General features: G+C 44.0%; 7 protein-coding genes and 1 long non-coding RNA gene across 14 annotated transcripts in view; 3 read left to right on the plus strand and 5 right to left on the minus strand.

Annotated features, from left to right (window-relative positions):
* The first annotated feature begins 54,642 nt into the window (after positions 1-54,642).
* Positions 54,643-67,478, plus strand: ccdc175 (coiled-coil domain containing 175). Its single transcript, XM_055865258.1, has 19 exons — positions 54,643-54,878; positions 55,178-55,263; positions 55,717-55,828; positions 56,772-56,907; positions 57,031-57,259; positions 57,525-57,647; positions 58,403-58,512; positions 58,650-58,731; positions 60,872-61,008; positions 61,724-61,834; positions 62,107-62,178; positions 62,281-62,416; positions 62,516-62,644; positions 62,769-62,907; positions 66,102-66,181; positions 66,295-66,447; positions 66,544-66,646; positions 66,762-66,805; positions 67,048-67,478. Exons 1-19 carry the CDS (start codon positions 54,812-54,814, stop codon positions 67,225-67,227), a joined length of 2,229 nt encoding a protein of 742 aa, XP_055721233.1. The 5' UTR covers positions 54,643-54,811; the 3' UTR covers positions 67,228-67,478.
* LOC129813377 (JNK1/MAPK8-associated membrane protein-like) lies at positions 67,365-84,126 on the minus strand. Its single transcript, XM_055865724.1, has 6 exons — positions 84,123-84,126; positions 82,795-82,874; positions 82,505-82,671; positions 71,703-71,751; positions 69,421-69,519; positions 67,365-69,294 (listed from the first exon to the last, which is right to left on the minus strand). The coding sequence occupies exons 1-6, from the start codon at positions 84,124-84,126 to the stop codon at positions 69,079-69,081; spliced, it is 615 nt and encodes a 204-aa protein (XP_055721699.1). The 3' UTR covers positions 67,365-69,078.
* Positions 84,127-93,259: 9,133 nt separating this feature from the next.
* On the plus strand, positions 93,260-95,881 carry LOC129813090 (G-protein coupled receptor 135). Its single transcript, XM_055865262.1, has one exon. It carries the CDS (start codon positions 93,547-93,549, stop codon positions 94,921-94,923), a length of 1,377 nt encoding a protein of 458 aa, XP_055721237.1. The 5' UTR covers positions 93,260-93,546; the 3' UTR covers positions 94,924-95,881.
* A 79-nt stretch (positions 95,882-95,960) lies between these two features.
* Positions 95,961-208,143, minus strand: daam1a (dishevelled associated activator of morphogenesis 1a). Of its 3 annotated transcripts, XM_055865260.1 has the most exons (27): positions 207,918-208,143; positions 194,312-194,703; positions 171,868-172,113; positions 169,397-169,486; positions 165,701-165,772; positions 164,661-164,755; positions 163,100-163,433; positions 162,701-162,811; positions 162,501-162,604; positions 162,329-162,395; positions 162,118-162,235; positions 161,362-161,500; positions 160,408-160,466; positions 160,010-160,197; positions 154,689-154,988; positions 154,138-154,245; positions 153,157-153,180; positions 151,632-151,729; positions 146,841-146,925; positions 109,159-109,265; positions 105,343-105,431; positions 104,430-104,598; positions 103,783-103,890; positions 102,844-102,904; positions 102,430-102,561; positions 101,381-101,551; positions 95,961-101,124 (listed from the first exon to the last, which is right to left on the minus strand). In XM_055865260.1, the coding sequence occupies exons 3-27, from the start codon at positions 172,048-172,050 to the stop codon at positions 100,918-100,920; spliced, it is 3,219 nt and encodes a 1,072-aa protein (XP_055721235.1). In that variant the 5' UTR covers positions 172,051-172,113; positions 194,312-194,703; positions 207,918-208,143; the 3' UTR covers positions 95,961-100,917. The 3 variants fall into 3 exon arrangements, with proteins under 3 accessions (XP_055721235.1, XP_055721234.1, XP_055721236.1); XM_055865259.1 differs by lacking the exon at positions 194,312-194,703; XM_055865261.1 differs by lacking the exons at positions 153,157-153,180; positions 207,918-208,143 and having other exon boundaries at positions 194,312-194,949.
* Positions 208,144-217,114: 8,971 nt separating this feature from the next.
* Positions 217,115-218,071, minus strand: LOC129813435 (uncharacterized). Its single transcript, XR_008753163.1, has 2 exons — positions 217,825-218,071; positions 217,115-217,654 (listed from the first exon to the last, which is right to left on the minus strand). It is a non-coding gene; the product is annotated as an uncharacterized LOC129813435 (long non-coding RNA).
* Positions 218,072-218,974: 903 nt separating this feature from the next.
* The window catches only part of ppp1r13ba (protein phosphatase 1, regulatory subunit 13Ba), a 73,556-nt gene continuing 4,172 nt past the window's right edge, over positions 218,975-288,358 (minus strand). Inside the window, exons 1-17 of one of the 5 annotated variants that reach the window (XM_055865266.1) lie at positions 266,789-267,435; positions 260,598-260,745; positions 255,772-255,891; positions 254,061-254,131; positions 239,477-239,578; positions 234,663-234,837; positions 233,885-234,081; positions 233,288-233,428; positions 230,139-230,331; positions 224,534-224,616; positions 223,767-224,199; positions 222,711-223,462; positions 222,158-222,298; positions 221,843-221,976; positions 221,512-221,678; positions 220,865-221,079; positions 218,975-220,554 (exon numbers count right to left, since the gene is read on the minus strand). In XM_055865266.1, the coding sequence (XP_055721241.1) occupies positions 220,513-220,554; positions 220,865-221,079; positions 221,512-221,678; positions 221,843-221,976; positions 222,158-222,298; positions 222,711-223,462; positions 223,767-224,199; positions 224,534-224,616; positions 230,139-230,331; positions 233,288-233,428; positions 233,885-234,081; positions 234,663-234,837; positions 239,477-239,578; positions 254,061-254,131; positions 255,772-255,891; positions 260,598-260,745; positions 266,789-266,797 (3,123 nt within the window). In that variant the 5' untranslated portion in view covers positions 266,798-267,435 and the 3' untranslated portion in view covers positions 218,975-220,512. Of the gene's footprint in view, positions 220,555-220,864; positions 221,080-221,511; positions 221,679-221,842; positions 221,977-222,157; positions 222,299-222,710; positions 223,463-223,766; positions 224,200-224,533; positions 224,617-230,138; positions 230,332-233,287; positions 233,429-233,884; positions 234,082-234,662; positions 234,838-237,930; positions 238,499-239,476; positions 239,579-243,963; positions 244,772-254,060; positions 254,132-255,771; positions 255,892-260,597; positions 260,746-266,788; positions 267,436-288,358 lie in introns of those variants that run through there. The other 4 variants (XM_055865267.1, XM_055865268.1, XM_055865269.1 and 1 more) reach the window with 4 other exon arrangements.
* Positions 267,521-271,262, minus strand: ptp4a2a (protein tyrosine phosphatase 4A2a). The gene is made up of 7 exons (XM_055865288.1): positions 271,122-271,262; positions 270,500-270,628; positions 269,734-270,257; positions 269,468-269,560; positions 269,118-269,248; positions 268,873-268,947; positions 267,521-268,323 (listed from the first exon to the last, which is right to left on the minus strand). Exons 3-7 carry the CDS (start codon positions 269,827-269,829, stop codon positions 268,212-268,214), a joined length of 507 nt encoding a protein of 168 aa, XP_055721263.1. The 5' UTR covers positions 269,830-270,257; positions 270,500-270,628; positions 271,122-271,262; the 3' UTR covers positions 267,521-268,211.
* Positions 274,336-278,418, plus strand: gjb9a (gap junction protein beta 9a). Its single transcript, XM_055865284.1, has one exon. The coding sequence runs from the start codon at positions 274,341-274,343 to the stop codon at positions 275,097-275,099; it is 759 nt and encodes a 252-aa protein (XP_055721259.1). The 5' UTR covers positions 274,336-274,340; the 3' UTR covers positions 275,100-278,418.

The following is a 288,358-nucleotide window of genomic DNA, read 5'->3' on the forward strand; positions in this document are numbered from 1 at the left end:
ATTGGAATTTTCTTATGTTGTTTTGAATGAAAACTCCACCAGAAAATCTGTTTGCCAGTAAGGGGGGGGGGCTTTCATTGGTTGAATTACATTCATTTAGCACGCGCAAGGGAACCACTCCTACAAAGCCCATTGCACACCTTCATTAGGTAAGTCTGAATACCAACTACTGGGAAGTGCATAGGAAAGGCGTGCGTAAGAAAGGCGTAATTTACTAAATCAGAATCGGCCCTATAAGAATAATGCTGTTTGACCTGTATCTTATTTGACACCAAAGACCCAAATGGCACCTTCCCTGATACAACACTAATGTTGATGTTTCTCTTCTCCACCTCCTCTATCTTTCTTATTTATCAATCACTTTGTTCTGCTTTATTATCTGGCTTATTACATCTGGGATGGATGATGTGGGCTCTCCACCCACTCTCTCTATTGTTGCTGATAGAAGAGTCTTTTTCTGTGAAGAGTGATCACAGCCCAGTTACTGCAATCATCTGTTCAGAGTCAGACAGAACATTGTCTATAGTATACAGACACAACAGGCCTGGCACAGAGACGGCCTCTCTGTCCTTCTGGCACAGAGACTAGACGGCCTGTCTGTCCTTCTTCACTGTTACAACCTGAAGTTCTGCAATGTGACACTAAGGACAAGTCCATGAGTCATGAAAGACGAAGACAGTCTATTCGATGACTTTGCTATGTTGCCCATCTCACTAAAGAAGGATATGGGTAAGGTCCGCACTTAACGTTTATTATTTTCAGGACAAATGTTTTGTTTTGCAGGTCTCATCAGTGTCCATTTCACAAAAACACAGAGTGCATTTTAGATTAAGCTATTAATCTATTTGAATAACAAATAATGAATTTTAATGCCTCCTTCAATTTAAAATACCCTTGCATATTGAACTGATGATGTATTTACTAGCAGACCAACATAATATATTCTTAGTCAGAAAAAAAGGAAAGGTTTTCAAGTGCATGAATGTGATGTACACTAGGCGATTGTCTCATAGAAGAAGATTTTTATCTAGTCATGGAAGATGCATGAGGCCAGACATTCCTACACATGGCAAACACTCAACCATCATTACAACGCTCATCACGATTTGTTTCCCCTAGAATAGGTTTTCATATAATTATGAATTACATGTCTATCATGTTTCCCCTTTGGGATCGGCCCATATGTATATCCTGCCACCATGAGATATTATTTACAGCAAATAAAGGGGATAGTGGGTGAACTGGCTGACGCTCCCATTCATTTTCAGCTCTGCTGTGAGAGCAGGGTGTCTGCTTGCATAAAGACACATGAGAAACTTAAGACGAATCCGGCCATGCGTCTCGGAGTGAGTGTTCATTTATCAGTGCCTGGCAGATGTTCCCAGGAGCTGCTTTGACTGGCGTGGGCCGGGCGCATGCATGCATGCAGCAACTCACTCACTCGATCCTTTTCACAAATCAGAAAACACATCTTACTCTTCGTCAAAAAGGAGGCGACCTGTCTAGCTGTCTCGCTGTCTGAATACAGGGGGCGTGACAAGTTTCCAGTCTAATCTAGGGATATATCTTTAATACCGTGGGAGAAGCAGCCATTTGGACTAAAAGTGAATATCCAATCATTTGATATTCTCCCGTCTTATAATTATTTGGAATTGTTTTCAGTGTCCCTATGACCCTCCCTTACCTTTTAGGTCTTCATACTCTACATATCACCATGACACAGGAGTAGCAAAAACAGTTCTCCTATCGAAACGCTATCAATTTGATTGAGTTGGTGAAAAGGAGCAGCTGGAAGCTTTAGGGTAGAAAAACATAAGAAAATACATCTGAGGCAGGACACAGACCATTACACAGCTGCAGTCAATACAGCTAGCAGCTAGCTAGAGAAACAATACAGAATGGTCTGACTTCCTTGCCTGCAGTTACTACTCCACTGTGTTAACACAGAGAGATAACAACAACAACAACTAAGCCTGAATCTAGTGGTCTGCTCTGCTGGGGATGACAAATCATCTCCCCTATTTCCTCACTGCATGGTCTACATAAGCACAGAAAACCAACGGAGGGTGCCTCAAAACCCCTTCATTTTTCAGTCATAATGAACTTTTGTTTCCCAGGGGACCCAGGCAGAGAAGGGGAGAGAAGGATAGGATCAGAGAGTGGGGGTAGAGGAGGAAAGATGGAAGAGGAGTAGAGGCCCCACTGAGGAGCTCCTTCGTGGTCATACCAGGTTAATGGTAAAGGTAGGTAAGCAGGGCTAGGTAAAGCCCCGCCTTATCTCAGCTCACTGTTCACCATAGCAGCACCCACCCGTAGCACGCACTCCAGCAGGTATATTTCACTGGTCACCCCCAAAGCCAATTCCTCCTTTGGCCGCCTTTCCTTCAAGTTCTCTGCTGCCAATGACTGGAACGAATTGCAAAAATCACTGAAGCTGGAGACTCATATCTCCCTCACTAGCTTTAAGCACCAGCTGTCAGAGCAGCTCACAGATCACTGCACCTGTACATAGACCATCTGTAAATAGCCCATCCAACTACAAACTACCTCCCCATACTGTTATTTTTGTTTGCTCCTTTGCACCCCAGTATCTTTACTTGCACATTCATCTTCTGCACATCTATCACTCCCGTGTTTAATTGCTAAATTGTAATTATTTCACCACTATGGCCTATTTATTGCCTTACCTCCCTTATCTTACCTCATTTGCACACACTGTATATATACTTTTTTTCTGTTGTGTCATTGACTGTATGTTTGTTTATTGCATGTGAAACTATGTGTTGTTGTTTGTGTCACACTGCTTTGCTTTATCTTGGTCAGGTCGCAGTTGTGAATGAGAACTTGTTCTCAACTAGCCTACCTGGTTAAATCAAGGTGAAATAAAAAACATGGATGCCCCAGGCTGGAGGTACCACTGCTTCATACTCACAAACTGGTGGTAGCCCTTTTCAGCCAGACATTCAGATGTTCTCATCTCTCCACATTATAGTGAAAGTAGTATGTCTCAGACACTCCCATTCAGAATGATGGTGATGAGTATCTATCTTTGTGAGTATTGATTGAATGATTACCAAGTCTTTAGGGCATCCATAACTAGGAAAGCAGAGGGCTCCGATTGGCAATCAATGGAAAGGGGAAGGAGTGACCTTAGTAAACTTTTGGTTCTACAGCGGAAAAACCTTGCAGAGAGCAAAGACAAAGGGGATACCTAGTCAGTTGCACAACTGAATGCATTCAACCAAAATGTGTCTTTTGCATTTAACCAAACCCCTCTGAATCAGAGAGGTGCGAGGGTCATCATCGCCCGGGGAGCAGTTGTTGGGGGTTAACTGCCTTGCTTAAAGAGCAGAACGGCAGATTTTTTCATCTTGCCGGCTCAGGATTTGAACCAGCAATCTTTCGGTTGCTGGCCCAACACACTTAATCGCTAGGCTAGCATTTGTGTGGATGGAAATGGTGTTAATTGTTTCCATGAGACCCCAGATTGAGTCAACAGATCATGGTAAACCAGATAATAGTGTGTAAACACACACATAAACAGTATTTTGAACTGTTGGCTACTTTACATAAACAAACAATTTGTGTAGCAGGGAGGAAAATAATGGATACACATTAGTGTTGGAGGGAATTCTGTCTTTCGCTGAACAACAGAACTGACTGCCCTGTTTTAGTTTTAGTCAGAGAGAATGTAATGTTCTCTCGCTCTCTCCCTCTCTCTCTCTCTGGAAGCCAGACTGATGTTTTCTAAAGAACAAGGTTGCCATCTGTGTATTTTGCCCAAAATTATTTTCCGGGTTATCGCCTCTGCCCTCTATCATTCTGTCTCTCTTAGTCTCCTAAAGGAGCTTCTGAAAATCAACTTCTTCAACTCCTGACCCCAAAAACCAGAAACACGCACAAAACATGCATGTATGTACACGTACTAATTTATACACTCTCCCTTGTGGGGTAGTTATTTAAGCCCCTGTCATTGCCTGAGGTTGAGAATACACTATTTATATATTAAAAGTGAGCGTTGGGTGGAAACTAGAAACCTCTATGCTGTAGAAGTAAATCAATTTGAATTTGAGTACTTGAAACTTGAAAGGTCAGTTGTCTTAAGAGAAAGTTCTAGAGCTTAGTGTGTCTGTGTGAAGTGTGAACCATTGCAACTCATTTGTATAAACTGTTTATCAGATTTTCAGATAAACTGCTTTCTGTGGTCTGAGAATATTTAATTGATGAATGAATCCATGAAACGCATCCCTTACATTCAATGCTGCAATGAGATCTGTCCTAAATCCATAATGGAGAGTCAGCGTTAGAAAATGCAGACCAAGGCTAAATGTGAGCTATTCTTTACTAGCACAAATCCCTGTACACTATTTCAAAGGAACATTGTATAGCTTCCTCTCTCCTTCACTTGTGTAATCTGTTGTTTTATGTATGAAAAACATGCAGTATTATTTTTCTGTGATGGATGTAATAGAGACAAACCCTGCAAAGTCTCCAGAGACAAGATAAGAAAGGAAAATCGAAAGCAGAGCTAAGAGTCTTAACTGGCAAGCTGTTCAGGGCCGGTTAAGTCACTCAACAAACTCTGTCATATATAAGAAGATCACGTTTCATGGAGAAGTGGAGTTTATTTTTTATCCTTCTGTTCTTCTGTTTGTTTTGACAGTAACTTGAACCTGTCTCATAGTAGATAGGAATGACTGTACAGGCAGTACATGTGTTGCTGTGGGGTCTATGTATGCTACATGAGTGAGTAGCAATTCCTGGTGATAAGTGTCACAGGCCTGTGACAAAAATGAGGGGACACGAACAACGGGTATAGGCCAATTAAAAATGTTCTTTATTATACACCAAACGATTAACTTTAAACTAAGAAAAAGGAATGAGGTGTGGAAATATCATAATGTAAGGTGTATGTAAAGTACATGGATGTGTGAATCTGTGTGTGTGAATATGACTATGTACAACTACAAAGGAACAAACAAAACAGGATCATACCTGGAGGAGCAGAGAGAGAGAAGTGATTAGTGAAGCAGTTTTTTATACCCTGAGCCCAGGTGGCTGCAATCACTAACGACCCTCCTCTGCCTGCAGGAGGAACCGCCCCTGCAATGCAGAGGGGCCGTGACAAAAGGAACAAAATAATATCTCAAATGTGTATTTTCTCAGTTGATGATTTGTCCCTCAATCTTCTCTCACAAAGTGTCAGTTGAAGACTCAACCCAAAGACAAACATTAAACTTTCTCTTCCTACATCAAGACCACTCTAAAGACCCCCAATTAAATCCTAAAACCCTCAGAGAAATGACTACAGCCCCTTATGAGGCTATAACTGACTGCAGTCTCTCTATCGCTGTGATTTTCACATCAGAGAATCACTCTAGTTACACAAGTCTGGTGTAAGAGAATCCCCAACAGTAACTATAAAACTGGTTTGAGAGTCAAGGCATTTTAGAAGCATTTGAGACTTGAAGATTACAACCCAAAACGTGCAGTATCAGGGACAACATCCTGTTTCAGCTGACAATGGCATTCAAATTCAATAACAGAACCTTTAGAGTGAAAATGACTTTAGCAATACAGACTGATCCGCAGAAGAGCAATATCACCAAAGATCAGAGGCACCAAATTATAGGGCAAAAAAAGTGTCATTTTGCACCATGGCAAAAGTAATTTACCTCTCAAGGCCCAAGCTCTAAAGGTGTTAGAATGATCACCAACTCATTTGGGGTAACAAAGTATTCTCAAGTCATTTGGGGCAAAAAATAGAAAGGATAGCTTTCTCTCTCTCTGTGTCTTTCTCTCTCTCTGTGTCTTTCTCGCTCTCTGTGTCTTTCTCTCTCTCTGTGTCTTTCTCTCTCTCTGTGTCTTTCTCTCTCTCTGTGTCTTTCTCTCTCTCTGTGTCTTTCTCTCTCTCTGTGTCTTTCTCTCTCTCTGTGTCTTTCTCTCTCTCTCTGTGTCTTTCTCTCTCTCTGTGTCTTTCTCTCTCTCTCTGTGTCTTTCTCTCTCTGTGTCTTTCTCTCTCTCTGTGTCTTTCTCTCTCTCTGTCTTTCTCTCTCTTTCTGAGTGTAGTGCTTTGCTTTTCCCCTATTTTCATCTTGAATCAATGTTTGCTTTCGCATCGGCATGAATAATGCATGGTTAGGAAACTAGCTTAAAGCCGCTCTGTAAATATTTAGTGGTGCGTTCCGTTAGCTGCAGCCTGACCTGAAGCAATCCCTTCACTTCAATTAAATGCAATCGATGTCTCTTGTCTCACGTAAACTACTTCTTCTTCTCATTTCCTCTGAAGGCTTATGTCTTAACATGAATAAAAGCTGACAACAAACGGAGTCCTAGTTTGAGGGAGATCCCTTAAAGATTCCACTGTCTACACCCATGAAATGTTTTGTAGAATAATTAGTGTGCAGCTTTCTTTCTGTTTACAGTTTACTCTCGTTAGTCAGCACCTCTATAAAAAAATCTGGGTGTTCGTCAGCTTATGCCTTTTACTAGACAACACTATCATATAGAATGTTTTTACGTATTATAATGATACATCTGCATTTCCGTATTCATTTGCACATCCTACTGTATTGTGATAGTGATTATTCTTCACACTCACAGACTATAGTCCACTACAACAAAACCATTGCCTTGCTAGGAATCATGGCCTTGCAGATGGACCTTAGGTCCTTATATTACAAAGGCCCTTACATTGCACTTCACAGCAATAATAATCAACAACTCAATCACACACTCTTTTTTTTTTTAATTCTCAGAACAAATCAATGGTCAGTGATCCTTGGCTCTCTCTCTCTCTCTCTCTCTCTCTCTCTCTCTCTCTCTCTCTCTCTCTCTCTCTCTCTCTCTCTCTCTCTCTCTCTCTCTCTCTCTCTCTCTCTCTCTCTCTCTCATATCGTATAAAGGACCAGACTCCTCTGGACACAGCATTTACTCCTCTTGTACTGCTGCAACTTTTATTTGTCCCCCTACAAAGCGAAACACACAAGTCCTATATCACAGGCTCCATGGCTGGGATCAATAGGCTAGCATTGTGTGGAGACACAGACAAATCAATGCAGCCAGCCCCACCCCCCAGACCAGACCTGCGTGTGGATTGAGGAATAAATCTCGCAGGCGTGATGAATGTAGGAGTTGTTTGGGGCCGGTTAAGTCACTCAACAAACTGTCATAAATCAGAAGAACACTTTTCATGGAGAAGTGGAGTTGATTTTTTTAGGCTGTTTTTCTGTTTGTTTTGACAGTAATTTGTACCTGTCTCATAGCAGATGGGAATGACTGTACAGGCAGTGCAAGTATGTTGCTGTGGGGTTGTATGCTACATGAGTGAGTAGCACTTCCTGGTGATAATGAACAAAACACAGAATTAGCACGCTTGCTGTTCTGAAGCTTTATTTTTCAAGATGCTTCCAAGCCTAGCCCTGCAAATTTCCGTTATTTTTTAGGATAAATTCATAACTAGGCTGAGCAAGTACAGAGCAAGTACAGTAGTTATCCTTCTGAGGTCCAGAGTACAGTGCCATATGTGCAGGCAGGCTACTGCCCAGTATGGGGCAGGGTTGAGCGGTTGGAGCTGGTGCTAGGCTGGGTGGTGTTGAGGGTTTGGAGCTGGTACTAGGGCTAGTAGCTGTGCTGGATGGGTAGGTCTGCTCCACAGGCAACATCTTCCACTCCACAACACCCTGGAGTGATAGAGAGAGAGAAATCTATAAGTTCTGCAGTTCTGCATCTCTTTCCTTGACCACAATTACCGGCCAGCATGAATGTGAGGCAAGTTCAAAAAGATATGTGTCATAGGCAAGCTGCTCCAGCCTCAATGCCAGACAGAGAAAGGTATGGCTTCACTTATTCTACCATGCCAGAAAGTCTATATTTTGGGATTTGCAAGAAAAGAGAGAATACAAAAGTACTGTAATACCGATGTACCAAGTCTGGAACCAATAGGACACTGAACAGGTTCTACCCGCAAGCTATAAAACTTTTTAAAAAGTTAGTTAAATATTTTGTCCCTTTAGTCCTAGTTACAGTTGAAGTCGGAAGTTTACAAACACTTAGGTTGGAGTCATTAAAACTAGTTTTTAAACCGCTCCACAAATGTATTGTTAACAAACTATAGTTTTAGCAAGTCGGTTAGGACATCTACTTTGTGCATGACACAAGTCATTTTTCCAACAACTGTTTACAAACAGATTATTTCACTTAAAATTCACTGTATCACAATTCCAGTGGGTTAGAAGTCTTCCACAAGCTTCCCACAATAAGTTGGGGGAATTTTGTCCCATTCCTCCTGACAGAGCTGGTGTAACTGAGTCAGGTTTGGAGGCCTCCTTGCTCGCACATGCCTTTTCAGTTCTGCCCACACATTTTCTATAGGATTAAGGTCAGGGCTTTGTGATGGCCACTCCAATACCTTGACTTTGTTGTCCTTAAGACATTTTGCCACAACTTTGGAAGTATGCTTGGGGTCATTGTCCATTTGGAACACCCATTTGCAACCAAGCTTTAACTTCCTGACTGATGTCTTGAGATATTTCTTCAATATATCCACATAATTTTCCTACCCCATGATGCCATCTAGTTTGTGAAGTGCACCAGCCCCTCCTGCAGCAAAGCACCCCCACAACATGATGCTGCCACCCTGTGCTTCATGGTTGGGATGGTGTTCTTCAGCTTGCAAGCGTCCCCCTTTTTCCTCCAAACATAATGATGGTTATTATGGCCAAACAGTTATATTTTTGTTTCATCAGACCAGAGGGCATTTCTCCAAAAAGTTCAATATTTGTCCCCATGAGCAGTTGCAAACCGTAGTCGGGCTTTTTTATGGCGGTTTTGGAGCAGTGGCTTCTTCCTTGCTGAGCGGCCTTTCAGGTTATGTCGATATAGGACTCATTTTTACTGTGGATATAGCTACTTTGTACCTGTTTCCTCCAGCATCTTCACAAGGTGCTTTGCTGTTGTTTTGGGATTAATAGGCACTTTTTGCACCAAAGTACATTCATCTCTAGGAGACAGAATGCGTCTCCTTCCTGAGCAGTATGACGGTTGCGTGGTCCCATGGTGTTTATACTTGCGTACTATTGCTTGTACAGATGAACGTGGTACCTTCAGGCATTTGGAAATTGCTCCCAAAGAGGAATCCGACTTGTGGAGGTCTACAATTTCTTTTCTGAGGTCTTGGCTGATTTCTTTAGATTTTCCAATGAGGTCATGCAAAGAGGTACTGAGTTTGAAGGTAGGCCTTGAAATACATCCACAGGTACACCTCCAATTGACTCAAATGATGTCAATTAGTCTATCAGAAGCTTCTAAAGCAATGACATCATTTTCTGTAATTTTCCAAGCTGTTTAAAGGCACAGTCAACTTAGTGTAAGTAAACTTCTGACCAACTCTAATTGTGATACAGTGTTTTATAAGTGAAATAATCTGTATGTAAACAATTGTTTGAAAAATTACTTGTGTCATGCACAAGTAAATGTCCTAAGTGACTTGCCAAAACTTTAGTGTGTTAACAAGAAATTTGTGGAGAGGTTGAACAACGAGTTTTAATGACTCCAACCTAAGTGTATGTAAACTTCTGACTTCAACTGTACATATCTACCTCAATTACCGCATACCCTTGCACCTCAACTTGGTACTGGTACTCTGTGTATATTGCCAAGTTATTGTTACTAATTTTGTATTTGTTATTACTTGTATTATTACGTGTTTCACTTTTCTATTATTTCTCTGTTTTCTATTGCTCTTCATTGTTGGGAAGGGCCCATAAATAAGCATTTCACTTTTAGTCTACACCTATTGTTTACGAAGCAAATTTGATTTGATTTGAATTTGATCAGTGTTTCCCAACTCCGATCCTCGAATACCCCCAACAGTACATAATTTTGTTGTGGCCCCGGACAAGGACACCTTATTCTACTTGTCAACTAATCATTGAGCCCTTGACAAGTAGAATCAGCTGTTTTTGTCCAGGAGTTGGGAAACACTGATCATAGTTTAAAAGTAGTGCACTATGTAGGGAATAGGGTGCCATTTGGGACACAGTCTTATTGTATGCACCAGATCATTCTACTTGATTGTGTAACCTTCTGGTAAAGTGGGCGAGATTACCTTAATTCTTTAATGCCGTTTTTAGAAACAAAGGGCCATTTCCCTTTGTGCTTTGTTGTTGTTGTTATTTTTTCTTCCGTGGAATGATGGATGCACTTCTCTTCTAATACAAGAAAGGTATACATTTTTAAAGCCCATGAACCTCCCTTTGAAATAGGGACAATCCACAAAATGGATGAAAGAAAGGGTGCTCTAACCCTGACCGGCAGCTCTCTCTCTTATGGCTCCAGGTGCTGAATTAATAAGCAGTTCAGAGAGTCCTGAAATAGCTGAGCAGCTGAGGAGAGACCAAATGGGCCTAGTCAGAAGTCAGGGGACAACACATTCCTACTGAGTAGTGGAGAAACACCACTATAGCTCCAAACTCATAAGGGTTGGCCTGTCAGAATACAAAACAACAGACAGGAAGAAAAGCAAAAGACCATCATCCCCTACTGCCAGCCACCAACTGCAATCTTAAAGAGACACTATATGATCACAATCAATCAATCAATCAATTTTATTTTATATAGCCCTTCGTACATCAGCTAATATCTCGAAGTGCTGTACAGAAACCCAGCCTAAAACCCCAAACAGCTAGTAATGCAGGTGTAGAAGCACGGTGGCTAGGAAAAACTCCCTAGAAAGGCCAAAACCTAGGAAGAAACCTAGAGAGGAACCAGGCTATGAGGGGTGGCCAGTCCTCTTCTGGCTGTGCCGGGTGGAGATTATAACAGAACTATGCCAAGATGTTCAAAAATGTTCATAAGTGACAAGCATGGTCAAATAATAATCATGAATAATTTTCAGTTGGCTTTTCATAGCTGATCATTAAGAGTTGAAAAACAACAGGTCTGGGACAGGTGGCGGTTCCATAACCGCAGGCAGAACAGCTGAAACTGGAATAGCAGCAAGGCCAGGCGGACTGGGGGCAGCAAGGAGTCACCACGGCCGGTAGTCCCGTCGTATGGTCCTAGGGCTCAGGTCCTCCGAGAGAAAGAGAGAAGGAGAAAATTAGAGAGAGCCAAGATTTTCAAAATGTTCATAAATGACAAGCATGGTCAAATAATAATCAGGAATAAATCTCAGTTGGCTTTTCATAGCCGATCATTAAGGGTTGAAAACAGCAGGTCTGGGACAGGTAGGGGTTTCGTAACCGCAGGCAGAACAGTTGAAACTGGAATAGCAGCAAGGCCGGGCGGACTGGGGACAGCAAGGTGTCAGCATGCCCGGTAGTCCTGACGTATGGTCCTAGGGCTCAAGGTTCTCAGAGAGAAAGAGAGAACGAGAGAATTAGAGAGAGCATACTTAAATTCACACAGGACACTGGATAAGACAGGAGAAGTACTCCAGGTATAACCAACTGACCCTAGCCCCCCGACACATAAACTACTGCAGCATAAATACTGGAGGCTGAGACAGGAGCGGTCAGGAGACACTGTGGCCCCATCCGAAGAAACCCCCGGACAGGGCCAAACAGGAAGGATATAACCCCACCCACTCTGCCAAAGCACAGCCCCCACACCACTAGAGGGATATCCCCAACCACCAACTTACAATCCTGAGACAAGGCCGAGTATAGCCCACAAAGGTCTCCACCACAGCACAACCAAGAGGGGGCGCCAACCCAGACAGGAGGTTCACGTCTGTAACTCAACCCACTCAAGTGACGCACCCCTCCTAGGGACGGCATGAAAGAGCACCAGCAAGCCAGTGACTCAGCCCCAGTAACAGGGTTAGAGGCAGAGAATCCCAGTGGAGAGAGGGGAACCGGCCCGGCAGAGACAGCAAGGGCGGTTCGTTGCTCCAGAGCCTTTCCGTTCACCTTCACACTCCTGGGCCAGACTACACTCAATCATATGACCTACTGAAGAGATAAGTCTTCAGTAGAGACTTAAAGGTTGAGACCGAGTCTGCGTCTCTCACATGGGTAGGCAGACTGTTCCATAAAAATGGAGATCTATAGGAGAAAGCCCTGCCTCCCGCTGTTTGCTTAGACATTTTTGGGACAATTAGGAGGCCTGCGTCTTGTGACCGTAGCGTACGTATTGGTATGTACGGCAGGACCAACTCGGAAAGATAGGTAGGAGCAAGCCCATGTAACGCTTTATAGGTTAACAGTAAAACCTTGAAATCAGCCCTTGCCTTAACAGGAAGCCAGTGTAGGGAAGCTAGCACTGGAGTAATATGATCAAATTTCTTGGTTCTAGTCAGGATTCTAGCAGCCGTATTTAGCACTAACTGAAGTTTATTTAGTGCTTTATCCGGGTAGCCGGAAAGTAGAGCATTGCAGTAGTCTAACCTAGAAGTAACAAATGCATGGATTAATTTTTCTGCATCATTTTTGGACAGAAAATTTCTGATTTTTGCAATGTTACGTAGATGGAAAAAAGCTGTCCTTGAAACAGTCTTGATATGTTCGTAAAAAGAGAGATCAGGGTCGAGAGTAACGCCGAGGTCCTTCACAGTTTTATTTGAGACGACTTTACAACCATCAAGATGAATTGTCAGATTTAACAGAAGATCTCTTTGTTTCTTGGGACCTAGAACAAGCATCTCTGTTTTGTCCGAGTTTAAAAGTAGAAAGTTTTCAGCCATCCACTTCCTTATGTCTGAAACACAGGCTTCTAGAGAGGGCAATTTTGGGGCTTCACCATGTTTCATTGAAATGTACAGCTGTGTGTCATCCGCATAGCAGTGAAAGTTAACATTATGTTTTCGAATAACATCCCCAAGAGGTAAAATATATAGTGAAAACAATAGTGGTCCTAAAACGGAACCTTGAATCAGTTGAACTGTAACCAGCAGTGGTGTAAAGTAAGTGTTTTTTTGGGGTGATCTGTACTTTACTCAAGTATTTACAGTGCCTTCAGAAATGATTCATACTTATTGCACATTTTGTGTTACTGCCTACATTCAAAATAAAATGTATTAAAAAAACATTTCCTCACCCACCACAATACCCCACAATGACAAAGGGAAAACATGCTTTTAGAAAATGTTGCACATTAATTTAAAAAGAAATACAGAAGTATTTAATTTACATAAGTATTCACACCCCTAAGTCAAGGGGTCAACATGTTAGAATCACCTTTGGCAGCGATTACAGCTGAGTCTTTCTGGGTAAGTCTCTAAGGATGCAGTGTTTCTAAAGTATATTAAAGTATCTTTACTTTTAAATAAAGGTTCAATGCAGCCGTAATTATCTGAATCATTTCTGAGTAACAATTTAAGTACCTTACTGTGATTGTTTTCAGTGAAAATGGTCAAAAAGAAACAAAAATTGCTTCTTAGCAAAGAGCAATTTCTCAAGCAATAATTTTGCTAGGATTGTCTGAGTGGGGAAGGGAAAACTGAAAATTATCTGTTATTGGCAGAGAGTTTTGAAACTGTCTTTCTTACTGGTCTATTAACTAATGTCACCAACCAAAACAGGCTGAAATTACAGGCGGTCTTTTCAAACAGCTCATACAGTAAAAGGCCATTATCATAATTTTCACAGTTTCACAGTATCATTCCAACTTCATAGTGTGGAAATGTACTGTATATAAAACACAGAAATCAACATTTTGACTGCAATGGGCCTTTAAGTATGACAATTGAGTACTTTTCCCACCACTGATTAGCCTAACAGTAATATAAGAAAAAACAGCTAGTGAACTGAGAGTGCTGCTATACAAACTTTTTAAGACTGGAATGCTTTCATACAACAGCATACCTGCAGTGAACAAATCTTGTGAATCTGTGGCATTTAGGACTGTCTCCTTCAGTTCTGTCATACCAATACATGTTCTGATGTTATTCTGCTCTCACAAAGGAGGCTCCTCTGCTCAGACATATTCTCAGCTATTAAAGCTTTTCTTGCACTACAAAATGTTGCCAACTCTGCAATGTTTGTACCATTTTACTTTCCAAAGAGGAAAAAGGCAAAAAACAAAAACATGAAACTTTCTCTATCTGTGCTTCAATTTGAGATGTTTTCCTTATTTTTTAATTGCAATGCTCCTATTTGTGTGAGTCGTTGAAATCCCAGGACTTTGTCTTTTAATTCCATGATCAGATTTTTCATGCTGTGTATAATACTTGAATACTGATATAGTGACACATACAACTGGGCAGTTTTACAGTGTAAGTGACGTTTCTGATTTGTATCTGACAAGTTCATAGGGACAAACCATAGATTGTAACTTAACTCAATAAATCTGAGCAAGGAGTACAATAGAATAGGGAAACAAAATATCCATGAGATTTATTGAATGGCAACAAATTAGCATAGATTTTCTAAACCAGAGAACGGGCTGTACTGTGACATTTTACCTTTTTGCAAAAACGTGCCAGGATGGAGTTTTCAGGCTAATAATGGGCTGCCCTATGAATAGAATGAACATCAATAAAGATATGACCAAACAAAATAAATGACCCAAGGCTCAATGGCCTCTGTAGTTCATGTTCTCTCTTAGAAATAAAAGGTAACATTAAATCAGATATAATTCATAAAGGGTGGCTGGTCGATGGCTTGTTTGTGGGAGGGTTAAATGTTTTTACGCAGGTTGTTTCTTCACTCAATAGACGGATTGTTTAATGATTTCTCTCTCTCTCTCTCTCTCTCTCTCTCTCTCTCTCTCTCTCTCTCTCTCTCTCTCTCTCTCTCTCTCTCTCTCTCTCTCTCTCTCTCTCTCTCTCTCTCTCTCTCTCTCTCTCTCTCTCTCTCTCTCTCTCTCTCTCTCTCTCTCTCTCTCTCTCTCTCTCTCACTCACTCACTCACTCACTCACTCACTCTAGTATTGGTGATGATATCACGCAGCTCTTGCAATTTCCTCTCTCTATTGAGTTTACCTTGATCTACTGTATTTGTGAAAGTTCACAAGCCCACGATTAAAACTTAAATTACGCAGAAAACCGGGCCCTTTTCCTACTTCAATGGAACCCCCTAAATCCATCATCGCGACCATCGCCATCAGTCCATCCATTCCATCCCACTCTCGCGTCCCGCTTAGGACAAGAAAGGGTGAAATGTATTTTCTGTTCCTGATCAGATCAAGAAAACCTTTAATCTTGTTAAGCATCAGCTCTGGGGCATGCTATTGCAATGTCCGCTACATTTCTCATCAACAAGCAGTCTGATTCTACTGCAGTTAGTGCCACAGTCAGAGCAATGTTGTTCTGTTAGAATCATAACTCGAAAGTTCTATCATGTCCCCAAGCAGCATTTTACAACCCATCCTTTCCTCCAAGACTTCAGTGCCTTCCAACCAGTAGTTAAAAAAGTATCTTTAACTCACTATCGATACACACACTCGCACATACACACTCTGCCCAAGGTTTAGCCACTAAGCTTCTACTAGCTCTGTCAAACAGCCACCAACTGCTTGATTGGGCTTCCTGATGGTCATTTTCCTAAGGGCAATGTTTAAGATGAATGCCTTTTTGGCCCCAACTAGCCACTGTAGAAACACAATACACCCCTCTTCTCATCTCAACAATGCACAGCTTGACTCCAATTCCTTACACTATTTTTTTCCTAGAAATACAATTTTTAAAGGCGCAGTGCAGTCAAAAATGTGATTTCCTGTGTTTTTTATTTAAGTGTAAGAGATGTTTGAAAAGACCGCCCGATATTTCAGCCTGTTTTGGTTTGATGGAGTTTTGGCCTGCCTGGTGACAACACAAGGTGGTATAAGTTCATAAACCAGTAACAAAGAGCGTTTCAAACCTCTCTGCCAATAACAGCTAGTTTTCAGGTTGCATATTCGTGCTATTAGGCTAGTCCAATTAGGCACATCACTCAGATCACTCCCAGACAGTCCTAGCAAAAACATTTATTGAGAAATTACTCTTTGCTAAGAAGCATTTTTTTGTTTCTGTTTTTATATTTTAATTGAAAGCAATCACAATTGATATTGAGATAAAAACAGTTGCATTGGACCTTAAAAGACAACTGGTCATGTACTGAAAGAGTGTGAGGAGGAATATCTACTGTACAGCCTAAGGCAGTGGTATTCAAAGTCGGCGTCACAACCCCAGGGAACTGCAGTGGGGTCACCAAAATATGTTAAAAATACAAATTTGAAGGGGAGTACAGATTATTGTATGGGACAAATGTTTTTGAGAAAGATCATATAAAAAATACAATTTCATTGAGTAAATGTAATTATTGGTTTCTTTTCATTTTGATAAGAGATCAAATGTATTGAATTTAAGGTGCTTTGTTGATATAAAATCGAAATGAACCAATTTTAAGGTTGTGTCATTATATTTGGAGTGGGGTGGAGTCATGAGAAAATAATGCAAAAAATGGGGTCCCCAGAAATCAAATTAAATCAAATGTATTTATAAAGCTCTTCTTACATCAGCTGATATCTAAATGTGCTGTACATAAACCCATCCTAAAATCCCAAACAGCAAGCAATGCAGGTGTAGAAGCACGGTGGCTATGGAAAAACTCCCTAGAAAGGCCAGAACCTAGGAAAAAACCTAGAGAGGAACTAGGCTATGAGGGGTGGCCAGTCCTCTTCTGGCTGTGCCGGGTGGAGATTATAACAGAACATGGCCAAGATGTTCAAATGTTCATAGATGAACAGCAGGGTCAAATAATAATAAGCACAGTGGTTGTCGAGGAAAGGAAGAAAGAAAGAAAGAAAGAAAGAAAGAAAGAAAGAAAGAAAGAAAGAAAGAAAGAAAGAAAGAAAGAAAGAAAGAAAGAAAGAAAGAAAGAAAGAGAGCATACTTAAATTCACACAGGACACCAGATAAGACAGGAGAAACAACTCCGATATAACAGACTGACCCTAGCCCCCCGACACATAAACTACTGCAGCATAAATACTGGAGGCTGAGACAGGAGGGGTCGGGACACTGTGGCCCCATCCGACAATATCCCCGGACAGGGCCAAACAGGCAGGATATAACCCCACCCACTTTGCCAAAGCACAACCCCCCCACACAACTAGAGGGATAGCTTCAACCACCAACTTACCATCCTGAGACAGGGCCGAGTATAGCCCACAAAGGTCTCCGCCACGGCACAACCCAAGGGGGGGCGCCAACCCAGACAGAAAGATCACGTCAGTGACTCAACCCACTCAAGTGACGCACCCCTCCTAGGGACGGCATGTAAGCCAGTGACTCAGCCCCTGTAATAGGGTTAGAGGCAGAGAATCCCAGTGGAGAGAGGGGAACCGGCCAGGCAGAGACAGCAAGGGCGGTTCGTTGCTCCAGTGCCTTTCCGTTCACCTTCACACTCCTGGGCCACACTACACTCAATCATAGGACCTACTGAAGAGATGAGTCTTCAGTAAAGACTTAAAGGTTGAGACAGAGTCTGCGTCTCTCACATGGGTAGGCAGACCATTCCATAAAAATGGAGCTCTATAGGAGAAAGCCCTGCCTCCAGCTGTTTGCTTAGAAATTCTAGGGACAGTTAGGATGCCTGCGTCTTGTGACCGTAGCGTACGTGTAGGTATGTACAGCAGGACCAAATCGGAAAGTTAGGTAGGAACAAGCCCATGTAATGCTTTGTAGGTTAGCAGTAAAACCTTGAAATCAGCCCTTGCCTTAACAGGAAGCCAGTGTAGAGAGGCTAGCACTGGAGTCATATGATCAAATATTTTGGTTCTAGTCTAGATTCTAGCAGCCGTGTTTAGCACTAACTGAAGTTTATTTCGTGCTTTATCCAGGTGGCCGGAAAGTAGAGCATTGCAGTAGTCTAACCTAGAAGTGACAAAAGCATGGATTAATTTTTCTACATCATTTTTGGACAGAAAGTTTCTGATTTTTGCAATGTTACGTAGATGGAAAAAAGCTGTCCTTGAAACAGTCTTGATATGTTCGTCAAAAGAGAGATCAGGGTCCAGAGTAACGCCGAGGTCCTTCACAGTTTTATTTAAGATGACTGTATCAAGATTTATTGTCAGATTCAACAGAATATCTCTTTGTTTCTTGGGACCTAGAATAAGCTTCTCTGTTTAAAAGTAGAACATTTGCAGCCATCCACTTCCTTATGTCTGAAACACAGGCTTCCAGCGAAGGCAATTTTGGGGCTTCACCATGTTTCATCGAAATGTACAGCTGTGTGTCATCCACATAGCAGTGAAAGTTAACATTATATTTCCGAATGACTTCACCAAGAGGTAAAATATATAGTGAAAACAATAGTGGTCCTAAAACAGAACCTTGAGCAACACCGAAATTTACAGTTGATTTGTCAGAGAACAAACCATCCACATAGACAAACTGATATCTTTCCGACAGATAAGGTCTAAACCAGGCCAGAACTTGTCCGTGTAGACCAATTTGGGTTTCCAATCTCTCCAAAAGAATGTGGTGATCGATGGTATCAAAAGCAGTACTAAGGTCTAGCATCACGGGGACAGATGCAGAGCCTCGGTCGGACGCCATTAAAAGGTCATTTATCACCTTCACAAGTGCAGTCTCAGTGCTATGATGGGGTCTAAAACCAGACTGAAGCGTTTCGTATACAGTACATTGTTTGTCTTCAGGAAGGCAGTGAGTTGCTGCACAACAGCTTTTTCTAAAATTTTGGAAAGGAATGGGAGATTCGATATAGGTCGATAGTTTTTATATTTTCTGGGTCATGGTTTGTCTTTTTCAAGAGAGGCTTTATTACTGTCGCTTTAAGTGAGTTTGGTACACATCCGGTGGATAGAGAGCTGTGTCTTATGTTCAACATAGGAGGGCCAAGCACAGGAAGCAGCTCTTTCAGTAGTTTCATTGGAATAGAGTCCAGTATGCAGCTTGAAGGTTTAGAGTCCATGATTATTTTCATCATTGTGTCACGAGATATAGTACTAAAACACTTAAGTGTCTCCCTTGATCCTAGGTCCTGGCAGAGTTGTGCAGACTCAGGACAACTGAGCTTTGGAGGAATACGCAGATTTAAAGAGGAGTCCGTAATTTGCTTTGTAATGATCATGATCTTTTCCTCAAAGAAGTTTCATGAATTTATCACTGCTGAAGTGAAAGCCATCCTCTCTTGGGGAATGCTGCTTTTTAGTCAGCATTAATAATACATTTTGAATTGTTCTTATTTTCCTCAATTAAGTTGGAAAAATAGGATGATCAAGCGGCAGTGAGGTCTCTTCAATACTGCACGGTACTGTCTTTCCAAGCTAGTCGGAAGACTTCCAGTTTGGTGTGGCGCGATTTCCGTTCCAAGTTTCTGGAAGCTTGTTTCAGAGCTCGGGTATTTTCTGTTTACCAGGGAGCTAGTTTCTTATGACAAACTTTTTTTGCATTTTAGGGGTGTGACTGCATCTAGGGTACTCCGCAAGGCGGAGGGAGTCTGGAAGGGCATCTAGGAATCTTTGGGTTGTCCGAGAATTTTTAGCATGACTTTTGATGATCCTTGGTTTGGGTCTGAGCAGATAATTTTTTGCGATTGCAAACATAATAAAACAGTGGTCCGATAGTCCAGGATTATGAGGAAAAACATTAAGATCCACAACATTTATTCCACGGGACAAAACTAGGTCCAGAGTATGACTGTGGCAGTGAGTAGGTCCGGAGACATGTTGAACAAAACCCACTGAGTCGATGATGGCTCCGAAAGCCTTTTGGAGTGGGGGGGGGGGGAATATATAAACGTAATTAAAAAGTAAAAAACGTAAAGTTGTCAGGTAGCAAAATAAGGTTAGCAACAAAACGCACAGCAGCATGTAAACAAGTCTACAAGTTGTGATCGGAAATGATGTGAAAGAGGTATCACCGGATATCATTGCTATATTACAGTTACTGTGTAAGGGCGGCAGGTAGCCTAGCGGTGTGTTCTGCTGAAAAAGTTTGAATACCACTGGTCTAAGGTGTCTTCAATCCATAGGTGTACAGGACATTCTAATCTAAGCCATCAGTAAACAACAACAATGCTGAGTCTTAAAGTTCTAAGGACACCTTGGTTACACAAGCAAAGCCCCCTTTGATCATGTCATAAGTCTGGCCTGACATTTCTTCAACTCTGCTTGGTCATTTCTCAGCCTCAAGGACCCAGTTTTCATTTGGTCTGTCTGGCTCCGCCTGCTTCTGACAAGACCTGTTTTATGCCCTTCATAACTCCAGATCCTCCTAGTGACCCACCCAGGGTTCTATAACCGTCTGTCTAGTCATAATGTCCACCATGGAGACGGGAGGTTTTTTCAGGACAAGCAGCCAATCATACTTCAATCGAGGACAGGCTTAACTGAATAAAAAAACAAAGACAGAATGCAATATGAAATATTATTAAATAGTTTGTGGAATAGCCTTGTCAGAGGGAAGATCCTCAGAGCCAGATGATGTGATGGCAGGTAGCCCTATGCGGGGCTGCTGGCATCAAAACCTGCTGGGGAAAGAGTTCCAATGACGGGTCTTAAAGGGGCAATCAGCAGTTGCTGCATCCATTTTTTTACTTATAAATTAATGATATGTACCCATTGATTCCGGAAAAATATAACTTATAAATGCCTCATGAACTTAGTTCAACTGTCGCACCCCATCAGAACTTAAAATATAAGCTTATTTTACTCCAATTGCTTGTAAACAAAGCAAATGTAAAGAAACGCTATATAGCCTCAAAACATGGTTAAAATTATCATTTTGATATCATGGATGGTCAATCCTTGCATCCATATCTCTGGCTATGAATTTGAGAGTGGTTATGTATTTCTAAAGCCCTATCCCTCAGCCTTTTACTGATACGTTTGTCTTCATTCCCACTATGCCCGTACAAAAGGAAACAAAAGTGAATTATGTTATGCTTACTGGATTAAGTTAAATGAGCATCAGACCAGCCTTCCTGGTTTAACTTTTATAAACTATATAGTTAATGCACCACCAGTCCAGTGCTCTCACACAACAACTATGACTGCGTCCCAAATAGCACCCTATTACCTATATAGTTCATCACTCTTTACCAGGGCCCATAAAAAGTACTGCACTGTATAGAGAATATAGTGCCATTTGGGAGGTATCCTATGAGATGTGTGGCTTTTGGAGCTGTTGCAGCCAGGTCTTGTAAAACCAATATTTTCTGGCGCCTCCATCCGTCAGCTAAAAAACATATTTTACTTTACAGACAGACTGGAGGAGAATACTTTAACATTGCAGGGTTGTTCTATTCTTTTCCTTCTGTCTTTTCTCCTCCAGTCTGTCTGCAAGCTATCCTCTGTGTTTTAGCCTGGCCAACCTGATGTCGAGTCGTAATGTGGTACTGAAGAGCAGCAGTTTGACGTGGGGAGGTGGAAAGGGGTCAGTCTATCAGTAATAACCTGAAACAGCTACTTCAACTAAATGACCTAAACACATTCTGAGCTGCTCTGAGAACTGCCCTTGTCAGTGTACATTTGCACTGACTTTTTTTCTCCTCCTTGGGATAAATTGGCAGCCACTAAACTAAAGGTCACCCACAAAACCGCCTCCGTTTCTCTCTGCAATACGGTTCTCTCCCTCTCTCAGTCAGTGCACTTATCCCCACAGTGTCTGTGTTTGGATGTAAGTCCTGGTCCTGTTGTGTAGGATCACTGAGAGGGATACGGCAATCTGAGGACCCTCTGCATAATGCTGCTTCTGCTCTCTCTTTTTCTTTCTCTTTCTCTCAATCGCTCTTGCTCTAACTCTCCATCTCAGTTACCATGGCCCGCAGTAAAAAATCAGACCGAGACAGGTTGTTTATGCCGACACAAATCCTAAATGATGGCTTTATGACAGACTTCATAAAGGGAATGAGGGGATAATTTAATAAATTTACGCATTAGCTTATTCATCATCTATATGCATCAGATGCTGCTTTCACCCTCCCCTTCTCCTCTCCTTTCCTCCTCACCTCCCCTCCCCTTTACCTTACCTCCTCTCCTCCCGTCTCCTTCTCCTTTCCTCCTCCCCTCCCCTCCTCCTCTCCTTTCCTCCTCTCCTCCCCTCCCTTACTCCTCTCCTTTCCTCCTCTCCTCCCCTTCTCTTTTCCTCCACCCCTCCCCTTCTCCTCTCCTTTCCTCCTCTCCCCTCCCCTTCTCCTCTCCTTTCCTCCTCTCCTCCCCTCCCCTTCTCCTATCCTCTCCTTCTCCTTTCCTCCTCTCCTTTTCTCCTCTCCCCTCCCCCAACACCCACATCAGTGAAATGGGTTCGGCCTCCAGGTAAAATTTTAAATCATGTTTTGCTATTTCTCCTCTTTCTGTTGACTTGATTTGCAAATGATTGCAGGGGGATCTGGCAGGCAGTAGCTAGGTAATGTAGCAGTAGAATAGTGTGTCATTTGGGACGAAACCCTTGACTCAGTTTCTCTCTCTTATAGCTCCCATAATTATAGCTCCAATAATGGTGATGAGCAGCTTAGTCAATCAATGGATAAAGGGCTATGTACATTTACATTTACATTTAAGTCATTTAGCAGACGCTCTTATCCAGAGCGACTTACAAATTGGTGCATTCCCCTTATGACATCCAGTGGAACAGCCACTTTACAATAGTGCATCTAAATCTTTTAAGGGGGGGGGGGGGGTCAGAAGGATTGCTTTATCCTATTCTAGGTATTCCTTAAAGAGGTGGGGTTTCAGGTGTCTCCGGAAGGTGGTGATTGACTCCGTTGTCCTGGCGTCGTGAGGGAGTTTGTTCCACCATTGGGGTGCCAGAGCAGCGAAGAGTTTTGACTGGGCTGAGCGGGAACTGTACTTCCTCAGTGGTAGGGAGGCGAGCAGGCCAGAGGTGGATGAACGCAGTGCCCTTGTTTGGGTGTAGGGCCTGATCAGAGCCTGAAGGTACTGAGGTGCCGTTCCCCTCACAGCTCCGTAGGCAAGCACCATGGTCTTGTAGCGGATGCGAGCTTCAACTGGAAGCCAGTGGAGAGAGCGGAGGAGCGGGGTGACGTGAGAGAACTTGGAAAGGTTGAACACCAGACGGGCTGCGGCGTTCTGGATGAGTTGTAGGGGTTTAATGGCACAGGCAGGGAGCCCAGCCAACAGCGAGTTGCAGTAATCCAGACGGGAGATGACAAGTGCCTGGATTAGGACCTGCGCCGCTTCCTGTGTGAGGCAGGGTCGTATTCTGCGGATGTTGTAGAGCATGAACCTACAGGAACGGGCCACCGCCTTGTTGTTAGTTGAGAACGACAGGGTGTTGTCCAGGATCATGCCAAGGTTCTTAGCGCTCTGGGAGGAGGACACAATGGAGTTGTCAACCGTGATGGCGAGATCATGGAACGGGCAGTCCTTCCCCGGGAGGAAGAGCAGCTCCGTCTTGCCGAGATTCAGCTTGAGGTGGTGATCCGTCATCCACACTGATATGTCTGCCAGACATGCAGAGATGCGATTCGCCACCTGGTCATCAGAAGGGGGAAAGGAGAAGATTAATTGTGTGTCGTCTGCATAGCAATGATAGGAGAGACCATGTGAGGTTATGACAGAGCCAAGTGACTTGGTGTATAGCGAGAATAGGAGAGGGCCTAGAACAGAGCCCTGGGGGACACCAGTGGTGAGAGGACGTGGTGAGGAGACAGATTCTCGCCACGCCACCTGGTAGGAGCGACCTGTCAGGTAGGACGCAATCCAAGCGTGGGCCGCGCCGGAGATGCCCAACTCGGAGAGGGTGGAGAGGAGGATCTGATGGTTCACAGTATCGAAGGCAGCCGATAGGTCTAGAAGGATGAGAGCAGAGGAGAGAGAGTTAGCTTTAGCAGTGCGGAGCGCCTCCGTGATACAGAGAAGAGCAGTCTCAGTTGAATGACTAGTCTTGAAACCTGACTGATTTGGATCAAGAAGGTCATTCTGAGAGAGATAGCAGGAGAGCTGGCCAAGGACGGCACGTTCAAGAGTTTTGGAGAGAAAAGAAAGAAGGGATACTGGTCTGTAGTTGTTGACATCGGAGGGATCGAGTGTAGGCTTTTTCAGAAGGGGTGCAACTCTCGCTCTCTTGAAGACGGAAGGGACGTAGCCAGTGGTCAAGGATGAGTTGATGAGCGAGGTGAGGTAAGGGAGAAGGTCTCCAGAAATGGTCTGTAGAAGGAAGGAGGGGATAGGGTCAAGCGGGCAGGTTGTTGGGCGGCCGGCCGTCACAAGACGCGAGATTTCATCTGGAGAGAGAGGGGAGAAAGAGGTCAGAGCACAAGGTAGGGCAGTGTGAGCAGAACCAGCGGTGTCGTTTGACTTAGCAAACGAGGATCGGATGTCGTCGACCTTCTTTTCAAAATGGTTGACGAAGTCATCTGCAGAGAGGGAGGAGGGGGGGGGGGGAGGAGGATTCAGGAGGGAGGAGAAGGTGGCAAAGAGCTTCCTAGGGTTAGGGGCAGATGCTTGGAATTTAGAGTGGTAGAAAGTGGCTTTAGCAGCAGAGACAGAAGAGGAACATGTAGAGAGGAGGGAGTGAAAGGATGCCAGGTCCGCAGGGAGGCGAGTTTTCCTCCATTTCCGCTCGGCTGCCCGGAGCCCTGTTCTGTGAGCTCGCAATGAGTCGTCGAGCCACGGAACGGGAGGGGAGGACCGAGCCGGCCTGGAGGATAGGGGACATAGAGAGTCAAAGGATGCAGAAAGGGAGGAGAGGAGGGTTGAGGAGGCAGGATCAGGAGATAGGTTGGAGAAGGTTTGAGCAGAGGGAAGAGATGATAGGATGGAAGAGGAGAGAGTAGCGGGGGAGAGAGAGCGAAGGTTGGGACGGCGCGATACCATCCAAGTAGGGGCAGTGTGGGAAGTGTTGGATGAGAGCAAGAGGGAAAAGGATACAAGGTAGTGGTCGGAGACTTGGAGGGGAGTTGCAATGAGGTTAGTGGAAGAACAGCATCTAGTAAAGATGAGGTCAAGCGTATTGCCTGCCAGGTGAGTAGGGGGGGAAGGTGAGAGGGTGAGGTCAAAAGAGGAGAGGAGTGGAAAGAAGGAGGCAGAGAGGAATGAGTCAGAGGTAGACGTGGGGAGGTTAAAGTCACCCAGAACTGTGAGAGGTGAGCCGTCCTCAGGAAAGGAGCTTATTAAGGCATCAAGCTCATTGATGAACTCTCCGAGGGAACCTGGAGGGCGATAAATGATAAGGATGTTAAGCTTGAAAGGGCTGGTAACTGTGACAGCATGGAATTCAAAGGAGGCGATAGACAGATGGGTAAGGGGAGAAAGAGAGAATGACCACTTTGGAGAAATGAGGATCCCGGTGCCACCACCCCGCTGACCAGAAGCTCTCGGGGTGTGCGAGAACACGTGGGCAGACGAAGAGAGAGCAGTAGGAGTAGCAGTGTGAGCATAGTGATAGAGGTTGCCCTAATAGGTATGTGTGGCTGCATACTAAACAGACAAATCTTTATAACCCTTCTTAGATGTGAAAATGTTAACATATACACTGCCACAATAACATATACATATTGTGAAATGTACTGTATAGATGCCAAGGTAATTTGAGGATTTTATGCATTGTTGAAACACAATTGGCAATAGGGACAAAGCGTGGCTTGCTATTTGTATTGAAGGGTACTGTTGTTGTTCGAAATTGTCTCTCTCAGGAGGAGTGGATAGATGCTGTTCTGCTCTGGCAAGAGAGAGATTTCTGAATGAGCCAACCTTCACATATTTATTCCTACCATAACTTCATTAGGCCAATTAGCACATTAGGTTCAACATGTCCCCATTGTGTTTGTCCCCATCGTCTCCCTCACAGTCTTCTTCACAAGAAGTTGCGGATGTGTTTCTCCAAGCACTAAGTAGAGCCAGTCACAGCCCAGCGTGAATCTCATCTCATCTTTGTTCACTATGGCATGTGGACAATGGCTTTTGTTACACATAGTATGTGCCATAAGATTGTTCTATGTGGTTTCGGCATTGGTACTGTACCGAAACCCACATTGACAACTATCAGTCATTGTATATCATGGCTTAAAAGACATGCTACCCACACACAGCACACAGAGACACCTGGAAGGCTATGGGAGAAACATGTTTTAACTTAACAGCATAGCACTATACATACTGTAGAGTAGACTAAGAATCAGTGGAGGCTGCTGAGGGGAGGAGGGCTCATAATAAATCAAATCAAATCTTATTTGTCACATGCTCCGAATACAACAGGTGTAGACTTTACAGTGAAATGCTTAATTACAAGCCCTTAACCAACAATGAAATTTTGAGAAAATACCTAAAAATAAAGTAAGAGATAGGAATAACAAATTATTAAATAGCAGCAGTAAATAACAATAGCGGGGCTATATACAGGGGGTACCGGTACAGAGTCAATGTGCGGGTGCACCGGTGTCGAGGTAATACATGTAATATGTACATGTAGGTAGAATTATTAAAGTGACAATGCATAGACAATAACAGAGAGTAGCAGCATGCTAGAGTATTTGACAATTTTTAGGGCCTTCCTCTGATACCGCCTGGTAAAGAGGTCCTGGATGGCAGGAAGCTTGGCCCCAGTGATGTACTGGGCCATACGCACTACTCTCAAATCCTTTCAGTCTCCTGAGGGGGAATAGGTTTTGTCGACTGTCTTGGTGGGCTTGGACCATGTTAGTTTGTTGTTGATGTGGATGCCAAGGAACTTGAAGCTCTCAACCTGCTCCACTACAGCCCCGTCGATGAGAATGGGGGAGTGCTCGGTCCTCCTTTTCCTGTAGTCCACAATCATCTCCTTTGTCTTGATCACGTTGAGGGAGAGGTTGTTGTCCTTGCACCACACGGTCAGTTTCTGACCTCCTCCTTATAGGCTGTCTCATCATTGTCGGTGATCAGGCCTCCTACTGTTGTGTCAGTTGGAGTCGTGCCTGGCCATCCAGTCATGAGTGAACAAGGAGTACAGGAAGGGACTGAGCACGCACTCCTGAGGGTCCCCCGTGTTGAGGATCAGCGTGGCGGATGTGTTGTTACATACGCTTACCACCTGGAGGTGGCCCGTCAGGAAGGTTGAAAATGTCAGTGACGACACTTGCCAGTTGGTCAGCGCATGCTCAGAGTACACGTTCTGGTAATCCGTCTGGCCCAGCGGCAGCGGAGAGCATGATCACACAGTCATCCGGAACAGCTGATGCTCTCATGCACGTTTCAGTGTTACTTGCCTCGAAGCGAACATAGAAGTTATTTTGTTCATCTGGTAAGCTCGTATCACTGGGCAGCTCTCGGATGTGCTTCCCTTTGTAGTCTGTAATAGTTTGCAAGCCCTGCCACTTCCTGCCACTTGGAGTACGATTCGATCTTAGTCCTGTATTGATGCTTTGCCTGTTTGATAGTTCGTCAGAGGGCATAGCGGGATTTATTATAAGCTTCCAGGTTAGAGTCCCGCTTCTTGAAAGCGGCAGCTCTACCCTTTAGCTCAGTGTGAATGTTGTCTGTAATCCATGGCTTCTGGTTTGGGTATGTACGTGCAGTCACTGTGGGGACGACGTCCTCGATGCACTTATTGATAAAGCCAGTGACTGATGTGGTGTACTCCTCAATGCCATCGGAAGAATCCCGGAACATATTCCAGTCTGTGCGAACAAAACAGTCCTGTAGTTTAGCATCTGCTTTATCTGACCACTTTTTTATAGACCGAGTCACTGGTGCTTCCTGCTTACATTTTTTCTTGTAAGCAGGAATCAGGAGGATAAAGCTACGATCAGATTTGCCAAATGGAGGGTGAGGGAGAGCTTTGTTCACATCTCTGTGTGTGGAGTAAAGGTGCTCTATAATTTTTTTCCTTTCGTTGCACATTTAACATGCTGATAGAAATTAGGTAAAACTATTTAAGTTTCTCTGCATTAAAGTTCCCGGACACTAGGAGTGGCGCCTCTGGATGAGCGTTTTCCTGTTTGCTTATGGCAGAATACAGCTCATTGAGTGTGGATTTAGTGCCAGTCTCGGTCTGTTGTGGTATGACAGGTATGAAGAAATACAGATGAAACTCTCTATGTAGATAGTGTGGTCTACAGCTTATCTTGAGATACTCTACCTCAGACGAGCAAAACCTTGAGACTTCCTGAGATATCGTGCACCAGCTATGGTTTACAAATATGCAAAGGCCCCCGCCCTGTGTCTTACCAGAAGCTAATGTTCTGTCCTGCCAATTGAGTGTATAACCCGCCAGCTGTATGTTCTTAACGTCGCCGTTCAGCCACGACTCGGTGAAACATAAGATATTAGAGTTTTTGAAGTCCTGTTCGTAGGATATACAGTTGAAGTTGGAAGTTTACATACACATTGTCACGGTTCATGAATCCACTGCCTCTCTCTCTCTCTCTCTCTCTCTCTCTCTCTCTCCTGTGTTTGTGTGGGCGTGGTTCCCAATCTTGGCCTGATTGTCTGCGCCAGCTGGAATTAATTATCTTCCCCTTTATATGTTCTGTAACCTGTGTTTCTTGTTGTCAGATCGTTGTTTCTTCCCTGAGGTTGTGTCGTGTGTCAGTGCTCTTTCTCTCGCAGCCCTTGTGGGGATTATCTGCTGTGCTCCTTCCTACCCAGCCGGACTCACTCCCTTGGATTTCTCAGCACGCTGTCATCAGAGGATGTGCCCTAGGCCCTGGGTTGGATTCTGTCTGAGTATATTCTGTCTGTCCTGTTGATGCTGTAAACTATTTCATTAAACCATCGTTGCTTGCATCTTGCATCCGCCTCTGTATTGTGACAGAACGATCTGACCACATCATGGATGCAGCGAGTTCAACGAGTCTGACCGAATTCATTTCCCGCAGTATCACGAGAATGGACCAACAAGAGGAGAACATCTCTAGCACAGGTCGGGCAGTACAAGCCATTGCGACGCAGGTATCCCAGCTGACCCAACAATTACAACATCTGGGGGGTCTCGCTGCGCCACCTACACCGGCAGTTCAACACGCCCCGCCAGAGCCGGATTCCCAGCTAGAGCCACGGCTACCGACACCAGAGGGTTATTCAGGTGATCCTGACTATTGCAGAGCTTTTCTGACGAGATGTTCCATGCATTTCTCGTTGCAGCCACGGACCTTCAACCGTGAACAGTCTAAGGTAGCATTCGTACTCACACTGCTATCAGGCAAAGCGGCCCTTTGGGGATCGGCGGTGTGGGCGAACCAGGACCCATGCTGCACCTCCTTCCAGACACTCTCCGAGGAGATGAAAAGGGTCTTCGATCGGGCCGTGGCGGGTAGGGAGGCGGCCAGACTACTCGCTGACCTTCGCCAAGGAGACCATTCAGTATCGGAATACTCCATTCAATTCCGCACTCTGGCCGCAGAATGTCAGTGGAACGAGGAGGCGCAGTGGGACATGTTCCTGCATGGGCTGGAGGACCGGATCCAGAAGGAGATTTATGTTCTGGACCTTCCCAGGAGTTTAAATGGACTAGTGGAACTAGCATTGAGGGTCGACGCTCGTCTGAGTTGTATTGGCCGCCGAGCATACCCTAACAGACCGTATAACGACACGGAGGGTTGGCATGCCAGCAGCGGGAACACGGCCAGTTCAGCCTCCGCTCACGAACCCATGCAGGTGGGAAGAGCTCGCCTCTCCCGGGAGGAGAGGGAGAGGCGGAGATCCCAAGGACTTTGTCTCTACTGTGGTAGAGCGGGCCACTTTATCCACTCCTGTCCGGTAAAAGATCAGGCCCGGTAGTAAGTATGAGGCTACTATCGGGTGGTGTCACCACAGAGAAGACCTCATCATCTACTCTCCTCCCGGTAAGACTAAGATGGGCCACCCACACGCACGACACCCAAGCTTTACTGGACTCAGGAGCAGAGGGTAATTTCATGGACTTCAAGCTCGCTCACAAGCTCCAGATTCCTATCACCTCACTCACGCACAAGATATCCGTCAACGCTCTCAATGGTCAAGAACTACCCAACATTTCTCACACCACTGAACCTATCACACTCATCACTTCTGGCAATCACACTGAGACACTATCATTTCTACTCATGGACTCACCCCTTGCACCATTAGTTCTCGGCCACCCTTGGCTCACCCAACACAACCCCAGAGTTGACTGGGGTCATAACTCTATATCTATGTGGAGTAACAAGTGTCTTGAGTCCTGTTTAGTGTCTGCTTGTTCATCTGTGTCTGATTCTGTGTTTCTAGAGGAGGCAGTGGATTTGTCTAACGTGCCCGTTGAATACCTCGACCTGAAGGAGGTGTTCAGCAAGTCCCGTGCTGCTTCTCTTCCTCCGCATCGTCCCTATGACTGTGCAATAGAATTATTGCCAGGTGAGTCTCCGCCTAAAGGCAAGTTATATTCACTCTCTGTTCCTGAGAGAGAGGCTATGGAGAGATACATCTCTGATTCTCTGGCATCTGGATTCATTCGTCCTTCCTCTTTTCCAGCGGGGGCGGGGTTCTTCTTTGTGGGGAAGAAGGACGGATCTCTGCGTCCTTGCATTGATTACCGTGGGTTGAATAACATCACAGTGAAGAATACCTATCCCTTACCGTTGATGTCCTCAGCCTTTGAAAGGTTACAGGGAGCATCCGTGTTCACTAAGTTGGATTTACGTAATGCTTATCATTTGGTTCGCATAAGGAGGGGGGACGAATGGAAGACCGCGTTTAACACCCCCAGAGGGCACTTCGAGTATTTGGTCATGCCTTTTGGGTTATCCAACTCCTCAGCGGTTTTCAAGGCACTCGTCAATGACGTGCTGAGAGATATGATTGATCAGTTCATATATGTTTACCTGGATGACATACTGATTTTTTCTTCTTCTCTCCAGGAACACGTTCAGCACGTCAGACGAGTGCTTCAGAGGTTGTTGGAGAATGGACTTTTTGTCAAGGCGGAAAAATGCATTTTCCATGCACAATCCGTTCCATTCCTAGGTTACATCGTCTCGACTGAAGGTATTCGCATGGATCCTGACAAGGTTAAGGCTGTGGTGGATTGGCCAAGCCCAGATTCCCGTAAGGCCCTACAGAGGTTTCTGGGATTCGCCAATTTCTACAGGCGTTTCGTTCGCAACTTTAGCCAGATAGTCGCTTCTCTTACCGCCTTAACCTCCCCCAGAGTGACGTTCAGGTGGTCCGATGCAGCCGAGGCTGCATTCACCAAACTCAAGAGCCGCTTTGTTTCGGCTCCCATCCTCATAGCTCCCGATTCCTCGCGTCAGTTCGTGGTGGAGGTGGACGCTTCAGAGGTGGGGGTAGGTGCAGTACTTTCCCAACGTTCCTCTTCTGACGACAAGATGCACCCTTGCGCGTTCCTTTCCCATCGGTTATCACCTGCGGAACGCAACTACGACATTGGCAACAGAGAGTTGTTGGCAGTGAAGTTAGCACTGGAGGAGTGGCGCCATTGGTTAGAGGGTTCGGGGGTACCTTTTATAGTTTGGACCGATCACAAGAATTTGGAATATATCAGAACCGCCAAGCGACTCAACTCCAGGCAGGCGCGGTGGGCACTCTTTTTCGGACGTTTTGACTTCTCTCTCTCGTATCGCCCGGGTTCCAAGAATGTCAAACCCGATTCCCTTTCTCGTATTTTTGACCATTCCGAACGACCATCCACTCCCGAGTGCATCCTACCCAGGACCCTAGTGGTCTCCACACTTATATGGGAGGTTGAATCGAGGGTCAGAACGACCTTAGAAGGGGTAACGCCTCCGCCCGGTTGTCCGCCTAATCGGTTGTTTGTGCCGGAGGGGTGTCGGTCCGATGTTATTCGGTGGGGGCATTGCTCCAACGTAGCGTGTCATCCAGGAGTCAGCCGTACTAGCTTTTTAATGAAGCAACGCTTTTGGTGGCCGCTGATGGCTCGTGACATTCACAGTTTTGTCTTGGCTTGCTCGGTTTGTGCCACTGGGAAGAGTTCTAATCGACCCCCAGATGGGTTACTCCAACCGTTGTCGGTCCCTTCGAGACCCTGGTCCCACATCGCGCTAGATTTTGTTACCGGTCTTCCGCCCTCCCAGGGCAAGACGGTTGTTTTGACCGTGGTGGACCGGTTCTCGAAGGCGGCTCATTTTATTCCCTTGCCTAAATTACCATCTGCCAAGGAAACAGCGGTAACGGTCGTGGATCATGTCTTTCGCTTACATGGCCTGCCGATGGACGTAGTTTCTGACCGGGGGCCCCAATTTGTGTCCAAGTTTTGGCAGGAGTTTTGTAGGTTACTGGGAGCAAGTATCAGTCTTTCTTCAGGGTTTCATCCCCAGAGCAACGGTCAAACGGAGAGGGCCAACCAAGATTTGGAGAGAGTGTTGCGATGTTTGGTTTCTAAGAACCCCTCTTCCTGGAGTCAACAACTCTCTATGGTTGAGTACGCTCACAATTCGTTGCCAGTGGCAGCCACGGGTCTCTCTCCGTTTGAGTGTAGTTTAGGTTACCAGCCACCTATCTTTCCCAGTACTGAGTCCGAGGTCACTGTTCCCTCCGCTCACGCTTTCATCCAGAGGTGCCGTCACGTATGGAGCAGAGCCCATGAGACTCTCCTCCGGGTGGGGGCGCGCACCAAGGCTAAGGCCGATCGCCACCGGTCGAAGCCTCCGGTATACGTCGTTGGACAAAGAGTGTGGCTTTCCACGAGGAACATTCCACTCCGATCCGTTTCTAACAAGCTTGCCCCCAAATTTATCGGGCCGTTCAAGGTCACCAGGATCATTAGTCCGGTGGCGGTCCGGCTCAAGCTTCCTCCGGCGTATAGGAGAATTCATCCTACCTTCCATGTGTCCAAGATAAAACCGGTGTTTCAGGCACGCATTAACCCGCCGGTCCCGGTTCCCCCGCCGCCACGACTTGTTGATGGGGAGACCACCTTTTCTGTCAATCGGATTTTGAACTCGAGAAGGAGGGGACGCGGATTCCAGTACCTGGTAGACTGGGAGGGTTACGGTCCGGAGGAGAGAAGTTGGGTACCCGCTAGGGACATTCTGGATCACTCCCTTATCGATGATTTCAATCGACAGGTAAATTTGTCTGGGAACGCCAAGAGGCGTAAGGACATCTACTGAACCTTTCACCATGGAGTTGAAGTAGTTCTAAAGTTACATTGTTATTATTTTATCAAGGAACAGCAACTTTGTGGCCTCATTTGTCAAGTAGGCTAGCTACTTCGTTTCAACTCACGAAAAATGTCACTAATCATAGTTTAACACTTCTTATGGCTGCTGATATGACAACAGCCAGTGAAAGTGCAGGACGCCAAATTCAAACAACAGAAATCTCATAATTAAAACACCCTTTTAAAGATACACTTCTTGTTAATCCCACCACAGTGTCTGATTTCAAATAGGCTTTTCGGCGAAAGCACCACAAACGATTATGTTAGGTCAGAGCCAAGTCACAGAATAACACAGCCATTTTTCCAGTCAAAGAGAGGTGTCACAAAAATCAGAAATAGAGATAGAATTAATCACTAACCTTTGATGATATTCATCAGATGACACTCATAGGACTTCATGTTACACAATACATGTATGTTTTGTTCGATAAAGTTCATATTTATATAAAAAAATGTCAGTATACATTGGCGCGTTATGTTCAGTAGTTCCAAAAACATCTGGTGATTTTTCAGAGAGCCACATCAATTTACAGAAATACTCATTATAAATGTTGATGAAAATATAAGTGTTATACATGGAACTTTAGATACACTTCTCCTTAATGCAACCGCTGTGTCAGATTTCAAAAAAGCTTTACGGAAAAAGTCAACCATGCAATAATATGAGTACGGCGCTCAGATCCCAAAGAAGCCAAAAAGATATCCGCCATATTGTGCAGTCAACAGAAGTCAGAAATAACATTATAAATATTCACTTACCTTTGATGATCTTCATCAGAATACACTCCCAGGAATCCCAGTTCCACAATAAATGTTTGTTTGGTTCGATAATGTCCATCATTTATGTCCAAATATATCCTTTTGTTAGCGCGTTTGGTAATAAATCCAAACTCACGAAGCGCGTTCACTAGGAGCAGACGAAAAGTCAAAAAGTTCCGTTACAGTCCGTAGAAACATATCAAACGAAGTATAGAATCAATCTTTAGGATGTTTTTAACATAAATCTTCAATAATGTTCCAACCGGAGAATTCCTTTGTCTTCAGAAATGCAATGGAACTCATGAATGCGCATGGTCAGCGCATGGTCAGCTCATGGCAGACCTTACTCAATCCCCTCTCATTCGGCCCCCTTCACAGTAGAAGCATCAAACAAGGTTATAAAAACTGTTAACATCTAGTGGAAGCCTTAGGAAGTGCAACATGACCAATATCCCTCTGTATTTTCAATAGGGAATCAGTTGAAAAACGACCAACCTCAGATTTCCCACTTCCTGGTTGGATTTTTTCTCAGGTTTTTGCCTGCCTTATGAGTTCTGTTATACTCACATACATCATTCAAACCGTTTTAGAAACGTCAGAGTGTGTTCTATCCAAATATACTAATAATTATATTAGCAACTGGGACTGAGTACCAGGCAGTTTACTCTGGGCACCTTATTCATCCAAGCTACTCAATACTGCTCCCAGCCATAAGAAGTTAAAACCGTTAATCATAGATTTACTGATCCAGATATCAAATTAAATGGTGCAACACATCTCTGATTAATTATAAACCTAGATTTACAAAACCTAGATTAGCTCTAATCCTAGAATAATTTAAACCATATTGGTGCAACCCACCCTAAATCTACAATTAGTCAGCCGTTAAAAAAACTTCAAGTTTAACACACATGTATAACTAAGGGTGTTAAAGGAACACTCAACACTACTGCTTCAGTCTCTTGACAAAGTGGTTAATGTTAGGAGAAGGAAGACATTTTAGGGCATGAAGTGTGAGTTTCCTGTTCCCTGTGCTGAGATGCCTGGAGGGCTAAAAAGCTTTGATTCTGAGTTGGCTCTGTGCTGTGTTGTCCAGGAGTACTGTACTGTAATGGCACTGAGGGGATTAGACTCTGGGAACAGCAGGGGCAGAACGACATGACACAGCCCCTTACACAATGAGCCATCCTGGATCTATATTGTGCTATATGTCCCCAGGAGGTTTCCCTTGAAAAAGACATCCATCAAAAGGCAATCAGATAAGGTTATCAATTACTGTATGGCTGGGGAGCCCGAGACGTTCTCCCATTGTACCTCCAGATGAAAAACAAAGAACAGTTAGCCTTTCTTCTGACTTGGTCTCCAGAGAACTCGTTATTTAATTAACTAGCAGCCCAGTGCACTTTACTATAAGGACAGTTTTCTCCCTTTAGGGAAGTAGGGCTATCAGGGAAACTAAAGGAAATGTTGGGAGTTCTAAAGTCTAAGGAAGCATTTTTTATTTTGAAAACCAACTGAAGCTGTTGGACAGAGATTATGGTACGAACGTTGGGGATTCGGGAGGAAGAGGGCACTTCAAGAAGAGGAGGATATGATTTCAGCACTAAATCCAAAAGTGTTGGCATTTTTTAAAGGTCACCCCTCTTCTCCCTGTGAGTTGACTAAAGTTTCTTCCTACTCACTGTGAGGTGGGGTTTCATTCTTCTCTGCATCCCTCCCCTCATCCCTCTTATCCCCTTGTCCTAGCTGTTGGCATCCACATAATTCCCTCAACATTGCTTCAAGTATCCTTCTCAACTAACAGCAACACCACAAACGTAATACTTCCAGGTCAACTGTAATATGAATACTATTATAAAGTACAACTTCTCCCCTTTCCAGCAAAATCAACGACAAGTTCTTCATGCTGCCCGTTTCTGCATAATTGAAGACGGCAATGAGCTCCGTCGGGTCTTTTTAAAAATGGCAGGTGGGGAAGCGAAACCTACTGCGTGATAGTGAAAGGGGGAGATAAGCCGTGTGGGGAAACATATTTTTTTCACCCGATCTGTCCAACTTATCACCTCTAAAATGTAAATAAAACACTATAAAGAATTTATATAATGTGTCATTACATACCTATGTATGTAAAGTAAACAGCGGCTGTCACGGCTTTTGAGAGTCATGGTGGCTTGCATTGATGACGCAAAAAATGAATGCATTCAGTTGTACAATTGACTAGGTATCCCCCCTTACCTTGTCTCTGCCCTTTTCTTGTTTTTACTCTGTGAGAGAAGCGCTACACCTGGTGGAGAGAGGCTGCACGACACAGAATGAGTTGCATAATGCGTGCTATACATTACGTGACACATCACTATTTAATTTACAGTGTCAGAGGGGTCAATTTTTTCAACTTTTCTCTAATACTATCCAATACTAACTGTTGATAGACGTAGCTGGTAAATTTGCTCAGAATAACTGACGAATTTACAAACGCTCAACACCCGTTGAATATGGCCGGTGTCAGTAAACGTTGGCAAAAAAGCGCAAATTGTTGCCAGCAGCAGAGATGCAGTCACCAATGCTCTGAATAACATAAAAACAGCCTAACCAGCTCTGCTAGGGCGGGGGAAATTGTCAGTGTGCTGTTCTCTCATTTGTGTCTGGAAGTAGCTAGCAAGCTAGCCAACGTTAGTCAGTTAGCTTGGCTGCTTGCCTGCTGTTGTTAGGGTAGAACGCTCGGATCAACCCTTAAAGAGATGGGTGGGGTTAAAGTATAAGAGGGTGTGAACAATGCTGAATGGGTGTAGACAAAAAAGAGCTCTCCAGTAGGTACAAAACATTCAAAGACCATTTTCTCAAAAGTGAGGTTACAAGTTTATCAACTTTCAAAGCAGAATTACTTTCCCTTTCTTCCTCAAATGCAGTGTATGGTATACCATTTTGAAGCTCTTTGTCTCTGCTTTTATCACATGTAAAAAAAAAAAAAACACAATTTCAAATATTGCTACATATAAGACCGAATCAAGGCGGTCGGTCACATATACGCATCAGCAACCACAGCTAATGAAGTCACTGAAACCCTTAACAAATAGTTGCAGTCTGTTTCGGAATGGGTGGCCAGTAATAAACTGGTCTTGAACATGTCTAAAAGTAGGAGCATTGTGTTTGATACAAATCATTCCTTAAGTTCTAGACCTCATCTGAATCTGGTAATGAATGGTGTGGCTGTTAAAGAAGTTGAGGTGACTAAATGACTTGGTGTTACCTTAGAATGTAAACTGTCACGGTCAAAACATACAGATTCAATGATTGTAAAGATGGGGAGAGATCTGTCCGTAATAAAGATATGCTCTGCTTTTTTGACGCCACACCAAAAAGCAAGTCCTGCAGGCTCGAGTTTTGTCTTATCTTGATTATTGTCCAGTCGTGTGGTCAAGTGCTGCAAGGAAAAACACCTAAGCTGCAGCTGGCCCAGAACAGAGCGATACGTCTTGCTCTTCATTGTAATCAGAGGGCTAATAATAATAATATCCATGCCAGTCTCTCTTGGCTAAGAGTTGAGGATAGACTGACTGCATCACTAATTTTTATGAAAATTCCAAATTGTTTTTATAGTCAACGTACACACACACTTACCCCACCAGACATGCCCACCAGGGGTCTTTTCACAGTCCCCTAATCCAGAACAAATTCAAGACAGCATACAGTATTGTATAGAGCAATGTATAGAACTCCTATCCATCTCATATTGCTCAAATGAACAGAAAACCTGGTTTAAAAAAACAGATAAAGCAACACCTCACGGCACAACGCCCCTCCCCTATTTGACCTAGATAAGTTGTGTGTATGTATTGACATGTAGGCTACGTGTGCCTTTTTTAAATTGATGTAGTTCTGTCCTTGAGTTGTTCTTGTCTATTAATGTCCTGTATTATGTCATGTTTTGTGTGGACCCCAGGAAGAGGGAATCCTAATAAAATCCCCAAAATATCAAAAATTACTACACTGCTCTCTTCCACAGACTCAGGCTTTAAGTGGTTATAAAATCTCCTTAAGTAGAGAGGCGCTACAATCGTACGGGAACACATAAACCCCATTCATTGTGGGCGTTTACTTTCAGATGAAAATATGTGTTACATTTTATTAGAGTAAATATCCAGCGGGGAGTGTGAATCTATGCTTCTCGTCATCACCTAAATGCACTGATCATAAACAGTAAGAAAAAAACAGTCTGATAACTTCTAACAGGCCCATTTGGATTGTAATCAATTCATAGGTATTATTATAAGCTCCTGTTTGTTCCCAGTGGTTACAATCATGTCATAATGATTGTACAATTGGTTGTGATGACATCTGGGATGCTATAAGCCTTAGTCTGTTTGTGTTTCTCGAGAAAAGGAGACCATTGTGAGGCAACAGACTGAATACTCAAATATGTGATATTATTCAGAGAGGACATAAGCAAGCCCTTAAATGGATACTTCATGATTTTGACAATAAAGGGTCAGCTCTTAATCTACTTCGCCAGAGTCAGATGAACTCGTGGATACCAGTTTTATGTCTCTGCGTGCAGTTTGAAGCAAGTTGCTAACTATCGTTAACGCAATTGCTAACTAGTGCTAGCACAATAACTGGAAGTCTACCATAGACTTCGAGTCATTGCGCTAACGCTAGTTAGCATTGGCTGGCGAAACTACCTCTAACTTCCTTCATATTGGACACAGAGAAAAAAATCCTGTATCCCTTTAATAATTTCTGAACATCTTAATTCATCATGGGGAGCAGCGCAGGAATTAGTGACATTTTGTCAGCAGGCTGCATTGTTAAAAACTCAAACCGCTGCAGGAGAGGAACCCCTCCACTTGAAAAGAGTGGTAATTTGAGACATGGCTGGTCAGGAGAAATCCATTAAGTGTTATCAAGCTAACTGGCTCACCATGTTGTCTAGAGACACCATAGTCCTCGCACACTGCTTCTCTGTGGCTATCTCACTTTGTTGTTTGTTTCTCTGGGCGTGGATGTAGGAATGCAACAATTAAAACACCAACAAAAAGACTGCACAATAGCCTACTATTTATCCATTGTGCAAGTGCAGAACAGTGCATCAAATACAAATGATTTCTATGTGAATTCAAATGTATTACAATTAGAATGCAAACTACAGTGTTGGCAGGACTAAAAAGCTGTCAAAGCTGAGTAAAGGTTACTGTTATCACTTCATTCTACTGAGTAGTGACAGACTTGCTGCACACACACACACACCAACACACACGTATGCATGCAATGCAGGCACACACACATCCCGCCCCCCAGCCAGACCCATCGGATGCCTCTTTTACCCCCTCCTGACCACAGTAAGAGCTGATCAGAGAGGGAGCCAGTATCTATCTCTCTCAGAGTGACAGTGCCATCACAGAACACAGACAGCACACAGGTGTTCAGTGACAGGGAGCACAGCTGATCTACCATTCATTATTCATCTTAGCCGGCTGATGCTTTCATCCAAGGTGACGTGGCCAACAACACACAACACAGCTGGAGAACCCTGCCAGGTGAGGAGGAGGAGGAGGAAGAAGAACGTGGTCACTGAATGGTTTCTGAAAGATTGTATAATCTAACAACCAACCTCTCCCAAATGGTGTCGGCACAAACCACAAACCCTCCAGCTATACACGTCAAAATGCAGAGAATAAGATAAGATAGGATAAGATAGTACTCCATTAATTCGCAAAGGGGAAATACATACACAACAACGAACATACAGACACATACTAACACAATAATTATAACACGGACCACTGATAAAAGCAATGAATGAATAAGGCAATATGATGATACAGATCTGCACTTTCATTGGGCAGCAATGAAACAACAGCTAGAATATTGCTCTATGATAAATAAATATAACGTGTAAAAACTGCCGACTTGATGGGCAGAGAAAGCCACTTTCTTTACAGTAGTTGTAAAAGAAATGATGCCGTGGCAAAGCAGTGCAGACATTACGACGACAGCTCTGCTGCTGGCTCCTATGTCTTAACAATTATATTCATACTTTGTTCACATCGGGACATTATCCATTATGGTACATTGTTGAACATAATCAAACTATTATGGTTAGGATAATGCCTGGCTGTGCTATGTCTCTAGCGTTATGTAATACGTTTGTTTACCTCTTTCCCATTCAGCGGGAAAGTGAAGTTTTAGTATTTGGAAAATGTTTGTCTCTCTGTGGAGAGGTCTTGTCTGAGTTATAGACACCTTGCAAGGTAGAAACTTCTATTTCCGAGTTTGCAGGCAGCTTCTCCTGAAGCCTATTTTTCAGACAAGTGGTGTTTGCTAAATGGAGCATGGAGAGAAGATGTGGCAGCAGGTACAAAAGAGCAAGTTCCTCTTTGTCTCACATACAGTATATTACAACAGAAATCAGACTATTCATTCAGGTTATTTAGGGTTCATTTGAGCTTGTAATGACTTAATGTATGCCTGCAAACAGCATTGTGTACAAAATTGATGCATTATGCATTAGGGTGAAGTACTATGGGAGAATGTTTTTTTATTAGTATTTTTGTCAAATAATACATATTTACAAAACATTAATCTGAATTAAGCAAGGACTTGTTTGGTGTGGTGATCCGATGCTGTATGTACATTACACAGAATGCAACATGCTAATACCACTGGGTTGTAATTTCATGGGTCAAGGAATCTTTGCATGTGTCAAAGTCTGAATCCACTAGCTAGCATGAGGATCCATTCCAATAGCAATTATAGTTTGAACTCCATTTTGTGATAGTCAGACTCATATCACAACTGATCATTGGTGAACACTGTGGTGGCAGGTAGCCTAGCATTTATAATGCATTTACATGGTACGAGGTAGACGGTAGACGGCGAACCGGATGTCATTGTTTTCAATGAGAGCATGAAGGTTATGCTATTGAGGCTGTCGGTGAGTGCCGTCAGACGCCAAGGTAGATGGGTCTTGCCTCCGAAGTTCAAATATTTTTTACTTTTGCCATCTGCCGTAGTGTTGCTTCTACCAGATGGTGATTTGCACTGCTTGTTTACTGAAATCTCCATAGCAACGCATAACATCGTGCTGGCTTACTTTTGCCATCATCTTCTGTCTTGCCTTCTTATCCCGCTATGCCGACAGGTATGACGGTTTTTGCGTCCCTCGTCTAAACCCAGCACTAGAGTGTTTGGCCAGTAGGTAATCAAAAGGTTTTTGGTTTGAATACCCAAGCCTACACGGTTGATGTGCCCTTGAGCAAGGCACTTAACCCCAATTTGCCATACTACTAAGGCTGACCCTGTAAAAATAACATATTTCCCTCTACCTATCCAGAGTATGTGAAAATTAAACATAAATATATCAAACTCTACACAGGCTTAAGTTGGAAAGAACACAATGTTTCTCCACAAAAGTATATTTAAAAAATATGTTCTGCTCCTGACTGGCGTAAATAAAAAAAATGTGAGATGCAGTGCAGCGTCAATCAACCAACTACACATCCCACATAGGAACCCCAGAGAAAGAGGAACCCCAAAAGAAACAGACACAGACTTTTTTCCATGCTCCCCTTCCGGCAGGCGGTACCGGTGCATCAAGGCTCAGACCAACAGACTCCTATCCCCTGGCCATAAGACTGTTAAATGGTTAACAACTACTGCTCTCCCTCTCCCACAGACTATCCACAGACTATGACCATCCACAGGTCTCTACCCTCTCAGGCACAACCTACGCCTTTGCAAAACGTATTATTGATTAGATGTTTTACTCCATTACGCTGCTGTCCATTGATTATTGATTGCCATTACAATTAGTATTTATCCTGCTACTGCTATTGCTCCTGTTTACATGTCTATATTACCATTAGAATATTACCATAAATATTTATACATTTCAGCCCTGTTTACATGTACATCCTACTATCACTTTTGATTTATAAACCCACCTCAACCACTCCAGTACCCCTGCACATTGAAAAAGGTACTGGCAGAACCATGCCAGGTACTGTATATAGGCCCTACTTGTGTTCTTGTGTTTCTTTAATTCACATCGTAGTTCTTGTGTGGTATTTTTTAAATTCAATGTTCTATTATTATCTACATTGTTGGGAAAGAGCTCTCAAGGTAAGATAAATCAACTTTGAAACTTGAATCATGCACATTCCAAGGAGAATACCATGACAGAGAGATGGTTTTCGTATAATATAAGCCAACACCACCTGCTCTTCCAGTACCAAGCTAGTCCTGAACGGTCTCCATCACCTCTATCTCTACTTGCATGGTCTCTTCTGCTCCATGTATTGACCAGACTATTCTTCCAATCTTTTTCTGCCACCTGGTGGTATAAATCAGAATGTTTTCTCCCTCAACATTCTGTTTAGAAAGTTATTTTCAGAATATTCTATTCATTCTAATGGTCCTGAAATGGGAAGGTTGTTTGTGTATGGCTTCTTTGACATCATTGCTATTCTTACACTATAGCTATAACTGCCATGTGTATTGATGCTGATGATTGTTCTTTTGCTTTATTACAGGTGGGGGAGAGGGCCGGCACGTGGATTTGTGACTCCTGCTAAATCTGGACACATTAGACAGCAATCACAACAATACTGTTTGTATGTGCCTTTCTGCCAAGCAAAATGCAAATGCTTCCGTCTTACTGCAACAATACATAAGGAATAAAGTCAAAGGAGACGATTTACCAAGACAGACTTTTATTTATTTATCGTAAATTAGACCATTTTCATTCCCTGCTTGGTTTCTGAGTGGCGTTTATCAGTTCACAGTGAAATTTAAGGCATTTTCAAAACAGCAGGAGTATTCTCTCGTTTTTCGGCACTGAGATGAAAAAACAATTTTCATTTAAGTGTTTTAAATCCAATTGAGAAAGTGGAGCGTTAGCTTGCCAGCTAGTACCCAGGGCACCATTGTAAATAAGATTGTTATCTCTGGGTAAACAGAGGAGCGCATATTTTTCTGGGAGAAATGGATCTCTGCAGTGCGTCTGACTTTTTTGTTAGCGCAAGATAGTGCCACCGACCAGGGTAGCGTGAAAAAAATTAAGGCCCTGTGGCATAGAGAATAGAAGCACTTTGGTTCTCAACTACCTTAGATTTGGTTGAAAGATTTGAAAGCAGCTAGAAGCTGCAGCCAGGCCTCTGATCAGTAGTCCTCAATGTCTATCAGAGACAATGTCAGGACGTCTCACAAATGTAAATGGAAACAAATGGACTCAGACTTCAGATTATTTCAGGAGATAGGCAGTAAGTAGAAAGGATGTTTTGTTTCATTTAAAGAGAGCATGTCCCGACCCTCAGTACTTATTACTGTCACACAAGCATGTGCGTGTGCACACACACACGCTGCCCACAGCACCGACAACAAAAATACCATGGCACTAATGGGGAAGTCACATCATGTGAGAAATGGTAACTCATAGAGATCTGTGTTCTATTTAACTCAGTTGAAACTTAATAGGTATGTTTCCGGGTCTAGATTCCTGGTAGCATTCTGTCTGCTATGTTGTCATCTCTGTCAAGGACCACATCAAGTGCAGGTTGGGATTTATTGGGTTGACTCATGTACTAGAGGCAGCTCTTCAGGGTAGTCACTAGCTGGCACAGCCACAAAGTCATACAATCTGTCTGACCTAACAAGATCTACAGCCTGACAGACATCTGTCAGTGAATGGTTTACATAAAAGGCACAGTAATACAAACAGTAACAACAAAATGATGACACAACTGCAAACACTACGTGTTCTGTCAGAAAGAATGCATGAAGAGATTATATTTATCACAGGTATACAACATGTACGAAAAGATTAATCATTTAGATGAATCCAGTGAACACAGAATACATTGGATGTTTCTCATCCAATGTATAGTGCACCATTATAGTGCACCATAGGGCTCTGGTCAAAAGTAGTGGACTATAGAGAATACAGTGCCATTTGGGACGCATCCATTGCTTACCAGAGACTCATCTTTCTTGAAATGCGCTGCAGAGGCTTTATGAGTGGAAGTCTTATTATATAATCAGCATATTTAAGAAAGAAGGCCCGAGGGGGTGTGGTATATGGCCAATATACCACCGCTAAGGGATGTTCCTAGGCACGATGCATAGCGGAGCGCCTGGACACAGTCCTTAGCCGTGTTATATTGGCCATATAGCACAAACCCCCGAGGTGCCTTATTGCTATTATAAACTGGTTACCAATTTAATTAGAGCAGTAGAAATCGATATTTTGTGCAGAACTTATTCTGCGCAATGGAACAAAAGATTCAAGAATTCCATATGTCGAAACATATTTATTCTCAAGCTCAAAGAATTCCATTAATCTAAGATGTTTAACTAGAGATGTGCTCCAACCTATGCTAAGGGATGTGTTCTGGACAATAGTATCTATGCTTGTAACGGCTGTCGTCTTCCTCGTCTGAGGAGGATAAGTTAGAAGGATCGGAGGATTAATGTGCAGCGTGGTAATTGTTCATCTTACTTTAATAAAGGTGAACACTCAAAATACAAAACAACAAAAATGACAACCGAAACAGTTCTATCTGGTGCAGACACACAAAGACTGAAAACAACCACCCACAAAACCCAACACAAAACAGGCTACCTAAATATGGTTCCCAATCAGGGACAACGATTGACAGCTGCCTCTGATTGAGAACCATATCAGGCAAAACACAGAAATAGCAAAACATAGAAATACAAACATAGACTGCCCACCCCAACTCACGCCCTGACCATACTAAATAAAGACAAAACAAAGGAAATAAAGGTCAGAACGTGACAATGCTCAATGTGATCTGTCTGTTAGGAATCAGACTAAGAGGTTGTTCTCTAAACAGTAATATTCCCATTTACTTTTTGTTACCAAATAATATTTCAGGTATCGTTGCTATCAAAGGTGGTGTTGTGATGAGTGATGGGAAATTATGTATTCATTTTTATGGTCAAACCCAAAATGTTATATACATACATTCTCCATATCCTTCTATATAAACATGTCCATTTAATATATATGGTGTTTCTTGATTGGGATTCCTAACCAATCAATCTCTGAATATAAATAGTTTAAGATAAAAGTGACCCAACTGTTTTTAAAACAAAACCAGGCCAACTCCAAAGTATTATGCTGAGAATGTACAATACCTACAAGGAAGTGTAGTATTTCAGAAACATACAATGCCAAGTATTTCAAAAACACAGCCCAGTGGAAACATTTCATCTCCTGTTGTTCTCTTTTTGTATTCAGACCGTTTTTTAGAGAGCAGGGAATGATAAATAACATGGTGTGGAGACTGTAGACTGTTTTCAATGATAATTGAATAGCGAGTGGAGGCTCGCATCAGAACCGAGACATCTGGCAACATGCTACAGGAAGGATACTTCACACACACTCTGCTGTTCTACCAATTCCTGTTCTGTTGTCTCTCTCACGTCCTCTCTCAGCCAACTGTGACGTACAGAGGCTATTAGTTAGCTAGTACAACCAGTAAGCAGTGTCCAGGTTTGCATTAAAGCCACAATCCTTTATAATTGTTTTAACCAAACAGTATCCAATATCAATGTACACTGAGCATACCAAACATTAAGAACAGCCTCAATTCATCGGGGCATGGACTCTACAATGTTTCAAAAGCATTCCACAGGGATGCTAGCCCATGTAGACTCCAATGCTTCCTACAGTTGTGTCAAGATGGCTGGATGTCTTTTGGGTGGTGGACCATTCTTGATAAACACGGGAAACTGTTGAGCGTGAATTACCCAGCAACGTTGCAGTTCTTGACACAAACCGGTGCGCCTGGCACCTACTACCATACCCTGTTCAAAGGCACCTAAATATTTTGTCTTTCCCATTCACCCTCTGAATGGCACAAATACACAATCCATGTCTCAATTGAAATCAGTATTCCCACACATAATAGAGAGAAGTGATCGTATTCAAATAATAATAATAATGAATAATAATCTATTGGATTTATAAAGCACTTTTCTAGCAACTGAGGTACTCAAAGCACTTTACATAGTAGGGGGAAATGTGTGAAGAACGGCACCCATTTATGTGCCAGAACGCTCACCACACATCAGCTATCAGGTGGAAAGGTGAGGAGTGATATATGCCAATTAGGAATGAGGGGGATGATTAGGTGACCATGATGTAATGTGGCCAGGTTGGGAATTTAGCCATGACACCGGGGTGAACACTCCTACAATAAGTGCCATGGAAGTTTGAATGACCACAGAGAGTCAGGACACCGTTTTAACGTCCCATCCGAAAGACTGCCCCCTACGCAGGACAATGTTCCCAAATGTAATCAAGGTTTGAAATGATTATGTTTTAGTAAAATATTCTTTCTGTTTAGGCTTCTTGCGGTCAATTTGCAGTCTAAAAATATTTCTTTCATTATGTTCCAGCCCCCTGACCACCCGCTCAAGAAAAAATTGGCCCGTGGCTGAATCTAGTTGATGATCCTCAACATAGTCTGTACCCAGGCTATAAGCTAGTATATTGCAATCAGGAAGCAGAGTCTAGGTTTACATGAAAGCCACAGTCTGTCATTTGTTTTTTAATTTGCAAGTTATATTATTAAAGTATCAATTGGTATGTTATGTATCATTAATTGAATTGACTATGAACAGCCGTAAATATTACAGATTGTACCATTAATGTATGCAGGTAAACCCAAACAGGATTAAAGATGGATGACAGAGCTGCTGAGGGCCTCCTACCCTCCTGAGGGCAGGGCATTCTGACAGTTCACTTCTGACAGGCCAGCCTCTCGGTTGGAGAGTGCTTTTGTTTGCTTTTAACAGGCTTTCAGTCCTGCTGGTAAGACATCCATTATGGCCTGTGAGCCCTCTCTCTCCACTCATTCACCCATTGTCAGTTCACAGCTGACAAGCTGCCTTATTCTCTCTGTCTACTATCTCTCAGAAAAATCGATGCGATCTGATTTTGTGCCATCCTTGTCAGAGTTTTTTATGAGTAATTAGAGTGGGTCTTTTCTGAAAGGTCATCGGTCAACAGACATGAACTGTTCCATTTCGGATGTGTTTAAGTGCTGCTCAACATCCACCAACACCCAAGGCCATAACAAGGGGATTTAATGAAAGAAATAAACCAATGTGCAGGTTATCTAAAGGCCATCAGAGGGTTTGTAGAGGTTTGTAGATCACTGAGCCTGCCAGCCATGCAGACAAGCCTCCTAAGGATGCCAGAGCCTGAGAGATGGATCTGAATGGACATGAGTAATGGAGATGGCAGACAGGGTGCAAAGTCGATCCTCGTTGTGATGAATCTCTCACTAGACAACTGTACCCTCTGAGTCAGCGAATCAGTTTGGGAACTGTGAGCGGTCAAGGTATGACAGACAGGCAGACAGACAGGCAGCCAGGCAGGCAGGAGAGATGGCATGATCAGAGGCACTTGCACACAAAGTTCAAAAGGGAGAAGGATAACGAGGAGGAGGGGGCGAGAGCGCCCAAGAACTTAGAGCCAGTCAATTATAGTGCCAAAAATTATGACAGGATGTCGTGATAGAAAAAAAGCTCTTAAACACTGAGAAATGTAGGCCCCTGCTGCCTGCCACAGTACAGGGGGGACCCCCAAACCTCTGTCAGCACTCCTACCTACCGAAAGCTGCTCCATAAATCTCAGCCCTGTTCTCTCTCAGCCCTGAAAAGTGCCTTCAAACAAACTCGTTAAGCAGGGAATTGAGTTATGATTTTTTGGTATATATCACAACCCCTGTGGGTAGCTCTCCGGAGGGGGTGGCGGGGGGGGGGGGGGGGGGGGTGGAGAGAGTGAGACAGTACTTAAATGTGTATTATAGCCGAGTCAACTGGGGGGAAGCGGCCGGGATCATTGTGTTACTGGTCAGAGGAGCTGTCGGATGAGAGCCCTTACCCACATAAGCTCTGCCGCTCTGGCCAAGCAGGAGACATTCTGATACAGTACCACGGCTTCTCGCCTGGAGTTCATTGGCTGAAGCCATCTAAAGCCTCTCTCCACACACACTCACACACCACCTCCACCACCTATTACAGTACAGCTTAGATATGGTTCTCAGATGGCTCCAGCGGGGGGGCTGCCATTTACTACCTCAATATTACAGGTAATTGAAATGCCTCTAAGTTTGCAAACAGGCACATACGTACATATAGTACACACACAAACACAGTGATTCCCTAGCAAGGAAATTGTCATTTATCTGTTCTGCAGTATTTATCACCCCCTGTCATGTATTATTCAAGGTCCACTCCTGGTAAGAGGCTCAATAATGTATCAGAGGTACAGGATATCTGATGTTAAGCACAGGGCCCATATCCAGTGACCAGGCTTAAGTTGGATGACTTTATGAGCAGAGCACTGTAGGGGCTAGGAGCAGGGGAATGAAAGCCACACAGTTATCTGGGCCGGCACTCACACAAAACAGAAGAAAGGTCTCCATATACAGTACACGTATTAATCTAAAGAGAGGGGAGGAAAGGAGAGGAGAATGTTGTGATGTGTAAGCATTTATTCATTCTCTCTATACTGTACAGAAGTGGAACTCAATCCAATAGGAAGAGAGGGGGACAGCTATTGAAGGGACCAACTCCAACTCCAATTGGTTGTAACATCTTCTAACATTATAAGGTGGTTTTGAGCCACCTCTGGATGTATCAACCCACTAAACTACACACAACCATGAGAACCATAATATCAATCACCAGAGATATAACTATTACACACAGAATCAGATGTCATAACAGGATATAAAATGAACATCACTGTAGTTTGGTTGCTGCCTCTTCCTCGTCTGATCTTGCTTGATTTAAAGCATGCATCACTCTGACATTCTATTACCTAGCTTGGATCAACATAGCCAATAAGATCAAATAGAAAAGTTTTAATATCCTTAAAATAGAGCATCCTGTCACTATTGTTCATCAAGAATGTGGCGGCATCAGACTACCTGTTGTGTTTATTACTAGATGATAAGCAATCAAGCACCTCCACACCCTTCAATTAAATATGTTAAAGGTGAGATACCAATAAACACATTTTGTGGCAACAAACAACAGACTCATACATCCTTAACTTTTTAGAAATTATTGTGGCCATTTAAAAGCCAGAAGTAATGGTTTCTTTCTGAGAAAGGTATATGATAATAACATTCATTGTTCTATCGGTATTTATAATTGCTGGAGAAAAAAAACTGAATTGTAAAGGATCAGGCAAAAGGCAAATAATACAATAAGAGATGATATTACCGGTTTAATATTTTTTACTGACCTGACCTTTTCCTTCATGGCGTTATGATATTCTAAATACTCGCGGCCATGCTCATTAGCTCATTCTTAATGTTTTCATAATCAATGTTTCCAGCTCAGCCTTGCTTCAATTGATCTCATTAACTGGGAGCTCTGTGACGAGGAGAAAGACTTAAAGGTTTCAGTCGCTCAAGTGATCAGTATAGCTACAGAGAGAGAGAGAGAGATCTATATACAGAGAGAGAGGCTTGAATTTCCTAATATGATTGTAGACTGTGGTGGTGGTGTGGTATAGTCGCTAGTCTAGAGCTTCTTTTATTTCGTACGAAAGCAGATGGGGAACAGTACATCTTGGGCTCCAGACACGTCACACTGACTGTGGCTCCGCTGTACTGTCTAACTGGTTGCCACTGCCTGTCTCACAGATGCTCCTTTTTAAAAATGATTTTCTTCAGACATAGCAACCTGGGTTCAAATACTATTTGGAATCATTTCAAATATTTTAGATGTCATTGATTATTAACCTTGCCTGCTGCAAGGAACTAACAGAAAAGACCCGCAAGCCCAAACCTCGCTCACCTGGCACTCCAGACAGGCTAAAGCCAAATGCTTAAAATGTCTGAAAGATTTCAAATAGTACACTGATCCCAGGTCGATCACACAGAAACCCATAGAATGTCAGCTGCAATGCACACTGGAAATGAATGACTAGAGGGGTCGATGGTGCGACACTGTGCACATTCACAACACAGTAGAGTACATCAAACTGGCCTGTTAGACATACAGACAGGAAGTACAGGTGCCAAATGTTGGAATACAGAATCTATTATCTTCTGTGAGTTTATTTCAAAAGGTTACTCTCCAGTAGACCATATATTCATGACTTGGGCCTTGATAGCAGCATAGTAACGGCTTATGTTCCCTCAGATAAGCTGTTGAAGTCAATCACAAGGCTGCAGGAACCTATCACAAAGTTATAAAATGTACAATAACAACTTTCGTCCTTTATTCAAAGTCAGTTGCGTAAAAGTAACAGCATGGCCGTTTAAAGCTAGAATGTTGTCAACACCAACCAGTGAGGCTTTCAACCTTACAATTCTGACGCATACTCTACAAAACAAAGTTGTATATAACACATCAGTCTCCTAAGTGATATTTAAAGGTTAAAAAAAAGTTGTAATTTATCTTGTTTTTCAAGAAATTATGAAATACTTTGACAACCCTGTTTCAAATCAAATCCCCAAAAATGTGTCACATGCGCCAAATACAACAGGTGTAGGTAGACCTTACCGTGAAATGCTTACTTACAAGCCCTTAACCAACAATGCAGTTAAGAAAATATTTACTAAATAAAAAATACAAGAGCAATAATAGACTTGGCACTCCGGTATCGCTTGCCGTGCGATAGCATAGAGAACAGTCTATGACTAGGGTGGCTGCAGTCTTTGGCAATTTTTAGGGCCTTCCTCTGATACCGCCTGGTATAGAGATCCTGAATGGCAGAAAGCTTGGCTCTAGTGATGTACTGTGCCGTACGCACTACCCTCTGTAGCGCCTTGGAATGACCCATGTGCATTATGCATTTTTAACAGAGATCATCCCTGTACGGCCAACCCAGAATTCCATCTCACATTCACGTCATAGTTAATATACTTCAGACTCCTGGGCTAATCCCTGGCCTACCAAAACTCATGGCTATGAGAGGGGGACACTACTTCAGATCTCAGGGCAGGTGACACTGTACGATGACTACTTGCGTTCACTATCTAGTGAAGCTAGTTCACATCAGGTAAGCTCACCCCCTTTGATCTCTTCTTGCAACCCCCAACAGCCTACAGTACCAGACACACATATTGAGAAGCACATTTACATCTTATTGCTGTTGTGAGTTCAGCTTTCTTACAGAGCACATGTTATATTTGGTTTACACTCCTTTGCTGTCTACAGAGTTAGGTAAATCAGCCTTTAACTTCCTTGCACCGTATGTTTGGAATAATCTCCAAAAGACGATTCAATTGGATGCTTTGGTGTCAATAGCGCAATTACAACAGCTGACAGAGGATTTTTCTAATGAAGAATGTGTTTGTTTTAATTGCCTGTGTTCTGAATCTTAATGTGTATTTAATGTGTATATTTTGTATATTTTTGTGTATCTATACTTGCCTATTGATGGGTTCATTTTTGTATTGTGCAGGGCTCATTTGCAAGAAAGTTTAGTCTCAATATCACTTCCCTGTTGAAATCCCATTTATTGTACAACGTAACGGCATAAAAGTTCTGTTGGATATTACTCTGAATCCATACCACTGGTGTTGACCTTCAGAAGACTATTTATTTGTCTACAGAGGGTAGTTAGCCTTTTAAAGCAGTGATAAAATAGGCCAGTAGCCACTCCCCACTAGAGATCTGGGCTAAGCACCAGGCACCAGCACAGTGGAGAGAAAGAGAGCAGTGGTTGTATTCTAGTTGAGGTTGTGAAGAAGCTATTATTTCCTGGCCCCTTATACTCACAGTTCTCTCTGAGGGCAAAGACTTTCTCACAGACATATTTTCTCTGGGATCACTGAAGGCTAAGCACAACTCACAAAAACAGGCCAAGACCCCAAATCATAGCTCTTATCTAGAGATGGAGAGATGGAGACCTGAGCGATACACCTGAGAAATAGATGTCAGGATGATGTCTCAAAACCATGATTTCACACAGAACAACTATACAATCATGGTCTCTGTGTGTGTGTGTGTGTGTGTGTGTGTGTGTGTGTGTGTGTGTGTGTGTGTGTGTGTGTGTGTGTGTGTGTGTGTGTGTGTGTGTGTGTGTGTGTGTGTGTGTGTGTGTGTGTGTGTGTGTGTGTGTGTGTGTGGATGTGTGTGTCTGTGTGTGTGTGGATGTGTGTGTCTGTGTGTGTGTTCTTCAACTGGCCCTGCAGCTCTCACTGACTCCCTGACCGTCTGAAATTACAGTAGGTGTTTAGCACTAGTAGAGCAGATGCCTGTCCGTCACCGGCCCTGTGTTCCTCTGACCCCTCACTGTCATGAAAAGAAAGGCAGTATTGTCCTCCTTTGTTTACATGAACCTGGATACAACCCACCACTTAGGTCTGGAGGCCCGGGGGTGTTCGGTGTCAAGTATGGCATGGCTTTAGCAGGTATCCTGTGTCGTTTGCGGTGTGTGTGTATGTGCGTGCGTGCGTGCGTGCGCGCGCGCGTGTTGTTTGCAGCACAGGTCAGACAGGTCCATTATGGGGCTTGATCATTGTGCATAATGAAACAGCCAGGTGGAAGAAGGTTTAAGCACACGGCAAGCAGGTCGTAGGATCACTCTTGTGTTCTGTTACGGCTCATGTGCATAATTTATCCCTAATTCAAGGTCAAGTACAACAGGGCCGGGGGTTAAGTATGAGATTCCAATTCAGCGAAGCCTCAATGTCAAACAGCTCCAGTGTTGCCTGTACTCTAGCTTTCTACAGTACATTCAGGATATAAGTATAAGGGTAGGAATACTTTCTGAAGGCACTGTATGTCGTTTCGACAAGAAGTTGTTCTATGTATCCTTAACATAATTTAACTAAAAACCTGTAAACCTGCGTAAAAGCTTACACCCTATTTTACATAATCTGAGGTGTTTATGTTGTACCCACCATCGGTTGAGAGAACCAGCATACTCTAGAATGCAAGGTGGGTGTCATATTTACTAAAATATACTAAAATTAGAATATAATTGAAATTTCAACTTTTAAATAGTACCACAAAGATGGTTTGAGGTCCACGCGAGACACTTTTAACTTGAGTGGGAATATGCACTGAGAGACTGACACTGAGAAGATGCTGCTCTCCACTCTCATTGGCTATAAGCCATCGTGCAGTTGTAGGATTTAGGAGGGGCGGGGCTAACTATAAAAAATATTTCATCCTAGGCTCTGTGGTAAGAAAATCAATACCAACAATGTAATGCGGCTCAAATCCATCTAATTTCCTCTCCAGCATTTTGGATCTGAGTCATTGGTCATAGTGGTGCAGAGAGATCAACAGTGCCCCCTGCTTGTAAATATATGTATGGAAATTGAATAGGGGTGTTGCTGCTGCTAGACATCCAGTTCTATAATCAATTCACTTTTTTTTCTCACATGCACTGAATACAACCTTACCGTGAAATGCTTACTTACAAGCGCTTAACCAACAATGCAGTTCAATAAATAAAGTTAAGAAAATAGCAGCAGTATAAATAGTCTGGTGGCCATTTGATTAATTGTGCAGCTGTCTTATTGCTTGGGGGTAGAAGCTGTTAAGGAGCCATTTGGACCTAGACTTGGCAGTCCGGTACCGCTTGCCATGCAGTAGCAGAGAGAACAGTCTCTGCCTTGGGTGACTGGAGTCCTGACAATGTTTTGGGCCTTCCTCTGACACCGCCTAGTATAGAGGTCCTGGATGGCAGGAAGCTTGGCCCCAGTGATGTACTGGGCCATACGCACTACCCTCTGTAGCGCCTTACAGTCGGAGACTGAGCAGTTGCCATACCAGGCAGTGATGCAACCGGTCAGGATGCTCACAATGGTGCAGCTGTAGAACTTTTTGAGGATCTGGGGACCCATGCCAAATCTTTTCAGTCTCCTGAGGAGGAAAAGGTGTTGTCGTGCCCTCTTCACAACTGTCTTGGTGTGTTTGGACCATGATACTTTGTTGGTGATGTGGACCCCAAAGAACTTGAAACTCTCGACCCGTTCCACGACAGCTCCGTCTAAGTGAATGTGGGTGTGTTCGGCCTTCCTTTTCCTTTAGTCCACGATCTTCGCCTTTGTCTTGCTCACGTTGAGGGGGAGGTTGTTGTCTCTGACCTCCTCCCTATAGGGTATCTCATCGTTGTTGGTGACCAGGCCTACTACTTTTGTGTCATCAGCTGGACTGTGTTGTTCATGTATACTACATTAAAAAAACATCTAGGTGAAAGCCCATGCATGGACTAGGGTTTCAATGACATGGACTAGGGTTTCAATGACATGGACTAGGGTTTCAATGACATGGACTAGGGTTTCAATGACATGGACTAGGGTTTCAATGACATGGACTAGGGTTTGTCTAGGGTTATTCCACACATGTCAGACACTTTGAGATCAGTAAGCACAATGGAAAGAAGGAACAGCCACACTTGAGGACTACTGACACATATATAATCTGTCTTGGTCCATGCATGTCACATGCATGTAGGCCTATACAATTACCATGTCATGTCCTTAGCCATAGAAGACAGATAATAATTTCTCCAAGAAGAAATACCTCTGCATTGCAGACTGCAACGAGTATCACTTTGGATGGACACTGGAAAGTATTATTCTGGGAATTGGTCTATCTCTGGTCCTACACTGCCATCTAGTGTATATTCTCACAAGTTCTCCAACGAAATTTCATGTAAATGAGGACGATTTGATTGACGTCTTTCCCTGACATTGTCTTTAACGACGTTGATTAATACTGGCAAAAATACATATAATGAAAGGTAGGCTATATATTACCTCCAAATAAAGGTAGGAAAATGTTATTTGTATTTAGAAAACATTTTAGTAATAACATACCAAATATAATATCTTCAAGATGCTAGAGTGATACTCATTAATATTGTTATTCCAATCCCACTCCACATGCACTTCATCTTTTTGAGTGCAAGATCTAGGCCTACTCTCACTTTCGTGTCTTGCATGTTGGTTACCATGCCAACCCATATTCGGTTCGAGCTGCTCAAACTTGGAAGCAAACGCTAAACACTGATACAAGTCGACGAAGCTAGCTATTTGCATATATTTTACATTCGACATGGCATCTTGCTTAGTGCCTGACTTTCCAGCTGTTCTGGTTGCTTTGGAGCATTTGGGCGAATTAGGTAAGAAAACAACAGGCGCCTCTCTTTCTACTGTTACACATGTCATGAGTGACTATAGCTAGCTAGCCCTACCTACCGTCAACGAAACGTGTAGAGAAGCATCTGATAAACTGCTACTTTTCAGTGTTGACAACTCCTAAAGTTGTGAATGAGCGCAGACTCGATGCAACCCAGCCGATTACTTTGATTTGTAGTTGCCAAGTTGAATCATTTTAATGTTTCAAATAAGTACTGTATCAGATCTAAATTTACATCGCTAATAGCACAACTTGCCTGTTTGAACGTTTGCCTTGACATAGACAAGCAGCTGAGGAATGAGGGAGTTCCATTCAGTCCTGAGGCCAGTCATCACCTGAAAGAAATAGCTGCTGCCATCACTGAACTGGTAGGCATATGCCAATAGGGAAAGAGAAAATCGAACATCAGGTAGTCTAAATATTGTTACGACCAATATGATTGATTTAATAAATAGACTAGTAAACTAATCGATTATCTAAAATGGAATGTAAATCTATCCACTGGGCACACACTGGTTGAACCAACGCCGAATAGACGTTGAATTTACGTCTGTGCCCAGTGGGTAGGTAAATATAAAGTATATTATACTGAGCCATTTACTTTATGTTCGTATTCTTATCTATTCTTATTTCTTATTGCTGTTGCATTGTCGAGAAGGAACCTGCAAGTAAGCATTTCGTTGGACTGTGTATACCATGTGTATCCTGTACATACAACTAATAAAACATTGAAATTAAATAAGTCCATAGAGACAATGGCCATAGAGGCCAGAAAACTTGCTTTACACACTCTTTTGAAAACCCTATTTTCTATAAATCAGGAGACTTCCAGAAGAGTAGCCCATGAACAACTGGAGGTAGAAACGATTGAAACAAGCAAACTCCGACATCAATGCCAGACTATCCATGATGATGTTCAGAATGAGATATCAGGTAATTACTTATATAGCCCAATGATATGATTTCATAGAACACAACCCACTGGGCAAAACCTGGTTGGATCAATGTTGTTTCCACATCATTTCAACCCAAAATTGAAGTGTGATGATGTTGAATCAACGTGGAAAACTGACTGGAATTGGAAAGAAGTCATCAACGTAAGGGAATTTCATATTTTTTTCACACGTTTAAACTATATCCAATGACATGGTGGAAATGTTTTGTGGATTTCACAATTAATTCACTTTAGTTAACAACTAAATGTAAATCAAAACTAAACATTGAACTGATGTCTGTGCCCAGTGGAAAGAAATTAATATTGCCCGGCTCTAGCCCTTTGGCTAAGCGAGATAAGTTTTTTAGTGGCCCCAATCTTGAAAAATGTTACAGTTCTAAAGTACATTTCCTGCAATTCTACACATTTTGCCATAGTGCTGAGAGAAAATGTTGAAATTTTATAAAAATATATCATGCAATTCTTCTCATTTTGCCATGAGTCAGCGAGAAAAGATTTGCAGTTTTACAGCTAATTTCCTGCCATTCTAACATTTTGCCATGACTTATGCCATGTTAATGATATCTGAGTGAGAGTGACTTACAAAATCAGTGGGGGCCCCCTGGACCTGTTGTTATTTGGACATGATTACTACAAGTTTAGATAGCTGACAAGACTAACTTACCAATATAAAAATTGTTAGCTGACATGGCTAACTGAGTGACTGTCAGTGACTGACATAACAAGAGAATAATGTCAAACTTGCACCTTGAGTATTCTACTATTCTAACTTTCAACAGTAAGTTAAGACCCCGACTGAGTTCCTAAGCTTATGTCGCTTATGCCTAGAGCGGCCTAGCTGCCTGGTCTTGTCTTAAAGCGAGAATGAAAAAGCTATCCAGTCATGTTTTCCTCACAGATATGTGTCATTGTCCCTTTCAGCTGGTGTTGCGGCTGCAAGAAATATAAATGCGGGTCAAATTACTCAACTCCAAGATGAACTGAACAGTATAGTGCTTGAAATAGAATTAATGGAGAAAAAACAGGAAGTCCTTGAAAAGCAAAATGCTATTCTTTAGTAAGTAATATAAGTCATGTTGAGCAATTTATAGGTGTAACAGATCATAACAAAATTGGCAACATTTCACATAACATCCATGATGTTATAACTTGTTATTGCTTGTTTTGGAATCTTTTTCAGTCCTGAGAGAGAGTTGGTAAAAGGTGACCATGAAAATGTCATCAACCAATTAAACTACCAGCTGTCAGAGAAGGCCAATAAACAGATTCTGCTCAATGAAACAATGAACGAGATCAAAGAAGGGAAAGCCAAGATCACAGATGTGGAGACCGCTAAAGTGGAGCTAGAGGAGGACATGATTCAAGAGAGGAAGACGTTTGATGAAACAAATGAGAATCTTCAGAGAGAGGTACGTCACAGTCACCTCTTATTATAGCTACATTTTAAATGTTTAAATGTTTGTTATTTAGCAGACACACAGGAGCAATTAGGTTTAAAAGTCCCTTGCTCAAGGGCACTTCAGCAGATTTTTCACCTAATCAGCTCTTGGATTCAAACCAGCAACTTTTTGGTTACTGGCCCAATGCTCTTAACCGCTACCTGCTTACAGTATCTAAGATACTATAACCTGCTGTGAGGCACCGTCTTAATCTTATCCTCCCCTGCTGGTATAGTGTGAGGAAGTCATCAATAACATACAGAACCAGAAGAAGAACAATGAAAAGAAACGCAGAGAGCTGGACATTTTTTTACCAGAACTGTTGGATAAGGAGGACAAAGTCACAGAGCAAAAAAAAGTAAGTGAACTGAAGTATTTCAGTCAAGTAGTAAATTAATTACATTTTCCACTAATGCTCTTCACTTGCTATAACTGCCTTTTTTAATAATTTATAGTATGATATAAACAGCGGTGTAAAGTAACTATGTAAAAATAGAACTACTTAAGTAGTTTTTGGTGAATCTGTTCTTTACTTAAAAATATATATTTTTGACAACTTTTACTCCACTACATAACTAAAGAAAATATGTACTTTTCACTCCCACAAATTTTCCCTGGCACCCAAAAGTACTTGTGACATTTTGAATGCTTAGCAGGACAGTAAAATGGTCCAATTCATGCCATTATCAAGAGGACACGTGGTCATCCCTACTGCCTCTGATCTGGCACTCACTAAACACAAATGCTTAGTTTTTAAATTATATCTAAGTGTTGGAGTTTGTCCCTGGCTCTCCGTTAATTCAAAAAACAAGAAAATCATACTGTCTGGTTTGCTTAATATTAGGAATTTTAAATGATTTATAGCATTTACTTTTACTTTTGATTCTTAAGTATATTTGAGTAATTATTTACATTTACTTTTGATACTTAAGTATATTTAAAACCAAATAGTTTAAGAATTTTACTCAAGTAGTACTTTACTGGGTTACTTTCACTTTTACTTCAGTCATTTTATATTAAGGTATCTTGACAATTGGTACTATCTCCACCACTGGATTTAAAAACATATTTATAAATTGTGTTATTTCACACAACACTCTTCCTTCATTGCAGCAAATTCTCCAGTTAGAGCAAAGTATAGCCAAACTGACAGCGTCTGAAATCCAATACAAAGAGCAGCTGGCAGACGAGATCAACACATTTGAGGAACTTGTTCTTCAGAAGTAAGATTTGCATTCATCCAGGTACTGTATGTAGCGTAAGCATGGAGCATACATGGAATGCAAGGGATACTGTATGTTACATCATGTCTGCTTCCATCATTCCATCTTTTTCGACTCATTAACCATTGTTTCCACAGGGAATTTCATGTAAAGGAGTTGGCTGAAGTGAGAATTGTATTTGAACTGAAAGTTCAGGCACTACAGGAAAAGATTGTAGAGGTGAGAGATAGTTAGATTTTTTCCAAAGTGATGCTACTACTACAGTACAGCTCCAGGGCAACATGTTGCTTCATTCTCCTCTTCTCTCTGTTGGTGTTGCTATGGTGGGAGGGATTATAAACGCCTGCATGATGTCAGATGTGAGACATCGATTTCCTGCCATTGCCAGAGGCCTCAGCCCTGCTGTTCTGTAGTCAAATGGATATTTTTAGAAGGTATTCCTTCAAAGGCACTTTGTGCTAAGTCTGACCTTTAAGAGAGCCAGTTCACTGGAGTGTCCTCTGATGTGCTAGAGTTCACACAGTCCATCAAAGGGCATAGCAGCTGTGTCTGGCCATATGATCCGATGACAGGCTGACTGAACGTGAAGAAAATGCCCTTTGAATAGAATTACTCTCCTGGTTTCCGCTTGTAGAGGAGTTGGGGTGTTTGTATGTGTCTGGCAAAAGTCAGAATCATACACTATATATACAAAAGTATGTGGACATCCCTTCAAATTAGTGGATTTGGCTATTTCAGCCACACCCGTTGCTAACAGGTGAACAGAATCGAGCACACAGTCATGCAATCTCCATAAACAAACATTGGCAATAGAATGGCCTTACTGAAGAGCTCAGTGACTTTCAATATGGTACCGTCATTAAATGCCACCTTGCCAACAAGTCAGTTTGTCAAATTTATGCCCTGCTAGAGATGCCTTGATCAGCTGTAAGTGCTGTTATTGTGAAGTGGAAACATCTAAGAGCAACAACGGCTCAGCCACGAAGTGTTAGGCCATACAAGCTCACAGAATGGGACCACAAGTGCTGAAGTGCGTAGCACGTACAAATCATCTTTCCTCGTTTGTAACACTCACTACCTAGTTTCAAACTGCTTCTGGAAGCAACGTCAGTACAAGAACTGTTCGTACGCTGCCCATGAAATGGGTTTCCATGGCCGAGCAGCTGCACACAAGCCTAAGATCACCATGCGCAATGCCAAGCGTCGGCTGGAGTGGTAAAGCTCGCCACCATTGGACTGTAGTGGAAATGTGGAAATGCATTCTCTGGAGTGATGAATCACACGTCACTATCTGGCAGTCCGACGGGCGAATCTGGGTTTGGCGGATGCCAGGAGAACGCTACCTTCCCCTATTCATAGTGCCAACTGTAAAGTTTGGTGGAAGAGGAATAATGGTCTGGGGCTGTTTTTCATGGTTTGGGCTAGGCCCCTTAGTTCCAGTGAAGGGAAATCTTAACGCTACAGTATACAATGACATTCTAGACGATTCTGTGCTTCCAATTTTGTGGCAACAGTTTGGGGAAGGCCCTTTCCTGTTTCAGCATGACAATGCCCCCGTGCGCAAAGGAGGTCCATACACAAATGGTTTGTTGAGATCGGTGTGGAAGAACATGACTGGCCTGCACAGAGCCCTGACCTCAACCCCATTGAACACCTTTGGGATGAATTGAAACGCCGACCTCACTAATGCTCGTGGCTATATGGAAGCAAGTCCCCGCAGCAATGTTCCATTATCGAGTGGAAAGCCTTCCCAGAGGAGTGGAGGCTGTTATAGTAGCAAAGGGGGGACCAACTCCATATTAATGCCCATGATTTAGGAATGATATGTTGGACGATCAGGTGTCCACATACTTTTGGCCATGTTGTTTATGTAAAACTAATTTATGATGCTTTGACTTCAGGTAGTACCCCGTTTCAAAATGTTTACTCGCTACTGAACACCCCCCTGAGATGATATGCAGGGCTGGGGTGGTCTGGGGTAGCCAGTATTGGTTGATTGTAGAGCAGGGTTCCCCAAGTGTTCTGAGCGACAACAATTTTTTTGCATTTTTATTGTTTGACATAAAAGACTGTAAAATCACCAGCAAATCAGCTCCAAGGGATTTTTATTTTGGAAATCTGTTTGAAACTATTCCTACGCATAATAGAGAGATGTATGTGATCGTATACAAATGTAAGCAAGGTTGAAAGTTGTGTTTTAGTCAAATATATCTGTTTGGGCTACTTGCGGTCAATTTGCAGTCTACAAATTATTTGTAATTATGTTCCGGCCCCCTAGTTGATGATCTCTGTTGTAGAGGATTCTCATGCATTATAGATAGGAGCTGTGTAGATGGGCTCTGTTCTGTTATGTGTGCAGGTGGATGGTGAGATGGAGGAGGGCCAGATAGTTAATGCCATCCGCCTGGAGTCTATTGCTAAGATGTCTGACAGATTTAAAGCTCAAAGGAAAGAGGAGGACGACGTCATGGCTGAACACCTCAATGTCTCAAGACGGTATTCCATCTATACCTCTTTGCATCCTACATCTATGAAGGATCAAGTCAACCTGCAACACTGCTTTCCCTTTACTTTGGCTGACAGTCATTTTTACTTACATTTTATCAGTGGTGTAAAAAGTACCCAACTGTCATACTTGAGTAAAAGTAAAGATAATTGAATAGAAAATGACTCAAGTTAAAAGTAAAAGTCACCCAGTAAACTTCTACTTGAGTAAAAGTCAAAAAGTATTATTTGGTTTAAAATATAGTTAAGTATCAAAAGTAAAAGTATAAATAATTTCAAATTCCTTATATTAAGCAAACCATTTTCTTGTTTTTTTTATTCATGGAAGGCCAGGGGCACACTCCAACACTCAGACATCATTTACAAACAAAGCATGTCGGTTTAGTGAGTCCACCAGATCAGAGGCAGTAGGGATGATCAGGGATGTTCGGTTGATAAGTGGGTGAAGTTGACTTTTTTCCTGTCCTGCTAAGCTTTCAAAATGTAACGAGTACTTTTGGGTGTTAAGGAAAATGTATGGAGTAAAAAGTACAATATTTTCTTACGGAATGTAGTGAAGTAAAAGTAAAAGTAGTCAAAAATATAAATACTGAAGTACAGATACCCCAAAGAACTACTTAAGTAGTACTTTAGAGTATATTTACTTAAGTACTTTACACCACTGCATTTTATCATCTGTTTGTATGTTTGTTTGATTGATTTTCAGCTTAGAAAAGTCCAGACTTAGACTTGAGGAGCGCGTTGCATCGATCGCTAAACATAAAATAGAGATCAGAGAAATGGATGAAGAGATCAAACAACTCCATGAAACCAATATGTAAGTAATATGGTCCATTTTATCATATTAGTCTATAATCACTACGAGTTTTGACACTTTTGTGTAGTATCAAAGTAACTTATTTCACTAAGGACAGCATTAACCATCTGACCAAGTTTGAAATATAATGAATAAAAAGTCTAAATAATTATCTTGCAAACTACAGAGCTTTTATCTCATTGTTTAGTTATGTACTAAAAATAAAGTAAATGTCATGCAGAATTGTCAGAATAGTTGCTTACCTAGCTTACCTACCATTTTGTTTCTCATAGAGTTAATGCAGACCTGTTTGAAAGAAATGTGGATGAACTGCATGGACAGCTCAATAAAGAAAAGAAGAACATGTAAGCAACAAATAGTATCTCTTCATTTCATTACAGACTTGGACTTTCTCTTCATAAATTGGGTTACTTGATACAGTCTACGGTTTTTACTTTTTCTTTCAGAGCAATCTTTGAAGTTGAAAAAGAAGAACTGTGCCAGTCTCTGGAGAATCTAAAAAAAGATCAAGTACAGCATGTGAAACAGGTCAACTCTAATATTGGTTTAACCAGGAGGAGATATGAGGAACTGCTTGAAGAGGTTCGCTTATTTTTCCTTAATTCTTCAGGAATCTATTGAGATAGCACATGCACTTTATATTTGTTTTATTAATTTATATTTCATAAACATTTAAATCAGGAGAAGAAACTCAGAGACCATGTATTCATGGGCGCGTCGATTGAACTTCTCAGTAACAAGATTGTTAAGGCAGAGGAGGGGAATGAACAGATTACCATTTCCTACAATGCCGAGATCCAACAGTTCATCGTAAGTATATTTATATATATTTACATTTTACATCTAACTCAGCTAGCGGACATTAGTAAGCCTCATCACACATACAAGCTGTTGAGAAAAATGTATTTAATGTCTTCTTCTTCTGTGAAATTAGACTGAAGCGGAGTCAGTGACACAGAGACGACTGGAGAAGGAGGAGGACCTGAAGGGTAAAGAGTCTATCTTGGAGGAAGCGGAGGCCCAGTTTGATATTGACCAGTCCAGGCACCAAAAACTAAAAAACCATACCTCAGGTACTGACCCAATAATCTGCTAATATATCTATAATAACAACTATAATAATACAGAGACGCACGCATACAAAGCTCTCCCCCACCTTCCATTTGGCAAATCTGACCATAATTCTATCCTCCTGATTCCTTCTTACAAGCAAAAACTAAAGCAGGAAGTAACAGTGACTCGCTCAATACGGAAGTGGTCAGATGACGCAGATGCTAAGCTACAGAACTGTTTTGCTAGCACAGATCAAATCAAATTGTATTGGTCAGATACACATGCGGATGTTATTGCGAGTGTACTGTAGTGAAATGCTTGTGCTTCTAGTTCCGACAGTGCAGCTACCTAATACACACAAATCTAAGTAAAGGGATGGAATAAGAATATACATATAAATATATGGATGAACAATGACCGAGCAGCATAGGCAAGATGCAATAGATGGTATAAAATACAGTATATACATATGAGATGAGTAATGCAAGATATGTAAACATTATTAAAGTGCCATTATTAAAGTGACTAGTGATCCATTTATTAAAGTGGTCAATGATTTCAAGTCTGTATGTAGGCAGCAGCCTCTCTGTGTTAGTGATGGTTGTTTACCAGTCTGATGGCCTTGAGATAGAAGCTATTTTTCAGTCTCTCGGTCCCAGCTTTGATCCCCCTGTACTGACTTCACCTTCTGGATGATAGGGGTTGAACAGGCAGTGACTCGGGTGGTTGTTGTGAATGTTGACCTGTTTAGACTTCAATATGTTCCGGGACTCATCCGATGGAATTGAGGAGTATACCACATCAGTCACCGGCTTCATCAATAAGTGCATCGATGACGTTGTCCCCACAGTGACCGTATGTACACCAACCAAAAGCCATGGATTACAGGTAACATCCGCACTGAGCTAAAGGGTAGAGCTGCTGCTTTCAAGGAGCAGGTCTATAACCCGGACGCTTGTACGAAATCCCGCTATGCCCTCAGACGAACCATCAAACAGGCAAAGAGTGAATACAGGACAAATATTGAATCCTACTATACCTGCTCCAACGCTCGTCGGATGTGGCAGGGCTTGCAAACTATTACGGACTACAAAGGGAAGGCCAGCCTTGAGCTGCCCAGTGACACAAGCCTATCAGACGAGTTAAATGACTTCTATCCACGCTTCGAGGCAAGCAACACTGATGCATGCATGAGCGCACCAGCTGTTCTGGACGACTGTGTGATCACGCTCACCGTAGCTGATGTGAGTAAGACCTTTAAACAGGCCGCAGGGCCAAGCGGATTACCAGGACGTGTACTGCGAACATGCGCTGACCAAGTGGCAAGTGTCTTCATTAATATTTTCAACCTGCCCTTGGCTGAGTCTGTAATACCTACATGTTTCAAGCAGACCACCATAGTCCCTGTGCCCAAGAACACCAAGGTAACCTGCCTAAATGACTACTGACCCGTAGCACTCACGTCTGTGGCCATGAAATGCTTTGAAAGGCTGGTCATGGCTTACATCAACACCATCATCCCGGAAACCCTAGACCCACTCTAATTTGCATACCGACCCAACAGATCTACAGATGACGCAATCTGTATTGCACTCAACAACACCCTTTTCCACCTGGACAAAAGGAACACCTACGTGAGAATGCTGTTCAACACCATAGTGCCCTCAAAGCTCATCATTAAGCTAAGGACCCTGGGACTAAACACACTGATCCTCAACACAGCGGCCCCCCGGGGGTGCGTGCTTAGTCCCCTCCTGTACTCCCTGTTCAACCATGACTGCGTGGCCAAGCACGACTCCAACACCATCATTAAGTTTGCAGATGACACAACAGTTATAGGCCTGATCACCGACAACGATGAGACAACCTATAGGGAGGAGGTCAGAGACCTGGCAGTGTGGTGCCAGGCCAACAACCTCTCCCTCAACGTGATCAAGACAAAGGAGATGATCGTGGTTCCTTGGTGTCCACATCACCAACAAACTATCATGGTCCAAACACACCAAGACAGTTGTGAAGAGGGCACGACAATGGCTATTCCCCCTCAGGAGACTGAAAAGATTTGGCATGGGTCCTCAGATCCTCAAAAAGTTCTACAGCTGCACCATCAAAAGCATCCTGACCGGTTACATCACCGCCTGGTATTGCAACTGCTCGACATCCGACCACAAAGCGCAACAGAGGGTAGTGCGTACGGCCCAGTACATCACTGGGGCCAAGCTTCCTGCCATCCAGGACCTCTATACCAGGCGGTGTCAGAGGAAGGGCCTTGCCAATGACTCCGGCCACCCTAGTCATAGACTGTTCTCAATGCTACTGCCCGGCAAGCGGCACTGGAGCGCCAAGTCTAATTCCAAAAGGCTTCTTAAAGCTTCTACTCCAAGCCATAAGGCTGCTGAACAGTAATGATGGACTGTTGTTTCTCTTTTCTTATTTGAGCTATTCTTGCCATAATATGGACTTGGTCTTTTACTAAATGGGGCTATCTTCTGTATACCACCCCTACCTTGGCACAACACAACTGATTGGCTCAAACTCATTAAGAAGGAAAGAAATTCCAGAAATTAACTTTTAACAAGACACACCTGTTAATTGAAATGCATTCCAGGTGACTACCTCATGAAGCTGGTTGGGAGAATGCCAAGAGTGTGCAAAGCTGTCATCAAGGCAGAGGGTGGCTACTTTGAAGAATCTCAAATATAAAATATATTTTGGTTACTACATATGATTCCAAATATGTTATTTAATAGTTTTGATGTCTTCACTATTATTCTACAATATAGAAAATAGAAAAAAAATAAGAAAAACCCTTGAATGAGTAGGTGTGTCCAAACGTTTGACTGGTACTGTACATATTGCCTCGATTTCCTCGACTAAGCTGTACCCCCGCACATTGACTCGGTACCGGTACCCCCTGTATATAGCCTCGTTATTGTTATTTGATTGTTGCGCTTTTATTTTTTACTTTGGTTTATTTCAAAAAATATTATTTTTCTTAAAACTGCATTGGTGGTAAAGTGCTTGTAAGTAAACATTTCACGGTAAGGCCTACACCTGTTGTATTCGGTGCATGTGACAAATACAATTTGATTTAGTCAACAATATCAAGTAGACATACACAAATATGCAGATATCTCAAAGAATGTGCTCACTATAACCTTAGAAATCATGTAGTGCAGCATTTTATAATTACTTAAATGATTTTCCCCACCAGAGTTAAAGAGTAAGAACAATCATCTGGAGCTCTTCATCCAGGATATGAAAGAGAGCACTAGTACTCTTCTCAAACCAAAGGTGAGTTTCATAACAAAAACATTCAGTATGTACATCTTGGTTACCACACACTCTAAAAGGCAAGCTGTGAAGTGTAATAGCATTGAAACAGTCTGCTTGTAACTGACTGACAGGAGGACATGAAGAGGAGTCTAGAGGGTTTGCGTGAGAAACACATGGAGCTGCTGACGTCTCACGCTGCAGACATCATCGCCACGGAGAAGAGCATCTATGACAAAGGGATGATGCTGGAGCAGGTCAATATGGAGAACAGCAGACTGCATGTGGTAAGAGACATGAGTTACTCACAATGGCCCTCCATACTGAACTACACCACTCACTCACCTACCAAGCAAAAACTCAATGTAAACATTGTTTTTCAGTGTATTGAACAAATGAAGGAGGACATATGGAACACCAGGAAAGACCAGGAAAGACACACAAAGGAGATTGGGTGGCTGAAAGAGGAGGTTCATTCTCTATTTGGTGAGCATCAGCCGCGCTCAATGACTCCAACTATTGTAAAACGTTGTGCATAATATTTAGTTCAGTCTATCAGGTTTCAATATCATCATAACTTATAAAACGCATCTTCCCCTAGAGAGCCTGCTTGATGCTTGGGCAGAGGACACTGTGGTGACTGAGGTAAGGATTCTTAAATCATGGCTGGTCAGTCCAGCAGCTTACTGTTCATACGCCATTTAATTTTTTACAACTGATGTTAACTTATAGCCTGACCACATGCTGACAGACAACCGTGTACATGACCAGATTTCTGACCAGATTTTGACAAATCCACAGTGCAGGACTTGAGTGATTTGTAAGTCAATAGTAAACTGTCATGAAGAGACCACACTAAATCATCCATGACTCATTCAACAATTCAGGAATCTTCAGAGAGAGACCACAAGATTCTGGAGGCTATCTACAGACTCATGACCAAGATCCACGACAGGAAGTTCCAACTGGGGGACATCAACAGTAGACTAGAGGAGGAACTGAAGGGCATGAGTTCCCTGTTGGCCAGTACTAAATCAAACATTGCACTTAAAGAACAGGGCAACTAGCGACATCAAGAAGGATTACATCAACACAATTGTGTTCTAAAAAAAACTCAGCACAAATGAAAGTCATATGAGATGAAAGTAGATGAGTACTCACACTTGTGATTCTTATTTCAGAAAAATCATAACACTTAACACACAGCATTTCACAAGTTTAATTGAACAATACATTTTACAATAGTTAAAATTGTAGCTAGTCAAGTCCTCGTTCTGTATGTTTTAAAATTACACTGCAATAAAATTATATATTTCTAATAAACACATCCATTGTCATCTATTTACAAGCATTCTATAAGCATGCATAAAATACATTTACAATTTAATGTCCTTACTATCCAACAAGCGTATTTCTCCAACATCATTTACAGGGAAACAGCAGGATCATTTTCATTCCATTTTTGATCAAGCAAAATAATGGAACTATATTCCACTTGGCTTGTAACATAATATTAGGTTATAATAAACTATTTTATCTGCCACTGGACATATGCATGTGTCACGGCGAACAACGGGTATAGGCCAATTAAAAAGGTTCTTTATTCTAAACCAAAACTATTAACTTTAAACAAAGAAAAAGGAATGAGGTGTGGAAGTATTATAATGTAAGGTTTTTGTAAAGTGCATGGATGCGTGAATCTGTGTGTAAATATGACTATGTACAACTACAAAGGAACAAACATAACAGGATCATACCTGGAGGAGCAGAGAGAGAGAAGTGATTAGTGAAGCAGTTTTTTATACCCTGAGCCCAGGTGGCTCCAATCACTAACGACCCTCCTCTGCCTGCAGGAGGAACCGCCCCTGCAATGCAGAGGAGGAGCCGTGACACATGTGTTCAGAGTTTTTGGCACATTAGATTTAGTTTAAGAACATCTAACTCAACTTAAACTATTGGACAATCCAGAGACCATCTTTGATTGCACTGCAACAATCAAGGATATCTGAGCTTAAAACAATCAAGGATGTTGAGCATATATTATTTTTTTATTTAACTAGGCAAGTCAGTTAAGAAGAAATTCTTATTTTACAATGACGGCCTAACCCCGGTCAAACCCTAACGACGCTGGGCCAATTGGGAGTCCCATAGGGCGGCGCACAATCATGGCCGGTTGTGATGCAGCCCAGGATCGAACCAGAGTCTGTAGTGATGCCTCTAGTACTGAGATGCAGTGCCTTAGATCGCTGAGCCACTCAGGAGCCCAAAATAATATGACAGAGTGAATATCTATATACAAAACACTTCTCAAAACAGCCTCAATGAGGAACAGTACATCTTAGGCCTTAGGTTGTAAGGACAACATTCATGTGGACACAAACAATACCATTCAATAATTAACACTTTAAATATATGGAGCTTTGTAATTTATAGATATACAGTATGTACACATGTTGTTTGTATTCCCACCTTAGTTCTAGGAATATCATAAAATGTTCCTTTTCACTGTGAGAGGAATATCAACTATCAACACTGCATTCAGCAGTCATCCTTCTACCATACTCAGAGAAGGCAGTAAAGGCTAGCATCCATATATCTCCATGGACAACACCTCCTGAATTGATAGACTGGTGGACATTAAAGGTAGACTCAGCAATATCACATAGACGCAGAAAGTAAACAGCAAAGTGGGTAAATTTCCGCAACAACTAAGAGCGGGAATGCACAAAGCTCAACTTCTCCACTGTTTTGGTCCAGCGTCTCCCATGCTGTAAGAGGGTGAAGTGTACCCCTGAACATGCACAGAAGGCGTGTGACCGAAATCTTGCGTCACGCTCATCTCAATATCTGCGGTGCTGCTCGTGGCAACATCAATTCCCTGAGTCTAACTTTAATACCCACATCCATTTATAATAGTTCTAGTGGCCGTTGCCACCTTCTGACAGAATCCGGCAAGGTTCAGTGAACCTGGCAGTGAGCAGGTAGAAAAGGGCGGGTCCAGGTACCAGGGCCAATAGAGGTAGGTCCTGCTCCAGTTTATCCAATCGGGAGATGGAGATGATGCCATACGCGTGAAGGAGCCAATGGCTGAAGAGCACCACCAACCTCTTCTTGGCAGCGAGATTCTTGAAAGACTGGATAGGAGTAAAGGGAGGAAACACTTAGGAAATGGGATATGTGCTCAAACAATTATATTGACTGAGCTGATATCAAACTTAAAAAATGTTGGTTAGGGAAATATAAAATACGCAGTTTCTTGCCTGTATTTCTGAGGCTGACATGTACACTGCCAGGGTAACCAGGGACAACACCAAAATAATGTATGGAAAAGCATAATCTGAAAAACAGAAAGCATCAAGCTTATACCACAGTCACATGGCAAGACCTTTTGTCTCGCCTGCCCAAATCTTGTCTCATTGCCTCGACTATTGGAAGTCTGGAGAACTTCAGTATTGGATTTAGTTTTTAGGATGGCTGAACCTGTTAGGCGGGCTCTCCCGACGTCGGTACAAATATGACAACATCCAGCTCATGTGCAGGGCGCGAAATTCAAAAGCTATTTTTTAAAAATATTTAACTTTCACACATTAACAAGTCCAATACAGCATTTGAAAGATAAACATCTTGTCAATCCAGCCAACATGTCCGATTTTTTAAATGTTTTACAGAGAAAACACCACATATATTTGTTAGCTCACCACCAAATACAAAAGTGGACAGACACGTATGATTATGATTATGATGTATGAATTATGATTCAAGTAGCATGCACAAGCCAACCTAAATAACCTAAAACCAACCTAAAGAACCTAGAAAAAACTACCTCAGATGACAGTCCTATAACATGTTACACAATAAATCTATGTTTTGTTCATTAAATGTGCATATTTTAGCTATAAATCAGTTTTACATTACTGCTCCCATCATTGCTACAGCATAGCTACAGTCTGAAATCAGACGGGAGTAGCCAGAGAAAATACAGACACCAACGTCAACTACTAATTACACCTCATAAAACATTTCAGAAAAACATATGGTGGATAGCTAATGAAAGACAAATATCGTGTGAATAGAGCCAATATTTCCGATTTTTGAAGTGTATTACAGCGAAAACACAATATATCGTTATATTAGCTTACAACATTAGCTAGCATACGGCAGCATTGATTCTAGTCAAGCGCTAGCATAGCACAGTTCGACAGATATATGAAAAAGCATCCCAAATTGGGTCCTTATCTTTGTTGATCTTCCATCAGAATGTTGTAACGGGGTCCATTGTCCAGTAAAGTCTTTAGTTGGGTTCCAGAACGAAATATTTCCCTCTTTGGTTAGCAAGCACAACGGCCGTGCGGCGCTAATCTGTCTTTCTTCAAAAAATTCTTCCGTCGCATGACATCTAAAGTCCAGAATAAATTGCAATAATATAATTAAAGTATATTGAAAAAACATACTTTAGGATGATTTTGTGACATGTATCAAATAATATCGTAGGCAGAGGTCATATTCACCTTTAACGAGCGGATTCCAGGAGCCGAGTCCAGATTCTGCCTCGCGCCCGGAAAAAAAATTAAACTGCGCAGGTCTCACAAGAAGATGTGGTATTCAGTCCATGGAAGAGATATTCGACTCCTTTCAACTCTCACTTCCGCATTACACCCAGATGAAGGCGTATGACGTGTTTCTACGGTCCTAAGTGTCATGACCTTGTATAGACAAGGTCTTAAAGAGACACATCGCATTTTGGAAATCTCAATTCGTCTGGGAAAATGGCTGTAAAAATAGTTCTGTTCCACTTAGAGAAATAATTCAAACGTTTTTAGAAACTATAGACTGTTATCTATCCAATAGTAGTAAATATATGCATATTGTAAAATCAAAAATTTCTTAAGAGGCCGTTTGAAAATGTGCACATATTTTCCAGTTTTTTCAATATTCACCCTGCAGCCTGAAGAAGTTAATTAATTAACTAGTGATGGGGGGTGAAACAATAGTCAGATAACGTGCTATTATTTAGTACAATATTATATAGCTACCTTGACACCAAGTATGTATATATATATATATATATATATATATATATATATATATATATATATATATATATATATATATATATATATATATATATAGTACCAGTCAAATTTGGGACACACCTACTCATTCAAGGGTTTTTCTTCATTTTTTTCCTATATTGTAGAATAATAGTGAAGACTTCAAAACTATGAAATAACACATATGGAATCATATAGTAACCAAAAATGTGTTAAACAAATCAAAATATATTTTATATTTGGAGATTCTTCAAAGTAGCCACCCTTTGCCTTGATGACAGCTTTTCACACTCTAGGCATTCTCTCAACCAGCTTCATGAGGTAGTCATCTGAAATGCATTTCAAATAACAGGTGTGCCTTGTTAAAAGTTAATTTTTGGGGCCTCCCGAGTGGCGCAGTGGTCTAAGTCACTGTGCCACTAGAAATTCTGGTTTCGAGTCCAGGCTCTGTCGCAGCCGGCCACGACTGGGAGAACCATGGGGCGGCACACAGTTGGCCCAGCGTCGGTATGTCCTTGTCCCGTCGCACTCCAGCGACTCCTGTGGCGGGCCGGGCGCATGCACACTGACACGGTGGCCAGGTGTACGGTGTTTCCTCCAACACATTGGTGCGGCTGGCTTCCGGGTTAAGCGGGCATTGTGTCAAGAAGCACTGCGGCTTGGCTGGGTCGTGTTTCGGAGGATGCATGGCTCTCGACCTTCGCCTCTCCTGAGTCCGTACGGTAGTTGCAGCGATGGGACAAGACTAACTACCAATTGGATACCACGAAATTAGGGAGAAAAAGGGGTGTAAATATATATACAGTTGAAGTCGGAAGTTTACATACACTTAGGTTGTAGACATTAAAACTCGTTTTTCAACCACTCCACAAATGTCTTGTTAACAAACTATAGTTTGGCAAGTCGGTTAGGACATCTACTTTGTGCATGACACAAGTCATTTTTCCAACAATTGTTTACAGACATATTATTTCACTTATAATTCACTGTATCACAATTCCAGTGGGCCATAAGTTTACATACACTAAGTTGACTGTGCCTTTAAACAGCTTGGAAAATTCCAGAAAATGATGTCATGCTTTAGAAGCTTCTGATTGACTCAAATGATGTCAATTAGCCTATTGGAGGTGTACCTGTGGATGGATTTCAAAGCCTACCTTCAAACTCAGTGCCTCTTTGCTTGACATCATGGGACAATCATAGGAAATCAGCAAAGACCTCAGAAAAATAAATTGTAGACCTCCACAAGTCTGGTTCATCCTTGGGAGCAATTTCCAAAAGCCTGAAGGTACCACGTTCATCTGTACAAACAATAGTACGCAAGTATAAACACCATGGGACCACGCAGAAGTCATACCGCTCAGGAAGGAGACGCGTTCTGTCTCCTAGAGATTAACGTACTTTGGTGCTTAAAGTGCAAATCAATCCCAGAACAACAGCAAAGGTCCTTGTGAAGATGCTGGAGGAAACAGGGACAAAAGTGTCTATATCCACAGTAAAATAAGTCCTATATCGACATAACCTGAAAGGCCACTCAGCAAGGAAGAAGCCACTGCTCTAAAACCGCCATAAAAAGCTAGACTACGGTTTGCAACTGCACATGGGGACAAAGACCGTACTTTTTGGAGAATTGTCCTCTGGTCTGATGAAACAAAAATAGAACTGTTTGGCCATAATGACCATTGTTTTGTTTGGAGGAAAAAGGGGGAGGCATGCAAGCCGAAGAACACCATCCCAACTGTGAAGCACAGGGGTGGCAGCATCATGTTGTGGGTGTGCTTTGCTGCAGGAGGGACTGGTGCACTTCACAAAATAGATGGCATCATGAGGGATGACAATTATGTGGATATATTGATGTGTTGGAAGTGTAAGGGCTGTTGTCCTCCTCTTCCTCGGACGAGGAGAGGAGAGAAGGATCAGTGGACCAATACGCAGCAGTAGGAAAATAAGCCATCTTTTATTGAATAGGACGGCAAAACGAAAACAAAACACTTACAAAACTAACAAAATAAGAAAACGACGTAGACGAAATCTGAACATGAACTTTACATAACTACACGTAGAACTCACGGACAGGAACAGACTACATCAAACGAACGAACAGCCAAACAGTCCCGTATGGTACAGACATCGACGACACAGGAGACAATCACCCACAAACAAACAGTGAGAACACCCTACCTAAATATGACTCTCAATTAGAGGAAAACGCAAAACACCTGCCTCTAATTAAGAGCCATACCAGGCAACCCAAAACCAACATAGAAACAGAAAACATAGACTGCCCACCCAAAACTCACGCCCTGACCATCATACACATACAAAAACAACAGAAAACAAGTCAGGAACGTGACAGGAAGAGGGCACTGGAGCTTCAGAAAGATATACATAATATCAGTAACATTAACGTGAGTTACCAAGTAGACTACTACAGGACCATGTTAAACTCCTTTCATAAAATACCTCTACAGCAGTGTCATGACGTTGGGTTGGGGGTAGGTTTACGACAGTCATAAATACCTCTTTCCCCCTTTTTCTCTCTCCCCACTATAACTGATGTGACATAAGGAAACCCATGGGTTAACATAGAGATTCTGGGTAACATCAGAAGTTGGGGGAAATGAACTATATTCTGGTAATCCAACCAACTGTACATATGCGGTGGTACTTAAGGTATATTATGTCAGTTCGGTTGCCCTCTGACACATTCTCATCAATGATAGAATGACATAAACGCTACTGTGAAAAGTCTAAACGTCAGAGGTATCGGATTCACATGGAATTGTTGTTCAATTCAAATGTTTGAATTTGACATTGTTTGTGAAGAGGTGAAATGTAATTTTACCTTCCAAATGAGAGATCTGTGTTTTCATAAATTTTGCTTCTGCTCAACCAGGGGCCCGCCCCTGTGAAGAGACCTGGGTAATAGACTTTTCAGACACACCCCTCTCCCTCCACTATATAAAGCCAGAGACAAGAAAATAACTTCCTGTTCCGGGTACTCTAGGATGACGATCCAGGGTCAGAATGGTTCAGATAATCACTATAGATGAAGCCAACATCAGCATGGACTTTGATTGTGAATGGTATGAACTTTGAACTCGTGTTCACTACAGAAGTGATATCTCCTAGCCGTTGAGTTGGCAACAGCTGCTACAAACGCAGGTTAGGAAGGACAGTCCGAGTATCCCGTCTTCCACACACAACGTTACTACAAAGTATCCCGTGACAACCAGAGACATTCTCCAAAGTACAGAGGACTCGGGTCGGCGATACGTTCTTCCATCTACCACCAACCTACTGAAGCGCAGCTCAGAGTAAATATGTATTGCATTTTCTTTCTCAAATGGGCGGTAATTTAGAATGCATCAGATACTGATTTATGAGAGCACAGCTTTTGCCCTGTTCCGAATCTCCCACTCTTTCACTAAGACTCAGCCCATTCCCTTTGTGTAACAAGCTGTCATATCTATTCCGCCCGCTAGGGACGTTTTCTGCATGACGTAATTTGTGATCAAGTTATGATCTAATTGTATATGTGTGATTCTGTGTGATTGGTTAGGTATTTAGTAAATAAATAATTAAACCCAATTTTGTATTGCTGATTCAACTTGTTAGCCAGGATTCTTGCAGATAATCAAGGACTTACAACTTTCAGATGAGACTGAATATAATGACGATTAATGTGACTGCTATTTAGTAAAATATTACTAAATCTTTAAGAGTTTATTCGAAAGATAACAGCTCTATAAATATTCTTTCGTGGTGTCCCTCTCTAGTTAATTAATATTTACATGATTAGTTCAATCAGGTAATATTAATTACGGAGAAATTATTTTATAGAATAGCATGTCATAGCAATTAATCTGGCATAGTCAAAGACACGACAGCAGTGTTGGGGAGTAATGAACTGCATGTAGTTCAACCAGTAATTCAACTACATTTTGCAGTAGCTTGATGGTAGACGAACCAAATTCAAAATCTTGCTAGTGTTTTAAGTAGTTAATTACTTTTTGCCATGTAGCAAAAATAAAATATGGGTGAAGTAGTCAATAATTTCCATTCTTTTTCAGCATCAGACATGCCTAATTCACACTTGAAACATAGTTGTTGTGTTTAATAGGCTAAATTACACATTCTGTTAACAGCTGACTCCAGAGTAATCTGTTCTTGCAATTTGTAGTCTAAGACATTTCAGATTTCCATATGATAATTTATAACGGTAACTATAATTGGTAACTTGGTCAACTATATTTTCAGAGTAGCTTCCCCAACACTGCTCTACAGTAAATGTCACAATATGTAGTCTATTGGCCATGGGTATGACCAGTGGAGCTAAAAAGCATCCAGCGTTCATGGATGCAATGGGATGCCAGGCTTCCCCCAAAAAGTTTACTAAGAAAAAAAAATAACATACAAAATAATTTCTTTCATCTCTCTGAGTTTCATAAACTTCCTTACATTCTTAAGAAGCTGAATTTATCTCACCAGAGAAAGAATCCGAGCGAACAAAACCCTCCAAAAAAGTGTCAAGGGAAGCAAGTTTGGATTTGGCTTCAGACCAATCACATCACAAACCAAATGTCATTATTGACAGAAAAAAATAGAATTGTTGCATATCCTTGTGTTGTTGTCCTCCGGTGTCTAGTTAGCTATTTTTGGTATCTTTTAGTTGTCACTAGGGTTGCAAAGGGTCAGAAACTTTCCTGTAAATATCCTGAATTTTTCCAGGAAATTTTCCATGGGAATTTCAGCCCGGGAATGTTGGGAATTTTGCTTTTAATTCATCGAAAAAAGTTAGCTTATAACAGTGAACCTTTTTTGTGGGATACACATAAGAAAATTATAGGTCTTGTGGCATATTTTGGTTAAACTATCCCCAATTCAATGGAATTGCAAGCCTCTGCATACACAGTACATTCTTCCATCACATGTACAGTTACATTCTCAAGATCTTGCACACTAATGAGATGTTATTGAGCCCACACTACTACACTCTCTGAGCCAAGGACCACATCCTTTCTGGTAAGTTTTGATTACAATACTGGGTGGGGTAAATATTTTATATGACATACATGATTTTTTGTTAACTAGTAAATAGTAGCCTACAGCAAAGTGTGTTTAAATCATTTCTAACTTGTTAACAACTTCTGCTAGTTAGTTTTTGCTACCATGTGGGTTTTAGCTTGCTTGAGCCTGCTAACTGAGTGTTAATTCACCTACAGGTTTTATTTTAAAACATTAATCTTACAAAGGAGTTGTTTAATCTAACTGCTAAACTATTTATCTGTACATGGAATTGTATTTTGTTTTATTTTTACAAAAAAAAAATCTAATCTTTAGAGGAAAATGCCACAGGCACTATCTGATGTGTGGAGACATTTCACTGCAGCTAATGTAGAAGGAAAAGCTGTGTACATTTGCAAATACTGTGCCAAATCATATGTGAAGAATGCAACAAAGATGCAGAATCATCTGGCCAAGTGCATACAATTCCCTCAGCGCTCACAACAAGCAACCTCTTGTCAGAGGTCCCTCTACTTCTATTCGAGATGGAAATGATGAATCTGACACCTTATCAATAGCAACAGCTCTTGGTCCTCTTGGAATCAGAAGTTTTTGTTGACTCAATGGAGGAACGTAGTCAGAGAAATGCTGATGAATGTCTTGCTCGAGCTGTGTATGCAACTGGTTCACCTCTGATGCTCACAGGCAATGTGTATTGGAAGAGATTTCTGAATGTTCTTCGATTTAAATCATTCACAATGTCTACTAATGATAAGGTAAAATGTTTATGTTTCCATATGATATGGTAAATATATCCAATGCAAAAAACAGAACGACAGATTTTTACCTTGTCAGCTCGGGGGATTCAATCTTGCAACCTTACAGTTAACTAGTCCAACGCTCTAACCACCTGATTACATTGCACTCCACGAGGAGCCTGCCTGTTATGCGAATGCAGTAAGTCAAGGTAAGTTGCTAGCTAGCATTAAACTTATCTTATAAAAAACAATCAATCAATAAATCATAATCACTAGATAAACTAGTAATATCATCAACCATGTCAAATCAATACACAGAAGTATATATTTTTAAACCTGCATATTTAGTTAAAAGAAATCCAGGTTAGCAGGCGATATTAACCAGGTGAAATTGTGTCACTTCTCTTGCGTTCATTGCATGCAGAGTCAGTGTATATGCAACAGTTTGGGCCGCCTAATTTGCCAGAAGTTTACATAATTATGACATAACATTGAAGGTTGTGCAATGGAACAGGAATATTTAGACTTATGGATGCCACCCGTTAGATAAAATACGGAACGGTTCCATATTTCACTGAAAGAATAAATGTCTTGTTTTCGAGATGATAGTTTCCGGATTCGACCATATTAATGACCTAAGGCTCGTATTTCTGTGTGTTATTATGTTATAACTAAGTCTATGATTTGATAGAGCAGTCTGACTGAGCGGTGGTAGGCAGCAGCAGGCTCGTAAGCATTCATTCAAACAGCACTTTCGTGCGTTTTGCCAGCAGCTCTTCGTTGTGATTCAAGCATTGCGCTGTTTATGACTTCAAGCCTATCAACTCCCAAGATTAGGCTGGTGTAACCGATGTGAAATGGCTAGCTAGTTAGCGGGGTGCGCGCTAATAGGGTTTCAAACGTCACTCGCTCTGAGACTTGGAGTGGTTGTTCCCCTTGCTCTGCATGGGTAACGCTGCTTCGAGGGTGGCTGTTGTCGATGTTCCTGGTTCGAGCCCAGGTAGGAGCAAGGAGAGGGACGGAAGCTATACTGTTACACTGGCAATACTAAAGTGCCTATAAGAACATCCAATAGTCAAAGGTTAATGAAATACAAATGGTAGAGAGAAATAGTCCTATAATTCCTATAATAACTACAACCTAAAACTTCTTACCTGGGAATATTGAAGACTCATGTTAAAAGGAACCACCAGCTTTCATATGTTCTCATGTTCTGAGCAAGGAACTTGAAAGTTAGCTTTCTTACATTGCACTTTTACTTTCTTCTCCAACACTTTGTTTTTGCATTATTTAAACCAAATTGAACATGTTTCATTATTTATATGAGGCTAAAATTGATTTTATTGATGTATTAAATTAAGTTAAACAAAGTGTTCATTCAGTATTGTTGTAATTGTCATTATTACAAATAAATAAATAAAAATCGGCCGATTAATCGGTATCGGCTTTTTTTGGTCCTCCAATAATCGGTATCGGCGGTGAAAAATCATAATCGGTCGACCTCTAACATCAACTACAACACTTCTCTTGCCAATTGGCCTGGACCCTTTATCGACACGGTGCCCCGCCGATCTATCATGACTGGTCTGCTGAAGTAACTCGGCCGATGTGCTCTCAACCGGCCTCTGCGTCGTTGGTGATGATCCATTTGCTAGCCCTGGCCTGCTAGCTCCCTGAACACCGTGTCCCCCGCTCGCTCAACGTAGTAATCGACTACCGAACGGTTCCCTGTTTCATCTATTGCTCTTCATTGGACCCTATGATCACTCGGCTACACAGTCGATGCCTGCTGGACTGTCCATTAACACGGTACTTCATTTTGTTTATCTATCTGTCTGCCCCAGCCTCAAACTCAGGCCCTGTGTGTAGCTAACTGACTCGCTCTGCCCATTCGTTGTTGTTGTCCTAGCTGTTTACCCGTTGTTGTCTCACCCGTTGTTGTCTTAGCTCTCCCAATCAACACCTGTGATTGCTTTATGCCTTTCTCTAAATGTCATTATGCCTTGAATACTGTTGTTTAGGGCAGCTCTCATTGTTGTATTTTGCTGCGGAGCCCCTAGTCCTGCTCAACATGCCTCGGATAGCTCCTTTGTCCCACCCCCCACACATGCAGAGACCGCACCCAGCTTAACTGGCGCCTCCAGAGATCCAACCTCTCTCATCGTCACTCAATGCTTAGGTTAACCCCCACTGTATTCGCACCCTACCATACCCTTGTGCTCCTTCTTTTCTCTGTTCCCAATGCACTAGACGACCAGTTCTTATAGCCTTTAGCCGTAGCCTCATCCTACTCCTCCTCTGTTCCTCTGGTGATGTAGAGGTTAACCCAGGCCCTGTGTGTCCCCAGGCGCTCTCATTTGTTGACTTCTGCAACTGTAAAAGCCTTGGGTTCATGCATGTTAACATCAGAAGCCTCCTCCCTAAGTTTGCTTTATTCACTGCTTTATTCAGTAGAGGATGCCTGGTTGTTCTTTAAAAGTGCTTTCCTCACCATCTTAAGTAAGCATGCCCCTTTCAAAAATGTTTTTATCTAAGAACAGATACAGACCTTGGTTCACTCCAGACCTGACTGCCCTTGACCAGCACAAAAACACCCTGTGGCGTACTGCACTAGCTTCAAATAGTCCCCGCGATATGCAACTTTTCAGGGAAGTAAGGAACCAATACACACAGTCAGTTAGGAAAGCAAAGGCTAGCTTTTTCAAACAGAAATGTGCATCCTGCAGCACTAATTCCAAGTTTTGGGACACAGTAAAGTGTGTCCTTCACTCATGCTGCCAAACATACCCTTGTAAAACTGACTATCCTACAGATCCTTGACTTCGGCGATGTCATTTACAAAATAGCCTCCAACACTCAGCAAAATAGATGCAGTCTATCACAGTGCCATCCGTTTTGTCACCAAAACCCCATATACTACCCACCACTGCGACCTGTATGCTCTTGTTGGCTGGTCCTCGCTACATATTTGTCGCCAAACCCACAGGCTCCAGGTCATCTATAAGTCTTTGCTAGGTAAAGCTCCGCCTGGGTAAGGTTTATGACACCCCCATAAATACCTTTCTCCCTTCCCTCTCTCTCTGACTCTACTGAAGGACTCTTGAATAGCCTTTGTTAAACATAGAGTCTGGGAACATCAAACAAGTGGGGGGAAAGGAACCATATATCGGTAATAGAAGCAGTTGAAAATATGCGTTGGTACTTAATGAATATGATGTCAGTTCGGTTGTCATCTGAGACATTATGACTGATGACAGGACGACATAAACTGTATCTGGGAAAGTCTACACATTATAGTTATCAGATTCACATGGAATTGTTGTGCAATTTAAATGTTTAAATGTGACACTATTTGTGAAAATAATACATTTAATTTTAGCTTCAAAATAAGAGATTTGGGTTTTCATAAAGTTAGAGCTCTGCTCAATCAGTGGCCCGGCCCTGTGAAGAGACATGGGTTATAAACTATGAAACACACCCTTCTCTCCCTCCACTATATAAGCCCTTGACGAAAATGTAACCATCGGTTCCGAGGACGATAGGACGACGGTCCATACGTTGAAAAGGACTAACATTTCAACTACAGAACTAAGTCAACCTCAGTGTGAGCTTTGGTTGTGAATGGTATAAACTTTGAACTCTTACTCACTAAAGAAGTGAGACATCGTAGCCGTTGAGTTAGCAACAGCAGCTGTAAACGTGGGCTAGGAAAGGACGGATAGAGTATCCCATCTACCACACAACGACGTATTCCGTTCACCACCAGAGACACTCTTCAAAGGACAAAGGACTCTGTTGGGCAACATGGCCTTCCATCTACCACCAACCTATTGAAGTGCAGCTCAGAGTAAATATTTATTGCATTTTCCTTTTCCAAATGGGCGGTAATTTAGAATGCATAAGATTCTGTATTTACGCTAGAGTAGCTAACTGCCTACGGCCCGATAGAGACATAGCTTCTCCCTTTGTTCGTCAAGTTTTCCCGCTCTTTCACTCAAACCCAACCCTTGTTCTTGGTGTAACCAGCTGTCATATCTGTTCCGTCCACTAGGGACGTTTTCCTTTATGACATAATTTGTAATCAATGTATGATTCATTCGGTGTATATGTAATTCTGTGTGATTAGTTAGATAAATAAATATTAAACCCAATTTTGTATTGCTGATTCAACTTGTTAGCCAGGGTTCGTGAAGATAAACAAGAATTCTACGATGTTCAGATGAGACTGAAATAAGGTGACGATTAATATTGACTGCTATTGATGTAAAATATTACTAGGTCTTTAAGAGTTTATTCGGAAGATAACAGCTCTATAAAACACTTTCGTGGTGCCCCGACTTTCTAGTTAATAACATTTACATGATTAGCTTAGTCAGGTAATATTAATTACAGAGAAAGGATTTTATAGACAGCATGTCATATCACTTAATCCGGCATAGCCAAAGACACGACAATAGCAACACCCACCCGTAGCACGCGCTCCAGCAGGTATATTTCACTGGTCATCCCCAAAGCCAACACCTCCTTTGGCCACCTTTCCTTCCAGTTCTCTGCTGCCAATGACTGGAACAAATTGCAAAAATCACTGAAGTTGGAGACTTATATCACCCTCACTATATCTCCCTCACTAACTTTAAGCGTCAGCTGTCAGAGCAGCTTACCGATCGCTGCATCTGTACACAGCCCATCTGTAAATAGCCCATCCAATCAACCACCTATCTCATCCCCATATTTGTTTTTCTGATCTTTTGCACACCAGTATTTCTACTTGCACATCCTCATCTGCACACATATCACTCCAGTGTAAATTGCTAAATTGTAATTACTTCGCCACTATTGGCCTATTTATTGCCTTACCTCCTTACTCAATTTGCATACACTGTATACAGATTTTTATATTGTGTTATTGACTGTATGTTTGTTTATCCCATGTTTAACTCTGTGATGTTTTTGTTGCACTGCTTTGCTTTATCTTGGCCAGGTCACAGTTGTAAATTACAACTTGTTCTCAACTGGCCTACCTGGTTAAATAAAGGTGAAACAAAGAAATATAATGAAAGATGTTGAAATGTTGGTGTTGAAATGTTGCTGGAATAGTGGAATCAGCTCTTGTTTTCTTTGAGACTTGCAGAAACTCTGTGGTTCTAAAATCAATAATTGTTTAGTAGTCCGAAATGTTGGAAACATGACCTTGCTTGACCATGCTGTAGGTCAGGTAACTGTTTGTTTCATGCAATATGTTTTGTGGACTTCACCGGACAGATGTTGCTCTCCAGTTTTGTAATGAAACAATGGTGTGGTTGAAATTATTCTGCCACTGTCTTTTTATTGGCACCGTGATATAGGGCCTTTAGCCCTATATCATGGTGCCAAGGCTTACGAACTAACCAGTTATTGAGCAAACAACGTAATTATCACAACAGATAGGTTGTAATGTTTTTTTTTATGGATTAGCTTCTCCAGTGATTTAACCTACATGCCACAATTGGTTATGACTGCAGAAATTTGGGCTGAAAATGAGACATTACCTTTTCTTCCCAGAGTACCACTCGATGAAGAACCAGTGTAGAACCAGTGGCAGCATTGCCATGAAGCCCAGGTACAGCCAGTCATAAAGTTCAGGGGATTCTGTACACTTCTCACAGATCTTCTGCATGTTTGTCTTCTCTCCTCTGGGACATACCTGATAATTCAACTGCATTTTAGAGTATGGGTTTAGCCTAATACTAGGTTACAGAACTTAGTGCTACAGTAGTAGCTAGAATGCCCTTCCAACAGCTCAGTTGATTTGTTAAAATTCAGCTGGAACTATCCTCACCCCACATTCTCCATCAAATGAGCCATTTATCAACATCTTGCCACAATAATGTCCCGGACAGGTTGAACTCATGGCTACGGCTGTAATGAAACAGTAATACAACAAGTCAGTTATTGACAATACTGCGGACATCTAACAATGTAGCTACATTACATGAACAAAAGTATGCTCGTCGAACATCTCAATGCAAAATCATCGGCATTAATATGGAGTTGGTCTTCCCTTTGCTGCTATAATAGCCTCCACTCTTCTGGGAAGGCTTTCCACTAAATGTTTGAACATTGCTGCGTGGACTTGCTTCCATTCAGCCACAAGCGCATTACTGAGGTTGGTAAATTATGTTGGGTGATTAGGCCTGGCTCATAGTTGGCGTTCCATTTCATCCCAAAGGTGTTCGATGGGGTTGAGGTCAGGGCTCTGTGCAGGCCAGTCAAGTTCTTCCACACCGATCTCAACAAACCCTTTCTGTATGGACCTTGCTTTGTGCACAGGGGCATTGTCATTCTGAAACAGGACAAGGCCTTCCCCAAACTGTTGCCACAAAGTTGGAAGCACAGAATCATCTAGAATGTCATTGTATGGTGAAGCGTTAAGATTTCCCTTCACTGGAACTAAGGGGCCTAGCCCTAACCATGAAAAACAACCCCAGACCATTATTCCTCCACCAAACTTTACAGTTGGCACTAAGCATTGGGACAGGTAGCGTTCTCCTGGCATCCACCAAACCCAGATTCGTTCGTCGGACTCCCAGATGGTGAAGTGTGATTCATCACTCCAGAGATAGCATTTCCACTGCTGAAGAGTCCAATGGCAGCAAGCTTTACACCACTCGAGTCAACACTTGGCATTGCGTATGGTGATCTTAGGCTTGTATGCAGCTGCTCAGTCATGGAAACCCATTTCATGAAGCTGACTTTGCTTCCAGAGGCGGTTCGGAACTCGGTAGTGAGTGTTGCAACCGAGGACAGACGATTTTTATACGCTATACATTTCAGCACTCCGTGGTTCAGGTCTGTTAGCTTGTGTGGCCTACCACTTCGCAGCTGAGCTGTTGTTGCTCCTAGACATTAACACTTCACAATATCAGCACTTACAGTTGACCGGGCCAGGGCAAAAATTGGACAAACTGACTTGTTGGAAAGGTGGCATCCTATGACGGTGCCACGTTGAAAGTCACTGCGCTCTTCAGTAAGGCCATTCTACTGACAATGTTTGTCTATGGAGATTGCATGGCGGTGTGCTCGATTTTATACATCTGTCAGCAACAGGTGTGAGTCATCACATCATTAATTAAGCAGACACTTTCCAAGTATAATTTAACTACATACCCATCTTATTATTCAATCTCCATACGATTTAGATGAATACTTAGTACATGATGTTTCCAAACAACGATTTCATTTTTGCTCCATCAACCGATAAACCGGAAGCTCCTGCTACAGTGGTTCGGTCGTCACTAGTTACCACAAGCACAAAGTCATAAACCCCGCCTATTTCTGCAATTGATCTTCTTAAAATTGTATTTCAAAGCAAACCTTAACCACACTGCTAACCTAATTCCTAACCATAAAGTTAATTTTTATTTCATGAATTGATACGATATACCCAATTTTGACTTTGTTGCTGTGGTACCTAGTGGAAACCCAATAGGTCTTCAATTTACTTCGCCCTTTTTGGTTTGTATGCGTCAAGCTGACTAAAGATACGCGCAACAGCTCTACCTTGGGTTCCGGAAGAATGCCAATCCCGATTTGAGCACTGTGGACAAATACAGATCAAATGATATTACTAGGGCTGTCAAATATTTTAATGGTTTGGTGTGTTTAATCTCGATTAATTGCAAATTCAGAATTTGCTCAAATTCAGCTGTAATTTATTTTTTTATATACAAAAAGCATCACAAGAATATTCACGTCTTGATTTTGTAAGATAAACTGAATAAGCAAAATTGATAATGTACACACTTAAGTCTCATTTACGCCTTGCGCTAACATGTGAGTTTTGTGATCATCTGATCAATATGATCAAATTACTATCTGATCAAAGTGTGTCGCGTCTACACATGATGTTAAAATGTCTCTCTTATCCGTCCACTGTGTCCACATTGTGACCAGATTTCCTGGTGCCTCCCTGTATGCAAAATATTTGAAGATTTTTTCAATACAATGTGAATGTATTTATTTTAAGACAATTATTGATGCCATAAGTCAATGGTACTAGCTGTCAATAAAAAAAGTATTGATTTTTTTACAAGCATTTCGCTTCATCTGCTAAACACATGTATGTGACCAATAAAATCTGCACTTGATTGATTTCCAGATGGCTACCTGACTACCTCCGGAGGTGGTCAGGAAGATCTGATCAAGATTAAGATGTCTTAATCGTCTACACCTGTCTAAAAATTTTGGCCCAATCAGAATGTGGACAAGATCAGAACAAAGGATACACGTTAGCACCAGATGTAAGTAGGGCTTTTCTTTAACCTCAACGTCAACTTGGTTTGATCTTCACATTGTTGTATTTTTAGCTGTATATATAGTATTTTTGATGTTTTCAGTATATTTTGAACACTTTCAGACAATGCACATAATCCCACAAAAAAAAATGTAAGACTTTATTTTAAAGGTACCTGATAAACTATTTATAAATTGTGTGTTCACCATTTTTTTATCATTAGTCCCGCATTTATAAACCATTTACAGATCATTAGTTAAGTCTTTGTGCAGTCCTTAATCTAAAGTGAGTGCTATTTATACTTTATAAACATTTTATAAATGTTTTGAGTGACCAGTGTAATTTTTCACAAAAAGATGGACATGCCATTGGTAGACATTCCAGCAGTACGTGGTAAAATAATAAGCACAGAACACATGTTCAACTAGCTTACTAGCATTTACAAATGTGAGAATAATGATTCATAAATGGCGAACTCACAATTTATAAATGCCTTATAAATGGTATATTAGGTACCCATAAAATAAAGTGTTAGCAAAGTTAACTCAAGTTAACTGATTAACTCTAACAGCACCCCTAGAGAGATAAAGGCTCAGACAGACAGACAGACAGACAGACAGACAGACAGACAGACAGACAGACAGCGAGAAAGAAAGACAAAGCCCTGTGCTACAGAGCGATGGACCTATAGAAGAGTCCACTCAGTCAGCTGGTTCTGGCGCTCTGTTCACAAACACAAACAGACCCCAGCACAGCAACACAATTAGACCCAATCAAATAATGAGAAAGCAAAAAGATAACTATTTGACACACTGGAAATAATCAAACAAAAAACAGAGCAAATTCCAATGCTATCTGGCCCTAAACAGAGTACACAGTGGCAGAACACCTGACCACTGTGACTGACCAAAAAATTAAGAAAATCCTTGCTATCCCTGCCATAGGCAGACCTGGCTCTCAAGAGAAAGCAGGATATGTGCCCACAGTCCAAACAATGAGGTGGAAACTGAGCTGCACTTCCTAACCTGCCAAATGTATGACCAAATTAGAGACACATATTTCCCACAGATCACACAGACCCACAAAGAATTCGAAAACAAATCAATCATTGATAAACTCCCATATCTGTTAGGCAAAATACCGCAATGAGCAGCAAGATTTGTGGCCCGTTGCCATGAGAAAAGGGCAACCAGTGGAGCACAAACAACATTGTAAATACCACCAATATACTGTATCTGTTAATTTATATCCCTACACTATTCATACTACAACTATTTGCACATTGCTAAAATATAACACTTGAAAATATAACACTTGAAATGTCTAGCTTTTTTAAACCATTTTGGGTGCAATGTTTTTTTTTAATGTATTTATTTATTTTATTTATTTATTTATTTTTGTTTTTTGTTGATGTGGATACATTTGTTTCTTCTCACTTTTGTGTATTGTTTATTTCATTTGCTTTGGCAATGTAAACACACAGTATGTTTCCCATGTCAATAAAGCCCCTTTGAATTGATGTGGGGGGGGCACAGAGAGAAAGTTCACAATTACACCCCCTCCACTGAGTAATACACTGTATGTATAAATGTAATGTGAAAATATATATTTAATACATAAGGGGAAATCTGCACTCGCTATATCATATTTTTTTCATCAAAAACTACCGAGTTCTATATTTATTAATGTATCATGGCGCCGGAGAAGATGGCTGACGTTTTACGTGCTCCTAACCAACTGTGTTTTTTTGTTCGTTTCTTTATGTTGTTTGTAACTTATTTTGTAACTTATTTTGCACATAATGTTGCTGCTACCATCTCTTATGACTGAAAAGAACTTCTGGACATCAGAACAGCGATTACTCACCACGAACTGCCAGAAGCTTTTTTTCCTTTAACAAGTCCGATGAGCCCGACGTGAAGGACATGCTGCTTTCCCAAGAACAGGCCCAAATCCCCGTCATTTGCGTGAAGAGGAGACGGAGAAAAAGAGGGCAGAGGTCGGGCTGCCTTCTGAGAATTCGTAGGCGATCGAATAAACTCCCACTGCCTCCCGTTCAACTATCTAACGTGCAATCATTGGAAAATATTGACGACCTACGTGGAAGATTAACCTACCAACGGGACATTAAAAACTGTAATATTTTATGCTTCACGGAGTCATGGCTGAACGACGACATACGTTGTATCGGCAGGATAGAACAGCGGCATCTGGTAAGACAGGGGGTGGTAGACAATATATATTTGTAAACAACAGCTGGTGCACGATATCTAAGGAAGTCTCGAGGTTTTGCTCGCCTGAGGTAGAGTATCTCATGATAAGCTGTAGACCACACTATCTACCTAGAGAGTTTTCATCTGTATTTTTTGTACCTGTCTACATACCACCACAGACCGATGCTGACACTAAAACCGCACTCAATGAGCTGTACACCGCCATAAGAAAACAGGATAACGCTCATCCAGAGGCGGCTCTCCTAGCGACCGGGGACTTTAATGCAGGGAAACTTAAATCAGTTTTACCTCATTTCTATCAGCATGTCAAATGTGCAACCAGAGGGAAAAAAACTCTAAACCACCTTTACTCCACACACAGAGATGAGTACAAAGCTCTCCCTCGCCCTCCATTTGGAAAATCTGACCATAATTCTATCCTCTTGATTCCTGCTCACAGGTAAAAATTAAAGCAGGAAGCACAAGTGACTCGGGCAATGAAAAAGCAGTCAGATGAAGCAGATGCTAAGCTACAGGACTGTTTTGCTAGCACAGACTTTAATATGTTCCGGGATCCTTCCGATGGCATTGAGGGGTACACTATATCAGTCATTGGCTTCATCAATAAGTGCATCAATGACATCGTCCCCACAGTGACCGTACATACACCAACCAGAAGCCCTGGATTACAGGCAACATCCGCACTGAGCTAAAGGCTAGAGCTGCTGCGTTCAAGGAGCAGGACTCTAACCTGGAAGCTTATAACAAATCCAACTATCACCTCCAACGAACCATCAAACAGGCAAAGCATCAATACACGACGAAGATCGAATCGTACTACACTGGCTCCAACTCTCATCGGATGTGGCAGGGTTTGCAAACCACTACAGACTGCAAAGGGAAGCACAGCCGAGAGCTGCCCAGTGACACGAGCCTACCAGACAAGCTAAACTACGTCTATGTTCGATTAAAGGTTAATAACACTGAAACATGCATGAGAGCACCAGCTGTTCCGGACGACTGTGTGATCACGCTCTCCGCAGCTGATGTGAGGAAGACCTTTAAACAGGTCAACATTCACAAGGCCACAGGGCCAGATGGATTATCAGGACGTGTACTGCGAGCATGCGCTGACCAACTAGTAAGTGTCTTCACTGACATTTTAAAACTCTCCCTGTCCGAGTCTGTAATACCAACATGTTTTAAGCAGACCACCATTGTCCCTGTGCCCAAGAACACTAAGGTAACCTACGTAAATAACTACCGACCTGAAGCACTCATGTCCGTAGCCATGAAGTGCTTATAAAGGCTGGTCATGGCTCACATCAACACCATTATCCCAAAAACCCTAGACCCACTCCAATTTAATTCATTGACTACAGCTCAGCGTTCAACACCATAGTGCCCTCAAACTCATCAATAAGCTAAGGACCCTGGGACTAAACACCTCCCTCTGCAACTGGACCTGCCCCCAGGTGGTAAGGGTAGGTAACACCACATCCGCCATGCTGATCCTCAACACAGGGGCCCTCAGGGGTGCGTGCTCAGTCCACTCCTGTACACCCTGTTCACTCATGACTGCACGGCCAGGCACGACTCCAACACCATCATTAAGTTTGCCGATGACACAACAGTGGTAGGCCTGATCACCGACAACAATGAGACAGCCTATAGGGAGGAGGTCAGAGACCTGGCCATGTGGTGCCAGGACAACAACCTCTCCCTCAACGTTATCAAGACAAAGGAGATGATTGTGGACTACAGGAAAAGGAGGACCGAGCATGCCCCAATTCTCATTGACGGGGCTGTAGTGGAGCAGGTTGAGAGCTTCAAGTTCCTTGGTGTCCACATCAACAAACTAACATGGTCCAAGCACACCGAGACAGTCGTGAAAAGGCATCTCAACAGTTTTTACCCCCAAGCCATAGGACTCCCGAATAGGTAATCAAATGGCTACCCGGACTATTTGCATTTTGTGCCCCCCCCCAACCCCTCTTTTACGCTGCTGCTGCTCTCTGTTTATCATATATGCATAGTCACTTTATCTATATATTCATATACATACTACCTCAATTGGACCGACCAACCAGTGCTCCGGCACATTGGCTAACTTGACTATCTGCATTGTGTCCCGCCACCCACCACCCGCCAACCCCTCTTTTACGCTACTGCTACTCTCTGTTCATCATATATGCATAGTCACTTTAACGATATCTACATGTACATACTACCTCAATCAGCCTGACTAACCGGTGTCTGTATGTAGCCTCACTACTTTTATAGCCTTGCTACTGTATATAGCCTCGCTACTGTTATTTTTCCCTTTCTTTTTACTGTTGTTTTTATTTCTTTACTTACCTATTGTTCACCTAATACCTTTTTTGCACTATTGGTTAGAGCCTGTAAGTAAGCATTTCACTGTAAGGTCTACACCTGTTGTATTCGGCGAAGGTGACCAATAAACTTTGATTTGATTTGATTTGAAGAGGGTATAACAAAACCTATTTCCCCTAAGGAGACTGAAAATATTTGGCATGGGTCCTCAGATCCTCAAAAGGTGCTACAGCTGCACCATTGAGAGCATCCTGACTGGTTGCATCACTGCCTGGCATGGCAACTGCTCGGCCTCCGACCACAGTTCATCACTGGGGCCAAGCTTCCTGAGTTTTGGTAGGTCAGGGATTAGCCCAGGAGTCTGAAGTATATTAACTATGACGTGAATGTGAGATGGAATTCTGTGTTGGGCGTACAGGGATGATCTCTGTTAAAAATGCATAATGCACTTGAGACATTCCAAGGCGCTACAGAGGGTAGTGCGTACGGCACAGTACATCACTAGAGCCAAGCGTTCTGCCATCCAGGACCTCTATACCAGGCGGTGTCAGAGGAAGGCCCTAGAAATTGTCATAGACTCCAACCACCCAAGTCATAGACTGTTCTCTTTGCTGCCGCACGGCAAGCGGTACCGGTGCGCCAAGTCTGGTCCAAGAGGCTTCTAAACAGCTTCTACCCCCAAGCCATAAGACTCCTGAACATCTAATCAAATGGCTACCAAGGCTACGTGCATTGCCCTCCCCTTTTACACCACTGCTACTCTCTGTTAATTTCTATGCATATCCACTTTAACTCCACCTATATGCACATATTACCTCGAATAACCGGTGCCCCCACACATTGACTCTGTACCGGTACTGTCACGGCCGTCGACAGAACTACCCACCACCAAGGGACCAAGAATCGTGTGCCAACCTGGAGGACGAGCTGGACCGGGGAGGAGAGAATGGCAGGGGACAAGACCCGGTCACGGAAGCCCGAGAGGCAGCTCCAAAAAAATTGTGGAGGGAGGGGGCAACACGGAGAGATTGGCGGGCGGAGTCGGAGTTTAGACAAGAGCCAACTCCCCGTGCTTACCGTGGGGAGCATGTGATTGGTCAGGCACCGTGTTATGGGGTGATGCGCACGGTGTCTCGAGTGAGCATTCACAGGCCGGTGTGCTCTGTGCCAGCGTCCCGCATTTTCCGGGTGGAAGTGGTTATCCAGCCAGAACAGGTTGTGCCAGCTCTGCGCTCGAGACCTCCAGTGCGCCTCCACGGCCCAGTGAATCCGGTGCCAGCGCCAAGAACCAAGCCTCCAGTATGTCTCCCCAGCCTGGTGAGTCCTGTGCCTGCTGCCAGAACCAGGCCTCCTGTATGTCTCCCCAGCCTGGTGAGCCCTGTGGCAGCTCCACGTACCAGACTGCCCATACGTCTCCTCACTCCAGGGATGATCCATGGCAAGAAGCCTCCAGTGATGATCCAAGGCACGAAGCCTCCAGTGATGATCCATGGCAAGAAGCCTCCAGTGATGATCAATGGCACGAAGCCTCCAGTGATGATCCATGGCAAGAAGTGATGATCCATGGCACGAAGCCTCCAGTGATGATCCATGGCAAGTAGCCTCCAGTGATGATCCATGGCAAGAAGCCTCCAGTGATGATCCATGGCACGAAGCCTCCAGTGAGGAGTCATGGCACGAAGCCTCCAGCGACGGCCTCCAGTCCAGAGCCTCCAGCGACGGCCTCCAGTCCGGAGCCCCCAGCGACTGTCCCCAGTCCGGTGCCCCCAGCGACGGTCCCCAGTCCGGGGCCCGCAACGAGGGTGCCCAGTCCGGGGTCCGCAACGAGGGTGCCCAGTCCGGGGCCCGCAGCGAGGGTGCCCAGTCCGGGGCCCGAAGCGAGGGTGCCCAGTCCGGGGCCCGGCTTCGAGGGTCCCCAGTCCGGGTCGGCGACGAGGTTCCCCAGTCCGGGGCCCGCAACGAGGGTCCCCAGTCCGGGGTCAGCGACGAGGGTCCCTGCACCAGAGGTGCCACCAAAGTGGGGTGAGCCAGTGGTGGAGCGGGGTCTGCGTCCCGCACCTGAGCCGCCACCACGGATAGATGCCCACCCAGACCCTCCCCGATAGGTTCAGGTTTTGCGGCTGGAGTCCACACCGTTGGGGGGGGGGGGGGGGTACTGTCACGCCCTGACCTTAGAGAGCCTTTTTATGTCTCTATTTGGTTTGGTCAGGGTGTGATTTGGGGTGGGCATTCTATGTTTTGTTTTCTATGATTTTGTGTTTCTTTGTTTTGGCCGGGTATGGTTCTCAATCAGGGACAGCTGTCTATCGTTGTCTCTGATTGGGAACCATACTTAGGTATCCCTTTTTCCCTCCTTTCGTTGTGGGTAGTTAACTTTGTTTGTGGCACTAATGCCCTGTAAGCTTCACGGTTGTTTCATTCGTTTGTTGTTTTGTTGGCGACATTTTAAATAAAAAGGAAAATTTACGCTCACCACGCTGCGCTTTGGTCCACATCTTTTGACGGCCTTTTTTAAACTGTATTATTGGTTAGGGACTTATAAGTAAGCATTTCACTGTAATGTCTACACCTCTTGTATTCAGCGCATGTGACTAATAAAATTTCATTTGATTTTTAAATGTTTTACTTATAAATTGCAGGTTAGTGTTTTTGCATCATGAATCTTGTTCTGGAGGCACCTCTTCAGTGTGGTTACTAGCTGGCACAGCCACAATGTCATTTGTGGTGGTTAGGCTGTTTTTAAGCCTAACCCTAACCTTGAACCCTAACCACACATCGTACCCTCATGCCTAACCCTATTAAATTAAGATCAAAAGGATCATTTTTCTATTCATGAATTTTTACCATATAGCCAATTTTTACTTTGCAGCTGGGCTATCTAAGGGGAAATAGCTCAGTTCTGCCTCCAGTACAAGACTGCTTATCAATTAATGATATGTACCCATTGATTCTTGAGTAATATAACTTATAAATGCCTCATGAGCTTAGTCAAATTGTCGTACACCATCATAAGCTTGTTTTACTCCAATGTTTGTAAACAAGCACTGTATAACCTCACAAATTGTTAAAACTATAATTTTGATATCATGGATGGTCAGTCCTTGCATCCGTAGCTCTGTCTATGAATTTGAGAGTGGTTTCATTTCTCTAGTCCCATCCCTCAGCTTTTTGGCGAAACAGTGGCGGGGAAGGCATTGTTATTGTTTCAATCACTGATTGCTGCTTTAATAGTTTGATAGCTATTCAAATGCCTATCCTACAATTAATTGTAATTATATGTAATTATAATGCCTATAACCAATATGAGAATTAAACCTACTTGTAAAATGTAGGTGTCAGTCTTTCTGTTTAAAGCCTGCGTGGGGAGGCCTATAGGTACCTGACCAAATAACTAATCATCCAGAAAGTGCGTAATTGCACTGAAGAAAACCATCACCGATACCATGGCAACGGCTCTAAACGTCACGAAGGGGTGCAAAGACACAAATTGTACGCAAGGAAGGCGTGGACTCGGCAATATGAGATTCAGGAATACGGGGATTGAGGCGAGCAGGCGAGAACTGCAAACAGTGGCATGGATCCCAGTTTGAATAATGAGGAACATTTTCAGGAACCCATAGAAAGGGGGTTGCAAATGGGATCTACATGTCTTTAATGCGACATATCTAAGCTGCTGCATCAACACAGAGACAACATATTCGTAGAGGGATGAATCTCCTTCCATTCTGTGGAGGCCCCCCATTTGTGTCCGATGGATTTCCCCGTGAACATTGCATTGCTTGGCACCAGCAACTCCACCGCTCCAGACAACACCTCTGGCACGGGTTTAACGCTGGAAATAGTCACCATAGCACCGGTGTTACACAGCTTTTTTACGAAGGCCAGTCATGGAAACCTTACGGGCGGAGGCGACGAAAACCAACAACACATACCCGTGCAGAGCGCGGAGGGAAACTCGGTCCTCCAGGGCATCACGGTGGCAGCTCAAGCCTTGTTGCTCCTGGCCATCTTCCTCCTCTCTAGTTTAGGGAATTCTGCGGTGGTGATTGTCATAATAAAACATCGACAGCTGAGAACCGTTACCAATGCTTTCATCATGTCCCTTTCACTGTCTGATTTCTTGACGGCCGTTCTTTGTTTACCGTTCTCGTTCATGATGCTCTTCAGCAAAGATGGTGTGTGGATGTTTGGAGACCGTTTCTGCGTCGCCAACGGGTTCTTCAACGCATGCTTTGGTATTATTTCCACACTGACAATGACTCTAATTTCTTTTGACCGGTATTATGCCATCGTGAGGCAACCTCAGGAGAAGATAGGCAGGAGGAAGGCCATAACGCTGTTGGTGGCAGTGTGGTTAACAGCAGTGTTTTTCTCCATTCCATGGTACCTGGTAATGCGAACATCCAAGGATCTAGTCGTCCATAAAAGGGGCTTCTACCACTGTATGTATGTCTTTCACACTGGTACTTCTAGGATGGGTACCTCTTACAGTATAGCTTTAATAGTGGTGTGTTATCTCCTTCCGTTTGCGCTCATGTGTTTCTGTCATTATAACATATGTAAGACCGTTAGGTTATCAGAAATAAGGGTGCGGCCGGTGACCACTTACGCGTATTTACTCCGGTTTTATAGTGAGATGAGGACGGCCACGACAGTGCTGATTATGATAGTGTTTATCATCTTCTGCTGGGGCCCCTACTGTCTGATGGGTATCATCACCGCCGTGGGAGATTACTCATTCAACCCTGTCATGGACACCGTGGCAATATGGATGGCATGGGCAAACGGTGCCATAAACCCGCTCATTTACGCAATTAGAAACCCAAACATATCGATGCTTTTAGGCCGAAGCCGAGAAGAGGGATATAGGACTAGAAACATTTCTGTCTACCTATCTACACAAACCCAAAGCAGGGATGTAAGAACCAGGGCCGACCAAATCAGAGACCGGTATGTGAGCAGGCATGGTGCAAACAGCCGGTTGTCTTCCTCCAGCCCAGCGAATGGAGGAGAGGTTGCGATGTGGGCTTGTAAAAACCCCGCGGTGTTCTTCTGTAGGGATGCTCAGCCAGATACTCTGTCCGAACCCACGGTGCCAAAAGTTGAAACTGCAGATACAAGTCTGTGATCGTACTTTTATTTTCGAGAAACATGATGAATGTCAAAATGTTGAAGTAATTTAATGTGCCAAAGTTTTGAACAAATTGAGAAAGAGGAAAAGTAGGCCTAACTGTTAATTAGTGATAAGGGATATAAAAGTCAGTCCTATGAATTGACAACCCGCGTTTGGACACTTTATGCAGTGCCAAGCGCTCTACACACTGATGGAACAGAGTGCACATTTAAAAGCCCAATGCATTTTCAGGCCATTTAAGCAGTGTGATTTATAAAATATTCAAAATGATTAACATCTCATTTGAATATATGTATTACTTTATGCCTTATCAGATACATGTTCATTGCGCAACCTTTACCACTGGGCGCAGACGTCAGTTCAACGTCTAGTTTTGATTTACATTTGGTTGAGTTGTCAAATAATGTGAATTCAACAAGAGCCAGTCTTTCGATTCCACTTTGATTTGAGGCAGAGTTCATTGCTATAGTATTAAACTGTCAAAAGTGGCACCCCAAACCACTAAATCCCATTGAACTAACCCAAAGGAAAAACTGGATAATGGCGATAGCTGTTTAATTTAGGCTGATTTCTTTTTTGATTTGGGATAGTGCATTTGTCCTCATTTATACTGTATTCAGGGTAGAGGTTTAATATGGAATACTGTGAAGAATTCAGGATTTTAAATAAAGTGTGCGTGCGCTTTGATTTGATGTTCAAGATGTCATGTATGGCTGGCCATAGCGATTTGCTAGAACATGAAACAATGCTATGAAAACACAATTTAATGTGCCTGTATTAAAAAAGGTGTATTTTGAATACCATACTCATTAGTTTGTCCATTTAAAATGTAATAATTGTATTGCTTGCCATAAGAAATTGCGAGTTGTCAGAATTTGATTTTATTGGTGAGTTGTTTGTTAAATCATATTTTAACTTAAAATGTATAAAATAAATGTTTTGAAGCATCATATATTTATGTATTGTTCCTTATATGTGACACTGCCAATACAGATCCTGACCTAGGACAGATGGAGTGGTCAAACAGCAGCTAGATGAATTGTTACCAGAGGTTTTATTAGTGACAAAGTCATTATTCACAATGCTTTCTGAATAGTATCCAGAGTATTGCAATTCATAGAAGCAGATGTTTCCTCAGAATGTCTTTAAAACATTTCAGAAATCCTTCACTTTCAGACACGACCAACAGTAAATGAAACCTGTAGAATAGATACATGGGCGCATTGGCCACTCCTTACTATAACTCAGATGAATACCTGTCTTTGTTGCACAGTTTGGAAAACAGGGTGAAATTACATTTTAGTCATTCAGCAGATACTCTTATCCAGAGCGACATACAGTTAGTGCATTGATCTTAAGATAGCTAGGTGAGACAATCATATCAAGTACATTTTCCCTGCAAAGTATTTATCAGCAAAGTCAGTGCTAGTGGGAAAAAAGAAAGGGGGAGGGTTGTGAGCATGTTAAGATACTTTTCAAAGAGGTAGGGTTTTCGAAAGATGGGCAGAGACTCCGCTGTCCTGACTTTAGGGGGAAGCTTGTTCCACCATTGGGGTGCCAGGACAAAGAGCTTTAACTGCCCTCCCGTAAGGGGGGGGGGGGGGGCCAAGAGACCAGAGGTGGCGGAACAGAGGGCTTGGGTTGGAATGTTGGGTTTGAGCTTAGCCTGAATTGGGGCATTTCCCCTTGCTGCTCCGTAGGGAAGAACCAGGGTCTTGAAGGTTATGCAAGCTTCAAATGGAAGCCAGTGGCGTGTGCAGAGGAACGGGGTGACATGAGAAAACTAGGCAAGTTTGAACACCATGCGGGTTGCAGCCTTCTGGATGAGTTTCAGGGGTTTGATGGCACAAATGGGGAACCCAGCCAACAGAGTTGCAGTGGTCTAGATTAGAGATGACAAGTGCCTGGATTATGACCTGCGCCGCTTCCTGTGTGAGTGAAGGTCGTACTCTAGGGATGTTGTAGAGCATGAACCTGCATCACTGCTTTGATGTTTGCAGAGAACGACAGGTTGTTTTCCAGGGTCACACCAATGTTCTTTGCACTCTGGGAAAGGGACATCGTGGAGTTGTCAACCGTGATGGAAAAGTCTTGGAGTGGGCAGGCCTTCCCTGGGAAGAAGAGCAGCTCCGTTATGTCAAGGTTGAGCTTGAGGTGGTGAGTAGACATACAAGCTGAGATGTCTGCTAGGCATGCAGAAATGCATGTCGCCACCTGGGTGACAGAAGGGGGAAGAGTAGTTGAGTGCCACCCGCAAAGAAACGATAGGAGAGACCATGTGACAGAGCCGAGTGGCTTGGTGTAAAGAGAAAAGTGGGCCTAGATCCGAGCCCTGTGGGACACCATTTGTGAGAGCATGTGGTGCAGATGCAGATCCTCTCCACGCCACCTGGTCGGTGCGACCTGCCAGGTAGGATGCAATTCAAGAGTGTGCAGAGCCTGAGACGCTCAACCCTGAGAGGGTGGAAAGGAAGATATGATGGTTAGATCTAGGAGGATGAGAAAAGAGTCAGCTTTGGCAGAGCAGAGAGTGGTCTCAGTTGAGTGAGCTGCCTTGAAGCCTGACTGGTTAGGGTCAAGAAGCTTGTTATGTGAGATAACGAGAGAGTTGGTCAGAGACAGCATGCACAAGTGTTTTGGAAAGAAAAAGGATACCGGTCTCTAGTTTGGCGTCAGAGGCTGTCGACTGTTGGTTTCTTTAGGGGAGCGTCTCTTGCCATCTTGAAGTCAGAGAGGACGCAGCTAGTGGTCAGGGATTAATTAATGAGGGAAGTGAGAAGGTCTCCAGAGATGGTCTGGAGAAGTGAATGGGGTCAAGTGGGCAGGTTGTTGGGTGGCCGGACATCACTTGTCGCAGGATTTCATCTGGAAAGAGGGGAGAAAGAGGTCAAGGCGTAGGGTAGTTCTGTGTGAGTGGAACTAGTGGACTCAGTAGGCTGAGTGAATGAGGAGCGTATGTAGTCAATATTTTTTTCAAAGTGGTTGACAAATGTCTACAGAGAGGGAGGAGGATTAAGGAGAGAGGAGAAAGTGGAAAAGAGTTTCCCAGGGTTGGAGGCAGAAGATACAAATTTAGAGTGATAGAAGGCAGTTTTAGCAGCAGATAAAGAGGGAGATGGTATATAGAAGGGAGTGGAAGGAGGAGGATAGGTCCTCCGGAAGTTTAATTTTCCTCCATTTCCACTCAACTGCCCACAACCCTGTTCTGTTAGTGCGCATTGAGTGACTTATCCACGGAGCAAGAGATGAAGGTCGGGCTGGCCAGGAGGAAAGGGGACAGTGGGAGTCAAAAGGAGGTGGAAAGGGAAGAGAGTAGGGTCGAAGAGGCAGAGTCAGGAGAATTTAGCAGAAGGAAGAGCGGATAGAAGAGTAACGGGAGCAAAGATTGTGGTGGCGCATGACCATCTGCGTAGGTCTGAGGGTTGGAGGAGAAAAGGAAACAAAGTAGTGATAAGAGATCAGTAGGCGTACAGCGTGAAGGTGTGGTCAAGCTGATTTACTGCCTTGTGCGTGTGAGGTGACTGGGAAAGGGTGAGGTGAAAAGGAGTGGAAACAAAGAGGAAAGAAATGTATTTAAGTCAGGCATCAGGAGGTTAAAGTCACCCAATAGACAGGTGAGAGGGGGAAAGAAAAACTCCACTTAGGAGAAGTGATTAGCCCTGTGCCACCACCACCACGACCAGTAGCAGTGTTATAGGGTATTCCATGTCTCCGTCAGGTGAGATGAACTCAGCTTTATTGGCCGTAGATCGGAAGTACCAAACCCTGCCGGAGACTAAGAATTCCACATGGGTTGTGCTCACAGGGTACACTAACTTAGAAGTGTTACAGCCACTGAATGGGCAGCGAATATAAAACCTACCGGAAGAGGAGTGAACTGAAATGGGACACACATACTTGCCAAAGATACAAAAGATCAAAATAAGATCTGAAAATAACTAGGTAAGATACTCAAGTGAGAGAGTGATGTGGAGCCTGCCTCAAACAACTCAGCAATAGTCTGGTTTGGTGACAATAATGCCTCTTACAGCTGCTGCTGAAGGAACAGGGGAGACTGAAGTACTAGCACTAATTGCCTAGCAGAGGTGAAAGACACCTCCCAGCAGTGATTGCCTGGCAGAGGTGGAGGGGGGGGGGGGGAAACACCCCCTGCAATAAAACACACCCACATATTAGCAAAACTGTTAGACAAATAGGCCTGAAACTAATCCAAGTCCACAACAACAGTCACAAGTACTGAGCAAATCAGACAGTTCAAACAGCAATGATTAAGTAGGCTACTGATAAAAGACAGCACTTCAATTTCAATTGCTCTAGCAAGATAATACCAAAAGCTACTTATTGAATAAAAAAATATACTTGCTGCTCTTGTAGGAGCTGATGTCCTTCTAAACTATAGATGGCGCACTAAGACTTGGGCCAAGTAATGCTCCTTAAATAGTCAGGGAAGACGAGTAAGGCCACTCCCTCTTAACACCCAACTGTTACAAGGGCTTTTACACAAATTGGCCTGAAACTATTCCAAGTCCACAATGAGTACTGAGCAATCAGACAGACAATGAATAAGGTAAAAGGTAAACTTGGTAAAAGACAGCACTTAAATTCAATTGCCCTAGCAAGACATTACCAACAGCTACTTATTGAATACAGTCCGAGAGGAATTACTAGTTTACTGGCTTGCAAACATAACAAAGATTCAACAGATAATTGACATCCAGGTTTATTACTTTAGTCCGTTTCGAAATAGAAAGTTGTTTAAATAATAAAAAAGCTGTATTGAAAGAACCCACATACCTCCATCAGAAATGCTATCACACAGTTAAGGAGGGTGTTGGTAGAAATGTGACCAAAGGTTTTAGAAGGGTTTTACTAATTGGATCTGACTAAATAACTGAAAAGTTTCTGCTGTACATAACATAGTGAGAAGGTGACACGGGAATTGGCACAATACATAATATATACACATACATGACAGTATTGAACACAAATAAAAAATGTATAGGATGCATAGTTTCCAGAATGATATCCACACTGTTGTCAGGATGGCCAGATGTAGAGCAATCATTTTTGGTAACACTTTAAATCAAATCGGAGACAATATCCTTTCAAAACTTCAAACTAGGTCCTATACTCTTTTACAATACTGTATATACAGTAAAATATACATTATTTTTCTACCCTTCTTTTGTTGCTGTTTTAATAGATTATTTTCTAAAGGTGAAAGTTAGGGCTCTAATAAAATGGCAATATTGCATCTGTGATTTGGTTTTTAATATATCTAAATTAGGTCTTTGTAAAATTGTGATAGAAAAAACAGTATCAAAATGTGTATCTTGTTGTTATGCTTTTGTGCTTAGCTAAAAAACATGATCATTCATACATACTGGATTGTGCTTCAACAGACTTCAACAGACTGTTTCTTTGCATGGGGCTGACATCTTTTACTATACCCTTAAGGGAGTCTGACTCAATCACACAATAGCAGGAAAGATTTTACATTCTCCCGATTAAAACAGGAAACGTGTCTCCGCCAGGGTCACTGCGTGTGTGTGTTATCCCAGGCTTTCCATTCCACTTCCTGGTTATCTTTGCAGACAGGGAGGGTCAAGGAGAGGGTCCTACTCTAGGGCACCAGCCCTATGCTATTAAAGTGTCCCATTCACGACATGAGCAAAACTGTCATTCAGACCACAGCATTTAAAAAATGTAGGTTAACACAAATAGCTTAGAGTCACTCCTGATCCATAGTTCATGGTTTTCATTAGGAGGTAATGTCTGTTTCCAGACAGACACAAGCTCTGGGTTATTGTTGTTTGAGTAGCAGAAGAGTAAGTAGAGGTCTGTCCACCACCTTTCATGCTCATTTCAGTTCTGTTTTAGTAGTGAGTTCTGTCCACTCCAAAATGAGGGGGCGCTAGGCCCATTCCAAGCCACCAGAGGGCAGCATAGCCTAGCTCTAGTAGGACAAAGGTTCCGTCATCAGTTGTTTTAGAGGTTCAGTTTGGTGACTGGCCGCTCCCTGCTGGTCTCAGCTGATGAGTTGACGCGCTTGCGGTTGCGTTTCATCTTGGACAGGTCCTTATCGAACACCTCCCCAGAGCGCAGGGCTGAAACCAGGTCGTCGAACTCACCGTCCTCCTCACAGTTCTCCTTAGCCTTCCTGGATTTGCGCTCCTTCTCCCTCTGCTCCTTCAGCTGAGGGGACAAAACAGGAGTGACTATATGACACACACCTACAGTAGCATATAGTGTGTGACGGATGTATTTTGGTGTATTGAGTAAATGAGCAGTACAGCACATGCATTTGAGTGTGTGTTGGTCAAGAGTAAAAAAAAAACTCTGGTTTGATACCCATTTGTAATATTTGTTGCATAATGACTGGGTGGTTAAAAGGTGACCATAGGTGACTCTCTCTAGTGTTTTGGTCGGTAATAGACAATCTTAATGTAACCTGTGCTTCCATGCGGGCCCGTCGCTCCTCTTCCTCCTTGCGTCTGCACATGTTCTCATTCTCCTGCTTGGCCTCTGCGAACGCCTGCAGGAATTGGTCGAAGATTCCGAAGAACTCGTCAGGCTGCATACGGGTTGCATCCTCCCCAAAATGCTGCACTGCCTTCAGAAACTGGAGGGAAAACAACGTTAGACACCAAATACTTTAAGATGGACAAACAGCTTTTTTAGATGTAATAAAATGCAATCAATGAGTCACAGGTGATTTCTTTCAGTGTTACACTGGGGATGAATGTGTGAGACGTGGGTACGCCATCATATTTGGGTTCAAATACTATTTGAAATCATAACTAATACTTTATCTGGGCTTGATTGTGCTTGTCTGGTACATTGGAACCAACAGAATAGTCGCAAAAGTGCAAACTCTGCCCACCTGGCACTCCAAGCAGGGTAGGGCAAACATTCTGTAATTAAAATATTTCAAATATGATTTGAACCCAGGCCTGCTCCCAACAGGTGGTTTCCTCCTCCCTGCCATTGTAAAGTTGAACTTGACACATAAATAACCCTCATCCACTGCGCATGTATCAAATACATTCCACATGGCACTTCATGGAGGGGAGACCCAGGGGGAAAACCATGGCTTTGAAACTGAGATCCTTGACCCATCTCAGTTAATAATTAACTGCTTATATTCAGAGGTTCCAATGTCTATGCAGGTAGACTGTAACCCTTGAACAGATGTGAGTTACTACATCCTCCACATTGAAATACAGTGAAACACAAGGCATACTATTTCCAAGTATATTGGTTGTTTGAAAAGGTGACTTCAAAGCTGCAGTAAGAACACTTAATGTGTGCTACCTACTTGGTTGTGGCCAAGTATAAAGTTACAGGATTTGCCATTTGCGCTGTCCTTATAAAATCTTGAAAGCGACCATATTTTAGTTTTATAGCTCCATCAGAGCTCCTAGTTGTGGAGAGAAGCATGAGGAGGAGGGGGCAGACGGACAATGCGGTCCCCAGACCCTGGCCCCCGCCGGTTCTCACCAGCTCCTTGGCCTCGGTCAGAGAATCCTCCACGTCTGAGAAGCTGAAGCTGGCCACGGTGATGAACTGGCTCACCACAGACACAAACTTATCCCCCGAAACCTGAGGAAGACCTTTCTGAAACTCCAGCTCCTATACAGTAGGGAACAGCATTACAGGATAATTATATGACTGTCATCAGACACAAGAGTACAGTACCATGCCCATTTCCGATTGATCATTGCTAGGGCCAGGAGTTTTGTATGGCCATGTGATATGACCAGGCAAAATTCCAGGCCCTAATCTTTGGAGTTCTGTCAGTGGAAACGTATTGAGACTCATGAACAGGAGGTAGAGGAGTGTAAGCCCAACTATACTGCCTCTGATATCATGTGTGGCTCCATTAGGGGGAAACCAATAGAAATGGCCACTCACCGTTTCCACACTCTTCAGTCCAGAACGCAAGTTGTTGATGTCTTTCTCCAACTCTGTCATACTGTGGACAAGGGTAGAGGAAAGAGAAGGAAAGGGAGTGAAGAAAGATGAGAGGAGAGGAGAGGAGGAAAGGGGAAGGGAAAGGGAGGGAGTGGAGAGAGGAGTTTATTGACGTGAAACAATTACAAACCATCTGTGCTCCAACCAAGCCACAACTTAGAGACAGGAAATGTGTGAGGATAAAACCCAACTTCCTTCCTTCTCAGTCAGGAAAGGCATGGATACAGGGTTCGCTAGGTTTAACAGAAACTCTAACTTAGATTATCTTTATTTGCGACCTGAATTATTATAATTGTTTTACTGCTGACTGTTACACTATTGCTTTGTTGTGGTACGATAGGAAACACCTTGACATTTTGAGGATTGTAGGGTTCACAGTTCACACTTTCCACATTTCAAGAGGATCACTGAAATATGGGCTATTAGGACAACCTGTGCCTCTGACACATCCAGACAATATAAACATGACCTTTAACCCTCTCTGTAAACACGGCATGTAAGGTAATACACACAGCAATACGGTCTTAACCTTTTACCCTTTCTACTTAAAGCCAGGCACCATTAATTTGGCTTAGAGAGGAAAATTCAACAATTACAATGTTGTTGCAAGGATAATTACACACAGTTACACATAAATGAGAGCAACTTAGGTTTATGAAACAGCATCTGTGTGTGTGTGTGTGTGTGTGTGTGTGTGTGTGTGTGTGTGTGTGTGTGTGTGTGTGTGTGTGTGTGTGTGTGTGTGTGTGTGTGTGTGTGTGTGTGTGTGTGTGTGTGTGTGTGTGTGTGTGTGTGTGTGTGTGTGTGTGTGTGTGTGTGTGTGTGTGCACGCGTGTGTTTGTTGGATCTGATTCAGTCAGCCTTAGCAGCAGCTCGTACTTGACTTTGGCTGCCTCTGGAACACTCTGAAGCTCTTCCTGGAACACGGCCACTTTGGGATACTTATGCTCCAGGATGGTGATCAGGTAATGCAGCAGAGTGATGTTCCTACAAACACATACCACACATTAGTATTCATATCATGCATTAGTATTCACATCACACATTAGAATTCACATCACACATTAGTATTCACATCACACATTAGAATTCACGTCGCACATTAGAATTCACATGGCACATTAGAATTCACATCTCACATTAGAATTCATATCACACTTTAGAATTCATATCACAGTTTAGAATTCATATTGCACATTAGAATTCATAATGCACATTAGAATTCATATCACAATTTAGAATTTATATCGCACTTTAGAATTCATATTGCACATTAGAATTCATATTGCACATTAGAATTCATATCACACTTTAGAATTCATATCACACTTTAGAATTCATATCACACTTTAGAATTCATATCACACTTTAGAATTCATATCACACACATCATCACTTTCTTTTCAATGCTCTTAGTGCGGTGTCATTTGGACAGGTCTATGAACAAAAATGTTTTTATGTCAATGGTATTTTTCCTGTATACATAAAGGATAAATGAAATATACTCAAGCCAGAACATTTCTTACTTGTCAATGCTGGACTTGGTGTCAGCAATCTTGTTGAGTGAGGACACTTTGAAGCCATAGGCGTTCCCCCTCTGACCCTTGTTCATGTAGTTACCGAAGGCCAGGACCACCTCCAGAAGCTGCTTGAGGTTGCGACTCTGCAGCACCTCTTTAGATGCCCTGATCAGTGCTGGGGAGATGAAGAGGACGTTACCGTTATGAGGATAAGACATTGGTTAAATGGCATCCTAGTCCATATATAATGCATTACCTTTTACCAGGGTCCACCAAATGGCACCCAAGTCCATACGTAATGCATTACCTTTGACTGGGGACCACCAAATGGCACCTTGGTTCCTATGTAATGCATTACCTTTGACCGGGGACCACCAAATGGCACCCTAGTTCTTACGTAATGCATTACCTTTGACTGGGGACCACCACATGGCACCCTAGTCCATACGTAATGCATTACCTTTGACTGGGGACCCCCACATGGCACCCTAGTCCATACGTAATGCATTACCTTTGACTGGGGACCACCACATGGCACCCTAGTTCCTATGTAATGCATTACCTTTGACTGGGGACCACCACATGGCACCCTAGTTCCTATGTAATGGGTTACCTTTGACTGGGGACCACCAAATGGCACCCTAGTTCCTATGTAATGCATTACCTTTGACCAGGGACCACCAAATGGCACCCTAGTTCCTATGTAATGCATTACCTTTGACTGGGGACCACCACATGGCACCCTAGTTCCTATGTAATGCATTACCTTTGACTGGGGACCACCAAATGGCACCCTAGTTCCTATGTAATGCATTACCTTTGACCAGGGACCACCAAATGGCACACTATTCTCTATATAGTGCACTACTTCTTTTAAAGGTAGATAATTTGAGCATGGAACATTGTAGGAAAATCCTACCTTCAACTTTAGGTTTGACTTCGACGATTCTTTCAGCAAATTTCTTTTTGAAGTAGAGAGACTGCAGCCTTGGCTGGTAGTGGTTGATTCTGTATTGTAGAAAGAGGTCCAAATGTTATGTTTCAACCAGAATTTACATAGACATTACACTTCACTGAAACTGTTGTGTAATAGACGGGTTGCCTGACAACGTCACGAAAATGATGCGCACACATCCATGAGGCATAAGGCCGTGTGTTATGATTCTGAACAGTCAGATAGCTAGCAACAATGACAAGAATGCTGCCATGTGGAATATCGTAGGGGTCTTGTTTCAGGTAGTTGTATATTGTTCTTGATTCTACGTCTTGTTTTAAGGTGTTTTGATTGATGTCACGTCTATGCTAATACGACTCAAATTCGCTAGCTAGCTAGCTAACCAACAAGTGTAACAATGTGTTTGATAGACAACAAGTGCTTACTATGCTAATGTATTTATGTTTTCAATAAACAGTTGGACTAAATATAGTTGACATGTTTTCAATAATAATTTTTTCCCTCCAAAGTCCCACCTGTCTATTTGATATGACCTTTCCTAAATGAAGGCTATGAACTTTGAATAGAAAGATACTTGTTTTGTGGTTTTGTTCAGACATTTGATCAACACAGAGGTTTTGTGACCAGACAAAAAAAAAATCAGAAAAAAAAGAAACATCCCTTTTTCAGGACCCTGTCTTTCAAAGATAATTTGTAAAAATCCAAATAACTTCACAGATCTTCATTGTAAAGGGTTTAAACACTGTTTCCCATGCTTGTTCAACGAACCATAAACAATTAATGAACATGCACCTGTGGGACGGTCGTTAAGACACTGACTACTGACTCTGAAAAACACCAAAAGAAAGATGCCCAGGGTCCCTGCTCATCTGCGTGAACGTACCTTAGGCATGCTGCAAGGAGGCATGAGGACTGCAGATGTGGCCAGGGCAATAAATTGCAAGTCAATACTGTGAGACGCCTAAGACAGCGCTACAGGGAGACAGGAAGGACAGCTGATCATCCTCGCAGTGGCAGACCACGTGTAACAATACCTGCACAGGATCGCTACATCCGAACATCACACCTGTGGGACAGGTACAGGATGGCAACAACAACTGCCCGAGTTACACCAGGAAGGCACAATCCCTCCATCAGTGCTCAGACTGTCCGCAATAGGCTGAGAGAGGCTGGACTGAGGGCTTGTAGGCCTGTTGTAAGGTAAGGCAGGTCCTCACCAGACATCACCGGCATCGGTGAACGAACCCACCGTCGTTGGACCAGAAAGGACTGGCAAAAAGTGCTCTTCACTGACGAGTCACGATATTGTCTCACCAGGGGTGATGGTTGGATTCGCGTTTATCGTCAAAGGAATGATCATTACACCGAGGCCTGTACTCTGGAGCGGGATCGATTAGGAGGTGGAGGGTCCGTCATGGTCTGGGGCGGTGTGTCACAGCATCATCAGACTGAGCTTGTTGTCATAGCAGGCAATCTCAACGCTGTGCGTTACAGGGAAGACATCCTCCTCCCTCATGTGGTACCCTTCCTGCAGGCTCATCCTGACATGACCCTCCAGCATGACAATGCCACCAGCCACACTGATCATTCTGCAATCTCAACGCTGTGCGTTACAGGGAAGACATCCTCCTCCCTCATGTGGTACCCTTCCTGCAGTCTCATCCTGACATGACCCTCCAGCATGACAATGCCACCAGCCACACTGATCATTCTGCGAGTGATTTCCTGCAAGACAGGAATGTCAGTGTTCTGCCATGGTCACAGAAGAGCCCGGATCACAATCCATTGAGCACGTCTGGGACCTGTTGGATCGGAGAGTGAGGGCTAGGGCCATTCCCCCCAGAAATGTCCGGGAACTTGCAGGTGCCTTGGTGGAAGAGTGGGGTAACATCTCACAGCAAGAACTGGCAAATCTGGTGCAGTCCATGAGGAGGAGATGCACTGCAGTACTTAATGCAGCTGGTGGCCACACCAGATACTGACTGTTACTTTTGATTTTGACCCCCCCCCCCCTTTGTTCAGGGACATATTATTCCATTTCTGTTCGTCACATGTCTGTGGAACTTGTTCAGTTTATGTCTTAGTTGTTGAATCTTGTTTTGTTCATACAAATATTTACACATGTTAAGTTTGCTGAAAATAAACGCAGTTGACAGTGACAGGACGTTTATTTTTTTGCGGAGTTTACATACATCTTTCACAAATGATCTTACTGGATTAAATATCCAACGTGAAAAACTCAGAGCACATTGAATAAAGAAGCTCCATTCCTGCTCCCTGCCCAAACTCTGTTACCTCAGCTTCAATGTTTTCAGGAAGGCAAAACACAAAAGGAGAAACGACTTCAGATCCTGGAAGGAAGTCTCTATTCTCATAGTAAATGGCTTGATACATCATGGGAAAAATTGTGCTGGTACTACACTCACAATGGCACCTGGTCATACGTTTCCTTTCCTGTAATCTAGTAATCCAACCTTCATTTGTAACACAGTAGAGGAATGCCCATTAAAGGGACTGCAGTGAGCCCTAGTCCTGGGGTTTCTTTTTTTTTGCCCTAGCCGAGAATGTCTCCCCAGGGAGGTTTCATATTCACTCATTAACAACAGAGTTACATGGAGAGTTCAGCTGCTTTCCGCCACCTTTGCACCACCCTCCCCCTCAACCACAGTCTCAACCACAGCCTCCACCTCAACTATAGCCTCAGCCACAGCCTCCCACTCATCCACAGCCTCTCACTCAGCCACAGCCTCCCCCTCAGCCACAGCCTCCCCCTCAGCCACAGCCTCCCCCTCAGCCACAGCCTCCCCCGCAGCCACAGCCTCCCCCTCAGCCACAGCCTCCCCCACAGCCTCCCCCTCAGCCACAGCCTCCCCCTCAACTACAGTCTCAACCACAGCCTCCACTACCCCTCAGCCACAGGCTCCCCTACCCCTCAACCACAGGCTCCCCTACCCCTCAGCCACAGGCTCCCCCTCAGCCACAGGCTCCCCCTCAGCCACAGGCTCCCCCTCAGCCACAGGCTCCCCCTCAGCTCAGATAGCATGACTCATGGTAAAGAATAACCTAAAGAAATAATAATCTATTTGCTCACTCACATATTATACTTCTAAAACTAGTTGGGGGATGAATTCTCATAATTATAGTCCATAGTGAATTACATGGACAGCACTCCAAAAGGTAATACATTTGTTTGACCTACACAGGGCAAAATGCAGTGCTTTATATTTTATTCACTAAAGAACAATACCAATCGTTCTACTCTCCCCAAGTACTCACAGTCAGGACCAATGGCCTTCACTGGCAGATCTGGGTCACAGCTTCATGTCTGGCAGTGATGTCCCTCAGCAGTTACAGTAGATATACCAAAGTGATTTGTGTTAAAAGACGTTGACATCCAGCTAGCACGTCACTGACTGTCATGCTGTTAACATATGCTGCTGGTGGTACTACAATGATCTGTGTCAATTCCTGTTAACAGCAACGTTGATTCAAGACTATTAACACAGAACGTGTTGTTATAGTAAAAGCACTGATGAAGACTACATGTTAACAATGAAGAAGCAGTTTTAAAGTCAACATCCATTGTCATCCGAGAGCAGCTGAATATTTTCCACAGTATACCAACAAACAACATGCTGAGGATAGTGTCTAGCACTGCGGGTTTTTAGCAATTTTGGGTTTTGAAAAGCGCATTACAAATAAAATGTTATTATTATTGGGAATGTGGTGTTACACAATGTAGCAGTACCAAAAGTCATTATACCGAACCAAAGTCCGTACCTGCTCATCTCGTAGAGGAAGCGGTCAGCCTTGGCCATGCGGTCCAGCTCATGCTTGTGCTCCTCCAGGAGATCCACGTCACTCTTCTCTGGGACAAACTTCAGCAGCTGGACAGGAACAGGACAAATATCAAGAGAGAACTTGTACAGCCACACACTAATACCCTTCTCTCCACTGTGATAGCTGATGTGTGGTGAGCTTCCTGGAGCAAAATGTCAGGTATGGGGAGTTTCACCCCTTACTAACTAAAGAGCTTTGACAATCTGGAAAAGCGCTATAGAAATCAAATCAATTATGAATTATTATCATTGAAAAGACATGCAGAGTTATCACTGAGATGTGGTAATCTCCTGCTGGAAATAAATGGCCGCTCTGAATGTAAATTATGTTTAAATGACTCAGACCTAGAACTCGTAGAACTTTGATCATGTTCCATTGAACAGATGGATTAGGTTGGCAGCTGGACACATTTTTCTTCAGAACTCAGAACAGACATGGCAGTCAGGCAGTATTCCCACTAACAGCATTCAGATGCTTTAAAACCTTGCTAAATAACCTCCGCCGTCCAGGCCAGCCGGGCCGGGCCCCACCACCACAAATGCTCCATTCCGTCACTAGCGCACTCCCTATGAACACTGCAGACTTTCTTTAATTAGGACCCTAGATTAAAGCAATAGCAACGAAAAGTCTTATAAAACTCGATTAGCCTTCAATTACTCACATCTACTTGAAAATACTCTACTTTTTCACCTAGTCATCGTCATAGTTCTGGGGCGATAAAGAACATGAAGGCTCAGCGGTTTTGAGGGAAGGTTAAAAGGGGACGAGGAGTTTTACGATTACATGTCATCAGTTAGTCATCATCAAAGCAATCATTGGCTTACAGAATTCTATGGAATATGGTGATACATTTGGCCTATGTGTTGTACTACAATCAGAGTAGAAAGAGAAAAGGGCTCCCTAAAAAATATATTTTTTACCTACTTGCTGTATCAGAGAGAGAGAGAGGAGGGCTACATGCTGTATCAGAGAGAGAGAGGAGGGCTACATGATGTATCAGAGAGAGAAAGGGGGGCTACATGATGTATCAGAGAGAGAAAGGGGGGCTACATGATGTATCAGAGAGAGAAAGGGGGGCTACATGATGTATCAGAGAGAGAGAGAGAGGAGGGCTACATGATGTATCAGAGAGAGAAAGGGGGGCTACATGATGTATCAGAGAGAGAGAGGGGGGCTACATGATGTATCAGAGAGAGAGAGGAGGGCTACATGATGTATCAGAGAGAGAGAGGGGGGCTACATGATGTATCAGAGAGAGAGAGGGGGGCTACATGATGTATCAGAGAGAGAAAGGGGGGCTACATGATGTATCAGAGAGAGAGAGGAGGGCTACATGATGTATCAGAGAGAGAGAGGGGGGCTACATGATGTATCAGAGAGAGAGAGGAGGGCTACATGCTGTATCAGAGAGAGAGAGGAGGGCTACATGATGTATCAGAGAGTGAGAGGAGGGCTACATGATGTATCAGAGAGTGAGAGGAGGGCGACATGATGTATCAGAGAGAGAAAGGGGGGCTACATGATGTATCAGAGAGAGAGAGGAGGGCTACATGCTGTATCAGAGAGAGAGGGGAGGGCTACATGCTGTATCAGAGAGAGAGAGGGGGGCTACATGATGTATCAGAGAGAGAGAGGCTATGTGCTCACTGCCACAAAATGAGGTGGAAACTGAGCTGCACTTCCTAACCTCCTGCCCAATGTATGACCATATTAGAGAGACATATTTCCCTCAGATTACACAGATCCACAAAGAATTCGAAAACAAATCCAATTTTGATAAACTCCCATATCTACTGGGTGAAATTCCACAGTGTGCCATCACAGCAGCAAGATTTGTGACTTGTTGCCACCAGAAAAGGGCAACCAGTGAAGAACAAACACCATTGTAAATACAACCCATATTTATGTTTATTTACTTTAACTTGTGTGCTTTAACCATTTGTACATTGTTACAACACTGCATATATATATATGACATTTGTAATGTCTTTATTGTTTTGAAACTTCTGTATGTGTAATGTTTACTGTTAATTTTTTATTGTTTATTTGACTTTTGTATATTATCTACCTCACTTGCTTTGGCAATGTTAACACATGTTTCCCATGCCAATAAAGCCCCTTGAATTGAATTGAATTGAATTGAGAGGAGGGCTACATGCTGTATCAGAGAGAGAGAGGAGGGCTACATGATGTATCAGAGAGAGAGGAGGGCTACATGCTGTATCAGAGAGAGAGAGGGGGGCTACATGATGTATCAGAGAGAGAGGGGGGTTACATGCTGTATCAGAGAGAGAGAGAGGAGGGCTACATGATGTATCAGAGAGAGAGAGGGGGGCTACATGATGTATCAGAGAGAGAGAGGGGGGCTACATGATGTATCAGAGAGAGAGAGGGGGGCTACATGCTGTATCAGAGAGAGAGAGGGGGGCTACATGATGTATCAGAGAGAGGGGAGGGCTACATGATGTATCAGAGAGAGAGAGGAGGGCTACATGATGTATCAGAGAGAGAGAAGGGCTACATGCTGTATCAGAGAGAGAGAGGAGGGCTACATGCTGTATCAGAGAGAGAGGGGGGCTACATGCTGTATCAGAGAGAGAGAGGAGGGCTACATGGTATATCAGAGAGAGAGAGGGGGGCTACATGATGTATCAGAGAGAGAGAGGAGGGCTACACGCTGTATCAGCGAGAGAGAGGAAGGCTACATGGTGTATCAGAGAGAGAGAGGAGGGCTACATGCTGTATCAGAGAGAGAGAGGAGGGCTACATGATGTATCAGAGAGAGAGGGGAGGGCTACATGATGTATCAGAGAGAGAGAGGAGGGCTACATGCTGTATCAGAGAGAGAGAGGAGGGCTACATGCTGTATCAGAGAGAGAGGGGGGCTACATGCTGTATCAGAGAGAGAGAGGAGGGCTACATGATGTATCAGAGAGAGAGAGGAGGGCTACATGCTGTATCAGAGAGAGAGAGGAGGGCTACATGATGTATCAGAGAGAGAGAGGAGGGCTACATGATGTATCAGAGAGAGAGAGGAGGGCTACATGCTGTATCAGAGAGAGAGGAGGGCTACATGCTGTATCAGAGAGAGAGAGGGGGGCTACATGATGTATCAGAGAGAGAGAGAGGAGGGCTACATGATGTATCAGAGAGAGAGAGGGGGGCTACATGATGTATCAGAGAGAGAGAGGGGGGCTACATGATGTATCAGAGAGAGAGGGGAGGGCTACATGATGTATCAGAGAGAGAGAGGAGGGCTACATGATGTATCAGAGAGAGAAAGGGGGGCTACATGCTGTATCAGAGAGAGAGAGGAGGGCTACATGCTGTATCAGAGAGTGAGAGGAGGGCTACATGCTGTATCAGAGAGAGAGGGGGGCTACATGCTGTATCAGAGAGAGAGAGGAGGGCTACATGATGTATCAGAGAGAGAGAGGAGGGCTACATGCTGTATCAGAGAGAGAGAGGAGGGCTACATGATGTATCAGAGAGAGAAAGGGGGGCTACATGATGTATCAGAGAGAGAGAGAGGAGGGCTACATGATGTATCAGAGAGAGAGAGGAGGGCTACATGCTGTATCAGAGAGAGAGAGGGGGGCTACGTGATGTATCAGAGAGAGAGAGGAGGGCTACATGATGTATCAGAGAGAGAGAGGGGGGCTACATGCTGTATCAGAGAGAGAGAGGAGGGCTACATGATGTATCAGAGAGAGAAGTGAAGGCTACATGCTGTATCAGAGAGGGAGAGGAGGGCTACATGCTGTATCAGAGAGAGAGGGGAGGGCTACATGATGTATCAGAGAGAGAGGGGAGGGCTACATGCTGTATCAGAGAGAGAGGGGAGGGCTACATGCTGTATCAGAGAGAGAGGGGAGGGCTACATTATGTATCAGAGAGAGAGGGAGGGCTACATGATGTATCAGAGAGAGAGGGGAGGGCTACATGCTGTATCAGAGAGAGAGAGGGGAGGGCTACATGCTGTATCATAGAGAGAGAGGAGGGCTACATGCTGTATCAGAGAGAGAGGGGGGGGCTACATGCTGTATCAGAGAGAGAGAGGAGGGCTACATGATGTATCAGAGAGAGAAAGGGGGGCTACATGATGTATCAGAGAGAGAGAGAGAGGAGGGCTACATGATGTATCAGAGAGAGAAAGGGGGGCTACATGATGTATCAGAGAGAGAGAGGAGGGCTACATGATGTATCAGAGAGAGAAAGGGGGGCTACATGATGTATCAGAGAGAGAGAGAGAGGAGGGCTACATGATGTATCAGAGAGAGAGAGGGGGGCTACATGATGTATCAGAGAGAGAGAGGAGGGCTACATGATGTATCAGAGAGAGAGAGGGGGGCTACATGATGTATCAGAGAGAGAGAGGAGGGCTACCTGATGTATCAGAGAGAGAGAGGGGGGCTACATGCTGTATCAGAGAGAGAGAGAGGAGGGCTACATGATGTATCAGAGAGTGAGAGGAGGGCTACATGATGTATCAGAGAGTGAGAGGAGGGTGACATGATGTATCAGAGAGAGAAAGGGGGGCTACATGATGTATCAGAGAGTGAGAGGAGGGCGACATGATGTATCAGAGAGAGAAGGGAGGGCTACATGCTGTATCAGAGAGAGAGAGGAGGGCTACATGATGTATCAGAGAGAGAGAGGAGGGCTACATGATGTATCAGAGAGAGAAAGGGGGGCTACATGATGTATCAGAGAGAGAGAGGAGGGCTACATGCTGTATCAGAGAGAGAGGGGAGGGCTACATGCTGTATCAGAGAGAGAGAGGGGGGCTTGATGATGTATCAGAGAGAGAGAGGGGGGCTTGATGATGTATCAGAGAGAGAGAGGGGGCTACATGCTGTATCAGAGAGTGAGAGGAGGGCTACATGATGTATCAGAGAGTGAGAGGAGGGCGACATGATGTATCAGAGAGAGAAAGGGGGGCTACATGATGTATCAGAGAGTGAGAGGAGGGCGACATGATGTATCAGAGAGAGAGGGGAGGGCTACATGCTGTATCAGAGAGAGAGAGGAGGGCTACATGATGTATCAGAGAGAGAGAGGAGGGCTACATGATGTATCAGAGAGAGAAAGGGGGGCTACATGATGTATCAGAGAGAGAGAGGAGGGCTACATGCTGTATCAGAGAGAGAGGGGAGGGCTACATGCTGTATCAGAGAGAGAGAGGGGGGCTTGATGATGTATCAGAGAGAGAGAGGGGGGCTTGATGATGTATCAGAGAGAGAGAGGGGGCTACATGCTGTATCAGAGAGAGAGAGGAGGGCTACATGATGTATCAGAGAGAGAGAGGCTATGTGCTCACTGCCCACAAAATGAGGTGGAAACTGAGCTGCACTTCCTAACCTCCTGCCCAATGTATGACCATATTAGAGAGACATATTTCCCTCAGATTACACAGATCCACAAAGAATTCGAAAACAAATCCAATTTTGATAAACTCCCATATCTACTGGGTGAAATTCCACAGTGTGCCATCACAGCAGCAAGATTTGTGACTTGTTGCCACCAGAAAAGGGCAACCAGTGAAGAACAAACACCATTGTAAATACAACCCATATTTATGTTTATTTACTTTAACTTGTGTGCTTTAACCATTTGTACATTGTTACAACACTGCATATATATATGTGACATTTGTAATGTCTTTATTGTTTTGAAACTTCTGTATGTGTAATGTTTACTGTTCATTTTTTATTGTTTATTTGACTTTTGTATATTATCTACCTCACTTGCTTTGGCAATGTTAACACATGTTTCCCATGCCAATAAAGCCCCTTGAATTGAATTGAATTGAATTGAAAGGAGGGCTACATGCTGTATCAGAGAGAGAGAGGAGGGCTACATGATGTATCAGAGAGAGAGGAGGGCTACATGCTGTATCAGAGAGAGAGAGGGGGGCTACATGATGTATCAGAGAGAGAGGGGGGTTACATGCTGTATCAGAGAGAGAGAGAGGAGGGCTACATGATGTATCAGAGAGAGAGAGGGGGGCTACATGATGTATCAGAGAGAGAGAGGGGGGCTACATGATGTATCAGAGAGAGAGAGGGGGGCTACATGATGTATCAGAGAGAGGGGAGGGCTACATGATGTATCAGAGAGAGAGAGGAGGGCTACATGATGTATCAGAGAGAGAGAAGGGCTACATGCTGTATCAGAGAGAGAGAGGAGGGCTACATGCTGTATCAGAGAGAGAGGGGGGCTACATGCTGTATCAGAGAGAGAGAGGAGGGCTACATGCTGTATCAGAGAGATAGAGGGGGGCTACATGCTGTATCAGAGAGAGAGAGGAGGGCTACATGCTGTATCAGAGAGAGAGGAGGGCTACATGCTGTATCAGAGAGAGAGAGGAGGGCTACATGATGTATCAGAGAGAGAGAGGAGGGCTACATGCTGTATCAGAGAGAGAGAGGAGGGCTACATGATGTATCAGAGAGAGAGAGGAGGGCTACATGCTGTATCAGAGAGAGAGAGGAGGGCTAAATGATGTATCAGAGAGAGAGGGGAGGGCTACATGATGTATCAGAGAGCGAGAGGAGGGCTACATGCTGTATCAGAGAGAGAGAGGAGGGCTACATGCTGTATCAGAGAGAGAGAGGAGGGCTACATGATGTATCAGAGAGAGAGAGGAGGGCTACATGCTGTATCAGAGAGAGAGAGGAGGGCTACATGATGTATCTGAGAGAGAGAGGAGGGCTACATGCTGTATCAGAGAGAGAGAGGAGGGCTAAATGATGTATCAGAGAGAGAGGGGAGGGCTACATGATGTATCAGAGAGCGAGAGGAGGGCTACATGCTGTATCAGAGAGAGAGGGGAGGGTTACATGATGTATCAGAGAGAGAGAGGAGGGCTACATGATGTATCAGAGAGAGAGAGAAGGGCTACATGCTGTATCAGAGAGAGAGAGGAGGGCTACATGACGTATCAGAGAGAGAAGTGAGGGCTACATGCTGTATCAGAGAGTGAGAGAAGGGCTACATGCTGTATCAGAGAGAGAGAGGAGGGCTACATGCTGTATCAGAGAGATAGAGGGGGGCTACATGCTGTATCAGAGAGTGAGAGGAGGGCGACATGATGTATCAGAGAGAGAGGGGAGGGCTACATGCTGTATCAGAGAGAGAGAGGAGGGCTACATGATGTATCAGAGAGAGAGAGGAGGGCTACATGATGTATCAGAGAGAGAAAGGGGGGCTACATGATGTATCAGAGAGAGAGAGGAGGGCTACATGCTGTATCAGAGAGAGAGGGGAGGGCTACATGCTGTATCAGAGAGAGAGAGGGGGGCTTGATGATGTATCAGAGAGAGAGAGGGGGGCTTGATGATGTATCAGAGAGAGAGAGGGGGCTACATGCTGTATCAGAGAGAGAGAGGAGGGCTACATGATGTATCAGAGAGAGAGAGGCTATGTGCTCACTGCCCACAAAATGAGGTGGAAACTGAGCTGCACTTCCTAACCTCCTGCCCAATGTATGACCATATTAGAGAGACATATTTCCCTCAGATTACACAGATCCACAAAGAATTCGAAAACAAATCCAATTTTGATAAACTCCCATATCTACTGGGTGAAATTCCACAGTGTGCCATCACAGCAGCAAGATTTGTGACTTGTTGCCACCAGAAAAGGGCAACCAGTGAAGAACAAACACCATTGTAAATACAACCCATATTTATGTTTATTTACTTTAACTTGTGTGCTTTAACCATTTGTACATTGTTACAACACTGCATATATATATGTGACATTTGTAATGTCTTTATTGTTTTGAAACTTCTGTATGTGTAATGTTTACTGTTCATTTTTTATTGTTTATTTGACTTTTGTATATTATCTACCTCACTTGCTTTGGCAATGTTAACACATGTTTCCCATGCCAATAAAGCCCCTTGAATTGAATTGAATTGAATTGAAAGGAGGGCTACATGCTGTATCAGAGAGAGAGAGGAGGGCTACATGATGTATCAGAGAGAGAGGAGGGCTACATGCTGTATCAGAGAGAGAGAGGGGGGCTACATGATGTATCAGAGAGAGAGGGGGGTTACATGCTGTATCAGAGAGAGAGAGAGGAGGGCTACATGATGTATCAGAGAGAGAGAGGGGGGCTACATGATGTATCAGAGAGAGAGAGGGGGGCTACATGATGTATCAGAGAGAGAGAGGGGGGCTACATGATGTATCAGAGAGAGGGGAGGGCTACATGATGTATCAGAGAGAGAGAGGAGGGCTACATGATGTATCAGAGAGAGAGAAGGGCTACATGCTGTATCAGAGAGAGAGAGGAGGGCTACATGCTGTATCAGAGAGAGAGGGGGGCTACATGCTGTATCAGAGAGAGAGAGGAGGGCTACATGCTGTATCAGAGAGATAGAGGGGGGCTACATGCTGTATCAGAGAGAGAGAGGAGGGCTACATGCTGTATCAGAGAGAGAGGAGGGCTACATGCTGTATCAGAGAGAGAGAGGATGGCTACATGATGTATCAGAGAGAGAGAGGAGGGCTACATGCTGTATCAGAGAGAGAGAGGAGGGCTACATGATGTATCAGAGAGAGAGAGGAGGGCTACATGCTGTATCAGAGAGAGAGAGGAGGGCTAAATGATGTATCAGAGAGAGAGGGGAGGGCTACATGATGTATCAGAGAGCGAGAGGAGGGCTACATGCTGTATCAGAGAGAGAGAGGAGGGCTACATGCTGTATCAGAGAGAGAGAGGAGGGCTACATGATGTATCAGAGAGAGAGAGGAGGGCTACATGCTGTATCAGAGAGAGAGAGGAGGGCTACATGATGTATCTGAGAGAGAGAGGAGGGCTACATGCTGTATCAGAGAGAGAGAGGAGGGCTAAATGATGTATCAGAGAGAGAGGGGAGGGCTACATGATGTATCAGAGAGCGAGAGGAGGGCTACATGCTGTATCAGAGAGAGAGGGGAGGGTTACATGATGTATCAGAGAGAGAGAGGAGGGCTACATGATGTATCAGAGAGAGAGAGAAGGGCTACATGCTGTATCAGAGAGAGAGAGGAGGGCTACATGACGTATCAGAGAGAGAAGTGAGGGCTACATGATGTATCAGAGAGAGAGGAGGGCTACATGATGTATCAGAGAGAGAGGAGGGCTTCATGATGTATCAGAGAGTGAGAGGAGGGCTACATGATGTATCAGAGAGAGAGAGGAGGGCTACATGCTGTATCAGAGAGCGAGAGGAGGGCTACATGCTGTATCAGAGAGTGAGAGGAGGGCTACATGCTGTATCAGAGAGAGAGAGGAGGGCTACATGCTGTATCAGAGAGAGAGAGGAGGGCTACATGGTATATCAGAGAGAGAGAGGGGGGCTACATGATGTATCAGAGAGAGAGAGGAGGGCTACACGCTGTATCAGCGAGAGAGAGGAGGGCTACATGGTGTATCAGAGAGAGAGAGGAGGGCTACATGCTGTATCAGAGAGAGAGAGGAGGGCTACATGATGTATCAGAGAGAGAGGGGAGGGCTACATGATGGATCAGAGAGAGAGAGGAGGGCTACATGCTGTATCAGAGAGAGAGAGGAGGGCTACATGCTGTATCAGAGAGAGAGGGGGGCTACATGCTGTATCAGAGAGAGAGAGGAGGGCTACATGATGTATCAGAGAGAGAGAGGAGGGCTACATGCTGTATCAGAGAGAGAGAGGAGGGCTACATGATGTATCAGAGAGAGAAAGGGGGGCTACATGATGTATCAGAGAGAGAGAGGAGGGCTACATGATGTGTCAGAGAGAGAGAGGAGGGCTACATGCTGTATCAGAGAGAGAGGAGGAGGGCTACATGCTGTATCAGAGAGAGAGAGGGGGGCTACATGATGTATCAGAGAGAGAGAGAGGAGGGCTACATGATGTATCAGAGAGAGAGAGGGGGGCTACATGATGTATTGGAGAGAGAGAGGAGGGCTACATGCTGTATCAGAGAGCGAGAGGAGGGCTACATGCTGTATCAGAGAGTGAGAGGAGGGCTACATGCTGTATCAGAGAGAGAGAGGAGGGCTACATGCTGTATCAGAGAGAGAGAGGAGGGCTACATGGTATATCAGAGAGAGAGAGGGGGGCTACATGATGTATCAGAGAGAGAGAGGAGGGCTACACGCTGTATCAGCGAGAGAGAGGAGGGCTACATGGTGTATCAGAGAGAGAGAGGAGGGCTACATGCTGTATCAGAGAGAGAGAGGAGGGCTACATGATGTATCAGAGAGAGAGGGGAGGATTACATGATGTATCAGAGAGAGAGAGGAGGGCTACATGCTGTATCAGAGAGAGAGAGGAGGGCTACATGCTGTATCAGAGAGAGAGGGGGGCTACATGCTGTATCAGAGAGAGAGAGGAGGGCTACATGATGTATCAGAGAGAGAGAGGAGGGCTACATGCTGTATCAGAGAGAGAGAGGAGGGCTACATGATGTATCAGAGAGAGAAAGGGGGGCTACATGATGTATCAGAGAGAGAGAGGAGGGCTACATGATGTATCAGAGAGAGAGAGGAGGGCTACATGCTGTATCAGAGAGAGAGGAGGGCTACATGCTGTATCAGAGAGAGAGAGGGGGGCTACATGATGTATCAGAGAGAGAGAGAGGAGGGCTACATGATGTATCAGAGAGAGAGAGGGGGGCTACATGATGTATTGGAGAGAGAGAGGGGGGCTACATGATGTATCAGAGAGAGAGAGGAGGGCTACATGATGTATCAGAGAGAGAGAGGAGGGCTACATGATGTATCAGAGAGAGAGAAGGGCTACATGCTGTATCAGAGAGAGAGAGGAGGACTACATGCTGTATCAGAGAGAGAGGGGGGCTACAAGCTGTATCAGAGAGAGAGAGGAGGGCTACATGCTGTATCAGAGAGAGAGAGGAGGGCTACATGCTGTATCAGAGAGATAGAGGGGGGCTACATGCTGTATCAGAGAGAGAGAGGAGGGCTACATGCTGTATCAGAGAGAGAGAGGAGGGCTACATGCTGTATCAGAGAGAGAGAGGAGGGCTACATGATGTATCAGAGAGAGAGGTGAGGGCTACATGATGTATCAGAGAGAGAGAGGAGGGCTACATGCTGTATCAGAGAGAGAGAGGAGGTCTAAATGATGTATCAGAGAGAGTGGGGAGGGCTACATGATGTATCAGAGAGCGAGAGGAGGGCTACATGCTGTATCAGAGAGAGAGGGGAGGGCTACATGCTGTATCAGAGAGAGAGAGGAGGGCTACATGCTGTATCAGAGAGAGAGGGGGGCTACATGATGTATCAGAGAGAGAGAGGAGGGCTACATGATGTATCAGAGAGAGAAAGGGGGGCTACATGATGTATCAGAGAGAGAGAGGAGGGCTACATGATGTATCAGAGAGAGAAAGGAGGGCTACATGTTGTATCAGAGAGAGAGAGAGAGGAGGGCTACATGATGTATCAGAGAGAGAGAGGGGGGCTACATGATGTATCAGAGAGAGAGAGGAGGGCTACATGATGTATCAGAGAGAGAGAGGAGGGCTACATGATGTATCAGAGAGAGAGAGGGGGGCTACATGATGTATCAGAGAGAGAGAGGAGGGCTACCTGATGTATCAGAGAGAGAGAGGGGGGCTACATGATGTATCAGAGAGAGAGAGGAGGGCTACATGCTGTATCAGAGAGAGAGAGAGGAGGGCTACATGATGTATCAGAGAGTGAGAGGAGGGCTACATGATGTATCAGAGAGTGAGAGGAGGGCGACATGATGTATCAGAGAGTGAGAGGAGGGCGACATGATGTATCAGAGAGAGAGGGGAGGGCTACATGCTGTATCAGAGAGAGAGAGGAGGGCTACATGATGTATCAGAGAGAGAAAGGGGGGCTACATGATGTATCAGAGAGTGAGAGGAGGGCGACATGATGTATCAGAGAGAGAGGGGAGGGCTACATGATGTATCAGAGAGAGAGAGCAGGGCTACATGATGTATCAGAGAGAGAAAGGGGGGCTACATGATGTATCAGAGAGAGAGAGGAGGGCTACATGCTGTATCAGAGAGAGAGGGGAGGGCTACATGCTGTATCAGAGAGAGAGAGGGGGGCTTGATGATGTATCAGAGAGAGAGAGGGGGGCTTGATGATGTATCAGAGAGAGAGAGGGGGCTACATGCTGTATCAGAGAGAGAGAGGAGGGCTACATGATGTATCAGAGAGAGAGAGGCTATGTGCTCACTGCCCACAAAATGAGGTGGAAACTGAGCTGCACTTCCTAACCTCCTGCCCAATGTATGACCATATTAGAGAGACATATTTCCCTCAGATTACACAGATCCACAAAGAATTCGAAAACAAATCCAATTTTGATAAACTCCCATATCTACTGGGTGAAATTCCACAGTGTGCCATCACAGCAGCAAGATTTGTGACTTGTTGCCACCAGAAAAGGGCAACCAGTGAAGAACAAACACCATTGTAAATACAACCCATATTTATGTTTATTTACTTTAACTTGTGTGCTTTAACCATTTGTACATTGTTACAACACTGCATATATATATATGACATTTGTAATGTCTTTATTGTTTTGAAACTTCTGTATGTGTAATGTTTACTGTTCATTTTTTATTGTTTATTTGACTTTTGTATATTATCTACCTCACTTGCTTTGGCAATGTTAACACATGTTTCCCATGCCAATAAAGCCCCTTGAATTGAATTGAATTGAGAGGAGGGCTACATGCTGTATCAGAGAGAGAGAGGAGGGCTACATGATGTATCAGAGAGAGAGGAGGGCTACATGCTGTATCAGAGAGAGAGAGGGGGGCTACATGATGTATCAGAGAGAGAGGGGGGTTACATGCTGTATCAGAGAGAGAGAGAGGAGGGCTACATGATGTATCAGAGAGAGAGAGGGGGGCTACATGATGTATCAGAGAGAGAGAGGGGGGCTACATGATGTATCAGAGAGAGAGAGGGGGGCTACATGATGTATCAGAGAGAGGGGAGGGCTACATGATGTATCAGAGAGAGAGAGGAGGGCTACATGATGTATCAGAGAGAGAGAAGGGCTACATGCTGTATCAGAGAGAGAGAGGAGGGCTACATGCTGTATCAGAGAGAGAGGGGGGCTACATGCTGTATCAGAGAGAGAGAGGAGGGCTACATGCTGTATCAGAGAGATAGAGGGGGGCTACATGCTGTATCAGAGAGAGAGAGGGGGGCTTGATGATGTATCAGAGAGAGAGAGGGGGGCTTGATGATGTATCAGAGAGAGAGAGGGGGCTACATGCTGTATCAGAGAGAGAGAGGAGGGCTACATGATGTATCAGAGAGAGAGAGGCTATGTGCTCACTGCCCACAAAATGAGGTGGAAACTGAGCTGCACTTCCTAACCTCCTGCCCAATGTATGACCATATTAGAGAGACATATTTCCCTCAGATTACACAGATCCACAAAGAATTCGAAAACAAATCCAATTTTGATAAACTCCCATATCTACTGGGTGAAATTCCACAGTGTGCCATCACAGCAGCAAGATTTGTGACTTGTTGCCACCAGAAAAGGGCAACCAGTGAAGAACAAACACCATTGTAAATACAACCCATATTTATGTTTATTTACTTTAACTTGTGTGCTTTAACCATTTGTACATTGTTACAACACTGCATATATATATATGACATTTGTAATGTCTTTATTGTTTTGAAACTTCTGTATGTGTAATGTTTACTGTTCATTTTTTATTGTTTATTTGACTTTTGTATATTATCTACCTCACTTGCTTTGGCAATGTTAACACATGTTTCCCATGCCAATAAAGCCCCTTGAATTGAATTGAATTGAATTGAAAGGAGGGCTACATGCTGTATCAGAGAGTGAGAGGAGGGCTACATGATGTATCAGAGAGAGAGGAGGGCTACATGCTGTATCAGAGAGAGAGAGGGGGGCTACATGATGTATCAGAGAGAGAGGGGGGTTACATGCTGTATCAGAGAGAGAGAGAGGAGGGCTACATGATGTATCAGAGAGAGAGAGGGGGGCTACATGATGTATCAGAGAGAGAGAGGGGGGCTACATGATGTATCAGAGAGAGAGAGGGGGGCTACATGATGTATCAGAGAGAGAGAGGGGGGCTTGATGATGTATCAGAGAGAGAGAGGGGGGCTACATGCTGTATCAGAGAGAGAGAGGGGGGCTACATGCTGTATCAGAGAGAGAGAGGAGGGCTACATGATGTATCAGAGAGAGAAGTGAAGGCTACATGCTGTATCAGAGAGGGAGAGGAGGGCTACATGCTGTATCAGAGAGAGAGGGGAGGGCTACATGATGTATCAGAGAGTGAGAGGAGGGCGACATGATGTATCAGAGAGAGAGGGAGGGCTACATGATGTATCAGAGAGAGAGAGGAGGGCTACATGCTGTATCAGAGAGAGAGAGGGGGGCTTGATGATGTATCAGAGAGAGAGAGGGGGCTACATGCTGTATCAGAGAGAGAGAGGAGGGCTACATGATGTATCAGAGAGAGAGAGGCTATGTGCTCACTGCCCACAAAATGAGGTGGAAACTGAGCTGCACTTCCTAACCTCCTGCCCAATGTATGACCATATTAGAGAGACATATTTCCCTCAGATTACACAGATCCACAAAGAATTCGAAAACAAATCCAATTTTGATAAACTCCCATATCTACTGGGTGAAATTCCACAGTGTGCCATCACAGCAGCAAGATTTGTGACTTGTTGCCACCAGAAAAGGGCAACCAGTGAAGAACAAACACCATTGTAAATACAACCCATATTTATGTTTATTTACTTTAACTTGTGTGCTTTAACCATTTGTACATTGTTACAACACTGCATATATATATATGACATTTGTAATGTCTTTATTGTTTTGAAACTTCTGTATGTGTAATGTTTACTGTTCATTTTTTATTGTTTATTTGACTTTTGTATATTATCTACCTCACTTGCTTTGGCAATGTTAACACATGTTTCCCATGCCAATAAAGCCCCTTGAATTGAATTGAATTGAGAGGAGGGCTACATGCTGTATCAGAGAGAGAGAGGAGGGCTACATGATGTATCAGAGAGAGAGGAGGGCTACATGCTGTATCAGAGAGAGAGAGGGGGGCTACATGATGTATCAGAGAGAGAGGGGGGTTACATGCTGTATCAGAGAGAGAGAGAGGAGGGCTACATGATGTATCAGAGAGAGAGAGGGGGGCTACATGATGTATCAGAGAGAGAGAGGGGGGCTACATGATGTATCAGAGAGAGAGAGGGGGAATACATGATGTATCAGAGAGAGGGGAGGGCTACATGATGTATCAGAGAGAGAGAGGAGGGCTACATGATGTATCAGAGAGAGAGAAGGGCTACATGCTGTATCAGAGAGAGAGAGGAGGGCTACATGCTGTATCAGAGAGAGAGGGGGGCTACATGCTGTATCAGAGAGAGAGAGGAGGGCTACATGCTGTATCAGAGAGATAGAGGGGGGCTACATGCTGTATCAGAGAGAGAGAGGAGGGCTACATGCTGTATCAGAGAGAGAGGAGGGCTACATGCTGTATCAGAGAGAGAGAGGGGGGCTACATGCTGTATCAGAGAGAGAGAGGAGGGCTACATGATGTATCAGAGAGAGAAGTGAAGGCTACATGCTGTATCAGAGAGGGAGAGGAGGGCTACATGCTGTATCAGAGAGAGAGGGGAGGGCTACATGATGTATCAGAGAGAGAGGGGAGGGCTACATGCTGTATCAGAGAGAGAGGGGAGGGCTACATGCTGTATCAGAGAGAGAAGGGAGGGCTACATTATGTATCAGAGAGAGAGGGAGGGCTACATGATGTATCAGAGAGAGAGGGAGGGCTACATGATGTATCAGAGAGAGAGAGGGGAGGGCTACATGCTGTATCATAGAGAGAGAGGAGGGCTACATGCTGTATCAGAGAGAGAGAGGGGGGCTACATGCTGTATCAGAGAGAGAGAGGAGGGCTACATGATGTATCAGAGAGAGAAAGGGGGGCTACATGATGTATCAGAGAGAGAGAGAGAGGAGGGCTACATGATGTATCAGAGAGAGAAAGGGGGGCTACATGATGTATCAGAGAGAGAGAGGAGGGCTACATGATGTATCAGAGAGAGAAAGGAGGGCTACATGTTGTATCAGAGAGAGAGAGAGAGGAGGGCTACATGATGTATCAGAGAGTGAGAGGAGGGCGACATGATGTATCAGAGAGAGAAAGGGGGGCTACATGATGTATCAGAGAGTGAGAGGAGGGCGACATGATGTATCAGAGAGAGAGGGGAGGGCTACATGCTGTATCAGAGAGAGAGAGGAGGGCTACATGATGTATCAGAGAGAGAGAGCAGGGCTACATGATGTATCAGAGAGAGAAAGGGGGGCTACATGATGTATCAGAGAGAGAGAGGATGGCTACATGCTGTATCAGAGAGAGAGGGGAGGGCTACATGCTGTATCAGAGAGAGAGAGGGGGGCTTGATGATGTATCAGAGAGAGAGAGGGGGGCTTGATGATGTATCAGAGAGAGAGAGGGGGCTACATGCTGTATCAGAGAGAGAGAGGAGGGCTACATGATGTATCAGAGAGAGAGAGCAGGGCTACATGATGTATCAGAGAGAGAAAGGGGGGCTACATGATGTATCAGAGAGAGAGAGGAGGGCTACATGCTGTATCAGAGAGAGAGGGGAGGGCTACATGCTGTATCAGAGAGAGAGAGGGGGGCTTGATGATGTATCAGAGAGAGAGAGGGGGGCTTGATGATGTATCAGAGAGAGAGAGGGGGCTACATGCTGTATCAGAGAGAGAGAGGAGGGCTACATGATGTATCAGAGAGAGAGAGGCTATGTGCTCACTGCCCACAAAATGAGGTGGAAACTGAGCTGCACTTCCTAACCTCCTGCCCAATGTATGACCATATTAGAGAGACATATTTCCCTCAGATTACACAGATCCACAAAGAATTCGAAAACAAATCCAATTTTGATAAACTCCCATATCTACTGGGTGAAATTCCACAGTGTGCCATCACAGCAGCAAGATTTGTGACTTGTTGCCACCAGAAAAGGGCAACCAGTGAAGAACAAACACCATTGTAAATACAACCCATATTTATGTTTATTTACTTTAACTTGTGTGCTTTAACCATTTGTACATTGTTACAACACTGCATATATATATATGACATTTGTAATGTCTTTATTGTTTTGAAACTTCTGTATGTGTAATGTTTACTGTTCATTTTTTATTGTTTATTTGACTTTTGTATATTATCTACCTCACTTGCTTTGGCAATGTTAACACATGTTTCCCATGCCAATAAAGCCCCTTGAATTGAATTGAATTGAATTGAAAGGAGGGCTACATGCTGTATCAGAGAGTGAGAGGAGGGCTACATGATGTATCAGAGAGAGAGGAGGGCTACATGCTGTATCAGAGAGAGAGAGGGGGGCTACATGATGTATCAGAGAGAGAGGGGGGTTACATGCTGTATCAGAGAGAGAGAGAGGAGGGCTACATGATGTATCAGAGAGAGAGAGGGGGGCTACATGATGTATCAGAGAGAGAGAGGGGGGCTACATGATGTATCAGAGAGAGAGAGGGGGGCTACATGATGTATCAGAGAGAGAGAGGGGGGCTTGATGATGTATCAGAGAGAGAGAGGGGGGCTACATGCTGTATCAGAGAGAGAGAGGGGGGCTACATGCTGTATCAGAGAGAGAGAGGAGGGCTACATGATGTATCAGAGAGAGAAGTGAAGGCTACATGCTGTATCAGAGAGGGAGAGGAGGGCTACATGCTGTATCAGAGAGAGAGGGGAGGGCTACATGATGTATCAGAGAGAGAGGGGAGGGCTACATGCTGTATCAGAGAGAGAGGGGAGGGCTACATGCTGTATCAGAGAGAGAGGGGAGGGCTACATTATGTATCAGAGAGAGAGGGAGGGCTACATGATGTATCAGAGAGAGAGGGAGGGCTACATGATGTATCAGAGAGAGAGAGGGGAGGGCTACATGCTGTATCATAGAGAGAGAGGAGGGCTACATGCTGTATCAGAGAGAGAGAGGGGGGCTACATGCTGTATCAGAGAGAGAGAGGAGGGCTACATGATGTATCAGAGAGAGAAAGGGGGGCTACATGATGTATCAGAGAGAGAGAGAGAGGAGGGCTACATGATGTATCAGAGAGAGAAAGGGGGGCTACATGATGTATCAGAGAGAGAGAGGAGGGCTACATGATGTATCAGAGAGAGAAAGGGGGGCTACATGATGTATCAGAGAGAGAGAGAGAGGAGGGCTACATGATGTATCAGAGAGAGAGAGGGGGGCTACATGATGTATCAGAGAGAGAGAGGAGGGCTACATGATGTATCAGAGAGAGAGAGGGGGGCTACATGATGTATCAGAGAGAGAGAGGAGGGCTACCTGATGTATCAGAGAGAGAGAGGGGGGCTACATGATGTATCAGAGAGAGAGAGGAGGGCTACATGATGTATCAGAGAGAGAGAGGAGGGCTACATGATGTATCAGAGAGAGAAAGGGGGGCTACATGATGTATCAGAGAGAGAGAGGAGAGCTACATGCTGTATCAGAGAGAGAGGGGGGCTTGATGATGTATCAGAGAGAGAGAGGGGGGCTTGATGATGTATCAGAGAGAGAGAGGGGGCTACATGCTGTATCAGAGAGAGAGAGGAGGGCTACATGATGTATCAGAGAGAGAGAGGCTATGTGCTCACTGCCCACAAAATGAGGTGGAAACTGAGCTGCACTTCCTAACCTCCTGCCCAATGTATGACCATATTAGAGAGACATATTTCCCTCAGATTACACAGATCCACAAAGAATTCGAAAACAAATCCAATTTTGATAAACTCCCATATCTACTGGGTGAAATTCCACAGTGTGCCATCACAGCAGCAAGATTTGTGACTTGTTGCCACCAGAAAAGGGCAACCAGTGAAGAACAAACACCATTGTAAATACAACCCATATTTATGTTTATTTACTTTAACTTGTGTGCTTTAACCATTTGTACATTGTTACAACACTGCATATATATATATGACATTTGTAATGTCTTTATTGTTTTGAAACTTCTGTATGTGTAATGTTTACTGTTCATTTTTTATTGTTTATTTGACTTTTGTATATTATCTACCTCACTTGCTTTGGCAATGTTAACACATGTTTCCCATGCCAATAAAGCCCCTTGAATTGAATTGAATTGAATTGAAAGGAGGGCTACATGCTGTATCAGAGAGAGAGAGGAGGGCTACATGATGTATCAGAGAGAGAGGAGGGCTACATGCTGTATCAGAGAGAGAGAGGGGGGCTACATGATGTATCAGAGAGAGAGAGGGGGGCTACATGATGTATCAGAGAGAGAGAGGGGGGCTACATGATGTATCAGAGAGAGAGAGGGGGGCTACATGATGTATCAGAGAGAGGGGAGGGCTACATGATGTATCAGAGAGAGAGAGGAGGGCTACATGATGTATCAGAGAGAGAGAAGGGCTACATGCTGTATCAGAGAGAGAGAGGAGGGCTACATGCTGTATCAGAGAGAGAGGGGGGCTACATGCTGTATCAGAGAGAGATAGGAGGGCTACATGCTGTATCAGAGAGATAGAGGGGGGCTACATGCTGTATCAGAGAGAGAGAGGAGGGCTACATGCTGTATCAGAGAGAGAGGAGGGCTACATGCTGTATCAGAGAGAGAGAGGAGGGCTACATGATGTATCAGAGAGAGAGAGGAGGGCTACATGATTTATCAGAGAGAGAGAGGAGGGCTACACGATGTATCAGAGAGAGAGAGGAGGGCTACATGCTGTATCAGAGAGAGAGAGGAGGGCTAAATGATGTATCAGAGAGAGAGGGGAGGGCTACATGATGTATCAGAGAGCGAGAGGAGGGCTACATGCTGTATCAGAGAGAGAGAGGAGGGCTACATGCTGTATCAGAGAGAGAGAGGAGGGCTACATGATGTATCAGAGAGAGAGAGGAGGGCTACATGCTGTATCAGAGAGAGAGAGGAGGGCTACATGATGTATCAGAGAGAGAGAGGAGGGCTACATGCTGTATCAGAGAGAGAGAGGAGGGCTAAATGATGTATCAGAGAGAGAGGGGAGGGCTACATGATGTATCAGAGAGCGAGAGGAGGGCTACATGCTGTATCAGAGAGAGAGGGGAGGGTTACATGATGTATCAGAGAGAGAGAGGAGGGCTACATGATGTATCAGAGAGAGAGAGAAGGGCTACATGCTGTATCAGAGAGAGAGAGGAGGGCTACATGACGTATCAGAGAGAGAAGTGAGGGCTACATGATGTATCAGAGAGAGAGGAGGGCTACATGATGTATCAGAGAGAGAGGAGGGCTTCATGATGTATCAGAGAGTGAGAGGAGGGCTACATGATGTATCAGAGAGAGAGAGGAGGGCTACATGCTGTATCAGAGAGCGAGAGGAGGGCTACATGCTGTATCAGAGAGTGAGAGGAGGGCTACATGCTGTATCAGAGAGAGAGAGGAGGGCGACATGGTATATCAGAGAGAGAGAGGGGGGCTACATGATGTATCAGAGAGAGAGAGGAGGGCTACACGCTGTATCAGCGAGAGAGAGGAGGGCTACATGGTGTATCAGAGAGAGAGAGGAGGGCTACATGCTGTATCAGAGAGAGAGAGGAGGGCTACATGATGTATCAGAGAGAGAGGGGAGGGCTACATGATGTATCAGAGAGAGAGAGGAGGGCTACATGCTGTATCAGAGAGAGAGAGGAGGGCTACATGCTGTATCAGAGAGAGAGGGGGGCTACATGCTGTATCAGAGAGAGAGAGGAGGGCTACATGATGTATCAGAGAGAGAGAGGAGGGCTACATGCTGTATCAGAGAGAGAGAGGAGGGCTACATGATGTATCAGAGAGAGAAAGGGGGGCTACATGATGTATCAGAGAGAGAGAGGAGGGCTACATGATGTATCAGAGAGAGAGAGGAGGGCTACATGCTGTATCAGAGAGAGAGGAGGGCTACATGCTGTATCAGAGAGAGAGAGGGGGGCTACATGATGTATCAGAGAGAGAGAGAGGAGGGCTACATGATGTATCAGAGAGAGAGAGGGGGGCTACATGATGTATCGGAGAGAGAGAGGGGGGCTACATGATGTATCAGAGAGAGAGAGGAGGGCTACATGATGTATCAGAGAGAGAGAAGGGCTACATGCTGTATCAGAGAGAGAGAGGAGGGCTACATGCTGTATCAGAGAGAGAGGGGGGCTACATGCTGTATCAGAGAGAGAGAGGAGGGCTACATGCTGTATCAGAGAGAGAGAGGAGGGCTACATGCTGTATCAGAGAGATAGAGGGGGGCTACATGCTGTATCAGAGAGAGAGAGGAGGGCTACATGCTGTATCAGAGAGAGAGAGGAGGGCTACATGCTGTATCAGAGAGAGAGAGGAGGGCTACATGATGTATCAGAGAGAGAGGTGAGGGCTACATGATGTATCAGAGAGAGAGAGGAGGGCTACATGCTGTATCAGAGAGAGAGAGGAGGGCTAAATGATGTATCAGAGAGAGAGGGGAGGGCTACATGATGTATCAGAGAGCGAGAGGAGGGCTACATGCTGTATCAGAGAGAGAGGGGAGGGCTACATGATGTATCAGAGAGAGAGAGGAGGGCTACATGATGTATCAGAGAGAGAGAGGAGGGCTAAAGGCTGTATCAGAGAGAGAGAGGAGGGCTACATGACGTATCAGAGAGAGAAGTGAGGGCTACATGATGTATCAGAGAGAGAGAGGAGGGCTACATGCTGTATCAGAGAGAGAGAGGAGGGCTAAATGATGTATCAGAGAGAGAGAGGAGGGCTACATGATGTATCAGAGAGAGAGAGGAGGGCTACATGCTGTATCAGAGAGAGAGAGGAGGGCTACATGATGTATCAGAGAGAGAGAGGAGGGCTACATGCTGTATCAGAGAGAGAGGGGGGCTACATGCTGTATCAGAGAGAGAGAGGAGGGCTACATGATGTATCAGAGAGAGAGAGGAGGGCTACATGCTGTATCAGAGAGAGAGAGGAGGGCTACATGATGTATCAGAGAGAGAAAGGGGGGCTACATGATGTATCAGAGAGAGAGAGAGGAGGGCTACATGATGTATCAGAGAGAGAGAGGAGGGCTACATGCTGTATCAGAGAGAGAGAGGGGGGCTACATGATGTATCAGAGAGAGAGAGGAGGGCTACATGATGTATCAGAGAGAGAGAGGGGGGCTACATGCTGTATCAGAGAGAGAGAGGAGGGCTACATGATGTATCAGAGAGAGAAGTGAAGGCTACATGCTGTATCAGAGAGGGAGAGGAGGGCTACATGCTGTATCAGAGAGAGAGGGGAGGGCTACATGATGTATCAGAGAGAGAGGGGAGGGCTACATGCTGTATCAGAGAGAGAGGGGAGGGCTACATGCTGTATCAGAGAGAGAGGGGAGGGCTACATTATGTATCAGAGAGAGAGGGAGGGCTACATGATGTATCAGAGAGAGAGAGGGGAGGGCTACATGCTGTATCATAGAGAGAGAGGAGGGCTACATGCTGTATCAGAGAGAGAGAGGGGGGCTACATGCTGTATCAGAGAGAGAGAGGAGGGCTACATGATGTATCAGAGAGAGAGAGGAGGGCTACATGCTGTATCAGAGAGAGAGAGGAGGGCTACATGATGTATCAGAGAGAGACAGGGGGGCTACATGATGTATCAGAGAGAGAGAGGAGGGCTACATGATGTATCAGAGAGAGAGGAGGGCTTCATGATGTATCAGAGAGTGAGAGGAGGGCTACATGATGTATCAGAGAGAGAGAGGAGGGCTACATGCTGTATCAGAGAGTGAGAGGAGGGCTACATGATGTATCAGGGAGAGAGGGGAGGGCTACATGCTGTATCAGAGAGAAAGGGGGGCTACATGCTGTATCAGAGAGAGAGAGGAGGGCTACATGCTGTATCAGAGAGTGAGAGGAGGGCTACATGCTGTATCAGAGAGAAAGGGGGGCTACATGCTGTATCAGAGAGAAAGGGGGGCTACATGCTGTATCAGAGAGAGAGAGGAGGGCTACATGGTGTATCAGAGAGAGAGAGGGGGGCTACATGATGTATCAGAGAGAGAGAGGAGGGCTACACGCTGTATCAGCGAGAGAGAGGAGGGCTACATGGTGTATCAGAGAGAGAGAGGAGGGCTACATGCTGTATCAGAGAGAGAGAGGAGGGCTACATGCTGTATCAGAGAGAGAGAGGAGGGCTACATGCTGTATCAGAGAGAGAGAGGGGGGCTACATGATGTATCAGAGAGAGAGAGGAGGGCTACATGCTGTATCAGAGAGAGAGAGGAGGGCTACATGCTGTATCAGAGAGAGAGAGGGGGGCTACATGATGTATCAGAGAGAGAGAGGAGGGCTACATGATGTAACAGAGAGTGAGAGGAGGGCTACATGCTGTATCAGAGAGAGAAAGGGGGGCTACATGCTGTATCAGAGAGAGAGAGGAGGGCTACATGCTGTATCAGAGAGAGAGAGGAGGGCTACATGATGTAACAGAGAGTGAGAGGAGGGCTACATGCTGTATCAGAGAGAGAAAGGGGGGCTACATGCTGTATCAGAGAGAGAGAGGAGGGCTACATGCTGTATCAGAGAGTGAGAGGAGGGCTACATGCTGTATCAGAGAGAGAGGAGGGCTACATGCTGTATAAAATAATAAATAAATAAAAATAGGTGCATCTTCTGATGCATCACAGGAATTGTACAGGCGAAATACATGCTGTATCAGAGAGAGAGGGGAGGGCTACATTATGTATCAGAGAGAGAGGGAGGGCTACATGATGTATCAGAGAGAGAGAGGGGAGGGCTACATGCTGTATCATAGAGAGAGAGGAGGGCTACATGCTGTATCAGAGAGAGAGAGGGGGGCTACATGCTGTATCAGAGAGAGAGAGGGGGGCTACATGATGTATCAGAGAGAGAGAGGAGGGCTACACGCTGTATCAGCGAGAGAGAGGAGGGCTACACGCTGTATCAGAGAGAGAGAGGAGGGCTACATGATGTATCAGAGAGAGAGAGGAGGGCTACATGCTGTATCAGAGAGAGAGAGGAGGGCTACATGCTGTATCAGAGAGAGAGAGGAGGGCTACATGCTGTATCAGAGAGAGAGAGGGGGGCTACATGATGTATCAGAGAGAGAGAGGAGGGCTACATGATGTATCAGAGAGAGAGAGGAGGGCTACATGCTGTATCAGAGAGAGAGAGGGGGGCTACATGATGTATCAGAGAGAGAGAGGAGGGCTACATGATGTAACAGAGAGTGAGAGGAGGGCTACATGCTGTATCAGAGAGAGAGAGGAGGGCTACATGCTGTATCAGAGAGAGAGAGGAGGGCTACATGATGTATCAGAGAGTGAGAGGAGGGCTACATGCTGTAACAGAGAGTGAGAGGAGGGCTACATGCTGTATCAGAGAGAGAGAGGAGGGCTACATGATGTATCAGAGAGAGAGAGGAGGGCTACATGCTGTATCAGAGAGAGAGAGGAGGGCTACATGACGTATCAGAGAGAGAAGTGAGGGCTAAATGATGTATCAGAGAGAGAGAGGAGGGCTACATGATGTATCAGAGAGAGAGAGGAGGGCTACATGCTGTATCAGGGAGAGAAAGGGGGGCTACATGCTGTATCAGAGAGAGAGAGGAGGGCTACATGCTGTATCAGAGAGTGAGAGGAGGGCTACATGATGTATCAGAGAGAGAGAGGGGGGCTACATGCTGTATCAGAGAGAGAGAGGAGGGCTACATGATGTATCAGAGAGAGAAAGGGGGGCTACATGATGTATCAGAGAGAGAGAGAGGAGGGCTACATGATGTATCAGAGAGAGAGAGGAGGGCTACATGCTGTATCAGAGAGAGAGAGGGGGGCTACATGATGTATCAGAGAGAGAGAGGGGGGCTACATGCTGTATCAGAGAGAGAGATGAGGGCTACATGATGTATCAGAGAGAGAAGTGAGGGCTACATGCTGTATCAGAGAGGGAGAGGAGGGCTACATGCTGTATCAGAGAGAGAGAGGAGGGCTACATGCTGTATCAGAGAGAGAGGAGGGCTACATGCTGTATCAGAGAGAGAGAGGAGGGCTACATGATGTATCAGAGAGAGAGAGGAGGGCTACATGCTGTATCAGAGAGAGAGAGGAGGGCTACATGATGTATCAGAGAGAGAAAGGGGGGCTACATGATGTATCAGAGAGAGAGAGGAGGGCTACATGATGTATCAGAGAGAGAAAGGGGGGCTACATGATGTATCAGAGAGAGAGAGAGGAGGGCTACATGATGTATCAGAGAGAGAGAGGAGGGCTACATGCTGTATCAGAGAGAGAGAGGGGGGCTACATGATGTATCAGAGAGAGAGAGGGGGGCTACATGCTGTATCAGAGAGAGAGATGAGGGCTACATGATGTATCAGAGAGAGAAGTGAGGGCTACATGCTGTATCAGAGAGGGAGAGGAGGGCTACATGCTGTATCAGAGAGAGAGGGGAGGGCTACATGATGTATCAGAGAGAGAGGGGAGGGCTACATGCTGCATCAGAGAGAGAGGGGAGGGCTACATGCTGTATCAGAGAGAGAGGGGAGGGCTACATTATGTATCGGAGAGAGAGAGAGAGGAGGGCTACATACTGTATCAGATAGAGAGAGGGGAGGGCTACATGATGTAACAGAGAGAGAGGAGGGCTACATGCTGTATCAGAGAGAGAGAGGAGGGCTACATGATGTATCGGAGAGAGAGAGAGAGGAGGGCTACATACTGTATCAGAGAGAGAGAGGGGGGCTACATGCTGTATCAGAGAGTGAGAGGAGGGCTACATGCTGTATCAGAGAGAGAGGGGGGCTACATGCTGTATCAGAGAGAGAGAGGAGGGCTACATGATGTATCAGAGAGAGAGAGGAGGGCTACATGCTGTATCAGAGAGAGAGAGGAGGGCTACATGATGTATCAGAGAGAGAAAGGGGGGCTACATGATGTATCAGAGAGAGAGAGAGGAGGGCTACATGATGTATCAGAGAGAGAGAGGAGGGCTACATGCTGTATCAGAGAGAGAGAGGGGGGCTACATGATGTATCAGAGAGAGAGAGGAGGGCTACATGATTTATCAGAGAGAGAGAGGGGGGCTACATGCTGTATCAGAGAGAGAGAGGAGGGCTACATGATGTATCAGAGAGAGAAGTGAGGGCTACATGCTGTATCAGAGAGGGAGAGGAGGGCTACATGCTGTATCAGAGAGAGAGGGGAGGGCTACATGCTGTATCAGAGAGAGAGAGGAGGGCTACATGCTGTATCAGAGAGAGAGAGGAGGGCTACATGCTGTATCAGAGAGAGAGAGGAGGGCTACATGATGTATCAGAGAGAGACAGGGGGGCTACATGATGTATCAGAGAGAGAGAGGAGGGCTACATGATGTATCAGAGAGAGGGAGGGGAGGGCTACATGCTGTATCATAGAGAGAGAGGAGGGCTACATGCTGTATCAGAGAGAGAGAGGGGGGCTACATGCTGTATCAGAGAGAGAGAGGAGGGCTACATGCTGTATCAGAGAGAGAGAGGAGAGCTACATGCTGTATCAGAGAGAGAGAGGAGGGCTACATGATGTATCAGAGAGAGACAGGGGGGCTACATGATGTATCAGAGAGAGAGAGGAGGGCTACATGATGTATCAGAGAGAGAGGAGGGCTTCATGATGTATCAGAGAGAGAGAGGAGGGCTACATGCTGTATCAGAGAGTGAGAGGAGGGCTACATGATGTATCAGAGAGAGAGGGGAGGGCTACATGCTGTATCAGAGAGAAAGGGGGGCTACATGCTGTATCAGAGAGAGAGAGGAGGGCTACATGGTGTATCAGAGAGAGAGAGGAGGGCTACATGATGTATCAGAGAGAGAGAGGAGGGCTACATGATGTATCAGAGAGAGAGGAGGGCTACATGGTGTATCAGAGAGAGAGAGGAGGGCTACATGGTGTATCAGAGAGAAAGGGGGGCTACATGGTGTATCAGAGAGAAAGGGGGGCTACATGCTGTATCAGAGAGTGAGAGGAGGGCTACATGGTGTATCAGAGAGAAAGGGGGGCTACATGCTGTATCAGAGAGTGAGAGGAGGGCTACATGGTGTATCAGAGAGAGAGGAGGGCTACATGGTGTATCAGAGAGAAAGGGGGGCTACATGGTGTATCAGAGAGAAAGGGGGGCTACATGCTGTATCAGAGAGTGAGAGGAGGGCTACATGGTGTATCAGAGAGAAAGGGGGGCTACATGCTGTATCAGAGAGAGAGAGGAGGGCTACATGGTGTATCAGAGAGAGAGAGGAGGGCTACATGATGTATCAGAGAGAGAAAGGGGGGCTACATGATGTATCAGAGAGAGAGAGAGGAGGGCTACATGATGTATCAGAGAGAGAGAGGAGGGCTACATGCTGTATCAGAGAGAGAGAGGGGGGCTACATGATGTATCAGAGAGAGAGAGGGGGGCTACATGCTGTATCAGAGAGAGAGATGAGGGCTACATGATGTATCAGAGAGAGAAGTGAGGGCTACATGCTGTATCAGAGAGGGAGAGGAGGGCTACATGCTGTATCAGAGAGAGAGGGGAGGGCTACATGATGTATCAGAGAGAGAGGGGAGGGCTACATGCTGCATCAGAGAGAGAGGGGAGGGCTACATGCTGTATCAGAGAGAGAGGGGAGGGCTACATTATGTATCGGAGAGAGAGAGAGAGGAGGGCTACATACTGTATCAGATAGAGAGAGGGGAGGGCTACATGATGTAACAGAGAGAGAGGAGGGCTACATGCTGTATCAGAGAGAGAGAGGAGGGCTACATGATGTATCGGAGAGAGAGAGAGAGGAGGGCTACATACTGTATCAGAGAGAGAGGGGGGCTACATGCTGTATCAGAGAGTGAGAGGAGGGCTACATGCTGTATCAGAGAGAGAGGGGGGCTACATGCTGTATCAGAGAGAGAGAGGAGGGCTACATGCTGTATCAGAGAGAGAGGGGGGCTACATGCTGTATCAGAGAGTGAGAGGAGGGCTACATGCTGTATCAGAGAGAGAGGGGGGCTACATACTGTATCAGAGAGTGAGAGGAGGGCTACATGCTGTATCAGAGAGAGAGGGGGGCTACATGCTGTATCAGAGAGAGAGAGGAGGGCTACATGATGTATCAGAGAGAGAGAGGAGGGCTACATGCTGTATCAGAGAGAGAGAGGAGGGCTACATGATGTATCAGAGAGAGAAAGGGGGGCTACATGATGTATCAGAGAGAGAGAGAGGAGGGCTACATGATGTATCAGAGAGAGAGAGGAGGGCTACATGCTGTATCAGAGAGAGAGAGGGGGGCTACATGATGTATCAGAGAGAGAGAGGAGGGCTACATGATTTATCAGAGAGAGAGAGGGGGGCTACATGCTGTATCAGAGAGAGAGAGGAGGGCTACATGATGTATCAGAGAGAGAAGTGAGGGCTACATGCTGTATCAGAGAGGGAGAGGAGGGCTACATGCTGTATCAGAGAGAGAGGGGAGGGCTATATGCTGTATCAGAGAGAGAGAGGAGGGCTACATGCTGTATCAGAGAGAGAGAGGAGGGCTACATGCTGTATCAGAGAGAGAGAGGAGGGCTACATGATGTATCAGAGAGAGACAGGGGGGCTACATGATGTATCAGAGAGAGAGAGGAGGGCTACATGATGTATCAGAGAGAGAGAGGGGAGGGCTACATGCTGTATCATAGAGAGAGAGGAGGGCTACATGCTGTATCAGAGAGAGAGAGGGGGGCTACATGCTGTATCAGAGAGAGAGAGGAGGGCTACATGCTGTATCAGAGAGAGAGAGGAGGGCTACATGCTGTATCAGAGAGAGAGAGGAGGGCTACATGATGTATCAGAGAGAGACAGGGGGGCTACATGATGTATCAGAGAGAGAGAGGAGGGCTACATGATGTATCAGAGAGAGAGGAGGGCTTCATGATGTATCAGAGAGAGAGAGGAGGGCTACATGCTGTATCAGAGAGTGAGAGGAGGGCTACATGATGTATCAGAGAGAGAGGGGAGGGCTACATGCTGTATCAGAGAGAAAGGGGGGCTACATGCTGTATCAGAGAGAGAGAGGAGGGCTACATGGTGTATCAGAGAGAGAGAGGAGGGCTACATGATGTATCAGAGAGAGAGAGGAAGGCTACATGATGTATCAGAGAGAGAGGAGGGCTACATGGTGTATCAGAGAGAGAGAGGAGGGCTACATGGTGTATCAGAGAGAAAGGGGGGCTACATGGTGTATCAGAGAGAAAGGGGGGCTACATGCTGTATCAGAGAGTGAGAGGAGGGCTACATGGTGTATCAGAGAGAAAGGGGGGCTACATGCTGTATCAGAGAGTGAGAGGAGGGCTACATGGTGTATCAGAGAGAGAGGAGGGCTACATGGTGTATCAGAGAGAAAGGGGGGCTACATGGTGTATCAGAGAGAAAGGGGGGCTACATGCTGTATCAGAGAGTGAGAGGAGGGCTACATGGTGTATCAGAGAGAAAGGGGGGCTACATGCTGTATCAGAGAGAGAGAGGAGGGCTACATGGTGTATCAGAGAGTGAGAGGAGGGCTACATGGTGTATCAGAGAGAAAGGGGGGCTACATGCTGTATCAGAGAGAGAGAGGAGGGCTACATGGTGTATCAGAGAGAGAGAGGAGGGCTACATGGTGTATCAGAGAGTGAGAGGAGGGCTACATGATGTATCAGAGAGAAAGGGGGGCTACATGGTGTATCAGAGAGAGAGAGGAGGGCTACATGGTGTATCAGAGAGAAAGGGGGGATACATGGTGTATCAGAGAGAAAGGGGGGCTACATGCTGTATCAGAGAGTGAGAGGAGGGCTACATGGTGTATCAGAGAGAAAGGGGGGCTACATGCTGTATCAGAGAGTGAGAGGAGGGCTACATGGTGTATCAGAGAGAAAGGGGGGCTACATGCTGTATCAGAGAGTGAGAGGAGGGCTACATGATGTATCAGAGAGAGAGGGGGGTCTACATGCTGTATCAGAGAGAGAGAGGAGGGCTACATGATGTATCAGAGAGAGAGAGGAGGGCTACATGCTGTATCAGAGAGAGAGAGGAGGGCTACATGCTGTATCAGAGAGAGAGAGGAGGGCTACATGATGTATCAGAGAGAGAGAGGAGGGCTACATGCTGTATCAGAGAGAGAGAGGAGGGCTACATGATGTATCAGAGAGAGAGAGGAGGGCTACATGGAGTATCAGAGAGAGAGAGGAGGGCTACATGATGTATCAGAGAGAGAGGAGGGCTACATGGTGTATCAGAGAGAGAGAGGAGGGCTACATGGTGTATCAGAGAGAAAGGGGGGCTACATGGTGTATCAGAGAGAAAGGGGGGCTACATGCTGTATCAGAGATTGAGAGGAGGGCTACATGGTGTATCAGAGAGAGAGGAGGGCTACATGGTGTATCAGAGAGAAAGGGGGGCTACATGGTGTATCAGAGAGAAAGGGGGGCTACATGCTGTATCAGAGAGTGAGAGGAGGGCTACATGGTGTATCAGAGAGAAAGGGGGGCTACATGCTGTATCAGAGAGAGAGAGGAGGGCTACATGGTGTATCAGAGAGTGAGCGGAGGGCTACATGGTGTATCAGAGAGAAAGGGGGGCTACATGCTGTATCAGAGAGAGAGAGGAGGGCTACATGGTGTATCAGAGAGAGAGAGGAGGGCTACATGGTGTATCAGAGAGTGAGAGGAGGGCTACATGATGTATCAGAGAGAAAGGGGGGCTACATGGTGTATCAGAGAGAGAGAGGAGGGCTACATGGTGTATCAGAGAGAAAGGGGGGCTACATGGTGTATCAGAGAGAAAGGGGGGCTACATGCTGTATCAGAGAGTGAGAGGAGGGCTACATGGTGTATCAGAGAGAAAGGGGGGCTACATGCTGTATCAGAGAGTGAGAGGAGGGCTACATGGTGTATCAGAGAGAAAGGGGGGCTACATGCTGTATCAGAGAGTGAGAGGAGGGCTACATGATGTATCAGAGAGAGAGGGGGGTCTACATGCTGTATCAGAGAGAGAGAGGAGGGCTACATGATGTATCAGAGAGAGAGGAGGGCTACATGCTGTATCAGAGAGAGAGAGGAGGGCTACATGCTGTATCAGAGAGAGAGAGGAGGGCTACATGCTGTATCAGAGAGAGAGAGGAGGGCTACATGCTGTATCAGAGAGAGAGAGGAGGGCTACATGATGTATCAGAGAGAGAGAGGGGGGCTACATGCTGTATCAGAGAGTGAGAGGATGGCTACATGCTGTATCAGAGAGAGAGGGGGGGGCTACATGATGTATCAGAGAGAGAGAGGAGGGCTACATGATGTATCAGAGAGTGAAAGGGGGGCTACATGATGTATCAGAGAGAGAGGGGGGGGCTACATGATGTATCAGAGAGAGAGGAGGGCTACATGATGTATCAGAGAGAGAGAGGAGGGCTACATGATGTATCAGAGAGTGAAAGGGGGGCTACATGTTGTATCAGAGAGAGAGAGGAGGGCTACATGATGTATCAGAGAGAGAGAGGAGGGCTACATGATGTATCAGAGAGAGAGAGGAGGGCTACATGCTGTATCAGAGAGAGAGAGGAGGGCTACATGCTGTATCAGAGAGAGAGGGGAGGGCTACATGATGTATCAGAGAGAGAGAGGGGGGCTACATGCTGTATCAGAGAGAGAGAGGAGGGCTACATGCTGTATCAGAGAGAGAGAGGAGGGCTACATGATGTATCAGAGAGAGAGAGGAGGGCTACATGATGTATCAGAGAGAGAGAGGAGGGCTACATGCTGTATCAGAGAGAGAGGGGAGGGCTACATGATGTATCAGAGAGAGAGAGGGGGGCTACATGCTGTATCAGAGAGTGAGAGGATGGCTACATGCTGTATCAGAGAGAGAGGGGGGGGCTACATGATGTATCAGAGAGAGAGGAGGGCTACATGATGTATCAGAGAGAGAGAGGAGGGCTACATGATGTATCAGAGAGTGAAAGGGGGGCTACATGATGTATCAGAGAGAGAGGGGGGGGCTACATGATGTATCAGAGAGAGAGGAGGGCTACATGATGTATCAGAGAGAGAGAGGAGGGCTACATGATGTATCAGAGAGTGAAAGGGGGGCTACATGTTGTATCAGAGAGAGAGAGGGGGGCTACATGATGTATCAGAGAGTGAGAGGAGGGCTGCATGCTGTAACAGAGAGAGAGAGGAGGGCTACATGCTGTATCAGAGAGAGAGGGGAGGGCTACATGCTGTATCAGAGAGAGAGGGGGGCTACATGATGTATCAGAGAGTGAGAGGAGGGCTACATGCTGTATCAGAGAGAGAGAGGAGGGCTACATGATGTATCAGAGAGTCAGAGGAGGGCTACATGCTGTATCAGAGAGTGAGAGGAGGGCTACATGCTGTATCAGAGAGAGAGGGGAGGGCTACATGATGTATCAGAGAGAGAGAGGGGGGCTACATGATGTATCAGAGAGAGAGAGGGGGGATACATGATGTATCAGAGAGAGAGAGGAGGGCTACATGATGTATCAGAGAGTGAGAGGGGGGCTACATGATGTATCAGAGAGAGAGAGGAGGGCTACATGATGTATCAGAGAGTGAGAGGAGGGCTACATGATGTATCAGGGAGAGAGAGGAGGGCTACATGCTGTATCAGAGAGAGAGAGGAGGGCTACATGATGTATCAGGGAGAGAGAGAAGGGCTACATGATGTATCAGAGAGAGAGAGGAGGGCTACATGATGTATCAGGGAGAGAGAGAAGGGCTACATGATGTATCAGAGAGAGAGAGGGGGGCTACATGATGTATCAGAGAGAGAGAGGAGGGCTACATGATGTATCAGAGAGAGAGGGGGGGCTACATGATGTATCAGAGAGAGAGAGAGGAGGGCTACATGATGTATCAGAGAGAGAGAGGAGGGCTACATGCTGTATCAGAGAGAGAGGAGGGCTACATGATGTATCAGAGAGAGAGAGGAGGGCTACATGATGTATCAGAGAGAGAGAGGAGGGCTACATGATGTATCAGAGAGAGTGAGAGGAGGGCTACATGATGTATCAGAGAGAGTGAGAGGAGGGCTACATGATGTATCAGAGAGAGAGAGGAGGGCTACATGCTGTATCAGAGAGAGAGAGGAGGGCTACATGCTGTATCAGAGAGAGAGAGGAGGGCTACATGCTGTATCAGAGAGAGAGAGGAGGGCTACATGCTGTATCAGAGAGAGAGAGGAGGGCTACATGATGTATCAGGGAGAGAGAGGAGGGCTACATGCTGTATCAGAGAGAGAGGGGAGGGCTACATGCTGTATCAGAGAGAGAGAGGAGGGCTACATGCTGTATCAGAGAGAGAGAGGAGGGCTACATGCTGTATCAGAGAGAGAGAGGAGGGCTACATGATGTATCAGGGAGAGAGAGGAGGGCTACATGATGTATCAGAGAGAGAGAGGAGGGCTACATGCTGTATCAGAGAGAGAGAGGAGGGCTACATGCTGTATCAGATAGAGAGAGGAGGGCTACATGCTGTATCAGAGAGAGAGAGGAGGGCTACATGCTGTATCAGAGAGAGAGAGGAGGGCTACATGATTTATCAGGGAGAGAGAGGAGGGCTACATGCTGTATCAGAGAGAGAGAGGAGGGCTACATGATGTATCAGAGAGAGAGAGGAAGGCTACATGATGTATCAGAGAGAGAGGAGGGCTACATGGTGTATCAGAGAGAGAGAGGAGGGCTACATGGTGTATCAGAGAGAAAGGGGGGCTACATGGTGTATCAGAGAGAAAGGGGGGCTACATGCTGTATCAGAGAGTGAGAGGAGGGCTACATGGTGTATCAGAGAGAGAGAGGAGGGCTACATGATGTATCAGAGAGAGAGAGGAGGGCTACATGCTGTATCAGAGAGAGAGGAGGGCTACATGCTGTATCAGAGAGAGAGAGGAGGGCTACATGCTGTATCAGAGAGAGAGAGGAGGGCTACATGGAGTATCAGAGAGAGAGAGGAGGGCTACATGATGTATCAGAGAGAGAGGAGGGCTACATGGTGTATCAGAGAGAGAGAGGAGGGCTACATGGTGTATCAGAGAGAAAGGGGGGCTACATGGTGTATCAGAGAGAAAGGGGGGCTACATGCTGTATCAGAGATTGAGAGGAGGGCTACATGGTGTATCAGAGAGAGAGGAGGGCTACATGGTGTATCAGAGAGAAAGGGGGGCTACATGGTGTATCAGAGAGAAAGGGGGGCTACATGCTGTATCAGAGAGTGAGAGGAGGGCTACATGGTGTATCAGAGAGAAAGGGGGGCTACATGCTGTATCAGAGAGAGAGAGGAGGGCTACATGGTGTATCAGAGAGTGAGCGGAGGGCTACATGGTGTATCAGAGAGAAAGGGGGGCTACATGCTGTATCAGAGAGAGAGAGGAGGGCTACATGGTGTATCAGAGAGAGAGAGGAGGGCTACATGGTGTATCAGAGAGTGAGAGGAGGGCTACATGATGTATCAGAGAGAAAGGGGGGCTACATGGTGTATCAGAGAGAGAGAGGAGGGCTACATGGTGTATCAGAGAGAAAGGGGGGCTACATGGTGTATCAGAGAGAAAGGGGGGCTACATGCTGTATCAGAGAGTGAGAGGAGGGCTACATGGTGTATCAGAGAGAAAGGGGGGCTACATGCTGTATCAGAGAGTGAGAGGAGGGCTACATGGTGTATCAGAGAGAAAGGGGGGCTACATGCTGTATCAGAGAGTGAGAGGAGGGCTACATGATGTATCAGAGAGAGAGGGGGGTCTACATGCTGTATCAGAGAGAGAGAGGAGGGCTACATGATGTATCAGAGAGAGAGGAGGGCTACATGCTGTATCAGAGAGAGAGAGGAGGGCTACATGCTGTATCAGAGAGAGAGAGGAGGGCTACATGCTGTATCAGAGAGAGAGAGGAGGGCTACATGCTGTATCAGAGAGAGAGAGGAGGGCTACATGATGTATCAGAGAGAGAGAGGGGGGCTACATGCTGTATCAGAGAGTGAGAGGATGGCTACATGCTGTATCAGAGAGAGAGGGGGGGGCTACATGATGTATCAGAGAGAGAGAGGAGGGCTACATGATGTATCAGAGAGTGAAAGGGGGGCTACATGATGTATCAGAGAGAGAGGGGGGGGCTACATGATGTATCAGAGAGAGAGGAGGGCTACATGATGTATCAGAGAGAGAGAGGAGGGCTACATGATGTATCAGAGAGTGAAAGGGGGGCTACATGTTGTATCAGAGAGAGAGAGGAGGGCTACATGATGTATCAGAGAGAGAGAGGAGGGCTACATGATGTATCAGAGAGAGAGAGGAGGGCTACATGCTGTATCAGAGAGAGAGAGGAGGGCTACATGCTGTATCAGAGAGAGAGGGGAGGGCTACATGATGTATCAGAGAGAGAGAGGGGGGCTACATGCTGTATCAGAGAGAGAGAGGAGGGCTACATGCTGTATCAGAGAGAGAGAGGAGGGCTACATGATGTATCAGAGAGAGAGAGGAGGGCTACATGATGTATCAGAGAGAGAGAGGAGGGCTACATGCTGTATCAGAGAGAGAGGGGAGGGCTACATGATGTATCAGAGAGAGAGAGGGGGGCTACATGCTGTATCAGAGAGTGAGAGGATGGCTACATGCTGTATCAGAGAGAGAGGGGGGGGCTACATGATGTATCAGAGAGAGAGGAGGGCTACATGATGTATCAGAGAGAGAGAGGAGGGCTACATGATGTATCAGAGAGTGAAAGGGGGGCTACATGATGTATCAGAGAGAGAGGGGGGGGCTACATGATGTATCAGAGAGAGAGGAGGGCTACATGATGTATCAGAGAGAGAGAGGAGGGCTACATGATGTATCAGAGAGTGAAAGGGGGGCTACATGTTGTATCAGAGAGAGAGAGGGGGGCTACATGATGTATCAGAGAGTGAGAGGAGGGCTGCATGCTGTAACAGAGAGAGAGAGGAGGGCTACATGCTGTATCAGAGAGAGAGGGGAGGGCTACATGCTGTATCAGAGAGAGAGGGGGGCTACATGATGTATCAGAGAGTGAGAGGAGGGCTACATGCTGTATCAGAGAGAGAGAGGAGGGCTACATGATGTATCAGAGAGTCAGAGGAGGGCTACATGCTGTATCAGAGAGTGAGAGGAGGGCTACATGCTGTATCAGAGAGAGAGGGGAGGGCTACATGATGTATCAGAGAGAGAGAGGGGGGCTACATGATGTATCAGAGAGAGAGAGGGGGGATACATGATGTATCAGAGAGAGAGAGGAGGGCTACATGATGTATCAGAGAGTGAGAGAGGGGCTACATGATGTATCAGAGAGAGAGAGGAGGGCTACATGATGTATCAGAGAGTGAGAGGAGGGCTACATGATGTATCAGGGAGAGAGAGGAGGGCTACATGCTGTATCAGAGAGAGAGAGGAGGGCTACATGATGTATCAGGGAGAGAGAGAAGGGCTACATGATGTATCAGAGAGAGAGAGGAGGGCTACATGATGTATCAGGGAGAGAGAGAAGGGCTACATGATGTATCAGAGAGAGAGAGGGGGGCTACATGATGTATCAGAGAGAGAGAGGAGGGCTACATGATGTATCAGAGAGAGAGGGGGGGCTACATGATGTATCAGAGAGAGAGAGAGGAGGGCTACATGATGTATCAGAGAGAGAGAGGAGGGCTACATGCTGTATCAGAGAGAGAGGAGGGCTACATGATGTATCAGAGAGAGAGAGGAGGGCTACATGATGTATCAGAGAGAGAGAGGAGGGCTACATGATGTATCAGAGAGAGTGAGAGGAGGGCTACATGATGTATCAGAGAGAGTGAGAGGAGGGCTACATGATGTATCAGAGAGAGAGAGGAGGGCTACATGCTGTATCAGAGAGAGAGAGGAGGGCTACATGCTGTATCAGAGAGAGAGAGGAGGGCTACATGCTGTATCAGAGAGAGAGAGGAGGGCTACATGCTGTATCAGAGAGAGAGAGGAGGGCTACATGATGTATCAGGGAGAGAGAGGAGGGCTACATGCTGTATCAGAGAGAGAGGGGAGGGCTACATGCTGTATCAGAGAGAGAGAGGAGGGCTACATGCTGTATCAGAGAGAGAGAGGAGGGCTACATGCTGTATCAGAGAGAGAGAGGAGGGCTACATGATGTATCAGGGAGAGAGAGGAGGGCTACATGATGTATCAGAGAGAGAGAGGAGGGCTACATGCTGTATCAGAGAGAGAGAGGAGGGCTACATGCTGTATCAGATAGAGAGAGGAGGGCTACATGCTGTATCAGAGAGAGAGAGGAGGGCTACATGCTGTATCAGAGAGAGAGAGGAGGGCTACATGATTTATCAGGGAGAGAGAGGAGGGCTACATGCTGTATCAGAGAGAGAGAGGAGGGCTACATGATGTATCAGGGAGAGAGAGGGGGGCTACATGCTGTATCAGAGAGTGAAAGGGGGGCTACATGATGTATCAGAGAGAGAGAGGGGGGCTACATGATGTATCAGAGAATGAGAGGGGGGCCCACCTGCTCCAGCATGTCCTTGGGCAGATCCTCGTGTTCGTCCATAGTCAGGATGGCCCTCTTGATTTCCTCATTGGTCAGCTTCAGCCTGCAACACAACAGCATTATCATTACCACAGAGGACTACATCTAAAATGGTCAATAGGAGAGGACACCAGTTTTACCAGTTAATGTCTTGTTATTGATGTGTAACAGTTTGTTTTAACAGTAATGTAAAGTGCATCCATGTTATGTACTGTTCTATTTGTGTCGCCTCACACAAAAATCTGTAAGTAAATTTAGAGTTGTAGTATCCATTTTGAAAAGGCCTGTGAGTATCAGTCATAAAGAGAGAGTCACAAGCTAAATAACCTGTCCCAAACTTTTAGTAGTTGCAGAAATAAAGAGTTAGTGTTTTACAGTTGAAGTCAGAAGTTTACATACATTTTAGCCAAATACATTTAAACTCAGTTTTTCACAATTCCTGACATTTAATCATAGTAAAAATCGCTGTCTTAGGTCAGTTAAGATCACCACTTTATTTTAAGAATGTGAAATGTCAGAATAATAGTAGCGAGAATGATTTATTTCAGCTTATATTTATTTGATCACATTCCCAGTGGGTCAGAAGTTTACATACACTAAATTAGTATTTGGTAGCATTGCCTTGAAATTGTTTAACTTGGGTCAAACGTTTCAGGTAGCCTTCCACATGCTTCCCACAACAAGTTGGGTGAATATTGGCCCGTTCCTCCGGACAGAGCTGGTGTAACTGAGTCAGGTTTGTAGGCCTCCTTGCTCACACAAGCTTTAACAGTTCTGCCCACACATTTTCTATAGGACGAGATCAGGGCTTTGTGATGGCCACTCCAATACCTTGACATTGTTGTCCTTAAGCCATTTTGCCACAACTTTGGAAGTATGCTTGGGGTCCTTGTCAATATGGAAGACTCATTTGCGACCAAGCTTTAACTTCCTGACTGATCTCTTGAGATGTTGCTTCAGTATATCCACATAATTTTCCTACCTCATGATGCCATTTATTTTGTGAAGTGCGCCAGTCCCTCCTGCAGCAAAGCACCCCCACAACATGATGCTGCCACCCCCTTGCTTCACGGTTGGGATGGTGTTCTTTGGCTTGCAATCATCCCCTTTTTCCTCCAAACATAATGATGGTCATTATGGCCAAACAGTTCTATTTTTGTTTCATCAGACCAGAGGACAATTCTCCAAAAAGTATGATCTTTGTCCCCATGTGCAGTTGCAAACCGTAGTCTGGCTTTTTTATGGCAGTTTTGGAGCAGTGTCTTCTTCCTTGCTGAGCGGCCTTTCAGGTTATGCCGATATAGGACTCGTTTTACTGTGGATATAGATACTTTTGTACCTGTTTGTACCTGTTTCCTCCAGCATCTTCACAAAGTCCTTTGCTGTTGTTCTGGGATTGATTTGCACTTTTCGCACCAAAGTACGTTCATCTCTAGGAGACAGAACGCGTCTCCTTCCTGAGCGGTATGATGGCTGCGTGGTCGCATGGTGTTTATACTTGCATACTATTGTTTGTACAGATGAACGTGGTACCTTCAGGTGTTTGGAAATTGCTCCCAAGGATGAACCAGACTTGTGGAGGTCTACAATTTCTTTCTGAGGTCTTGGTTGATTTCTTTTGATTTTCCCATGATGTCAAGCAAAGAGCAACTGAGTTTGAAGGTAGGCCTTGAAATACATCCACAGGTACACCTCCAATTGACTCAAATAATTTAAATTAGCCTACCAGAAGCTTCTAAAGCCATGCCTTCATTTTCTGGAATTTTCCAAGCTGTTTAAAGGCACAGTCAACTTAGTGTATGTAAACTTTTGACCCAATGGAATTGTGATACTGTGAATTATAAGTGAAATACTCTGTATGTAAACAATTGTTGGAAAAATGACTTGTGTCATGCACAAAGTAGATGTCCTAACCGACTTGCCAAAACTATAGTTTGTTATTACCAAGAAATTTGTGGAGTGGTTGAAAAACGAGCTTTAATGACTCCAACCTAAGTGTATGTAAACTTCTGACTTCAACTGGAAGTCCCAGCTACTAGCCCCCAGCCAGTCAGAGATAGCATTTGTTTTAAGTCCCAGCTACTAGCCCCCAGCCAGCCAGAGATAGCAGGTGTTTTAAGTCCCAGCTACTAGCCCCCAGCCAGTCAGAGATAGCATTTGTTTTAAGTCCCAGCTACTAGCCCCCAGCCAGTCAGAGATAGCATTTGTTTTAAGTCCCAACTACTAGCCCCCAGCCAGCCAGAGATAGCAGGTGGCAGACAGCCTGAAAACTCAGGCTCCACTGGCACACCAACACAATCATAATGTGCCAGGAAACCAATGAACTCACAGTTCCAAAAGACTTGGGCAGAAACACAGGGTAGCTCTCCACATACACACACAAACAGACACACACACCAGGCTCTAAAGGAGCTAGGCTTGAAGCCCTAGCCTAGCACCATAACCACGGTGCTTTCTGACAGGACTTTGGATGTCTCACAGTCAGCATGCATGATTTAGACACACATGAATGACAGAGCAATTAAGGTTCAGTCATGTCAATATTATTAAATACCTATATCCCTTATTCAATGTGTTGGTTAAGAGTGAAAAGGCACGTTAAATGCATCATTTATGGCACTTTGCAGAAAGATAATATTTTCAGTTCTGCAAGCTGGCAACAGGAATGAACCACCACTTGTAACCACAAAAATTGAATGAGACAGGAAGAAATAGAAATAGCTGAATCCCTTAAACTTCGAAGTTTCATTCACAGTTGTTAAATTGAGAATGATAGCTACATGAAATTAACTTAGTAGAAAAGACACAGGCCTCTTTGTTTGTGGTTGCTGCCATGGAGACCAGGGAGGACAGTAATGAAACAGGAAATACAGTACTAGTCAACAGTTTGGACACACTCATTCCAGAGCTTTTCTTTATTTTGACTATTTTCTGCATTGTAGAATAGTAATGAAGACATCAACACTATGAAACAACACATGTGCAATCATGTAGTAACCAAAAAGTGTTAAACAAATCAAAATATTTTAGATTTTAGATTCTCCAAAGTAGCCACCCTTTGCCTTGATGACAGCTTTGCACACTCTTGGCATTCTCTCACCCCACACCCTTGGCATTCTCTCAACCAGCTTCATGAGGTAGTCATCTGGAATGAATTTCAATTTACAGGTGTGCCTTGTTAACAGTTCCATTTTTGGAATTTCTATCCTTTTTAATGCGTTTGAGTTGTGTTGTGACAAGGTAGGGCTGGTATACAGAAGATAGCCCTACTTGGTAAAATACCAAGTCCATATTATGGCAAGAACAGCTCACTAAGCAAAGAGAAACATCAGTCCATCATTACTTTAAGACATGGTCAGTCATTCAGGAAAATTTCAAGAACTTTGAAAGTTTCTTCAAGTGCAGTCGCAAAAACCATCAAGCGCCATGATGAAACTAGCTCTCATGAGGACCGCCACAAGAAAGGAAGACCCAGAGTTAACTCTAATGAACTTATCCTCTGCAGCAGAGGTACCAGCCTCAGAAATTGCAGCTCAAATAAGAGACTGTGTGAATCAGGCCTTCATGGTCGAATTGCTGCAAAGAAACCAATACTAAAGGACACAAATAAGAAGAAGAGACTCGCTTTGGCCAAGAAACATGATCAATGGACATTAGACCGGTGGAAAGATGTCCTTTGGTCTGATGAGTCCAAATTTGAGATTTTTGGTTCCAACCGCAGTGTCTTTGTGAGACGGAGAGTAGGTGAGCGAATGATCTCCGGATGTGTGGTTCGCACCATGAAACATGGAGGAGGAATGGGGAAGCTTTGCTGATGACATTGTCTGTGATTTATTTAATTAAAGGTACACTTAACCAGTATGGCTACCACAGCATTCTGCAGCAATGCGCCATCCCATCTGGTTGGCGCTTAGTGGGACTATCATTTGTTTTTCAACAGGACAATGACCCAACACACCTCCAGGCTGTGTAAGGGCTATTTGAAGTGATGGAATGCTGCATCAGATGACCTGGCCTCCACAATCACCCGACCTCAACCCAATTGTGATGGTTTGGGATGAGTTGGACTGCAGAGTGAAGGAAAAGCAGCCAACAAGTGCTCAGCTTCCATGTGAAGCTGATTGAAAGAATGCCAAGAGTGTGTAAAGCTGTCATCAAGGCAAATGGTGGCTACTTTGAAGAATCTGAAATATAAAATATATTGGATTTGTTTAACACTTTTTTGGTTACTACATGATTCCATATGTGTTATTTCATAGTTTTGATGTCCTCACTATTATTCTACAATGTAAATATTTTTCAAAATAAAGAAAAACCCTTGAATGAGTAGGTGTGTCCAAACTTTTGACTGGTACTGTAGTTCCTGACCAACATCATTCCATTACAAAAATACATATATCATTCTTGGCTGCACTTGATGCTTAAACACATTGTCAATTATAAAACAGTTTCCCTCAACTCGAGTCGAAGTTGATGTAAATACAGAATTGCCCAAATGGTAGAGTAAATCTGCATTTAATGTAACTTGGCTGTGTACAGTAACAGAGGTCTGTGTGTGTGTGTGTGTGTGTGTGTGTGTGTGTGTGTGTGTGTGTGTGCGTGCGTGCGTGCGTGCGTGTGTACGTGTGTTTGCATACATGCGTGTGTGTGTGGAGAGAGCCATTTAAAGCACTCACTAGATGGATACAATCACAATAAGTGATGTCCACTAATATAAGTAGGACATACTTCTGCTATGATGTCATGGGGTAGAAACTGTCAATTACTAACCGAGAGAGGAGGATGTTACAGTTCTGGGCTCTGCGACCGTCGATGACTGACAGCTCCTTGACCTTCTTGGAGGTCACTGTGTCATCTTCAGACTCTTTCTGGATGGAGAACATTTGGGAGGGAGGGAAGAGTTGGAACATGAACAGTAATACTCAGTGGATAACATCCAACAGCTGAACTTCACGTTGCGTTCATATAAACACACAGTATTATATCATTTATCATACTTAGGCACTTTTGGATGAAGGCTCGCGTGCAGAACACAACAATGTCTTGTTGCACTACTGTATATGACCTTAAATGACACACTAACAGAGCCAGAGTTTGACTGCGTTACTGTTTAATAAACACACAATTGTATATCATTCATCACACTTAAGCACTTTTGGATGCAGTATTTGCTGAACGCAGCAAAAGCTTGTGACTACATGACCTTAATAATACTCTCTCTGGGAGAAAGAGCCACACCCAGTACACCAGGGTTGTATTCATTAGAGCACACTCAGCAAAATGTTTTGCAACGGAAAACAAAAATGAGTTTTTTTTAATGATACAAGTCCATGTAATCCCTCCCTGTTTCAGTCAGTTCTCATTTTGTTCCTAATGAATACGGTCCATGAATAACAGTGCCCCAAGGCTGTTTGGTGGAGGGCTGTGGCTGACTCACACCTGCATTCATTTTAGCTGTTGAACACGGCAATAGGAACAAGTATTTTTATTAAGGCTTCTTCCATTTCCCCATCTGCTGTCTCATATTATCTCCATAAAAAACTATGGTGCATAGTAACCGGTCAGCAACAGGCAAATAGACACCAGATAGTGACACACACACACACAACAATACTTGACACAATACCCATATGCATGCACCATCAACCTTAACAAATGCCCAGGATGCACAGGAGACACACAGTATGAACATAAAATAGAAAATTGTTCCTCTGACTGGGTCAGCATATGAAACTGCCAAATGGAGGACAGCTGGGAAACAGGCTGTGTGAAATGGTGTGTTTGGCGAATAAGTGCTTGTTTTTATTTGGGGGGGCTTCACTCAAAGAATACAGGAGAGATTTGTTTTTGGAAAACGGATATCTGGCACTTTTTATAGTTGCAAGACTCCAGCTGCTTGCAGAATTGATTGCGTGCCACAAAACCAATTTGGCTAATTATGCACAGAAACATCTTGAAATGGTAACCAATAAAACTGAAATAGTTCATTCAAACAACGTGGTGGTGTGTTAAGAAGTATATTCCAAAAAGACTTGACTGAAAGAATGAATCCACAGAAACACAGAGGCTACAGGAAGACATGGCTTTCACAAGTATTTCACCTACGGACACAGACACACACACACACACACACCCACCAATCCCCATGCAGACATAAAGAGGACAGAGTCGAGTGAGAGAGAGAGAGCGAGAGAGAGAGCAGCGTACGATGAAGGACTATAGAGAGCATTAAGACAGACACGTTGCAGAGGAAGAGCAGGGTAAACGTCACATAGAAAGGTCAGAGGTCACTCACCTTATTGTTCAATGTTAAGAAGTCCTAAACAGGAGGGTGGGCAGGAAGCAAGGAAGATGCAGCATTCATTATTATTAATTACAAGATGCAGTAGGCTATGTATGGTGAATTACAGCAAAAAGGGCCAGCTCAGCAGATCAGTGACGCATTTGTTTGTGAGGACAAGCAGAATCCTGAGTAGCAGAGTGAGTCAGAGATGCAAATAACTGTGTGCAGACACATCATGAAGAGCATGGCTTAAAACTCATAAAGTCCTTATACGACAAAAGGAATTCCATGCAACATTATTTGTACCATTAAGGGCAGTTAGTAATGGAAATAGGGCCCTAGTCTAACCTTTATAATCACAGTCTTATTAGGTTGGTTATGGGAAAAGCTATCTGGATGATTTCAATTGAACACCATAGACAATGTGGACATATAGAGGCTTAGTGAAATATGCCACGCTTCTCATGAAGCACTAGTAAACTATCTAATGACCACGTTATCAGCATGGCTACTTCCTGTTGTAAACATTCCTGTTCTGTCTGGTTCCCTGTAACACTCACAAGGTAGATGACTAATTTGAACAGACCTAAAAAAGATAGCCTGGTCCCAGATCTGTTTGTGCTGTCTTGCCAATCCTTATGGTCATTGTCATTCTAGGAGTTGGCAAGACAGCACAAACCGATCTGAGACCAGGCTATAAACAAAGCACTGTAATGGCCTGATATCCTTCTGAGCCAGTTCCAGACAAAGTGTTGAGAAGTGCTGCTGGAAGCATTCAGTTATGGAGTGCAATGGCATGCATGTGTTTATCACTAGTAAGCAGTGTTTGTTGGAACAGCATGGTCGGTGGCCTTGGAAACGCTCCGAATAGTTTTATGCAAATTGTTAAGAAGTGACTTGGGGTCTTGTGTCCTGTCCTTAAGGGTGAATTGCTATGTACTGAAATGCCATTTCCCTACAGTAATACTTTGGTATTTAGGTGTTAAACTGTACCTGCTGTCTCTGGTATGCAGAGAAGGTCTTCTCGATATCCTCAAGGTCCAGGATTTTGAAAACATTTATGTCATCGACGTCCGTCCACACAGTGCCCTCCAGCTTATTCTGCAACAAAACAAAACAGCCCCCTTTCATAACTAAGAGTGTAAAAGCTTATTCAACTAGAACACAGGCCATACACCCCTGAAACTTTAGAGGTTACAACAACAACATAAAAACACACCCAGGGCTTGTTTGCTATATTGATTTCATGCCATTGTGCAAACAATGCAAGAGATAAAGCATTGGGCCATCCTTATCCTTCATTCCCCCTGGCCACTCTGAGGTGTAGCTACAAAAACACTTGTTTCTGTCTGCCTCAGCAGCACAACAATCACTATCTCTGTTATAGACAGAGACCCACAAAACACCTAATTTACAGGCTATGTCCCAAATGGCACCCTATTCCCTATTAAGTGCATTCATTTTGACCAGAGTCCATAGGGCTCTGGTCAAAAGTAGTGCACTTTATATGGAATAGGGTACCTGACTAAGCAGCACTCACTGACCTCAGCCAGTTTAGCCCAGTTGAATGACTTGAGTGGGTTGGAAGGCTGGGGGATATTCTTCTTCTTCAGACCAGGTCCCATTGGCGCTCCAGGGGGAGGAGGGAGACCGAAGGGAGCCATGCCCGGAGGAGGTGGGGGTCCACCGGGTGGAGGGGGTGGAGGGGGTGGCGGTGGAGGCATGCCCTGAGTGAGTGGTAGAGGGGCTGGGATCATGCCAGCCTGCATGGGAGGGGGTGCTGTGGGACCTCCAGGGGCCCCAGGTATGAATGGAGGACCACCAGGAACACTTGGATTTGGCCTCTGAAAATGATGGGAGACATTGGGATGTACAATCGATTAACACTGGATGTACTACAATATTTTCTATGTTCCATTAAAGAAATCCTAGAAACTCTCTGTTCTAACTACAATAGTTCCAATCAACATATATTGACTTGGAAGAACATCACAAGGCAATGTTGTTGTGTGGATGTTCATGTCTAACTGTGCTCTAACCAAACATCCTGTGTATCCGCTCCCAAACTGAACTGAGCTAAGGGGAAAACCATGCGGTTTGGACAGTGAAGGACGCTGGCTAGCTAGTTTTGCAAGCTATTTACCAAGGACAGCAACCACTGCAGTCATCTGGAGGACTATTCAAAATGTGTTATTATTTTGGTCTTTGCACAGTTGAATTATTTAGGCCATGTGTTGTTTACATCAATTCAGCTTTTAGCTGTGAATGTGTTTGTTTGATGTTTGAAGAGAACCACAATACAAATATGTTTTTAACGTTTTCTCCTCAAAGGTTTTCGTTGCATTGTACATTTACATTTACATTTAAGTCATTTAGCAGACGCTCTTATCCAGAGCGACTTACAAATTGGTGCATTCACCTAATGACATCCAGTGGAACAGCCACTTTACAATAGTGCATCTAAATCTTTTAAGGGGGAGGGGGGGCAGAAGGATTGCTTTATCCTATCCTAGGTATTCCTTGAAGAGGTGGGGTTTCAGGTGTCTCCGGAAGGTGGTGATTGACTCCGCTGTCCTGGCGTCGTGAGGGAGTTTGTTCCACCATTGGGGTGCCAGAGCAGCGAACAGTTTTGACTGGGCTGAGCGGGAACTGTACTTCCTCAGTGGTAGGGAGGCGAGCAGGCCAGAGGTGGATGAACGCAGTGCCCTTGTTTGGGTGTAGGGCCTGATCAGAGCCTGAAGGTACTGAGGTGCCGTTCCCCTCACAGCTCCGTAGGCAAGCACCATGGTCTTGTAGCGGATGCGAGCTTCAACTGGAAGCCAGTGGAGAGAGCGGAGGAGCGGGGTGACGTGAGAGAACTTGGGAAGGTTGAACACCAGACGGGCTGCGGCGTTCTGGATGAGTTGTAGGGGTTTGATGGCACAGGCAGGGAGCCCAGCCAACAGCGAGTTGCAGTAATCCAGACGGGAGATGACAAGTGCCTGGATTAGGACCTGCGCCGCTTCCTGTGTGAGGCAGGGTCGTACTCTGCGGATGTTGTAGAGCATGAACCTACAGGAACGGGCCACCGCCTTGATGTTAGTTGAGAACGACAGGGTGTTGTCCAGGATCACGCCAAGGTTCTTAGCGCTCTGGGAGGAGGACACAATGGAGTTGTCAACCGTGATGGCGAGATCATGGAACGGGCAGTCCTTCCCCGGGAGGAAGAGCAGCTCCGTCTTGCCGAGGTTCAGCTTGAGGTGGTGATCCGTCATCCACACTGATATGTCTGCCAGACATGCAGAGATGCGATTCGCCACCTGGTCATCAGAAGGGGGAAAGGAGAAGATTAGTTGTGTGTCGTCTGCATAGCAATGATAGGAGAGACCATGTGAGGTTATGACAGAGCCAAGTGACTTGGTGTATAGCGAGAATAGGAGAGGGCCTAGAACAGAGCCCTGGGGGACACCAGTGGTGAGAGCGCGTGGTGAGGAGACAGATTCTCGCCACGCCACCTGGTAGGAGCGACCTGTCAGGTAGGACGCAATCCAAGCGTGGGCCGCGCCGGAGATGCCCAACTCGGAGAGGGTGGAGAGGAGGATCTGATGGTTCACAGTATCGAAGGCAGCCGATAGGTCTAGAAGGATGAGAGCAGAGGAAAGAGAGTTAGCTTTAGCAGTGCGGAGCGCCTCCGTGATACAGAGAAGAGCAGTCTCAGTTGAGTGACTAGTCTTGAAACCTGACTGATTTGGATCAAGAAGGTCATTCTGAGAGAGATAGCAGGAGAGCTGGCCAAGGACGGCACGTTCAAGAGTTTTGGAGAGAAAAGAAAGAAGGGATACTGGTCTGTAGTTGTTGACATCGGAGGGATCGAGTGTAGGTTTTTTCAGAAGGGGTGCAACTCTCGCTCTCTTGAAGACGGAAGGGACGTAGCCAGCGGTCAGGGATGAGTTGATGAGCGAGGTGAGGTAAGGGAGAAGGTCTCCGGAAATGGTCTGGAGAAGAGAGGAGGGGATAGGGTCAAGCGGGCAGGTTGTTGGGCGGCCGGCCGTCACAAGACGCGAGATTTCATCTGGAGAGAGAGGAGAGAAAGAGGTCAAAGCACAGGGTAGGGCAGTGTGAGCAGAACCAGCGGTGTCGTTTGACTTAGCAAACGAGGATCGGATGTCGTCGACCTTCTTTTCAAAATGGTTGACGAAGTCGTCTGCAGAGAGGGAGGAGGGGGGGGGGAGGGGGAGGAGGATTCAGGAGGGAGGAGAAGGTGGCAAAGAGCTTCCTAGGGTTAGAGGCAGATGCTTGGAATTTAGAGTGGTAGAAAGTGGCTTTAGCAGCAGAGACAGAAGAGGAAAATGTAGAGAGGAGGGAGTGAAAGGATGCCAGGTCCGCAGGGAGGCGAGTTTTCCTCCATTTCCGCTCGGCTGCCCGGAGCCCTGTTCTGTGAGCTCGCAATGAGTCGTCGAGCCACGGAGCGGGAGGGGAGGACCGAGCCGGCCTGGAGGATAGGGGACATAGAGAGTCAAAGGATGCAGAAAGGGAGGAGAGGAGGGTTGAGGAGGCAGAATCAGGAGATAGGTTGGAGAAGGTTTGGGCAGAGGGAAGAGATGATAGGATGGAAGAGGAGAGAGTAGCGGGGGAGAGAGAGCGAAGGTTGGGACGGCGCGATACCATCCGAGTAGGGGCAGTGTGGGAAGTGTTGGATGAGAGCGAGAGGGAAAAGGATACAAGGTAGTGGTCGGAGACTTGGAGGGGAGTTGCAATGAGGTTAGTGGAAGAACAGCATCTAGTAAAGATGAGGTCAAGCGTATTGCCTGCCTTGTGAGTAGGGGGGGAAGGTGAGAGGGTGAGGTCAAAAGAGGAGAGGAGTGGAAAGAAGGAGGCGGAGAGGAATGAGTCAAAGGTAGACATGGGGAGGTTAAAGTCACCCAGAACTGTGAGAGGTGAGCCGTCCTCAGGAAAGGAGCTTATCAAGGCATCAAGCTCATTGATGAACTCTCCAAGGGAACCTGGAGGGCGATAAATGATAAGGATGTTAAGCTTGAAAGGGCTGGTAACTGTGACAGCATGGAATTCAAAGGAGGCTATAGACAGATGGGTAAGGGGAGAAAGAGAGAATGACCACTTGGGAGAGATGAGGATCCCGGTGCCACCACCCCGCTGACCAGAAGCTCTCGGGGTGTGCGAGAACACGTGGGCAGACGAAGAGAGAGCAGTAGGAGTAGCAGTGTTATCTGTGGTGAGCCATGTTTCCGTCAGTGCCAAGAAGTCGAGGGACTGGAGGGACGCATAGGCTGAGATGAGCTCTGCCTTGTTGGCCGCGGATCGGCAGTTCCAGAGGCTACCGGAGACCTGGAACTCCACGTGGGTCGTGCGGGCTGGGACCACCAGGTTAGGGTGGGCGCGGCCACGCGGTGTGAGGCGTTTGTATGGTCTGTGCAGAGAGGAGAGAACAGGGATAGACAGACACATATTTGACAGGCTACAGAAGAGGCTACGCTAAAGCAAAGGAGATTAGAATGACAAGTGGGCTACACGTCTCGAATGTTCAGAAAGTTAAGCTTACGTAGCAAAAAATCAATAAAATTAAAAATCTTATTGACTAAAATGATATAGTACTGCTGGCTGGTGAAGTAGCCTGGCTAGCAGTAGCTGCGTTGTTGAAAGTGAAGCTGGCTAGGTGACCTCGACAGTTTCTCTAAGTTTCTCTAAACTACACAATTATCATGGATACAAGGACAGCAAAGACAACTAGCTAACACTACGCTAATCAAGTCGTTCCGTTGTAATGTAAGTTTCTACAGTGCTGCTATTCGGTAGAAGTTGGCTAGCTAGCAGTGTTAGCTAGCAGTGTTGGCTAGGTAGGAGGACGGCAGCGCGGCAGGCGAAACTAGCTGGCTAGCTAACCGATAATTACTCAAAGTTACACAATTATCTTAGATACAAAGCTAGCAAAGAAAACTATGTAGCTAGCTAACACTACACAAAACAAGTCGTTCCGTTGTATTGTAATCGTTTCTACAATGCTCTTCGGTGGCAAGCTGGCTAGCTAGCAGTGTTGGCTACGTTGCGTTAATTTCGAACGAAAATAGCTCGCTAGCGAACCTCAATAACGACGCAATTATGTTTGATAAAAGACGGCTATGTGGCTAGCTAAGATCAAACAAATCAAACCGTTGTACTGTAATGAAAATGAAAATCAGACCGTTGTACTATAATGAAATGTAATGAAAAGTTATACTACTATTCGGTAGACGGTGGACGTTTGCTAGCTGCTGGGCAGATAGCAGTGGACAACGAGACGACGAAATACGATAATTACGCAGTTATCTTTGATACACAGACGGCTATGTAGCTAGTTAAGAAGAAACTGCTAAGGTTGGACAAATTAAATCGTTGTACTATAATGAGATGTAATGAAAAGTTATAAAAGTTATAAAAGTTATACTACCTGCAGAGCGAATGCAAATGCGACCGCTCGCCCCAGACCGGATGTTACTTATTGTATCCACATTTGTGGTTGTATTTGAGTTTTTAAATTGTCAAATAAATCCGAAGGAAGACATTAGCCTGGTCCCAAATCTGTTGTGCTGTATAGCCAACTCCTATGGTTGTTGTTTAGCATGACAATGTCAATAGGAGTTCGCAAGATAGTATAAACAGATCTGGGAACAGACTACGAGGACAGAGGCCATGTTTGACGTTCAACTGTGCCATAACCATAACATTGTGCATTTATTCCTGATTGGAAAAGCTAAAGGGAGAAGGAGGATGTAAAGATGTGATTGTGTAATGTAAAATTACAATGCAATTTCTAATGCTATTGAATTTTCCATGGAATCTTGGAAGATTAGCCCTATTGTGAGCTAAACAAGCAAACAAACAAACGTACAGTGCTGAGGTCATGCAGCTGGGCGGAGAGGTCGGCCACTTGCTGCTTGACCTGTTTGTGCTCGCTGGACTCTTTCTCCAGCTTCTCCTTCATCTTATTCAGCGTCTGCATCATGTCCTCCTTCTCCTGGGTCTTGGCGTCACACTCGCGTTCCTTCTTGTCAAACTTCTGTTGCAGCTCATGGTGCTCTGAGAAACCAGATCAGACGAGATCAAACCAGATCAGATCAAACCAGATCATACCAGACCATACCAGATCAGATCAGACCAGATCAGATCAGATCAGACCAGATCAGATCAGACCAGATCAGTCAGCAGTATGATGATACACAGTGCAGAAGGTTCTGCCTTCAGATAGTTCCATCGCTAATAGAAACCAGAGATCATTAGTGTTCGTACCTTTTCTCATTTTCTCCGCCTGTTCTTTCCACTGTTTGACTTCATTCTCGTTGACCAGCCTGAGCAGTACAATACAGGAGGTTAGGCTCGGTATCTGAGGTATTAAGACATCACAACACCACTGCACAATCCCACTAGGCATTACATCCCACTGAGGTTAGGCATAGGCTCAGTTATAAAAACAGATTCATTAGACAAGTCATTGGTGATCAGAGTTAACAACAGGGAACCTGAAAGCTTCTTCTAAACCTACCCAGAGACAGTCTGACTTTATACCCAGAGACAGTCAGACTTTATACCCAGAGACAGTCAGACTTTATACCCAGAGACAGTCAGACTTTATACCCAGAGTCTGATTGAGATTTGCAAGAAGCAGCTGCGGGGGGTTGACTGATGTTTCTGTCTATGTGTGTTTGGAAATGTACATCTCACTGACTTCATAATCCAAAAAACAATTCAAAGCACTTTCATTATGGATTATGAGTTCGGGATTATATTTCCAAAAACAAATTGTGAAAATCCCTGTAAAATCCACAAAATGACTTGCTGATTTGTGGCAAGTATTAAGGGATCAGGGTATTCATGCTAGACCAGCAGATAGTATTGAAAAGGATTGTAAAATGAAGGAGATCATGGGAAATATAGATACATAGAAATGTTGATTAACATTTAGCATTTGTGATGTACAGTACCTTGATCAAGATTGATTATGATTATGGCCACTGTATTAAGCCTAGGATAAGATGAACTCATGAGTAAATATACAGTACAGATTTTTGTCTTGATCCCCATATTTGGGTTTAAAGCCATTTCTAGAACGAAGCATGTTAAATAACACATGGAGATTTACGATGATGACAGTCGGTGCTCTGCCGTGCGAGCTGGGGAGGACGTCAAACTGACTCAGACATGTCAAAACATTTATCCCCCTCTCGTTCCTCTCCTCTCACTCACATTCGCACCACGTTCTTCACGTTGAAGTTCTCCAGCGGGGTGACGTCAGGGTCGTGACCTTTGTCGTTCTGAAGGACGATCTGCTGGACGATGCGGTCCAGGAGGAGCCAGTACTGCACCGTGTTCCCACTACGCTTGTCTGAGAGAAAAGAGGAGAGCACTTTATTAATACACAAAATGGAAATTTGATTGCACCAGCCAATGCATATGCAACAATGAACATCTAGGGCCGGGTTCCTGAACACAAACTAAGTCTAGTCCTGGAGTAAAAAGCATGTTCAATGGAGATTGTCCATTGAGAGTGCTTCTTAGTCCAGTACTAGGCTAAATCCATGTCCGGGAAACAGTACCATACACATAGCAACACATTAGGGGATAGTCTAAGTGGAGAGATCAGTCTGAAGTCAGCTCCCTCAGGCCAACATACCCACAGCTAATGCAATGTGGAGGAACAACATTACCGCTATAATGTAGAAAGTTCTTATCGACAGATAGAACACCTTCTAGATAGAAATACCTCACATGGGCGGAATTCCAACAATCATTTCCAGATATTTAGAACTACCTAGAGAGGACATCATTTTAACTGCCGTCCTAAAAAGGCACTAAAAACACAGATTTATTACCACTTCGGATGCCTAGGAGAAAAAAAACAGTCCAGTTCTCAAATATTTTAAAATGAGGAGAGGCCTGTAGACTCTTGGTGAACTCAAACAACTTTAGAGAAAAGGCGAACGGCAGGCAGGCAGCACTTACAAGGCATAAGGAGACAGTGCTGTAAGACAGATATAAAGTGCGGGTGTGCATCTGTGTGGCTCATCTTCTTCTTTATGAGTTCAAACACTTGCGTGGCACTTTTTGTGTCAATGTGCACCTGCAACAACAACAACAATGTGATATTAGAACTAGTGAACAGAGAAGTGACCATTGTAAACTACATGTACTGTACAGGTCAATCGTTACTCACAGTGTCAAAGCGTTTTGCCAACGACAGTTCATCCTCGTTTCTCAGCATCTCAAAGAAGTCCAAATGCCTAGAAGACAACAAACACCTCATGATCAGACACAATCTACTGCAGTTGGGTATGACAGTGTGGTCTAGAGCTGAAATGTAGTATACCAGTCTTGACTTCACTCACCTGTCTAACGTTGAGTTGTCGTGGGACCTCAGTTTATCGATGACTGGCTGGATGCCCAACATAAGGAACTCGTACCTCAGGTGAATTCTGAACTCAAAGCTTGACTGCGGAGTACAGTACACATAGCAGTTAGACTCTCTGAAGACAACCAACACGACTATAAGAGGGTAAAAGACTTAGAGAGGAAAAGGAGCACTCACCTCCCCTGCTCCCTGACTGAGCACTGCATTGATGAAGGACATGATGGCTGTTTTCAGGTTGACCTCGTCCCTGTAGCGCCCCGTACTCCTGTCCAGGTCATTCAGCAGAGTCTAAGACAGGAGAAAAGGACAGAAAGAAGGAATAAGCATCAGTAAAGACATTGTTACTCTTGGTGTATGGACATGAGAAAAACTTTGCTGTGGTCGTAAACACAAAACTATTTAGAGTAACGCCTGAAAGTTCAATATGTTGAGTGATTGAGACCATGAAACACAACTCTGGGTCAGTCTTAACACAGGGTTAAGGAAAGCCTTGGGGTAACACATTACAGTGTGAAAATCCCAAGTGAACGCTTGGCTACAGTGGTGTCTATGTGGTATAGGAGTCTGTCCCTCCACCTGGAAGCGAGTCCTCTCGCAGGCAAACTTCTGGTAGTGCAGCATGGCCTCCAGGATCTTCCTGTGGCCTCCTGGCACCAGACACACAGCGCCCATGATCTCCAGCACCGCCACCTTGGTCTTGACGTTCTCAGTGGCCAGGCTCTGGGCGATGATGTTGATGCTCTCTGTGTGGGAGAGCACGTGGGAGCGCCCCTGGGAGTTGTTCATCAGGGCCTTGATGCAGCCGATCAGCGACGTGTGGATCTGGGACTCGGTGGTGTCGTAGTCCATGCTCTTCAGGAAGTTCAGGATGCATGTTAGGCCGTCCAGGTCGATGAACCGCGTCACAAACCTTTAAAGGAAGAGGAGGTTAAAAAGGTCAGAGACAGAGGCGGCATCGAAATGGCACCCTATTTCCTATGTAGTATACTATTTTTGACCAGAGCCGTATAGGCCCTGGTCAAATGTAGTGCACTACGTAGAGAATACGGTGCAATTTTGAATGCACCCAGAAACAGATAACGTTTACTATAAATCCCATTCTGTTCCTGAACAATACACAATCAGTGCCTACTACTCTCCTCTTTTACTTTGACGAGAAACTAATTTCATAGTTGACTGGGTTTTATTAGAAAATGAGGGAGATGGCAATATCAAACAAGCTATATACATTAGTGAAACTGCTGGGAGGGGGGGCTTGACAGGTGTATGGGTGTGTGTGTGTGCATCTGTTCGTATGCGTGTTCAATATAAGCCAGTAGAATTGAACAGTGGCAAAATAAACATCTTTAGCCAGCAGTCAAGCACCATTTAGCACAATAACACAGGATGGAGGAAGACAGATAAAGCTCATTGGTGATAGACTACTACGGGTTAAAGGTCAAAGGTGAGAAGGGCAGTGTTGACCTAACCTCTGGAGGACCTTAAGAAGAAGATGTATTACGCCACGTGTGTCGGGCTAGTCTACTAAGTGTGGGCTACAGGGCTGTAATATCATATTAATGCAGTGGTGTTTGGACTGGAGAGGGAAGTGACAGCAGATGAGCTGGGGCTGTTGAATGGCTCTCAACACAAAGTCTAGCCTACTGATGAATCATATTATATCACTCTAATGACAATAATTGGACTCTGGGAGACTCTGAGCACAGTGAATTAAGCTATCCTCCTTTGTGCAAATAGCAGACTCACTAAGGCACTCTCTGCATTGTTGGGAAGGGCCCGTAAGTACGCATTTCACTGTTAGTCTACACCTGTTGTTTACGAAGCATGTGACAAATAACATTTGATTTGTCATCCTCTATTATGACTTATAGAAAATAGAATATGAGTTTATCATAATTAATGACTCAAAAAAGAAAAGGAAACTCTATATCATGTGATCTACATGGATATTATTACAATAGGTCCATCTCACAAGCAAGGCTATCCAGTGCAGTAACTTCGCACTGCAATTCTTTAGTATTCTGCCTTTGGTTTCACAAACACATAGTGTACATAGCGCAAATCATAACTGAATGCATGCATATGAGAACAAGTATGCATGAAAAGGAGCATGAGTGTGTCAGTGTAACTGGTATACCTCATTGGTTGAGTCCTTAGAGCGGTCTTCAAGCTCTCTATGGTCTTGTTCCTCTCTTCCTCATCCTCCTTTTCCAGCGCAATAAGAGTCTTCCTCTGTTGATGAAAACTTGTTAGACGAGAAGACTCAATGACAATGTACTCACTTATCAAACTCAAAGGATGTCCTGCAAGGCTCTGTTCTAGGACCATTACGGTTCTCTCTTTGTTCCCAGGCCGGATTAACTTTGACCTATGATTCACGGTGCTGGGAAGGAACCTGCTCAGTAAGCTAGTATCCCTGGCTGTAGACCAACAGCAGGCAGCTCTTATCCCATTATCCCACCGGTAGTTCCTTCATGGATACATGACTGGAGTTAATTTCCTCTACAGGGTCTGGAGCAGGCTACACGCTGTGGTAACAGTTAGAGGTTAGGGATCCAACTAGAACCTCTCACCTGCCAGCCCTAGTGCTATTCTACTGCCCTGGGAAAATATAATCAATTAGCCCACAGGGTTCCCCCTTCCAGGGCTACTGCCCCAGCTCCAGAGGAAGTGTGTGGAGATTTAACACCACACCTCCAAGGTATGAGAACCCATTGAGGAAACATAGATGAACTTCACCAGCTTGTCAAATAGTGCATGTTCAGGTGGACAAGCCTTCTCAGGTCATCATTATCAATACCTTACAAGGTTAAATAAAGGTAATACTAAATAAAGGTATCGTTGACTTATATACACTGTGAGGGTTTTCATAGTTGTTTACAGATGTGAGACATATCTAGCGTTAAAAAAAGACACACACAGAGATCCCCCTCCAGGCAAACCTATAAAACTAATTGATATTACCCCCCTAATTTACTCTAATTTCCCAAAGATTTAGCATCAGACCATAAGCTTTTAGAGAGATACCCGTAGCGGCTAGTGGAACACCAAAATCACATGACTACAGCATGTCTTCATGGTTGGCTGGTTGTTGTGCGTTATTGTTTTGCATCTGCATGGTTAGCTTTGATTGTCAAGTACATATTGGGTATTTGATGAGGAGAGAAGGACACTTACAGCAGCCATGGAATTCAATTGGTCGATGTAGAACTCTGGCCAGCTAGTCGCACCCTTGCTCTCTTCTCCCTCCTGAAAACAGACAGTCAAAGGGTTAGATACAACACAAACACGTTCACGCACACACACACACACACACACACACACACACACACACACACACACACACACACACCTTCCTCCACCACCACATGAACTCCTACATTTCCCTTGACCATCATATCATCATATTATCCTGACATCCAAACCATGTATTGAACAGTACAGCACAAATCCTGAGAACAGAGCAGTCATTCAAGGCCTAATAACCCCCATATAACCCAACCCACTAGTGTGTAATTGCTGCGGAACTCCTTCCAGTGACAATGGAAGTGTGTGAACTGGACTGACCTTAGTCATTTCCAGCCCAGTCTCCCTTTGAGACCACAACCATACCATATATGTACTCTCAGGCTCTCACCTGGCTCTCTGGCTCACATATACTGTATAAGGTTTCTGTGTAGCCTTAGCTCAGCTCAGAGATTCTCATAAATCCCCTATGTATTGCTGGAGAGGAATTAGGCTCAAGTGGTCCATTTTGTCTGAGGTTTTTGGCTGAGCATGAACAGTCTAGAGTGATGTCCAGTACATGCCTTCTCCCTCCTTAGTTATGGGTTCTCAACAGATGGTAGCATTTGCTTTCTATAAAGGTTGATGTTCTGAAACGATGCCATCGTACATTCACTACAATGACCAGGACAAGACATCTATTGAGACCAGCCTTCCTTCCACATGTTCTCAAACATTCTTCCACAATCATTTCAAAAGAGAAAACTCTTCCAGATGCAATTTCTTTCTTCCTGATGAGGGGATAGTAACTCAGACTCCCATCCATCCTCATCACATGAGCAATGAGATTATAAGGATGGAAACAGGCTATATTTCAGGCAGCTGAACTCAGACAGCTGAAGGCAGCTGAATTCAGTTTTCTAGATCCATTATTGTGCAGTCCCCTTGTAATTGAAGCCCCCACAGGTGTGGTTAGGTACTTGATCTGAGGCCTCTTCATTTAACTACCCAGCTGATCTATCTCTCCACAGTGTGGCTTTTCTCACAGGCTTAGTAAATGTCAACACAATATCCCATTAAAGGGGTCCATAAAGCAGACACATCCTCTGTGAAAACAAAGGAGCTGGATCTATCTCACCCTGATGAGGGGATAGTAACTCAGACTCCCATCCATCCTCATCACATGATCAATGAGATTATAAGGATGGAACCAGGCTATATTTCAGGCAGCTGGATTTATTAAATGGTTGAGTAGATCTTCATTCAAAACTAATATCCCTTAAAGGAAAGAGAGGGCCTTAAAGCAATCACTATGCTCCAATCACCAATTCCCTGATGTGTGAGGGTCCAGTTGGACACCATGAAGGTCACAGCTGTGTGGTAGCAAGGCGTACATTGATTAGCATCCATCATGAACCACAGAAAGTCCAGTGCAGGACCATAGATACAAGCCAGGGATATACTCACAGACAGAGGCCAAACAATGCTCATGAGTTGTCCAAGAGAAGGAGTGGGTCAGCTGGAATGAGGTCAGTAGTAGTGACCGCTATGCTGCTATATCTCCAGTACTTACTGGAAGACTGGTAAAGCTGGGGCTCTCTTTGTAGGTCAGTAAGACATCACAGAGAACGCTAAAGAAAAACACATTGACCACCAGTTGGGGCTGGTAGATTCAGGTAAAGTGGGGGTGAGATCTATTCCCATACGTCAGGACCATACTTCAGGACTACTGGGCATGATGACTCCTTGCTGTCCCCAGTCCACCTGGCCTTGCTGCTGTCCCAGTTTCAACTGTTCTGCCCGCGGTTATGGAACCCCTACCTGTCCCAGACCTGCTGTTTTCAACTCTTAATTATCGGCTATGAAAAGCCAACTGACATTTATTCCTGATTATTATTTGACCATGCTTGTCATTTATGAACATTTTGAACATCTTGGCCATGTTCTGTTATAATCTCCACCCGGCACAGCCAGAAGAGGACTGGCCACCCCTCATAGCCTGGTTCCTCTCTAGGTTTCTTCCTAGGTTTTGGCCTTTCTAGGGAGTTTTTCCTAGCCACTGTGCTTCTACACCTGCATTGCTTGCTGTTTGGGGTTTTAGGCTAGGTTTCTGTACAGCACTTCAAGATATTAGCTGATGTACGAAGGGCTATATAAAATAAACTTGATTGATTGATTGATTGATTGATTGATTGATAGTCTACAATCCAAACTGAATATTGCTTGATTTCACTATTGTGTCACTTCACCGATCAGCAATAGTGAAACAGAGCAGTTTGGATATCAGTCTAGGTGAGAACCGTGATGTTACTGAAACAAGATGTTGACCCCAGTAAGTTCCCTTACTAGAGTGTACGCTGGACATGAAATGTTATGTAATATGACAGGAAGTGAATAAGTGCTACCTTGGCTCGGAGAGCCCAACACCTGCTATTGGCTACTGGCAACGCCACTCAGCACACAACATGGAAAGACAGCTGCCTACTGCTCGAACAAACAGCAGCTGCACTGGCGTTTCTATGGCAGCACTGCAGTACTCTCTCGCTCTCTCTCAACGTGGTCTTACAGGGCAGGACATGCCAGACAACAGAAACCCACCAATTACAGAGCTTTTACAGACCAGGGGGGACCTCACATTCAGCCAAACCCTATCCTTTATGAAGTCAATCCCATGAAATACCTCACTGGATAAAACTTTATCGTTTAGGTTAGGTCTGTGTGTTGGAGGCATGACCTCAGTATGTATGTACTTTAATACGGCCAGTCTTCTATATTCATATATTCACTTGTGAGATTTATGAGCTACAGTCGGTCATGACAGATGAGAACGTCCTTCCAGGAAATGTATCCAATCCATTAAAAGGGAACAGCACAACTCCCCAATGCTGGGGTTAAGTTCCTGTTAGAGCGCTGCAACACCAGCGGAGGGCTTTGATGTGTTGACTAGGCTGAATTGGGGTTAGGGCACAGAGGTGGGGAATGGAGGGGGACTGGGGCTGTGTTGGCCCCATGTTTTGTCTGGCAGCAATGATAAAAGAGCTCTTTCACCGAGACTGAGAGGATACAGTAGATCTGCTCTCTCTCGCTGCCTGACCACTCACTCACCCTCTCTCTCACCATCTCTCTATCACACTGCTCTCTCTTTCCATCTTTCCATCCCCCTCTCCCTCCCTCTTCCACCCACTCTCTCTCCCCCTCTCCCTCCCTCCCCTCCCCTTTCTCTCTTCCCCTCCCTCCCTCCCCCCACTTTCTCCCTCCCTCTCCCTCTCTCTTCTCCCACTCTCTCGCAGTCCAGCTGCAAAACCAGCTCATTTGTTTAAATCACAATGAAAATATTTTCCAAACACTAGCAGAGCTCAGCAGACATTCCCTCTAGATCCTGTAGCTAATGCACACAGAGAGAGATGTGCACACACACACACACACACACACACACACACACACACACACACACACACACACACACACACACACACACACACACACACACACACACACACACACACACACACACACACACACACACACACACACACACACACACACACACTCTCTCTCTATCTCAAGCAAACACAGTACAGACAGAAACAAAACAACACATGGAGGTTACATGCATACTAACTACTAGTCAAGTGGCCTTAAACTTACCTTCTTCTTGCTGCAGTACATCTGCCATTTCTTTTCAGCTGGCAGGGCGAACATGACTTCCCTGTGTTTCCCTGACAGGTCCAGCTCCTCCTGCAGACAGAGAGAGAGGAATAGAGTACTGTGTTAGTGGGATATTAGGCACCTCCATGTCTAACACACTTTCATGAACTTGTGGAAAGAGGGACTATCTAATCTTCCCTGTACCATGAAAAACTCGTATTATGCTAATTTTAAGCTGATCCAGTGTTCCTGAGTGATCCTGGCTTTGTGATTTCTCACAAGGTTTTGTTTTCGCTTTCTGACTTCAAACTGGTTTTGTGAGTAAGACAGGAAGCGGATTGATCAAGCTAAAGGTATGAGAAGATGTGCTGATAATACAAAGATACATTAAGAACACAAATGCTCCATGTGGGTGTGTCTGCTGTTCCCTGCATCTAAACCAGTCTGCAGTGTGATTGATCCCATATCTGCTCTCTGTAGGTCTGTTCCCAATCATGACCACTTACATCCAAACATGCATTGTCCCTGCAATATCAGATTAATATTGACATCCCATAGAATTCCATTGGACAGATTCCGGACAGAACGGCTGCCAAGTGGGATATCAATTCTTAGATTAAGAGTGACCCGATAACACCCTATTTCAATGACAACAACCATAATGCATCAGCATTCCTGGCTGGACTGGATCATTCTCAAACGATATGTTTGGGTGCAAGTTATTATGCACAGCCAGGTCAAGTATCTATCTCCATAACAGCACTGTGATGACTGGAGGAGGAGGAAAAAAAATACATGCAAAACTGTTTTGACCAACAGACATCATGAAATGTGGCTAACATAAAACCCATCTAAACAGAGTAGCTCTAGCAGAGCAGATAGTCCAGTGTGAACAACAGGCATACCAGAGAGAAAACGTCACTGCCAGATGCCACATCTCTTCTCCAGGTCTGCCAAGCTACAGGCCTGATCTTATCCAGACAAGCCCTATGGAACCCCAAGTCAGAGACACAACTGGCTGGTGCATCACCGGACGGAGGGACGGAGGGACAAAATGGAGGACTGAAATAATAGAGATAACTACAGCGTTTCCTCCATCGTTTAGCTGCCAACCTTTGAAGTTATTTATATTACCTTGAAGAGAAGAACAAACACAGGTCTCACTATGCATCCTGTATTCCTCTTCTTCTTTCGAAGATGGTTGGCAACAACTCCTCCGTTTCGTGCCCACTGAACATGGCCCAAGCCATATTTCCCTTGTCCTGAGGCATTGAGCCAGGCTGTTTACCGGACTAGGGTTTAGGCTGACACTGTTTGACATATCTGTTTTGGCCCATTGTGAGAGGTCCCGTCAGGATACAATGGCTGCAGATGGGTTGTCTGCATGGGGCCTGTTTGGCCAGTGCCAGGGACGAGTGACTCGGCAGAGCGCGTGCAGCCCTGCGAGGCGAGGAGCCCAACCGTACCACTGGCTGCTCTGCTGGCTGCTGCTGGGAGGGGACAGGCACTGTCACGCGCTAGTGGCCCCTGCCTGCACAGACGCTCACTGGCCCCCTGCTCAATGGAGTCTGCAGAGCTAAATGAAGATGAGCTGTATGGTCTCACTCACTGCAGTTAACCCTTTAATGGATCATTAGTGAGAGGAACCAGAAGATCACAGAGAGGTTTGGTCACAGAGAGGTTGGGATTATGAGGATGAGGACTAGGAACAAGCCATTCTCTATCTTCATAGAGGCATGAGCACTGGCCCTTAGTTAACACTGTGATGACCATACAAACTGGAAACCATGGGCCTCTGAGCTTTCTGAACGTTCCTTTATCTGAAATACTGTATGGTTGCTGTGCAGAGGGCAGTCTACATGTGTTTTAGTGTACTCAAGCTATTAGTAAAGCACCTTTATATTACAGTCAAGAAACATTGACTTTGCTGGAAACAAGCAAACATAGAGTATATCAGAGGACATACAGTATATAAAAAACGAGCCCCTCCCTTAGTGAGTATTTATGAGTCAATAACACAGCCAGGCCCTGGAAACAGAGTTGAAGAAAAGCAAGTGCAGACCTGGCCGCTTCGCCTTCCAACATGGCAGCCGTCCATGTATCCCTCACATGTGATTAAGCTAGTTAAATACTTCACAGTCCTGAAAGCTTCTGATTCGATTGTAATCATGTAATAAATTAAAGCCAAACGAAAACATTTATGTCCAACGCAATCATTTTGTTTAAAAGTCATCGTGGACAACAGTTCTTTTTATGGCAAGATGCCTTTACTAGTCATCTATTTATAGTGTCGAGCTGAACCAAGTACCAACCAGCAGCTCTGTATGGGGGAGAGAGGCAGAGTAGAGAGAGACAGAGAGACAGACAACAGAAAAACAGACACAGAGAGAGAGAGAGAGAGAGAGACAGAGAGCAAGAGTAAGCATGTCAGCATGGCAGTGGGCCAAGCCCAGCCCTGGAACAGTACGTACCACAAGCTCAGAGAACATGACATCCAGCTCCTCCTCAGGCGGCATGGGCAGGGAAGGCGCCATGGTCTGTAGGGTGAAGTTACTGTCATGGCGGAGGCGGTAGGTGATCTCCGGGTGATCACTCCCTTTAAAACAGCAGAATATATCAGAAAAGCCCCGCCCTGGACGCTTGCGAGGGGCCATGGCTTGGCAGTGGCGGGGTCTGGGCACTTTCTAGGGAAAGTTACCGTCTCTCACAACGGCTCCCTATAGAAGGAGACAAGGGGAAACTGTTAGTGGAATACATGGTCGGAGTGGTTTCACCAGGTATTTGTCACCCCAAGGGCGTGATGTACGTCACTTCTAACAATGAGGGTGTGGTCTATATCACCCTCCAAAGTTGTGGTAATGTCATTCCCAGGGCGTGGTGTATGTCACTCAAATGTGGGTGGCTGAGTTCCAAAACACAGGCCTAAATGTACAGCTACACAACCAGAGTCCCATGTCAACGGGAGAGAGACATCACTGGACTATCGGCTTCTCTATAGAGAAAACACAGTGCTACACTACAAATAATATGCCAGAGTCTGATTGATTCAAATAACTAGATAAAAGCAAAGTGGTTTGATGTTTAGTAACAAGTCAACCCTTCATCATCATGTGCTTCACATTGCAGGGCTCCTGTCTCCTTTCTCCCCCACTGTAGACTAGAAGGTGAAAGATTCTCTGATACTGAGATACACACACCATGTGTGACCATGTAGAGGTGTCTGTACCCCCATCCAGTATAGCATCACCATATTTGGTCATGTGGATGTGCACAGTTGACCAGGTTCCAGGGGCAGTAGCATAAACCACCCAACACATAAACCGAGAGAGAGACAGACAGAGAAAGAAAGAGAGACAGACAGAGAGAGAGAGACAGACAGAGAGAGAGACAGACAGAGAGAGAGAGACAGAGAGAGAGAGACAGACAGAGAAAGAAAGAGAGACAGACAGAGAGAGAGAGAGAGACAGAGAGAGAGAGACAGACAGAGAGAGAGAGACAGAGAGAGAGAGAGAGACAGACAGAGAAAGAAAGAGAGACAGACAGAGAGAGAGAGACAGACAGAGAGAGAGACAGACAGAGAGAGAGAGACAGACAGAGAGAGACAGACAGAGAGAGACAGACAGACAGAGAGAGAGCGACAGAGAGAGATAGACAGAGAGAGAGAGAGAGACAGACAGAGAGAGAGCGACAGACAGAGAGAGAGAGCGACAGACAGACAGCGACAGACAGAGAGAGAGAGACAGACAGAGAGAGAGACAGATAGAGAGAGAGACAGACAGAGAGAGAGACAGACAGACAGACACAGACAGAGAGCGAGAGACAGACAGAGACAGACAGAGAGAGAGAGACAGACAGAGAGAGAGCGACATACAAAGAGAGAGAGACAGACAGAGAGAGAGAGACAGACAGAGAAAAAGAGAGAGACAGACAGAGAGAGAGACAGACAGAGAGAGAGACAGACAGAGAGAGACAGACAGACAGAGAGAGCGACAGACAGAGAGAGAGAGACAGACAGAGAGAGAGAGACAGACAGACAGACACAGACAGAGAGCGAGAGACAGACAGAGACAGACAGAGAGAGAGAGACAGACAGACAGAGAGAGAGCGACATACAAAGAGAGAGAGACAGACAGAGAGAGAGAGACAGACAGAGAAAAAGAGAGAGACAGACAGAGAAAGAGAGAGAGACAGACAGAGAGAGAGACAGACAGAGAGAGACAGACAGACAGAGAGAGCGACAGACAGAGAGAGTGAGACAGACAGAGAGAGAGAGACAGACAGAGAGAGACAGACAGAAAAGAACAAAATAAAGAATAAAATTGAGAAAGAAAGACCGAAAAAGAGAGAAGAAAAGAGACCCTATAGACCCTCTGGGACCCTACAGAGCAGGACCAGGATTTACAGTGTGAGCTCCAAAAGTATTGGGACAGTGACACAATTGTTGTTGTTTTGGCTCTGTAGTCCAGCACTTTGGATTTGAAACGATACAATGACTATGGGGTTAAAGTGCAGACAGTCAGATTTAATTTGGGGGTATTTTCATCCATATCGGGTGGACCGTTTAGAAATTACAGCACTTATTGTACATGGTGTCGTCGTCGTCGTCCCCCCCATTTTAGGGGACCAAATTATATTTATGCCTGTTCCTAGTCTCAGTCATCATGATTCAAGATTCATTCAGGATTATCCGTATTTTCATGGTAGCATCCACATTAATGTAGAAATGTTTAGAAACATATTCTATTCTTATTTACAAATAAAAGTGACTCCAAAATGACACAATCCATTATTTACTATTCATTTCTATTGGGCACAAAATAATCTGAAACAACCAAGACAAACAGCAAATGCATCTAACAAATCTGTAGAGTTACAAGCTTGATGTAATCATTGTGTGCTATGAATATGGGACCACATTTTACTACTTTAATACACATAAGTGAATTTATACCAATACTTAAAATCAGGGGACTATGTACAAAAAGTGCTGTAATTTCATAACTCTTCACCCGGTATGGATGAAAACACCCTCAAATTAAAGCTGACAGTCTGCACTTTAACCTCATAGTCATTGTTTCATTTCAAATCACAGTCAAAACAACAATAAATGTGTCTCCGTCCCAATACTTTTGGAGCTCACTGTACATCCAAACACAGGCACTGTGGTGATAATTGCACTGACTGGGTAGAATCACTGTCTGCTTCTCAGCTCACTGTGGTGAAGAGGTTACATAAGCAATAAGGCCCAGGTGGGTGTGGTATATGGCTAATATTAACACGGCTAAGGGCTGTTCTTTGACACGACGCAACGTGGAGTGCCTGGATACAGCCCTTAGCCGTGGTATATTGGCCATACACCACAAACCCCTGAGGTGCCTAATTGCTATTATAAACTGGTTACCTACATAATCAGTCAAAATAAATGTTTTGTCATACCCGTGGTATACGGTCTGTTATACCATGGCTGTAAGCCAATCAGCATTCAAGGCTCGAACCACTCAGTTTATAAATGGTCTTTATATGTTAATGTACAGCAGGCACTTCTGCAAAAATAAAATAAAATGCACATAATAATCCTTATGGGAGTGTTAAAGAAACGTTGTATACATTAAGATCACCATGAAACATATTGTAATTCCCCCTGCCTGAATACACACACACACACACACACAGAAACACACACAGAAACACACACACACACACACACACACACACACACACACACACACACACACACACACACACACACACACACACACAGAAACACACACACACACACACACACACACACACACAGAAACACACACACACACAGAAACACACACACACACACACACAGAAACACACACACACACACACACAGAAACACACACACACACACACACACACACACACACACACACACACACACACACACACACACACACACACACACACACACACACACAGAAACACAGCTTTCTGTGGTGCACGTAAATGTGATCTGCATTTTAAACAGGTTTAATTGAGGAGCACCTTGAGCCTTGAGAAGTGAGCACCTGCAATATCTTCTGCAAAACACACTTCCACTCAGGGGTTATTGTATTGTGCAAGGTAGTAAGCTTTACACTTAAACTACTACTTTGGTAACAGGCTTTAAACATGCTGATAGATCATAGTGACCAGTAAACTAGTGGCTTGACTATTCTATATATAAGTAGGTATAGGCTTCTATTCATCACATCCTTCATCTACTGTCCCTTCTAGTCATTCTCGTCATCCTGCATCCTACTACCTAACTGGAAAAAGACTTCCTCATACGGTAACGACACTGTCTCATAAAAGGTTAAATGTCTTCAAACAGTGTGCTGGCTGCTTCTATCCTCCTCTCTATCTCTCTGGCCCACCAGACGGTGAGTCTGAGCAGAAGCAAAGTGATTTCTATAATCCAGACTTGGCTAGTCAAAACAAATTGCAGGATGTTAGTCTTTGAAGAGGGAGCGATTCTGATGTTGTGAGAGTAAATCATGTGACTCATATCTGTGAGCTTTCATTAAGCAGGAGCCAGAGACTCAATTCCCACTGTTTCTGCTGAGAGAGAGAGGAGAGAGAAAGATAAAAGATTTTAGAAAAAAAGAGAGAATCTCAATGAAAGGAGAAAAGCTAAATAAAATATTATCACTTGTTGCTGTTGCTTAAACCGAAAAGTTACATGAATATTAAGTTAATAGTATAATATTTGAGGTTTCTGGGTTTTAGGGCTGGAAATTGCCAGGGACTGCACGATACAATATTATCACAATACTTATACAATATGTATTGTGATTCAATACTTGCTCACTATGTGTCTGCTGCAGAGGGAGAAGAGAGAGCCATAAGTAAATTAGTTTTGATCAGACACGGAAATAAAAGTGCTGAAAACATGTTGTCTCACTATTTAAAAAGTTATAGGATGACAAATACCAGAGTTTTGGTGCAGGTACAGCTGACTGCCTAGCTAACGCTACCTAGGAAAAAAATTACAATTATAATAATATACATATTATATTTTTATCAATACTTGGAGGCATAGTATCGATAGAATATCATCCCAAAATAATATTGTCAAACTAACTGAGGGGGGAATATGATGCAAATCCAATCCCGAAATCACAAGATAAATACCATTCAGGTCTCAAATCAAATACAAATACCATGGGCCCTTGTCAAAAGTAGTGCACTATATAGGGAATAGGGTCCCATTTCAGACGCAAACCAGGGTTGGCCCAAAAGCCAATCTAAGAACCGCAGGAGAGAAAAATGAAACCCAGCCATCTGTGGTAGCAGACGGTGGAGCCCCCAGTCGGGTTAGGGTCAGACAGCGGCCAGTACTTTATTTGGGGTTCATGCACAAAAATCTCTCAGTGAATAATTTACACAAACTGAGATGAGAGGGTCTTCCCTTGCTGTCAGTTTTTCTCCTGGGAGAGGTCATATACACAAGGCCACAGCGAAAGAGATCAGCTTCCCAAACACCCAAGCAAGCACTACTCTGACGTTCCACAAAGCTCTAAGCAAACAGTATAATTCAACCTCTTCAGTTACTATAAAAAGTTTTTCTTGAACTAAGGATGTGTGGGTGTGGGTGTTTAGGCAGGTCAAATCCTGAGGGTGTTTAGGCAGGTTAAATCCTGTGGGTGTTTAGGCAGGTCAAATCCTGAGGGTGTTTAGGCAGGTCAAATCCTGAGGGTGTTTAGGCAGGTTAAATCCTGTGGGTGTTTAGGCAGGTCAAATCCTGTGGGTGTTTAGGCAGGTCAAATCCTGAGGGTGTTTAGGCAGGTTAAATCCAGTGGGTGTTTAGGCAGGTTAAATCCTGTGGGTGTTTAGGCAGGCTAAATCCTGTGGGTGTTTAGGCAGGTTAAATCCTGTGGGTGTTTAGGCAGGTTAAATCCTGTGGGTGTTTAGGCAGGCTATATCCTGTGGGTGTTTAGGCAGGTTAAATCCTGTGGGTGTTTAGGCAGGTTAAATCCAGTGGGTGTTTCGGTAGGCTATATCCTGTGGGTGTTTAGGCAGGTTAAATACTGTGGGTGTTTAGGCAGGTTAAATCCAGTGGGTGTTTAGGCAGGTTAAATCCTGTGGGTGTTTAGGCAGGTTAAATCCTGTGGGTGTTTAGGCAGGTTAAATCCTGTGGGTGTTTAGACAGGTTAAATCCAGTGGGTGTTTAGGCAGGTTAAATCCAGTGGGTATTTAGGCAGGTTATATCTTGTGGGTGTTTATGTAGGTTAAATCCTGTGGTAGTGGAAGACACAGAACCCATACAATCCACAACATTGACATCTTGTATTAGAGAACAACTTTCCCATTTTGTTACAGTAGAAGGGATGTACAAATGAGAACAGACCAAACAAGAATGGAAACGTGATTGACCACTCTTTGCACCAGGCACATCCAGTTTATGTCGCATAATCAAGCAATAAGGCCCGAGGGGATGTGGTATATGGCCAGCATACCACGGCTAAACTAAAGTAAAACCTACAGGAGGGCAGCTCTCCAGAAACAGGGTTGGATTGAAAACCTACAGGACGGTTGGTCTCCAGGAACAGGCTTGGATGGAAAACCTACAGGACGGTAGGTCTCCAGGAACAGGGTTGGATGGAAAACCTACAGGACGGTAGGTCTCCAGGAACAGGGTTGGATTGAAAACCTACAGGACGGTAGGTCTCCAGGAACAGGGTTGGATGGAAAACCTACAGGACGGTAGGTCTCCAGGAACAGGGTTGGATGGAAAACCTACAGGACGGTAGGTCTCCAGGAACAGGGTTGGATGGAAAACCTACAGGACGGTAGGTCTCCAGGAACAGGGTTGGATGGAAAACCTACAGGACGGTAGGTCTCCAGGAACAGGGTTGGATGGAAACCCTACAGGACGGTAGGTCTCCAGGAACAGGGTTGGATGGAAAACCTACAGGACGGTAGGTCTCCAGGAACAGGGTTGGATGGAAAACCTACAGGACGGTAGGTCTCCAGGAACAGGGTTGGATGGAAAACCTACAGGACGGTAGGTCTCCAGGAACAGGGTTGGATGGAAAACCTACAGGACGGTAGGTCTCCAGGAACAGGGTTGGATGGAAAACCTACAGGACGGTAGGTCTCCAGGAACAGGGTTGGATGGAAAACCTACAGGACGGTAGGTCTCCAGGAACAGGGTTGGATGGAAAACCTACAGGACGGTAGGTCTCCAGGAACAGGGTTGGATTGAAAACCTACAGGAGGGTAGCTCTCTAGGAACATGGTTGGATTGTAATCTACAGGAGGGTAGCTCTCAAGGAACATGGTTGGAGAGCCAGTAAAACCAAGATGTCCTTCCAGGACCTCAAATTGAAATGTGTCAGATTTTATTTTTAAGTCTCTCTCCCCAGCTATCATTGTAAAAACACGTGAAACAGTCTGTTTGTTTATGACCAAACGTGTCCTTCCTGAATGGACTACCATCATCAGCACAGAGGGCATGTCTCAAATGGCACCCTATTCCCTTTTAGTGCACAACCTTTTTACCAGGGTCCATATTAGGTTATAGAGAGAGTAGGGAGCCATTTGGGAGGCATGCTGAACGTGTTCCACGTGCTGGACCGTTCCTACCATAGCAGATTATGTCCTTGTGAACTTCACATGACATGTATCCTTGGAAAGGGGGATTTTCTGTGACAGGGAATTAAAGAGGGAACCAAAAGGTGGACAGGTACTGCACGTATAACAGCTGTAGTAAGACCTGGAACAGAGCCTGTAGAGAAACCATTCTACCCTTTCTCACACAGGTCAGGGTCAGGAAAGACACACACACACACACACACACACACACACACACACACACACACACAGGTCAGCGTCAGTAAAGACACACAGGTCAGCGTCAGTAAAGACACACAGGACCAAAAAACGATACCGATTAATCGGCCGATTTTTTTCTTTCTTTGTAATAATGACAATTACAACAATACTGAATGAACACTTTTATTTTAACTTAATATAATAGATCAATAAAATCAATTTTGCCTCAAATAAATAATGAAACATGTTCAATTTGGTTTAAATAATGCAACAACAAAGTGTTGGAGAAGAAAGTAAAAGTGCAATATGTGCCATGTAAGAAAGCTAACGTTTAAGTTCCTTGCTCAGAACATGAGAACATATGAAAGCTGGTGGTTCCTTTTAACATGAGTCTTCAATATTCCCAGGTAAGAAGTTTTAGGTTGTAGTTATTATAGGACTATTTATCTCTATACCATTCGTATTTCATATACCTTTGACTATTGGATGTTCTTATAGGCACTTTAGTATTGCCAGTGTAACAGTATAGCGTCCGTTCCTCTCCTCGCCCCTACCTGGGCTCGAACCAGGAACACATCGACAACAGCCACCCTCGAAGCACCGTTACCCATCGCTCAACAAAAGCTGCGGCCCTTGCAGAGCAAGGGGAGCAACTACTTCAAGGTCTCAGAGCGAGTTACATCACCGATTGAAACGCAAGGTTCACGCCCGGGTATGGGCGAGGGGACGGACATGAAGTTAAACTGTTACACGTGCACCCCGCTAACTAGCTAGCCATTTCACATCGGTTACACCAGCCTAATCTCGGGAGTTGATAGGCTTGAAGTCATAAACAGCTCAATGCTTGAAGCACAGGGAAGAGCTACTGGTAAACGCACAAAAGTGCTGTTTGAATGAATGCTTATGAGCCTGCTGCTGCCTACCACCACTCAGTCAGACTGCTCTATCAAATATCAAAGCATAGACTTAATTATAACATAATAACACACAGAAAATACTGTCACAACTTCCGCCGAAGTCGGTCCCTCTCCTTGTTCGGGTGGTGTTCTGCGGTCGACGTCACCGACTTTCTAGCCATCATTGATCCATTTTTCATTTTCCATTGGTTTTGTCTTGTCTTCCTACACACCTGGCTCCAGTCCCATTCATTATATGTTGTGTATTTAACCCTCTGTTTCCCCTCATGTCCTTGTCAGAGATTGTTTGTTGGTTCCTCTGGGAGCCGGGTTGGTTCCTCTGGGAATCGAGGCAGCAGGCAGGGCGCTCTGGCGTCACCCCAGGTGAGCCGGCACCATTCTCACCTAGAGTCCTCTGTTGCACATGTTTGTGTCTGTCACTTTTCCTGAGTTTTCCCCATATTCCCAGCATAAGGCGCTCATAGATTGAGGCGCGGCTGGGAATTTTATTGATAGAGCGTTAGCTCATAGTTTAGGGACCCCCATTTTTCCTGTGGATGTGCCCATCGCCGTTCACGCCTTAGATAGTCGACCATTAGGGTCAGGGGTGATTAGGGAGGTCACCGCGCCTTTCAGTATGGTGACGCAGGGTGGTCATACGGAGAGAATTAGTCTCTTCCTCATTGACTCTCCTGCGTTTCCCATGGTGCTGGGCCTACCCTGGTTAGCCTGCCATAACCCCACTGTTTCTTGGCCACAGAGAGCTCTCACGGGGTGGTCGCGAGAGTGCTCAGGTAGGTGTTTAGGGGTTTTCCGTTGGTGCTACTACAGTGGAATGTCCAGACCAGGTCTCCACCGTGCGCATTCCCCCTGAATATGCCGATTTGGATCTCTCCTTCTCCAAAAAGAAGGCGACTCAATTATCCCCTCATCAACGGGGCGATTGTGTGATAGACCTCCTGGTAGACGCTGCACTTCCCAAGAGTCAAGTGTATCACCTCTCACAGGCGAAGACGGAGGCTATAGAAACATATGTCTCCGAATCCCTGCGTCAGGGATACATTCGGTCCTCCACTTCACCCGCCTCCTCAAGTTTATTTTTTGTGAGGAAGAAGGATGGGGGTCTGCGCCCGTGTGTTGACTATCGGGGTCTGAATCAGATCACTGTGAGGTATAGTTACCCACTACCGCTCATAGCCACAGCGATAGAGTCAATCCACGGGGCGCGCATCTTCACCAAACTAGATCTCAGGAGCACTTACAACCTGGTGCGTATCCGAGAGGGAGACGAGTGGAAGACGGTTTTCAGTACCACCTCTGGGCACTATGAGTATCTCGTCATGCCGTACGGGTTGATGAATGCGACATCAGTCTTCCAAGCCTTTGTGGATGAGATTTTCAGGGACCTGCACGGGCAAGGTGTGGTGGTGTATATTGATGACATCTTGATATACTGCGCTACACGCGCTGAGCATGTGTCCCTGGTGCGCAAAGTGCTTGATCGTCTGTTGGAGCATGACCTGTACGTCAAGGCTGAGAAGTGCCTGTTCGTCCAACAGTCCGTCTCCTTCCTAGGGTATCACACTTAAACTTCAGTGGTGGAGACGGAGAGTGACCGCATTGCAGCCGTGCGTAATTGGCCGACTCCCACCACGGTAAAGGAGGTGCAGCGGTTCTTAGGGTACGCCAATTACTACCAGAGGTTTATCCGGGGTTTTCGTCAGGTGGCAGCTCCCATTACCTCACTGCTGAAGGGGGGCCCGGTGCGCTTGCAGTGGTCAGCTGAGGCGGACAGGGCTTTAGTCACCTGAGGGCTCTGTTTACCTCGGCTCATGTGCTGGCCCATCGGGATCCCTCTTTGGCGTTCATAGTGGATGTGGACGCGTCCGAGGCTGGGATAGGAGCGGTGCTCTCTTAGCGCTCGGGTACACCACCGAAGCTCCACCCCTATGCCTTTTTCTCGAAGAAGCTCAGCCCGATGGAGCGAAACTATGATGTGGGGGACCGGGAGCTGTTGGCTGTCGTCAAGGCCTTAAAGGCGTGGAGACATTGGCTTGAGGGGGCTAAACACCCTTTTCTCATCTGGACTGAACACCGTAATCTGGAGTACATCCGGGCGGCGAGGAGACTGAACCCTCGTCAGGCAAGGTGGGCCATGTTTTTCACCCGTTTTGTATTTACCCTTTCATACAGACCAGGCTCTCAAAATGTTAAGACAGACGCATTGTCCCGGCTGTATGACACAGAGGAGCGGCCCATGGATCCCACCCCCATACTCCCGGCCTCTTGCCTGGTGGCACCGGTAGTGCCCCAGTTCACTTCAAGGGTCTGGAAGGCGTTCATGGAACGTCTGGGGGTCTCGGTTAGCCTTACCTCAGGTTTTCACCCCGAGAGTAACGGGCAGGCGGCGAGAGTAAACCAGGATGTGGGTAGGTTTCTGAGATCCTATTGCCAAGACCGGCCGGGGGAGTGGGTAGCGTTCGTGCCCTGGGCAGAGATGGCCCCGAACTCGCTCTGCCACTCCTCCACAAACCTCACCCCCTTCCAGTGTGTATTGGGGTATCAGCCGGTTCTGGTTCCTTGGCATCAGAGTCAGACCGAGGCTCCTGCGGTGGACGACTGGTTCCGGCGCGCGGAGGAGACATGGGACGCTGCTCATGTCCACCTTCACCGCGCCGTGCTGCGGGCGCAGACGTCACCGCAGTGAGGCCCAGTGTTCGCACCAGGGGATCGGGTCTGGCTCTCGACCCGAAACCTTCCCCTTCGCCTGCCCTTCCGGAAGCTGGGTCCGTGGTTTGTGGGGCCATTTAAAGTCCTGAGGAGAGTGAACGAGGTATGTTATAGGTTACAGCTTCCCCCCGATTACCGCATTAACCCCTAGTTCCATGTGTCTCTCCTCAGGCCGGTGGTGGCTGGCCCACTCCAGGAATCTGAGGTGCGGGAGGTTCCTCCGCCACCCTCTGGACATCGAGGGGGCCCCGGCATACTCCGTTCGTTCCATACTGGATTCGAGACGTCTGGCGAGGGGCCTTCAGTACCTCGTGGACTGGGAGGGTATGGTCCGGAGGAGAGATGCTGGGTTCCGGTGGAAGACGTTTTGGATCCTTCTATACTGCGAGATTTCCAACGTCTCCATCCGGATTGCCCTGGATCGCCCGGTTGGTGCCGACGCGCTGCTGGAGCCGCTGTTGCATATACCCTGACTCTGCATGCAATTAACGCAAGAGAAGTGACACAATTTCCCTAGTTTAATATTGCCTGCTAACATGGATTTCTTTTAACTAAATATGCAGGTTTTAAAAAATATACCTCTGTGTATTGATTTTAAGAAAGGCATTGATGTTTATGGTTAGGTACATTCGTGCAACGATTGTGCTTTTTCGCAAATGCGCTTTTGTTAAATCATCCCCCGTTTGGCGAAGTTGGTCTTCACACAGTTCGCAACGAGCCAGGCGGCCCAAACTGCTGCATATAGCCTGACTCTGTTGCACAGAACGCAAGAGAAGTGACACAATTTCCCTAGTTAAAATAAATTAATGTTAGCAGGCAATATTAATTAAATATGCAGGTTTAAAAATATATACTTGTGTATTGATTTTAAGAAAGGTGTTGATGTTTATTGTTAGTTACACATTGGTGCAACGACAGTGCTTTTTTTGCGAATGAGCTTGTTAAATCACCCGTTTGGCGAAGTAGGCTATGATTCAATGATAAATTAACAGGCACCGCATCGATTATATGCAACGCAGGACAAGCTAGATAAATAAGTAATATCATCAACCATGTGTAGTTAACTAGTGATTATGTTAAGATTGATTGTTTTTTATAAGATACGTTTAATGCTAGCTAGCACCTTACCTTGGCTCATTGCTGCACTCGTATAACAGGTAGTCAGCCTGACACACAGTCTCCTCGTGGAGTGCAATGTAATCGGCCATGATCGGTGTCCAAAAATGCAGATTACCGATTGTTATGAAAACTTGAAATCGGCCCTAATTAAATCGGCCATTCCGATTAATCGGTCGACCTCTAAAAGACACACAGGTCAGCGACAGTAAAGACACACAACTCAGCGTCAGTAAAGACACACAGGTCAGCGTCAGTAAAGACACACACACAGGTCAGCGTCAGTAAAGACACACACACAGGTCAGCGTCAGTAAAGACACACACACAGGTCAGCGTCAGTAAAGACACACAGGTCAGCGTCAGTAAAGACACACAGGTCAGCGTCAGTAAAGACACACAGGTCAGCGTCAGTAAAGCAATACTCTCTGAAGCGTCAGACAGTGTGTTTTCCTCTCCTTTCGTCTTACCCTTCTCTTTCCCTTGCTTTTATCAAAGACAAAGAACAAAGAGCCAGACTGGGGATATTTAATATCTTCCATTTCAAAGAGCAGCTTGTAATAATCAGGATGCTGTTAGCAATACTAACTGATGGTCTTCCGTTTATTATCTCATTCCATTAGGTTTCTCTTTAGTCGAGACATGGCAGAGGGAATATACTGTACATACATATACTGTACATACATATACTGTACATACATATACTATACATACATATGATGCACTCAGAGAGCATTCTGGGGAGAGTGAGATTGAGAGTGAGATTTTAAAGCCTACGTTTGCATGCTGAGCTTTACATGAATTCCCTTTGCCCATGATGCACTACTTTTTAATTCCCCCCACTCCTCCTCTAACACACACAGGCACATACAGGACAGTAGACACATCAACATGTGGTGTGCCTCCCTCCCTCCGAGACACTGAGCCAGTGAGCCTCGGAGCCACACCTGTTCTGGTTGTTGTAGCGAGGTGAGTCAGCACGGGAAAACAGGGTGTGTGCAGTGCCCCAGGTTGTTTCACGTGGCTTCGCTCATTCACACCCACACATGTTCCTACTGTAACAGTCCAGGTGACTATCCAGTACCCGCTGCAAAACACACGGCCACTGAGCTGACCTGAGAGAGTCAATTGCAATTCCATTGCAATTTGAGCAATTCTAAGAAATTGAATTGAAATGGAATTGGTCCCAAACCTGATCCAAATTTGTCTTGTCATTTGACTGGTATTGCTGATGCCTATGACAGATGTCTAATTAACAATGCCTATAACAAACATTATTACTAGGCTATTACAGTGTAGTATTGCATGGATTACTGAAAGAAAGTTTGAGAGAAAACCTAAAACAATGTTTGAACAAATACAACTCACGATGTGCAGAATCAGATTAAGTGATAATCTTGAGAACCCAAAGTGTACTTCAACTTTAGACAACATACCAGGCTGATTGTTGCCCTTAAAGCAAAACCCGATACGCTCAACATGTTCAAGAAGTAATTGTTGGATTCTACGTAGCTAGAGCTTTTTACACATATTGGATCCAGATGTCCAGAAGGGCCATGAGTTGCGCTGCAACCCCTCACATGAATCTGAGAACATCTGGCAATTAAAAGACCTGAACAATCACAGGATGTTCGTGGTCTTTATTGGTCTACTGACAGGCAGTACAGTTTGATATTGTCTCCAGAGCTCAGCTGAGACAAACGTCTGATTGCTGAACACACAACAGTAAAGATGACTCTCTCTCTCTCTGTTATTGCTCACCATTGGGGATTCCGATAAAAGCAGACACTTAGGGAAACATACTGTCCACAGTAGTTCCTCTATCTGATTATTTTAAATGTTTTTAGCTGAATGATTGGATTGCATTGTGCACTGGCAGTATGGGACTGGTTTCCTGGACCAAGATGAAGCCTATTCCTGTTCCTACAAGAACTTTCAAGGGAGTTGATTTGCCATTAAACTGGAACCAGGAAACTGGCTTTTGATGGCCGCTCGAAGACAAACTCAATGCTCCATGAACAGCAGAATAGGGCTACAGACAGACAGGGAAAGGAGCAGCAACATGGGAGGCCTACAGACAATGAAGGGGAGAAAGGAAAGACAGCCCAGTGGTCAGTCAGAGATGATGTAGTTTAGTCCAGTCATTAGAGACAGACTTTAGAACAGATGTTGAACAACCTGCTGCTGCTTATCCATCCACTGGGCCAAACCTACAGATACACATACCGTCAGATATAGACAGGCACACTGCATGGTATCCAGTAAGAATGTCTGTTCATCAAGTGTGTAGGGACCATTTGGTCTGAGCATCCATTTTGCCAATAACAAAACAAAGTCTGCAACAAAACATTATTCTAAACTTATGGATAGATCTCCACTTAGTCCAGGGCTGTCAGACTCAGGACAATAATACAATAACAATGTTCTGCCACAATAACATTCATGTTTGACCGTCCTGTAGATAAACCAAGCTATAGAACAATCAGTCTCTACAACTTAACTGTCACGTAGAAGATGTTATAATCTGAACCCATTCAGTATGATTCATGTACAATACGCATAACAAGCTGATGAATAATGACAGGGAATGAACATGCATCAAGCTGCCTTCTCAGTGTCATCAACAAGTTGCACAACCATCTGAAAAATGTTACCCCAGCATAGCGGAGTTATTCAGCGTGTTCTACAGATAGCAAGACATGAGTTCCACCCGTGCTCTCCCCGCTTTGCACGGGATGTCCAAGTTGAGATACCAAAGAGCTGAAGTTAAGACAGCCAGACAGCAGACACTGTGATTACAACCATGGTGATGCACCTTTATTATGATGATGTGGAATGTAGAAACAAGTCCCAATTCATCTCCAGTCAATGTGTTTATTTATTCATGTTTTAAATTCCCCATTATACTACTATGAACATGTACCGGTGTCTTCATTCCAAATAGCACCCTACTCCCTACATAGTGCACTGCCTATGGCCCCTTGTCTAAAGTAGTGCCCTATATAGGGAAAAGGGTGCCATTTGTGACACCAAATACGTGAAGCAGGGTTCTAACAGGAAAGACTGGGTTCACTAGGCTGGGCTAACCCATACAGAGAGCAGACTTGCTATCCCCTGAGGTTTCCCCATCACATGCCTGTCTCTGTCTGCTAATGACAGGCGAACCACAGCCAGAGCCAAGCTCCCACTCCCAGCCTCATGATGTACTGAACTCTATCCACCATAGGCATTTCACTGCCAGAAGCCCATGCCAAGGTTTGAGATTGGGCGCACGAATAAAACACAAGAGCACTATATGTTTTGTGGGCCTTTCTTTTATTAGTATTTTTGAATGTTGAATACTTGCACTTTAATTTTTTTTGCCCCCTTACTACCTCTGACTTTACTGATAGCTATTGCAATTGCTTGGCATCCGACCGCAAAGGCGCTACAGAGCGTAGTGTGGACGGCCCAGTACATCACTGGGCCCGAGCTCCCTGCCATACAGGACCTCTATACCAGGCGGTGTCAGAGGAAGGCCCTAAAAATTGTCAATGACTCCAGCCACCCAAGTCATAGACTGTTCTCTCTGCTACCACACGGCAAGTGGTACCGATGCACCAAGTCTGAAACTAACAGGACACTGAACAGCTTCTACCCCAAAGCCGTAAGACTGATAAATAGTTAGTTAAACAGTTTACCAAATAGCTGGCTGGACTATCTCCATTGACCCTTTTTGCACTCACTTTTTTTGACTCAACAAATACGCTGCTGCTACTATTTATTATCTATCCTGTTGCAAAGTCACTTTATTCTTCGTTATACATATATCTATCTACACACATATCTACCTCAATTACCTTGTACTCCTGCACATCGACTCAGTACTGATACCCCGTGTACAGTATATAGCCAAATTATCGTTACTCATTGTATATCTATTATTATGTGTTTTACTTTTCTATTATTTCCAAAAATTTCTTTCTCTCTGCATTGTTGGAAATGGCCTGTAATTATGCAATTCACTATTAGTCTACACCTGTTTTTTACAAAGCATGTGACAAATAACATTTGATTTGACTTTGATTGAGGAAAAATGTACTTACTATGACTGCGAAATGTGGTTGTCCCACCTAGCTATCTTAAGATGAATACACTAACTGTTAGTCACTCTGGATAAGAGCGTCTTCTAAATTACTAAAATATAAAAAAATATACCGTACCAGTCAAAGGTTTGGACACAGCTGTTAACTGAAATGCATTCCAGGTGACTACTTCATGAAGCTGGTTGAGAGAATGCCAAGAGTGTGCAAAGCTGTCATCAAGTCAAAGGGTGGCAACTGACGAATCTCAAATATAAAATATATTGTGATTGGTTTAACACTTTTTTGGTTACTACATGATTCCATATGTGTTTTTCATAGTTTTGATGTCTTCACTATTACTCTACAATGTAGAAAATAATATGCATGAAGAAAAACCCTTGAAAATGTAGGTGTGTTCAAACTTTTGACTGGTACTGTGTGTGTGTGTGTGTGTGTGTGTGTGTGTGTGTGTGTGTGTGTGTGTGTGTGTGTGTGTGTGTGTGTGTGTGTGTGTGTGTGTGTGTGTGTGTGTGTGTGTGTGTGTGTGTGTGTGTGTGATATATACAGCTGAAGTCGGATGTTTACATACACCTTAGCCAAATACATTAAAACTCAGTTTTTCACAATTCCTGACATTTAATCCTAGTAAAAATTCCCTTTCTTAGTTCAGTTAGGATCACCACTTTATTTGAAGAATGTGAAATGTCAGAATAATAGTAGAGAGAATTATTTATTTCAGCTTTTATTTCTTTCATCACATTCCCAGTGGGTCAGAAGTTTACATACACTCAATTAGTATTTGGTAGCATTGCCTTTAACATGTTTAACTTGGGTCAAATGTTTAGGGTAGCCTTCCACAAGCTTCCCACAATAAGTTGGGTGAATTTCGGCCTATTCCTCCTGGCAGAGCTGGTGTAACTGAGTCAGGTTTGTAGGCCTCCTTACACGCACGCGCTTTTTCAGTTCTGCCCACACATTTTCTATAGGAGTGAGGTCAGGGCTTTGTGAAGGCCACTCCAATACCTTGACTTTGTTGTCCTTAAGCCATATTGCCACAACTTCAGAAGCATGCTTGGAGTTCATTGTCCATTTGGAAAACCCATTTGCGACCAAGCTTTAACTTCCTGACTGATGTCTTGAGATGTTGCTTCAATATATCCACATAACTTTCCTCCCTCATGATGCCATCTAGTTTTTGAAGTGCACCATTCCCTCCTGCAGCAAAGCACCCCCACAACATGATGCTGCCACCCCCATGCTTCACGGCTGGGATGGTGTTCTTTGGCTTGCAAGCCTCCCCCTTTAACCTCCAAACATAACGTCGGTCATTACGGCCAATAAGTTCTATTTTTGTTTAATCAGACCAGAGGAAATTTCCCCAAAAAGTACGATCTTTGTCCCCATGTGCAGTTACAAACCGTAGTCTGGCTTATTTTATGGTGGTTTTGGAGCAGTGGCTTCTTCCTTGCTGAGCAGCCTTTCAGGTTATGTCGATATAGACCTCGCTTTACTGTGGATACTGATACTTTTGTACCTGTTACCTCCAGCATCTTCACAAGGTCCTTTGCTGTTGTTCTGGGATTGATTTGCACTTTTCGCACCAAAGTACATTAATCTATAGGAGACAGAACGCGTCTCCTTCCTGAGCGGTATGACAGCTGCATGGTCCCATGGGATTTATACTTGCGTACTATTGCTTGTACAGATGAACGTGGTACCTTCAGGTGTTTGGAAATTGCTCCCAAGGATGAACCAGACTTGTGGAGGTCTACAATCTTTTTTCTGAGGTCTTGGCTGATTTGTTTTGATTTCCCCATGATGTCAAGCAAAGAGGCACTGAGTTTGAAGGTAGGCCTTGAAATACATCCACAGGTACACCTCCAATTGACTCAAATTATGTAAATTAGCCTATCAGAAGCTTCGACAGCCATGACATCATTTTCTGGAATTTTCCAAGCTGTTTAAAGGCACAGTCAACTTAGTGTATGTAAACTTCTGACCCACTAGAATTGTGATACAGTGAATTTATAAGTGAAATAATCTGTCTGTACACAAATGTTTGAAAAATTACTTGTGTCATGCACAAAGAGTTGTTTTTGGAGTGGTTGAAAAACGAGTTCCAATGACTCCAACCTAAGTTCATGTAAACTTCCGACTTCAACTGTACACTACCGTTCAAAAGTTTGGGGTCACTTAGAAATGTCCTTGCTTTCCATGAAAACATACATGAAATGAGCAAAATGAATAGGAAATATAGTCAAGATGTTTACAAGGTTATAAATAATGATTCTTAATTGAAATAATAATTGTGTCCTTCAAACTTTGCTTTTGTCAAAGAATCCTCCATTTGCAGCAATTACAGCCTTGCAGACCTTTGGCATTGTAGTTGTCAATTTGTTGAGGTAATCTGAAGAGATTTCACCCCATGCTTCCTGAAGCACATCCCACAAGTTGGATTGGCTTTATGGGCACTTCTTACGTACCATATGGTCAAGCTGCTCCCACAACAGCTCAATAAGGTTGAGATCCATTGACTGTGCTGGATACTCCATTATAGACAGAATATCAGCTGACTCCTTCTTCCCTAAATAGTTCTCGCATAGTTTGGAGCTGTGCTTTGGGTCAATGTCCTGTTGTAGGAGGAAATTGGCTCCAATTAAGCGCCATCCACAGGGTATGGCATGACGTTGCAAAATGGAGTGACAGCCGTCTTTCTTCAAGATCCATTTAACCCTGTAAAAATCTCCTACCTTACCACCACCAAAGAAACCCCAGACCATCACATTGCCTCCACCATGCTTGACAGATGGCGTCAAGCACTCCTCCAGCATCTTTTCATTTCTTCTGCATCTCACGAATGTTCTTCTTTGTGATCCGAACACCTCAAACTTAGATTCGTCTGTCCGTAACACTTTTTTCCCAATCTTCCTCTGTCTAGTGTCTGTGTTCTTTTGCCCATCTTAATCTTTTATTTTTATTGGCCAGTCTGAGATATTACTTTTTCTTTGCAACTCTGCCTAGAAGGCCAGCATCCTGGAGTTGCGTCTTCCCTGTTGACGTTGAGACTGGTGTTTTGCGGGTACTATTTAATGAGGCTGCCAGTTGAGGACTTGTGAGGCGTCTGCTTCTCAAAATAGACACTCTAATGTACCTCTCTTCTTACTCAGTTGTGCACCGAGGCCTCCCACTCCTCTTTCAAATCTGGTTGGAGCCAATTTGCGCTGTTCTGTGAAGGGAGTATTACAAGGCGTTGTACGAGATCTTTAGTTCCTTGGCAATTTCTCGCATGGAATAGCCTTCATTTCTCAGGACAAGAATAGACTGACGAGTTTCAGAAGAAAGTTCTTTGTTTCTGGCCATTTGGAGCCTGTAATCGAACCCACAAATGCTGATGCTCCAGACACTCAACTAGTCTAAAGAAGGACAGTTTTATTGCTTCTTTAATCAGAACAACAGTTTTCAACTGTGTTAATTTAATTGCAAAAGGGTTCTCTAATGATCAATTAGCCTTTTAAAATTATAAACTTGGATTAGCTAACACAACGTGCCATTGGAACACAGGAGTGGTGTACGCCTATGTAGATATTCAAAAAATATTTAATTAATCAGGGGTTTCCAGCTACAACAGTCATTTACAACATTAACTATGTCTACACTGTATTTCTGATCAATTTGATGTTATTTTAATGGACAAAAATATTGCTTTTCTTTCAAAAACAAGCACATTTCTAAGGACCCCAAACTTTTGAACGGTAGTGTATATATATATATATATATATATATATATATATATATATATATATATATATATATATATATATATATATTTATGTATTTATTTATGGGGCCAGCACCGGTAGAGAAATGTAAGATGTGCTTACCTATCATCACCTAAACAATCTTCATCTATGTTCTGATTGATGGGGATTCATACATGTGAATGATTTACATTTGCACTGCAGGTAATCTAATCAATCGATCCTACCCGAAAAAAAAGCATTTATCAGTCATCTTAAATAATGTGGGTGAATATATATGAAGCTCAGACCCCTGTGATGTCAACACCATCAACATGAATGTAATGATAACCCGGGTACTGAGGAAGCCTGTTGCATAGTGCATTGAGCACAGCACAGCCCTCCTGTTAGAAGCCAGACCTTTTAAGTGGTCAAACAGCATTGCGAAACCCAAGACAATCCATTTAGGCTTTTACATAAGAGAGAGAAGTCAGCGCAGGCTGACCTGTCCAGTTCAACGAGATCAGTCAATCAGACCATGGAATGCGTTTTACGTAATGAACCCAGCAAGTCCCCTGATCGATTTAATCTCTGTCAATATGTTATCAAAAGGAGGCTAAGTGTGTCTATTTAGAACTCGTCGGTCGGCGCAACAGTAGATACTAGATTTATAAAACACACACATTTTAGCATGTGACCTATTCACTCACTGCATGGATGGAAAACTAGCTCATCTTATTGTCAGATCACATTATAATGGAGATGATCTGGACACCATCATTGGAACCACTTGGTGAGGAAAGGAAACAAGGACAGAAATAGACATGCATGTGTGTCGGAGGTAATAGGGGGGCAATTTCCTATTCACTGGATCTGAAAACCACCCAGGGCTGCATCCCAAATGGAACCATTTTCCCTATATAGTGTACTACTTTCGATCAGTGCCCATAGGGAATCGCGTACCATTTGGGACGCAGACCAGGTCATATAGCCTAGCTAGCGACATGTGTGTTACATTTTGGTTAGAGTCGGGAACATTTGGAATTGATTTTGGTCGCTCGGTCGGAGCTGTTTTGGTGCTCTCCTGACAGAATGCCATTGGGATCAGATCACTCAGACTGCAGAGTGGAGCAGAGTGGAGCACTGAGGGTCTAGAGAGTTGCTAAGATCAATATTAGCAGGGTGCTGACAGGCCAATCGGCTCTTAGTTCCCCTGGGCTCTGATAGAAGGGTCAAAGGTCAAGCCAATAGGGGGATGCCTCCAGCCCTCTTCCATCCCACTCATGAAATAACCAGAGGCAGACAGTCCCTGCAGGAATGCAGTTACACGGACGGACGGACGGACGGGCGGACGGGCGGGCGGACGGACGGACGGACGGACGGACGGACGGACAGACAGACAGACAGAACGGCTGGTTTAGATGCCTCTGATGACAACCACACATATACACACTCTTCCCCATCCCAGACTTGATCCCTTCCTCTCATTCAGCCATATCTGAGCTAACTCCCAATTTTCTAAACTCATCCTTTTCCACAGGACCCTGGATACCCACTGCTCTCCTCCCTTGTTGCCAGGGCTGTTTCTGATTCAGAGTCCTGCCTGCATTACATGTGCTAATCCAGCGGGATGAGTCGCTGGGATTGAACAAGGACCAGTGTGAGTAATGAGTTTTTATAGGCTAAGCTTCGGGCTGCATGGGTCCCCCAGCTGTGGGAATCTCTGGGCAGTGTGTGTGTGTGTGTGTGTTGGGGGTAAACAGTAGTGACCGAGCTGCTTCATACAGGGGCTAAGCATCTAACAACATCCATTCAGCCATCCATCCCCTTGGAAACGGATGCAACATTGAGCAGATAAGGAGGTGACAGTATATTCAAATCAGGACACGGCCAAAAACCAACTGCCCCGTGCCCTCACTCTTCATAGAAAAATAGCGATAGGGAAACTACTAACTCAGAACTGTCAGGGGTATTAATTAACACAAGGCCAAAGTTCTTGGCCACATTGACCTTTCTCACAGCCTATCTCTAGTACTGTTAGAAAAACTCCACCTCCAACTCAAACACACAGAGTCATGGTGAATGGCAGACCAGAGTCCCAGTCACAAACAGAACAATGCTAAAACCCACAGTAACACCCGGAAATCCAAAAAACAGTAACCCTCAAACGGTGCAGCGGTATACTTATGATAAACAATCTGACGTGCTGTCTGTGTGTGTGTTTGTTGGCATACCCTAGGAAGAAATGCATACGAGTCTCATTGCAGTTTTTTTGTTCAGGGCTCCCTGCATTCCCAGCTCCCACCACACAGAGACAGAAGGAGTGTTGTTTCCCCTGAATTATGACAGACCCATTCTGAGCACATAGCTGCCTAAATACAGAGGGAGTAAAAGGGAGTAGAATTCCACTGTGCCAGTAGTACACTACTTATGCTTCCCTTCCAGTTAGTTGTCCATAGTGAAACAGAAACATCCACAGATTTCCACTAAGATCCATTACTGTGCTAGTGTTGTTGTTCCCCTGTTGAATAACATACAGCCAGAAGTCTTGTAATGCTTTCATTTAAATTTTTTTAAACAATCTTACCTTTTTACACAACAGCAATAGATCCTCTTATATGGGTAAACATCCTCGTTATAAAGTCCAGTCCAGGCAGCGAAACAAGCTCCACAGAACAGAGTGAGTCCTGCTCTGCTCTCTGTTCTGCTCTCTACAGGCAGGCAGCCAGCGCTACTAGAGACCAGATGACCGAGAATGTGAGAAGAGCTGAAGACAGAGCTTCCTATGTCTCCAGCAGTGAGATCACCACAATCACAGTCCAGGAAAGGAGAGAAACACATCCAGCTCCAGCCTCATTCAGCAGAACAGCCCGGAACAGAAAGACCTCCTCAGCATGGACATAGCATTGTGACATCCACGGGTTGAGTCAGTGAAGCGTGGTCACTGAACTGTAGCTGTAGTCGAGCCAACTCCTCTGTCTGCAGATAAATACACAGCCTCACAGTCAGTCGCAAACTATGTATCACACAGAACAGTTTCTCTATTCTACAGAAACACTTGGACCTATCAATCTATCCAAGTCTAACTCACTGTAATCCAGTAAAGTCTCCCCACTTAAATGATCTCTGGAAGTGACTACACTGAGACAGCACACAGGCCGTCAGTCCACACTGCTCTGAGCCTATGGACAGAGACACACAAACCCACTGATGTTGGCTTCTGCTGCTGCTGCAGTCAGCCAGCCCTCATCCCTATGCCATGCCACACCCCCCAGTGCCCAGCGTGTTTCAATTGGAGGGAGTCAGAGCTGGGCTCCTCCCACTGCTCTCAGCTTTCTTTCTGTTCCACTTAGAGAAGTGAGTGAGTGAGTGAGTGAGTGAGTGAGTGAGTGAGTGAGTGAGTGAGTGAGTGAGTGAGTGAGTGAGTGAGTGAGTGAGTGAGTGAGTGAGTGAGTGAGTGAGTGAGTGAGTGAGTGAGTGAGTGAGTGAGTGAGTGAGTGTGTGTGTGTGTGTGTGTGTGTGTGTGTGTGTGTGTGTGTGTGTGTGTGTGTGAAGGTGTGTGTGTGAAGGTGTGTGTGTGAAGGTGTGTGTGTGAAGGTGTGTGTGTAGGTGGGAGTGTGTGAAGGTGTGTGTGTAGGTGGGAGTGTTTCCTGCTCTATTGAAAGATCAATACTCTTAGTGACATGGACCATCTGTATCCATATTGGGTTACACTAGCAGGAGCTCTATTGTAGAAGATCGACTCATCACACACCCTAACATATTATCTATCACTAACAATCAATCACTTCACAGACTAGGCCAACGTAACTTACATTGCGCTACAATGGCTGGATCTGTCGTCCTGCCTTCCATCCACCAGACAGACAGAGTTCATGTCCTATCATTTTCTCAGAATACTAAGCTATTAAGGGAGTGATGAGGGCTTTCCTAACCAAGAACAGATCACATTACACTCCCTTCCCCTTACTGTTTGACACACACACACGACAGACAGACAGACAGACAGACAGACAGACAGACCAGAGACACACACGATAGACACACACACACACACATACTGTATCTGCCTCTGAGGCAATCCTTTCAATCTGCTTTAAGACTCAATTTCCCACCAACCACCACCAGTACAGCAGGTAACCTAGCAGTTAAAACTTCTTATGGCTGCAATCCCGTTAACGGGATCGATATGACAACAGCCAGTGAATGTGCAGGGCACCAAATTCAAACAACAGGAATCTCATAATTAAAATTCCTCAAGCATACAAGTATTTCACACCATTTTAAAGATGCACTTCTTGTCAATCCCACCACAGTGTCCGATTTCAAAAAGGCTTTACAGCGAAAGCACCACAAACGATTATGTTAGGTCACCGCAAAATCACAGAAAAACACAGCCATTTTTCCAGCCAAAGACAGGAGTCACAAAAAGCAGAAATAGAGATAAAACGAATCACTAACCTTTGATGATCTTCATCAGATGACACTCTTAGGACTTCATGTTACACAATACATATATGTTTTGTTCGATAAAGTTCATATTTATATCCAAAAACCTCAGTTTACATTGGCGCCATGTTCAGAAATGCCTCCAAAATATCCGGAGAAATTGCAGAGTCACATCAAATAACATAAATACTCATCATAAACTTTGATGAAAGATACATGTTTTATATAGAATTAAAGATACACTTGTTCTTAATGCAACCGCTGTGTCAGATTTCAAAAAGCTTTACGGCAAAAGCACAATATTCAATAATCTGAGAACAGCATTCAGCCACAAAAGGAAGCCATACAGTTACCCGCCAAATTGTGCAGTCAACAAAACTCGTAAATAGCATTATAAATCTTGACTTACCTTTGCTGATCTTTGTCGGAATGCACTCCCAGGACTCCCACAAGAAATGTTTGTTTGGTTCGGTAATGTCCATAATTTATGTCCAAATAGCTATTTTTGTTAGCGTGTTTGGTAAACAAATCCAAAGTCAGGAAGCGCGTTCACTTAAAACAGACGAAATGTCAAAAAGTTCAGTAACAGTCAGTAGAAACATGTCAAACGATGTATTGAATCAATCTTTAGGATGTTTTTAACATAAATCATCAATAACGTTCCAACCGGAGAATTCCATTGACTTCAGATGTGCGATGGAACAGAGCTCCCTCTCATGTGAACGTGCATGGTCAGAGCATGGTCAGCTCATGGTAGACCTGACTAATTCCTGTCTCCTTCGGCCCCACTTCACAGTAGAAGCATCAGACAAGGTTCTACAGACTGTTGACATCTAGTGGAAGCCGTAGGAAGCGCAAACTGATCCATATCCCACTGTGTATTCGATAGGTGATGAGTTGAAAATCGACCAACCTCAGATTTCCCACTTCCTGTTTGGATTTCTTCTCAGGTGTTTGCCTGCCATATGAGTTCTGTTATACCCACAGACATCATTCAAACAGTTTTAGAAACTTCAGAGTGTTTTCTATCCAATAGTAATAATAATATGCATATATTAGCAACTGGGACTGAGGAGCAGGCAGTTTACTCTGGGCACCTTTCATCCAAGCTACTCAATACTGCCCCTGCAGCCATAAGAATTAAGAGTGTTGGGCCAGTAACCGGAAAGGTCGCTGGCTTGAATCCCCGAGCCAGCAAGGCAGAAACATCTAAGTTGATTAAGGCAGCCCCCTGCACCTCTCTGATTCAGAGGGGTTAGGTTAAACGCGGAAGACACATTTCAGTTGAAGGCATTCAGTTCCCTTTCCCAGTGTTTTGACTTACGATTGTGATTTAAGTGGATAATCACCTTTGGGATCATTCTAGATTTTTTCCCCACCCATTTGACTCATATCAATAACAAAAGGAACACAATACTCTACTATACCAATACTCTACTATACACACTGCAATACTACACCCAATATAAGGTGGGGGTATCATTTCAAGCATTTTAGATCTGCAAAACACACAAACTTCCCTGAGGAATACATCTGCAACAGTTGTCTAACGTTGGAGCTGTAAAAAACCTAGCAGTAACCCAATGTTGAGCTTAAAAGGTTACAGCAAGTAACTTTATTGATCCCAAATGGCACCTTGTATAGTCCACTACTTTTGACGAGAGTCCTATGGGCCCTGGTCAAAAGTAGTGCACTAAATAGGGAATAGGGCGCCATTTGGGCTGCATCCTCTGTCCACTGCAGTCAGTAAACAGCATGCTAGTGTTCCTGTGGATGACTGACCTTTGCCCAAATTATACCCAGCAGCATTCGCTCTCATGTTGGTTTTCTCAGATAGTTGCTAAGTAGAGGAATAAAAGGGGGTTTCCCCTGCTGCCAGAATCGTCTTTAATGAGCGAATGGATAAAGGCTTGCTCTGATTTTTTTATTTTATTAACTCGGCACATGCTTCAGCCCTCTTTCTCTCAGTGCAAAGCCCTCTGATGTACAAAGTCTCATTCACTAGGCTGTTGGAAAATACAGCATCTTTCACGACACATACAGTGTATCGATGACAAATAACAAGCACAAAGCAACTTATCTATAATGTCACATGCTGTGAAATGAATGACACACAGAGATCCTGTGACACAATGCTCCGACAACTGGTGGTCTAGAGTCGACTAGTATGTGGACACTAGTCATTGAAAAGTATCCCATGGTATCAAAAACACAGGAGCCAATCTAATGGAGCCCGTTACAAGCTATTCAATGGACTCAGCAATCCTCCTCCCCTCTAGAAAGAGGACTTTGTCCATGTCACAGAAGCACACAGAGCAGGGCCTGGCTGCCCTCAGAGAGAGAACCAGTGTTTGCCAGCAGTCAGTCTAAGGATGCCTGCCCAGTCTGCAGAGGCTCAGTGGCTAGCTGATACTAATTGGTCAGTGGTCAGACAGACTGACATTCCCCTGTGGGGCCAGACAGCTGAGGACAGCTCTCCCTCAGTCTCATTCACACAGCCTGAAGCCTGCCAGGCTCCTAGTAAATAACATCGCCACCATCACTGTTGTAATGAAACAAACCGGTCATGATGCATTCCCTCTCTGGGACTGTCGAGGAATGCCACAGATGGACGAACACACACGCATGCACATGCACGCACACACACACACACACACACATCATATCACGTGGCTGCAAAAACACTCCTCTGATTACAGATATACTGCCTTTTAATGGGATATATGGGATATTCAAGCCATTTTTTATGACAGTGGTTGAAAAGCCTGGGAAATAAAACAGCCTGTGCATGTTTTATGCATGCTATGTTCACAGACATTTAGAATCTCCTAAGCTGTGTTTCAGTAAACAGTTCCGTGAAGGGAAAGTCTTGTTTTTCCCTCTTGGCGTGCCTCAACAGGATAAACTGATCCATCGAAGGAGTGACACACAGACCTCAGTAACCCGACCTGGAATATCAGCAAGCCCTGGAGACAAATCTCACAATGGCTCATAATCTGACACAATCAATAACACAATGTCTCAATCACACATACACATTTCCAGCTGAATCCAACATTATGACAGACGTCTGCTGTGATGAATAGGGCTTGGTTAGTTACAGGACATAGTTAGAACTTCACCAGGATGTAAACACTAATCATCAAAAGTTTCATGAAACATCCAAACATGATGGCCATCCCACTGTGAGAATTACAGTTGGCTGAAACACATGGCACTGCTTTGTTCGGGTCCCAGTCGTGCTGTGGAACAAGCTGTGTCCTGTCTCTGTCATGAGCAGGGCACTTTAGTCAGTTAGCTGCTGCCTCATTAGCACAGTGAAGTGAGCTGTCAGACACTTATCTTAGATAGCCATAACACTGTTCACTGTGAGAAACATATTTACCCTGCCTGCATCCCAATTCTCTGGGAAGTGTACACTTGTGCACGCCTCTGAACATATCTACAGTAAATAGCATTTGATACGCATAAGCATACGCTATAGAGAGTTTCCATCATATTTCTTCACATCAGTCATTTCCTTTTAATGGGAAGTGGGCAAGTGCACAAGAAGGATAAAGAATTGGGACACAGACCCTATTTGTACGCAGGATACTAACAACATTCAAAAGAATGTATATATCATCCAATCACACAATCCCTCAGCTGATTGGAGATAGTCAACAAGAGGCAGTCTGGTTTGATCCCTCTGTACCTCCCCATGTTGCCCGACTGTATTCCAGGGCGTGTTCTCAGCATGCGCAAAACAGCTGGCAGGCGTATTCACAGTCATCTTCAACCTCTCCTTGTCCCAGTCTGTAATCCCCCCATGTTTTAAGATGACCACCATCATTCCTGTTCCCAAGAACTCTAAGTTTTCATGCCACAATGACTACCGCCCTGTAGCACTCACATCTGTAATCAGGTGATGTGGTAAGAAGGCCCGGGGAAAAAAGACTCCAACCACCCAAGCCATAGACTATTCTTTCTGCTTCTGCACGGCAAGCGGTACCAGTGCATCAAGTCTGAAGCCAACAGGCTCTTGAATAGCTTCAATCCCCAAGCCATAAGGCTGATAAATAGCTAACAATAGCTACACAGACTATCTGAGTTAACCTTGTATCCTCATTGACATTTTTATTTTTGTCTCTATGCACACTCACAGAGCCCGACACACTCACACACTCACTCCATCATCTTCCCACTCACACATAACATGCACATACATTTATACTGACTCTGCACACATGGACACCCACTCACATACAAGCTGCTGCTACTCTGTTTATCTTATATCTTGATGCCTAGTCACCTTACTCCTGTACATATCTACCTCATTCACTCCAGTATCACTGCACATTGTAAATAATGAACCCTGTTTATACACTGCTCAAAAAAATAAAGGGAACACTTAAACAATACAATGTAACTCCAAGTCAATCACACTTCTGTGAAATCAAACTGTCCACTTAGGAAGCAACACTGATTGACAATAAATTTCACATACTGTTGTGCAAATGGAATAGACAAAAGGTGGAAATTATAGGCAATTAGCAAGACACCCCCCAAAACAGGAGTGATTCTGCAGGTGGTGACCACAGACCACTTCTCAGTTCCTATGCTTCCTGGCTGATGTTTTGGTCACTTTTGAATGCTGGCGGTGCTCTCACTCTAGTGGTAGCATGAGACGGAGTCTACAACTCACACAAGTGGCTCAGGTAGTGCAGTTCATCCAGGATGGCAAATCATTGCGAACTGTGGCAAAAAGGTTTGCTGTGTCTGTCAGCGTAGTGTCCAGAGCATGCAGGCGCTACCAGGAGACAGGCCAGTACATCAGGAGACGTGGAGGAGGCCGTAGGAGGGCAACAACCCAGCAGCAGGACCACTACCTCCGCCTTTGTGCAAGGAGGTGCACTGCCAGCACCCTGCAAAATGACCTCCAGCAGGCCACAAATGTGCATGTGTCTGCTCAAACGGTCAGGAACAGACTCCATGAGAGTGGTATGAGGGCCCGACGTCCACAGGTGGGGGTTGTGCTTACAGCCCAACACCGTGCAGGGCGTTTGGCATTTGCCAGAGAACACCAAGATTGGCAAATTCGCCACTGGCGCCCTGTGCTCTTCACAGATGAAAGCAGGTTCACACTGAGCACATGAGCACATGTGACAGACGTGACAGAGTCTGGAGACGCCGTGGAGAACATTCTGCTGCCTGCAACATCCTCCAGCATGACCGGTTTGGCGATGGGTCAGTCATGGTGTGGGGTGGCATTTCTTTGTGGGGCCGCACAGCCCTCCATGTGCTCGCCAGAGGTAGCCTGACTGCCATTAGGTACCGAGATGAGATCCTCAGACCCCTTGTGAGACCATATGCTGACACATGCACATTTGTGGCCTGCTGGAGGTCATTTTGCAGGGCTCTGGCAGTGCACCTCCTTGCACAAAGGCGGAGGTAGCGGTCCTGCTGCTGGGTTGTTGCCCTCCTACGGCCTCCTCCACGTCTCCTGATGTACTGGCCTGTCTCCTGGTAGCGCCTGCATGCTCTGGACACTACGCTGACAGACACAGCAAGCCTTTTTGCCACAGTTCGCATTGATGTGCCATCCTGGATGAACTGCACTACCTGAGCCACTTGTGTGGGTTGTAGACTCCGTCTCATGCTACCACTAGAGTGAGAGCACCGCCAGCATTCAAAAGTGACCAAAACATCAGCCAGGAAGCATAGGAACTGAGAAGTGGTCTGTGGTCACCACCTGCAGAATCACTCCTGTTTTGGGGGGTGTCTTGCTAATTGCCTATAATTTCCACCTTTTGTCTATTCCATTTGCACAACAGCATGTGAAATTTATTGTCAATCAGTGTTGCTTCCTAAGTGGACAGTTTGATTTCACAGAAGTGTGATTGACTTGGAGTTACATTGTGTTGTTTAAGTGTTCCTTTTATTTTTTTGAGCAGTGTAGTATGCTAACTTACTTATTGTGTTCTTCATATTTTGGGGGGAAAAATTATAGTATTACACTGTTAATGAATATTGCACTGTTGGGTTTTGAGTTTGAAAGAAAGGCATTTCAAAGTACTTGTGCATTAAAACTTGAAACGTGTTGTTATTGTTCAGAAGATCCCTTATCTGCTTACTGTAAGTTACTCAAGGTATAGACTGAGGGTGAAATCAGTGTCATTGAGTCATTAAGGATACAAAGTGCAAACAGATGATGTATGGTAGCACCAACAACAAACTCAGAATCCTGGGTCACTTCGGACAGATCAGACAGAGCTTCCTTCCTACTTGAGGTAGCTAAAAATACAATTCTAAGAGGTCAGATTTCGTTTGGAACATTTTGATACGCATAACCAACATAAGACAGTTCTTCGGATTGAGTCAGAGACCAGACAGTAGCCATCAATTCTCCTCCCATCTGTTGAAAGGATCAGAGCTACCTGACATCCTCCTCACCGATCCAGGATATGAACATTTATAACCACATCAAGTTTTATGTTGGAAAGATACCCAGACCTGGATGTCTCAGACCTCAGTCAGCAGAATATTATATTCTTTGAGGAGGACGTGTGCTTTATAGTAGGTCAGCCCACCCATCTGCTTTACCTCTGACCAAAGGAGTTATACAGAAAGTACCAATATGACAGAAAACATTTCCTATAAATTATCTTATGAAGAGAACAGTGAGGACGAGACACAGGTATAGGAAGCACAGCATGTCCATATTGAATGATAGAGGCCTATCGTCAATTTGGGGGAACTTACACAAGATCAGGAGTCCTATCCAACATAAATCACCTGCAGCCCATATAGGCCTAAGTTCAGATGGTTAACCAAAGACTAAAACTTTGATCAAAAGTGATGTGCCATGGGAAATCAATTCTTATTATGAACATTACAAAACAAATCCCATTGGTTTGCTTGATTTGGAAACCCCATCAATATTTAGAGTACAATAACTCACACACTGTGAGCAACTGCCCCCCTCACAATGACATTGACAGGCAAGCAAATACTGCAGTTGTTGTCAGTGAAAACAGCAACCATGGAGCGAGGAGCAGCAGGACTGATAGACAGACAGCTACAGATAACTAGAAACATCAAAGCAAATGTGGGGTATTCTTTGCATGTCTGTAGCAACACTGTAGCAATCATTCATACCGATCAAGCATCATTGCAACATGGCAAGTCACATTGCTTCAACTTTTGTAACACTCCCAGACATTTGGAACAACAGTGTCTGTGAGACGTCTGCTTGGAATGTTGGTGACAAAATACTAAGGTTTTTCAATATGATTCACAGTGGAATGCCACCTGGGCTCTATGTTAGCATGTCACAATCAGACATTCATCTATTTAGGCCTAGCCTTGTGGGAAACCATTCTGGCTCACAGTCTGATAGTTTCACTCTTGCCCCAAGGGCAATTCCATGGTGACAGATTTACGAGACTCAGATTTTTTACTTTAAAATGTATACCAAACAAAAACTATTGATTTAAAAGTTTAAACCACACAACTCAATTGCATATGAAGGATTACTTTAACGATTTCCACAGAAAATGTTACAAAAGCACATTTACAGGAAGAATTGTGCAGATACAAAGTCTGGTAACAAAACAAAAGTGAGGGAGATTTCACCATAATTCTGTTACCAAACTTTGCATCTGCACAATTTTCCAGTAAAAAAAATGTTTTAACTGTGTAAATTGTTCAAATGAGTCATTGTGCATTGAGTTGTTTGTTAAACTTTGAATGGTTTTTGTTTGGCATACAGTCTCAGCGTAATTCCGTTACAATGGAATTGCCCCTGAACTAAGCTTGTTCTGTTTAGCGCCTTCATAGTTCGGGATCAGAGTAGGAACCGGGCTTAGTTTGTATGTGAGACTGACATTGTTTCTGAGTATGGTGATGTAGTGTGTCCCTCTAAGCGGAATGCCTGTTCACACTTTCTCTGCCCTATTAACAAATAGGAGAGTTTAATGATTCAAAGCATAGCACTGTAACACACTTGCCAACAATGGAAGATTATTCAAAACATTTCCAATCTGCCTGCTCCTCACGCCTACTCAAAGACACAGAGCATAAGACAGTGAAGAAAGAGAGCGATGAAGCACCTTTTATGCAATAGGGACACTTCCCAGCTACACTGTTGGGTGTAAAGTCCTACAAAACAGTCAGTAGTGCCTCTATCTCTGGGGTGTATGTTTGTGTATGCAGTGTGGGTGCTGAGAACCTCGTCTGGGGGGTTAGGGGAGCAGAGAGGGGAGAGAGCTGGGTTCACTGAGGCAGTCCTCTGGTCTGAAGGGTTTAAGTTGGGGGGAGCTGACTGATAGGCTGCGCCTCTGCCTGAGAATGAATAACACCAGATCACACCATTGTCCAGCCCCACTGAAGCACAAAGACAGAGAATGGGAAGTTCAAACAGCTACACTGGGCCATTGTTGAGCCTCACCGGACCGACAGGGCTGGGCTCAATGGGTGGGGCAATGCAGGCTATAGTGGCCTCTGGGATAGTCCCATCCATTTCATACTAGTCCTACAAAGAAACTAAATGGTGGCTGATGCAACCACGCTGTTGCTCCTCCTATCTGCCTGATTTTACTGTGGGTGGTGGAAGGGGTGTGTTGCTACCAACCTTGTGGTATTACGCAATGTCTGTCTACACCACATGCAAATATGCAAGTCTTGAACAGACACACAATCAGAGAGTGAAACACACACACTAAAGTCCAGCAGAGAGCATACAGTACTCTGGTAAATCATTCTCCACAGCAGTTCACAGGCAACGGCAGAAGCTGAGCGAGCACTGAAGGAAAAACAACTGGCTTGGTTTCACTGAGTGAGATAGCTCATCTATCCTCATCCATATCTTGACATAGCAACAGAACTATTCTAACAACAGTACATCATAACTTCATTATGAGAAAAAGTAGAGCCAACCAGAACTGTGCCAAATGGTATAGGTAGCTCCTCTACACATTTAGTGGAAGAGCTACAATGTTTCTCTTTTGCAAGGCTTTCCCAATTGCCATAGAGTTAGATCAACACTGGAACGTTTTATGACCAACTAGCCTAGTTAGAGTAGAATGCCCTACCTCCTTTCTCTACAACCGTCTACCCCTTCTGTACACCCCCTCTACGGCTACATCTTTAGATGTCACCGTGGTAGAGCAGATGTCACTCATTCATTCTCATTTATTACTGATATTATATTCATATGTTTTCAATGGTATTAATTACTCCATTACTCAGTCCCGATTTATTTGAAGTGCATCTTATGAAGACTTCATAAAGCCATACATAGATGCTTCACAAATCATCTATAAGTGTATATCATGTTCTATAAAGATTCATAATGTGGCATAACTGTGTGACATAACCATCAGTTTATTTGTTCACATTTATTCATCTTTTATACAGAATGAAATACAATTACAGATTATTATTTGTGATCCATGTATGCAGTGCTTATGAAGTACATATGAATGCTTTATGAAGCCTTTATAAGATCTACTTCAAATAAAGCGGGAAAAATTACTCTTTACCAATACATCATGGTGTCATTGTGCATGACTAAGTCTGGGACTGGAGTTGCTGTGAGCAGAGCTTTAGATGAATTTGAGGGCGGTGTGAACATCACAGAGGAATACTAACATCCCTCTCAGGGGTCCTCCTCGCTTGGTATCGGTTCCTCGAGTGGAAATAAGTCCCGGTATCAAGTCTTGGCACAGCTCTGACATTCCCTTACGTTGAGATAGCTCCTACAGTACATACTGTACGGTACTGTATCAGTATGACCTCACTGGTTTTAATTGAAGACTTCTCCTCCCACACATACACACACAAGGGGGGGGGGGGGGGGATTCCCAGACAGGGGAATGCAGAGAGGTCAGTAGTACTGCAGGAACCTGTGATTCAGGGCTGGTGAACCATGGGGAATGTCTGCCTGGGGGCACAGTGCAGGCAGCCAGACAACAACCCATCTGAACTGAATGGTCTGCTGCTGGGAAGTAACATCTGCCCAGTGCCCGGCGTGTTAGATATTAGAGGTGCTACTAATTAAAAAGGATGAAACTCCAGCGCTGTACACAGACACACACAAATACACACACCACACGGGGGGGGGGGGGGGGGGGGGGGGGGATCTGGTCTAGATGATTAACAGCACTGTAATAATCTAAGTGATTGTGAGACTGACTCAGGCATGGGATTTGCGTCAGCCCTTCAAAAGCCCATCATATTTCGGAAATGAGAACAGGTTAGCACTTTGCTACTGGGGATGTTCTCATTAGCATGACTTGGGCTTGATCAGAGGCCTCCAGGCAGCATGCTATTATGCATGTCTAACATCACGGCTGTCATTGCAGTGCAGGGAGGTAACCAAGACATTACCCATCTTCTGCATCATTACACACAGCAATTAGGGATAGATGCGTGCAGATTGCAGACGGTTCAGCAAACATTGATGTTATCATTCTTTTAAATGCCTCACCTGATGCCAGGAGGAGAGGGGCAAAACTGGTACATGTACATGAGTTGTAATGTCCTCTATGCCCTTTTCTAACTGATTAAAAACAACTCATTGGGGCTTAACTGGTTTAATGACTTGGATAAGTCTGATTGCTGGAGAATCTAATAGTATTAAATGACTAATCTGAGAATGGGGATGTCTTACATCTTTAGCCAGCCAAGTCTAGCTATAGGTCTCAAACCTCTAGTATTAGTATAATGCCTATGAAGAAGTAAGTTCCTGTAGCAGACTGAAGAAGTAGCCTAGCAGACAAAACAAAACAATTCAGAAAAGCACCAGGTGACTGATGCCAGTATAAAGCACCTGTCTCAGACTCCACCCATGAGTTCCAGGTGTGGTCCACCAATCTAAAAATACCAAAACATCTGAAATGATGTATGTCCCCAACATGAAACCTCTTCATGAATAGGTATCACTGCTATTCTGACCCCCAGGGAAGAGTATAATTGAATAGAAATAGAATACAAACCGTAGACAGTTTACCAACACCACTACATCATAAAGAGCAACTTGTTTGCTTGTTGATAGTAAAACTTAATCACTTTCTCCCCTGAGAGTCTTGGCAGCCATAGTGGCATAGCTTCTAACTGAGGTTCAAGGGAGATTACATTGAATGGCAAAGAAGCCTACTGTTGCCACAGTAGAGTAATACACATGTTGTGAATGCAGTCAAGCAACACTGATGTAGCCTACACACATATCCATCTCGAATTGTTTCCATCATTCATACCATAATTAGCCTACACAGTAGACCTAATTAGGCTATACTGCACTCATAAAATTACTACAGATCAAAGCGTATTCAAAAAGCAGGTCGAATCTCAATGTAACTTGAATACTATGGCGGTTTGCAATGCATGCACACCAGTTCTATGGATAGAACACAGGTTCTTTCGCCACATAGCCCTCATAAATACACTAACTGAGACAAAAGACACACGAAACTCGCAAACGCAACCGCGTCAAGACATTCTTCACATACCAAGGTGATCAAATCACCTTTACTGTGCAAAATGTTGCTGACAAAATGTGTCGGCGGCGGTTCAAAGAGATCTTTAATTTGCTATTGTATTGACATGTTATCCCTTCGTCCCACCCATACAGCCTATCCTCAGTCACCGGGTCTCATCCGTGTCGCCATAAATCATTTCAAATCATTTATCTGGAATATATTCCACTGTGGAAAAAAATACACCACTTGTCATCATGTTAGTTATCTAATGTCGATTTAGCTCACCTCGTAAACAAATCCATCATCGAAGCAGTTCGACGCTTTATGCTTGTGTATTCCCCTTTAACACAATAGTCATTGGGCTGCTGTAGGTGAGATCATTCCTTTTGCGCTCATGCAAATATGATCTATTATATTGACAAGATAGTTGAGTGACCGATTTTACAATGGAAATACATGTCCTCAAAGATGGAAGGCAGGCGGGAGGAGGCGAGATCAGCTCGGACCATTCTAGCCAATGAAAGTATATATAAACTCCAAAAAAAGTGCATTCACTTATATCAGTACATTCGCAACAAACTACCCATTACCCTACGAAACTTATTTTCGATCAAATAAGCCTTACGTAACAAATTAGAAATTGAATTGTTGTTTACCAAATTCGACACTCAAATAAAATTCGTGGTCTTATTTTTCGTGGACAGATATTGGGCGGAGTTAACCCTCTCGCTTTGCCTCTTCCTCTCTGCTCATGTTAGCGCGAACTGACCAAGGATAACAAAGCAATGCTTGTCTGGGAAATGTAGTTCCATAGGAATGGCGCTCCAATGGAGAACTATGATCAGCCCTTGTAAAAAAGTTTATAGTACCTTCAGAAAGTATTCACACCCCTTGACTTTTTCCAAATGTTGTTGTGTTAACTGCCTATATTTAAAATGAATTAAATTGAGACTGTGTGTCACTGGCCTACACACAATACCCCATAATGTCAAAGTGGAATTATGCTTTTAATATTTTTACAAATTAATTAAAAATGAAAAGCTGAAATGTCTTGGGTCAATAAGTATTCAACCCCTTTGTTATGGCAAGCCTAAATAAGTTGAGGACTAAAAATGTGCTTAATAAGTCACATAAGTTGCCTGGACTAATAGCGTTAAACATGATTTTTGAAGGACTACTTCATCTCTGTACCCCACACACACAAATACAATTATCTGTAATTCAGTCGAGCAGTGAATTTCAAATACAGATTAAACCACTAAGAGAAGGGAGGTTTTCAAACGTCTTGCAAACAAGGGCACCTAATGGTAAATAGTTTTTTAAAGCAGACATTCAATATCCATTTGAGCATGGTGAAGTTATTAATTACACTTTGGATGGCGTATCAATACACTCAGTCACAACAAAAATACAGGCATCCTTCCTAACTCAGTTGCCGGAGAGGAATGAAACCACTCAGGGATTTCACCATGAGGCCAATGGTGACTTTAAAACAGTTACAGAGTTTAATGGCAGTGAAAACTTAACTATATTTTCTTAAAACTGCATTGTTGGTTAAGGGCTTGTAAGTAAGCATTTCACGGTAAGGTCTACTACACCTGTTGTATTCGGCGCATGTGACAAATACAATTTGATATGATTTGACAGGAGAAAACTGAGGATGGATAAACAACATTGTAGTTACTCCACAATACTAACCTACACACATCTTGTTTGCAATAAGACATTAAAGTAAAACAGCAAAAACGTGGCAAAGGGGCCTCCTGAGTGGCGCAGCGGTCTAAGCACTGCATTGCAGTGCATCGCCGTGTTAGAGGCGTCACTACAGACCCGGGTTTGATCCCGGGCTGTATCACAACCGGCCATGATCGGGAGTCCCATAGGGCACCACACAATTGGCCCAGCGTTGTCCGGGTTAGGGGAGGGTTTGGCCGGACGAGCTTTACTTGGCTCATCGCCCTCTAACGATGTGTGGTGCCTGGAAAACAACCTCTCACTCAACGTCAACAAAACAAAAGAGATGATCGTGGACTTCAGGAAACAGCAGAGGGTGCACCCCCCTATCTACATTGACGGGACCGCAGCGGAGAAGGTGGGAAGCTTCAAGTTCCTTGGCGTACATATCACTGACAAACTGAAGTGGACCACCCACACAGACAGCGTGGTGAGGAATGCTCAACAGAGCCTCTTCAACCTCTGGAGGCTAAATAAATTTGGCTTGTCACCTAAAACCCTCACAAACATTTACAGATGCACAATTGAAAGCATCCTGTAAAGCTGTATCACCGCCTGGCATGGCAACTGCACCGCCAGCAACCGCAGGGCTCTCCAGAGGGTGGTGCGGTCTGCCCAATACATTACCGGGGGCAAACTACCCGCCCTCCAGGACACCTACAGCACTTGATGTCACAGGAAGGCCAAAAAGATCATCAAGGACATCAACCACCCGAGCCACTGCCTGTTCATGCCGCTATCATCCAGAAGGCGAGGTCAATACAGGTGCATCAAAGCTGGGGTCGAGAGACTGAATAACAGCTTCTATCTCAAGGCCATCAGACTGTTAAACAGCCATCACTAGCACATTAGAGGCTGCTGCCTATAGGCATAGACTAGAAATCACTGGCCACTTTAAGGAATGGAACACTAGTCACTTTAATAATGTTTACATATCTGGCATTATCTCATATGTATATACTGTAACCTATACTATTCTACGGTATCTTAGTCACTTAATAATGTTTACATATCTTGCATTACTCATTTCTTTTGTATATACTGTATTCTATACTATTCTACTGTATCTTAGTCCGTTCCGCTCTGACATCGCTCGTCCATATATGTATATAGTCTTAATTCATTCCTACTTAGATTTGTGTGTATTGGGTATATGTTGCGTCATTTGCTAGACATTACTGTACTGTCGGAGCTAGAGGAACAAGCATTTCGCTACACCCGTAATAACATCTGCTAATCACGTGTATGTGACCAATAAATTTGATTTGTTTCGATTTTTCGTGGGCCGTGCACCTGCAGGCTGACCTCGGTCGTCAGGTGAACTGTGTTTCCTCTGACACATTGGTGCAGCTGGCGGGCGTGTGTTAATAAGCGAGGTTAGGCTGCATCATGTTATGGGTACGCTTCTCATCGGCAAGGACTAGGGAGTTTTTCAGCATAAAAAGAAACGGAATAGAGCTAAGCACAGACAAGAGGAAAACTTGGCTCAGTCTGCTTTCCATCAGACACTGGGAGACAAATTCACCTTTCAGCAGGAAAATAACCTAAAACACAATGCCAAATATACACTGGAGTTGCTTACCAAGATGACATTGAATGTTCCTGAGTGGCCTAGTTATTGTTTTAATTAAACCGTCTTACAAAATATATGGCAAGACATGAACATGTCTGTCTAGCAATGATCAACAACAAACTTCACAGACCTTGAATAATTTAAAAGAATAATGTGCAAATATTGTACAATCCAGGTGTGCAAAGCTCTCAGAGACTTACCCAGAAAGACTCACAGCTGTAATCGCTGCCAAAAATGTCTCAAAACATGTTTTCGCTTTGTCATTATGGGGTAGTGTGTGTAGATGGGTGAGAAAATAAATATATTTAATCCATTTTGAATTCAGGCTGTAACAAGACAATGTGGAATAAGTTAAGGGGTATAAATACTTTTCTGAAGGCCCTGTATGTGTAAGTGGCTTATTGAGAGCCTTTAAAGACTACAAGACAATGTGGCAAATCAACATGACACCATACTGTATATTCATCTGACAGGCATCTTTCTGGAATAAAATATGATATAACATAATAGAATAAAATATAATAAATACATCAGAGTAGTTTTAACCAGTAAGTAATAAAAAGGCGATGTGAAAAGTCTTTGAAACCCTCCTACGCATTATGAACTATGTCAAAGTTGACTTTAACAGTCATATCCTTTTGCAGAGCTGATGGGGCGCTGATGGTGGAGCGGTAACATGGGATTTATTTAGCCGAAAACAGGGCACAGACAGAATTACGGGGGATTATAGGAATAATGGTGGAATGAGAGCTGTATGGTGGAATTACAGCCACGACAGCAGCTGGTGATGCATGCAGTGCAGAGCAGACCATAGCTCCAGGATTATGGTCCATTTTGGAATACAGAGATTTACTACTGATTTTAGTCCTAAAAGTTGTTTTTGTTTCTTTTATGTATGTTGTAACTGGAGACTGTGTACCATAGCTCGACCTACAGGTGTGACTACAACTTTTAGTTCCTCACGCCTCCGATCTGGTTTATATATCCAAGGTTGATTTATTTTGGTTCAACAGTCTACTTAAACACCTTGTCCTTATCGTTTACCCACCCTTGCTTTTTCTTCATCTGCCTCATTCTTTACAGTGGTCCAAGAGATCATCACTTTGGCAAACCATCATCATCACCAGCATCACACTTTTCCTTATCATCCCTATAGAATTGATGAGAGGCCAAGCTACACTGTTTGCTGTCCCAGAGCCATAGCCAGCGAAGGGAGTGAGGCATGCAGGGGGTGACGTCAGGGGCTGGTTGGTCTGCTTTATGTGCACAAGGCAGCACTTCCAAAGGTTGGCCTGGGTGTATTAGTGGTGCGTAAATATTTAAATTGTCCAGGCCTGCTTATTGTTCCCAGCTGGGGGGCTAATGGAGGTATGTAAGTGTCGTGTACAGTCAGTAAAGCACAGTAAAGCTGCTCTAGGGATAAGCCCCCTGTACAAACAGACTGGTCGTTGTCATCAGGCAGGACTGTAAGGAGTTCAAACTAAGGTTTCTCTCTCTGGTTTACATTACTTTTTTTCTCTCTGTCTTTCTCTTCGCAGGTCTGTTCTGTTCTCTTTCTGACTTGGCTGTACTGTAACTCAACCAGATTAATTTGTTATGATGTGGTCACTTTCATTTGTTTCACCTAAAGGTCAAATATGCAGACTTGTTGACTTCATAATGATCTTTTGTTGCTATTCCTGAGACCAACACATTTGTAAGGAGAATTGCCCACCTCTGTGCAGCAAATCCAACCAGACAATGCCTCTACAACCTATAACTTTACTGTGGAGATGTGTAAGAGCTCTTTATAATGCAGATAGAACATCACTGAAACAAAAGTTTACCTTAAAAAGTTTTGATTTCCAGCACTTGATTTATAGTTTTAAACAAAAGGAGAAATCCACCAAGCCTTTTCTACACACACATACACAGTACATCTAGACATCAAAGGTTGTGATTGATGGAGGATTAATGATTGGTACGATAGTATGTCACGCTTTGTATAAAAATGCCTGAGATGTTTGTAGTTGGACCACAAGACTATTTCTATAAACTAGTCTACTGTATTAGACCTATAGCTAACTGAACAAAGGAAACATTATTCAGCAGACAGGCAAACAATACAGCTGTCTGCACCCTCTCTCAAATCTTTCATATCTCAAACATACAGAACTGTGCTTTTTCATTTCTTTCATCCACACTGAATATTACCAACACATTGTGTATTTCCAAACGTGTGATAGTTTTCAATGAAAACGGCGTACAGTGTTACGTTCTTCCTATAACTCCATTACAGTAAGATAGAATATAGTATGCCAAATCTTGTACAGTACATTGTTGTACCACCCTGTCCTTTCCTTGTCTAGAAGGTATCGTCATTGATACCTGAGGCTAAGTCCCAAATGGCACCCTATTCCTTACATAGTGCACTACATTTGACCAGAAAAGTAGTATACATTGAATAGGGTGCCATCTCTGGGATGTCCACTTTTGGGAGGTGAGGGATCTCTGATCTGATCTCAGATGAACCCTTAATACTCTGTCTCCTGGGGGAGGGATAATTGACCAATCAAATGTGAAAAAGATCTGATGTGAAAAGATCTGATGTGATTGGTCAAAAGACCAATTAGTGGACAAAATATCTGAATTGGTCTGCCTGTGTAGATGCAGCATTAGTGGTTCTCAATGACTGTCCTTTCCAAAATACCAGTGACCCCAAAAAAAGAAAAAGAAGCACCCTAATTTCAATTTCTACAGTTTATATCAAACTAATAACACGTAGCTTACTATATTTTTTTTACTACATCATCTTTAATTGTTCCACTCATGCTGGAAATCATACTTAAATTCATGAAGCAACATAAAGGCCTGTTAGAGCTGTGACTGACCTAGGGCCTTGGTGAACTGCTTCCTAAGTGTGCAGTAAACATTCAATAAACTCAGCAGCCATGCCATTCCATTCTATGGTGCTTGTTATGACACTGTAGCTTGGGAGACGATAAAGAGAGTGTCTAATACATACTGTACTCACAGACAGTGAAACACATGAGGCTACTATAGGTAGAAGCAGAGCTATATTACATCTTTATATACATACAGTATATGCTCACACATGGCATATGTGTTTATATTATGGATGGGCAGAATCATGGGTGTGGAAGAGTAAGACTTGGCATTCCAGTCCTTAGCTTTCCAGATACAGGATCTATCCTCCACACGCTCTGCTCTTCAGGAGATAGCTCAAGGCCAAGGGGCTTTGATCATTAAATATTTACCTTTAGAGACCTCATAGCTTGTAATTAGCCGATCCCGATAGTAGACATTCTTCAATTCAACACAGCTTGTCAAAATAGAGGTAGTTAAACAAATTGAAAGCGAGCATGAGCTTTTCCATGACTATTTGAAATTATTTTATAATCGGTTTTATATGAAGCTGCTACTGATATCTGTTTAACATAGCCACGTTGGGTTTGTTAAGACTGTGTCTCATCAACCATGACAGCTTAAACAAGAGTGTAGCCTACATGTACAGTACCAGCCAAAAGTTTGGACACACCTACTCCTTCAAGGGATTTTCTTTATTTGTACTATTTTCTACATTGTAGAATAATAGTAAAGACATTAAAACTATGAAATAACATATGGAATAATGTAGTAACCAAAAAGGTGTTAAACAAGATTGGGTTTCTTCAAAGTAGCCAACCTTTGCCTTGATGACAGCTTTGCACACGCTTGGCATTCTCTCAACCAGCTTCATGAGGTAGTCACCTGGAATGCATTCAATTAACAGCTGTGCCTTGTTAAAAGTTAATTTGTGGAATTTCTTTCCTTCTTAATGCTAATCAGTTGTGTTGTGACAAAGTAAGGGTGGTATACAGAAGATAGCCCTGTTTGGTAAAATACCAATTCCATATTATGGCAAGAACAGCTCAAATAAGCAAAGAGAAATGACAGTTCATCATTACTTTAAGACATTAAGGTCAGTCCATACGGCAAATTTCAAGAACTTCAAGTGCAGTCCCAAAAACCATCAAGAGCTCTGATTAAACCGGCTCTCATGAGGACCGCCACAGGAAAGGAAGACACAAGGTTACCTCTACTGCAGAGGATAAGTTCATTAGAGTTACCAGCCTCAGAATTTGTTATTTATTTTACCTTTATATTTTACCTTTTAACTAGGCAAGTCAGTTAAGAACAAATTCTTATTTTCAATGAGGGCCTAGGAACAGTGGGTTAACTGCCTTGTTCAGGGGCAGAACAACATATTTTTACCTTGTCAGCTCAGGAATTAGATCTTGCAACCTTTTAGATACTAGTCCAAGACTCTAACCACCAGGCTACCTGTTGCCTACGCTACCTGCCGAATTGCAGTCCAAATAAACGCTTCACAGAGTTCAAGACACATCTCAACATCAACTGTTCAGAAGAGACTGCGTGAATCAGGCCTTCATGGTCCAATTTCTGTAAAGAAACCACCACTACAGGACACCAATAATAAGAAGAGACTTGCTTGGGCCAAGAAACATGAGCAATGGACATTAGACTGGTGTAAATCTGTCTTTTGGTCTGATGAGTCCAAAACTGAGATTTTTGGTTCCGACCGCCGTGTCTTTGTGAGATGCAGAGTAGGTGAATGGATGATCTCCGCATGTGTGGTTCCCACCGTGAAGCATGGAGGAGGAGGTATGATGGTGCTTTGCTGACGACACTTTGATTTATTTAGAATTCAAGGCACACTTAACCAGCATGGCTAACACAGCATTCTGCAGCGATACACCATTCCATTTGGTTAGCACTTAGTGGGACTATCATTTGTTTTTCAACAGGACAATGACCCAAAACACACCTCCAGGCTGTGTAAGGGCTATTTGACCAAGAAGGAGAGTGATGGAGTGCTGCATCAGATGACCTGGCACCCACAAGCCAGCAGCATACCACCCTGCATACCACTGCTGGCTTGCTTCTGAAGCTAAGCAGGGTTGGTCCTGGTCAGTCCCTGGATGGGAGACCAGATGCTGCTGGAAGTGGTGTTGGAGGGCCAGTAGGAGGCACTCTTTCCTCTGGTCTAAAAAAAAAAAAATATCCCAATGCCCCAGGGCAGTGATTGGGGACACTGTCCTGTATAGGGTGCCGTCTTTCGGATGGGACGTTAAACGGGTGTCCTGACTCTCTGAGGTCATTAAAGATCCCATGGCACTTATCGTAAGAGTAGGGGTGTTAACCCCGGTGTCCTGGCTAAATTCCCAATCTGGCCCTCAAACCATCATGGTCACCTAATAATCCCCAGTTTACAATTGGCTCATTCATCCCCCTCCTCTCCCCTGTAACTATTCCCCAGGTCGTTGCTGCAAATGAGAATGTGTTCTCAGTCAACTTACCTGGTAAAATAAATAAATAAATAAATAATCACCCGACCTGAACCCAATTGAGATGGTTAGGGATGAGTTGGACCGCAGAGTGAAGGAAAATCAGCCAACAAGTGCTCAGCATATGTGGGAACTCCTTCAAGACTGTTGGAAAAGCATCCCTCGTGAAGCTGGTTAAGAGTGTGCAATGCTGTCATCAAGGCTAAGGGTGGCTACTTTGAAGAATCTCAAATGTAAATATATTTGGATTTGTTTAACACTGTTTACTACATGATTCCATATGTGTTATTTCATAGTTTTGATATCTTCACTATTATTCTACAATGTAGAAAATAGTAAAAATAAAGAAAAACCCTTGAATAACTTGGTGTGTCCAAACTTTTGACTGGTACTATATATCATAAACAATTGAATACTAGATCCTTCATGCTTATAGCTGATATAAAGATATTGGTATCAGAAGGAAAGCAATCTAAGGGTGTCTTAGTATAGCCTACCAGTTCCACTGGTTTTCAGTTAGTCTGCAGAGATACTGCATCAAAGATGGCGGATTATAAAGATGAGGCAAAAATACCTTTTACCATTGAAAAAAATTGGCACAGTTCCAGTCTACTTTAGGGGTGGCTCGCCCATAGGCAACAATGCAATAGCAGCTGGGTCTGGTCTACTTAGTTCATTTGCCAGGCACCAAGCAGATAAAAAGTAGCCTATGAAATTTCTAGCTTTCTCTTGAGTCTCTGACTGTATCTTCTCAGTGACAAGGAGTACCACCTGTTGGTCATAACTAGTAACTGCATTTGAATGGTGCATCAAATGTACACTAATAATAAGCACTACTAATTTTTATTTCAGATTTCATTCCATGAATAAAAGGTTGTCAGAGATTTTCCAAATTTGGCACAGATTACAAAGCAGAGAAATTTGTGGCAGTATTGGTCAACATTGTGAAAATGTATATAGCGAGTTAAAAAGCTGTAATCAAAAACTATTAAGAATCCATCTTCCTAATATTTCATTAACACAGTCTGGAGTCATAAACTGGTGGGAGTCCAATAGCCTTTTAAATACTGTATGTGCTATAGCCAACTATACTATTGTTCAATCTACTACGGCAGGGTTTTCCAAACTGTGTTCTTCTAAGGTTTATCTAATTCTATTGTTCCATTTTCTGTGTTCATCTATTGAGGACCTTCCTGAGATGTTCCAGCTGTGCCTGATTGACGCTGCTGCCTCCACAGACGATCACTACAAGGTCCCTGCTGGGCGAACCGTCAGCCGGCCCTCACCCTGCAGTCTCTGGATGGCCCCACAGTACACAGCTGCTAACGCAGCCCCGCAGGCCAGCTCCACCAGCACACACTCCTCGTCTAGACACACACACACACACACACAAGCAAGCACACATGTATACACACACACAAACAGAAAATATTTATTCGTAACCCGTAGCTATGTTTCTTTTAGAATACAACTCTTCCTCATATAAAGCAGAGTAAAGTATAGGGATGAGAACAGTGACGGCTGGTACAACGCTCACCCAGGAAGGTCTCCACTGCTTGCAGGGCCTGCTGGTCAGTGACCAGCTCTGATATGATGTTCATGTTGCCCCCCTTACTGCACTCAAAGGCCTGCCTTCACACCGTCTTCGAACCCAGACACTTGGCCTCTGACAATACAACCATCACAGATCATTAGAATGGAATGGAATAGATTTGAATACAACACAATGCTAAATGAAAATCTCAGTTTTTCACAGAAAACTGCACCTGTCAGGCAGATACTGGTCACTGTTTAGCCCAGAGGTGGGATAGATCATAAATCAATTATTAACTCTTGTTTGGTGGACTGTATGAAGACTGGAGCCAATGTCAGCATTGCAAAACATAAAGTATAACATTCTACACTGAACTAAAATATAACCACAACATGTAACAATTTCAAAGATTTTACTAATTGAAATACATTCATTAGGCTCTAATCTATGGGTTTCACATGACTGGGAAAACAGTGACAATATGCATGTTTGTCACAGATACCTTTAAAAAAAAAAATGAAGTAGGGATGTGGATCAGAAAACCAGTCACTATCTGGTGTGACCACCATTTGCCTCATGAAGCGCAACACATCTCGTTCACATAGACCCTGGTGAGGATGAGGAGCACACTGATGAGCTCCTTGAGACGGGTTCTGACAGTTTGTGCAGCAATTCTTTGGTTGTACAAACCCACATTTTCATCAGCTGTCAGGGTGGCTGGTCTCAGACAATCCTGCAGATGAAGAAGCCGGACGTGGAGGTCCTGGGCTGGTGTGGTTATACCTGGTCTGCGGTTGTGAGGCTGGTTGGATGTACTGCCAAATTTTCTAAAACGATGTAGAGAAATGAACATTAAATTCTCTGGCATCAGCTCTGGTGGACATTCCTGCAGTCAGCATTCCAATTGCACGCTCCCTCAAAACTTGAGACATCTGTGGCATTGTGTTGTGTGACAAAACTGTACATTTTAGAGTGGCATTTTATTGTCCACAGCACAAGGTGCACATGTGTATAGATCATGCTGTTTAATCAGACTTTTAATATGCCACACCTGTCAGGTAGATGGATTATATTGGCAAAGGATAAATGCTAACTAACAGGGGATGTAAACAAATTTGTGCACAACATTTTAGAGAAATAAGCTTCTTGTGCATAAAATTTCTGGAATATTTTATTTCAGTTTATGAAACATGGGACCAACACTTTACATGTTGCATTCATATTTTTGTTCAGTATATGTTAAAACATTTTTTATTCCCATTAAAGGAAATCATTATTTATTGTGTACATTTACATTTCATTATGCATAGTGTTTGGTGTTCGTTTTGTCACATAAACCATCCCATAGAACTGATGGTAATACACAACCTATAGATCAAGCCAGCATCAGTCAACAGGTAGGCTATACCAAAGATAGTACAGTATGGCTCAGTGGAGGCTGCTGAGGGGAGGACGTCTCACAATAATGGCTGGAACGGAGCAAATGGAATGGCATAAAACTCATGGAAACCATGTGTTTGATGTTGTTTATACCTTCCCACTGATGCCGCTCCAGCCATTACCACAAGCCCATCCTCCCCAATTAAGGTGCCACCAACCTCCTGTGGTATGGCTATACTCAGTGATTAAAATGTGTATCACTTTGCATGATGGGTATTAAAAAGACAACAACCAACTTGAAACAAAAATAGGGAAAACAAAACAATGTACAAACATCTGCTAAAATGTAACTCAATATGAAAAACTCCAAAGAGATCCAACTATAGGCCTTTTCAGGTGATAAAGCATTTATATACTGTAGGCTTATGAGTGTTTGATGAGTTTAGTTCAAATTCACACCCATAGTTAGCTTCATTGTTATTGCATCTGTAGAAGAGAATGCAGCCACTTTCACTTTCCCTTCCCAGCATTACATCTTCCACTCATTCCTTCAGAACACATTTTGGTTTGCATAAATAACACCAACATTCTATGACTGTTTAGAACATTCCACACACCTTTTAGTAGTTTTAACTGGCCTTCAAAGTCTTTCAATTACACCTTCTGTCACTTTCCTTCCTTTTCTCATCTTGTAAAAACCTGTTCCCTTCTTTCCTCTGCTGAACCCTGTAGATATGACCTCCAGGGTTTGAACTCTGATCGCCTTCAAACAGCACTTACTGCAAAACCCATATTCAATAACTCATGACTGCCGCTGTTCTCTGCTCCCTTTTCTGAGACCGTCACATTTAGGCCTTACTCTGTCTGACACACAGGAGACAAACACTGAGTGAGAAGGGAAAGAGGGAAGCTCTGCTCAGAGTATTCTCTGAATGAGGGGTGGTGGCAGGGTGGTGGGAGTCATTGAAAATAAAACAAAAATGTTTTGTTTCATTGCTTCATGCTCCAATGAAGGGCAGGGGGGGGACCTTAAAAAAATGTAGACAGATCTCTGGGCCGTGGATACTGCCTCTACTTCCTCTTTGGTAAGTGACCACCAATTCCAAGCATGTCTGTCTGTCTCTGTCCGGATATGGCCCCCTCTGTCCATGCCCTGGCCCTTGTCCTTTGTTCTGGGGTGGCACAGACTGGCAGAGAGAGAGGGCACTGTCCGGGCACAGCCACTGTCTGCAGATCCAATCAGACCCAGCTCTGAGCCCAGTCAGAGCGCAACAACGTGCACTGCCTTCTCAGCAAAGTGCACCGTCTTCTCTATGCCAGAGAACGTTGTCTAGGCTTGATCCTTGGATACAACTGCAAGAAGAAAATGTTACTATTAATTGTATTTTCTGATCATGGAAATTCGTATTCTACAGGCAGGTACAGCAGGGGGTGCCATGTCACAACTTAGGATTTATTACCAAATATTTTGAGATGCCGCTTCAGTCATTTGGGATCCCCATCAATTCAACTAACATTTAATTAGCATCTAATTTCAAACAAGATTGTGGAAATCTATAACAACACATTAACCATAGAACTAAACACAATTATAGGATCTCTATGATATTAACTTCCTAGTGATTCAGACCATAGTTGTATTCATCATGGTGACTAGCCTTACCCCGAGCAGGTTGCGTGGTACGTAGCCCTCCTTGTCATGTAGCCTGGCCCACCACCACTCTGTCTCAGCGTCGTCCCTGCGACTCAGGGTGGTGATGGCGTCTCCCTCGTGGAAGGACAGCTCGTCTGAGCTCAGCTCGTCTGAGCTCTGTGCCTCGTAGTCCCACAGCGCATACACAGACCCTTTATTCATCACCCCCAGCTTCTCCTGTAGCCCTGGCGGACGGACAGAGAGGAAGAGGGTCACTTCACATTTCTCAGGGGCTTCCAGTGGTGCAGCGGTCTAATGCACTGCATTTCAGTACCAGAGGTGTCACTACAGACCCTGGTTCGATTCCAGGCTGTATCACAACCGACCGTGATTGAGGGGCCCCTCCTTGACCCTAGTGTAGGATTGGATGGGTACCATCAATAAGGTTGATGCTTTGCCTTGCCTTCATAAAGATTAGATGGAGCTTTCGACATATAGCATATACCTATCCAATTCTACATATTCAAGCACGAGTGTGTAGGGATAAGTGTTGTTTTGGGGACATGGCCCATAGCTCTCCTTTGAGCTCCACAGATCTACAAAAGTGTGTAAGGGTGTAGGGGCTAGGAGTTGTTTGTAGACAGGAGCCGCATGTCTCTCTATACAATACCACTCACCGAAGAGGAACTGGGAACACTGTGTGTATCCGTCCTCCATCTCCTCACACTTATCAGCCGCTGTCTCCACGTCACTGATGGTGGTGGCAAAGATGGCCGCCCCTGACTCCACCAGCAGCTTACAGAGATGCACACTGTTACAGGAGGCCGCACAGTGTAGTGGGGTCCTGAGCACATGACAGACACAAAAGGAGAGATGTTCATGGAGACATTGTGAAGTCTTGACCGTTTTAAATGCAGCTGACCAAAGCTAAGGTAAGGTCAAAGAGAAAGAGGGGAGAGAAAGAGAAAGAAAAGGTCAATGAGAAATGGTCACAGTGTACGTCCTCACCATCCATCGCTGTCAGCAGCATTGACGTTAACTCCAAAGTCGAGCAGGAACTTGACGATCTGGTGACGTCCAGCACATACGGCATTGTGAAGGGGGGTGATGCCCTCGTCATTGGCCGTGCTGGGGTTCTCAACCTGCATGGGGGAAAGGATCAATCAATCACATTTATTTCATGAATCAAATATAAATGTATTGATAAAGCCCTTTTTATATCAACAGTCACAAAAGCCATTAACATTTTTAAAGAGCAGCTGATTTAGGAATATCTCTTCTGGGACAATAAAGTTTGAATTGAATTGACGAGCCTATGATTACCTCATAGATGATCCGCTGCACCAAGTCAAACTCTCCCTCCAGAGAGGCATCCAGTAGCAGGGCCAGAGGGTTGAACTTGACCCGCAGCCCGTGGCCTATCCGCTCTGACTCAGGCTTCTTCAGGTTAGTCCTCTTGATCTGCTGAGACAGAGAAAGTGGAGTTACTCTCTGGCTAATGCACAGGTGGTTGGTGACACCTTAATTGGGGAGGACGGGCTCACAGTAATGGCTGGAACGGAATGAATGGAATGGTATCAAACAAGTGGTTTCCATGTGTTTAATACCATTCCATTTACTCCATTCCAGTCATTATTATGAGCTGTCCTCCCCTCAGCAGCCTTCTGTGGTCTAATGTCATGACTAGGGCAGGGAATTTTTCCTGTGAAGAAAGCAATGTCTGCAACTCAGATGGCAACTCTAGCATAAGTCAGATTTTTTGTTTTTTGCAGAACATGACAGGACCTGACCAGGAGAAACTCTAGACCCTATGTATTATGGCACACAAAAAGGAAGCATGCTGTTGCATTATGGAGCTGTGGCTCCGCAGGTTGACCTTAGGCAATGCCGGGGGTGTGACAGTCCGGGGAGAGGTTTCTTTCTGCTGGGGAGACGAGGCCTCAGGGATGGGGATGGGCCTGGGAGTGGAGGTGGTGCTAGTAGGACCAGGTTGGTTGTTGTTGTTGTCTTCCAGGCTGGGCTGGGGGGTGGGCATGCGGGGAGCGGTCTCACTGGGTGAAGGTGTCCTCCTCTCACTGGAGTCAGAGGAAGAGGACAGGTGATGGTCTGAGTTGGAACCGTCTGCCGAAGTGACGACCAGGGAAGCTGTCCCGATCAGGTTCCCATTAGACGTTTTGATGTTGTCCATGTCCGGACATCCCAGGACATGACCCATGAAGACGGGCTGGTAGAACGGGGTGCTGTTGCTGCCCTCCATGCCTCCGGCCAGGGAGTTGAAGCGCTGGTACAGGAGCTTCTGGATGTTGGGTCCGGTGGGGCCCTCTGGCTCTGTGATGGAGCTGCGTTTCTTCAGCGGGCGTGGTGCGTTGGCCAGCCGCCGGCGCAGGACCTCTAGGTCGGCGTCGCTCTGGTAGTGCAGCGGGGAGTGGGCCACGCGGGTCAGCTTGGTGGGGCTCAGGGGCCGAGGGATGTTCTCCACACTGGGAGGGGGTAGGAGTCTACCCTCTGTGGTGTTCCCTTCCCTGTCCACCATGTCCTCTCCACTCTCTCCTCCTGGGGACAGGGCCCCATGCTGGAAGGGCACAGGGGAGGGAGAGGTGCTGGAGGAAAGCACGGGTTTCCCATACACTATGAACAAAAGGAGATGGAGATATTAATATAGGACCATACAGATTAAGACCCAACAGGAAAGTCAAGCATGATCTGAATCAGGCCGGGGTTGAAATACTATTTGTTTTCTTCAAATACTTTGAGAGTTTGATTGCGACTCCCTGGAGTGCCTTTGCACTTTTGGAACTATTACATTGGTCCCACTGTGCAAGGCATGCTCAATTAAGTGCAGCTTAATTATTTGAAGGAAATCAAATACTATTAGAACCCAGGTCTGACTGACTTTAAAAAATATATAATGTCCATCGATTGAGGCGTTTACCTGCTTTGACAGCAGACCTGCCTCCTGCTGGGTAGCTCTTGGCTGCTGCAGGCTGCTGCAGGTACATGTGGTAGATGGAGGAGGAGTTCATAGTGGCAGGGCCCTTCCTGGGGGACTGAGGCCTGGAGGAGGACCGGTCTGGGACGTAGGGCCTCACAGCCACAGCCGGCGGGGGGTCAGGCCTCTCCCCCTCCCCCTGGCCTGACTGGGGTGTGGGACTGGGGTGGACAGAGATATGCTGCTGGATCTGCTGGGAGGAGTAACCAGGAGGTGCTGGGGCTGAACGCTGCCAGGCTAAAGTGGCAGGGGCAGACCTGGTCAGGGAGCTGGTAGAGCAGACTATAGACGGGTGGCCAGTAGGTGCAGGGTAGGTCCCGTAGATGGGTAGTGGTTTGGACACGGATCCTCCTGGTAGCTTACTGAAGTCAAGGCTCTGTGGAGGGAAACACCGTGAACCAGTTAGATTCATTATAGGACAGTAGGAAGGAGAGTCCAAGGAGTGTGTGAAAGAGCCAAAAGTTATTGGCTGCATCTCAATAGTCTTAAGTGGCTTCCTCTACTTGTGTCCTCTCCGTCTGCATTGAATCTAAAAATTACTGGGTCTGTGAAAGCAATATGGTGTAGAAAACCAACCAGGGATTGCTTTTAGTGGTTAGTTATTTAATATCCTTGCAGATGAAAGAGAGGAGATGATGATAGTAAGCCACTTTAGACTATTGAGATGTACCCAATGACTGTAGTAGTGGGAGGTGGAGCAGGGATCTCACCTGGTCTGGGCTGGTGTTCCTCCAATCTGAAGGTTGCAAAGAGGAGACACTTTTACTAAGGGTGGACCACACTGCTTCATTGGCTACAGGAGGGGTACACAGAGAGAGAGAGAGAGAGGGATAGGGTGAGAAAGACAAGACAGAGAAAGTGGTAAAAAAAAGACAGCAGGTAGATAGTCTGTGTTCCAGGATAACGGTTAAGAAAGATGAGCTGTGATATTCTAATTGTCTCGAGAAATGATCGACAGAATGTTGATGCTAGTCCAAATGAGCAACGGAAAGTATAGTTACACACACACAACACACTGTCTATTTGAAGAACTAGTCCCTGTAGCTAATACGTTTCAATTTCTAGATCACGTTGCTCTCTTTGCCTTGTGCTCTCATACCTACAGAATGGAACAGTACAGGAACAGCTTGCCCTCCATACCTACAGACTGGCACAGTACAGGAACAGCTTGCCCCCCCCATACCTACAGACTGGCACAGTATAGGAACAGCTTGCCCCCCATACCTACAGACTGGCACAGTATAGGAACAGCTTGCACTCCATAAACACAGACTGACCTGAGGAACACAGGGTCAGGTCTAATACAAGGTGTATGTGCTGGGTGTATTTTGGTCCCCGATTCTGATCGGTTTAAAGAGATTAGAGTGTCTATCACTCCAAGAGGATAACTCTCTCTCTCTCTGAGACATAGTCTGTCTGGAGGTAAACTATTTCCTGTCTGTCTGTCTGCCAGACTTCCTATTAAACCTATTGCAGTGTCTATGCCAACTAAGCCTCGCCTACTCTCCCTTTCAAACATTACAACTGCCCAGCCCTATTAAAAAGGTGGGCACTAGAAGGACTACACAATCTAAGGCTGCATCTGAAATAGGGCTCTGGTCAAAAGTAGGGCTTACACAGTACCAGTCAAACGTTTGGACACACTTACTCATTCAAGAGTTTTTCTTTATTTTTACTATTTTCTACATTTTCAAATAATAGTGAAGACATCAAAACTATGAAATAACACATATAGAATCAAACAAGTGTTATATACTGCATATATATATATATATATATTCAAAGTTGCCACCCTTTGCCTTGATGACAGCTTTGCACTCTTGGTATTCTCTCAACCAGCTTCACCTGGAATGCTTTTCCAACAGTCTTGAAGGAGTTCCCACATATTCTGAGCACTTGTTGGCTGCTTGTCCTTCACTCCATCACCCCCCTTCTTGGTCAAATAGCCCTTACACAGCCTGGAGGTGTGTTGGGTCATTGTCCTGTTGAAAAACAAATGATAAGCGCAAACCAGATGGGATGGCGTATCACTGCCGAATGCTGTGGTAGCCATGCTGGTTAAGTGTGCCTTGAATTCTAAATAAATCACTGACAGTGTCACCAGCAAAGCACCCCCATACCATCACACCTCCTCCTCCATGCTTCACAGTGGGAACCTCACATGTGGAGAGCATCACCTACTCTGTGTCTCACAAAGACATGGCGGTTGGAACAAAAAATCTCAAATTTGGACTCATAAGACCAAAGGACCGATTTTCACCGGTCTAATGTCCATTCCTTGTGTTTCTTGGTCCAAGCAAGTCTCTTCTTCTTATTGGTGTCCTTTAGTAGTGGTTTCTTTGCAGCAATTTGACCATGAATGCCTGATTCACGCAGTCTCCCCTGAACAGTTGATGTTGAGATGTGTCTGATACTTGTACTCTGCGAAGCATTTATTTGGGCTGCAATATGAGGTGCAGTTATTCTAATGAATTTATCCTCTGCAGCAGAGGTAACTCTGGGTCTTCCTTTCCTGTGATGGTCCTCATGAGAGCCAGTTTCATCACAGCGCTTGTTTGTTTTTGCAGCAGTACTTGAAGAAAAGTTCTTGAAATTTTCTGGATTAACTGCACCTCAGTCTTAAAGTAATGATGGAAAGTCGTTTCTCTTTGCTTATTTGAGCTGTTCTTGCCATAATATGGACTTGATCTTTTACCAAATAGGGCTATCTTCTGTATAACAACCCTATATTGTCACAGCACAACTGATTGACTCGAACACATTAAAGAAAGAAATCCCAGAAATTAACTTAACAAGGCACACCTGTTAATTTTTTAATTTCACCTTTATTTAACCAGGTAGGCCAGTTGAGAACAAGTTGTCATTTACAACTGCGACCTGGTCAAGATAAAGCAAAGCAGTGCGACAAAAACAACAACACAGAGTTACACATGGGATAAACAAACGTAGAGTCAATAACACAATAGAAAGGATAAGGGTACGGCTAAAGGCTATAAGAACTGGTTGTCTAGTGCGTTGAAACAGAGAATAAAAGGAGCAGATTTCTGGCTGACGATGAGAGCGGTTGTGTCTCTGGAGGCACCAGTTAAGCCAGGTGAGGTCTCCGCATGTGTGGGGTGTGGGACAAAAGAGCTATCTAAGGCATGTTGGGCGGGGGGCTCTACCGTGAAATAAAACAATAATAACTAACCTAAACAGCAGTAGACAAGGCATATTGACATTAGGGAGAGGCATGTGTAGCCGAGTGATCATAGGGTCCAATGAGCAGCAATAGGTGAGTCAGGGAGACGTTCGGTAGTCGCTACTATGCTAGGTAAGCTGGAGACACAGCGATTCAGAAAGCTAGCGGGCCGGGGATAGCAGATGGGTCTTCAGCATCGTCGCAACGGAAAAGCCTGTTGAAACCTCCTCGGACAATTAAGTCAGCAGACCAGTCGTGATGGATCGGCTAACTGGTGCTTGCTTCGGGACCGAGGCGTTAGCCAGCAGTAGCCACTCAGGTTGTTGCTAGCTAGCTACGATGATCCGGTGTAATGGTCCAGAGAATCCGGAGATGTGGTAGAGAAAAAGCAGTCCCATATGCTCTGGGTTGATATCGCGCTGTGCAGACTGGCAGGTATTGACCGAGCTGAAGCTGGCTGGTGTCCGAGTTAACAACGAAGACCGCTAGCAGTGGCTAACTGACTACTAGCTAGTAACCTGCTGATGGGGTTCCGGTTCTAAAGTATAAAAACAGCCGAACCGTACCACATTGGGTGAGGCAGGTTGCAGGAAAGTATATTCAGTCCGTAGATGGAAAGTGAGATTAAAATATATACAAAAAAACCCAGAGGAAAATAACTATTTACATGGGACAAGACAAACACACGTCCGACTGCTACGCCATCTTGGTTCAATTGAAATGCATTCCAGGTGATTACCTCATGAAGCTGGTTGAGAGAATGCCAAGAGTGTGCAAAGCTGTCATCAAGGCAAAGGGTGGCTACTTTGAAGAATCTCAAAAAGAAAATATATTTTGATTTGTTTAACACTTTTTTGGTTACTACATGATTCCATGTGTTATTTCACAATGTAAAAAATAGTAAAAAATAAATAAAAACCCTGGAATGATTAGGTGTGTTCAAACTTTTGACTGGTACTGTATATGGAACTGGGTGCCATTTGGGGCGCAGCTCAAGTCCATCAAAGACAACCCATAATTTCACTCTCTACTGTACGTGAGTTCTATTTGTGAGACGTGAGACTATTTGTGAGACGAGATGTTTGGCTTGTTACATTCAAAGAGGTGGAGAACAATGCCGCAGTAACCCCTTCTCTAACGTCATACGTCCATTTTTGTCCATACAAATAAACTATGTTACCTAAGCATTTCCCCTTATTCAATTGAGGCTGCTCATACTGACAGTGGTATTTTGGGCACACAATGACAATGAATTCCAATATAAAGTACCAGTCAAAAGTTTGGACACACCTACTCATTCAAGGGGTTTTCTTTATTTTTACTAGAAGCACATGCAATGGACAAGAAGCATGAGCAATGCAGGTGGAAATCTGTCCTTTGGTCTGATGAGTCCAAATTTGAGATTTTTGGGTCCAACCGCAGTGTCTTTGTGAGATGCAGAGTAGGTGAACGGATGATCTCTGCATGTGTGGTTCCCACCGTGAAGCATGGAGGAGGTGGTGTGATGGTGCGTTGCTTGTGACACTGTCTGTGATTGATTTAGAATTCAAGGCACACTTAACCAGCATGTCTACCACAGCATTCTGCAGCGAAACGCCATCCCATCTGGTTTGCGCTTAGTGGGACTATCATTTGCTTTTTTAACAGGACAATGACCCAACACACCTCCAGGCCGTGTAAGGGCTATTTGACCAAGAAGGAAAGAGAGTGATGGAGGGCTGCATCAGATGACCTGGCCTCCACAATCACCCGACCTCAACCCAATTGTGACTGCAGAGTGAAGGAAAAGCAGCCAACAAGTGCTCAGCATATGTGGGAACTGCTTCAAGACTGTTGGAAAAGCATTCCAGGTGAAGCTGGTTGAGAGAATGTCACGAGTGTGCAAAGCTGTAATTAAGGCAAAGGGTGGCTACTTTGAAGAATCTATAATCTGAAATACATTTTGATTTGTTTAAAGCTTTTTCGGTTACTACATGATGCCATGTGTGTTATGTCACAGTTGTGATGTCTTTACTACTATTCTAAAATGTATAAAATAGTAAAAAATAAATAAAAATACCCTGGAATGTGAAGGTGTGTCCATACTTTTGACTGGTACTGTAAATAAATATATTTTCTAGGCCCAAAAGAAATGGAACCTCACATAGGCCTACTGAAGATGAACACAATAGTTACATAATGATTTCAACCTGTACATATTTTATTTAAGGAGGGATGGCAAGGGCGTGGCATTAGTTTTAGGTAGCTGTTATCCTATGCTATGTTGTTGATATAGGGCCCTGTTACTGAGGCCCCACTCAATGTAGTTATCTTTTATTATTTCTTATTGTTGTAGCATTGCCGAGAAGGAACCTGCAAGTAAGCATTTTGTTGGGTGTTTACCATGTGTATCGTGTACATACAACTAAAAACTTGAAATGTGTATTTTATTATAATATAGGGCCCTGTTACTGAGGCCTTGTAACGGAAACCCCACTCAATGTGTATATTTAATCATGTATAAAATAAGGGAAGGCTGTGGAATTGGTTTTAGGTAAAAGTTGTAACTATGTTATACATGCAAGTACAGAACTATCTACATGTATGTTGTTGATATTGAGCCCTGTTACTGAGGCCCCTCTGCTTCTGTTGCCCTAGCCCCTGGCTGCAGACTGTGTCTGCACTGCAGGCCCCTGAGGGGGACCAGGGCCCCTCTCTCATCTCCACGGGGTCCACTATGATGTCTATATCTGAGACCTTCCATTGGACGGAGGGCTTCCTCACACCGCACCCTTCCTCCTCTGCTGAGCCCGAGACCACGCACAGCGTGGCACCACAACATCAACAACAACACCGACAGAACAGACGATACGAATAAGGGCAGGAGAAGAAGAGGTCGACAGACAGACATGACAGAATAGAGAGGACAGGAAGTTAGAGAACGCTGAGCCAGATTAAAAAAATAAAAAATCTGAATTTTTGTAAAATGTATTTTAGAACTGAAATTTCAGAGAAGTTACCAGCTATGCCATAGCAATCTCAGGACTGTCCAGATCAGATAAACCAAGGTGTCCCAAATAAACAGATATAGTCTGACAGTCAGTAGTCTGAGACTGATAAAGTAGGTAAAGCTGCAGTGTGGCGCAGGGACTGACCTGATTTGGAGCGGCCATGGCTGATGGTGCCAGTCCCAGGGACAAACGGTGGTTTAACGGGGTCTGGGGGCAGAGCGTAGCCCACCTCCTGTCTGCCTGGGACGGGCACCTGGATGTACGGACATACCGCGGCCACGCGGCCTGAGCTGCTGAGGATGGGCTGGGGGGAGGGATGACCGTTTATCCTGTTAAGCTGTGGAGTGGAGAGAAAGAGGGCAAAATACAATGTCAACTATACAGTGGGGCAAAAAAGTATTTAGTCAGCCACCAATTGTGCAAGTTCTCCCACTTAAAAAGATGAGAGAGGCCTGTAATTTTCATCATAGGTACACTTCAACTATGACAGACAAAATGAGAAAAAAAATCCAGAAAATCACATTGTAGGATTTTTTATGAATTTATTTGCAAATTATGGTGGAAAATAAGTATTTGGTCACCTACAAACAAGCAAGATTTCTGGCTCTCATAGACCTGTAGACCTTCTTATTTTATACATGATTAAATATACACATTGAGTGGGGTTTCCGTTACAAGGCCTCAGTAACAGGGCCCTATATTATAATAAAATACACATTTCAAGTTTTTAGTTGTATGTACACGATACACATGGTAAACACCCAACAAAATGCTTACTTGCAGGTTCCTTCTCGGCAATGCTACAACAATAGACCTTCTTTAAGAGGCTCCTCTGTCCTCCACTCGTTACCTGTATTAATGGCACCTGTTTGAACTTGTTATCAGTATAAAAGACAACTGTCCACAACCTCAAACAGTCACACTCCAAACTCCACTATGGCCAAGACCAAAGAGCTGTCAAAGGACACCAGAAACAAAATTGTAGACCTGCACCAGGCTGGGAAGACTGAATCTGCAATAGGTAAGCAGCTTGGTTTGAAGAAATCAACTGTGGGAGCAATTATTAGGAAATGGAAGACATACAAGACCACTGATAATCTCCCTCGATCTGGGGCTCCACGCAAGAGCTCACCCCGTGGGGTCAAAATGATCACAAGAACGGTGAGCAAAAATCCCAGAACCACACGGGGGGACCTAGTGAATTACCTGCAGAGAGCTGGGACCAAAGTAACAAACGCCTACCATCAGTAACACACTACGCCGCCAGGGACTCAAATCCTGCAGTGCCAGACGTCCAGGCCCGTCTGAAATTTGCTCGAGAGCATTTGGATGATCCAGAAGAAGATTGGGAGAATGTCATATGGTCAGATGAAACCAAAATAGAACTTTTTGGTAAAAACTCAACTCATTGTGTTTGGAGGACAAAGAATGCTGAGTTGCATCCAAAGAACACCATACCTACTGTGAAGCATGGGGGTGGAAACATCATGCTTTGGGGCTGTTTTTCTGCAAAGGGACCAGGACGACTGATCCGTGTAAAGGAAAGAATGAATGGGGCCATGTATCGTGAGATTTTGAGTCAAAATCTCCTTCTATCAGCAAGGGCATTGAAGATGAAACGTGGCTGGGTCTTTCAGCATGACAATGATCCCAAACACACCGCCCGGGCAACGAAGGAGTGGCTTCGTAAGAAGCATTTCAAGGTCCTGGAGTGGCCTAGCCAGTCTCCAGATCTCAACCCCATAGAAAATCTTTGGAGGGAGTTGAAAGTCTGTGTTGCCCAGCAACAGCCCCAAAACATCACTGCTCTAGAGGAGATCTGCATGGAGGAATGGGCCAAAATACCAGCAACAGTGTGTGAAAACCTTGTGAAGACTTACAGAAAACATTTGATCTCTGTCATTGCCAACAAAGGGTATATAACAAAGTATTGAGATAAACTTTTGTTATTGACCAAATAATAATTTTCCACCATAATTTGCAAATAAATTCATTAAAAATCCTACAATGTGATTTTCTGGATTTTCTTTTCTCATTTTGTCTGTCATAGTTGAAGTGTACCTATGATGAAAATTACAGGCCTCTCTCATCTTTTTAAGTGGGATAACTTACACAATTGGTGGCTGACTAAATACTTTTTTGCCCCACTGTACTTCCACAGCCAAAGCAGCGGTGGTTCAAATCACAATGATTACAGAGAATTGTTAAGAGACAGAGGGCAGTCAACTACCTAAATACGTGTTAACAGTGCCTCGTGAAATTATCAGCATTTTGTTGCCTTCAATTTGGAAAATTAAAACGCTAGTTTTTAAGGCAGCAAAATGTGAAAACTTTGTGTACTTTCACTACACACTGCACAGTATTTAGGCATGCTATGCTACTGTGTACACTGGCAGTCTGTATGTATGAAAGTGAGTGGGAACACAAAGCAAATTGAATGCAGTCTATCACAGTGCCATCTGTTTTGTCACCAAAGCCCCATATACTACCCACCACTGCGACCTGTATGCTCTCGTTGGCTGGTCCTCACTACATATTTGTCGCCAAACCCACTGGCTCCAGGTCATCTATAAGTCTTTGCTAGGTAAAGCTCCGCCTCACTGGTCACCATAGCAACACCCACCCGTAGCACGTGCTCCAGCAGGTATATGTCACTGGTCATCCCCAAAGCCAACACCTCATTTGGCCGCTTTTCCTTACAGTTCTCTGCTGCCAATGACTGGAACGAATTACAAAAATCTGAGACTTATATAAGTTGGAGACTTATATCTCCCTCACTAACTTTAAGCATCAGCTGTCAGAGAAGCTTACTGATCGCTGCAGCTGTACACAGCCCATCTGTAAATAGCCCATCCAACCAACTACCTACCTCATCCCCATATTTGTTTTTCTGCTCTTTTGCACACCAGTATTTCTACTTGTACATCCTCATCTGCACATATATCACTCCAGTGTAAATTTCTAAATTGTAATTACTTCACCACTATTGGCCTATTTATTGTCTTACCTCCTTACTTCATTTGCACACACTGTATACAGATTTTTCTATTGTGTTATTGACTGTACGTTTATTTATCCCATGTGTAACTCTCTGTTGTCGTTATTGCCGCACTGCTTTGCTTTATCTTGGCCAGATCGCAGTTGTAAATGAGAACTTGTTCTTAACTGGCCTACCTGGTTAAATAAAGGTTAAATTTAAAAAAAAGAAGAATAAAAGGTATTGAGATAGAGGCTTCCCAGAGATACTCAATCTGAGAGTTTCTTCCTGTGGGGTTGATCTCTTTTTGACGTGCCTCTGTTTTTTTCTTGTGCAGCCGCTCGCGAAGGTCCCCAATGCGCTTGTCCATCATAGTCACCTCCGTGTTGCGCTTATTCAGCAGCTCCTTGTTCTGCTGCAGCCTGCCACTATGCTCCGTGTTCAGCTTGTTACGCACCTGACAGAGACAGAGGGAACATGGAACAGAATGGCTGTGAGTCACACCATGGGCAGATGGATGGGCAACGTGCGCCCTGTCCTGTCTCTGTTTAACCATGCCCTGGCAGGATGAGGAATGGAGAGACAAAGCTGCACATCTATTATGTCAGCGTCGCAAATATCCTTCAGAATGAAAATGTCAGCCTCTCATCTAATCTCCTCTCCTTCACATCTGCTCTGCAGCTGGATGACATCTGGAACTTCCTAACAAAATGTGAATCTGAAGTGCCATTTTATAGTGTCATTGCTTGTTGTATTACGTAAAAATAAATGTCACATCAAGCTTTCTCTCTGATGACATGTACAGTACTTCTGAGCAGACAGTGTACATTATACAGTGTACATTATGCAGTAGTACCCAAAATATACTTTTAGAACAGCCGAAGCAAGCACACATTTTCTTCAGGAAATGTACCTGTAGTTCCTGGTAGAGTTTACGTAGCTCCAGAGCGGCGGTGCCAGTGAGAGGTCCTCCTAGGGGCTGCAGGCCGTTGAGACGTCCCCTCCTCAGGTCCTCCAGCTGCTGGGTGAGCTGGTCCACCTTCACCACAGCTGACTGCAGCTCTGCCTGCTTCTCCTGGAACTGCCCACTCACATGCTGGATCTCAGCCGCTGCATGAGGAGTGGAGAGGAGACGCAGTACACTGTGAGATACAGACTAGCTGTGTGTTTGAGTGTGTTGGGAGAAATCAAAACATAGATGTTTCAAGTCTGATGGTGTATGAGAGAAGAGTGAATAGAGTGTATTGGAAAGTTGTGGACTGGATGGACAACTCCCCTTTCTCCTGAGTACCAGTATCAGAATGTGTCAGACAGGGTGCAGCCCTGGACGTTATACAGGACAGAACTACACCCTGCTACAGTATGAACATAGGGACTTTAAGGCACCCAGACACACCCAGTTCTAGACCACAACATGGGGAGGGTCAGTTTCCAGGCTCACTGACAGAACTAGGAAAGAGATGACATCATGGACAGCTGAACGGGGCCTAGATTCCACTATGCTGGGGTTCTCCGTCAGAAGAGGCTGGTGGGAGGAGCTATCGTAGAACAGGCTCATTGTAACGGCTGGAATGGAATAAATGGAACGGTATCAAACTCCGTTCCATCTATTCCATTCCAGCCATTACAATGAGCCTGTTCTCCTATAGCTCCTCCCACCAGGAGGAGTGTGCGTTTGCATCCTGGCTTACACAGGTTGCCATTGATGAGCTTGCTGTAGTCCACCTGGCCCCTCATGGCACGGATCTTCTTTAGTTTGGCCTCCTGACTCTCAACTCGCCCCTTCAACCTCTGTAGCTTCTCAGCCTCTGACACTGTCTGGCCCTGTCTGTGGTCCTGCTGCTGCAGGTACCTCAGACGCTGCTCCTGAAAGGAGAGGAGGGGAAAGGAGGAGAGGACAGAGAGAGGGAGGGAGGAGAGAGGACAGGAGAGGGCGGAGAGAGAGGATAGAGAAAGAGGACAGGAGAGCAGGGTTGGGTTGGGGGAACAATGAGATACAGATGTCGGGAGGGAAAATGTAGTGAAACATTCCTCCACTTCATTCAAGCACAGTGCAATGACAGATAAAATTACACAAACTGACGCGTGCGCACACACACACACAATGACCTGCTTTTAGAAATAACTTTCACACACACACACACCTCAGTTCGCACAGAAGAGAGTTGAAAGGAACAAAAGATGAAGAGGAATGAGAAGTTAAAGGAAAAAGAAGGTAATAAAAAGGATTGAGAAAACGGTGAAGTCACTTGGAGCTGATTTGTTGGTGTTTTTACAATAATTATTATTTGATTTTTTTAGACGGTGATGTGGACATACTCGGTATACAAATCCCAAAAGAAAGAAATGATCTCACTCCAATAAATTTTTATAGAAAGTTAGCAAAAATAGATAAGATCTTGCTACCATGGAAAGGAAAATACCTGTCTATTTGTGGGAAAATCACCCTGATTAACTCTTTAATCATATCACAGTTTACCTATTTGTTTATGGTTTTGCCTACACCTAGTGACCTGCTTTTTAAATTATATGAACAAAAAATATTCAATTTTATTTGGAACGGCAAGCCAGATAAAATTCAAAGGGCCTATTTATATAACGAATATGAATTCGGAGGGCAGAAATTATTAAATATTAAAGCATTAGACCTCTCACTAAAGGCATCAGTCATACAAAAGTTATACTTAAATCCAAACTGGTTCTCTAGTAGATTGGTACGAATGTCTCATCCTATGTTTAAGAAGGGCCTTTTTCCCTTTATTCAGATTATACCTGCTCACTTTCGGTTGCTTGAAATAGAAATAATCTCCAAAATATCTTTATTTTTTAAACAAGCCTTAGAAAGTTGGTTGCAATTTCAGTTTAATCCACCTGAAAGGACGGAACAAATAGTACAACAAATTTTGTGGTTAAATTCAAATATAGTAATTGATAAAAAAAACTATTTATCGAAGAAATGTTTAAAAAAATGAATAATTTTTGTGAATGATATCATAAATAGGACTGGTGGAGTAATGTCACACATGCAGCTAACACAGACATATGGAAATGTCTGCTCTACCCAAAATTACAACCAATTAATTGCAGCATTACCACAAAAATGGAAGAGGCAGGTAGAAGGGGATAAAAGTAAGGAACTTGTATGTCGGCCTTATATTAAAGAACATAAATGGTTAAAGAAAAGTGTGATAAATAAAAACATATACCAATTTCATTTAAGGACCAAAAAACTTACAGCTGTGCCATACAAATTGCAAAATAGTTGGGAAGAGATTTTCGATGTACCCATTCCATGGCACATGGTTTATGAATTGATACGCAAAACAACGCCGGATTCAAAACTTCGAATTTTTCAATTTAAATTATTGTACAAAATTCTTGCAACTAATAGAATGTTATATATATGGGGGATACAATCTTCCCAGCTCTGTAGATTCTGCTGTGAGGAGGCAGAGTCATTAGACCATTTATTTTGGTATTGTCCGCATGTAGCTCGTTTTTGGTCACAGGTCCAGGAATGGTTGAAGAATTGCAACATTTGCGTAGAACTAACGCTACAGATAGCAATACTGGGGGATCTGAAAAGCCATAGTCAATCAATCAATAATATAATAATTATTTTAGCAAAAATGTTTATTTTTAATTTACAATCCGTGGAAGCTATGAGAATGGGAAGATTCAAATCTTTTGTGAAGCATCACAGCACAGTTGAAAAATATATGGCAAATAAAAATCCGAAATGGATGATGTTGGAAGATAGATGGGAAAGGTTGAGTGGAGCTGAAGGGTGGGACTAATAACAAGATAAACAATGTAGGGCATACGGGATCTGTGAAATGTGTATAGGTGCGGGGCTATTGAGAAATAGCACAGTTACAAGTGGAAATCAAACTGGATGGACAACAGAAATAGAGGAAGGACTAAGAACAAACAAGAGAGAACTATTATAAAGCAGACTGTGTCTGTAAAATGTGTATAAGATGTATAAATTGAAGGTAAAAACAGAAATGTTTATCAGTTTACTCCAATTGGGGGATCGGTGGTAGGGTTTGCGGGGAATAATAATAAAGGTATACTCTTTAAACAAAGTATGTATGTCTATGTAGGTATGTGTATGTATATATGTGTATATGTATGCATACGTGAATGGATATATATATTTACCCAAAAAAATATGGGGGATTGGAACTGATGCAGACAATTACATTGGAAGCAACATTCTTTCCGCAATATTAAGCTGATCCACCCCCCCCCCAAAAAAAAAAAAAAGGATTGAGAAAAGAGGGAGCAAGAGACACACATTAAATACAATCCTATTCAGCTAACACAGTGGGCCTCAACACACCAGCTCGCAGAGGAGAGAATACACCCCAAAAAAGTATCTTATCACAATAGGAAAAGGGCTTTGCCAATACATGTTTTTTCCAATACAAAAAAATACCAGCCTTGCAAATAATACTCACATACATAGAAAATCTAAATAACGGGAAGTGAATTCATACATACCAAATACACACAAGTGGTGGAGTAAGAGAATGAAGGAAAAAGGAATCAGTATGTGAATGAGAGTGAATGAAAGGGATTGCAAGACTACGTGGTGGTGACAAGCATTTTCAGGTCTGCTCTAGAATGAGCAAACACAGTACAGGCTCTGACAGAGAGAGACAGAGTAGGACAGGGAGTGTTGCCTAAACACAATTTACTGTTCAATAGAAGGAGCTCAATACAAACTCACACACATTAATACACACCGCTAATACACTGAACAAATATGACTCACTAAAACGCTGTGTAGCTTATACAGTCAATCTACACTGAGCCTCTAGGAGTCCACTTAATCCCCATTATTACCCTCATCATTACAATCATCCACAGAGTAAGGCATCATGGCTTTTCAAAGAACAGAAAACATTGGAACATTTGCAGTGTCCTTCAGCCCCATCATAAAATCATATTTACCTTCAGAATGAGAAATATCAGTCAAAACCTAACCCACAACCGGATCCAAACTCCTTGTAAAGGAAATGTGATGATCAATGAAACACTAAAGAATAAGTGACAAGATGTCCCCTTGATGTCATGAGACACGTAAATGCTTTCCTGGTGCTAAATTAGAGTTTCCAGTATGTTCTGACTTAGATATTCCTGGGAAGTGACCAGTGCGCTGGGTGTGGTAAAATACTGTTCAACCCTCTAGGTTCCTCTCCGTCTTCTCCCCTTCTTGAGACAACACACTTCCTTCTCAGCAGCTGGCTGCTCACTGCTGACCTAATTTCCTGCCGGACATCTAGTCCCTTCCTGTTGTTGTCACTGGCAACGCACGCAGCCACCTCCCACAATGACCGCACTAACCTTAGTAACCATGGCCTTGTACCTAGATCGTGACTGAACCCATCCTCACATACAAGCTGATCTAGGAACTGCTTGCTCTGTTTAAATGACCACAGAGACCACAACAAGCTGACCACAGCACATGTGACCAGATCAACCACAGACCGTGTGAACTATATCCCATTCCATCAACCAATCAAAGAGCAAGCAGAAGCAGAAGCACAGTGGTCAGTAAAACCTCCTTAGAAGGAGGAAACCTAGAGGAACCAGGTTCATCCACTCTTCCCCCTGTCTGAGACCCCAGTAAATCATCTCCCCAGTCCTCCCCATTCTGGCCGGTTACCTATAGAGGGAATAGAGTGCCATGTCAAATGGATCCCTGGTGACATATGTATGGCCCAGCCCAGACAGTGGAAGCTGAGGATCCATCTATAGATCTATAACATATAGACCTGCTCTCTGACCGGGTGTCTGTCCCCCAGCCCAGTGGAATGTGAGGATCTATATATTACATAACTAAATAACTATTGGGCGGCAGGTAGCCTCGTGGTTAGAGCGTTGGGCCAGTAACCGGAAGGTTGCAAGATCGAAATCCCCAAGCTGACAAGGTAAAGATTTGTCGTTCTGACCCCTGAACAAGGCAGTTAACCCACTGTTCCTAGGCCGTCATTGTAAATAACAATTTGTTCTTAACTGACTTGCCTAGTTAAATAAAAAATATATAGATGAGCCTTCTGACCCACATGTTGACTGGCTGGAGCCCACAGAGAGAGGCTGAAACCTGAGCCAATCCAGAAAAACTGCCTGTGACCAATTAGAATGATTTACACTCTGGACACTCAAACAGCACCGATCCCACAACACAACGAGGCCACGTTCAGTAGGCACCAATTGGATGAAAAAGGGACTGAAATAAAAGGGACTACCCCAGACTTGTCCAATGAGAAAAGCTTTAAAACATTTTGCTACGGCATGCTCTAATTGACACAGCACAGCCACTCAACTCAGAGGGTAAAAACTTTGAGCTTGGCAGAAATCTCAGAGGTGTAGACACCAGTGGGTTTTCTGAATGCGAGGTCAATACGGTTTGCGGTATTGCGGTTGGAAAGGAGGTTTATCACAGAGAGGTCAATAATGATGTTAATGGTTTATATTATTGTCTGTGTTCTAGTACCTTGGCAACCAGCATCTGCTGTTTGGTCTCGATCTGTTGCTGTTGCCGTGTGGCCATCTCCTGCAGCTCCGACAGAGTCAGCTCCACGCAAGGGTTCCCCACCTACACATACGAGACAGAGACATAGAACACACTCAAAATGTGGGCCCTCTCAACCAACACACACATAAAACATTAGGCAATAGAGTTACAGAGACTGGTGTAGGCAGCAGGAGATCTAAATAACAACGTCAAACAAAGAGAACATATCTGTCTTATGGAAGACAAGTCTCTATAGCATCAAAAAAGCAAAAGCAGAACTGTCCTCTTTGATGTAAAGTTAGAGGACTCATACAGTAGTTTTGTGACATAAAAAAATGAATATCAAACAGAATATCATATACATTTTAATATCAAACAGTATGCTCATGACATTTAAAGGTTTTCTGCTTACCCATGATGCTGAGTGCAGGGTGTGTGCCACACAAAGCTATCAAAAAGAATAAGGTGATGCCATGTCAGGACAGGGCAAAAATGATTTGTTCTGGCAATTTTCACATACAAAATTCATTGGGAGGAAGGATGTTTGACATGCTTTTTAATTTGTATTACAAACAAATTAAGAGAAAATTACGATGAAAGTGGCCGTTTTAGGCCCTTTTTAGACCTACTGTATACATGTCTCCTGTAAGACCCTGTGATCTGTACATGATACAGACATCATCTTGGTGTCATTATACTCCTTATAGTGTGCTCTAACATATGGAGTATGTCTAGATTCAGATTTGTTTTAAATAATAAAATAAAATCACATTAATTTATTCAACATTACAAATATTAATAAGAATATCTCAAAAGTACCTTTTTTGATTTAGCTTATTTTTAGACATATTGGTTTGGAACAATATACTTTTAATTACATTATCCATTTCATACATAGCAATTTACGTTATAGGTCAGCGTTCCCCAACTGGCGGCCCGTGGGCCAAATTTGGTCCAGCAGTGGTTACATTTGCACCCCCAAAATTTCAGAGCTAAAAAAATCAAATAATAATTATTGTAAAAACACCAACAAATCAGCTCCAAGTGACTTTATTTTTTGAAAATCTGTTACAAAGTATTCCCACACACAATAGAGCGATATAACTGATTGTACAAAACATTAAGAACACCTGCTCTTTCCATGACATAGACTTTAAGCCTTGAGACAATTGAGATATGGATTGTGTATGTTTGACATTCAGAGCATGAATGGGAAAGACACATTTTTTTACTGCCTTTGAATGGGATATGGTAGTAGTAGGTGCCAGGCGCACCGGTTTGTGTCAAGAACTGCAACACTGCTGGGTTTTTAATGCTCAACAGTTTCCCATGTGTATCAAGAATGGTCCACCACTCAAAGGAGACACAGCCAACGTGTGGGAAGCATTAGAGTCAACATGGGCCAGAATCCCTGTGGAACACTTTCAACACCTCGTAGTGCTCAGATGAATTAAGGCTGTTCTGAAGGCAAAAGGGGGTGCAACTCAATATTAGGAAGATGTTGATTTACGAGCCTAATGTTTATACACTCAGTGTATGTGATCGTATACAAATGTAAGGAAGGTTTGAAATTATTATGCTTTAGTCAAATATTATACCTGTTTGGCCTTCTTGCGGTCACATCGGCCCATGGCTGAATCTATTTGATGATCACGGTTGTTAGGTCATTAACCAATCACAGCCCTCCTTTAGGATTGCACATTCAGCAAATTGCAAGCAGGAGTTCCCTTTTAATTCATTTTCCCATTCACTGTGTTGGTAGTTCTCCTAAAATTGCTCATAATTTCATAATTAGCAGAGCACACTCTGTAAATGTGATGAACTTGTAGAGTATATTGTTCCAAACAATAGGTCTTAAAGCTGAGATCCATGAAAGGTGAAACAGCGCCAATGGTCACCCCAGGTGCAGTTTTTTTGTTGTTGTTGTAATTATTATATATTTTTTTTAAGTAGGAGATGAGCATCCAGCAACGTAATAAAAATATTGCAGTACTCTGCTGTTCTATCGCACGTGCAATGATGTCCGAAGTAATAACGTCTTTGTTGTTGTAATTTCACCAACAGAAGTGGTAGTTTGACCGCATCGGATTTCAACTTTACAATTAACAAAAAGGGTACTTTAGAGATATTTATATTTACAGTACCAGTCAAAAGTTTGGACACACCTACTCATTTAAGGATTTTTCTTTATATTTACATTGTAGAATAATAGTGAAGACTACCACAGCATTCTGCATCGATACGCCATCCCATCTGGTTTGTGCTTAGTGGGACTATAATTTGTTTTTCCAACAGGACAATGACCCAAAACACACCTCCAGGCTGTTTAAGGGCTATTTGACCAAGAAAGAGAGTGATGGTGTGCTGCATCAGATTACCTGGCCTCCACAACCACCCGACTTCAACCCAATTGAGATGGTTTGGGATGAGTTGGACCACAGAGTGAAGGAAAAGCAGCCAACAAGAGCTCAGCATATGTGGGAACTCCTTCAAGACTGTTGTAAAAGGATTCCAGGTAAAGCTGGTTGAGAGAATGCCAAGAGTGTGCAAAGCTGTCATCAAGGCAAAGGGTGGCTACTTTGTAGAATCTCAAATATAAAACCTATTTTGATTTGACACTTTTTTTGGTTACTACATGATTCCATGTGCTATTTCATAGTTTTGATGGTCTTCACTATTATTCTACAATATAGAAAATAGTAAAAAATAATAATAATTTTAAAAAACTTGAATGAGTAGGTGTCCAAACTTTTGACTGGTAATGTATGTTGAATAAATTGTGAATTGTTTTATTTCAGAATCTAGACATACTACATATTTGAGAGCAAAATGACACCAAGATGATGTGTGTATCATGTGCGGTTCACAGATCATAAGGTCTTATGATACGTAACAAATATTTGTCATAGAAATTTTTAAAGCATTTAAAACATCCTTCCCATCCTTTTTTTAACCTTTATTTAACTAGGCAAGTCAGTTAAGAACAAATTCTTAACTGCCTTGTTCAGGGGCAGAACAACAGATTTTTACTTTGTCAGCTCGGGGTTCGATCTTGCACCCTTCCGATTACTAGTTCAAAGCTCTAGCCACTAGGCTACCTGCCACCCTCAATGAAGTTTCTATGTGAATATTGACAGAATAATCTGAGATACCAAAACTATTTTTGGGCTGTCTTGGCATGGAATCGCTGAATAATGCTTTTTTCTTAAGAAAAAATTATAATAATTCTCAGCGCACGCAAGCATGCTCACATCACACAGTGCTCACACACCAACAATCTTCATTGGACCACTAGGAAATGTCTGTTTGCCTGAACAGGAAGCTTTTAGTCCTGCCATGTCCTGTTATTGTGTGTAGTCACTGATTAACAAACACAATACTCGGTGTGTGTGTGTGTGTGTCTGTAACAATGAGAGGTGCCTCTAAGTGGTCCATTCAGTCATGCATCAGTCAACGGAACTGTCAAGTGTTGCCTGTCACATCAAGAGTTCCTGGAATACATGACAATACAATTCAACAGTGGAACGTTGCATCCATCCCCAGAAGGATGGATAGAATGAGTACTACACTGATCATTATAGACTAGTGGGCCTATGGGCAGAGTTGCCCTCATTCAGCAACAAATTCTCCTCATCAGTCAAATGGGGTTTTAAAAGACCACAGAAAGCATGCTTGGTTGCATTTTAACAGAGCTGTAGAGTACTTTAACTGACATAGCTTCAAACAGACGTTAGGCTTTGACGATATCAGTACTGTTCTAAGTACCTGCTGTCAGTCTTTTAACGCGTGTGTCAATGTCAGTTAAACAGCAGGAGTCAGTCAGGGTCTAATGCAAGGTAAGGGAAATTGTCAAAAATGCTACAGTGCATTTCCGTCACGTCAAACCATGACATAACTGCTGATATTAGAAAACAAGTGTAGGATCAGAATGCTGCATCACCCCTCCTACCATATGAAGGACCATGCCACTGTAGTGAACCTTCAATGTTTCATCTATGGGAAGAGACATAGCTGCCGACTATAGCACAAAGTTTAAGTCACATTACACATGAATGGGGATCCTAAGAATAAACATGTAGGCTTTAAATAACAGAACATATCGTACACATTTCATTGCACACAATAAATGGACAGCTATGCCAATATTTCAATGCAAAAATCCGTGCCACTTCACAATACTTCTATACAACATTCATTAAATTATGCAATTATGGCATTACATGATCATTAAAATCATGAAAAATGCTGATATTCAAAATATTCTCTTATTTGCTTTTTATTCCATCCTTATGTTACATAACATATACTTTTCTCCGCTCAGGATATATACAATGAAATGCTATACAAATCAATAACACCACATGGAAAGCCTTATAGGCAGAGACAACAATGTGACTGACCTGCACGGAGAAACTTCACACCATGACAAAACATCAAAGCTATTTAATTTAAATAGGTTTTATTACCTGGTGGGCGTCCCATGTAATTCTGCAAGATCGCACCTTCATTTTGCTGCATTGTCCTTCAACTGTAAACTCCTGTACAGCCTCAACATGTTTCCACTCCATTTTTTTTGCAAATAGTTCCCCTGCTAATCCAGAAAATGTAGCGCCGTATCGGCGCCACTGAATGACAATGCACTAATGAATGACAATGACAATGCAATGAATGACAATGCACTAATGCACTTCCTCTGGCTCGAGGAGCACGGTTGGTTAGTCCCCTGCTGTCCCGGTTACAAGCGTTCGCACGCTGATCTACAAATCACTAAACAGAGGGGGCGAGAATCAACGGGATAGTTGTCACATCTATTTAGGCCTGGCGGATAAAAAATGTACGTAGGCTAAGAACATCTAAAACATGTAGCCTATCAAAAGCGCCCATTTTTCGTCGCTGACGTGACTTTGTGACAGCATACATTTTTCACCCCTGTGCAGGTTTTGTTCCAATTTTGACGTGCCAGCAGTTCTTTCCACTACTCCCTCTCTCCCCTCTCTGCTGCTGGAGCCAGACTGCCGGACGAGTACACCCCCCTCCCTCTTCCAAGCTCCTGCTGCCATAAAGTCCCTGCGCCACAGCTGTCTGGCAGACAGAATCCGGGACCCTCCAGATGCGCACAGGGATTTAGGGGAAACCTTGTATCATTCACAAGCTTTCATGCATCATATTCTAAAATTGCTGTGATCTCAGGAATAGGCACACTGATTATACTTCTAGCATGTAAATGTAATTCTCAATAGAGCCTCAGAGTCAAGGCTTTATCATAGTTCAAAAAGCAATTTCTCCAACTGCCAGGAGATGCGCATTCGGGCGTTGGGCGAGGGACCAAAATTGTAATAAACTATTAAAATACTCAGCGACATCCAGTTATGAATAACCAATCGACGCTCACTATAGTCTCCAGACCCGACTGGCTTGCCTGTTGATACCTAGCACTACCTAGGTTGCTTGAAGGCGAAGCAAACATAATTTTCCGAATTTACACGTTTAAAGGATCTTGGCAGTATAGCAGTCAATGGAACCATTGACCAGACTAGAGCACATTGAACAAAGTCGAACAAAGTGGATACTTGTCAAATCCATCATGATGTATGTATTGTAACAGGCCAACAATCACAATTCCAGTGGGTCAGAAGTTTACATACACTAAGTTGACTGTGCCTTTAAACAACTTGGAAAATTCCAGAAAATGATGTCATGGCTTTAGAAGCTTCTGGAAGGCTAATTGACATAATTTGAGTCAATTGGAGGTGTACCTGTGGATGGATTTCAAGGCCTACCTTCAAACTCAGTGACTCTTCGCTTGACATCATGGGGAATTCAAAAGAAATCAGTCAAGACTTCAGAAAAAAATTCTAGACCCCCAAAAGTCTGGTTCACCCTTGGGAGCAATTTCCAAACACCTGAAGGTACCACGTTCATCTGTACAAACAACAGCACGCAAGTATAAACACCATGAGACCACACAGCCGCCATACCGCTCAGGAAGGAGACGCGTTCTGTCTCCTAGAGATTAAAGTATTTGGTGCGAAAAGTGCAAATCAATCCCAGAACAACATCAAAGGACCGTGGAAAGATGCTGGAGTACAAAAGTACCTATATCCACAGCAAAACGAGTCCTATATAGACATAACCTGAAAGGCCGCTCAGCAAGGAAGAAGACACTGCTCCAAAACCACCATAAAAAAAGTCAGACTACGTTTTGCAACTACACATGGGGACAAAGATCGTACTTTTTGGAGAAATGTCCTCTGGTCTGATGAAACAAAAATAGAACTGTTTGGCCATAATGACCATCATTATGTTTGGAGGAAAAAGGTGGAGGCTTGCAAGCCGAAGAACACCATCCCAACCGTGTAGCACCGGGGTGGCATTATCATGTTGTGGGCATGCTTTGCTGCAGGAGGGACTGGTGCACTTCACAAAATAGATGGCATCATGAGGGAGGAAAATTATGTAGCTATATTGAAGCAACATCGAGAAATCAGTCAGGAAGTTAAAGCTTGGTCGCAAATGGGTCTTCCAAATGGACAATGACCCCAAGCATACTTCCAAAGTTGTGGCAAAGTCAAGGTATTGGAGTGGCCATCACAAAGCCCTGACCTTAATCCTACAGACAATTTGTGGGCAGACCTGAAAAAGTGTGTGCGAGCAAGGAGGCCTACAACCCTGACTCAGTTCCACCAGCTCTGTCAGGAGGAATGGGCCGAAATTCACCCAACTTATTGTGGGAAGCTTGTGGAAGGCTACCTGAAACGTTTGACCCAAGTTAAGCAATTTAAAAGGCAATGCTACCAAATACTAATTGAGTGTATGTAAACTTCTTACCCACTGGGAATGTGATGAATGAAATAAAAGCTGAAAAAAAAAACTCTACTATTACTCTGACATTTCAAATTCTTAAAATAAAGTGGTGATCCTAACTAACCTAAAACAGGGATTTTTTACTAGGATTAAATGTCAGGAATTGTGAAATACTGAGTTTAAATGTATTTAGCTAAGGTGTATGTAAACTTCCAACTTCAACTGTATACTTAAATAATTCTTTATAAACATATTTTAAGTATATTTAAAATGATGTAAATTGGCATAATTTCAAAATACATTTAAATGTCAATTTTATTCATTTTTTTAAATTAGCATTTAAATATATTAAATACACTTCAAATTATCTAAATTGGGACACTTTTTTTGTACTTAAGTATATTCTTAGTATATTAGATAAAGTTTGAAAATATAGTTCGAAAACACCTAAAGCACATTTGATGTACACTACCGTTCAAAAGTTTGGGGTCACTTAGAAATGTCCTTGTTTTTGAAAGAAAAGCACATTTTTGTCCATTAAAATAACATTAAATTGATCCGAAATACAGTGCAGACATTGTTAATGTTGTAAATGACTATTGTAGCTGGAAACGGCTGATTTTTAAAATGGATTATCTACAAAGGCGTACAGAGGCCCATTATCAGCAACAATCACTCCTGTGTTCCAATGGCATGTTGTGTTAGCTAATCCATGTGTATAATTGAAAAGGCTAATTGATCATTAGAAAACCTTTTTGCAATTATGTTAGCACAGCTGAAAACTGCTGTGCTGATTAAAGAAGCAATAAAGCTGTCCTTCTTTAGACTAGGTGAGTGTCTGGAGCATCAGCATTTGTGGGTTCGATTACAGGCTCAAAATGGCCAGAAACAAATAACTTTCCGCTGAAACTCAGTCTATTCCATGCGAGAAATTGCCAAGAAACTGAAGATCTCGTACAACGCTGTGTACTACTCACTTCACAGAACAGCGCAAACTGTCTCTAACCAGAATAGAAAGAGGAGTGGGAGGCCCCGGTGCACAACTGAGCAAGTAGTTTAATAAACGGACGCCTCACAAGTCATCAACTGGAAGCTTCATTAAATAGTACCCGCAAAACACCAGTCTCAATGTTAACAGTGAAGAGGCGATTCCGGGATGCTGGCCTTCGAGGCGGAGTTCCTCTGTCCAGTGTCTGTGTTCTTTTGCCCATCTTAATATTTTATTTTTATTGGCTAGTCTGAGATATGGCTTTTTCTTTGCAACTCTGCCTAGAAGGCCAGTATCCCTGAGTCGCCTCTTCACTGTTGACGTTGAGACTGGTGTTTTGCGGGTACTATTTAATGAAGCTGCCAGTTGAGGACTTGTGAGGCGCTGTTTATCAAACTAGACACTCGCATGTACTTGTCTACTGTTATGGGATTTTTATGAATAATGACTAAATTATGTATACATTTGACTTGGAATTATAACTAAACAGAATACTACTATGTTACTGTATGGATGTATGAATCTTATTATAATCATAATGCTGAATATAATGTGTGTAATTTTAATCAAGAATTAAAACAAGGACTGTCTGTTCCTTGTTAGAAACTAATGGAGTTATCATCAGACAGGCTGGAATGATGTGTTCCTTACAGGACATTCTGTCTCTACCCAGGGAGGGGAGAGACCTTGGGCTGGTTGTAGATTGTTTAACAGGTGGCAGACAATGTAAGAAGGCTGTGAACTGTATTGCCATTGTATCCGAGAGGAGGAAGGACATTTTAAAACCTATGACGTCATTTTTATTATATAACCTGATGTAAATTGTACTATGGGGAGTACTCTCGAGAATAAACGCTATTGATTGATTGATTTTGAGACTGGTTTCTGTCCATTTTATGCAAATAAGTATCTTACAAATTCTTATGAATGGGCAGAGTGTTTTAATTGAATTGGTTGATGAACATATAGGAATGAAATTCCTTTAACATCTACTTGCTCGGTTGTGCACCGGGGCCTTTACATAAAAAAAAAAGTGTGTTATGTGTTTCAAGTATACTTTTACAAATACACTCCTACCAATTAACCACATCAGCTATTGTAATTAGCAATGTACAGGTTACCTTGATTGACCAAGGACTCTTCTCAGCCAATGTTAACATGCTATTTCCAGTACATGGCAGTTGTTGCTGGAGCAGCAATATACAAGTAACACTTTTGAGAACTGTGCAGCATTGGGATTTCACAATTTAGTTGTTCACATGAAGGTAATAAATTAACATTTCAATAAAGTGTGCAATGTGTAATTAAAAGTACAACATTATTCAGTTTGAAAATGAAAACATTTGAATAAGTTAAATGTCAGGAACAATATATTCTAAATAAAAACTTTAGCTGCATAAAAGGATGCTGGGTAATATGTAAATGTTGATGTCAATGGTGGGTGTAGCTGGTGCATGGATGTCAGGCGCAGGAGAGCAGAGATGAATGGACAAGAATTTTACTTAGGCAATCATAATACAGAACGCAACCTCGTCACAACACAAATGCCCAAAGAACAAGTGAGGCGGCACAAAGTAGAAAACCCAAGTACAAAGTACCGGCTGCCACAAAGCACGGGTATAAAACAAAACCCGGCGCAAACCAGCCGGAAACGTGCCAACCTTGACAAATAAATAATACCCCACACAGACATGGAGGGAACAGAGGGCTAAATACACATAGTAATGATGATGAGATGTAAACCAGGTGTGCAGGAAAACAAGACAAAACAAATGGAAAATGAAAAGTGTAGGGCCTCAGGGGTGGCGCAGTGGTCTAGGGCGCTATATCGCAGTGCTAGCTGTGCCACCAGAGACTCTGGGTTCGCGCCCAGGCTCTGCCGCAGCCGGCCGCGACCGGGAGGTCCGTGGGGCGACGCACAATTGGCCTAGCGTCGTCTGGGTTAGGGAGGGTTTGGCCGGTAGGGATATCCTTGTCTCATCGCGCACCAGTGACTCCTGTGGCGGGCCGGGCACAGTGCGCACTAACCAAGGTAGCCAGGTGCACGGTGTTTCCTCTGACACATTGGTGCGGCTGGCTTCCGGGTTGGAGGCGCGCTGTGTTAAGAAGCAGTGCGGCTTGGTTAGGTTGTGTTTCGGAGGACGCATGGCTTTCGACCTTCGTCTCTCCCGAGTTGTAGCGATGAGACAATAATTACTAACAATGAGATAGTAATTAGCGATGAGATAGTAATTACTAACAATTGGATACCACGAAATTGGGGGGAAAAGGGGGTAAAATGTATAAAAAAGAAGAAAAAAAAAAGAAAAAAGAAAAGTGGATCGGCGATGGCTAGAAGACCGGTGACGTCGACCGCCAAACGCCGCCCGAACAAGGAGAGGAACCGACTTCGGCGGAAGTCGTGACTGTTGGTGCGTTTTTAAAAGTATACTTTAAATATATTTTGTGGTTGGTCAGAAGATTACAATTAACTTGGGTGAAACGTTTCGGGTAGCCTTCCACAAGCTTCCCACAATAAGTTGGGTGAATTTTGGCCCATTGCTCCTGACAAAGCTGGTGTAACTGAGTCAGGTTTGTAAGCCTCCTAGCACGCACATGCCTTTTCAGTTCCTCCAACAAAATGTTCTATAGGCTGGAACTTTGGAAGTATGCTTGGGGTCATTGTCCATTTGGAAGACCCATTTGCGACCAAGCTTTAACTTCCTGACTGATGCTGCTTCAATATATCCACATAATTTCCCTCCTCATGATGCCATCTATTTTGTGAAGTGCACAAGTCCCTTCTGCAGCAAAGTACCCCCATAACATGATGCTTCCACCCCTGTGCATCATGGTTGGGATCGTGTTCTACGGCTTGCAAGCCTCCCCCTTTTTTCTCCAAACATAATGATGGTCATTATGGCCAAACAGTTCTATTTTTGTTTCATCAGACCAGAAGAAATTTCTCCAAAAAGTACAATCTTTGTCCCCATGTGCAGTTGCAAACCGTGGTCTGGCTTTTTTATGGCGGTTTTAGAGTAGTGGCTTCTTCCTTGCTGAGAGACATTTCAGGTTATGTCGATATAGGACTCGTTTTACTGTGGATATAGACACTTTTGTACCTGTTTCCTACAGAATCTTCAGAAGGTTCTGTGCTCTTGTCACAAACCCATCCATCTGGCCACCCCTGCCGGAGCCCTGCTCTGTTGTAGCCACAGCTCACTCCCTTACAACACAGCACATCCAGTAGCAGGTGCATTTGGAGGCAGCAGGAGTAATGACCATAAAGCTCAATTCAGCGTTTAGAGCCAGAGAGCCGTTAAAGCCCAGGCGGCCCATTATGACATATTTTCAAACCTCAGTTGATTGACTCTTATCGAGGCATGGACACATGTTACAACGTAACACAACTATTTTGTCTCCTCTGCTGTGAACACTGCAGCAAGCTTTTGAATACATCCACTAGCAGGTGCAAGTGGGGACTTAAATCCAATCGGAGTTTACTGTATGTGAAAAAAAAGCAGGGAGTGTCCACTGTCCAGTAAGACCACCTGTTATTTTATCACTTCTGGCCTTATGAACAAGGTCCACTGGAATTCTGACCACGCCGACAATGATCAGACTTATCCCCAGAACAGCCCAAGATCCCACCCAGCACAGCTGTGAACACACACAGAGCCAGACAGTCCAATGGCTGCCATGACCAAACTAAGCTCTCCACACTTTATGTCTAAGGAAGGTAGGACTGGACATACAGACTCTGTATTCCAGAGAGAGGGAGATAGAGAGGGGGTAGAAAGAAGCGAAGGGAGAGACACTGAAAGAGAAATAATGAGAAGAGCAAAAAGGTGCTCCACTAGCCTGTTTCTCCACTAGCCTGTTTCTCCACTAGCCTGTTTCTCCACTAGCTGAACTTCACACGGGACTTGTGATAAACATTTATTCTAACCGCTTTCTGAAGTTTTAGCAAGATCTGCAGGATGACTGTCTGAGGCCGGTAACACATAAAGTAGGCCTACATATAAATGACAAGACACACACTTTCCTGACAGGGTACTACTCCACCCTGTGAGACACTGATGATGCAGAGAAATATGAAAGTGCTAAGAATCAACACGGTACAGTAGAGTATACAGTAATACAGCAGTGCCACTAACACATAGCCCTCCACCACAAGCTCATGGGTGTCCCTCCCTCCCTCCCACCCACACACACACACACACACACACAGCCACGTATACACACGTATACACACACATATCCACACACACATATCCACGTATACACACACCCACACACACAGAAATCATAGTCATATCTCGGATACACAACTTACCCCTAGAATGAATTCACTCCTTCCTTTGCCAATAAATAGAAGGGAAAAACAAAGCCAATTCCACAAGAGGACTGACTGTTGAGACTGATGGGTGAATTCAGTGACAGACCAGGAGAGTCTGGCTGCATGGCCACAGCCCACGAATAATGAGACCAAAGAATGCATCCCAAATGGCTCCCTATTCCCTTCCTACATAGTGGACCACATAGAGAATAGGGTGCCATTTGGGACACAAACCAAGAATCCTCTTAACACAGTTATGTCATAAGACTATTGTAATCCATGAGGACTGACTGACTGAGATAACCAATCCTGAATAAAAGCACTCACTCATAACTAAAGGTAGATGCACTGTTGCTAAAAGTGCTACAGTTACTATGCTAAATGATATACTAAGTTATCTGCTTCTTTTAAAACATTCATGGCTGAATCTGAACTCGGACATATGCGTGTGTAACTACCTTTAGAGTACACAGTGAGTGATGGATGAGTATGTCAGGTTAGGACTCAATCTGAAGATGAGAGTTTAAGAACACCAGAAGATAGCAGGTACTGGGACATAAAACCAGGTCAAAAGGTCATTCGATAAATCAGAAAAACCCAACCAGGAAGAAACTACAGTACAGGCATAAAACTACATCAAAAGTGGAGAAACAAATCACATGTTTCCAAGCAGCAGTAATCATGTAGTTGTTATATAGTAAATTGTAATGGAACAGATCATAAACTGTGAAACTAAATTGAATTGCTTTTGAGCACTGCCTGGGGACAGTATCTAGCAGAAATGATTGACATTTGACACAAAATAATACCAAAGAAAGCAGTAAGGATTCCAGCATGGGTCAGAGATGCCAGACAGTAGTAAGTTTATCTCCTGCTTACACATGGACAAATTCTAAGGGAACTGTAATCATGCCTGTCACTAAGCCTTTTCCTAATCCTCTACAAACACAAACACAAACACACACACACACACACACACACACACACACACACACACACACACACACACACACACCCCAAATCGTTGCCGCCACTACAAAATATATGATTTTTTTTAAATAAAAAAATAACAATTTGCCGTCAGGGATTGGGAGACTAGTTTGGATCGAGGGAAAGATGAACGGTGCAAAGTACTGAGAGATCCTTGATGAAAACCTGCTCCAGAGCACTCAGGACCTCAGACTGGGGCGAAGGTTCACCTTCCAACAAGACAACAACCCTAGGCACACAGCCAAGACAAAGCAGGAGTGGCTTCGGGACATGTCTCTGAATGTCCTTGAGTGGCCCAGAAAGAGCCGGGACTTGAACCCGATCGAACATCTCCGGAGACACCTGAAAATAGCTGTGCAGCGACACTCCCCATCCAACCTGACAGAGCTTGAGAGGATCTGCAGAGAAGAATGAGAGAAACTCACCAAATACAGGTACGCCAAGCTTGTAGCATCATATCCAAGACTCGAGGCTGAAATCGCTGCCAAAGGTGCTTCAACAAAGTACTGAGTGAAGGGTCTGATTACATATGCAAATGTGATATTTCAGTTTATATTTTATAATACATTTTTATAAATTTATAAAAACATGTTATTACTTTGTCATTATGGGTTATTGTAAATAGATTGATGAGGGGAAAATGCAATAGAATCAATTTTAGAATGAGGCTGTAACATTACAAAATGTGGAAACAGTCAAGGGGTCTGAATACTTTCTGTATATACTAACCAAAAATATAAACACAACATGTAAAGTGTTGGTCCCATGTTTCATGAGCTGAAATAAAATATCCCAGAAATGTTCCATACGCACAAAAAACTATTTTTCTTAAATGTTGTGCACAAATTTGTTTACATCCCTATTGGTGAGCATTTCTCCTTTGCCAAGATAATCTATCCACCTGACAGGTGTGGCATATCAAGAAGCTGATTAAACATCAAGATCATTACACAGGTGCAACTTGTGCTGGAGACAATAAGGACACTCTAAAATGTGCAGTTATTGTATGTCACACAACACAATACCACAGATGTCTCAAGTTGAAGGAGGCTGTAATTGGCATGCTGACTGCAGGAATATCCACCAGAGCTGTTGCCAGAGAATTGAATGTTAATAAGCCAGCTCCAACATCGTTTTAGAGAATTTGGCAATATATCCAACTGGCCTCACAACCGCAGAACACGTGTAACACTCACAAACACACAGAGTTTTAGTGACCCACTATGAAATCTCTAGGAGTGAGTGACCAAGGAAGTCCTTGGCATTACAGTAAAAACTCTCTGGTGCCTATTTGGCCCTATGTATAGGAATTATTAGGACTTGAAATGCCAAATCATGACGTCATACAGCCTTCCTTCCCATTCACACACACGCAGGCAGGCATTATGCCAGGAAGTGTGTTTGGCTAGGTGAGTTACTGCAGTGTGTGTGTTTTTTTGTTTGTTTGTGTTGTGAGGACTTACCCTTTCTTCACAAGGCTGGTCTGAGCTCCCTCTACTGCCTCTGTTGGACTGTTCCTGAGAGAGCTGGCTCCCTGCATTGGAAACAAGGACAAGCACATCAGACACTGTGCAGACAACTAGTCACTAACACAGCATGGATACATAGCAGTACAGCATTAACAATATACACAGTGTACAAAAAATTAGGAACACCTTCCTAATATTGAGTTGCACCCCCTTTTGGCCTCAGAAGAGCCTAAATCCGTCGGTGCACGGACTCTATAAGGTTTCGAAACCGTTCCACAGGGATTCTGGGCCATGTTGACTCCAATGCTTCCCCCAGTTGTGTCAAGTTGGCTGGATATCCTTTGGGTGGTGGCCCATTCTTGATACAAGCTTTTGAGCGTGAAAAACCCAGCATCGTTGCAGTTCTTGACACAAACCGGTGAGCCTGGCACCTACTACCATAACCCGTTCAAAGGCAGTCACGAGGAAGGAAAATTGTGTGGATATAATGAAGCAACATCAGTCAGGAAGTTAAAGCTTGGTCGCAAATGGGTCTTCCAAATGGACAATGACCCCAAGCATACTTCCAAAGTTGTGGCAAAATGGCTTAAGGACAACAAAGTCAAGGTATTGGAGTGGCCATCACAAAGCCCTGACCTCAATCCTATAGAAAATTTGTGGGCAGAACTGAACAAGTGTGTGCGAGCAAGGAGGCCTCCAAACCTGACTCGGTTACACAAGCTCTGTCAGGAGGAATGGGACAAAATTCACCCAACTTATTGTGGGAAGCTTGTGGAAGGCTACCCGAAACGTTTGACCCAAGTTAAACAATGTAAAGGCAATGCTACCAAACACTAACTGAGTGTATGTAAACTTCTGACCCACTGGGAATGTGATGAAAGAAATAAAAGCTGAAATAAATAATTCTCTCTCTATTATTATTATTATCATTATGACATTTCACATTCTTAAATAGTGTTGATCCTAACTGACCTAAGACAGGGATGTTTTTATTAAATATCAGGAATTGTGAAAAACTGAGTTTAAATGTTTGGCTAAGGTGTATGTAAACTTCCGACTTCAACTGATAAACGAGGAATAAAGTGACTGTGCAACAGAATATATTTGTAAAAATATGAATCACATTTATATTTGGCGTACCCCCGACGGCATTGCGCGTACCCCAGTTTGGGAATACCTGGTCTACAGTATAGATAGCTAACGTGATGAGAAATAGTGAACAGTGGTAAAGCTCCTCTCTTTACTACAGGCTAATTCATTCACAGAGGCCAGTTCCAACTTCCCAGGACTTTTTTACACCCCCAGTCAGGCCACAGTCAGATCCCAGTCTCCCTGCCCTCCACCCCTGATTGGGCCACAGTCAGGTGGGAGGATCACACAACATGTTATCGTGTGACTCCAAGTTTACTTCTATATGATGGTTATTATATCAATATTTGCGCATAAAAGCGTTTCCACCGAAATTTCTCGCATAATGCATTTTACAGACACAAGAAAATCCCACCTTGTCTAGCGTATTTTGTCGACATTTAGAAAATTTACCAACAAATGTTCTGTTTCCATCAGGCCTGTCATGACATTTTTTATACAACATTACTTGCGTAAAAAAAATTGGATGGAAACCTGGAAAGAGACAGTAACGGAGTTTGCAAGAGCACAACCAGATCTGGGACCAGGCAAGGTCTACCAAGGCCAAGTCACCCACCCTGGTCGCTGCTCTCTGAGGGGGAGTCTTCGTGTCTCAGATAGAACCTGACCTCCATCCTCCTGGGAGCCCACTCCTGCAGGTGCTCATACATCAGGTGGTCAAAGGGGATCACTCTCTCTGTGGAGGACAAGGAGAACAGAGTTATAACATATTTCTATTATGTACAATACTAACAAGGGAAAAACTCTCTCTGTGGAGGACAAGGAGAACAGAATTAGGATATAGTTATATTATATACAATACTAACAGTTGTCTCACTCTCTCTGGGCGGGAAAAGAAAACAGGAGTTGTTGTTAGATACATAGACTTGGGTGATTATCTATTGGTGATTGTAAAGTGACATGGTGGGTTGATTGCCCCTCAGCCCTGATCATCATTAGAGATTAAATAAGTGCGTTCTATTAATAGAATGGATAAACGACATAAGCCCCCATGGCTAAACTCTGGTACTGAAGCACTGTATTGTGTTGTGATGAAGAGAGAACCCATGACAGTCAGGACAACCTTGCCAATAGCTAGTTACTATATTTTCCCCTCACCTGTGAAGTCATTGAAATATAATTACTAGAACACACGATTCACTGTCTGTCTGGGATGTACAGGCCAGGGTTTTCCTGGATCAAAAATGTGTTTAGGTGGTGGGGGGGGGGGGGGGGGGGGGGTCTTTTAATGTTAATCCTACACATTTCTCCATGGAGTTGTGAGTAATTGTTTCAGTTTGAAAGCAAATTTCCTGCAATTTTATGCATTTGCCATGGCTAATAGTGTTTTATTTTGCTCAAACATAATAACAAAATCAATACTGCTAAATTCCTTGTTTTGGGATGTTTCAATTCCCCCTGACTATTTAGCTTTCATTTTGGTGATGGTTAGTTCTCAAAGATTATAAAAAATATATGCAGTACCAGTCAAAAGCTTGGACACACCTACTCATTCAAGGGTTCTTCTTTAATTTGACTATTTTCTACATTGTAGAATAATAGTGGTGACATCAAAACTATGAAATAACCCATTTGGAATCATGTACTAAGCAAAAAAAAGTGTTAAACAAATCAAAATATAAAGTTCACCTACTCTGCATCTCAAAGACACGGCGGTTGGAACCAAAAATCTCAAATTTGGACTCAGACCAAAAGACAGATTTACACAGGTCAAATGTCCATTGCTCGTGTTTCTTGGCCCAAGCAAGTCTCTTCTTCTTATTGGTGTCCTTTAGTAGTGGTTTCTTTGCAGCAACTCAACCATGAAAGCCGGATTCACGCAGTCTCCTCTGAACAGTTGATGTTGAGATGAGTCTGTTACTTGAAATATGTGAGGTGCAATCTGAGGTGCAGTTAATTGCCGATTTCTGACGCTGGTAACTTTAATCAGTCAGTCAGGAAAGCAAAGGCCAGCTTTTTCAAGCAGAAATTTGCATCCTGTAGCTCTAACTCCAAAAAGTTCTGGGATACTGTAAAGTCCATGGAAAACAAGAGCACCTCCTCCCAGCTGCCCACTGCACTGAGGCTAGGTAACACGGTCACCACTGATAAGTCCGTGATAATCGAAAACTTCAACAAACATTTCTCAATGGCTGGCCATGCCTTCCTCCTGGCGACTCCAACCTTGGCCAACAGCCCCGCCCCCCCCCGCTGCTACTCGCCCAAGCCTCCCCAGCTTCTCCTTTACCCATATCCAGATAGCAGATGTTCTGAAAGAGCTGGAAAACCTGGACCCATACAAATCAGCTGGGCTTGACAATCTGGACCCCCTATTTCTGAAACTGTCCGCCGCCATTGTAGCACCCCCTATTACCAGCCTGTTCAACCTCTCCTTCGTATCATCTGAGATCCCCAAGGATTGGAAAGCTGCCGCGGTCATCCCCCTCTTCAAAGGGGGAGACACCCTGGACCCAAACTGTTACAGACCTATATCCATCCTGCCCTGCCTATCTAAGGTCTTCGAAAGCCAAGTCAACAAACAGATCACTGACCATCTCGAATCCCACCGTACCTTCTCCGCTGTGCAATCCGGTTTCCGAGCCGGTCACGGGTGCACCTCAGCCACGCTCAAGGTACTAAACGATGTCATAACCGCCATCGATAAAAGACATTACTGTGCAGCCGTCTTCATCGACCTGGCCAAGGCTTTCGACTCTGTCAATCACCATATTCTTATTGGCAGACTCAGTAGCCTCGGTTTTTCTAATGACTGCCTTGCCTGGTTCACCAACTACTTTGCAGACAGAGTTCAGTGTGTCAAATCGGAGGGCATGTTGTCCGGTCCTCTGGCAGTCTCTATGGGGGTACCACAGGGTTCAATTCTCGGGCAGACTCTTTTCTCTGTATACATCAATGACGTTGCTCTTGCTGCGGGCGATTCCCTGATCCACCTCTACGCAGACGACACCATTCTGTATACTTCCGGCCCTTCCTTGGACACTGTGCTATCTAACCTCCAAACGAGCTTCAATGCCATACAACACTCCTTCCGTGGCCTCCAACTGCTCTTAAACGCTAGTAAAACCAAATGCATGCTTTTCAACCGTTCGCTGCCTGCACCCGCACGCCCGACTAGCATCACCACCCTGGACGGTTCCGACCTAGAATATGTGGACATCTATAAGTACCTAGGTGTCTGGCTAGACTGCAAACTCTCCTTCCAGACTCATATCAAACATCTCCAATCCAAAATCAAATCTAGAGTCGGTTTTCTATTCCGCAACAAAGCCTCCTTCACTCACGCCGCCAAACTTACCCTAGTAAAACTGACTATCCTACCGATCCTCAACTTCGGCGATGTCATCTACAAAATAGCTTCCAATACTCTACTCAGCAAACTGGATGCAGTTTATCACAGTGCCATCCGTTTTGTTACTAAAGCACCTTATACGACCCACCACTGCGACCTGTATGCCCTAGTCGGCTGGCCCTCGCTACATGTTCGTCGTCAGACCCACTGGCTCCAGGTCATCTACAAGGCTATGCTAGGTAAAGTGCCGCCTTATCTCAGTTCACTGGTCACGATGGCTACACCCACCCGTAGCAGGCGCTCCAGCAGGTGTATCTCACTGATCATCCCTAAAGCCAAAACCTCATTTGGACGCCTTTCCTTCCAGTTCTCTGCTGCCTGCGACTGGAAGGAATTGCAAAAATCTCTGAAGTTGGAGACTTTTATCTCCCTCAACAACTTTAAAAATCTGCTATCCGAGCAGCTAACCGATCGCTGCAGCTGTACATAGTCCATCTGTAAACTACCCACCCAATTTACCTACCTCACCCCCATACTGCTTTTATTTATTTACTTTTCTGCTCTTTTGCACACCAGTATCTCTTCTTGCACATGATCATCTGATGATTTATCACTCCAGTGTTAATCTGCTAAATTGTAATTACTCGATTTATTGCCTACCTCATGCCTTTTGCACACATTGTATATAGATTCTCTTTTTTTTCTACCATGTTATTGACTTGTTTATTGTTTACTCCATGTGTAACTCTGTGTTGTTGTCTGTTCACACTGCTATGCTTTATCTTGGCCAGGTCGCAGTTGCAATGAGAACTTGTTCTCAACTAGCCTACCTGGTTAAATAAAGGTTAAATAAAAAATAAAAAAAATAAAATAATGAACTTCCATTCCTGTGATGGTCCTCATGAGAGACAGTTTCATCATAGTGCTTGTTAAAGTGCAGTCTTTGCGACTGCACTTTAAAAGAAACCTATAAATAAAGGGGCTGGAAGACAGGACCCGAACACCTAATAATGGTGGCGAATACATATAAGCTCAAGGCCCAAACAGTGGGGCCGTACTAGTAAGGGAACAATATAGGTCAGCAGGTCATTAAGAAACTTTCAAAGTTCTTGAAATTTTCTGGATTGACTGACCTTCATGTCTTAAAGTAATTATGGACTGTCATTTCTCTTTGCTTATTTGAGTTGTTCTTGCGATAATATGGACTTGATCTTTTACCAGATAGGGGTGGTATACAGAATATAGCCCTATGATGTCACAACACAACTGATTGGCACAAATGCATTAAGGAAAGAAATTCCACAACTTAACTTTTAACAAGGCACACCTGTTAATTGAAATACATTCCAGGTGACTACCTCGTGAAGCTGGTTGAGAGAATGCCAAGCGAGTGCAAAGCTGTCATCAAGGAAAAGGGTGGCTACTTCAAAGAATAAACAAATCAAAATCAAATATATTTTATAACACGTTTTGTTTACTACATGATTCCATGTGTTATTTCATAATTTTGATGTATATTATTCTACAATGTAGAAAGTAGTAAAAATAAAGAAAAACCATGGAATGAGTATGTGTTCAAACTTTTAACTGGTACTGTATATAGGTCATTAACTTTATATCTGGTTTTAGTTGTTTAAGTTTACACTAAAAGTGTTTTTCCATCACGAAAATGTATTTACACTGTTTGTCCCGCCCAAGGTTTTCAATGGCAGATAAATCCCTTTAGGCTGCCTGAGGGAGGGAGCTGGGCCATGGAAAACATTTGTCAAGGGAGGAGAGTTGGTGATTACCCAAGTAAGAGATCTCAATGATGTCTGGCTGTCAATGATGTCTATTTGCCTGTAAATATCAAGACATTCAGTTAAATAGATGAATCTAAAACTTGGAGATCACTAAAATGTTTGTAAAAAAGTCATGAAGCAGAGGCAAATTATAAAACAGTGCTTTCCTAAATATCTGTAAAGCTAAGATTTTTAACTTGTCAGCTCAACACCAGTCAGTCAGGGAACCATTAAACCAGTGACTTAAACCCAAAGGTTATGGGTTGAAGGTGAGGTTTAAAGTCAGAGATTAAAGCCGAAAGTGTCACTTACCGTTGCCCTTCCAGACATCAGTTAGGTGACAGCCACCTTCTCCGGCCTCCTTACAGAACTCCACCACGTCTTTACAGGTGGTCTCTGGGGTGATGGGCACCTCTGTCAGCATCTGCTGGCTGTCGCTCAGGTACACTGTCAAGATCATCTACAGAAGGGAGGCATAGAGATATAGCTTGTCAAACATACTATACATCTCTGACAAGGTATAGCCTAGTCACATACTTATTTGCCCTAGCAAACTCTTCTATTGTAGTAATACCAGACTACTGGTAATATCAGATTAGCAACTATACAACATACATATGGCAGAAATGTTAATGCATGTAATCCAGAGAGGAAAGCTCTTGTATTACAGGAAATGTCCCCTTAACTCTGGCTGTCCTCTAGCCTAAATACATTTCCATCAGATGCTTTGCCTCAAAGTCAGAGGCAGTCAAGAGGGAGAGACACTATTGATGACATAGCTGAGCGATAGACATTAGAGGAGAGATATTACGAGCATAGACTGCCAAGACAACATGCTTAGAGTAAGACAGTGATTTGGTATGTCTATTGTTTAGCTGGATGTTAATGTGTCCATGGTCAGTGTCCTGTTCCTCCTATTCATAGGTTGCTTTGATGCATTTCTAATACCGTAAGACTTTTTCTGGTAGATGTTTTGGAAGACTCCCTTTCCATCTGTCTGACAATAAATCAAAGCCTTTGCTTGTTAAAAAGTGTATATATGCCTTAATTTAACAAAACATATAGCCTCCCATCTTCCATTTGACACCACATTTGAAATGCTCCTATGAACTTCACATGTTGTTGCTCATGGGTCCTTTTACATGTTGTTGCTCATGGGTCCTTTTACATGTTGTTGCTCATGGGTCCTTTTACATGTTGTTGCTCATGGGTCCTTTTACATGTTGTTGCTCATGGGTCCTTTTACATGTTGTTGCTCATGGGTCCTTTTACATGTTGTTGCTCATGGGTCCTTTTACATGTTGTTGCTCATGGGTCCTTTTACATGTTGTTGCTCATGGGTCCTTTTACATGTTGGTGCTCATGGGTCCTTTTACATGTTGGTGCTCATGGGGCTTTTACAAAAACATTTATAAATATAACTTGCAGTTAAATTAGGCGGTGACATCATCATTTACAGATTGACAATCTGTTGTAAACGGAAATGTGGGCTAATCTGCAAATTTGGGTGGCAGAATTAAAAAATGTCTCCCTCTTAATGTCACCACCCCCTCCTCCCTGTCCAACAGAATCATCCACTAGGATAGACATAGACAGAGGTATTTATACCCAACAGCTGCCTGACACTGGTTCCTTGGCCTGTATAAACCACTGAGCCCTCTGTGGAAGGCTTAGCCCCATAAACATGTCTAAACCACAGACCGAGACAAGCCCTGAAACGGAGCTGCACGTCCCATCCACGATGTAAGGTAATCTCTCCCTGCCACACGCAAGGACGGGGATAGACAGATTGAGAGGAGGAATTCTGTAAGGCTCAGTTTACAACCCTGAGCGAGCTATAATAATCTGATTATGGCGGTTGTAAACGTGTGCGTGTGTCCGCAGGGTGACAAAAGAAAACATACACCAGGAGAGAGAGAGAGCAAAAACAAATCCAGGAAGGTAAGGTTATTGTCCCCTCACTGTGAGGGAAAAGGATAATGTATTTTTTTCTCCCTAGGGATTGGCCTGTAGCCTTGACTATATAGGGGCTGCTTAGAATCAAACAAAAACCAACCAAGGGTGATAAAACCCAAACGAGTCCTGAAATCATCATCACTGCTAAAGATTCTGTTACCAAAAAGCAACAATTTGTGAGCATGCATCTCTGACCTCCTCTGTCCTGCGTCACCTAACCTGCTCAGAGCTGCTGTTGTCTCTCAATGAAAGGTCAAAAACCAGACACAAAGAGCTAGAGTGGCTAAACTAGCCTCTGCCGAATAGTATTATACACTCAGTCACACTGAACAGCCTACTCCATGTTAACATTCATAACAAAATCCCACAAGGTCAGGTAACTTTTCAAATCTACAAAGACACCACACATGCCTACAGTACAATAAGATACAATACGCATTCATATGCACCAGAAACATTGTCCTCAACCACATACATACTGTGCCTTTCCGGTCTCCTCACCCGAACTACACTCATTAACTAACAAAAAACATCAACAGCCCACCAAACTCTTAAACTTTCGCAAACACATAACACCTTAAAAACATATAATCACACTGTCCAGCTTCCCAAAATGACTCCTAGCCAGCTCTGGATGCCATTTGCTATTTTTAGCAACAACAAATGTTTTTATTTATTTTTATTTCACCTTAATTTAACCAGGTAGGCCAGTTGAGAACAAGTTCTCATTTACAACTGCGACCTGGCCAAGATAAAGCAAATCAGTGCGACACAAACAACACAGAGTTACACATGGGATAAACAAACGTACAGTCAATAACACAATAGAAAAGTCTATATACAGTTTGTGCAAATGAGGTAAGATAAGGGAAGTAAGCCAATAAATAAGCCATAGTGGCGAAACAATTACAATTTAGCAATTAAACACTGGAGTGATAGATGTGCAGAAGATGAAAGTGCAAGTAGAGATACTAGTGCAAAGGAGCAAAAAATAAATAACAGTATAGGGATGAGGTAGTTGGGTGGGCTATTTACAGATGGGCTGTGTACAGGTGCAATGATCGGTAAGCTGCTCTGACAGCTGATGATTAAAGTTAGTGAGGGAGATGCAAGTCTCCAACTTCAGTGATTTTTGCAATTTGTTCCAGTCATTGGCAGCAGAGAACTGGAAGGAAAGGCGGTCAAAGAAGGAGTTGGCTTTGGGGATGACCAGTGAAATATACCTGCTGAAGCACGTGCTGCTATGGTGACCAGTGAGATAAGGTGGGGCTTTACCTAGCAAAGACTTATAGATGACCTGGAGCCAGTGGGTTTGGCGATGAATATAAAGCGAGGGCCTGCCAACGAGAGCATACAGGTCGCAATGGTGTGTAGTACATAAGGGCAGTCAGAGCCAAAGCTGGACAGGACAGGGGCAGGACAGGACAGAGGCAGGACAGCAGCAGGACAGCGGCAAGACAGGACAGGGGCAAGATACTGTGCCTTTCCGGTCTCCTCACCCGAACTACACTCATTAACTAACAAAAAACATCAACAGCCCACCAAACTCTTAAACTTTCGCAAACACATAACACCTTAAAAACCACCATAACACCTAAAAAAGGATTTTCACAGGCAAACAGACGGACAGGCAGGGCTAAGAGACTCACTCACTGCGCGTGCGTGCGTGCGTGCGTGTGTGGACAGGGCAGCGGCCGGACAGGACAGTGGCAAGACAGGACAGTCACACTGACCAGGCTGTGTTGCACCATGCTGAAGAACCTCTTCATAGAGCTGGAGGGAGAGGATTTTCACAGGCAAACAGACGGACAGGAGGACAGGCAGGGCTAAGAGACTCACTCACTGCTTGTGTGTGTGTGTGTGTGTCTGGGTGTGTCTGGGTGGGTGTGTCTGGGTGGGTGTGTCTGGGTGGGTGTGTCTGGGTGGGTGTGTCTGGGTGGGTGGGTGGGTCCGGGTGTGTCTGGGTGTGTGACACCAGGCAGTAGAAGGATAGGGGTTGGGGTGTCAGTGAGTGAAGGTGAGGAGCGGAGCCAGGGTGATGGTGTGTGTGCTGGTAAATGCAGCCAGAGCCAGGCCAGGGGTAACTTCATGAGGCCGCCCATCTTCAGAATTAGATTCCCAGGGAACAGGCTGTGTGAGGCAGAGAGAGACAGAGGCGCCTGGTGACACTAATCAGACCAGGATGTCACTGTGACAGGGCACCTATAGGAGGAACAGGACACTCACTGACCACGGGCACATAAGCATCCAGCTAAACAACACACAGACACACACACTTCTTGTTCAAACAACAGGTGTCTTACATTTGATCACCCTGTTGTTGCAGGAAGTTTCCAGGAAATGCAAACTTGTATTCAAGGTTTAAAAAGGCTTCTAAAGTTTGTAATTTTTACTATAAAATGTCAGACTGGATTTGTCCTACAAAAATGTCCATTAATTATAATCCACACAATAATTCACATTTCCTGTTGCTGCAGGATTATTTACTGCTGTGAGAAACAGATTAAGTTAAGATCCCACATCTGTACCATTCAAAACAGAAACAACCTAGCAACCACACAACTAAAACCTGCTGAGAGGAGAAAAAACATTCAGACAGGCTGATAGGAAATTATTCCATTGTAGAAAACAAAATGATGCCATCCCATCTTTTCGAATGCACTTGATATTCGTTTTGAGGAGTGCCGAGATGGATCTGTGCTGACTGATTCCAATGAAGCCCAAATCTAACGGTTGTGCCAGCAACACTCCGGGCCTTGTCAATAATACATCTGAGGACACAAACCAGGCGCTGTCGCAGTGGGCCTGGAGCTAGGCTGACTGATGAGCCACTGCCTGGAGAGCCTGTGATGCACAGTTTACCCTGTCACTCAGACCTCATCTACCAGGCAGACAGAGAAAGACAGTCCTCTCTCTCGCTCTCTCTGTGTGTGTTAGTTATAAACAAAGTGTATTTTAAGCTCCCTTTAAAACAAATACTCCTGGGGCATCGAATGAACCAAATAAACAGGAATACAAATCATTCAAGAGATTTTCAGATAAAGTATCTCTTTATCAGTGGATGGATTTGCAAAGTGTCTGTTGGGTGGAAGACATAACGTGCCACTTTTAACAGAGCCCATACTTCCATGACAGACAACAGAGATAAGAAACCAGAATGCAGACAGTTTGATGTTTCAGAGTCAGACACACTCTGGACCAACCAACACCTGATTTAGTGTCCTGGCTAGCTGGCTTCCCTGTGCAGCACAGAACAGTCAATAAATTGTCAAAAGCAACCACTGTGTAGGGGAACGGGCTTGCCTGGCACCACTAAAAGAGCTAAAATCCAGTTTTTCCAGATATTTTTTAAGTTAAACGCAGGACATAGCTGTAAACACTGCACTTCATCTGTAGTCTATTCAATGGAGCTGACAGCCTCCCATTCACACTCATTCACACTGCTGACATACATGCCCAGTGGGTTTGCACATAGACAGGGAACTGGGGGGAGTGTTAACCATAAAGGCAAGAGGTTGAATGGGAGGATCTGAACCCAGTATGTTCTGGATCAGATTTATAGCTCTGAGATGTGATGGGACCCTGCCTTGGAGCAGCTCACAGAGACCAGCACTGTCTGATCCAATTTTATCCTCTAGTCTAGAGAGATCATGGTTGGGTTGAATTCCATTTCGATTCAGGAAGTTCAGGAAGTAAACTGAAATTCCAATTCAAAACAAAATTTTCCTCTTGTTCCTCTGTACTACAGTAGAGTATATGCTAATAACTGTGATGTTTAAAACACGCTCACTCCCAATGATAATGAATGTCCAACACAGTCCATTAGCAGTGTCATTCCTGACTATTCCACCCAAATTCTAAACTCCGGTGTCTTAAATAGCTGAGAGCAGTTGTATCAAATCTGGGTGGAAATAAAGGTAATGGGGGGGGGGGGGGGGGGGGTGAAGGATCGAAAATAGGCTTCTGTAGTACAGGGACGACAAGAGGGGGTTGAGGGAGAAATGGGACTGCCCTGCTAGACATGATAAAGAACATACAAATGGAATGTGTGTGTGAATAAAGCAGTTGTGAAACTTTCAACCCACTACACTGCCTCGCTAATTATAGAAGTCGAAAATAGGACAATGAGCAAAAGCCAGTAAACAGGCATGAGGAGATCCATGTTGGAGCCGTGTGTGTGTACTTCCCAAAACTGACAACAGATATTGGTCGACTGACACTGACAGGAAGGTTACAGGTCTTGGTGAATGTGCGTCACTGGGTGGGTGACCACAAGTATTGCCTGTCACTGTTGTGTGGGGATCTTCCCTAGGCTACCCTAAAAAAAAGTCTGCATTATTCCGCTTCATATTCATCTCTCTCATTGATGGGAGTATTGTAGCTCACCCACCACTCAAAATCCATATGTAAATTCTATTCAAATTAACGGGTTTTATTTTATACACGAGCTCATTTGTTCGAAGCTATCCACAGGCATTTGTTCATTCTATCCACAATATATTTTTCCAAGACTTCTAAAACTATCCAATTTTTAAAAATGTACTTACCGGCGTCATGATTTTAGTCAGTCATTTAATGTTTATCCCAGCCAATCTCTTGGAGAAACTCTCTCTCTGCCCCAAATAACTGGTCGGTATGGTCGAGTGCGTCCCTCCAGAATCGGATGTAATGGTCCTAAAGTAACGACACTTGGTCCCACAGCGATGCAGGCATAACTAGACGCTGATGGCGAAGTGGGTCACGGCACGCAATAGTCACTGAACATCACTCAGCGTAGTTGGGAGGCATGTTGTTTCGGCGAGTTTGCTGCTGAGTGACTGAAAGTTCATGCCACAAATAATTCGCCGATTGCCTTTAGAGGGTTCGACCGCCAGCGCGCTCGAATAAATAGTATAATCCAAGGCCAGGACCGCTAAAATGCTGTTGTAGGAAAGACGGCTGCTTTTATATGGTTATCGGTGAAATAATACTGCAAATGTTAACCCAAACGCTCTAAAGTAATGTATGCTTCATATCAAGAAAATGTGACATCAAATCCATTCCAACCACAATGTTACTTTGATTTTCAAGCCTGGATAGCCACATTATGACGTTCTGTGCAAAATCTATGTAGTTATTATCAGCCCCTGGTCTCGTCCTAGTTTATTTGACAAGCTTAATCATGCAACCTACTTTCCAACCGCAGCTACAAACGCCATGACAAGCAGAGGATGCAGGGGACGGGAAACGATTCATTGGATCGTTCAGGTCTGACAAAAAAAAAGAATTCATCAAATGAATTGTTTTAACTTTATTTATTGAGGTGTTCTAATGTGTGTAGGCCTACATATTGTAGTGGTGGTGCTCATCATCCAAAACATGATCACGTTACTCTTATTTACAGCACAAAAACAGAACTAAAATTAAGGTATTTACTCTGAAATTAAATGGTAATACCTATAGGCCTAAATGACATGTTGATTCATGAGTCATTCAAATACAGCAATCCCCATTTGGTACCAGGCAGTTACCCAAATATGTTGAGATAAGTTATAATTCATTTCTACCACAGAATTTCGTAGGAAATACCAGGTAAATACAGTATTTATGCAGATTTGTGCTCCTCCTTGATGATCTTATTTTTAAACATATGTAATACTATCAAAGGCTGTTAAACAAAAACACATTGCAGCCTTTGCACAACTCATACATGATCACACCAACAACAACAAGGAACAATTTTAAACATCTTGCTTTAATGAATCACTACAGTAGTTTAGGAAAACAGCAGTGCTAACAACTCAGATTCATCTCTAACTGGTCTTTTCACATTGTTTACTTTGATCAAATTAAATGTTACTATTTAGACTGGTAATCAATACGTTTTTTTTCTTTCAGTATATATTTTTTATTATTTGAGTATAATCAATAACTTTTCTTATAGTAGTCAGTTTCTTTGTTGAGTAAATCTTGCCAATACCGCTTATCTTCTTACTGAATGCAGCAATTTTGTCCATTAGCATCTTTGAAGCGGAGACGCATCTTGGGCTTGTAGTTTTCGAGGTACATTAGTTGTTTTGAGTTGAAGGCTCCACGTCTCTTTCTGAGAGAAGAAACACAGACAAAATGATGGCATTTTGATGATTTCTGATGGTTTTGATGATTTGGCATTTTGATGGCATTTTAAATGTCACACTGACGTATTCAGGAATCACCTCATCATAATTTATATCATCTTCATTTTTAAATCACAGTAGCGAGAAGATTTCATAATTTATGAAAATGATTATCCATTATTAGTTTTCAGAAAAATGGTTGAAGTATCCAAATATTATCAATGTAGAGAACTTGTGGGCAGCAGGTAGTTTACCAGTTAAATGCGTTGGGCCAGTGACCGAAAGGTTGCTGGTTCGAATCCCAGAGCCAACTAGATAAAAAACCTACCAATGTGTCCTTGAGCCAGGCACTCAACCCTAATTGCTCCATGGTCGCCGTCAATAACGGCTGATCCCTGGCCCCACTCTCCAAGGGTGTCTCAGGGGGAATGGGGTATGCATAAAAACTTTTTCAATTCACACATGCATAATACACACTTGAACATGTATGAAATAGAACAAATTATAAGCACCCACCAAATTATTATATAACTTACTGTCTTATAAAGTGAACAGCATCTTCATACTCCATCCCACACTCAATCAACGCCAACGCTACCAGGACTGGGGCTCTGGGGAGAAATGATATCAATCACATCAAGTGTACTGTAGAAATGGGAAAGTTGGTGTAATATAAAATACCCCTCCTTCACTAAATAACCACATTCACTAAACACTGCTTTGAGTTGGTGGCTAGCAGACATTCGAAGGAAGGAGAAGATACAATATGTTGACAACTCACCGACCCAACCCCGCCACACAATGCACTGCAATGCAACAACCGGGTTCCTCTCTGAATTTACACTTCAGGAGGTTGAGCCAGTCATCAACGACTTGTTCAGGGGGTGAAGAACCATCGTCAAAGGGCCAATCCTGTTTGGAGAGAACATACGGTTGGAATTAGGCTCTGTTAAAGGATTAATTGATTAGGTAGGGTAATTGATAGGCCTAATGCTTTCATGCTACCTCCATCATTAGGAAAAGGACAGGCCTAGATATCATGCAGATACAATAGAAATGCCTGAACCAACTCCAACCAAATTTGAAGGTCTAACAGGTTAAGATAGCGGCAGAACAGAGCAGTTGTCTCACCACAACAGTGATGCCTTCCTGCTCCACAGGGGTTTTGTCGTAAGTGGCATCACACACTCTGACCAGTGTCTGCACTCCAAAAGCCTTCAGATCCTATAATAGATAAGTGATTTTAGTTTAGCAAGTAATCATTCAACACACTTTGTTTTTCAGTTCATTCCAAATATGGTTTAACATATAAGAACTCTATAAACCAAATAACACAATGCTTCATGTAAATGCAAAGCATAAGGGATATGTATTAGTAGGAGTCAATGATACTGTACCTCTATAAACTTCACCAGCTGGGAGTTGGTGGGATTGTGGGTGATCAGAAACTTCATACAGTCATGGGAGATCTCAACAGGGGCGGGGCGATTCATCTTGACAGACAGAGAAGGCAGTCTTCCAGGAGAGGGTGTACAGTAGTAGAGAAAAGTACTCCAAAATGGTAGCTAGATTGAGTATAAAGGTGGTTATTGAAAGATATAGGCTATGGAGAATGGGGCAAAAGTAAATGAAAAGTGGAATATGAAAAGGAAACAAAAGAAAGAAAAGGGGTATCCCTTTAGATTTTAAATCCCAACTAGCCCATTCAGGAATTATTTAGTGGTTGTTTAGTGGCTGGATTAGCTCAATCCAAGCCATATACTTGGATAAATATCAGCCCCTCTCTCTCCAGGAGTACTGGTCGACTTCTGGTGGGGTATTTCTTCATATGTTTGGCTGCAGGCTGCTCACAGGTGCTGGTGCTGTGCCTGGCAAAAGTCTCCACAGTGTGGCACCCTCACAAACGCCATAAATGTGCTGCCTGAAAACATATAGTTCACAGGGAGGAATGGTTTTATCAGCAACACAGCCCAATTACTAACACGTAATAGACTAGCTGCAAAGTAGGATAGTCTGAACCAATTCAGGCTATATAAAAGAGTCCATACAATGTAATGTCTGTCACGTTGTATTACACGTCTCATGTAATTTTGATTTGCGATAATGAAATAGGTCTAACATGTTGAATAACACTGAGAAAATCAATGAGTGAAACAAACCAACCGTTGTGTGCTGAGTAACGTTGCGTTCATCCAGCGTGCACAAGGCGGTGTGGCAACTCTGCACACCATTGATTCTTCTCTCTACAGTGGCACAGCCTAGGGCTCCTGCTGCTCACAAAGAACTCCTGACCTGTAAAACAAAGCATTTGGCTAAATCATAGCGTATACATTAAAGCCACGAACAATGCTGTGATGCCTAAACGTACTGTAATAACAATAGAAAATACATTTTTTACATTACATTAAAGTTTCATTCAGCTCATAGAAGAGGAACAATACCATTGATTTACAAACATTACAGTTCTCTCTCTTTGTCCCTCTATCACTGTCTGTCTCTCTGGCAAGAATAGTTCAATACAGTACATGCAATGATTACATATTATACACGATGCAATAATAGCTATATGTAGCTATTGCAGAAGCACTTGCATTTAGCCATCATAGCGAGCTAGTTATTAGCTTGCTAGAGGTTAATCTAATAAACTAGCCATTTGCCATAGATGGCGACAGTATTTGGGAGTCAAGCTAGGTTAGCTAGCACGTTGGCAACGCAGCAGATAAAACTAACGTTAGCTAGCTAACAATGACGTGCCAGATGTTTAGGCAACTATCTAGTTACTTACAAAAAGCTGATGATTGACGTCTTCAATGAAAATTCGATGAAAGACTGATTGAAAAAAGCAACATATCCGTTTGTTGACAGCAGTGCTAAAAAGCGTTAGCTTGCTAGCGGCTTGGTATTATACCACGTGACGTACGTGACGTCAACGTGTGTATTGGAAAAAAATACAGTGAGCATTTTCATTCAGATTCTCAACACTAGAGGGAGTCACAGTTATTTGGAGAAAGAATACAACATAGTTTTAGGGATTATTCCATGTTAATTCAAAAATAGACCTTGATGGTGATAGAGGATATTGCATTTTTGACCAATTCTGACGGCAAAGACACTCTACAAATAAAGTCTGCATTGACAAGAAATCTAGTAGATGCATTATTTGCCATAGCAATTTGCCATAATGAAATAGGCCTAAATAGGCCATCATTGTAAATAAGAATTTGTTCTTAACTGATTTGCCTAGTTAAATAAAGATTACATTTAAACAATTTTAAAAAATGCCATAGAGGTCATCATTCTGTGTTACCCAATCTTAACAGTGGAGGCTGGTGGGAGGAGCTATAGGAGGACATTTCATTGTAATGGCTGGAATGGAACAAATGGAACGTAGTCAAACATGTGGTTTCCATATGTTTGATGTGTTTGATACCATTGAATTTAATTCCATTCCAGCCATTACAATGAGCCCATCCTTCTATAGCTTCTCCCCCCAGCCTCCACTGAATCTTAGGATTCCACATGTGTGAAATGCCATATTAGTCTTACTGCTTACAGTAGGCCTATGATGCTCTCACAGTCCACAGCCATCTCTCTCTCTCTCTCTCTCTCTCTCTCTCTCTCTCTCTCTCTCTCTCTCTCTCTCTCTCTCTCCTCTCTCTCCTCTCTCTCTCCTCCTCTCTCTCTCTCTCTCTCTCTCCTCTCCTCTCATCTCTCTCTCTCTCTCTCTCCTCTCTCTCTCTCTCTCTCCTCTCTCTCTCTCTCTCTCTCTCTCTCTCTCATCTCTCTCTCTCTCTCTCTCTCCTCTCTCTCTCTCTCTCTCTCTCCTCTCTCTCCTCTCTCTCTCCTCTCTCTCTCTCTCTCTCTCTCTCTCTCTCTCTCTCTCTCTCTCTCTCTCTCCTCTCTCTCTCTCTCTCTGGTAGTGGGCTTGGATTCACAGGTCTGTTCTTGTGTGGTTTCCTTGAGTCCTCATGAATAGATAAACACACACCCACACACCCTTTGTTTAGCAGGTAAAAAAACGACACCACTGCCAATAGTATACAGTCTTCACTCCTCACACACCTGGGGCTGGTAGGCTAGGCTGTTTGCACTCGGTAGTTTTCCATGTGACACAGGCAGGATTTCTGAGAAAGGAAAGAGAGATACCTGAGGATAGATTCCTGCTGTGTTTGTTCCGCTGGAATATTTACATTTTTCTGATCCCAGTTCATATCCCAAGTAAGGTAATTTTCAGCCTACTTTAATGAATGCATGTCTTAACTATATTGTCTAAGGGAATTGAGGAGAAATTAACTTAACATTCAGAGATCCAGTGGTACGAAAGGCCTGACAAAGTAGAGGCTCTGTACAAAAGAGACGTTCCTGTTTCCTACTGTATGTTTATTATCTCTACACATTAGGTGTTCTATACTCAAGGTGCTTAACGTGTCTTTACTAATAATGATAATAATACATTTTATTTGACATAGCTATTTAGGACGCTGAAAGACACCTTTTATTATAAGTACATCAAATCAATCACAGTCTGTTTGTTCAGTGATGTGAATGTAGTGATAAGGCGCTTTTGCTTTCTACNAGTCCTCATGAATAGATAAACACACACCCACACACCCTTTGTTTAGCAGGTAAAAAAACGACACCACTGCCAATAGTATACAGTCTTCACTCCTCACACACCTGGGGCTGGTAGGCTAGGCTGTTTGCACTCGGTAGTTTTCCATGTGACACAGGCAGGATTTCTGAGAAAGGAAAGAGAGATACCTGAGGATAGATTCCTGCTGTGTTTGTTCCGCTGGAATATTTACATTTTTCTGATCCCAGTTCATATCCCAAGTAAGGTAATTTTCAGCCTACTTTAATGAATGCATGTCTTAACTATATTGTCTAAGGGAATTGAGGAGAAATTAACTTAACATTCAGAGATCCAGTGGTACGAAAGGCCTGACAAAGTAGAGGCTCTGTACAAAAGAGACGTTCCTGTTTCCTACTGTATGTTTATTATCTCTACACATTAGGTGTTCTATACTCAAGGTGCTTAACGTGTCTTTACTAATAATGATAATAATACATTTTATTTGACATAGCTATTTAGGACGCTGAAAGACACCTTTTATTATAAGTACATCAAATCAATCACAGTCTGTTTGTTCAGTGATGTGAATGTAGTGATAAGGCGCTTTTGCTTTCTACCAACATTGCAATACCTCTGTACAGATTTAAATGACCATTTACTGGCAAGTACTGTTGTTGCAAAGACTTTAGTAATAATGAATCAATAAATAAAATACAATCACGATCTGGAATACTGAATACTTGTCAAATACAGGCCTACGCTCAAACAGTAAATATATAATTAATAGTCTGAGTGGATGTGGGAGACATAAAATACAATGGTATCATTTTACATGATGGCGTCATTACTGACATAATGGAAAAGTACGTGTTCCATTTTTTTTTAACGTAAGGCCTACAGTTTCAAAATTGATTGCTGTGCTTCGAAGCTCTAAAAGCATTTAGAGCGGATAAATCCTATCAGAAGGTAGATTAGTTTAATCTCCATGGACCAATTAAAGAGGACATAACACAAAACCATATACACATACCGTAGGCCATTTAGGTCTTGTTAGATTCATGAAATGATGAGTCAAGAATTTAATTATCTAACTTCCCTTCATTGAAAGTGTGCTGTTTTTACAATAAATGGACTTCCTCTATTGTAAATAAACTAGGTGTGGTTTCTTCATGGACATTTTAGTGTTGAAATTAGTAATGTCAATGCCTACACTGCTTTGTGAAGACTCACAGAGTAGCAAGCGAGAACTAATGCCATCACACAGAAAATAATGTGTTTAACTGCACTGAAAAGGATTGAAGATTGGCCATGTCAGTGTCTTTGTGGTTAGGATTAGTCTATATATTTATTTAATTTATGACAGATTTGTTTTAACCCTGTGTGTGACCATATTGCCTTGTGACTGACTTCTGTGTTTGACAGGCCACAGGGATGAACTGGTCAGCACTAGAGAGCCTACTCAGCGGGGTCAACAAGTACTCCACCGTGTTTGGCCGTGTGTGGCTGTCCATGGTGTTTGTGTTCCGTGTCATGGTGTTCGTGGTTGCCGCCCAGCGTGTGTGGGGAGACGAGAGCAAGGACTTTGTGTGCAACACCAGGCAGCCCGGCTGCACCAACGTCTGTTACGACAGCATCTTCCCCATCTCACACATCCGCCTGTGGGCCCTCCAGCTCATCTTCGTCACCTGTCCATCTCTCATGGTCATGGCTCACGTCAAGTATCGCGAGGGGAAGGATTCAAAGTATGCTTCCCAGCACCAGGGCTCTCACCTGTACGCCAACCCAGGGAAGAAACGTGGAGGCCTGTGGTGGACCTACCTGGTCAGCCTGATCTTCAAGGCCGTGGTTGACGCAGCCTTCCTTTACATTCTCTACTATATCTACCATGGCTATGACATGCCACGTCTCTCCAAGTGTGCCCTGGAGCCTTGCCCAAACACAGTGGACTGCTACATATCCAGGCCCACGGAAAAGAAGATCTTCACCATCTTCATGGTGGTCTCCTCAGCCGTCTGCATCTTCATGTGCATCCTGGAGATGTTCTATCTGTTGGGCAAGCGGTTACAAAAGGTGTTCAAAGTACGGCAGGCCAACAAGAGACTTCTCTTTGCTGAGTGCCATGAGGTGACCAACATCGCTCCGCCGAGATCATTGTATGTCAGGGTAGATCCAACTATTGGGAGCCAGTAGAACATCAGCAGACAGAAGAAGGCAGAGGAGGCTGCTGCCACAAGTCTGTAGTCCTGATCTGTTTGATTTTGGTGCATATAGCACTGACTTTGCTGAGAGCTACTTTACTGAGGAAAAGTGTACTTAGATATGTGGTTGTCCCACCTAGCTATCTAAAGATGAATGTAAATCGCTCTGGATAAGAGCGTCTGCTAAATGACTAAAATGTAAATCCATATTGCACTGACTTTGGGGGTAGCTACTTTATGGAGGAAAAATATACTTACTATGACTGAGACATATGGTTGTCACACCTAGATATATTAAGATGAATGCACTAACTGTACATTTTGCTCTATACTGGAGCATTTTGGATTTGAGATCAAGTATTTTATATGAAGCGACAGTACAGAATGTACCGCTTAGAAATGAAAGCTCTTTATATATCTAGTCCCTCCGTTTGAAGACGTCATAAGTATTTGGACAAATTCACTTATAGTGTATTAAAGTAGTCAAAAGTTTAGTATTTGGTCCCATATTACCAGCAGGCAATGACTACATCAAGCTTGTTGGATGCATTTGCAGTTTGTTTTGGTTGTGTGTTATGTTTTTCCCAATAGATACTTAATAGTCAATTATAATTGTATTTCTAAGTGAGTAAAGGAGATGTTTCTGAACATTTCTAAATGAATCTTGATAATGCAATGATTAACAAAAATCATGAATGAATCATGAAAATTTACAGGTGAGAAAATTACAGAGGCTATACAAAACATGCTAACTACTTACCATTCCCAAGATGAAATCAAATCAAATATTATTTGTCACATGCTTCGTAAACAACAGGTGTAGACTAACAGTGAAATTCTTACTTACAGGCCCTTCCCAACAATGCAGAGAGAAAAATAAATAAAAATAATAACACAAGGAATAAATACACAATGAGTAACAATAACTTTATATACACGGGGTACCAGTAGCAAGTCGATGTGCAGGGGTACGGGGTTATTGTTGGAGATATGTACATACTGTATAGGTAGGGGTGAAGTAACTAGGCAACAGGATAGATAATAAACAGTAGCAGCAGCATATGTGATGAGTCAAAAGAGTTAGTGCAAAGAGGGTCAATGCAGTCCGGGTAGCTATTTGGTTAACTATTTAGTAGTCTTATGGCTTAGGGGTAGAAGCTGTTCAGGGTCCTATTGGTTCCAGACTTGGTGCATCGGTACCATTTGTCATGTGGTAGCAGAGAGAACAGTCTATGGCTTGGGTGGCTGGAGTCTTTGACGATTTATAGGGCCTTCCTCTGACACCGTTCGGTATAGAGGTCCTGGATGGCAGAGAGCTTGGCTCCAGTTTTGTACCTGGCCATACGCACTACCCTCTGTAATGACTTGCATTTAGATGACAAGCAGGATACTTCACAATTCATTCATGATTATAGATAACCATGGTAGCATCCATATTAATGTAAAAGTGACACTAAAATGGCACAAGACATTATACACCATTCAGTTCCTATTGGGCAAAACACAATCCAAAACAAACTGCAAATGCACAGGTCGGATTAATGCAGGGGCTTACTGGCGCTGTAGCCCCTTGGCCCAGGCACGAGGCAGCAATTAAAAAATATATATATATATATATATATTTATATGGCCTGATGACTCTTTGCTGTCCCCAGTCCACCTGGTCGTGCTGCTGCTCCAGTTTCAACTGTTCTGCCTGCGGCTATGGAACTCTGACCTGTTCACCGGACATGCTACCTGTCCCAGACCTGCTGTTTTCAACTCTCCAGAGACAGCAGGAGCGGTAGAGATACTCTGAATGATCGGCTATGAAAAGCCAACTGACATTTACTCCTGAGGTGCTGGCCTGTTGCACCCTCTACAACCACTGTGATTATTATTATTTGACCCTGCTGGTCATCTATGAACATTTGAACATCTTGGCCATGTTCTGTTATAATCTCCACAGCCAGAAGAGGTCTGGCCACCCCTCAGCCTGGTTCCTCTCTTGGTTTCTTCCTAGGTTCTGGCCTTTCTAGGGAGTTTTTCCTAGCCACCGTGCTTCTACACCTGAATTGCTTGCTGCTCGAGGTTTTAGGCTGGGTTTCTGTACAGCACTTTGTGACATCAGCTGATGTAAGAAGGGCTTTATAAATACATTTGATTGACTTACGTTTTTGATTTTATTATAATGTAATTTTTTTCCAACCACAGAAGCCCGCTCTAAATGTTCAAAATATAATTTAGACCCAGACGATCAATAGTTTATAAAAAATTTTTTTATCACAAGCACATACTGCACACACATACATCTGCCAAAATTAAGGAAACACCAACATAAAGTGTCAGGAAGGCTGCAGTTTGGGCAGCAAGTGCGCCAAATACAGGCTACAGCTTGTTGCGTTGTGGCCCTAAACATATAATCCATAGAAGGTTTTGTAACCCCGGGGCCTATGATTTCTTAATCCGGTCCTGCAAATGCATTCAACAAGTTTGTTGTCACAAGCTTGATGTAGTTATAGTGTGCAATGAATATGGGACCAAATACTAAACTTTTGACTACTTGAATACACTTTAAGTGAATTTGTCCAAATACGTATGACATCTTCAAATGGGGGGACTACTGTGGGTACATAAAGTGCTGTCACGATCGTGTGGAGGATTGATGGACCAAAACGCAGCTTTAGGAAAATAAGCCATCTTCTTTTATTTTAAAAGATGACGAAAAATAAACACGAAACACTTTAACAAAACGAACAAAACAACAAACGACCGTGAAGCTAAATAACGTTGTGCACTTACACACACATGCTACAAACGTTCTGACATAGACAATTACTCACAACCAATGAGAGCCTATGGCTACCCTAAATAAGGCTCCCAATCAGAGACAACCGAAATCAGCTGTCTCTAATTGGGAACTCATTCAGGTAACCATAGACTCTCCTAGATAACTAAACATACATAGACAACGCTAGACATCTGAACTCAACACAAACCCATATACTACACCCCATAACCCCTTTACCATAGAAACACCCAAAACCAACAAAACATAAACATTCCCCATGTCACACCCTGACCGAACTAAAATAATAAAGAAAACAAAGAATACTAAGGCCAGGGCGTGACATAACCCCCCCCTTAAGGTGCGAACTCCGGGCGCACCATTACACAGTCTAGGGGAGGGTCTGGGTGGGCTTCCATCCACGGTGGCGGCTCCGGCTCAGGTTGTGGTCCCCACAGTCCCTAACCACCTCCTAGGCTTCCTCCAAATGACCCCCCTCCACATTAACCCCATTGCATTAAGGGGCAGCTTCGGACTGAGGAATGGCAGCTCCGGACTAATGGCCAGTACCAGGGTAAGGGGCAGTACCAGGGTCAGGGGCAGTACCAGGGTCAGGGGCAGCACCAGGGTCAGGGGCAGCACCAGGGTCAGGGGCAGCACCAGGGTCAGGGGCAGCACCAGGGTCAGGGGCAGCTCCGGACTGAGGAATGGCAGCTCCGGACTGAGGAACGGCAGCTCCGGACTGAGGAACGGCAGCTCCGGACTGAGGGACTGCAGCTCCGGACTGAGGGACTGCAGCTCCGGACTGAGGGACTGCAGCTCCGGACTGAGGGACTGCAGCTCCGGACTGAGGGACGGCCCATGGCTGGCTGACGGATCTGGCTGCTCATGGCTGGCTGACGGATCTGGCTGCTCATGGCTGGCTGACGGATCTGGCTGCTCATGGCTGGCTGACGGATCTGGCTGCTCATGGCTGGCTGACGGATCTGGCTGCTCATGGCTGGCTGACGGATCTGGCTGCTCATGGCTGGCTGACGGATCTGGCTGCTCATGGCTGGCTGACGGATCTGGCTGCTCATGGCTGGCTGACGGATCTGGCTGCTCATGGCTGGCTGACGGATCTGGCTGCTCATGGCTGGCTGACGGATCTGGCTGCTCATGGCTGGCTGACGGATCTGGCTGCTCATGGCTGGCTGACGGATCTGGCTGCTCATGGCTGGCTGACGGATCTGGCTGCTCATGGCTGGCTGACGGATCTGGCTGCTCCTGGCTGGCTGACGGATCTGGCTGCTCCTGGCTGGCTGACGGATCTGGCTGCTCCTGGCTGGCTGACGGATCTGGCTGCTCCTGGCTGGCTGACGGATCTGGCTGCTCCTGGCTGGCTGACGGATCTGGCTGCTCCTGGCTGGCTGACGGATCTGGCTGCTCCTGGCTGGCTGACGGATCTGGCTGCTCCTGGCTGGCTGACGGATCTGGCTGCTCCTGGCTGGCTGACGGCTCTGGCTGCTCCTGGCTGGCTGACGGCTCTGGCAGATCCTGGCTGGCTGACGGCTCTGGCAGATCCTGTCTGGTTGGCGGCTCTGGCAGATCCTGTCTGGTTGGCGGCTCTGGCAGATCCTGTCTGGTTGGCGGCTCTGGCAGATCCTGTCTGGTTGGCGGCTCTGGCAGATCCTGTCTGGTTGGCGGCTCTGGCAGATCCTGTCTGGTTGGCGGCTCTGGCAGATCCTGTCTGGTTGGCGGCTCTGGCAGATCCTGTCTGGTTGGCGGCTCTGGCAGATCCTGTCTGGTTGGCGGCTCTGGCAGATCCTGTCTGGTTGGCGGCTCTGGCAGATCCTGTCTGGTTGGCGGCTCTGGCAGATCCTGTCTGGTTGGCGGCTCTGGCAGATCCTGTCTGGTTGGCGGCTCTGGCAGATCCTGTCTGGTTGGCGGCTCTGGCAGATCCTGTCTGACGGACGGCTCTAGCGGCTCCTGTCTGACGGACGGCTCTAGCGGCTCCTGTCTGACGGACGGCTCTAGCGGCTCCTGTCTGGCTGGCGGCTCTAGCGGCTCCTGTCTGGCGGACGGCTCAGCGGGCTCATGGCAGACGGGCGGCTTTGCAGGCTCATGGCAGACGGGCGGCTTTGCAGGCTCATTGGAGACGGATGGCTCAGATGGCGCTGGGGAGACGGATGGCTCAGATGGCGCTGGGGAGACGGATGGCTCAGATGGCGCTTGGCAGACGGGCAGTTCAGTCATCGCTGTGAAGACTGCAGACTCCTGCCGGCTGAGGCGCACTGTAGGCCTGGTGCGTGGTGCCGGGACTGGTGGCACCGGGCTGGGGACACGCATCTCAGGGCTAGTGCGGGGAGCAGCAACAGGACGCACAGGACTCTGGGGACACACAGGAGCCTTGGTGCGTGGTTTAGACACTGGTGGTAAAGGGCTGGAGACACGCACCATATAGCTAGTGCGTGGAGGAGGCACTGGTGGTACTGGGTTGGGGCGGGGAGGTGGCGCCGGAAATACCGGACCGTGCAGGCGTACTGGCTCCCTTGAACGCCGAGCCTGCCCAACCTTACCTGGTTGTATGCTCCCCGTCGCCTGACCAGTGCGGGGAGGTGGAATAACCCGCACCGGCCTATGTAGGCGAACCGGGGACACCATGCGTAAGGCTGGTGCCATGTACGCCGGCCCGAGGAGACGCACTGGTGACCAGATGCGTTGGGCCGGCTTCATGACATACGGCTCAACGCTCAGTCTAGCCCGGCCGATACGTGGAGCTGAAATGTACCGAACCGGGCTATGCACGCGTACAGGAGACACCGTGCGCTCTACTGCGTAACACGGTGTCTGCCCGTACTCTCGCTCTCCACGGTAAGTACAGGGAGTAGGCGCAGGTTTCCTACCTGACTTCGCCACACTCCCTTTAAGGCCCCCCCCAAGAAATTTTTGGGTTGTACTCACGGGTTTCCAGCCTTGTCTCCGTGCTGCCTCCTCATATCGCCTCCTCTCGGCTTTAGCTGCCTCCAGCTCTTCACGAGGAAGGCGATATTCTCCCGGTTGAGCCCACGGCCCCTTACCATCCAGTATCTCCTCCCATGTCCATGAATCCTGTGTAGGTAGGTCCTGTTGCCGCTTTCCATGCCGCTTGGTCCTATAATGGTGAGTAATTCTGTCACGATCGTGTGGAGGATTGATGGACCAAAACGCAGCTTTAGGAAAATAAGCCATCTTCTTTTATTTTAAAAGATGACGAAAAATAAACACGAAACACTTTAACAAAATGAACAAAACAACAAACGACCGTGAAGCTAAATAACGTTGTGCACTTACACACACATGCTACAAACGTTCTGACATAGACAATTACTCACAACCAATGAGAGCCTATGGCTACCCTAAATAAGGCTCCCAATCAGAGACAACCGAAATCAGCTGTCTCTAATTGGGAACTCATTCAGGTAACCATAGACTCTCCTAGATAACTAAACATACATAGACAACGCTAGACATCTGAACTCAACACAAACCCATATACTACACCCCATAACCCCTTTACCATAGAAACACCCAAAACCAACAAAACATAAACATTCCCCATGTCACACCCTGACCTAACTAAAATAATAAAGAAAACAAAGAATACTAAGGCCAGGGCGTGACAAGTGCTTTCATTTCTAAATGGTAAAACAGATACTGCATGTATAAAACTGCCCTCAAATATGAGGTGACATTCTGTACTGTCGCCAATATGACCAATATGGATAGAGTCAGATTTAGAATTTTAGCTTCACTGTCCAAATACATACAGGGGTGAAAATGTGTGTATTTTTTAAGATATATATGCAGTATATTTTTTGTTGTTGTAATAATTAAGGCACTGTCCGTAACCCCTAACTCTATGTAGAGGGCTTAGTAGTAGGCTAGGTCAGGTCTAGTCCCCAATGAAAATTGAAGCATAGAATATCAAAGGAAACCTGTTTCCAGCCTATTCAATTGAATATTTATTGTGCGCATGACTCAAAGACTGATGGCCATAACAAAGGCAACGACACCCACTCTCAGTCATTTTGAAATGTGCAATGTTCACCTCACTCACTCAGAACACCATGCAAATGAAATCACCTCTCACTCTTCTACAAAAAGGAATTTGCATTGCCACCACAGACAATTCAATACCCTTTTCCTGCTGTATGCTTTACACGATATAAAGGCAACAACCTTTATACAATTCAAAAGGTCACAATCTTTGCACGGTTCAAAAGCTACAACAAAAATTATTAAACAGATCAATTTAAAAGCTCTCCCTTTTCTGAAATCCTCTCTTTTTACTCTCTCTCTCACTGGTTCTATCCCCGTCTGCGTTCTAAAGCCTCAGCCCACACTGTCTCTCTCTCTCACTGGTTCTATCCCCGTCTGCGTTCTAAAGCCTCAGCCCACACTGTCTCTCTCTCTCACTGGTTCTATCCCCGTCTGCGTTCTAAAGCCTCAGCCCACACTGTCTCTCTCTCTCACTGGTTCTATCCCCGTCTGCGTTCTAAAGCCTCAGCCCACACTGTCTCTCTCTCTCACTGGTTCTATCCCCGTCTGCGTTCTAAAGCCTCAGCCCACACTGTCTCTCTCTCTCACTGGTTCTATTCCCGTCTGCGTTTTAAAGCCTCAGCCCACACTGTCTCTCTCTCTCACTGGTTCTATTCCCGTCTGCGTTTTAAAGCCTCAGCCCACACTGTCTCTCTCTCTCACTGGTTCTATCCCCGTCTGCGTTCTAAAGCCTCAGCCCACACTGTCTCTCTCTCTCACTGGTTCTATCCCCGTCTGCGTTCTAAAGCCTCAGCCCACACTGTCTCTCTCTCTCACTGGTTCTATCCCCGTCTGCGTTCTAAAGCCTCAGCCCACACTGTCTCTCTCTCTCACTGGTTCTATCCCCGTCTGCGTTCTAAAGCCTCAGCCCACACTGTCTCTCTCTCTCACTGGTTCTATCCCCGTCTGCGTTCTAAAGCCTCAGCCCACACTGTCTCTCTCTCTCACTGGTTCTATCCCCGTCTGCGTTCTAAAGCCTCAGCCCACACTGTCTCTCTCTCTCACTGGTTCTATCCCCGTCTGCGTTCTAAAGCCTCAGCCCACATTGTCTCTCTCTCTCTCAGCTAAAACGCCTTTTAAAATAGCACACTCCATCCACAGCACAGCACATTGCCTGCCTTAACGTTACATAAGTGACACCTGTTGCCCTTTTACTTGTACTTCCCTCCTACAATTCCATTTCTCCATTATCAACACACCCTCTCCCTCACTCTATTCTTCCCTCTGTCATCTAACCACAATAACAATTTCCTTTAGTGCTCTCTCGTTGCCATGCTTATTGTAACTCATTCTAGTATGGTCTGATCCCACTGGGCACAGACGTCTATTCCACGTTGGTTCAACGTTATTTCATTGAAACGACGTGGAAACAATGTCGATTCAACAAGTGTAGCACCTGGCAGATATTCTACTGCATGATTCACCCACTCGGCTACACCCACTCATGCAGTGTCCTAGTTGGCTACATATCACACTGTAGAAACAAGCACACAGCATGCACCCCCACATACTCCTTGAAAAAAATTGAGTGAGAAAATAAACATGTTTAATCTGAAAAAATGTAATTTCTTTATTCTCTAATGATAATAGTAAATACTACAGTATTTTATTTGCATAAACCTTACCCATTCCTCCATTTCGCAATTTTTGCCACACAAAATTGAGAATCCTAAATTTCAAGTATAGACCATATATTGTGTTCCCTACAGTTTATAGAAAGAGAAGAAGCTCTGAACTATCTGTTCAGACCTACCCACAAGTTTATAGAAAACCACATAAGTTCTGAACTATCTGTTCAGGCCTACCTACCTAGAGGTTATGGAAAATGTGCTCTTTTAGTATTTCTCCAATAGGTTTCCAGAAGGAGAAAGCCTCCACTTCTATGTCAATTATAATAAAACAAAAACACTATAGTAAATGCTACAGTAGTGTCCGCTAAAACACTACAGTAAAAAATACAGTATAGTAGAGTCCACAAAAACAGTGAATACTGCAGTATACAACAATCCACAAAAAAACACTACATTAATTACTATGGTGTATACTACAGTATTCTTTTACCACACTATTTATACTATAGTTACCTGTAAATATATAGCACATCAATGATGTCGCTCTTGCTGCTGGTGAGTCTCTGATACACCTCTACGCAGACGACACCATTCTGTATACTTCTGGCCCTTCTTTGGACACTGTGTTAACAACCCTCCAGACGAGCTTCAATGCCATACAACTCTCCTTCCATGGCCTCCAACTGCTCTTAAATACAAGTAAAACTAAATGCACACTCTTCAACCGATCGCTGCCTGCACCTGCCCGCCCGTCCAGCATCACTACTCTGGACGGTTCTGACTTAGAATATGTGGACAACTACAAATACCTAGGTGTGTGGTTAGACTGTAAACTCTCCTTCCAGACTCACATCAAACATCTCCAATCCAAAGTTAAATCTAGAATTGGCTTCCTTTTTCGACAAAAAAAGCATCCTTCACTCATGCTGCCAAACATACCCTTGTAAAACTGACCATCTTACCGATCCTCGACTTTGGCAATGTCATTTACAAAAGCCTCCAATACCCTACTCAATAAATTGGATGCAGTCTATCACAGTGCAATCCGTTTTGTCACCAAAGCCCCATATACTACCCACCACTGCGAACTGTACGCTCTCGTTGGCTGGCCCTCGCTTCATACACGTCGACAAACCCACTGGCTCCAGGTCAAGGGGTCTGAATACACTGTATACCATAGTATACTATAGTATTTTTTAATGTGGGTTGTCATGCCAATGGACTTGGCAAGAGCACAAACAGATCTGGGACCAGGCTAATATAGAGAGCCTTCAGAAAGTGGCCACGCCCCTCGACTTATTCCACATTGTTGTGTTACAGCCTGAATAAAAGCGAAAACATGTTTTTAGAAATGTTTGCTAACTTTTTGAAATGAAATACAGAAATATCTTTGTAGTGACTGGGTGTATTGATACACCATCGAAAGTGCAATGAATACCTTCACCATGCTCAAACAGATATTCAATGTCTGCTTTAAAAAAAAATCTACCAATAGGTGCCCTTCTTTGCGAGGCATTGGAAAACCTAACTGGTCATTGTGGCTAAATCTGTGTTTGAAATTCACTGCTCGACTGAGGGACCTTACAGATAATTATATGTGTGGGTTACAGAGATGAGGTAGTTATAAAAAATCATGTTAAACACTATTATTGCACATGGAGTGAGTCCATGGAACTTATGTGACTTGTTAAATAAATTTTACTCCTGGACTTATTTACACTTGCCATAAAAAAGGGTTGGAATACTTATTGACTCAAGACATTTCTGTCACGGTTTTCTTCGTCCTCCTCATCTGACGAGGAGTAAGAAATGTCGGACCAATGCGCAGCGTGGTATGTGTCCATAATATATTTTAATGAGACAAACGAACACAGAAACAAAACGTGAAATACAAACTGAAACAGTTCCGTGTGGGACAAACACTGACACGGAAAATAACCACCCACGAAACCCAGGTGTAAAAAGGCTACCTCAGTATGAGTCTCAATCAGAGACAACTAACGACACCTGCCTCTGATTGAGAATCATACCAGGCCAAACGAAAAAACCAACATAGAAAAACGAACATAGATAACCCACCCAACTCACGCTCTGACCACACTAAAACAAAGAAATAACGAAAGAACTAGGGTCAGAACGTGACAATTTCAGCTTTCATTTTTAATTAATTTGAAAAAAATATATATAATTTCATTTTGACATTATGGGGTATTGTGTATAGTGACAAAAAATCTCAATGTAATTCATTTTAAATTCATGCACAACAAAATGGAAACAGTAAAGGGGTGTGAATACATTCTGAAGGCACTGTAGAATAGATATTCTCAATAATAATCCTTAGCAGAATCAATCAATTATGCAATAACCACGTCTGGTGTGTTTGAAGCACACCGAAGCCACAATATTCATGATTATGAGAGATCCTCATTGCATGAACATGTGCTGTGTATTTTTTTAATGTCGTGCCCTGTCAAACGTACACTGGAGAAGTCTCCTTCCTCAAGATGCTCAAACAAAAGGTTGATGTCATCTCTGTCATTCAATGTGCCAGAGCTCAATGTCAACTGTGCCACTTATTTGGGTTGGGGGAACAATGATTCCTTCTTCAAACAAAAAGACAAAAAAAAAAGAACAGTGGCGCATATGAGTGACACAGTAATGGTATTGAGAGGTTAGTCGCCCAGACAAGCACTGTGGCTGTGATGAAAGGCCATTCGTATACTATTAGCCTGGGTACTAGTCTGTTCAATGAAAAGGAAAAGGAGCAAAGCTCGCTCAACATTAAAAATGCATTGTAATATTCAAGCAAGGTTTAAAGATGAGTGTTCCGGCCTTCAATTCTTTCCATACTAGTCTGTTTGTGGAATCATGCCACTCCTTGCCACTCCTTGTCATGTTTGGAATGACAAGGAGTGGCAAGATAGCACAAACAAACCCAATGAACTACTACTCAGACACAAACACAACAGTTTGTCTGTCAGCCTCCTCAGATAATGTGGGTATTGATCCTCATGTGAATTATAGCTGACATACAAATTAACTATTAATTACGACAGCCCCCACCCCATTATCACATCCACTGCCACCTCACTGGCCTGGTTCACAATGATCTAATTAATTTTGCCTGAAATAGATAGACAGAGCCCTACATTTCTGCAATAGAGGGGTGTCGCCCTTGGATGTATTCACTTGCAGTGGTAAAAGAAAAATGTAGAAAAAAATAAATGTGGGGCTTACTTTTCCCAACAGACAAAATGCAGGTGACACAGAATCCCCATTAGAGCCACCAAGTCAAGGTATTTATTTGCACATTTATGCATTTCAACAACAAGTTGTACATAAAAGCTTTACAATAGCTCCCTTTATGTATATGCATCACTTAGTATTATACACCATCAAGAACCAGGCAAGGTAGGCTACTGTAGATCAATAGTTAACTGCAAGAAATCTTCATAGCTTTACAATGCAACATTTATGTCAGAGCACTTTATTATATATTTGGCAAAAAATGTTTATTTAACCTTTATTTAACTAGGCAAGCCAGTTAAGAACAAATTCTTATTTACAATGACGGCCTACCCCGGCCAAACCCTTACCCGGGCGACGCTGGGAAATGATAAAATATACCAAATATACCAATGATAAAATATACCACATTCACTCATGATTTTCATTTATACAAGACCCAATCAACACTTTTCATAAACGAAATATACTGAAAAACAGTAACACCTGCTCTTTCCATGACATAGACTGACCAGGTGAATCCAGGATAAAGCTATGATCCCTTATGGGTGTCACTTGTTAAATTAAGCCATGAAACAATTGAGACATGGATTGTGTATGTGTGCCATTCAGAGGCTGCATGGGTAAAGACAAATAATCAAGAACTGCAACGCTGCTGGGTTTTTCACACTCAACAGTTTCCCATGTGTATCAAGAATGGTCTACCCCCCAAAGGACATCCAGCCAACTTGACACAACTGTGGGAAGCATTGGAATCAACGTGGGCCCGCATCCCTGTGGAACGCTTTCGACACCTTGAAGAGTCCATGCTCCGACGAATTAAGGCTGTTCTAGGTCAAAATTGGATGCGCAACTCAAAATTAGGAAGGTGTTCCTAATGTTTTGTACACTCAGTGTATATAGCAAATGTGTAGGCATGTCTAACAATCAGATTAAACATAAATACTGTAAATGAAAATGCAACTGTATTTCAATATCAATCAACTTGACAAACTTATTTGATGCAACAGAAAATATATTAAATAAAGCAACTGTAGAAGGAGAATTCTTCAATTTTGCTTATATGGCAATAGAAATCTATGAAGAATGAAGCTCTTATTAAGGTTGTATTTACTACGACTATCTTTACTTAAATGAAGCATGAATACCAAAACGTATGACTGAATCAATTGGTTATGGTGTTAAAAACCTTAAAAACTCATTTAGAATTTAATCAAAAGAATGTCACAGGCTGCCTTAATCACTGTGAGATCAACAACTATGAACCAGACTCAGACTTTGGATGTGTCCTAAATGGCACCCTATTCCCAATGGGTCCTGGTCAAAAGCAGTGAATTATGTAGGGAATAGGGTGCCATGTGAGACGCAGCCAGTGTGTCTCTCCTCTCACACCTCTGTGTGGGTTGAGGAGTATGAAGAGGATGAAGACGAAGATGAAGAGGATGACGTGTCTTTTTTACTCGTCTGACGAGTGGAACCTTCAGCAGCCCTGAACTGCCAGGTAACCTTCCTCGGTTGATCGGTTACAGGGACTGTAATTTCCTCTGTCACTGGCTCTGTCACTGGTTTCACTTCCTCACAGAATAGATCAGACAACACTTCCTGCTC

The sequence above is a fragment of the Salvelinus fontinalis genome, chromosome 16 (assembly GCF_029448725.1).
Source record: "Salvelinus fontinalis isolate EN_2023a chromosome 16, ASM2944872v1, whole genome shotgun sequence".
In the NCBI taxonomy this organism is placed as follows: domain Eukaryota; kingdom Metazoa; phylum Chordata; class Actinopteri; order Salmoniformes; family Salmonidae; genus Salvelinus; species Salvelinus fontinalis.

Coding starts and splice junctions, on each gene's coding strand:
- ccdc175 (XM_055865258.1), top strand. CDS start 54,812: ATGGCATCTTGCTTAGTGCCTGACTTTCCAGCTGTTCTGGTTGCTTTG. Junction 55,829..56,771: donor TGTTCAGAATGAGATATCAG/GTAATTACTTAT, acceptor TGTCCCTTTCAG/CTGGTGTTGCGGCTGCAAGA. Junction 62,179..62,280: donor AATAAAGAAAAGAAGAACAT/GTAAGCAACAAA, acceptor TTTTTCTTTCAG/AGCAATCTTTGAAGTTGAAA.
- LOC129813377 (XM_055865724.1), bottom strand. Junction 71,752..82,504: donor TGGTACTCTGGGAAGAAAAG/GTAATGTCTCAT, acceptor GGCCCGCCACAG/GAGTCGCTGGAGTGCGACGG. Junction 69,520..71,702: donor ATACCGACGCTGGGCCAACT/GTGTGCCGCCCC, acceptor CTGTGGTATAAG/CTTGATGCTTTCTGTTTTTC.
- LOC129813090 (XM_055865262.1), top strand. CDS start 93,547: ATGGATTTCCCCGTGAACATTGCATTGCTTGGCACCAGCAACTCCACC.
- daam1a (XM_055865259.1), bottom strand. CDS start 172,050: ATGGCCCCTCGCAAGCGTCCAGGGCGGGGCTTTTCTGATATATTCTGC. Junction 162,236..162,328: donor TGGCAAAACGCTTTGACACT/GTGAGTAACGAT, acceptor TTGTTGTTGCAG/GTGCACATTGACACAAAAAG. Junction 101,552..102,429: donor TGACCGAGGCCAAGGAGCTG/GTGAGAACCGGC, acceptor TTTTCCCTCCAG/TTTCTGAAGGCAGTGCAGCA.
- ptp4a2a (XM_055865288.1), bottom strand. CDS start 269,829: ATGAATCGCCCCGCCCCTGTTGAGATCTCCCATGACTGTATGAAGTTT. Junction 269,561..269,733: donor AGCTGGTGAAGTTTATAGAG/GTACAGTATCAT, acceptor TATCTATTATAG/GATCTGAAGGCTTTTGGAGT. Junction 268,324..268,872: donor GCTGTTCACTTTATAAGACA/GTAAGTTATATA, acceptor TTCTTCTCTCAG/AAAGAGACGTGGAGCCTTCA.
- gjb9a (XM_055865284.1), top strand. CDS start 274,341: ATGAACTGGTCAGCACTAGAGAGCCTACTCAGCGGGGTCAACAAGTAC.